General features: G+C 40.5%; 3 protein-coding genes and 2 long non-coding RNA genes across 8 annotated transcripts; 2 read left to right on the forward strand and 3 right to left on the reverse strand.

Annotated features, from left to right (window-relative positions):
• Nucleotides 1–21,868: 21,868 nt before the first annotated feature.
• On the reverse strand, nucleotides 21,869–48,118 carry LOC126949715 (uncharacterized). Its single transcript, XR_007723896.1, has 5 exons — nucleotides 47,725–48,118; nucleotides 36,957–37,006; nucleotides 34,516–34,628; nucleotides 27,466–27,607; nucleotides 21,869–22,254 (listed from the first exon to the last, which is right to left on the reverse strand). It is a non-coding gene; the product is annotated as an uncharacterized LOC126949715 (long non-coding RNA).
• SLC35B4 (solute carrier family 35 member B4) lies at nucleotides 48,091–76,013 on the forward strand. The gene is made up of 10 exons (XM_050782445.1): nucleotides 48,091–48,397; nucleotides 55,256–55,369; nucleotides 57,955–58,056; nucleotides 60,093–60,143; nucleotides 63,154–63,235; nucleotides 63,443–63,503; nucleotides 65,035–65,144; nucleotides 65,734–65,809; nucleotides 68,852–68,927; nucleotides 70,219–76,013. Exons 1-10 carry the CDS (start codon nucleotides 48,321–48,323, stop codon nucleotides 70,463–70,465), a joined length of 996 nt encoding a protein of 331 aa, XP_050638402.1. The 5' UTR covers nucleotides 48,091–48,320; the 3' UTR covers nucleotides 70,466–76,013.
• Nucleotides 76,014–99,719: 23,706 nt separating this feature from the next.
• On the reverse strand, nucleotides 99,720–230,758 carry LRGUK (leucine rich repeats and guanylate kinase domain containing). Of its 4 annotated transcripts, none has more exons than XM_050782438.1 (20): nucleotides 230,390–230,758; nucleotides 220,866–220,973; nucleotides 218,466–218,547; nucleotides 214,531–214,631; nucleotides 209,392–209,473; nucleotides 199,765–199,889; nucleotides 194,716–194,859; nucleotides 183,103–183,183; nucleotides 180,652–180,738; nucleotides 179,119–179,225; nucleotides 173,932–174,051; nucleotides 165,842–165,938; nucleotides 160,463–160,576; nucleotides 158,137–158,338; nucleotides 155,970–156,065; nucleotides 135,043–135,182; nucleotides 114,351–114,439; nucleotides 112,905–113,030; nucleotides 102,914–103,062; nucleotides 99,720–100,469 (listed from the first exon to the last, which is right to left on the reverse strand). In XM_050782438.1, the coding sequence occupies exons 1-20, from the start codon at nucleotides 230,687–230,689 to the stop codon at nucleotides 100,339–100,341; spliced, it is 2,481 nt and encodes an 826-aa protein (XP_050638395.1). In that variant the 5' UTR covers nucleotides 230,690–230,758; the 3' UTR covers nucleotides 99,720–100,338. The 4 variants fall into 4 exon arrangements, with proteins under 4 accessions (XP_050638395.1, XP_050638398.1, XP_050638397.1 ...); XM_050782441.1 differs by lacking the exon at nucleotides 230,390–230,758 and adding an exon at nucleotides 221,211–221,393; XM_050782440.1 differs by lacking the exons at nucleotides 99,720–100,469; nucleotides 102,914–103,062 and adding an exon at nucleotides 103,846–104,008 and having other exon boundaries at nucleotides 230,390–230,698.
• Nucleotides 104,989–105,710, reverse strand: LOC126949712 (40S ribosomal protein S8-like). The gene has a single exon (XM_050782488.1). It carries the CDS (start codon nucleotides 105,662–105,664, stop codon nucleotides 105,038–105,040), a length of 627 nt encoding a protein of 208 aa, XP_050638445.1. The 5' UTR covers nucleotides 105,665–105,710; the 3' UTR covers nucleotides 104,989–105,037.
• Nucleotides 230,759–258,957: 28,199 nt separating the features above from the next.
• Nucleotides 258,958–268,583, forward strand: LOC126949717 (uncharacterized). Its single transcript, XR_007723898.1, has 3 exons — nucleotides 258,958–259,044; nucleotides 266,029–266,168; nucleotides 268,514–268,583. It is a non-coding gene; the product is annotated as an uncharacterized LOC126949717 (long non-coding RNA).
• Nucleotides 268,584–285,450: the final 16,867 nt, after the last annotated feature.

Here is a 285,450-nt window from a genome sequence, read left to right on the forward strand (position 1 = left end):
CACCAGAGTCCTAGAGGCTCCCCAAGAGGGGTGAGGGCTCAGCCAAGCTTGTGACATGAAATAAAATGGGACTGGATATCCCATCTCATTGGGCTAACCCGTCTTATTGGACTGGATGTCCAATCTACCCTTTACTGCCAGACTTGGCTGTCATTCCTTATTCAAAGTCTACTAGCATTTTTGTGCCATGTCACTATGAATAATCCCATCATAGCTTGGGGAGCAAAAGGAACCAAGTTCAGGGAGCTGACATCTCAGACCTGCCATGCCTGCTTTCCAGATACAAAAGGGAAATGTCTTCAGATGTTTATCCAGCACATGTGAATCAGTTCTGTACTTTGCCTCGTCATCTTATTAATATCACTTCAAGTCACCATAGGTGTGGAACACCTATATTTGCAAAAGGTGTTGCCATTAGTTCATGAAAATGGAGTCTTAATCTCTGACCCTTCACCTTGGGGGTAAGAGAGAGAGTGTGGTCAAGCCAATTGGGCACTGAGTCAGAATTAGACCTACAGCCTCCCTGGAACTTGTCCATCCCCCACCCTTCTCCCTGTCTTGGCTTCCTGTTGTCCACATGAGTCACCTGTTGCTGTCATCCTCTGGAAGGTTAGCTGCCCAATGAACCACTGAGCTTTAATGGCTAAGAAATTTTCCAATGGTTCACCATGTTTGCCTTTCACATAAGAACACGCCTTCTCCTCTTGTGTTTACCTTTGGATTTCAGAAGGGAAAAGAAAAAGTGGAGCACAGAAATGAAGGAAAGGGAAAGAAAGGAAAGGGAAGGAGAGGTGTTCTCAAAGTGATTACCTGGTTCAGAAGGAGACAGCTGAAAAGAAACCAAAGGAGGCATGTCTGTGCACCACGCCTACTGACCCCCATGCCCAATCTCAGGCTTAACATCTCCATTATGCACATGGCTGCCTGGATCAGTAACAGGATAATCCGTAAATCATGTAATATGGATTTGCTTTCTTAATTGCATTTTTATGCTATTAAAATGAATTTAGACTTGGCCTTATTAAACAACAAGGGACCATCACAGATTCCTAGGAGAGAGGACAATTTGAACACAGAAGCTTGTATTTTCTATCAACCAGAATCCTGGCAAGAAACAGACATATTTCAAAGGGATGTTCAAAGAAAATTCATTACAGGGACTATGTACAGTGGTGTGGGCAGAGTATAGGGAGCCAGCAAGGGATGGAGCGGGACCTCAGGGTTAGCAACGGTGGGAGCCATTATTGCCTGAGACCTGAAGCGGTTCCCACAACCCAGGTGGAGATCTAGCTCGAGCCCCAGGGGATAGACAGCTGTGGCCAGAAGCTGTGGTCTTGGGTAGAGGAACACGGTATGGCAGAAAGGGAGGAACCAGGGAAATAAGCCTGACCTCTTTCCTCTCACCCTCCATTCTCCTGTGGAAACCTCCCACTGGCTGAACCCACCCAGCAGTGAGAAGGCAAGAGAACCTCTGGAGGCTGTTCGTTCACACCAGCTTCCCAGAGTCAGAAAAGGGCATGGGAGTGAGGCACTGGGTCCCCAGGGGCAAACAGAGAAGATCTAGTCTCTGTCTGTGCAGCATATTATGATATCCAGAGAATAGATATTTACCTCTATAGGTAGAGATAGATGCAGATGCATAGGTTAGGATAGATTTTTTTTTTAATCTCATTTGATCCTCACAACGACCCTGCAGGGTTTTCATGTTTTTCAAATGCAGTCAATTGGGCTCTCAGAGGTCAAATCATTGACCCCACTAGAAGACGTGGCAGAGTGAGGACATCAATCCAGGATTTTGACCCTTACAGACAGCACTCTCTGCCTCTGCCTCTTCTCATATCTGCCTACCACTTCCCTTCTCCTCACCTACCCAGGGTTGACCTGTCCTTCAAGACTAGGTCAAACCTGCATGAATGAAGTAACTCCATCGATCCCATACCTTTTGACTGCCTAGAGCCATTGGTGGTATTCAACACTGCACAACTTAGTAACTATTTATTCACTTATTGACTTTATATTGTTCTGTGGGTGTTGTCCCTGAATGTCAGAGTCTATTTTCCTGAGACAAGATCAATAGAAGAGTCTTTTGGATGTCAACTCCTGAGAGCACTTAGCCCATTCTACCCCTCAGATCAATAGCTACTTCCCAAATTTGAATAAACAGCATGAGAAGGGAGATTGGGCCATGCTAAGATGTGTGTATGTGTGTGTGAGCGAACAGCATTGTGTCAGTCAGGGGTTGATGCAAGAAACAGAAGAACTCTAGCCGAAAGGGATTGAAGATAGGGAATCAGACACCCTTATAATCACGGGGCGAGCAGAAGCAAAGGGGGGTTACCTTTGGATGATTGGTTTCTAGATCAAATTACCCTAGCTGTGATCCATAGCTCAGGGAGCTGTTATTACATCACACAATCGTGTGAGGCACCACGCAATTGCCTCACACCTCTGAAGTGAAGACCAGACACCCAGACATGCAGTTGAGCCACCACAAACATTCGCCTCTGACCGACCTTGCTTCCAACAGCCACAGTGTAAGCAGATGGCCTCTGCCTGCTTCTCTATTGCTCCAGCAAATTCAGCTCAATGGCACCATCTCAACTGCACCAGGATCCCAACTCTAAGAAACATGAGAGGGCAGTTTGGGGCCTCTCCTCTCTTGCAATGTTGAGGGGAGCTCAGCATGGAGTGGAAATGGATCCTGATTGTCGGTAAAGCACATGGCTGCAGGCGGATGTGGAACATCTGGTGCTACTGTCCTTCAAAATCAGACAGTGTGGTCAGGGCTGGATATCTAGGAGGTCTGTAGACTTGGCAGGGTTGAGGGAAAATGCTCCCGAGGTATTTTAGATTGAGCATTTTTATTCCATTGGTGAAATTTCACTGTGGGCTTCAAGATCAGCCTTGAAGGGAGGCAGATGTCACAGAAAGAAAACCTGTACCATGAAAAGAGCGTGGCTGGTGCCAGTATGGGGACCATGGATGGGGTGAGGCTGGTGTTGGATTATCAGAGGTTTTAAGATATAAGAACCTGAGTTTTTTGAGCACCAACTGCTCATTTAAAGCTCCCCCTCTCAAGCCTGCAAACACACACACACACACACACACACACACACACACACACACACACACACACACACCCCTTCCATCTTGAGCCTTTCTTGATCAACAGTGCCCCCTACTGGTACTGCACAAACATTTACTCCAGTCTTCTGTGCCCTGGCAACAAATTAGCTCTATTTGAACTCAACTTTTAGATGATGGAGGGAAGACACTAAACTAAACCGAGACGCTGAGGAAATTGGAACTGGAGCACATAACGCTTAGCTCCTGGGATCTGGGGCAGCCCCTACCTCTTGATATGCTGAGCTGACTCTAGCTAGTCAGGACTTAGAATAGTGGTCCTCAAATAGGGACTGTATAGCATTTGGCAATGTCTGGAGACCCTTTCGATTATCATGACTGGGCAGGGGTGCATCTGGTGTGTAGAGGCCAGTGATGTTGTTAAACATCTTTCAGTGCAGGGGTCCTCAGGTACCATGATACCTAACAGGCCATGGACCAGAACCAGGCCACATAGCAGGAGGTGAGCAGCAGGCGAGCCTGTGAAGCTTTCTCTGTATTTACAGCCGCCCCCCATCACTTGCATTACTGCCTGAGCTCCATCTCCTATCAGATCAGCCACGGCATTAGATTCTCATAGGAGCATGAATCCTACTATGAACTGCGCGTGTGAGGGATCTAGGTTGTGTACTCCTTATGAGAATCTAATGCCTGAAATGACCTGTCACTGTCTCCCATCACCCCCAAATGGGATCGTCTAGTTGCAGGAAAACAAGCTCAGGGCTCCCACTGATTCTACATTATAGTGAGTTGTATAATTACTTCATTATACATGACAACATTATTACAATAGAAAGAAAGGGTACGATACATGTAGTGCTCTTGAATTATTCCAAAACCATCCCACCCTGCCAGTCCATGGAAAAATTGTCTTCCTCAAAACCGATCCCTGATGCCAAAATGGTTGGGGACCGCTGCTACAGTGCACAGGACAAGAAAGAACCGGTCCAAAATGTCAGTAGTTCCACTGTTGAGAAATTCTGCTTTAGAAAAGGATGGTTTCCCCCAAGGGATGATTCTCAGGACGACAGGGTCTCCACTTTCACCGGGACTCAAACCCCCTGCATGGGTCACAGTTCTCCTGAAACCTGAGACACTGAGAAAGAGACAAGGGGGAAAGAATAAAAACCCACAAACCTCACACACTTAGGATAGTTATTAGAAAAACAACAACAGAAAATAAATGTTGGCAAGGATGTGGAGAAATTGAAATCCTCATATATTGCTTGTGAGAATGTAAAAATGGAGCAGCCTCTGCAGATGGAAAACACTGGATCCGTTTCTCAAAAAAGTTAGACCTAAAATTACCATATGATCGAGCAATCCTGTGCATATCCCAGAGAGCTGAAAGCTGGGGATCAAATCGATACTTGTATAGCATTATTCACATTAGCTAAAAGGTGGGAAAAAAACAAATGTCCATTAATAGAAGAATGGATACACAAAATGTGATATATACAAACAATGGAAGAGGATTCAGCCTCAGTAAGTAATGATATTCTGACACATGCTACAACATGGATGAACCCTGAAGATGTTGTGCTAAATGAAATAAGCCAATCACAAACAGACAAATATTGCATAATACCATTCATATGACATCCTCAGAATGGGCGAACCCATAGAGACAGAAAGTAGAATGGTGTTCCCGGGGCTGTGGGGAAGGAGGAATGAGGGGAATTTCTGCTTAACGGGAACAGAGTTTCAGGTTGAGAAGATGAAAATAGCTCTGGAAATGGATAGTGATGATAACTGCACAGCATTGTGAAAGTATCTAATGCTACTAAATTGTATGCTGAAAATGGCTAAAATGGTGAATTTTATGTTATATATATTTTACCACAATTAAAAAAGAAAAAAAAAACACAAGCCTGGGGCTCTCAGCTCTCTTAGACCAAACAGCGGCCAAGGTCAGCAGAGGCCCCAGCTCGCCAAAACCCTCTGCCAGTGACCCACACAGGCCCAAAGGTCTGTTTGCCAGGACACTGCCTGGTCATGACATATTAGCTGAGGATTTGCTGCACATGGCCTTGATCACCCCAGGCTCAGATTGGATTTACTAGGACCAGAGACAGCTGGCAGCCCATGTGGCCACCTCTTCAGCTCACCAAGAAGGCATCAGTTAAAAGTCTGAAATCTTCTGTGCACGAGGGAGCTCCTCTGAAGCCCTCTTGGCATTCTGTAGAAAAAAAGATAAGAGAAAGGGGCTGCGTTTGGAGGAGGGATAAGAAGATTGCCAAGTCCTTCTGGCTGTCCCTGCTTTTCTGCTGTGCCTAGAACCTGCCAGCTCTGCTCAAGTTCAAACAAAGTTACTTTACTTATCTTAGTTCATTTTTCTGTGGCTTCCCAAGGTCCATTTGTGTGCGTGTGTACAGGGGTGCACACATGCATGAGTGCATTTATTTAACATTTCCCTCTAAGTGGGTGATCTCATGTCCTTAGAACACAGGGTGATGAGTCCAAGGTTGGGGTTAGTTCCAGTTGTGAACAGCAAGCATCACACAGCAATAACTGTTTAGGTCACATTGCCTCAGCTAGCCTGCTGGCACAGGGGAGTCGGTAAAGGAAAACCGTCCACCCTAGCCATGCCCAATGCCTGTGGAAAGCAGAAGCCTTTGCAAAGCAGTGAGCAATGCAGGAGGACCCTTAGTGCACGGTGTACGACGCACGCTGTCTTTTACTCAGAGAATGCTACAGAGCCCAGAACTACCCTGTACGTGATATTAGTCACTTTCCATCAGTCAAACCCTCAACCGGCATGAATTCATGATTCTGTTTGAAGTCATGGGGTGTCCACTGTGTATACCCCAAGATTTTCCCAATGATCCCTTTGGGTTTCCACTGAGGGGAATCAGGAACCACCTCGTTGGTTCCTGACCAACCAGTGAAAACCGGAGTAGTCAAATATAGTTGCTCAGTTATCAGGACTGGAGAGATCTATATTCCCAGTGCAGCTCCTGCAGAATCCACAGACCATCAGCACACCCCGCTTAGTGGAGGCCTTGACCACCATTGCTAGAATGACTATAGCATTCTCCTTGGGCAACCACAAAAAAAGCACTTTTCTGGAAAAGCTAAGGATTTCTAAAGCCTAGATATAGGGGGGTCATGTCATACAAGGCCACACCCTTGGGTCAAGCAGTGTCCCTGTACATTGTCTACTTGTGCAGAGTTTATGACAATGTGAGAAACGCCAGATCTCCTCTTGTCTCCTTGCTGTACACCCCAATCTGAAATTCAGCATAATAGTTCCAATCTCTGTGTTTTTGATCACGCTACTCTCCCTGAGTAGAATCCCTCCCCGTCCTTGCCTCTTTATCCAAATTCCCCAGTTTGTATCCATCTTTATACTTGCTGGGTTTTTTTTTTCTTCTTCTTCTTTTTTCTTTGTATTTTTCTTTTCTTTTCTTTTCTTTTTTTTTTTTTCTGAGATAGCATCTTGCTCTGTCGCCCAAGCTGGAGTGCAGTGGTGTGATCTAGGCTCACTGCAACCTCTGCCTCCTAGGTTCAAGCGATTCTTCTGCCTCTGCCTCCCGAGTAGCTGGGACTACAGGCAACCGCCATCACTCCTGGCTAATTTTTGTATTTTTAGTAGAGATGGGGTTTCACCGTGTTGGCCAGGTTGGTCTCGAACTTCTGACCTGGTGATCCGCCCGCCTCGGCCTCCCAAAGTGCTGGGATTACAGGTATGAGCCACCGCGCCCGGACTACTTACTGTTATTTAATCAAGTTGAATGTAGAAGGCAAGCCGTCTTAAAACTGCTTTCGTCTGGAGACTTTTGTTTGCAGTTCCAAATTTTGCCACCAGGTGGTGGTGGCATGTTATTCTAGTTTCCAAGAGACCTAACATCCTACCACGTGTCAGGCTGCGCTGGGAGCCATCCCCACCTGATCTCATTTGATCCTGCAGTGATCCTAGTATTACCATCCCCACTTTACAGAGGAGAAGATGGAAACTCCAGAGACCCACCCAACATCACACCACTCATAAGAAGCGTAACTAGAGTTGTGAACTCAGGTCTGGCTTTAAAATCCCACGTGGTTCCCATTGAGCTTTGCTGTTGGGGAAGTTTCCTGAGGAGCCCCCTTACAATCTGTCTGCCTTTTCTTTTAATTGAGCGTGCCACACAATTTGCCCTCCAATCAAGACCCTATCTTGTTCCTGGCTAATGATATGTTTGGTCTTTCTGGCAAGGCTAACTCTCCCAGAATCAAATGGTTAGCATAAACACTCAGGTGTGCCCCCGGGGGGTCTATCATGAATAACTAAGACACATCACTCGGGGAATTCCAAAGGTTTAGAGACTCCCTTCCAGGAGCTGGGACTAAGTCCGGATCTCTGTTGGGATAAAGTTAATTCTTTACTGTACACACCTCTATGGCAAAATACAGTCTCCTGGGGCTCCTGTTCTCCACAATGCCTCAGAGTTCAGAAAAATCTTAACACCAAGCATAGTCCAGAATAATGTGGCCAAAATATGAGGCTCTTTTGATCTGCCTCAAGACAGGGGTAAATTTACAGTATTTAATGAGCTATCTCTGATACATACACTAGGGGCAAACTTCCATAAGTATAGTCTTTCTCTCAGCTAAGTTTTTGAGAGCTATTGAGTCAGTTTACACACCCTGATAACCATTGGAGAACAAGTATTTGATGTATGGTTAACCATCAAACTGTGTGCCTGAAGAGTCAAACCAGCTGGGAGGTAGGATAATCCCTTGAACCTGGGAGGCGGAGGTTGCATTGAGCCAAGATTGTGCCATTACACTCCAGCCTGGGCAACAAGAGCGAAATTCCGTATCCAGGAAAAAAAAAAAAAAGGTCAAATCAGCTGGGGTGGGACCACCGTCCTCTGATGAATGAGGACACTGACCTATAGGAATTGTCCTTACTTCAAACGTGTGCAGGCTTGGAGTACCCCTGGCACCTAAATGGATTAAAAATACATTTGTCTCTCAAAAATGTATGGGCATATGTCAAATTAGCAGCGTTCTTACTGCCAAGCAAACTTGCTAGGTCTATTTTTGAATTGTAACACTTTGGCAATTAAAGTTATTCAAAACTCTTTTAAACTGTGGGAAACCTTGAAACTGTAAATGAAGTGTAAATGCATTGTTGTTTTTTTAAGTTTCAACTATCAAAACTCAACAAACTTTAATGAATCTCTGAAAGCGTCACTATGAAGGTGAGAATGGGGAGACACCATCACCACTGGATCCATTTTGTACAAGTGGGTCTATTCCCAGCTGTGTATGGTCATTACGTGATTGGCATCTGTTGAGTGTGCACGGTCCAAATAGGCCCGTGGAAAATGGTGTGCAAACACCTGTCACTAGTCATCACAGGCAGGCTCTGTTAAGCTCAGATCTGAAGGCCTTGGCCTGTCTCACCAGGTCTACACTCTCTGCTATCCAAAGAAGCTTATAGCAGCTTCACTGATTATATCAACTTCCCATTTAATGTAGGAAGAGAGTAGATCCTCCTAGTATTATCACTTCCAAGAGTAAATATTATGTTGTTGGTGACAATAAAATTAGCAAAATGAATGTCCTCTTGGGTGGCAGATGTTATCAAGATAGCTAGCTGATCAGGGCTGGGCGTGGTGGCTCACACCTGTAATCCCAGCACTTTGGGAGACTGAGGTGGGCGGATCACTTGAGGCCAGGAGTTCAAGACCAGTCTGGCCGACATGGCAAAACCCCATCTCCGTAAAAAATACAAAAATTAGCACAGGGTGGTGGTGCACACCTGTAATACCAGCTACCTGGGAGGCTGAGGCAAGGAGAATCCCTTGAACCTGGGAGGCAGAGGTTGCAGTGAGGTGAGATCGTGCTACTGCACTGCAGCTTGGGGAACAAAGCAAGACTCCATCTCAAAAAAAAAAAAAAAAAAAATGCTGCTCAGGCACTCCCACAAAAGCAGCCAGGATCTCTGCTCCCCTTCTCTTCTGTGCCAACAGCTTCATCGGGAAGTTGGCCACAGGGCTCTCTTCACAGCCTGTCTTATCCTAAGAGTGCAGCTGGACCCAGGGCTCATTGTCTGCCAGGTTTACTTTGCCCTCAACTTCCTGCAGTCATAAAAGAACTGCTCGGGCTAAACTGCTTCCTGGCAAATAAAGAAGCAATGTCCACACGAGGAGTCTTTCTGGACCTTGTGACGCTCTTGTGTTTTCGTGGTAATGTGGCATTGGAATGTTTAGCAATGCCGTTGTGCAACCTTCCAAACCCCACTGGGCATATGATCAGCAAAACACCAAAATTCTTTTAATACATAATCCTTGGTTCACTTTGTTGATTATTTACCTTTACGTGGGGTTGTTCGTTAATTCAGAAGAGGGTAACTATGTGCATTCTACATTCCAGGGAACCAAACACTGTACCTTACCCAATACACAACAGGTGCGTAATATAAGTTGCATTAAATTGTCATTGGGTTTTAAGTCAGCACATACTACATGAATGAATGTGAGTTGATTATACATCCCCCCATGGGGTGGGCACCCTGAGAATGCTTCTTGTGATGTTAGAGTTTGGATGTAAACAAAATCTTACTTTTGTGTTGTCCTTGAGTGAACAGCCTGCATTTAAGCGTGCGGGAGGGAGTTTGAAGGGAATCAGCTGACATTCATATTGATGAAAGAAATGAAATCATTTGAATTTAACACGGCAATTCTGGAAAAGTACTCCCATATATGTGGGACTGTGCAGCCCTGAAAGGTTCTGGTCCTAGCACACCCTGGAACAAGTAGCTTCAGGGGGCATCCAGAGAAACCACAGAGCAGCTATAGCATCGAGCACACAAACCTTGAATATCATCTACCTGTACGCTGCAAGAGGCAGCAGCTCAGGGAGCAGAGACCTCTGAGGCCCCCACCATGTTCATTCCTGCGGTCGACACAAAGATGTGCCACAGGTCAAGGAAGGACTTGTAGCCCAGCCGTGGGAAGTGTGCTCAGCAGACAGCCTCTAGCTGTCCGCAACTTCAAGGTCAGCCTCAGCTGTAGAGAGCTGCTCCCTCGCTGGAGGTCACAACTTCCCAGGGCAGCTCTGCCTGGTGGCTGAGCAAGGCCGGGATACAAGGCTGGCTAGCATGGTGCAGCCCTAGCTCCGTGGCTCTCCCAAGTGGCCTGGGCTTTCTGAGACCAGCATCATCTAGGTTCGGCTCCTTCCTCTGCCCAGTCCCCCTCCTTTGTACGGAGGTTGATCCCTAATACACATTTGAACCTCAGACTCTTAGCCTCTGCTTCCAGAGAAGTCAGCCTGGGCAGACACGCTCCCTGCCACCAGCACCTCCCCTTGACAGCATTCTAGGGGGCATGAGGTTTTCACTGCTGAGAGGCGAAGAGAATACAGACTTGAGTCGCACGTGGAAGCCCATTTGGATAGTCCCATTTTGACACTGTCCCCAACTTTCTGTGGTTGGATCCTGATGTGAAAAACAAAAAAAAAGGACACAGACCTAAAATTTTTTTATTATTATTTATTTATATATTGAGACAGGGTTTCACTGCAGTCGCCCAGGCTGGGTGCAATGGCACTATCTCTGCTCACTGCAACCTCTGCCTCCTGGGCTCAAGTGACTCTCATGCCTGGGACTCCCAAGTAGATGAGGGTACAGGTGCGTGCCATCATCCCCAGCTAATTTTCTTTTTTCTTTTTTTATTTTTTGAGACAAGGTTACACTATGTTGCGCAGGCTGGTCTCAAACTCCCTGGCTTAAGCAATCTATCTGCCTTGGCCTCCCAGGTCTGAATTTTTAAAATCATCACACTATCTCATTTAGAAGAAACTGCATTGCAGATAGGAAAGTGGGGGGCTCACTATCAGAGGAAAGGGACCATTCACACCAATTTTTTTATTTTATTTATTTATTTATTTATTTTGAGATGGAGTCCCGCTCTATGGCCCAGGTTGGAGTGCAGTGGCGCGATCTCGGCTCACTGCAACCTCTGCCTCCCAGATTCAAGTGATTCTCCTGCCTCAACCTCCCTTCACACCAATTCTTTACATCAAAATGACCAGTTTGCAAGAAGTTCAACCTAAGATCCCCTGCAGAGCTATCCTGTGGAGGGCAGGGAGAGCTGCTCCCCAAGCTCTGATAGACAGGGGCTAGGAACACTCTAGGTGAATCGTTCTAGCAAATTTCACAAAAGCTATTTGAAAAGAGTACTGATTACATACACTAGAAAAGAGTCATAATATCTGTTCAGAAAAATATTTGCAGGGAGTTAAACATTAAGAGTCTCTTCATCCGTTGATTTTTAAACTTCTTTCTCAAACTACTGACATAAGTATGGAATCATTATGGAGGAACTGATGTATTTCTTTGTTTAGTCAGGAGATTGAGATCAAAGATCCTGCTCTGTGTCATTTCAGATTCAGAGCCCAATTTAGCTTTTTCTTCATCTTATCTTGACTCATAATTCATTGCTTATATATTATTCTCGTCTGCTAGACCATAAAGTCCTTGAGGATAGAGACATTTTAACATATTTTTGCACCCACCTCACTCCTCCATACCCGACTCCATGCACAGTGGAGTGCCCATGAGGCTGGCAATCATTAAATGAAAAGGTAGCAAAGTTCAAGGAAGAGTGGCCAAACATTGCAGCTGTGCTTCATGCCAAGCCTGGAACAAGTGACAGAAAGTTCTACTGAAGGGGCCGCAGCCATCCAGTTGGGCCAGTCTCTTTCCTGGCAGCATAACTTAGCAGGATGTTGAGATATTTCAACAGGTCTGAAGATGGTCCTGCCATACGTTCATTTGAAACCCACAAGAAGAACCTGCTCACTTGTTTATTGAGATCATATGGTCCCAAGTGGCTCTGGGACACCTGGAAAGGTCTGTGGTCCTGGCAGAGGGAGAAGGGGCTGGGGGCAAGGGTTTAAGGGGTGCATATTGTAGGCAATATCCACATGGTTTCCCAGCTGGGACTTTGGCTGGTCAGGGGGATGTGTACGGATTTCCAGGTACCTAGGAACTTGAGATTCCTTAGGTCTCATTCTCCCATGAAGACTCTTCCTTCAGCCTTCCAAGCTGCCAGTATCCTATCCTTCTGTGACCACCAAGTTTTCTAGGGCAGAGAAAATTGCATTCTTTTTTAAACAATGGGTGCATCTAAATTCCAAACCACACTCTCCCCATTTATATATATATATATACACACACACACACACACACAATATGTTATGTAATATATATAATATATATTCATGAGTAATACATATTATTCTAGAAAAGAGCACATTTTTATATAAATTGTTTCAGACATCTTTTAATACAAATGTTAATTAATATTGTTTTATTTTAGAAAAATATACTTTTTACTTAATAATGTATTTAGATCAACTTTTTAACTTAATGTATTATACTTATATAATATATAATATATTTATAATTTACTTTTTTACTTTATAATGTACTTAGATGAACTGTTCATGTCAATAGATAAACATTGCTGTCTTTTTTAATGCCTGCAGATAATTCTATCCTATGGATGTAGCATAATTTCCTTAGCAAACCTTATTTCTGGCATTTGGACCATTTTCAATTGTTCATTGTTTTTTGTTTATGTTTTTGTTTTTTGAGACAGGGTCTCGCTCTGTCATCCAGGCTGGAGTGCAGTGACACGATCTCAGCTCACTGCAACCTCCACCTCCCGGGTTCAAGCAAGTCTCCTGCCTCAGCCTCCTGAGTAGCTGGGATTACAGGCATGTGCCAACACACTGTTGTGCTGTCCTTCTGAGTGAGCCTTTTTTTTCTCGCAGCACACACCCCACCCTGGCTCACCCAGCATCCTTGCTCACGGCTGACTTCCTCCTAACCTCTGCCACCACTAGAAAATTAGCCTGGCTAATTTTGTATTTTTTTAGTAGAGATGGGGTTTCACCATGTTGGCCAGGCTGGTCTCAAACTCCGGACCTCAGGTGATCTGCCCACCTCAGCCTTCTAAAGTGTTGGGATTACAGGCGTCAGCTGCTGCACCTAGCTAATTGTTCACTGTTTTGATCAGCCATTGCTGAAAACAGTTGCTAGTAGCTTAGAGGAGAAACAATAATATCTTCATAGTTCACAGTTTATGAAACACTTTCATATGTATTGTGTCATCAAATGCTTCTACCAACCAGATGAAGTAGGTATTTCAGAAAAGGGAGGCTTAGCAATGTTGCAACTTGCCCAAGCTGGGTGGGAAAATTGTGTCTCAAAGCCAGGATTTTTACCTCTAAGAAACTGACTTAAAGGGATCAAAAGGACAATGTGGATGCAAACGTCATTTGTTTAAAAATGATTGTCTTGCCCAGTAGTAATTTTAGAGCATTGTGGGGTTATTTTGTAACCTTTATTGCATTTTTAGTAAATTCTGTCAAATTTCAGAGTTCTTTGGGGGCAGCTTCAACCCTTTACTTACAATTCATTCCCAACCAACGATTACTGGCCTGCCATATTTATAGTTGGAAATGATTGAAACAAACAAAATGTCCAACCGCATAGGTGAACCTGAATATCCCGGCTTGCTGCTGGAGTATGGAGAATTTCCGTGTCCTGTGTTCACTCACTTGAGCAGTCTGGAATGGGAATTCCCCAGCAGCACCCCGTCTCAGCCTCACTCATCCAGGGGTGGGGTCCATGGGCCACGTGACCATGGCAGTGACAGACTCCCTGCTCGGAACTGCCTCTCCTCATTGATGGGGGAGCAGCCATTTGGTCACATGTGTCGCTAACACCCAGATATTATGTGATGTGCTAAGAATAAAAAATTAAGTTGTAAAATAACAATATTCACCTCCTTCCCTTTTCCTAATTTCAGCTGGAGACCAAGGCAATCTTTTTATCCTAAGCAAGATTTAGTATACTTTTCCCTCTCTCCTCTCCTATTCCCACCCTGTTGCATTGCATGTTGCATGCACACACACGTGCCCACACACATTTGCAAGCCCCAGTCCTCATTTGACAGAAAGGATTTAAAATGAAAAAAAGATGTGGGAGGGAAATTATAAAGAAAAAGAAACAAACTGGCTAGATGGACTTGCCTCCAAATCTCAAGCGTACTGGCTAATGTTAGCGTAGCTTGGAGACCACCTAATCATTTAATGAAACACAGAGAAGAGAGAGATGCATTTGCTAGTCTAAAAAGCCACAAGTCAGTGAATGCAAATGTGCCCTATTCAGAAAACCAAATTAAAGGAACTACTGGGAATTCTCTGCATAGTTAAGTAGAACAATTTTTCCCCCTTTAAGGCCATGTTTACCCTGCAGAAATCACATACCCTTAATACAGAAACCTAGAAACGCATCATTTTCAGGAAGGATGTATCACATTAGCCGGGCCCTGTCCTTCAAAGGAAGAAACTTGAAATTCATCATTGCCCTGGACAGCTTCTGCACATGCTGCAGCTGCAAAGAGAGAAAGCGTGTTCCAGGGCTTCTATTTCACTCTGCTGTTAAATGACAGGTGTCTGAGCCAGTCAGAGCTTTGGCCTTGCTCTGACCCACAGCCACAATCCAACGTGAAGACGGTTCAAGAGACCTTAGACCAGGAAAGTGCCTTCCAAAGCCAAATACAGGCAAATGAAGTCATGGGGAAAATTCATGGCCCAGCTCCTGAAATTTGCCACTGGGTCAGTTGCAAGCATTGATTCAAGGTGTATATTCTTTGCTTAATTGCTAGAGAGCCTTTCTTCCCATTGTCTGTCTCCATCTCCAACCAGGCCAATGACAGATTTCCATTTCAGGGAATGGAAATGCCCTCAGCCTAGCCCAAGCTAAAAGGGGATTTGTGTGAGCATCCTGAGACGTCATAAGGAAGAATCCCAGAGCAGGCAGGAGAATGTCTGCCTCTCTCTGAGTCTCCATCTAGGTGTGTGCTCTCCATCTCTGGGTCAGTGTCTCTCTCCCCGTGGGTTTCTCAGCTTGCTTTCCCCACGTCTTTCCGTCCCACAGGAAACTCATTCCCACAGCTCCACGTGGACTTGTCTTCAATGGCGCTGCGATCGGCTGAGGCTGATTCATTCTGATTCTCAATTCCGGATTCCTAGAAGACAGAAGCTTGTAAACAAAAACAACATACCTTCTGCCTTCATGGAATAATTTAGTAGAGAGAAAAACATACCACCAGAAATAGGCACATACATAGATAAAGCACAACGTAAGAGGAGGTAGCATGCAAAGGTACAGACGGCTACAGGACAGAACCACAGAATGATGATGTGATGGCAGATGTGGGGGGGTGTGATTATGTAGACTGGGAGTGCCAGGAATTTCAGTCCTCAGGGAGTGACATTTAAGCCAAATGTAAAAAAAAAAAAAAAAAAAAAAAAAAAAGGAATTAGCCATTCAATGAGAAGGAAAATAACATTCTGGGCCAGGGAACCACAGGACCAAAGCCCTGGGGTGGGGAAGAGCTGAGCTTACTTAATTAATAACATTACATGCCCGTGTGGCCAGAGTGTGGTAAACAGCAGAAGGTGAACTGGGATGAGCCGGAGAGGTTCTCCAGGGCCAGAGATATTGGGTCTCATAGGCCAGGTTAAGGGTTTGGGATTTTGTTGAAAGTGCCATGGGAAGCCATGAAAGGATTTTAAGCAGGTGCACTATTTTGTTTGTTTCAAAGGATCATTCTGTCTACAGTGTGAACCAATATAACTGGGAAACAACCATGGAGGCAGGGAGACCAGTTCAGAACCCACTTCAGGTGCACAGAGGAGAAACTATGCTGGCTTTTTAGTCCAGGGCTACAGGTCATGGCAGTGGCCAATCCATGATAATCTGAGGTTCACAGCTCCCCAGGTTTCTGCCCTGAGCAACGGGTGGATGCAGGTGCCAGCAATGAGATGGGAAACCCTGGAGCAGGAGCAGCTGGGGCAGGACACATTAGGCTTCAGCTGCCTCTGAGACGTCAAAGTAGAATAGAAAGCCAGGTAATTGTACATGAGATTCTAGCACTAGTCACTGTCCTTAAGGAGCTTACATTCAAGTCAGAGGAGACGGGAAACAATAGTTATATGATATGGATAATAAAATAATTTGTGGTGTGGATAAGTATGAAAGTTGTCAGAATCAAAATGAGGTCTCTAATGTTAAAAAAAAAAAAATGAAAGAAAAACCTGACAAATAGAGCCAAGGAAGGCCGTGAAGAGAGGTCTCACACTTGTATTCATGAAAACAAAAACCATCACAAAAGACGGCTGGTATGGTTTGGTTGTGTCCCCACCTAAATCTCCCCTTGAATTGTAGCTCCCAAAATTCCCACGTGTCATGGGAGGGCCCTGGTGGGAGGTAGTTGAATCATGGGGGTGGGTCTTTTCTGTGTTGCCCTCATCATAGTGAATAAGTCTCGTGAGATCTGATGGTTTTATAAAGGGGAGTTCGCCTACACAAACTCTCTTGCCTGCTGCCATGTAAGATGTGACTTTTCTCCTCCTTTGCCTTTCACCATGATTGTGAGTCCTCCCCAGCCATGTGGAACTGTGAGTCCATTAAACCTCTTTCCAGTCAGGCATGGTAGCTTACGCCTATAATCCCAGCACTTTGGGAGGCCAAGGTGGAGGGGTCACCTGACGTCAGGAGTTTGAGACCAGCCTGGCCAACATGGCAAAACCCCTTCTCTACTGAAAAAAACAAAAATTAGCCGGGTGTGGTGGCGGGTGCCTGTAATCCCAGCTACTGGGGAGGCTGAGGCAGGAGAATCACTTGAACCTGGGTGGTGGAAGCTACAGTGAGCCCAGATTGTGTCACTGCACTCCAGCCTGATTGACAGAGAGAGACTCTGTCTCCAAAAAAAAAAAAAAAAAAAAGAATCTAGCGCAGTCTGGCTGAGAGTGATAAAGTTGAAGGCCATCAAGATAAAGAGAGTTTTTTTTTTTTTTAATCATGGGAGAAGTGCAGAGTGAAAAGGGAACAGAGACTAGGATTGAGCTGGAGACCCCCACATTGATTGCTGAGGTAGAGGAAAATCAACCAGGAAGTCTGAGAGAGACTAGCTGGAGATAAATAAGGAAAATAGGCAAGCAGGTTGTCCTGCAGCAAGGACTGAGATGGAGTAGGCAGCTGGGCAGAGCCACTGAGAGATTTAGCTGCTTAAACCAACACTGACCCAAGGCCTGAATGCAGAGGTGTGCGTTGGTCACTGTCCCAGAAGGTGTCCATTAGACATATCTAATGATGACACTGTTTCTATTTTCCTTCCAACTCCTTCATGTTTTATAACTATTCCAGGTAGATGTTTTTCTGTAAACATCCACCTGTCTATTCACCCACCCATCCACCCACCCATCCACCCACCCATCCATCGATCCATCCTTCCACCCATCCATCTATCCACCCATTCTGCCATCCATCCATCCACCCCTCCATCCATCCACCCATCCACACATACATCCATCCACGTCCCAGACTTCCCACTAAGGTGCAGGACACACAAGAATGCACAAGGAGGAGCCCTCAGTCTTCTTTCCTTCCACATTTCCTTTTCCTTTCCCTTCTCTACTGGTTTTTGTTTTCCGGCTCCGAAGAAATTGTGCAGGATGTGCTTCACGTACGTATAACAATATGCATTCTGGTATTTGGTCTTGGTAAAGCACCTCACATCCCAGTTTAATTATGTTGAGTTAGTAGTCGTAATAATAGCAATAATAGTAACACTATGATTGAAACAATCTCCCTTTTAATGAAGAGAAGGAATATTTCTAGCCTTCCAAATTACTCGCATTGTGTTTTTGCAGTCTAGATTGCCTCTAACCCATTTAAGACGACTTTCCCCCAGTTAACTCAGTTTCTTTCAACATTTGCATTTTCTTTCAGCCTGTCAGCATGAAAAACTCTTATGTAGTGATGCCTTAAAGGTCAGTGTAGTACCGTCACAAAGACTGATGAGACTATTTTTTCAAAAGACAAATCTGTTGTGCTATCCTTCAGAGTGAGCCCTTTTTTTCTTGCAGCACATGCCCCACCCTGGCTCACCCAGGATCCTTGCTCGTGGCCGACTTCCTCCCTAACCTCTGCCACCATTAGAACCATAAGTTCTCCTTTCCTGGGTAGGTCCCTTCTCTTGCTACCATCTGCCATATCTATATCATTTATTCATCGAGCTTGGTAATGATGGTAGATTTCACGAGAGCTTCCCCACATAGATTCACATATTCCTTAATGACCATCTATGGCACAGATTACAAAATAAGGCACTACCAATCCTTCTTCAAATCTTCTATTATGTCAGACTTCACCTATCACCAGTTTTTTTCTCTATGTCTAGACTGTTGCAAAGCAACCTCACAGCAGTTCGTTTATTCTGTGCCAACCACCACCTCTTAGTCTCTCTTCTCTCTGCTACTTACCTCATACCCAGTACAGCCCAGAGTTTCACAACTTGAGGCCATCCTCTATCTTTCTTTAGGGCAGCATATTCTACACCACTCAGTTTTTTGTTTTTGTTGATATTTTTTCTTTTTGGCATTCTCTTTTCCCTAAACTCTGAGCCCGCTCCAACAGCAGATTGCCTCACAGCCATTTTGGAAGCAGGTAGTGTATCCTCACTGGATACACTTTAAAGTGAATGGAAGACATAAATCCTCAGTAAATAGATAGACTCCATCAGCCTGTGTTTGCTGTGGCAGGTGATGAATTAGGGGGATTCGCCTTCTGACGTGTGAGAGTTGTTAACCCTGCAATGGCTCTAACAGAAAAAGAGGTTGCCGAGTGTCTTTTCCTGGGGGCCTTTCAAAATAAAAATGAACCTGCCTCAGATGATTTGGGGGGAACAGATTAGATGACTTTTCAACACTCCTTCCAGTGCTGAGTTTCTACTATTCATCTCTTCCCCGACTCTGCCTTCTGATTTCAGGAGCATGAGAGAAGTTGTGTCGTGATGGACCGCACCCATCCTTCCCACTCTGGGCTCTCTTTGTCCTGATTTTATTGATGGGGTGAGGTGGACTTCCTGTAAATCTATCAGAAAGATATCTGAAGCACACCTCAGGGTACATATTGAATCTAAGAACCCGATGTCCTTTTACTGCTGCCCCTGAATAACAATTATGCATCTATATCTGCACTTGACCATGTCTCAGATTTGCTGATTTTCTTTGCTCATGCTCATCTTGCCAAGTTTTGAGTGAATGGGCAATTCTCCAAGGCATTGAAAGTCTCCTGAGAAATAATTAATCCATGAATTGTTCGCTTGAGAGAGTAACTGTGAACCCAGGAGCGTGTTCTTATGTAGCCTCCTGAATTTAAAAGCCTGTGCTTAGCACAGGTGCATTGTGTGGCTTAAAGTGATGTGTGCTACTCAGGAAACTCACCTGCTCTACGAACATTACCAAGCAGCCACTATGTGCAAAGCTCGGTGCTTGGAAGATGCTAGGGAGACTCCCAAAGCCAGAGCACAGAGTTGGTGGCATAGCAGTGAGCACAGCTGCTGTCCAAAGACACAGCATGCTCCCTAACAAAGGAGGAAGAGGGTTTCAGGAAGATGAGCAACAGCCTGGACTCTGGAGCCAGACAGACCCGGGCTTTTACCCACCACCAGCTTCACCACTGCACAGCCAAGGGATTTTACACATTACCAAGCCCCCGCTAAGCCTTGCTTTCTTCCTCTCTGAAATGGAGAGAAATGTAAGACTGTTGCGAAGTTTAAGTGAGCAAATGAAAGTGAAGTGTTCCACCAGTGTCCAGTGTGTTAAATGAATAATGACTACTCCCAGCACCTGAATTTGGCTGAGCTATTTAAGGTGTGTCTCAGTGTATGGCTATATTTAAAAGAAACACTTTCTCCCACAGAAAGCTTTGGAGCAAATGTCTTGTCTGAATGTGCCATAAGAAGGTAAAGAGATTGCATTCTACAATTAAGAGCAAGCAGGGCTCCCCAACCATTCTCTTTACTCCTCTCCCTCCGCAAAATCCCACATCTCACTCAATGACCCCACTTCTCTACTTTTCATAAGTCCTCCTCCCACTACCCACCTGACTCTCCCACTCTTCTCCTCACTCCCAAACCACCACCAGCACACCCATCCCACCTTCTTGAAACCAAGAAGCCTCCGACGGAAGCAGTGTCCTGAGTTCTTTTTAAACCATGCAGGGCATTGATCAGTATTTCTAAGGATTGTGGAGGCTGTTCGCTTGAGGGAAGTGATTTTTCCCACTTGTGTTAAAAAATAAAAACAAAACCTTGGGTTTCAGAGGAAAATCCATGGGAGAATCTGACAGGATGGAGAAGGAAGCAGGAGAAAGTGGAAGCAGAAGATTTTCCCCTTCTTTACAAGAGATAACGAGCACTTGTCCTTCCAAAGCAGGGAAGGCATAACTGCTCAGTATACTGGCCCTGGAAAGAAAGCTGGGATGCTAATTGCACACATTGCAATGGTCTGCAAAGTCTGTGGTTCCTTTTCACCATCACTGTGAGAGCAGGGCTTTCTGCAGCAGTTCTGCAGTTCCGAGAATGTAGTGAAGCACCCTGCACCTGCCTCTAGCTGAAAACACAGAAGGAGGCAGAAAATGCAAAAATGCACTCTCAGGCCAGGCTGACTTTCCCGGAGTCACACCACATCTCTGAAGAGAAACAAAGCATGAAAAGACCTGAATTCAAAATGAAGCTGGTGGCCAGGCGTGGTGGTTTACGCCTGTAATCCCAGCACTTTGGAAGGCCAATGCAGGCAGATCACCTGAGGTCAGGAATTCGAGACCGGCCTGGCCAATGTGGTGAAACCCTGTCTCTACTAAAAACACAAAAATTAGCTGGGCATGATGGTGGGTGCCTGTAATCCCAACTCTTCAGGAAGCTGAGACAAGAGAATCACTTGAACCCAGGAGGCAGAGATTGCAGTGAGCTGAGATTGCACCACTGCACTCCAGCCTGGGTGACAGAGTAAGACTCAGTCTCCAAAAAAAAAAAAAAAAAAAAAAAAAAAAAAAAAAAAAAAAACAAGAATAAAAAATAAAGCTGGCATGCAATGTGCAGCTGCCTAAGACCCCCCCATGGAGCCTACAAAAGGCTCGCATGACTATGGGTTTGTCTGGTCCTTGTGAGAAGGGGTTTCCGGAGGTACAGACAGCAACAGCTCTTGGGTACATCAAACAGGGCCTCCTGCATAAACCTTGGCTGTGTGTTTCATCAGATACACTTTAAAGTGGACAGAGGGTGGGTGGAAGAAGACTGAAGTCAATTGAGTGCATTCCATATGCCAGGAGGCTTACATCTGTCATTTTGCTGAATTATCTAATGCTGGATTAGGTAGGTGTTATTACTCTCTTTTTATGGATGAAGAAACTGAAGCTGAAGTTTTTAAAAACAACTTGCATAGGGCTTAACAACTGAGAAGAAGCAGAGTCAGAATTTAAAGGAAGATCCATCTGATTCCAAAATACCTACTTTTCCCATAACTCTACATAATCTTCCCCATCTTCAGGGTTTCACATTAAAATTAAAACCTCATGTGTTTTATAGACAAGCTTTACACTTTCCTAAATTAAGGTTTAATAGAGAGATCCCCCAAATCATTTTCAATTGACATATATGTGAGGTGGTATATATGTTAATTAGCTTGATTTAATCATTCTACAGTGTAAACACCAAAACATCACATTGTAGCCATGATATATACCATTATTACTTGTCAATTAAAAATATAATAAAATTTTAAAAAATCATTTTCACAGAAAAAAACTTGTGCAAACCCAACTTAATTAAAATCATTAATCCACCCTTTGCTCAAAAAAACAGCACACATTCTGTTACTTTCAGGCTCAGGCATTATTTATTTCCTGGGCATGTTCAGAATGGACAAATGACTGTGACATCTGGTGTACATGTGAAATGTAATTTTGCTGCAAATGGAAGAGGAAACTCTCTTTTGGAGATTATGGTGGCCCCAGTCTCACTTCTGCACAGGCTCAGGGCAGTTTAAGACCATTCACTGAGGCAGCCACAATGCCCCAAAATTATGCGGAACAATTGTGCATTCAAACGCTGTCATTCACCATTTCAGAAGCCGAAATACAGCTATCTGTACAACTGTTTTCACAAAATGTAGAATCACAGCAAATGAACATTACTTCCTCCCTTCTGAAGCACGTTGCTCAGACGTGTTCCCTTTGTTCACCAAGTTAATGAACTCTCCTCACTGCCAGGTGAAGGACTAAAAAGAAAGAAAAAAACCTTTGATTAAGAAGAAAGAAGAGGGGTGACTTAATCATTACCCACCTACACTGGGAAGTCTGCATAGATGAGCTTTCTTTTAAGAAAGGGACTTCTTAACTGGCGTCTGCCTTTTTTTCTTCTTGTATTTCTAATTTGACCTTCCCAAATGGCATCTGGATCTATAAGGAAATGAGGGGGGCGGTCTCAAAGAGAAGGAATTATTGCAAATTGAGGGAAGCCAATGGCCTCCAGAATCTTTGTTCTTTTATCATTTCTTCTGCAATTCATAGAAGTAGGACGAAGAGGGCTGGCCTTGCTCGCTGAGCTGTTGCACAGAGTAAAGCCACCTGTAAAAACAAAGCAAGGCATCCACTCTCTAATATGCAAGGCAGTGTTCTCTATGGGTGATATGGTTTGGCTGTGTCCCCACCCAAATCTCAACTTGAATTGTAATAATCCCCATGTATCAAGGGTGGGGCCAGGTGGAGATAACCAAATCATGGGCATGGATTCCCCCACACTGTTCTCATGGTAGTGAATAAGTCTCATGAGATCTGATGGTTTTATAAATGGGAGTTCCCCTGCACAATCTCTCTTGCCTGCCTCCATGTAAGATGTGACTTTACTTCTCCTTTGCTTTCTGCCATGATTGTGAGGTCTCCTCAGCCATGTGGAACTGTGAGTCCATTAAATCTCTTTCCTTTATAAATTACCCAGTCTCAGGTGTGTCTTTATTAGCACTGTGAAAATGGACTAATACAATGGGAGAGGAAAAGTCTATCATGCTGGCCTCACAATGTCTCTGGAGGTTTTTTTCCTTGTGGCTGGTTCATTCTGAATTCCCCTTGGCCACAGAATCAACCCTCAACTCCCTGCTACTAAAAAAACTGGTTTCAAAGGCTCCCTACACAGTGACTAGCACATCATAACCTCATTTCCTAGGACAATAGTCGTTGAGAGTGGTCCAGCTTCTCAAATCTCCTGCTAAAACCCTCTCCTGAGGACTCCAGCCAAGAACTACGACTACCTCCTCCAGGTCCCCATATTGCTACCTGGCATATTGTTGACTCAGTATTAATGACAAAAATTAAAATGATGCTGACACTAACCAATAAAGGAACTAGAGAGGGAAACCTCTGAATTCTCCTGATGCCTCAGCAAATATTAAGTTAAAGACAATCACTGGAAACTTAGGTCAGAAAACACATTATCAGCCCTGTATATGGCCATTAAGAATCTTAGCCAGATGGAAGGCAGAAAAAGCACAGCAGCAAAGCACCTCTTTCACTTTCTCAGCTACTTGGAACAGCAAAGCACTGTATATGTACATACACAACAACCAACTGAAGTATATATTGTGCAAACAACCTGTGCCAGAGATTTCAGGTACCTGTAATTAGCAACCAAGGGGAGTTGGCCCAACTTTATAGATTTTCCTATAATGAGATCATTACTTTATACACTTAGCCAGTTCTGCATGACAAGTTTCTTTATAATCCCTTTACGACTTTGTGGGGATTTTTTGTTTGTTTTTTGTTTTTGTTTCTGAGACAGGGTCTCACTCTGGCACCCAGGCTGGAGTGCAGTGGCATGATCTTGGCACACTGCAGCCTCGACCTCTAGGGCTCAAGCGGTAATCCTCCTACCTCAGCCTCCTGAGTAGCTGGGACTACAGGCACGTGCCACCATGCCCAGCTAATTTTTGTATTTTTGTTTTAGAGATGGGGTTTCACCATGTTGTCCAGGCTGGTTTCAAAGTCCTGGGCTCAAGCGATCAACCCACCTTGGCTTCCCAAAGTGTTCAGATTACAAGCGTGAGCCACCACGTCTGGTACCTTTATGACTTTCTACAAGTTCATGCAATGTAGGAGGCAAAGAGCATAAAGACATAAAACTTGGACTCTGTGTAATCCCAGCACATTGGGAGGCCAAGGCGAGTGGATCATGAGGTCACGAGATTGAGACCATCCTGGCTAACATGGTGAAACCCCATCTCAACTGAAAATACAAAAAATTAGCCGGGCGTGGTGGCGGGCGCCTGTAGTCCCAGCTACTTGGGAGGCTGAGGCAGGAGAATGGCGTGAACCCAGGAGGCAGAGCTTGCAGTGAGCCAAGATCGCGCCACTGCACTCCAGCCTGGGCGACAGAGCAAGACTCTGCCTCAAAAAAAAAAAAAAGAAAAAAATTGGACTCCGGGAGGAGATGCCTAAGAACCAAAGAAAGCTCTGAGAACATGGATGGGAGCGCTGGATTTAAATCTAGCTCCTGCCATGTAAATTTGTCTCAAGTTTTAAACATCTGCCTCAGTTTTTCTCTCTGTGAATTGGAGAGAAGAGCACTACCATATACCACAGGACTACTGAAAGGATGAGCATTTTAAGAGGTTAAAAACATGCTGCAGACATAAACTACACATGCAATTTACAAGGTTTCTTTATCTGAGAAACCCAAGGTACATCAAGTCCATTCACATTGTTAATATACGCTGAGCATATGCTATAAGTGGCCAGAAGGTAATACAGGTGCTGGTTGCAGCAATGGTCAGAACAGACAAAGTCCCTGTCCTTAAGGAGCTTACATTCAAGTCAGAGGAGATGGGAAACAATAGTTATATGATATGGGTAATACAATAATTTGTGGTGTGGATAAGTATGAAAGTTGTCAGAATCAAAACGAGATGTCTAATGTTCAAAAAAAAAAAGAAAGAAAAACCTGACAAATAGAACCAAGGAAGGCCGTGAAGAGAGGTCTCACACTTGTATTCATGAAAACAAAAACTATCACAAAAGATGGCTGGTATGGTTTGGTTGTGTCCCCACCTAAATCTCATCTTGAATTGTAGCTCCCAAAATTCCCACGTGTCATGGGAGGGCTCTGGTGGGAGGTGAATAAATCATGGGGGTGGGTCTTTCCCATGTTGTTCTCATAATAGTGAATAAGTCTCACGAGACCTGATGGTTTTATAAAGGGGAGTTCGCCTACACAAACTCTCTTGCCTGCTGCCCTGTAAAATGTGGCTTTTCTCCTCCTTTGCCTTTCACCATGATTGTGAGTCCTCCCCAGCCATGTGGAACTGTGAGTCCATTAAACCTCTTTCCAGCCAGGCATGATAGCTCACACCTGTAATCCCAGCACTTTGGGAGGCTGAGGCGGGCAAATCACCTGAGGTCAGGAGTTCGAGACAAGCCTGGCCAACATGGAGAAACCCTGTCTCTACTAAAAATACAAAAAATTAGCTGGGCATGGTGGGTAGGTGCCTGTAATCCCACCTACTGAGGAGGCTAAGGCAGGAGAATCGCTTGAACCCAGGAGGCGGAGGTTGCAGATAGCGGATACCACGCCATTGCACTCCAGCCTGGGCAACAAGAGTGAAACTCCTTCTCAAAAAAAAAACAAAAAACAAAAAAAACCAAAAACCTCTTTCCTTAAAACTACCCAGTCTCAGGTATGTCTTTATTAGCAGTGTGAGAATAGACTAATACAACTGCAAAAACCACAACCTTGCCCAAAGGCCATCATAACCTTACACAAAAAATTACTTTTGCAAGGACATCTCCCCAGCACCTGCTTGTGTAACCTTGGGCTGGTGTCAGCCTTGTTACTGATCTGTGTAGCCAAGGATAATTATTTCAAAATAACTATGTAATCCTCCTCATTTTTCCTTTAAAAACTTTTGTCTCCCTTTATCTCCCTGAATACACACATAGTTTACTATCACACACATTTTACCATTGCAATGTTCTATTTCTAAATAAATACCTTTTCTTTTAGAAAACCTCTCTGTTATTTAGGTTGCATAAGTATGCTTAAAAACATAAAGAGGAGTAAGTTGCTGGAGAGTGATGAAGGGGAAAAAAAAAAAGTCCTGCTATTTTAGGCAGGATGACCAGGTACAGTCTCTCTAACGAGTTCATTTGAGCAGAATCCTAATGAAGTGAGGAAGTGGGTGATGTGGATATCTGAGGACGAAGCAATCCAAGCAGAGGGAAGCGCAAAATGCAAAGGCTCACCCATCCCTCAGTATTCCAATCAGAAAAGGGACAAAGGTTTGCTTCCTCAAACAGAGGCTGAGGATGCTGAGGTCCAGAGAAAGGGGAGATGTGGGTAAATCCACACCATTTCATAGTCTGGACAGAAGCAAGGCAAAAAAAAAAAAAAAAAAAAAAAAAAAATGCAGATCTGGCTGTAGTCCCACCTACTCCATCAGTGCTCTGGTTCTGAATGTTTGTGTGTCTCCAAAATTCTTATGTTGGAAATCTAACTGCCACGTAATGGTAATAGGAAGTGGGGTCTTTGGGAAGTAAGCAGGTCACAAGGGCTAGGCCCTCATAAGGAGATTACCACCCTTATAAATCAGGCCCCAGGGAGCTCCTATGCCCCTTCTGCCACGTGGGACACGGTAGGAGGACACCATCTGTGAATCCGTCTATGGAACCCAATCTGCTGGCACCTTGATCTTGGACTTCCCAGCCTCCAGAACTACAAGAAATAAATTTTTGTTGTTTATAAGCCACCCAGTCCATGGTATTTTGTTACAGCTGCCTAAATGGACCGAGGCAGTCAGCTAGTGTTAAGAACTAAGCTGTAGCAGCCTTCTTGTTTTCTCAGACCCACATTTCTCTGTGAAGATCCTACTACTTTTTTCTATAAGATGGGGTTTGGATTCTGTGCATCTCTGAACATGGCAGCAGGAAACTTTGAAAGTGGTCTTATTTATGCAAAGCAACACCATTCTCCACCTACACTGTGCCTGTGAGTGGGCAGCCGGCAAAACAAAGCCAAGGCCCTGCGCTTTACACACAAAGTGCCCATTACCCTCCCACTACATTTTTTTTTTGGAAAGGCTTTAGCTAAATTACAAGCCACTTTACAGTCTGAGTACGCCTCATTGTAGTGTGTATATTATACTTAGCCATAAAATGTCTTAAGGTTTCTTGAGTTGGAAATAGGTATAACATTACAGTCCATTATTATTATAAATTTCTCTTCATTACTCTTTGTTATATTTCTTAGCTCTAACCAAAATAATTCTTACTCTGCTGACTGTTTACAACCTTCAACTGTAAAGTGGATGGTCCCAGAGTTCTTCCAGATCATCATTTACTGAGCTCTACTTATTCAGCTCTTTTAATCTTTCTTCATAAATCAGGTTGTCCTTCTCCATCATTCTTGTTGCATTTCCCCTCACGCTCACCCCATTTGTCTGTACCTGGCTGGTAATTAGGTGCTCAGAGCTGAGCACAGCCTTCCAGGTGGGGTCTCAGCAGAGTCGTCTGTTTCTCCAAGTGTTGCTTAGCGGATCCATTTCCATTTCCTCCTGGGCCCCACATTTCACTCCAGACAGAGCTGAGCTGAAGAGGGCACAAAGGAGAACAACACAGACATTACCCAGACCCAGAAAATGGGTCCTGGGAGGAAGATACAAAGCTGGGCCATGTTCTATTTAGGGCCCAGAAGCAGTCACAGGAAGAGATGCTATGAAGAGGGCAGGGATTAATTTTTTACTCCATCTTTCAGTGACAACAAGAGAACAGGTGTTATGTGGCAGCAGAGACATTTTGTCTTAAATGTTATGAAAACCTGCATGGTGCTAAGCTTTCTAGGATTTCTTTCCTTCCAGAAGTCACTAAAAGCCTACTCTACAGTAAGGTGACAGACAAGGTGGAGCCTCCTATTCCAGGAGGATGCTGAAGGCACGACCCAGCAACTTGCTCTTTCCTGCCCACATTCCCTCACCTCTGACAGGCTCCTTCTCTCTCCCAAGTCACAGAAAGGGGCACTTGCCTAGCTCTCACCCACAGTAACCAGGAATTAATTCATTTTCTCATCAGCAGGTTTATGGAAGAGGAGAAAACCACAAAAGCAGATAGCTTGTATGGGTTCTTATGAATCAGCCACACCTCTCTGGCAATTTTGTTATGAGCTCAGTTTTTGCTCTTCTCGTATGCCTACTCCATCCTCGAACATAACATTCTCCTAAAGCAGGCATCTGACAGACACTTGGGGGATGGCCCCAAACAGTAGATTCTCATGTTTTTAAGCCAGAAAGCCCTGGGCTGCTTGTCTGGTGCTCCCATCGGCTGGGTGATTTGGGGTGGGTAATTTAACCATTCTGGGCCTCAGTTTCCTCATATACATGATGCCTTATTGGGGCTTTTGTCCACTGTGAGTGAGAAGGCATAAGCAGAGCCCCTGGTACATAACAGATACTTAGACAATGTTAATTTTTGTTTGAGGGGGGGATGGAGTCTTGCTGTCTCACTCTGTTGCCCAGGTTGGACTGCAGTGACGCGATCTTGACTCACTGTAACCTCTAACTCCTTGGTTCAAGCAATTTTCCTGCCTCAACCTCCTGAGTAGCTGGGATTACAGGCACACTCCACCACGCCCAGCAAATTTTTGTATTTTTAGTAGAGACGGGGTTTCACCGTGTTAGCCAGATGGTCTCGATCTCCTGACCTCGTGATCCGCTCACCTTGGCCTCCCAAAGTGCTGGGATTACAGGCATGAGCCACCGAACCCGGCCTAGGCAATGTTACTTTTTCTCCCCTGGAGGCAAAAGCCATAAAGGTGGCTGGCTCTAGTAGACCACACAATCTCTCATGCTTACAAAACGTCTGTAATCATTTCTACTTAGGGAAAGTTAGTGTTTGGAGAGAAAAATTCAAATAATGCAATTTGTCTAATCCATTAGCGAGACAGCATAGAAGTTCCTAACCTAGCTTTGATCTACAATTTGGAGGAAGGAGTTTCCAAATACTTGAGGGATCGTTTCTTCCCCTTAATATGATGCTGGAATTTAACTCCCATTAACCATAACATGCATAATGAGTCGGCAGCCACGGGAAAATACCCTCTAGTGCTTAATGAACACAAAATAAAACATTGCCTTTTATCTTCAACATCTACCAGGGTAATTTGAATAATGATATTCATATTCATGATGCATACGACCCTTCCATCAGCTCAGCATTGTCACTAAGGCTCCCACGGAATGCCAATAAGTAAGCAGAGATCTTTCTGATGATGTGGGAGTATGGAGGACCCTACTGCAGATGAATCATTGCATCTCAGCTCAATGAGGCAGATAAAAGGCAAAGGACATTGCACACTAGCTGCATCTTTCCATCTGAACCCATGGAACTGGGAGGCCTTGAAGTGATAACCTCCAAGTAGTTCACAAATCACCTTTAACAGAGCAGAGCTACTACCACCTGATGGATGACAACAGGGCAGTGGCAATAATGAAGACAGTGTTAGTTCATTCTTGCATTGCTATAAAGGAATACATGAGGCTGGGTAATTTATAAAGAAAAGACATTTATGGCTGGGCAGGGTGGCTCACGCCCATAATCCCCGCACTTTGGTAGGCTGAGGCAGGGAGATCACTTGACGTCAGGAGTTAGAGACCAGCCTGGCCAACATGTTGAAACCCCTTGTCTACTAAAAATACAAAACATTAGCTGGACGTGATGGCATATGCCTGTAAGTCCAGCTACTGGGGAGGCTGAAGCATGAGAATTGCTTGAACTCAGGAGGCAGAGGTTGCAGTAAGCTGAGATCATGCCACTGCACTCTAGCCTGGTTGATAAAGTGAGACTCTGTCTCAAAACAAAACAAAAAAAAAAAAAGGCTTAATTGGCTCATAGTTCTGCAGGCTATACAAGAAGCATGGTGCTGGCATCTTCTTGGCTTCTGGTGAGGCCTCAGGGAGTTTGTATTCATGGTGGAAGGTAAAGGCAGAGCAGGCATACACACAGTGAAAGCTGCAGCAAGAGAAGGGGAGGCTCTATACTCCTTTAATCAACAAGATCACACATGAACTCAGAGCGAGAACTCACTCATTATCCCAAGGGCACCACCAAGCTATTCATGAGGGTTCTGGCTCCATGACCCAAACACCTCCCACCAGGCCCCACCGTCAACACTGGGAGTTACATTTCGACATGAGATTTGCAGAGGACAAACGTCCAAACCATATCAAAGACCTTTCCACCAAACATGAGGTTCTGCAATTTGCCCAACTGGGACTAGACAGGACAGACGTAGGAATTTGAAAAGGAGTGGGGATGTGCAGGGGGAGGTGGGTGGAAGGGTTCAGGCTGTATTATAGTATCAAATTGGACATGAGAAAATCTCTATAGGGAAGCCATCTCTATCTTTTGTTATATCTATGAGCTCATTGAGGCAAAATACTATGTCCTATATATTACATATTTCTATTTCCACCTCTTAGCACAGGGCTTGGTGCAGAGAGGGCTAACAATTTCAAAGCATTCATTATGCACCAGGCCCTGGGTTAAGCATTTTACATTACACATTCTTATTCATTTCTCACTATGAATCTATGAGGGAGGGAAGTAGTATTATTTCCTTTTTGCAGATTAAGAACTTGAGTTTGATTTAGAGAATTCTAAAAAATTGCCCAAGGTCTGCTAGTAAATGTTAGAACTGAGACTTGAACCAAGGTCTGTCTGGCGCCATAACCTACAATCTGATGTACCATAAAACGCTGACTTCACAGCATTGGCGTCAAGGGTGAGGTCAGCGCAGGCAAAGGATGTGTGACTTTTCTACATGAGTCTGTGGGCACAGAGAACAATACAATGATGAATTTAGCCTAGAGGACTCTGTGTGGTTTTACAGCAGGGGTTGGAAAACTGCTTCTTTAAAAGGCCAGATAGAAAGGATTTTAGGCTTTCTCACAACTTCTCAAGTTTGCAGCATAAAAGCCAGCCATAGAAAATATGTAAATCAATGGGCGTGCCTGGGGTCCGATAAAACTTTATTTACAAAAACAGACAGCGGGTGCATTTGTGCTGTCTGTCTCCGTGGTTTTCCAGTCCCTGCTCTGTAGCATCTTGCCCACAAATATCAATGTCTACATTAAGTTGGGGAAGAGGTAGACCCCCAAAGCAGACAGTGTGTAATTTGCCACTCTATCAGTCAGGGTCCCAAAAGGAAACAGATGACATATTCAAAAGATTAATTAGACAAAGTTGTATGAAGGGGCTGGCTATGGAAATGTGCACAGGGTTAAGAATAAAGGATGGTTAAACCTCCAGAGGCTAGCAACAGTACAAACCTAGGCCTGAAGGGACAAAGAGAGGGAACCTGGCATGAGTTATATTCATGGGAGAGGATTTTCCTATCAGGAATTATGGTCCTAGGTAGAAAGATGCTGCCATTGCCAGAACCATCGCCCATGGAGTCAAGTAGCAGGGGGAAGAAAGACCTCAAGTAGCAGGGGGAAGAAAAACTCTCTCTTCCTGCCCTCTGATCTCTTGACTGGTACCTGGGTGGCATGTTCCATAGAGATGGGACTCTCAGGGCTCAAAACAGGACAGAAGAGGGTGGAAAATGAATCTGGAGGGACAATGGAGAATAACCTGTATAGTTTTCTATGACAAAGTTAAGCATTGCTGTTTTGTTGAGCTGCTGAATAGTTTTTATGAATCAACCAATGTTCTTCTGAACCTTCTTTTCACCACCTTTTTGGGCCAAGACACTAAAGAAGGGCCATTTTCTGGACAAACTAGTAGCAGCCCTTCAGTGAGTAGCTCTTTTCAGAGAATAACCTCACAGTTCTCTGTCCAGTTTTGTTGGAAAGATTCATCATGCACAACTGCCCAACTGTCCCTTGTCCCGTTTGCTGAGTGCAACTTTTAGCTATGCCAAACCAAGTAAAAACTGAACAATCAATACTGATTCAATGAATACTGACAGAGAGTTAATAGTTAAAATAATAATGTTAATAAAATAATAATGCTAATAAAAATGCTAATAAAAGTTAATAATGCTAATAAAACAATGTTGGAAAATCATCATCTCTCAATGTTGGCATGATGGATAATTTTTATGTCTTTTCTTGATATTTTTAAGCATTTCCCTTTTATTCTGTGGTAAACAGCAGAAAACATCCAAAAATGTGAAGAAGAAGGAGAGGAGGAGAAGAGGTGGGGAGGGGAGAGACAAATGATCTAATAGCACACTCTGTTGTTCTAGTGGATGTCAATGTTTGCACCTCCAGGATCTCCCAAGGATATCGTACTGCTGACCCACGTAGAGTCATTCATTCATTTAGCAAGTGTCTATTGAGCATACATTATGAACCAATATTATTCTAGGCACTAGGTTTCCAGTGCTGAAAAAATAGCTCAACCCTGGCTACATGGAGCCAACAGAGCAAGAAATAGATGAATAAGTCCCAGGGTCCTTATTTACCCCCATGGCCTCTCCAACTGAGATATGCTGAATACCGAAGAGGATATGTGCTGTGAGAGAGGTAGGAAAAGGAAGCTGTAAGAACACAGAGAGGGGCTCCTAGCCCAGTCAGCATTCATGGAAAGGTTCTTGGAGGATGCAACGCCTGAACTTATATTGGGAGATATGTAAAATTGATCCAGGAGGCGAGAGTAGAAAGGGAAGTCCAGGCAGAGGAAACAGCACAAGCAGATGCACAGAGGAACAAGAAATTTTAATCTATCAGTGTCAAAATTGATGCAAGAAGCGGAGATAGACGGCTCCAGAGCAGCACCGTCTGGTAGAACCTTCTGCAATGATGGCAACATTCTGTAAATCAGCACTGCCAAAGGAGAAGGTGTGTAGGATGGACAAGTCTAGATATCTAATGTGCAACATGAGGACTATAGGTAATAAAATTTATTGTATGTGAGATTCGTGATAAATGAGTAGATTTTAGCTGCTGTTGCCCCAAGAACAAAAAAGCACAGGTATGTTAAGTTGCTTCACTATCACAATCTTTTAACTATCTAAATATGCCCCATAACATCACGTTTTATAACTTAAATCTACACAGTAAAACACACTAATATGGTAGCCACTAGCCACGTGTGACTATTGAGTACTTAAAATGTGGCTAATTTGAGTAAAAAATCGAATTTTTCATTTTCTTTAACTTCACATATTTTAAATGTAAATAGTCGGATGGGGCTAGTAGCTACCAAACTGGACGATGCAATTTGAGAAGAAAAGGTTGGGGAAGAGACTTCACGTCAAGAGGGTTGAGTATCGGATGCCGCACTTCCATTCAGAATTTGGCCTTGGATTCTCTGGACCATGGGAAGCCACTGAAGAGTGTGAGTCTGGAAGTGACAGTCAGATTTGGGTTTGTAGTGAATTGCAGCATCGTGGAAGATACACAAAGCACAGAGTGCTGTCAAAGCTCATAAAAGGGAACCCTAACTCAAGATGAGCTTGGAAGACTTCCTGGAGGAGGAGGACACACCTGGGCAGAATTTGGAAAAATGAGCTGACATTTGTCAGGTGGCCCTACAGAGAGGGCATCGGGTATAGAGACAGGAACAGGTGCAAAGCATCAGAGCAGGACCACGCGGCCATGCTCAGGGATGTCCATGTGCAGGAGGTGGAGGGCTGTGGAATGAGACTGGGAAGTTAGGGTGTGAAGGGCCCCGGACACAAGTTTGGAATTTCTTTTTCTGTAAAGATATAAGAGATTCACGAAGGCTTTTAAACAGAAAAGTGTATCTTATGTGTGTGACCTTGGGTTAACTATCAACCTCTCTGAGCTTCTCTTTCATTTTTTTGAAAATTGCGAATTGTGGATGATGACACCTGCTTTGGGGATCTGTGTAAGAGCCAGTATGTTGCCTGCAGCAGAGTAACTGCAGGATAAAAAGTTGCCTAGGGTTCTCCCAGCTGCCTTGTGAAAACTTAGCACCCAGGGGGCGGGCATGCTGACCCTTCCCTTTCCTAGCTGTCACCACTATAGGGTTGATGACTCCAACTTCCTTGAGACTCCATCTAAAACAAACAAACAAATAAACAAACAAACTGCACTTGAACAAACCCCGTTGCCATGTCATCGGAAACTTTGGGAGACATTCTTTCTAGGAAACAAGTTTTCCTTATGTTAGGGGGTGGGCAGGAACATAAAGCCTTCTCTGCTTTGCATTCCTCCGACCACTCCTCATTACCACTCACATAAGCCATCTGCCATGGTTGAAAAGTAAAGAGATATGAAGGATCTCGGATGAAATCTGTTCCTGAACAAGCAGGCTTCCTGTATCCTGACCTTTGTGAGGTTATGTTGTGGACATTGGACTGGAACTTGAAAAGCCTGTAATTCAGTTTTCTTCTCTATCCTGTTAGAACTTGTTGAAATACTATGAGGGCAAAATGGAAGGGAAACTACTTGCCACTAACAGCTTTGGAGACGTAGACTTTAGCACTGCAAGAAAAATAAGCCTGGAAGAATGAACTCCCGGGACAAACTCACAGTGGAAAAGCGCATGGACTCCACGTCAGACGCTGTGGTCCACATCCTGCTCGGCCACCAGCTGCCTGGAGCCTGTTCTTTAACCTCTCTGAACTCGATTTCCTTATCTGTGTCTGTAAAATGAAAATAAAATAATACACCTCTCCCATAGGGCTGTGGCAAAGTAATATATGAGATACTGTAATGAAAAACATCTGGCAAAATACCAGGCACGGGATTGCTGTTCGATATATGTCAATTACCTTAAAGAACACTGACATATATAGTAAAGGCGTTTGTTCATTTGACAAGTATATATTGAGTGCCACTATGTGCCAGGCACTGTTCTAGGTGCTAGAGATTCACACAAAGTCTCCGGCTTCCTGGAGTTTACTACTGAGTGGAAGAGACAGGCAATAAAAACGAAAATATAGAAAGATAATTGATATCCTGTTAAGTAATGGTAAAACAAAGAAAATAAAGCAGAGTAAGTTAAAACATAGTGTCAGGGGATGCTATTTTAGATAAGGTGGTCAAAAAAGATCTCTGTGAGAAAGTAACATAAAAGTACAGAACTAAATGAAAGGAAGGAGAGAGCCATGGATACATGTCAGGAGAGAGTGTTCCAGGCTGAGGAAATGGCCCGGGCAGAGACGCTGGGGCAGGAATGAGCTCAGTATGCTGCAAGGGGCCCAGCATGGCTGGAGGGCAGATTGCACAGGCAAGAGTGGGCAGATGAGTAGGAGAAAGGTACCAGGCGCCAGGTCACAAACTGGAGTATTTTGAAAAGTCTTAGTGGTTTCATCTGTGTTTATCTTGCCTCTCTGATGAAACTGAAAGCCTCTAGGATCAGTGGAGTAGAGTAGTTATGACTATGGTTTTGAGAATCAGACAGATCTGGGTGTTAGCCAAACTCCCAACTTAATAGTGCCTTGGAAAGGCTCTTAATTTCTTTGAGCCTCAATTTCCTCATCTATGAAATGAATATTATAATAGTGCCCATCTCACTATATTTTTATGAAGACTAAATGAGATAACTTGAATAAAATTCCTGGCATTGTGTAATTGCTCCATACATCAGATATTACTGAGGGCAAGGGGAACAAGCTCTGAACTTTTCTTTTGCCTATCAATAAATACACATTAATCTCTTACCATGTGCAAGCACTGTGATGGATAATCCCATACTTCCTAGTGTCATGTTGGCCACATAACTAGGCTCTTCACTAATTTTTTGTACACCTACAAAATAGCAGTAACTTTTAAATCTAGCAATCAGCTGACTGATTACTCCATTCAGAACCCAAGAGCCAGGAGGAAAACAAAATATGTCTTGGAATTCCCAAAACACCTGTCAGAAAGATTATGCACTAAAGCTACAAACTTGAATCATGGAGAGGCCTCCATTCCCTACTCGTTTTTAAACCCAATCTTAATGGCGCAGTTGGTTTTCTCAAGCCGCAGAGAGTTAGAGGGGGACAGCGGCCAAGGGCAACATGCTGAATTTAAAAAGAGCAACAGTGTGAAAGAAGACAAAAATAAAAGCTATGAAAAGCAGAGAGAAAGACTCAAGGAATATAGGAATCTATTTATTCCTTTGTTCCTTTAATCATTCATTCACTCAACACGTATTTATGGGTGACTATTGTAGGCTAGGCACTATCCTGAGGAGCTGGGTACGTAGAAGTGACAAGAACATATCCTTGCCTTCACAGAGGCACCCTGGCTCATACACAAGGGTGTCGTGGGGGCAGACAAGCAAGAAATGATTTCAATACAATATGTTAAGAGGCCAAGGGGGAGTACAGGACACTAGAGGGCACTGGAGGAGCATTGATCAGTCTTAGGTATCAGACAACTTCCTGGAGGAAATGGGGGCTATTTCGTATGAGGGTTCTCAGACCATGGTTCACCCAGTGGCTCAGTGAGAATCAGCACATTGCGATAGGGGATGCTCAAAACCATGGTGTTGAGTGCACAAACGAGGATAGCCAACATTCAATGTATCATACTTGATAAAGCAGGGGATTGCATGAAGGCTTCCATTCAAAATCACTTTAGTACAAAAAATTTCAGTTCTAAAGTCAATATATTATCTGGAAGTTCTTGGTTAGTTGGAATGAGTTATTTCCTAATGATACTGGATCTGTGAGGAATTACTGTAGGCTGTACTTTTCAGACAATATATAAAGTATATTATAATAACATTTTATATTGTACTTAAGTATTAAACAAAATATCTGCTTTGGTGTTATCTGTATTGGGGGTTTGGATTTTTTTTAAACTATCTGGTTATAGGGAGAAGATTTGGAAAGAAGAATCCTTAGCTACAGGAGTTCTTTGAAAACTTGTGCTATCAATGCTACGGTTACGAATCTAAAGTGTGTCAGTCCGTTAACCTAAGTTTCATAGCCAAGCAAGGGCCAGTTGTCCATGTATTTAGTTTACTCAAAAATACGTACCATGATATTCAATGCAGTGCTGGCTGTTACAGCAAAAGATGGGAACCAACCTACAGATCCAATAACAGAACCAGTTAAATAAAAGATGGTATAATCATAAGTGGAGTATTATACAGTCATTAAAAAGAATAACACACTACTAATGTAAGTATTCTCCAACATCTATTTTTAAGGAAAAAAACAGCATGTGAGTGAAAAAACTACCTATTTTGTAGAAAATGGAAGAATGTACAAAACACTGTTGACACTGGTTGCTTCAAAGTGGGAGCAGTGGGTTACTGGGGCTCAGGAGATGGACGGAAAATTATTTTACACTAGTATCCTCTAGGCCTTTTGAATTTTGTACCAAGTAACCAATCCCAAAAGTAATATATCGGGGTAAGCTGGTGGAGTGACTGAGCTGATGTCAAATGAGGGTGTTAAAGAGCTGGCTCATCCTTTTCCTGGCCCTGTCACTTAGGACAAGATTGGGGGCATAAGCCAGCAGCCTAGAGAAGAAATCTGGCTCAAAGATTGGTGTATGCCATGTCTTAACAATGTGAATTTGAAGGACTTAAAGAGACATTTCTCCAAAGAAGATATACAAATATACAAATGACCAATACACACATGGAAAGTTGCTCAACATCACTAATTGTCAGGGAAATGCAAATCAAAACCAGAATGAGATATACCACCTCGCACTCACTAGAATGGTCACTATACAAAAAACAGAACATAGTGAGTACTAGCAAGGACATGGAGAAATTGGAACCCTGTGCAGTGTTGGTAGAAATATAAAATGGTGCAGCCACTGTGGAAAACAGTATGGAGGTTCCTCAAAAAATTAAATGTGGAACTATCATATGATCCAGGAATTTCACTTCTAGGTCTATCCCCAAAATAACTGAAAGGGTTTCAAAGAGACATTTGTACCCCTGTGTTCATAGTAGCATTATTCACAATAGCTAAAAGGTAGAGCAACCCAAGGGTCTGTGGATGATGAATGGTTAGACAAAATGTATGGTATGCATAGAGTGGAATATTATTTAGTCTTAAAAAGGAAGGAGAGTCTAACATATGCTATCACATGGATGAATCTTGAGGACATTATACTAAATGAAATAAGTCACTAAAGGACAGATACTGTATAATTTCACTTATATGAAGTACCTAGAGGAGTTAGATTCAGAGGTAGAAAGTAGAATGGAGATTTCCAGGGGCTGGTGGGAGGCAGGAATGGGGAGTTATTGTAGAATGGGTGTAGAGTTTCAGTTTTCAAAGATGAGTTCTGGAGCTGGATGGTGGGAATGGCAGCCCAACAGTGTGAGTGTATTTAATACCACAGAACCTTACACTCTAAAATGGTTAAGATGGTCAAAATGGTTATGGTACGTGCATGTTACCACAGTGAAAAATAATGTTGAAAATGCAAATTCAAATATATTCAGACAGAGCTTACACTTTTTAATTCCCCAACAAAACTCCTGTGACTTACGGCCAGTTTCACACATTTACCTTAGAAATCAGTTTTACCCACTTTACCTTACCTGCCCGGCCTCACGCATTCACACCAGTGAGCCTTGGAAAATATATTTAATCGTATTTCTCCTAGGACTAATAATGCCTATCTGCTTCATATGATTCATGTAGGGGGTAGATGGGCTCTGTATGGGATCACTTTATAAGCTGAAACTGTCAGAAACTGAGATATGCAGCATTCACTTCCTGGAACAGCAGATCAAAGCACATGCTTGGTACGTGGGTTAGTAACATCCTCTCAAGCACCTAATGCCTGAATCAGAGGAGAAACATGGCAGTTGGGGTAGGAAAACTAAATGATCCCATAGGTCTGGTATTTTTTCCCCTAAGATATCATCAGTTGGCAGGGCACAGTGGCTCACGCCTGTAATCCCAGCACTTTGGGAGGCAGAAGTGGGTGGATTACGAGGTCAGGAGATCAAGACCATCCTGGCCAACATGGTGAAACCCTGTCTCTACTAAAAATACAAAAATTAGCCAGGCATGGTGGTGTGCGCCTGTAGTCCCAGCTACTCGGGAGGCTGAGGCAGGAGAATGGCTTGAACTCAGGAGGCAGAGGTTGCAGTGAGTCGAGATCGTACCATTGCACTCCAGCCTGGGTGACAGAGCAAGACTCCGTCTAAAAACAGAACAAAACAAAACAAAAAGATATTATCAGTTATACAAGGCAGGGGGGTAGAGGAACAGTAAAAAAAAATTTAAAAAAAAATTAAAAAAAAAAACCTTGGAGGCTTCTCATACTTGACATGGGTGAAGAACCAAGAAAACTTGATTCTTGGACACGATTCTTTTTTTTTTTTTTGAGACAGAGTTTCTCTCTCGTTGCCCAGGCTGGAGTGCAATGGCATGATCTCTGCTCACTGCAACCTCTGCTTCCTGGGTTCAAGCAATTCTCCTGCCTCAGCCTCCTGAGTAGCTGGGATTACAGGCATGCACCACGCCCGGTTAATTTTCTGTATTTTTAGTGGAGACGGGGTTTCACCATGGCCAGGCTGGTCTTGAACTCCTGACCTCAAGTGATCCGCCCACCTTGGCCTCCCAGAGTGCTGGGATTATAGGCATGAGCCACCTCGCCTAAAGGTGGTATAAACAGTCTCATTTCCTCAGTTAGATTTGCCACTTCAGTTCAGTAATATAATTTAACAAACATCTTCTCAGCAACAATGAAGGGGAAAATGATAAGGCACATAGACAAACGAGCTCTGGTACCTGCTGTTCAGGAGCTCCCCCACAGTCATGGGCATTAATGTTTGTTTCTTCAGGGAATTATTATTTTTTCTTTTTTAATTAAATGTTTTATTTTTATGGATTTAGGGGATACAATTGCAGTTTTGTCACATGGATATATTGCATAGTGGTGAAGTCTGGGTTTTTAGTGTACCCATCACCTGAAGAGTGTGCATGGTACCCATCAGGTAATTTCTCATCCCTCACCTTCCTCCTACCCTCTCACCCTTTCCAGTCTCCAATGTCTATTATTCCACTCTCTGTGTCCATGTGTACACATCGTTTAGTTCCCACTTATAAGTGAGAACATTCAGTATTTTACTTTCTGTTTCTGAATTATTTCATTAAGGCAATGGCTTCCAGTTCCATCCAAGTTACTGCAAAAGACTTGATTTCATCCTTTTTTATGACTGAATAGTATTCCACTGTGTGTGTAGCTATACCACATTTTCATTATCCAGTCATCTATTGATGGATACTTACATTGATTCCATGTTTTTACTATTGTGAATAGTGCTGCAATAAGCATACTAGTGCAGGTATCTTTTTGATATAATTATATCTTTTCTCTGGGGTAGATACCCAGTAGTGGAATTGCTTCAAGAAATCTCTATACTGTTTTTAATAGGGATTATACTACTTTGCATTCCCACCAGCAGTGTATAAGTGTTCCGTTTTCTCTGCATCCTCACCAACATCTGTTGTTTGTTGATTTCTCAATAATAGTCATTCTCACTAGTGTAATGGTGTGAGTAGTGATATTGAGCATTTTTTTCACATGCTTATTGGCTGCTTGCAAGTCATCTTTTGAAAAATGCCTGTTTATGTCTTTTGTCTACTTTTTATTTTTTTTTTTCTTGTTGAGTTGTTTGAGTTCCTTGCAAATTTTCTTCAGGTAATTATTCGTACTTAATTTCTCTCATAGCAGGCACCATTTTCAAAGCCTCACCTGTTTTCTTTATGAGTCCCTTAAAAAGTAACTGGTTTTTCAAAAGGTTCTCTTCCCTCCTTTTCTTTCTTTCTCTTTCTTTCTCTTTCTTTCTTTCTTTCTTTCTTTCTTTTTCTTTCTTCTTTCTTTCCTATTTCTTTCTTTCTCTCTTCTTCCTTCCTTCCTTCCCTCCCTCCCTTCTTCCTTCCTTCCCTTTCTTTCTTTTCTTTCTTTCTCTCTTTCTCTCTTTCTCTCTTTCTTTCTTTCTTTCTTTCTTTCTTTTCTTTTTTCTTTTCTATTTCTATTTCTCTCTCTCTCTCTCTCTCTCCTTCCTTCCTTCCCTCCCTCCTTCCTTCCTTCCTTCCTTCCCTCCAGCTGTTACTTACTGAGCACCTACTAAAAGCCAGATGTCATCCAAGTGTGGAGGATACTGTGGCTGATAAGACAAAGTGCTTGTCCTTGGGCCACTAATGTTCTGGTCAAGAAGGTTTTCTTCCGAACCAAGACGTCATGCTCCCAAATTACAGTAATCTGAAAAAATATATCTTCAAATAATGCCCTTGAAAATGTTAAAGTTCATAAGTCTATTAATATACCAGGGCATTGCTTGAATCTGACCTATGAAACAAACAACAAGAATATTTTGACTCTATGAATAATATCTTAAGTATATTTATAGTGCACAGCTCTAAATATCTCAAGATTTACATAATGCAAAGATGAGAAAACAGTCTTCATAAGATAGATATGGAAAAGAGGTTTTAAAAAATCAAATGACAGATCTCTGTAGGACTGGCAATTTGAGACTTATCAGGCAGTATTCCATCAGAGTTATATTATTTAATTTTTTCTCAACAAGTTGTGTAAGTGAATTTTACAAATGATTCAAAATATGTCTGACTGTCTAGAACTAGATACAAAAATGGCTTTTAGAACAAGCTTGACAGCTTTTTCCACTGACAACACTAGGTCAAAGATGATGAACATTCCTAAAACGATAGATCCTTCTTTATAAAGTAAGAGGACTGTGAAGAGGTTTAAACATGTTGAGCCCAGCTGGTGTCTAAGAAGTTGCTATTCATTCAAAAATGTTAGAATTCTGAACTCAGGGTAATAAAAGAAGAAAAAAAAAGGTCTATGAGATGAAATCATAACTGTACTTCACAACTTTGGTTTTATGATAAAACAAAATGTCAAAGTTGACATGACCTCTAAAAAAACTCCTGGATGTTCTAGTTGTCTTATGGCCTCTCTGCTCAAAATACACCCTCCATGGCCTTGTTTGGGATGCTGGAGCTGGACCCTGTGGACGTTTCTCCTCTGACAGGGGGCACAGTGTGGAGCTTTGTCACAGAGGGTGCTGCAGGGACACTGAGGGAGGAGGCGGCTTTTCTTCCTGGTTCTGGTGTGCTTTCCTCCATGTTGTTCATGCAGTGCTCAGCCAGCATGTAGGACACCCTGGTGCATTCACCCTGGTGAGTTCAGCAGTACCCTTACAGCTGGTATCCAGAAAATTCTGTCAGAGTCCCACCCAGCTTCCTAGCAAGTACAAAAGTTCCACCAGCAGCTTCTCAATGAGCTGGCCAGTGCCCCACCTGGACCCCAGAGGGTGACCATCAGTGAGTTTCATCAGCACCTCACTGAACTTCTCTGCTAGCCAGAGGACTACAGTCTTACCCTCTTCAATGAGGGCTGAATCTCCATTTGGGGAGGAGCGGAGAGGACCTTTTTCCAAATATGTTCTTTTCTTGGGTAGTCTGACTCAGTCTTACGTAGTGGCTACTCCTTGTATCTGCTATTCCTATAGTCTAGGGAGTTCTTTTAATCCTTTATAGTAGTTAATCTTCTAGTTAATACTATTAGTTAATAATTCTTTATATTAAACTTTCTTTGTTCAAATTACTATATAATTTCTGTCTCCTGCCTGGACCTTGATTGATATGCTGATATCCAGCAGAAATGTACAAAAGATATGTACAAGATATTTCACAGTAGCACTATTGATAATAGCCAAACTGTCCATCACCAGAGAACAAATAAATTGTAGTATATTCATACAAGGAAATGTTATACAGCAATAAGAATAAATGAGCTACAAATACACACAGCTGAATTGACAACATAATGTTGAGCAAAAAAAGCAGAAACAAAAGAAATATACTGCATGATTCCATTTATGTAAAGTGCAAAAGCAGACCAAACTTATCTTTGGTGCTAGAAAGTCAGAATAGTGCCTGCCCTTGGAGGGGGTTAGAGATTGGAATGGGGCACAGGAGCTGCTGGAATGCTAGTACTCGTTTATTTCTGAACCTGAGTATTGGTTATACACCACTGTTTATGCAAATTCACTGAGCAGTACATTTTTGATGTTTACATTTTTAAAATTAGTCAAGCTGAAAAATATCATATATTCATGAGGTGTGAATTATTTGACTACGTCAAGCTGATTCACTCATTCATTGAATAGAAAGTATATGCACATATTATATACCAGTCACCATGTAAGATGCTGAGGATCTAGAGATAAATTAGTTATTTGTGGATTCTGTTCATCAAAGGCTTAGTCTAGAGGGGGAGACCAACATGAAAACAGGTAACTACAGTGCAACATGATTAATGGATTAGTGGGGGTATGGAGGAGTGCTGGAGTTATAGAGAAGGGAGCCATGAATGGTTCATTGAAAAGCAGCCAGGAGCAGTAGCTCATCCCTGTAATCCCTGCATTTTGGGAGGCTGAGGCAGGTGGATCACCTGAGGTCAGGAGTTTGAAACCAGCCTGACCAACATGGTGAAACCCCTTATCTACTAAAAATATTATATATATATTTATACATATATTTATATGTGCCAGACGTGCTGGCAGGCACCTGTAATCCCAGCTACTCAGGAGGCCAAGGCAGGAGAATGGCTTGAACTCTGGAGGCAGAGGTTGCAGTGAGCCAAGATTGCACCATTGCACTCCAGCCTGGGCAACAAGAGCAAAACTCCCCCTCCAAAAACAAAGAAAAGAGGAAAGAAAAGCTACACACAGAAAAGTGACATCTTAGTATGGCACCTTCCTCCTGCACAACGTAGAGGTATCTACTCACTCTACTGTCCTCTCTGGCCACTGTAAAAGGATGAACAGGAGTTGGCTAAAGAGAAAAGGATAGTCCAAGCAGACAGAACAGCATATGCACAGGTAGGAATTTTGAAAGTTACTGTAAACTCAGAGAAGAGAGTGAGTTTATGTGAGTGGAGCCCAGGTAGCTCTAGGGAGAATGACACAAGATAAAACCAAAGAGGTAAACTGAGGCTTGACTGTGATGTTTATATGCCTTCTACTAAGTGTGACTTTTACACAAGGAATCAAGGAACACTGTATATAGCTAGACTTCAAAGACGTTCCTCCCACACAGACACAACTGATGATTGTGTTACTTTTCTCCCACAGTGAATCAAGCTTGGTCCTACAGAATCAATAGGGTGTGGCACAAGTGGCACTGTGTGACTTCAGAGGCCACCACGGCTTCCGCCTTAATATCTTGGAATGTTTGTTCTAGGTGAAATAAGTTACCATTTAAGAATTCCAACTATCTTGAATCCACCATGTTGTGAGCAAGCATGGCCTAAGAGACACCATGTTAAGAGACTTGCTCCTGCCATCTCGGGGATCAACCTTTTTGAGCCTTCAGTGAACTCCAGCCCCAGCCCACATCTGACTGCAACTGCATGAGAATCCAAACAGAGGACAGAGTAGCTGTGTGCTGGGCACGGTCAACACACAGAACCTGAGTGAGAAATACAGTGTTTGGGTTTTTCTCTTTGTTTGTTTTGCTTTGAATCACTACAGTTTGGGGTGGTTTATTATGTTGTACTACACAATTGGAATAGCAATGAGACATGAAGATTTGGGGTTTTTGGAATCAGCCTGGAGGCAGCAGGAAGGATGGGTTAAAGAACACAGAGGCTGAAGGTATCAAGATGTTAGGAGGCCTTTACAGGAGGAGAAGTGGATGTCAATGGGAATGGAAAAGAAAGGCTGGAATCTAGAGATACTTGTGAGGTGGAACCGACGGGATATAAAGAGCAAATACATGTGCAGTGGAAAAAAGAGGAAGATGTAAATCTTTCAGGTTTTTCCCAAAGAGAAGAAGTAGAGTACAGTGTTCTTAATAGAAATAAAGGCCTATTAGGGAGGGTAGGTAATGAAATGTGTATGCCCTGATGGTGAGGGGTTTACAGGGAAATATTAGTGAACATTCCAAAGGCGCTGGCAATTTTGGTTGAGGACACAGGGAAATGGGGGCTGTACATAGACATACACATAGGATCACTGTTCCGTATGGTAATGGTGGAAGTTCCACAGGTGAAATTGCCAAGAGAACATGTGCAGGGCAATAAGAGGAGGGAATAAATGATGGAACTCTGAAAGGCGAACCCAGCGGTCAGAGGAGGAGAGCCCATTAAGGAAACTGGCAAGGGTAAGTCAGAGAAGTCAGAAGAGAAACAGGAGACTCATGTCTTATAAACGGAGGGACAAGAGAATGTCCAGAAATAATGGGTTTTCATTGTAAAAAGTAAGGTGAGACTGTGGTATATGGTGTTGACAATTAAAAAGTCATCACGGCTCTAAACAGGACTACTTTTAATATCCTGACATTGATCAGAGTACTTTAAGAAGCTGATTGGAGGTTTAACAAGACTACAAATATAGATTACTCTTTAAAGACAGTTGATGGTAAAATGAGGGAGGAAGAAAGATAAGTTAGTTTCTTTGAGCATGATTTTGGTCTGAGGACGGGTTTGCTAGCAAAAGCTCTCTAAGCGAATCAGAGGGGAGGATAGAGAGGTCTTCAGAGTTAACGATTTTACAGGCTTCTGCTCTCCAACTGCGGTCAACAGGTCAGTAGCATCGGCATCACCCGGGAGCTTCTTAGAAATGCAGAATCTCAGGCCACGCTGCAGGCCTAGTGAGTCAGAATCTGCATGTTTATAAGATTCCCAGGTGATTAACATGCACATTAAATTACTCACTGCAGTAGGTCAAGACAGAAATGTGAAGGAAGGAAGGAAGATACAGAACTTGTGTAGATACTACAGTACTCAGGCCATTTTTTCTTGTTCAATCACTTAGGCACGCTTTGGTTTTTATCTGAGATGTAATGAGAAATGTTTAGAACATCCTTTAAGGGCTTCCAAATTCTTGGCATATATGGAAAATGAAGGTCTGTGTGAAGAGAAATCTCCTCTAATGAAATCCAGATGAAAATCCAGATCAGCCTTCCTCTTGGTAGGATTATCTATAGTGAAGGTGGAGATAGTATCATTGCTTCAGCCTCACTCCCAGATAGTCTGCTTTATTTGGTCTGAAGTAGAACTGGCACTACTATATACCTGTATATATACCAGTTATATATATGTGTGTGTGTGTGTATATATATGTATATATGAATATAACCGGTATATACACGTGTGTGTGTATATATATAATTGGTGTGTGTATATATATGTGTGTGTATGTGTGTGTGTGTGTATACATATATACACACACATATATCTTGTGTGACTCTATTATGCTGCCAGGATTGAGAACCACTGAGAATTCAAGTAAAGCAGTGGCTCTCAACCACATCTGTACATTGGAATCACTTGGAGAGCTTTAAAGATGACTGATAGCCAAGTCCCACCCCCAGCGATTCTGATTCAATTAGACTGAGGTGCAGTCTTAAAGATGATCCATTGCTATTATCCTTAATCTTAGCTCTTTAAGGTACTCCCTTCCTTTACCTCAGTGGTTCTCAAACTTAGCTGGCCCCGCTCCGCTCGGGCCACAGTCAAATCACCTGGGGGCTCTGAAAACTGCCAATGTCCAGGCACTTCTACCAGCAAAAATGCCTGTATCAGCAATCAGATCTTAATGGTGAAAAGAAGGCACACTTCCTTCTTCTTACAGGGGTATTCTCATAGCACTCAATCTGAGCCATTCGACTTGACTCTTATTTACTCAATCAACAAGTGCTTGTTAAGCACATATTATGTACATAAGCTAGTGCCCCACTGCTCTTTATTTGTAAAATAGGTATGCACACTTCATCTACCCAGCAAGACTAGTTTTTGATGGAAACATGTTTACACTTCCTTTTTGCTTCCCAGTGTCTACTATAAAAGGTTAGCATTACTGCTTAGTGTTTTACCACACCAAATATTTCCATTGAATAGAATCCAACAGCAATAGCAAAGTACACGGTACAAAGCTAGGTAGAATTTTGGAATCTTATATTGTTTTTGCTATTTCCTGTGAGACATGAACCCTCTGAAGTCTTTCTCGAGATCTGCAATATAGTTTGGAATGCTTTTTTCCCCCGTGGCTGGGAGATCACACTGGAATCATCTGAGGTACTCGTTATCAAGTGCAGATTACTGGGTCTCACTTTAGACCTACCAAGTCAAAATCCTTGTGTATGGGCTCTAGAAACCTGTATTTTTAACAAGCACTCCACGTTCTAATTCTAATGCATTCTAGAATTTGAGAACTGCTGCCTTAAAAAGGTGAGTAGGAAGAACTAACATGAATAGAATGCCTACTACCTGTGAAATTCAGTATTTAATGAGCACCCGTCTTGAGTCTGAACAGTGCTGGCACATTACAACAATGAATGAAAGAAAGTCCTGGGGTACATGTTCTGGGGCCACTGTGTCTCGGGTGAAAAAAATTAAAATTAAAAAAAAAAGGAAGGAAGGGAAGGAAGGAAGGAAGGAAGGAAGGAAGGAAGGAAGGAAGGAAGGAAGCTAGGAAGGAAGGTTGGTTCTTAGAGAGAGAAAGCGAAGAAAAGAAAGAGTCCTCACCATAGAGTTGCTAATAGAGTTGCTAACAGAGTCAATTAGTGCCCTGGGTGCCTCATTAAGAATGATAATATAAAAGCAATACACTTAGTATGTTAGGCTTTTCAGAGATCATATATTTTAATTCTCACAACCTCCAGGTGAGATAGGCATTCTCGATCCTCTCTTTACCAAAGGTGAGACTGAGGCTCAGAGAAGTAGCCTGAGACAGCAGCGCTGATGAGCCAAGATTCAACCTCAGAACCTCTGAGTCCCACTATTCTTTACTAGAGGTAGAGAGGTAAGTTCAGATGAATTTCTACTTCCACTTAGTTCAAGAAGCAGAGTTGTTTCAGATGCTATAAGGTATCTATAACAAGCAGTCACATCTCTGTAGTTCTAGTGCCGCCGCTGCCAGCAAGTTTGTTGTGACCCTGGCGGCCGAGTTACTTTCTGCGCTCTGGGCGTTCTCGCAATAAACAGTCACCTTTGGGACTTCATTTCCCAGCAAGCCCCGCGGCCGCCTACCGCGCGAGGGATGCCGGGCACCTCGTCCCCCGTCTTCTCTGGCTGAGCTGCCTGGCGGAAGCGGGAACGGCGCAGCCTGACGTAAAGGTGCACGGCATCCTGGGACATGTAGTCTGGCTGGGGCTCGGACGCCCCCTCGGATGAATGGGACCGAGGCTGACTGCGAACTACAGATCCTTGGTGGCAGCGTCGGTGTTGACCGCGGGGGAAGGGGAGACCCGGCGCTCCCGGTGAGAGCGGCTCTCCAGGACCGTGCGATGTGCTGCGCTGCGGCGAGGCAGGAGGCCGGCTTCCTGGGGTAGCGGTATAAGCGGGCGCTTACTCTGTGCGCTCGCTCCCCGAACCCTGCACCGGCCATGCGCCCGGCCTTGGCGGTGGGCCTGGTGTTCGCAGGCTGCTGCAGTAACGTGATCTTCCTAGAGCTCCTGGCCCGGTGAGTGACCCGCTCGGGCCGCACCCGGTCTCCCGGGGCGGGGCGGAGGAAGCCGGAGGAGAGGTCCCCCCGGGACGCGCCCACGCCCTGGCCCCACCCCGCCGCCCACGGAGCCCGGGGCAGGACGGCCTGAGCCCCCCAACAATCCGTCCTGTCTGGGCAGCCTGGGACCCCGCTGAGTGCGCTGCTTCCCAAAACTGCGCACCGGCCGCAGTCCCGCCTAACAGTTTCAAAGCATTCCTGCGGGGGGAACACTCAAGGTGTTGCTGTTGTCACCCCTTTTCCACATTCGGGGGGGATTGATTGAAGCCTGAAGAGTTTTTCACATAACCGGTCCAAGGTCGGCGGAGAGCTAGTGTCAAAACCAAGGTTCCTTCACCAAACCACTCTCTCTCTTCCTTCCCATCCACTCCAGCTCTTTTTTCGATCCTGTTAAATGGCACAGGCTGGACTTGAGCAGAGGTTTTTGACGTACAGAGTCTTTGTACATGCTGCAAAGAAAGTTTTACTTTTATTACGGCGTCCTGCAAAGCATTTGCTTTATTGGCCTTGGAGATGGTTATGAGTGCATACATAAATGATGCGGTAGAACAGATTTTTATGTAGAAGATCAGTCCACGTGACCCGAGAGTGCTCTTTGAGGTGGCTTGCAAAAAGAAAAAAAAAAATTATGTAGAAGATTGGTTCAAGTGACCCGAGAGGGCTCTTTGAGGTCGCTTTGAATGTGCAAAGTTCAGTGGATAGAAGCTATTACAGAAGAGACAACAGGTGGTGTGGAAAAGGCTCTAGGACTAAAAAGCTGTGTTGTGAAATTTCACTCTTGGCTCCGTCATCCACTGGCTGTGTAGCCCTTCAAGTCACTTAGCCTCTCTGGGCCTCCTTTTCCTGGCAGTAAAACAATACTTATAGTGTTTTCCAGCTCGTGTTTCTGAATCTATACATTACAAGTTGAGTATCCTTCATTTAAAATGTTTGGGAACGGGTGTTTTGTATTTCGTATTTTTTTTTTTTTTGATTTGGGAATATTTGCATATACATAATGAGATATTTTAGGGATGGTACCCAAATCTAAACACAAATTCGTCTGTGTTTCTTATACACCTTATACACATAACCTTAGCTTGAAGGTAATTGTATACAATATTTTTAATAATTTGTACATGAATTAAAGTTTGTATACACTGACCTATCAGAAAGCAAAGGTGTCAGGTGTGGAATTTTTCACTTGTAATATCATATCAGTGCCCAAAAAGTTTCAGATTTTTTAGAGCATTTCAGAGTTCAGATTTTCAGATGAGAGATACTCAGCTTGTATCTCTGTTGATCATCCGAACAATCCTGTGCAGAAGATAGGTCAAGAATTATAAACTGTTTTACTGAAGTGGAAATGGTCCAAAGAAGTTAGGTGACCTTTCACTGCTTGTAAATGGCAGAGCCAGAAATGGGAGCCAAGATATCTAAGCTCCTAGTCCAATACCTTTTTCAACCTCCCTGCCAGTTTTGAACTTGAGCAGCCCATAGATTTTGGTTATCCAGTTCTTCATGTGGTGCCTACTAGAAGTTTATTTTATTGGATATCATTGATTAAGTCATCCCGAAGCAACCAGTTTATTTAAGGTAAAGTCTGTATGGGGTTAAGTTTTGCTGTTATGGAGCTTGAAATTTTGTTATACAGAAAGTGTTGATAAAGGTCTCTTATTTGACTTAGGTGAGGGTCTTTTATTTGACTTGGGTGAGGGTGGTGAGGGATATAAAAATGACAAAAAAAAATTGTATCCAACTGTAAGTCTGATACACTTTTAAAGGAAGGCCACTTTGGTAGCAGTTGATGTGAAAATATAAAAAAGTCGGCCAGGCACAGTGGCTCACACCTGTAATCCTAGCACTTTGGGAGGCCAAAGTGGGTGGATCACGAGGTCAGGGGTTCAAGACCAGCCTGGACAACATGGTGAGACCCCGTGTCTACTAAAAATATAAAAATTAGCTGGGCATGGTGGCGGACACCTGTAATCCCAGCTACTCAGGAGGCTGAGGCAGGAGAATCCTTAGAACCTGGGAGGCAGAGGTTGCAGTGAGCCGAGATAGCACCATTGCACTCCAGCCTGGGCAACAATGCGAGACTACGTCTCAAAAAATAAAAAAAGAAAATATCAAGAAGTGATTTCATCAGGCCAGCCATGGAAATGAAAGTCAGGGAATAATGGTAATATTTGTGTTGAATATGCCATTAAATTAAATCTTGCCAAAGGCTATATGACATGAGAATATGCAAGCAACTAAATCCCCTCTTTACTACTTTGTGAGCCCCTGACTGAATTACTTGATCTCCCTGAGTCTGACCCAACTGTAAAAGGAGGTAATGGTGATGATGGTTCTTCCAGCTTCACAGAGTTTTGAAGGATGAAGTGAGATGTGCGTGTAAAGCCTAAAGCACACTTGTAGGGCTTCCCATTCTTTCCAACAACTTGGTTTCAATACAGATATATTTCCTTTATGAGATGGTCCTGCAAAGTCCTGAACAAATCTGATTTTACAAAATATTTTCATGCATTATAGGAGCTTCTATTTAAAATATTTTGAATAATTTGTAAATAAATCATCACTTCTTATTTTGTTTGGTAAATCTGCATTTTTTGCATAAAACAATGGTTTTTCATAAAGTGGTGAGGAGGTGCATTTATTGAAATAATCAATGGTGCACCAGACTGAATAGAGCCCTTTCCTAATTTGCTTAGACAAGTCTCTACTTCTCGTGTTACAGATCAATAAAATAAGAGCTAGTTGAACCAGATGGCCTTAAGTTTCTTTCTAGATATGGCCTCGGAATTTGTGACTTTATCTTGGGACATCACAGTGGAAGAAGGCCCATAAATTTTTATAGCGTAGGAACTGTGCTTTTTATATTGGCTGGCTTGGAGCCATTAGGTGCCCTAATAAGTAGCAAGTATAATACTAAATATAAATGCTAAGTGACTTGCAGGAAGAAGAGGACATTTTTAACCATTTTCCCCAAATTGGAAAACAAATTTAGGCTTTTCTTTCTGATTTTTATACCTACAATTGGGACCAATATTAAAACACAATGCAGTGGACAGAGCAGATAGGTAGTAAGGGACGAGTGCCTTGATATTCCTCCTTAGGGAGCTTACATTCTACCTTGGAAACAAGATATACACACACCAGCTAACTAGGCAAGATATTACATGCCTTACATCAGGAAAACAATCTGAAACTTTTTTTTTCCCATTTTATTTTTCATTCAAGTGCCTGATCTTGAATTAAATCGTTTCCTAAATTCAGCAAAAGAAATGCAAAAGGCATAAACTATCTGCCCAATTCATTCTCTTCAAAGTTGCATCCTTTTTTAAATAAAAATTTGAATTTTTGCCAAGAGAATTCAAAGTAAGAGAAACTGTTTGCAGTTAGTGATTACAATTCCTGAGGAATCGAGCTCAAGAAAACAAGATTAAGGGATCCAAGTTTTTACTCTGAAGTTTTAAAATGAATTATTCAAGTTAAAATAAATAATTCCATTGGTAGCTATACAACAGTGTGTTTCGAAAAGGCTTCATAAGTTGAGTTTTCAAAAATTATTTGAGCACATTAGGGAGATTTGTAAATTCTATAGAAATAGAAACAAAAAGTAAATGAGGGTTGTTGCTGGACTGGGAAAAGCAAGAAATGGAAAGTGACTCAAAATGGGAGTAGAATATCTCTTGGGAGTGTCCTAACATTAGTGGCAATTATTGCACAACTAAAAACCCATACCAAACCCCACTGAATTGTAATAATCATAATGCTAAGGGTAACGGCAAATGCCATTTCTTTGCCACTGACCCCTGGGAGACTTACCTAACGCAGTGCAATGGGACCCTCAGCGTCTTTAGCAATGGAATGAAATGGGCATATCAATACCCACCTCCATAAAATAAAAAGTACTAGGATGTCCTTTTAAAAAATCCTATAGAGAATACACATGTAAAGTGAATCGTTTTTTAAATCTCTTTTTATCTCTCGTAGAAATTATAAGATTCTAGATCACATTGGAACACTCCCATTCATTCTCTTGCTTGAGCGAAGGTGGGTCACTGATCCGAAAGTGAGAGCAGAAAGGTAAAGGGACATGGTCTGTCCCCTCACCATCCCTGCTAAGGCACTGGCTTCTGACGGCCTCCTCCTTCATGTCTGGCTCCCTCATATTGTCATCTTCTTGGGCAGGGATCCAGTCCCCTTCAAGCTGGGGGCTCCCTGGTAGCTGCCACCTAACTGTACACATAATTGGGTCTTGATCATTGTTCTTTAGCTGACTTGGCCTAAGCTTGTTAAAGAGAACATAGAAGGAAACTTTTAAGCCTCTTTTGGATTAAGTCTTGTGCTTGGCGCTTATATGTATTTTCTCATTGAATACTCACTACAACAGTGAAGTCAGTTTCATTTTAGAGATGAGAAAACTTAGTCAACTGGAATGTCTTTAAAAGGGGGAGGACCTTTTAAAGACTGAAGACCTTTCAGTATGCAAGATCCTGAATACTGGTCATCATACTTGCCTTTTTCACTCTGTGGCAGGCACTGTGTTAAGTGCTTTTCAGGGATGACTCATTTACTCTACAATAAATCAAAGAGATAGGCACTTATATGGTTTCCATTTTAAAGATAAAAACACCAGACTTAGATATTCACTTCTGTCACACAGCAAGTGACAGAGCATCATCTCGCATGTCAGTGTGTACTTTTAAGCACAGTGGAGCATGGTGGTTCCCAACCTTGTGTCAGCACCTGAGAACTACCTGTGCATTCACAAACACAGCGATACATGCACTCACACACACTCTCAACCCTTTCCCTGCACCTCAACTGCTATTTCTCCAACCTGGCTGCACATGACAATAAAGTGGAAAGCTTTTAAAAGGTCAGATTCCAGGGTCCTACCCCAGACTAATCAAATTAGAAGTGGGAGAGTGAGCCTCTTTGGGTAAATAGGTTGTTTTTTTGTTGTTTGTTTTTGAGACAAGAGTCTCGCTTTGTCACTCAGGCTGGAGGGCAGTGGCGCGATCTCAGCTCACTGCAACCTCCACATTCCAGGTTCAAGTGATTCTCCTGCCTCAGCCTCCCGAGTAGCTGGAATTATAGGCATACACCACCACACCCAGCTAATGTTTTGTATTTTTAGTAGAGACAGGGTTTCACCACGTTGGCCACGCTAGTCTCAAACTCCTGATCTCAGGTGATCCACCTGCGTTAGCCTCCCAAAGTGCTGGGATTACAGGTGTGAGCCACCGTGCTGACCATTTGGGAAACAGGTTTTTAAAGAGCAGAGTAGGCTGGCCCGCATTCCAAAGCACCGTGCTAGCAACCGTCTAGAGTTAAAGTTCTTTCTGTTGCTCATATTTAGGCTAGTGGTTTTAATTAGCTCCTTGAATGAGGTAAATGTCTTACATGATTATTTATGGATTCCTGCATTTAGCCTTGTCCTTTGAACATAAGAAGTGCTAAAAGAGAACTTGTTGAATTGAATAGGTAGCAGTTTTCAAGGAAACCTTCATAGGCAGCAGAACTTAAAGAGTAGCAACAGTTCTGCTTCAGTTAGTAAGCCTCGCTCTGTAGGAATGGCTCCTGCCTGGGCTGTCTTATTTTTGTGCCTGATGGGTATATTTAAGGACTTGTCTATCTTGGCATTGCTTTATATATAATACTAACACCACCAATGGAGAATGGAGTCATTTCTGATAAGTAGCATTATATTAATATGTAATAATACAATTACATCTCTGCCTTCATCAGCTTCAGGTAAATGCCTTCGGTCAAGATGAAAACGCAGAATACAAAGGCGGGTGAATATTGGGATTATAGGAAATCTGGAAGCTTCAGGAGAGCAAAGATAACTGCTCACTTTGTTCTTCTTCCAGTGATTGAGCAGAGCTGAATGGAAGACAAGCTCAAGAAAACCTGAACATTTTAAATGACTGGTTTTCAGAGTGCCTCAAGATGAATGTCAGGAGAAAGTTTTTAACTTTGTAAATTTGTTCCTAACAATCACTGCTGAACGTGGGGTATCTTCCCCAACTATATCATAGACCGCTAAAGAGAATCTATTGAATTCCACAAGCATTTTTTGAGTGCCTAATATATTCAAAACACTGGGTTAAGTGTTGTGGAGAATAGTAGACTACGGCAGTGTTTTTCAGTCTTTTGTTCATTATGCCTCTTCCAGAATACTTTTTAGACGTTGTTTTCTTAATCCCTCCCCCAGGTGTACTGGTTCAGGTACTGTATGTATATTTGTATTTTATTATTATAAAAAGAATAAGATTCCCCCCATCCCAAGAACCAAGTTTTGCCCCGTTGCTGGGCACCATTACCATTAAAGTAATGTCCCTATCATCAACATTGGGTTCATTTTTCATTTGACAGCAGTCTTGGTGATTCCTGGTCAGGAGGGATATATAAACATTCCAGGAGACCTGAGCATATTTCTGTCTCTGGGCTTTGCTGCCTAAGCTGACTAGGATCCTGATTAAAGACCTTTTTGGTGAAGCAAAGATCCCAATAAGAACTTATGACCAATTTCCTACAGCTTACTAGGAAAGCTGTATCATAGTTCTGGAAACAAGTGTGTCACAGTAATTCTCCCTCATGGCCTGGTACACGCAAGGAAGAGTAAAATAAGAAAGCTTGACATTCTTCTCTGTGAGATCAATGCTAAATATATGTGATCCAAAGGCTATGAACATTGAGATAAAGGACAGTGGGTAATTGAAATCCCTCCACCCTGTTATTCTGGCCCTCTAATTAGAATGCATTTTAGTGTTATCTCAATTTTTGTGCCTTTCCCCTCCTCTTTTGTTATTCACTATACAGGAAGCATCCAGGATGTGGGAACATTGTGACATTTGCACAATTTTTATTTATTGCTGTGGAAGGCTTCCTCTTTGAAGCTGATTTGGGAAGGAAGCCACCAGCTATCCCAATAAGGTATGGTACATTAGAGTCTCTTTTAGCTTTTGGATTTTTTAAGAAAGTAAAGAGGTGGTACCTGTATAAAAGGAGTATGAGACATTCTTTTGTAAGATTTATTTCAGAGATATCAGTAGAATACTAAGTCATTTTCTGAATTTAATACGTTGTGAAAATCCAGGGTGCCTACTTCCAAACTAAAATTTCTGCCACAAGATTTAAAATAACCATGATGGAGACAAGAGTGTGTATGTGTGTGTGTTCTTATTTAGTATGAGATTACTCAGAAGGCCTAGTGTGACCACAAATTTTATGCTGTCTTCTGTGTTGGTAAAGTTATCAAACATTCTAAAAGAGGAGTATCCTTGTTTCTCTTTAAAAACGAATGGCTTTTGGAAATAAATAGAGGTAGTAGTTGCATAACTTTGTGAATGTACTAAGTGCCACTGAATTGTTCAGTTTAAAATAGTTAATTTTATGTTACAAGAATTTCACCCCAATTAAAAGAAAATGAATGGCAAGCAAAGTCAAAATTTGTTGATGCCAGACCTGTAGTCCATTAGTCCAAATTTGCCTAATTGTACTAATGGGGCCAAATAGAAAACAGGGCAGTTCTTACGATAAACAATGTATTGAAAACTCACCTTTCTTGCTGAGAGTGACTCGAGATAAAAGTGTAATCCATCCAATTGTGAGAATTTAGTAGGATGGTATCACTTACTCCCTTTTAGAGCGACATTCTGGTATGAATATATCCAAGTACGAAGGCGAAGGCCCGTCTTTGTTGGTTTTCTTTTGCAGCATTCCTACGTAGCCTGCTATAGAAAATCTGGCTGAATTTTGTTAATATTATACTTTTAAAGTTCCCAATGCGATGCTAAATATTCCAGATACTTTTTGTTTTTCATTGGCTTTAGTATCTGCATAAAACTTTCTGCCCCTAAAGACCGGCATTTACATTGCAGTAAAAGCCCCAGCATTTCTTGGCTCCTCTGGCCCTTTCCCGCCTCTTCCCACTGTCTCTCCCCATTCTCTCTACCACTAGCATAGATCAGGAAGTATGCCCTGTCACCGTATCTTTTATAATAGCATCCTAGCTGACTGACTTCCCTGCCTCCCACCTCGTCATCCGTCCATTTCACTTAATATCATTTTATCACGTGGCCTCACTCTGTGGTTACCATGATGTTCTGAATGACATCCAGACTCCCCAGCCTGCCCTTTGAGGGTCTCTGTGATCTTGCCCTCATAACCATATTCCCATGCATGTCCTATGTGTGGTGGCCATTTTATTTTCTGTAGGTGGAGCCATAATCAAAATTTTGCTCATGTCATTCATCCCCATCAACAATTTCTGGGCAAGCAATGTGGAATAAATTAATTGTCCTAAAAGACCTTGACAAACTCTCTGTAAATGGCACGTCTTCAAGATAGAACTAAGAAAATTTGGCAAGAAACCTGATAAAGTTGCAGATAGTATGTTGTTTAGAAGCTGTGAAGAAGCTGTTGCTGGTAATTTTGCATGTGTGTTCATTGTCAAGTTCCTCAGACTCTCCAGACTATATTAGTTTAGCCTTGGCTTGACTGGCCTGTTGTGGTGTATGGCTCCACACCTAACTAGCAACGCAGAATGGGTTCTTTCAGGGAAGATCGCTTAGGACTCACTGCCGTCATATCCTTCAGCTGTGCAAAGGTGGAAAATGGTTGGGAATCTCAAAGATCAACATTTCCTGAAGAATATGGAACCACATATTTGCCTTTGCCCTGCATTCTTTAGCCATTTATTTTAAATACTGTTTTTTCTCTTACTGAATATGGTAAGTTGAGTCATATGAAATTTCTGGCATTCAACTTGTTGACCTATAAAAACGGCAATTTTATATGGTTTAGCCCAATATATGTAGAAGGCATCTTATGTATTTTCTGGATCACAGTGATGACATACAAATGTAAAATTATTTGTTTATTCATCTGTTCATAATTATTCATTTGTATTTATCCCTTTAAGTTATTAGGGCTACTGGATTTTTTTTTTTTTTTTGTTTCTGTTATTATTTTAAGACCTATAAACTTTCAAAAAACAGAGACCCTGATTTTAAATAAAAATCTGTACAAGTCAAACCATGTCCTCATTAATTTGGAGGCCACTAGTTCAGAATGCGGGAGAATTTAGCAGCTGCTAGGCTGAAAATAATCCTTAACTTAGCAAATACTTTCTTTAGAAACAGCGAAAATTAACAGTACAAACAAGTGTATAGAGGAAGTATTTGAGAGAAACAGCCATTTGCAAGTTCTTCAGAGGTATATGAAAATTATTTACAAAGAACCAGTGCAATCATTTTAAGTTGCTATGTATACTTGAAAAATATTAAATAGTGTTTCTTTAAATGTATTTTATAACTCAGACTTTCCCATGTTAGTCTGGCTTTGTGAAGCATTTTGATACTTACTTAGTAGTTGACATTGCATGATAATAGCGATGTAATTTTGTAATGCAGAGGAAATATGCAAAATGCCTTTTTAGCCAAAAATATGTATTTCCTATACTTGATTTTCTTGAAATCCTAGATTCTGTTTGATGAGCTGTTCTGTCTGCATTTCAGGTACTATGCCATAATGGTGACCATGTTCTTCACCGTGAGCGTGGTGAACAACTATGCCCTGAATCTCAACATTGCCATGCCCCTGCATATGATATTTAGATCGTAAGTGCTGCCGGATCCTGTGTGTATGTTCATCTGAAAAGTGTAGTTAAGTAGGTCGATTGAATATATGGCAGAACTAGAAGGGTCTTGTAGTAAGTGGTCTTGAGTAGAAGAATAGGTTTGTGAATGCATGAGCAAAAATGGCTTTCATCTGAAAAGTAAGGCAAAAAGAGAAATCTCAAAGTGGATGGTTTACTTTTATTCATCTGAGGTCTAATGAGTGATTAATAAAAAGAAAATTAAATTTTCCCTAGGAAACAGATTTTGCCTTCATTTTCCCTCATCTCTTTGATTTTATATTCAAACATGCTATGTTATTTAATGTATTTCTTATCACTTACTTCTTTCTTTCATAAAAGTACATTTACTTCCAGAACATGAAAGAGATACTTGTCTTTTCTTATTTTATTTTTTTAAAGCAGAGACTTGAGATAATAAAGGGAAATTCTTGATGAAGGTAGGGTTTCTCCCAAAGCACTCCAGGCAAAAATAACATTTCCATGGGTCTGAGATAATTGTGTTCCCGGATTTCCAAAGCAACTATAATAATTTTTTTTTTTTTTTTTTTTTTTTTTTTTTTTTTTTTTTTTTTTTTTGGAGACGGAGTCTTGCTCTGTCGCCCAGGCTGGAGTGCATTTCCTCATGTGGCCTCTGAGATTTTTGTGAGATTGTACTGTTCCCCGGTTTTTTGTATTTTTTAGTAGAGACGGGGTTTCACCGGGTCTCGATCTCCTGACCTCGTGATCCGTTTCCAAAGCATTATTGAGCCACCGCGCCCAGCCAGCAATTATAATAATTAAGGTGACCTTCAAAGCATTGAAAACATAGTAGACTTTCAATAAACACCTGTTGATTGATTGTCGCCTTTTTAGAGAGCAGAGAGATCCTTGCATGACTTTTCCCATTAAAACTTGTCAGGGGCTGGACGCGGTGGTTCACGCCTGTAATCCCAGCACTTTGGGAGGCCGAGGTGGGTGGATCACCTGAGGTTGCGAGTTCAAGACCAGCCTGACCAACATGGAGAAACCTCGTCTCTACTAAAAATACAAAATTAGCTGGAAGTGGTGGCACATGCCTGTAATCCCAGCTACTTGGGAGGCTGACGCAAGAGAATCACTTGAACCCGGGAGGCAGAGGTTGCAGTGAGCCAAGATCACACCATTGCACTCCAGCCTGGGTGACAAGAGCAAAACTCCATCTGAGAAAAAAAAAAAAAAAACAGTGGTCGGGGGTAGAGGGTGCAGGTAATGGGGAGAAGCTTATTAAAAGCTCTTATAAATTAGGTAGATGGAAATTTTGACAAATATAAGTCTATGATATCATTTATTCCTGCTAGCCCTAGCTTCAGCACTGACCAATTACAGGTGACCCTTGAACAACATGGGTTTGAACCTCATGGATCCACATATATGCGAATTTTTTTCAAGCAAATATGAAAATACAGTATTTGTGGGATGTAAAACATGCCTATAAGGAGGGTTGATAATGACTATATTGAGAATTGATCCTTTTTATTCTCATTGTCATGTTTAAAAGGTTTTTTTTAAAAAATATATGTACACGTATATATTTTTGGAGACAGAGTTTCGCTCTTGTTGCCCAGATTGGAGGTGCAATGGCGCCATCTTGGCTCACTGCAACCTCACCTCCCAGGTTCAAGCGATTCTCCTGCCTCAGCCTCCTGAGTAGCTGGAATTACAGGCGCCTACCACCATGCCCAGCTAAGTTTCGTATTTTTTAGTAGAGACAGAGTTTCACCATGTTGGCCAGGCTGGTCTCAAACTCCTGACCTCAGGTGATCCACCCACCTCGGCTTCCCAAAGTGCTGGGATTACAGGCGTGAGCCACCGCGCCCAGCCATCATAATAGCTTTTTATAGTTTATACTTTTGCCATCATAAGAACAACTAAATCTTACTAATTATTCATCCTAGCCTCCTTCATTCCATGTTTTTCTCCCTTGCCCATGTTCCTATTCATCTCGAATTATGTTTTTTTCCTAGTGCACTAAACCTGTTACTGTTGTCTCCTTTTGCAGGGTTCTCTAATTGCCAACATGATTCTAGGAATTATCATTTTGAAGAAAAGGTAAACAATATACTTCTATATTTTGTGAATGGAAATGATATCCTGAGCCCCTGTCCATAAGCTAGTCATCTGGATTCCTTGTCCCAAAGTAGTGATAAGTTTGCTTCTGGCCATCTACCTCTTTTCTTAGTTCTTTACCAGTGAGGCCCAATCATGCAATGTCCTGAAGCAGCTGACCAGGTAAGAGGCGACACCTGTGGGGTCTCTATGTAAAAGTGAATAGCTCTTGCCATCGTTGAATTTTAGTATCATAATAACCTGCGAAGCCAACTTAAAAAGATGATAGAGAGATTCACTGTGCAGTATGGTCACCATGAACCACGTGTGACTATTTACATTTACATTTTTCAAAATTAAAGAAAATTAAATATTTAGTGTCTCAGTTTCATTAGTCATGTACACTTTTTTTTTCTTTTTTCCTTTTTTGGAGACGAGGTCTCATTCTGTCATCCAGGTTGGAATACAGTGGTGCGATCTCGGCTCACTGCAGCCTCCAGCTCCCAGGTTGAAGTGATCCTCCCACCTCAGCCTCCCAAGTATTTGGGACCAAAGGCGTGTGCCACCATGACCAGCTAATTTTTTTTGTATTTTTGGTAGAGATTGGGTTTCGCCATGTTGTCCAGGCTGGTCTCAAACTCCTAGTCACATTTTCAGTGCTCAGTAGACTCACGTGGCTGGTGGCAACCATGTTGGAGAGCCCAGACGTGGAACATTTCTAACATCCCAGAAATTCCATGGGATGCTGCTGCCCTAGAAGATGCTTATCAGTACAGCATAGCGAACTAAGGAATGGTTGTACATATTAAAAAGGAAATTCCTAACAAAGGCCCAAATAGCCAAGAAGATGGAAGGAAAGGTTCAGGGCTGTTCTTTGTGACCATCACCAGTGGCTCTCTTTGGGATAGGAGCAGGAGGTACCAGAAGTACCTGGGATGCTTTTTCAAAGTATTTGTCTCTCACCTTCACTCTGAGCTTCACCCCTCACTCCTAAGCAGGAAGGATGTTAGCGAGAGACAACACATACAGTTTGGGAAATTTCTCAGGGAAAGTTCACTGGTAAGACCAAAACTATGTAAGTGATGGCAACTTTTCAATGTATTTGATATCCAGCCCCAAGCTCTCTATACGTGCTTGGAAAGTAGCTTTCAATTCAGAATGTGAGAACCTAGAGTTTTTAAGTATTAAGGGCTGTGTCATAAAAAGAACAGCTGTCCTGTCCTACTAGGCTCCGTATCATGGACCCTTTATCTCCTGAGGCTTATGAATTCCCTGAAAAGTACTACTGTAGTTTTCTTTCTTTCTTCTTGGTTCTCTGCATTTCAACATGTATACATATGATGGTCAGGTTTATTACATTTGAAGTGATCACTATGCTTCTTATCGTGTGGAATTCGCCTTGGGACAGGCCTGTGCTCTTTTCCAACCTTTGATTCTGGCTCGTAACAAGGATACCAAAGAACATGTTATAAGAGGAGTTGTGTTCTCCTGGTATTGCCCCAAAATATTAGGGGTCTTTCCCAAGCATCTGTTGCCCTTAAGAACTTGTTCTGACGGTGTCATCTTGCATCTGTCTAAGCCTTTTGACTCTTTTCTATGTGTATCTCTTTCCCATAGAGCAGGAATTTCCATAAGTTAACCTTCCAATAGAGTGAATTAACTTCTTATCTCCTTTTCTCTTGGGTAGAAGACCCTCAAGTTCATAGTGTGCTCCTCATTCCAAGATTTGAAGATCAAATCTATATTCACCTTACCCATGCCTTTATTATTCTTTTTGGCCTGAGTTGTAAACCTCTTCAGCGTGATCTTTCCGAACTGAAGAGGTTCATTTTTTTTTTTTTTTTTTTTTTTGAGATGAAGTCTGGCTCTGTCGCCCGGGCTGGAGTGCAGTGGCCGGATCTCAGCTCACTGCAAGCTCCGCCTCCCGGGTTTACGCCATTCTCCTGCCTCAGCCTCCCGAGTGGCTGGGACTACAGGCGCCCGCCACCTCGCCCGGCTAGTTTTTTTTTGTATTTTTTAGTGGAGACGGGGTTTCACCATGTTAGCCAGGATGGTCTCGATCTCCTGACCTCGTGATCCGCCCGTCTCGGCGTCCCAAAGTGCTGGGATTACAGGCTTGAGCCACCGCGCCCGGCCGGTTCATTATTTTTTACCGTACGACCGCTCATACCTGCTTCCTCCCCAACTGCTCTCTAACATGGTCTTCTTGGCCCTTTTGGTCCCTTTCTCTGCTTATTAGCTAGTTCTGCTGGCCTTTTACAAAGTACTGTGACCAAAACAATACTATGTATTTGAGTAGAAAACCTGGGATGGTTCATCTTCTTAGTTAAATTTCTTTTAATCCTTGCCCGAGGCCTTTTGCTTGATCACCAAGAATCTGAGAGGGTGCTAATGATACTAGCTAATGTGAAATGGTACTGTTATTACTGCCTGTAGTTCTATAATCTGAATATCCTTCCCCTCATCCAACTATGCCAACATTTTAAAACAACATTAAGTCATTCAGAGATTTAAAAAAACAAGCCTCCCCCAGAGAATGGATGATTGGATTATGTTCTGAGTATTGAATCCTGCTACTTGCACCTGATAGCCTGTTCTTCCACTTGCATAGTGTGTCTTAGGACACAGATTTGGGCCCCCTAAAGACAGGAAAAGCAACAGATCCTAGTAAGGACTGGGTCAGGCTTTCATTTGGACTCTTGAGAGCAGAATGCAACATCACATCCGGTCTATTTCTGTTTTTATTTCCTGATGAAATAATCGATTGGTCAACAAAGTGTTGGAGACAGACTAAACAGTACCAAGGAAAAGTGTTGGTTAGAAACCAGTCAGTATCCTGATTCATTCATATGCATACTTCTGTGGACTCTGCTGGAAAATAATCCTGTCTGTCATATTTTAGTGATTTGTACTTTCACGCACCATCTGATTGTAAATATCACTGGGAAATTCATATCTGTGCTTTCCTAAGGTGTTTTTCTTCTTTTTTTTTTTTTTTTTTTTTTTTTTGCAGATACAGTATATTCAAATATACCTCCATTGCCCTGGTGTCTGTGGGGATATTTATTTGCACTTTTATGTCAGCAAAGCAGGTGGTAAGAAGCTCACAAATCATTTTATGTTCACTACTTGCTATTGGGGCCCAGTTACTAGGCAATTAATAAAATTCAAAATTTTAGGTAATACAAAGATTTTGAAAGAGAAGAGGGGAGGGAAATGGGTAACATAAATATTTCCCTTGTATGTTGGCGCCTTGCATGTAGTTCTGCTCTCTGTACCTAGTTTATTTTCTTATTTCCTAGACTTCCCAGTCCAGCTTGAGTGAGAATGATGGATTCCAGGCATTTGTGTGGTGGTTACTAGGCAAGTACAATAATTATAATAAAGCTAATTGCCTCTGCAGTTGTGTTTGCTGAGTTTTCTCCTAAGAGACATGTTTCTTGGCAAGAAGCTTCAGCTAAACAAATTATGCCATGGAAGAGAGGCACCTGGGATCATATTTCTCTGAACCTTAGCGTTCAAGAAAGGAAAAAAAGAAAATGCCCCCACATCCGTGGCAATATGTTCTACAACATGGATCCATGTTTTTCTTGGATGCCACTGGTGTAGAAAGAAGTGTGTGTCTACTTGCCCATCACACTCTTTGAATGTCATCCGTCTCTTCACGATCTGTCTGCCGAGCTGAAGCTTCTGCAAGAGAAGGGCCCGTTAGAGCAATTGACTCTTTAAATTTCCGAAGGACTCATTTCTGTAGACTTATTTTCTTCAGAGGTTAGCTGTTCCATATGGCAGTGTTCCCAAACCTGACTGATCATCAGAATCTCCTGGGGAATTTTTAAAAATACAAGGATCTCTCTGTGGAATTAAATAGGCAGCTCCTGGAGAGCTTTGTTCTCCTGTTTTTTGATACGGAGGTGAGATCGTCCCAGGGGCTTTCAATGATAACAATAACAGATTGAGACTGACCAAGTGGAAGAGAAATAGCAGTGAAAGAACTGTGTCCTCCTTGCTTCTTGGCTTTGAAACTTTATCCCTTTAGGTTGCTGTTTGTAACATAGAAAGATCCTCATGCGCTATTAGAAAAATACCCAATGAGAAAAATGTGCAAAGGATATGAACATATAGTTCACGGGGGAAATAGTAGTACCCAACAATTTTAGGTTCAGCCTCACTAGTCTAGTAATCAAATAAATGCAAATTGAAACCCAAATGCAATACCTTTTTATGTTGGCCTATCATACCGGCAAGATGATAAATGGTTATCTCATTGCTGCTGAGGGTACAGTAAGACAACTATTTTTATAAAAATAGTTTGGGCATAAATGGACACAGCTTTTACGGAAAAATATATATGTATATTTTTAACTATATTTATTTATAAAAAGTATTGTATTTTTTAAATGTCCAACAGCCTTTGACTCAGTAATTCCACTTATGAGGGTTTATCCTAAAATATATCAACATTTGTTTAAAGATTTGTATACAAGGATGTACATTGATTTTAATAATGAAATAATTGGAAATAACCATTCTCATACGTCTAAGTATGCTATATCCATATCATAGTCATTAAAAGCATTCTTTTGAAAAAATTTTAATGACTGATTTGAAGGAAAAGTCCAGGCAAAAGCTCATGAAAAAAGCAAGATATAAAATTCCATATGCAATCTGATCCTGTCTTAGTGTAAAAAAATTTACATAAACGAATATATAAGGAGATGTAGAAAGCTGTAAAGGACTAGATGGTAATAATATATTTTTATTTCTTTTTACAATTTTGTACATGTTCTACAATTAGTTTGTAATATTTGCAGGACTTTAAACAATAATGTTCTTCAAGAAGAACATCTGGAAATGAACAAATGCAGACATCTTGTAACCTGATGTTTTTTAGGTATTGGGGCACTGACTTTTGCTCTTCTGATGTCCGCAAGGATGGGTATATTCCAAGAGACCCTCTACAAACAATTTGGGAAACACTCCAAGGAGGCTTTGTTTTATAATGTAAGCCACTTGTTGAACCTGGGAGCATGGAAATTCCTAAGTTGTAAAATGTTACTCCAAGTGAACTATTCCCATTCTTCTGATGTAAAATGTTACTCCAAGTGAACTATTCCCATTCTTCTGGTGTAGTTGGAGGTTGATTATTAGTAGATGGCTGTAAGACCCACAGACTGAAGCGGTTTTGATGGGATGCTCTGGTGGGTTCTGAGTCACAGTTCACTGCATGAGATGACACAATCAATCAAAGCGAATTAAATTGTGTCTGCATATGTAGCAAGTCCTTTTGTGCAGAATGACTATATGTTTAAATTTCTCCATTCCCTGTTGTTGAGGAAAGGATGCTGGCTCCGTTGTTTGCTTTGTCTGTGATGGCCCTCAGACCCTATAAGGGCAAGAACCATAATTTGGGAGTTGATATCCTGCCATACAATGTGAAGTAGTCAAGAAGCACCGTATACATTTAAGTCTAACTTGCTTTTTTTTATATTGCTGTCAAACAACCTGTACAACTTTTAATCATTGTAAAGCTACTCTAATTATTCTATAATGTTTTTGCACTTACACTTATGTGACCAATTTCTTTCCACAGCACGCCCTTCCACTTCCTGGTTTCATCTTCTTGGCTTCTGATATTTATGACCATGCGGTTCTATTCAATAAGTCTGGTGAGTTTGGGGTTAGACAGTAGAATTACCTGACAGTTTCTGAGGCAGAGTCTCAGTTTTACTCTTGACTTGACCACGGCCTTTTTCATGATCCTGTTCAAATCATGTGTTCCTTTCGAAAATGTCTCCATTCCACTTTCCAGTCATTGCTGCAGCAAAAGCTTTCAGAGGAGTTTCTCAATTATTTACAAATGAAGTAAAAGAATATTTTTGAGTTTTCTATTTTGCTTTGATATTTGTGTGTTTGCATTTGAATGTGAAATGTTTGATGTTTTGAGAATGCAAATGAATACTTATAGCACACTGCAGAGACTGGAGCCCTGAGAAGTTGGGCTGCCGTCCAGCTCTCTCAACTGCTGTTTATCCTTCTCTGTCGTGAAAGGCAGAGCTGCTCACAGATCCATCCCAAGCTGCCGTGGAGCAGAGCAAGAGGGGAGCTCCATGATGACAAGGTTTTTCTCCTAGTTACACATGAGATAGGCAGCAGATGAATAAGCAAAATTAGTTTTAAGCTTCTAGTGTAAGTTAGCTGTCACTTTTTTAAATGGCCAGTTAATAAATTAGCTATAGATTGTCAGTTAACTTGAAAGGGATCACTTATATGATCTGATTATCTACTAACAGCATTATATAGACAGTGAACACACAAGGAACAAATAAACATTTTTAAAATCAAGCTTTTATGTTGCACACACCTCAAATGCTTAAGTGCATTTTGTGGAATGACAGTAGGTGCTCAGTAAACATTTGTTTGCTATCTGAGCATGAATCGTGAAGTTATGACTATTCTCTGCATTTATAGTGTTGCCTCTCCCATTTGCCCCACCCCCCAAAAAATGTGAAGGTAGTGTGTAAGAAAGTTTGTAAGGCTCTGAATTACTCAAATAATCATGTCTTCATATTAACACAACAGTTTTTAAGATCTCTGAGAAATCCCACACAGCAAAGGGCTATTGAAATAAAAATGTCAAATTCCATGTGATTGATTTAATTGTTAGAATGCTTCTAAAAATCACAGGGCTAGGCATTTATGATAAAATGTTTTACAGAATCTGCCTTCAACTTCTTCAGAATCATTTCCAAGTTAAAGATACATTTTCCTTCTCTTGCTTTTCTTGAGATTAAGTGTCTGAGATCCGTGAATTTTCCAAGAGAGCTAAATGTCCATCAAAATAAGTGATATCATTGTCTTTCCTTCAGAGATACAGTGTATCTCTGAAGTTATTAAAAAGTAATCACTTTTGTTAGCTTCCTTTTCATTTCAATATTTGCTAAGTATATCAAAGACAATAGAATACCAGATTATTGGCATTGCCCACTGATCCAGAACCAAGTTCCAAAACTTAGTCTTTATGTGTGTGTGTGTGTATATATATGAGACATTTTATTGGTGAAAGAAAATTGATGTTTATTTTCTTACCAGATCTCAGCATCATTGTATCAGAATTTCTTAAATTATGCTGTATAATTCAAAACCTGAAAACAATTTAGTAATACAAAAAAACTGACCCGTTGAGGATTTCTATGTCTTTATTCTCTTTCATCTTAGATATTTTATTTCTTCCCACAAATTTACTGTGCAAGTGTCATTATATAAAGCTAACATAAGAGTGAGTGTGTGTGTGTGTGTGTCTGTCTTTTAAGAGAGACAGGACCTCCCTATTGCCCAGATTGGTCTCGAACTCCTGGGCCAAAGGGATCCTCCTGCTTTGGCCTCCCAAAGTGCTAGGATTACAGGCGTGAGCCACTACTCCTGGCCTAAAACTAACATAAGAATATATTTAAAGTTATTCACAGTTCCATCAACCTAGACATCTGCTAATTTTATTTTTATTGGTTTTCTTCTAGACCATGTCTATTTACAGAGATTCTTACATAGCTGTAATCCTTGGGTGGATATAATTTTATATTTGTTTTTTACTTTTTTTCTGAGTTTTATGTGGCTATATAATCTCTACAATTTTCATTTTTATCAAATGTACAATGCCTCCTCTAATGAAAGTACCTTTGTTTATGTAGCCATTGCACCATCATTGGACATTTGATTGATTTTGATTCAGAGTTATTCTTTATTATGTGTAGTACTTTAATGAGTGCAGAACTTTTTTCTTCCTTGGAATTAACTAGGATTAATTCTGAAGGATGGGTATGAATAGTTTCATACCCTTAATAAGGATTATGAAATTGATTTTTTGAAGAATGAAACCAAGTTATACTGCCACCAACCTGTGGCTGCCAGTTCCATCACCAACTTGCCGGATTAAGATATTATTTATAAATTTTGAATTGGCTAGGCACAGTGGCTCAAGCCTGTAATCCCAGCACCTTGGGAGGCCAAGACAGGCAAATCACCTGAAGTCAGGAGTTCAAGACCCGCCTGGCCAACATGGCGAAACCCTATCTCTACTAAAAATACAAAAATTAGCCAGGTGTGCTGTTGTGCGCCTGTAGTCCCAGCTACTTGGGAGGCTGAGGCACAAGAATCACTTGAACCTGGCAGAGGTTGCAGTGAGCTGAGATCACGCTACTGCACTCCAGCCTGGGTGACAGAGTGAGACTCTGTCTGAAAAATAAATACATAAATATTGAATTGCTAATTTTGTAGCTATAAAATGGTACAGTCTTATTTACTTTGGAATTCTGTAATTACTAGTGTGATTGAACATATTTCCAAACGGTATTTAGTTACTAGCCGCCATTCCTCTTGTGTTGAGTAGTTAAGGCTGTCTGTATCATTTTATCATTCTCAACTTTTCTGTGCTTCGCAGTGTTTCTTTGTAAAGTGAGGTACTAGTCAGGCAAATGGTAAAGCATTTCCTTAAAAATTAAAACGACTATTTGTTTTAAGAAACCAATTTAATGACTTTAGTGGCTGCCATAGACTGGAGTCAAGGCAAGTAAAGTGATGTGTGGTCCAATTCTATTTGCAAGGAAGACAATGTTGCTGTTCCTATTATGTTCAGTCTGTATTACCCTGTTCAAACTATGAAAAATTCAGCTGTGAAAAAGTGATGTGGCTATATCCTCTTGTAACCTCTACAGAGTTATATGAAATTCCAGGCATCGGAGTGACCCTGCCCATCATGTGGTTCTACCTCCTCATGAACATCATCACTCAGTATCCTTTGGACTCTGCTGTCACCTTTATGTCGTCTTCAGGTTCTTTTGGCATAGGAATGGTCATTCTTGTCTTCCAACAGTGTGTTGACTTGAATCTGATTTTTGCTGGATTTATTCTGCAGCAAGCTGGAGACAGACCCATTCAGGGAACTCCTTGTAGAGGGCAGAAGAGGTGCTAGTGGTGCAGTAGGTCAGTAAGGCACAGGGCAGCGGGAGGAAGTGCCCTGAGTGGAAGCAGAGGAGTCCATTGATTGATAGTGGCGGGTGCGGTGGCTCACGCCTGTAATCCTAGCACTTTAGGAGGCCGAGGCGGGCAGATCACTTGAGGTCAGGAGTTTGAGACCAGCCTGGCCAACGTGGTGAAACCCCATCTCTACAAAAATACAAAAGTTAGCCAGGCATGATGATGGGTGCTTGTAATCCCAGCTACTCCATAGACTGAGACAGGAGAATCGCTTGAACCTGAGAGGTGGAGGTTGCAGTGAGCTGAGATCATGCCATTGCACTCCAGCCTGGGTGACAGAGCGAGACTCCATCTCAAAAAACAAAAAACTGTATGGCTTGAATCATCTGTGATTTCTACCTGTGATTTTTTGGTGTCCTAAGGTATTTCCAGTGATCACAAGCTGCTGCAAAGTCCTGAAAGAAATTTCAAATTAAGAGGCTGAGGTGGGAGGATCACTCAAGTCCAGGAGATCGAGGCTGCAGTAAACTTGATCACTCCACTGCACTCCAGCCTGGGTAACAGAACATGACCCTGTCTCAAAAAAAAAAAAAAAAGAAATTTCAAAATAGCTTTCATTTTTTAAAATAGTTATTTCGAATGATCTTATATTCATTATGAAAATAATTATGTCTTTGAAGTAGTAAAACAAATCACAGTTGACCTCATTCCTCTGAAGTCAGCTCCTTGATTTGCCATAGAGTCCCTTTCTGGAGGAGAGGATAGAAGGGCTGGAGGCAAGATAAATAAAGGTGAATGGGATCACCCTTACCGAGAGTGTCACCTTCTGTCATTACCTTGGAGGTGCCTGTCATTGTAACCATAGGAAGACTCCAACATAAGAATAATTGGCAGTTTTTTAGGCAGTTTCGAATTGGTACCCACAAATGGAATGGCAGCACAGTTGTTCTGCAGGTTCTCCCCAGGAGGAGCCTCATAGCTGCCATAGCAGAACTTCATGTTTTCTTAGAATATGAGAAGTTAAGCCAGGGACCATGCCAGAAGGTTCTCCCACTGATCCCCCAAGTATAGTCTACCGAAAACTACCTTGACTCCACTCCTCCAGGTACGTGTGCATCCGGGGCGTGTTCATCCTCACCACGGAGTGCGCCTCCCTCACCGTCACGCTCGTCGTGACCCTACGCAAATTTGTGAGCCTCATCTTTTCCATCTTGTACTTCCAGAACCCCTTCACCCTGTGGCACTGGCTGGGCACCCTGTTTGTCTTCATTGGGACCTTAATGTACACAGAGGTGTGGAACAACCTAGGGACCACAAAAAGTGAGCCTCAGAAGGACAACAAGAAGAACTGAGACCTGCCTGGAGTACGTAGACCGGTGTCGTCGTGAGGGAGGGACCACCGTTTCGCTTTTGTTAATGCCGAGCTACCCGCAGTGCTGAGCCAGCCATGCCACAGGAAATCTTCAGGAGGAGGGGACTTCTCATATTGCTCATACTGACACGTGTAGACTGAATAGAAACCCCTCAGCCCTAAAATAGAAAAAAGAACAGTTCTGGACTATTGAACAGCCCATTCATTTATTTGTTTTGTTTACCAGAATATTCAGTATTATTCTTGTTTATTGAATTCTGAGCCTCCATGAACTACTGGCTTACTATCCCTGGTCTTGGAAAACATTGTCCCTTCTGTTGCTGTTCTAATGCATCTCTGCCACAGCAGTCATTGTCATCCTGTGGCCTTATCCCTTTTGTCTCCCATCACCTTTTCCTTCCTCAGCAGCACCTCACTGTCAGTCAGACGCTGCAGGCACCACCATCACCAGGAGTGGCCAAGTAAACTGAGACACCGGTAACAGCGGGGCTGGACTTCCTCCCGCGTTTTGGGAAGGAAACAGATGTTCCCTTGAGCTGATTCCCAGTGACACCGGAGCAACACTAGTAGGACTCCTCTTTCCCAGATTTTGCTTTTTTTTTTTTCCCTATGCAAAAGTCAGATGCTTCTATCCGTTGCTTTCTGTGGTTAGGGCAGCCCTGCAGCATATCTCACAGCAGACACAGTGTTCATAACAAAGAAAGGTTGTGCCGGGCACGGTGGCTCATGCCTGTAATCCCAGCCCTTTGGGAGGCTGAGATGGGCGTATCACTTGAGGTCAGGAGTTCAAGACCAATCTGGCCAACATGGTGAAACCCCAACTCTACTAAAAATACAAAAATTAGCTGGGTGTGGTGGCGCATGCCTGTAATCCCAGCTACTTGGGAGGCTGAGGCAGGAGAATCACTTGAACCCGGGAGATGAAGGTTGCAGTGAGCTGAGGTCTTGCTGCTGTACTCCTGCCTGTGCAACAGAGTGAGATTCTATCTCAAAAAAAAAGAAAGAAAGAAAGGTTGTTACGGACTGGGCACCCCTGAAGCCCATTACCTAGGCCACAGTGGTGACAGCAGGATGGCCCTGCCCAGCACCACAAGAGCCATGGCTGCCCCTGTTGGCCCAACCGGGCACTCACAGGGCAGAAGGGTAGGTCTCCAGTGGGAGGATAAAGCTTCACCACCAGGAGATTCCCCTCTGCCCGATGACTCTGATAGAGTCACGACCAGTCAGGGGAATGCATAGATGGAGATATGTAGTGTGTGATGTGTAAATCAGGTCAAACCTCAACTACAATTGAAAGTTGTTATTTTATTGCCCTATAAGGTATCTTACCATTCTCAGTGGGTATTGAGGATGGTTCGATGTGCTTTATTGTATGTGGAAACATGCCTCTCTTTGCTAATCATTTCAGAGGTCCAGTTTTCCTCTCACGGGACAGTCTTGAGTAGGAGGAACACTGTCGCTGTAATATGCGTAGCTTGTATGTACTTTTTGTAGTCTGTGTGTGATCAAAGGGCACGGAAGTGGCTGCGCTTTCACGTCCCCTTTCTTTACTTAGCTGGGACCTTACATACCAGTACATGCTCCCCTGTAAGCAGCTGAATTCGCCGGCCACTTCTCCTTTTGCCTATAGACAAAGACTGTGTGTGTGTGTCTGTGTGTGTGTGTGTGTGTGGTTGTAGTGCACACATTGTGTTCTTAAACTGAGACGTGGCTCTCCAGGTCTCCTGGGCTCATTCCATGGTGTGATATGTTTATTCCACTGTCCAGAGCTATTCTCTGATGGATTTGAGCTACGGCAGTGGAAATAAATGTCCTAGAGTCATCAGGTCGCTTGGAGAAGAAGTCATTTAAGCTGCCTCGGGTTTTTGTTACTTAAAATGTGGATATTATTTCTCCACCTAAATCACTGAGTTTACAGAGTAATAATGTGTTGCTCTGGACATTAACAGTGTTCTAGAGCCAGTAATGGGCTCTTCTGAAAGATGCTCAATTAGAAGTGAACCCATTCATAGGATCAAAAGCCACTTGCTTTGAAATATGTAGAGTTCCTCAGAATTGACGGTGCTAGAAATATCCAAGTGTTATATAACCTCTTAAAAGCAACAAAAGCTACTTTTTTCTTATCACCTAATAGAAGAACCTGTCCCTAGAGGCGACTTGATTACCACATATCTGGAGTCTCTGAACTCTTAATAGGATGCAGCCTCACATACATAACAACACCCATTTTATGTTGATGAAAACATTACAGGTTTTCATTATTGGGTATGTGTTGGTGTGCGCAGACAGCACTTGGGCCCATTAGGTTTTAGTATCTGGTCTTAGAGCATGTGTGTTCATCTCAATGTGAATACTTCAGCCAGTCTTATGAATAGGAGGCCATGCATGGGCACAGAATAGGTTAGAACACTCGTACAAGATGACCACATATAGAAGCAGAAAGCCCCAAATCCCCTGGGAACTGGTTTTTCTCTAGTAGCTGAATATAAGCAAATATGTCTAATGGACACCAGTTAATACTTTTTAAAACTACTCTTAAAAAAAAATATATGTTCCCCTTGGTTAACTGATTTTTCAATCCAGGATGGACATTTTTTCAACCTTTATTAAAAGGACAAATAAACTATTTTGAAGATCAGACTCCTACCTAACTGGAAGAGAAATGTCTATTAAATGTCTCTCCTCTTTCTCCGGGTCAAGACCATGTAATTTTATGCTTCAGAGATGAGGATATAGTTTGTTTACAAAGAGTTTAGTCTTTAGGACATCCAAAACTGTATGCTAGAGCAAAAATCAAATAGCAAAGGACACTAGCCAGAAAATACGATGTATGTGTGTGTGCACCTGTGTGCCTGCTGAATAACTTGACAGTATAACAGATAAGGTAACAGAAGATGGTGGCTATTTGAATTGTATTAGCTTAATGTCTGCATATCTTTGGCCAAAACTCTATTGTCATATTAGAAACATGTTATCTTCTCCATGTTTATTAGTTTATTTTTTATTGTTTTCTTTTTCATCCAACTAAAACAACTGTAATGTACTTGATACATTTACATCAAGTTCTAAAGTATTTAGACAAATCCAAATACTTTGTTTTTAGTTTTTTCCTCCTTTCCATCCAGTTAACCACAGTGAAATGCTGCAGTATTTGGATTTGGTCAGTGCTCCAGAGGAAGACCATGAAAGCTGAATTGGTCTGTGCCACCCAGAGTAAACCTCTTTTCTTCTGGAAAGAGGGCGTGATGTTTTTCAAGGATTCTAACAAATATCTCGCAGTCATCTCCTGAGCACCTTTCCTCTATTTCACTTCCAAACTCCTTCCCCCACTTTCTTCACTCCAGTTTCTTCACTTGCAGTGTTTTCTGCTAAGAAAGACCTATGATCTTGTATCTGCTTATGCCTCTATTCTTTGGGGCCTCTGGATGTTTTTGTGGATTTTTACAGAGTATTTATATCTGCACAGCATGTATTTTGTTATACATTCTTATACGCATTGATATTGGGGGGGTACATTTGTAATAGTAAGAATATCTGGCAGAGTATGTGAATGCCATATCTGTAGATGAGGATGAACATGAAGGGTTAATGTAGAAATGTTTGTTTATTGTGTTACAGCCCAAAATGGGGGCTGAGAGTCTGTACCACCATTCCCTTCTCTATTTGAGAATCTATACCACCATTCCCGTCTCTATTTGGGAAACAATACTTTTCTTATTTTGCTATTTTTACCTTCCCATTAACTGGTTTCACTCAACAGTGCCAGATGCCTATGGAGAGGGGAAGTAAAACACCTTAGGTCAGGAATAATTATAAACCAATGAGTTAGCTCAGGGCTGATGGACATGTTCACTGGTGGACCAGGTGGCATTGACCTAAGCAGACAGAGAAATGCACCACACGGAGGAGAACCACATTGAAATCAAGATCTATTATATTTTGTTTTTCTTTGCCTGGAGTAAATAGCATTATAAGTCATTCAATATTATATTGAAATCAAGTCTATTATATTTTGTTTTTCTTTGCCTGGAGTAAATAGCATTATAAGTCATTCCACCCTTATTAGATAACCAAAGCATTTTGGTCTCAATAGCTTTCTTCTGAAAAATTTGAATCTTACGTGTGGCAGTTCACTCTTAAGGTTGAAAGAACTGTCAATATAGATAAAATCCATTCCTTAGTATTGATTGGCGTGACATTTGAAAATATGTCTAAACAATATTTGTAAGTAAAAGAATTAGTCATAAGCTTCGGATGTGTTCAGTATGTACCAAGCTGGAATGGGAGACTGGCCCCTCTTGGCTTTGTAGCATGTTGTCTTTTTCCAGCAGCTTCCTCCTAGTAGACATTCCAGGGATGAGAGGGGCCAGGGATCATGTCTTATTTCTGTATCGCCAGCCCCTGGCATATGGTCTGGCTTATGTTACATGAACAAATGAATGCTTGCCAAGATCTCTTCTTCCCTCACGTTTCTGGAAAACCTGAAGGTTCCTGATACCAGCTCCCACTCTATCAGCTGGTTAGCAAGAAAGCAAATAAGGGGAAACATTCCTCACATTCCAAGCAAGAGAAGGAAGAAGGACCATTGGGAGGAAGTACACCAGCGATTGCTCAGTGTGCAGCCTGCTACCTCGCCTTTGGCTCTCTGGATTGCCTGGTGGTAGAAGGGAAGAGCATTATGTAGTTAGCACCTTGCATATTTGATGCTCAGGAAGAAAGTGCAAGGAGATCCCTAATAGAACATTAAAGATTCTTAAAAGTTTCTGAAGTAGGCTGCCTGGGGTGACCAGCTCCCCCTTACATCTCTCCATAGCTGGTACAGTTAGCTTGCAGCAGGTGAAGCTGATGCCTGGAGATCACTGTCTGTCGGTCTGATCTCAGTATCATACTGAGGCACCTCCCCTGAGCCTTACCTACTTAAATTACTAACCGTCCTACCAAAATTTGTCAATTTTAATCAAATGAGGCAAGTTGCAAGGGAGCCAGAGATATGTGAAAAAAGAAAAGCAGAAATCCTAATACTTTCTAAGAAAGAAGTTGTAATAATTTCTTTGGCACATTGACTTACTGATATCTTTTGAAATGCATAGACGACTCTTGTGAACCAAAGAAAGCAGCAGTGGTTATTCCCCGGCGCAATAAAAATGCCTTTGTGTATCACTTGCGATTGCCAGTCATTTCTGTGCCAGTTGCTTTCATTCCAGAGAATGGCCTCATTCTCCAAAAAAAGACTATGATTTTTAGAAGTAGGATTTCCTAACAAATTATGTGGTGGGGAGGGACGGTGGGGATTTTATTCATCCCGTCTGATCTCTTCATTCAGTACTACCATTAGGTTTTAAGAACAAAGATGGGGGAGGAGGGAGTAGAAAGCTGAGAGTATGTAGAACAGCTACAAGACATTAGTGGGTATTCAGATTTTGAGCTGTGTAAATATCAAACGTCGGCTTCCAGCCTTAAGAGTTATTTGAGCAAAGAGTTAAGGAGAAATGGGAGATTTTGTGAATAAAATGTTTTGCCAAACTGAATGAGTCTTTTTGCCATTATTTCTCAGAGAGAGCCATTTTTTACCTTCTGGAACAACTCATCAGACATCTGGGGTTTATCTTGAATTGTACCATCATTGTTTCTTAATAAAAGTGATACATTTCTTGCAGGTGTTTCCAATCACCATTACCTTTGAAGTGCCTGTATGCAGTTTCAAAAGCTCTCCAATTTTTACCTTGTAAAGTGGCAGTGGCATATTTTACTACAAACGATTGTCAGCAACCTGTCTTCCTAATTCCTCACAGCTGGATCAGTAATAAACCACTTCTCAGGCCGGTTCCCGCGTCAGAAGTTAAAGAGGATCAGCCTACTTTTGGAAGTTTTAGAGGTTTGTGGCAGTACATTCTGTAGCAAATCTCTCAAAACCTCTTTGCCTTGCTAGAAATACATTGACGTTTGTAAGCTGCAGTGACCAGCTCTCTTTGTCTTTGAAATGTTGCTTTTAAAGAAACTTCAACTGGAAAGCAACTCTTCAAAGCAGTTTACCACACCCAGCCTATTTTTAATCATGGTATGCAGTAGCCCCCAGGTACGGAACACAAAAAGAAAAACAAATGAGAAATTTTGCACTAAATATAGCATAGTTACAATTCATCTCTTTAAAAATGGCATTACTCTTTTATCGGGACAGGGCTGGATGTTCTTGAACAGCCCTGGGCCTGTCATTACACGCAGGAATGGTCTCACTGCTTCTGAAGCCCTTTCACTCTCAAGTCATTAAGGCCTTAGAGTGTGTTGAACTCTAAGATGTTATGAACCACAAGCCTACAAAAAGGTAAAGAACCTTCTGGGGGACAAAATTGTGGTTTAGTTCAACTCTAGCAAATTGTATCATCTTGTTAGTGGAGGAGACTTCTACACAGAACTCTGATTCTGGGGCTAGCAGCAAAACACAATTGCAGACAATGCAGTGGCAGAGATGTCCCTCATTAATAAAGGCTCCAAGCACATAGGTGGGTGTCAGCAAAGATCCAATTTCTTTGTCCCGTCTTGCATTCAGCATTTCAGCAGTACATTAATTCATTCTCACGCTGCTACTAAAGAGATACCCAAGCCTGGGTAATTTATAAAGGAAAAAGGTTTAACTGACTCACTGTTTTGCATGGCTGAACAGGCCTCAGGAAACTTACAATCATGGTGGAAGGGGAAGCAAACACATCCTTTTTCACATGGCAGCAGGAAGGAGAAGTACAAGCAGAGGAAATACCAGACACTGATAAAACTATCGGATCTCGTGAGAACTCACTATCATGAGAACAGCATTGGGGAAACCATCCCCATGATTCAATTATCTCCACCTGGTCCTGCACTTGACAAGTGAGGATTATTATAATTCAAAATGAGATTTGGGTGGGGACACAGCCGAACCATATCAGGCAGCCATAAGAAATGAATACATATCAATGAGTTGAATATGTGTTTATGTCAAAATTTTGCTTTAAAAGGAAAAACAAAGCACATCTGGCTATGCAAGTGTTTGTTAATAGAACTTTTCAGTAATGTTCTTTATCTGCAAATTAAAATCATGTCATTAAAATTATTTTATCATCTGATTGTTTCTTAATCAGCACTTCAAGGAATTAGCATATGGCTCCATTTTTACATGTGACTCCATGTTGTACGGATGCATTCTAAAGCCAAGGGGGCTTATGATTATGATTACTGGAGTTTCGTTATTTCCTGTAATAGCTTTGAATGAAGTTTACTGCATGAAACACTCCTTTCAAGAAGGCCGTAAATCTGTATCGATTTCCCAGAATCTTTAGCATTGTTAAAATAATAGGTTCCATTCCAGCAATTAAATGGAGTGACATAGTAATAGTAGTAAACATATATTTACTACGTGCAAGGCGCTTATATCAATTTATTTAGTCCTCATGAAAAATCGTTGACAAGAAAATTATCCTGATTTTACAGATAAGGAATCTGAGGCTCAGATGAGCTTCCTAACTTGCCTCAATTACTCTTATATTTTGGAGCTGGGATTTGAGCCCGTGAAATCTGATTTCAGAATGCATACTGTTAAATCCCTGCATTATGCCACCTCAAAAATCTCAGTAATGGGACTACGGTCTCCCTTTGCCCTGTGTGTCCCTGCATGGTGTAGATTTTTATATGCTAAATGTCATCAATCAGTCTTGAGTCGTTATCATGTCATCATGTGTTTGAATTCATGTCCTGTTTCCTCTCTAAGAACTTATGATCTGTTCTATAGTACAAGTGTAGTAGTCTGTTTTCACACTGCTGTAAAGAACTACCTGAGACTGGGTAAATTTATGAAGGAAAGAGGTTTCATTGACCTTCCACTGGCTTAACAGGCTTAACAGGAAGCATGGACTGGGAGACCTCAGGAAACTTACAATCATGGCAGAAGGCGAAGGGGAAGCAGACACCTTCTTCACATGGTGACAGGAGAAAGAGGGAAGGGGAAGTGCCACACACTTTAAACCATCAGATCACGTGCGAACTCACTATCATGAGAACATCAAGGAGGAAATCTGCCCCCATGATCTAATCCCCCCACCAGGTCCCTCCCCTGACATATGGGAATTACAGTTGAACATGCGATTGGGTGGGAACACATTGCCAAGCCGTATCAACCAGCAAGAAGAAAATAAAACCCAGGAAGTTAGCAGCAAAACAGGACTCTGAAACCATTCCGCTTCTCACATGTTCACATCAAAATGTACCCATTTTCTCTGGTATCTATAGCATATGACTTTCAGGTTAATCAGCAATAATTAATATACAGAATAGAAAAAGGTAATTAAATCCAAATATCAATGAATGCTACTTGAGTAGGTATAATTTACAGAATATTTAATATATATATTAATTGGTCTTTCAGTTTCTCTAAGTTCTGTCCCAGAAAACATTTAAATTCTATTATCTAACCTACCTGGATAAATGTCATCCCTGAATTATCCTTTGATAATAAACCTTTAACCATTATACAAGGATCATTACAAGAGTTTTCATTTTCAGTGATTCAGTATCTTTGACACAAATGGAGTTTAATACTTTAGCCATTATCCACTGGATCGCCTAATATCCCCCACTCAAAAAAGGATCCATGTCATATTATGGCTCAATTTTTAGTTCTAGAAAACTTTTGTCTCTACAGATGTGTTTGCATGCGTAATTTTGTCAGAAAATGAAAACTGGCAGTCATCTCTTTTATACAGATTTTATCAGGATTGTGTTTAATTGCATGTAATGGAAACTCAAACCAGTCACTTAATCTGATGGTTTATTTTTCACAGGAGTTAGGCACATTGGGGCTGGGTCAGTCATTCAAGGAAGTTGTCAAGGAAAATAAGTGGAAGCTGCTATAAAATGGCACATCTGATCTGCCCGTCTTGGCCTCCCAAAGTGCTGAGATCCGGCCACTGCACACTAGCCTGGGCGACAGAGCGGGACTCCGTCTAAAAAAAAAAAGGCACATCTGCAAAAGCCCACTTGCCAGAGGAACAATGCAATGCCTTCTGCTTCACTTCCGCCTTCCACCCATCAAGTACCTGTCATTACAGGAATCCCAGAAAGCTGCCAGCAAAGATTGTAGGAAATGTATATTCCAAGACTCCCAGCCCCTCTGGTACAGGGAAGAAATGAATGGGGAAATACGGCTGACTTGGCAACTCGCAATCCAGCACAGTCCACCCCTGTGGTGGACTATTCAACAATAATGTTTAACTTCCAGACAGAAAAATGAGAGCAACAACAGCATGCTCGTAATATGATGTGACTATCCCTCCTGCAAATGAACATGCTATCATTCTTTCCCAAAATGGAGACTCAAAGTCCCTTTCCTGCCTACACTGGTGATGGTGTTCATTAACTTTTACCACTGGACATGCAAGTACTAAGAAAGGTACACAGGGAATGCCTTGAGTTTCACATATTCCCTATCTGCATGATGTAGCAGGAACTCTGTTTCCCCTTGATAACCAGGATCAATTCCCCCAGCAACTGTAGTCATCGTCTTTCTTGCCTACTGCTTCAGTGGCATAAAAAGGCAAATGTGACCGGGTGGCAGTCTCAACTCTCTCCTCAACTATCCCTTTGTTATACTCCTTGGTGACAGTGTTCCTCCCTTGAGAACTAAAACTTCTAGACCAGCAGCTCTTGAAGTTGTGGGGATCAGAAATAAAAATTTCGCAAGGGGTTATTATGGATAACAATGAGAAGCCATTCATTTCTATCTCCTAACTCTTGGACCTGGGGTTTCTTGTGGGTGAAAAGGTGCCATATTGAACTGGTTGCAGTTTAAGCATACACTGTAACTTGTAGGACAGCAAGTTTTCATTAATCATACAATCAGCCTCCATGGAGACTCAACCAAGTAAACGAGGATGTGTCAACTTACCTAGATCATCCTTTTCCAATGGCCAGACAAGCAACGAGGTCTCAGGTGTTCATTACTGGTTTAAAACAACTTGAGTGGCATAAAGAGATTTGGCTGAGCTTAATCTGTCTGTGATGTCTTCCTTAAACATTGCTTAAACACATGCAAATGGAACACACTCACATTTACAGTATTTCTGCTGTGAATCCTGAAAGCTACATTCTTTCTTTTTATTCTGAAGGCTTCTCAGCTCCCCCAATCCCCTACACCTCTTTCTTTCATGGGCTCATTTTAAATGTGTTAAATCTAGGAAAAGATTTCATTAAAAGCAGAAAAACAGGTGGGAAAGAAAGAGATGAAAACACTCTTTGACAGTTCACTTCTGTTTTGCAGCTGTGAGAGCTGTAGATTGAATTGTGTTACCCCCCCTCACCAAGCTAATTAATTCTCTTTTTTGAAAAAGCCACGTCTCCTTCCTTCAATCAGTGTCAACAGCCAATTACAATCTTTCATCACCCAAAGTGTAATAACGCAAATGTTATCAAGAAAGAAAACAGTTGGACTGACAAGATTAGCAATTCACTCCTTCTTTCTTAATCTTGTAATCACATGGTATACAGCAGTTTACAATAATATACACCCAAGTTTGCTAGTAAATTACTCTATAAAGGCCGTGTGTAAATCCCCCATCATGTCATGTCTACACTTGGCACAGAAGCGCGTGTCTTCCTGTAGGAGACGCGGGATGAATTAAGATCGCTTCCTTAGAGAGCTTTCTCCTCATCCATTAACCACTGCAGAAGTTGTTAATTATGTAAAGAGAGGCACACTTGGTAGAATATAAAACCACGAATGGCATTTAGGGGTAACAGAAAACCGAGGCAGCTGACAGTGACAGAAGCTATTTCGCCAATGTTAAGATTAACACTTTGCTGTTATCTGCTGGAAAACAAAAAACTTCTTATTTTATGGGAGTCTTTGACTCCCATATTTGTTGATGTCATTTGGAATTTGTCCCTAAAGTCTTTGGAAAGCCCAAGTTCATTATCGGTACACTCCCCACAAGCCCGGAGGGTGTGAGTACAATGGGTATGAATTTTGCAACACAAACTGGGTTGTGAAAGGAATGGCACATAGAATTGTTATGAAGACTTTGATTTCAAGCGCTCATTTCCAGCCCTCATTCTGCCAGATTGGTAGAGCTCTCAAGCTCCACCTTTGCTAAGGCACCCTCATTTCCCTGGTGCCAAACAGAAACCCAGGAGGCTAATGTGATGTTTAAAAAATGAATGGGGGCTTCTGCATTTCTGCCCATTCTTGATTATTGTGGTCCCTGAAGCCTGGTGACCTTGCAGCTCCGGTACCTGACCCTGGAAACAATGCCCTGGCTACCCCTGGGCGTTTAACTCTGAGCATTTCCCTGGGTCCAAACCCTGGCTTACCTCAGGCAAGAGAGCACAAAGGGCTTGAAGTAGGGGAATAAAAGCTTGGCAAAGGCATTTTAATGAGTAAACATGGATGGCAGAGGCAGATCACATTCAGTGAAACACTGGAAGTGTAGCTTTGAGGTGGAGGAAGGATTGGGGCACCTCCTTAATTTAGAGCTTTCTGTCTTCCTGTTATTATTCTCCTAGATTCCAAGAGGACTCACCACAACCACCGCCATCTCTATCAAGTAGACGGTATGGCTTGTGCCCTCTGTGGTCTGTGGGGTCGCCTTGTCTCTGCTGCTGCTTCCATGCCCATTCCTTGACTTGCGATGCTGAAGGAGAATTTCTCTTTCTTGGGTGGCCACAGGAATATCAGTCAATCTTAGAAGATCTTATCTGAGAGTGATTACAGGTGAGAGTGATCCTCTGCTGAGGAACCGGGAGCACATTCCCTACTTTCCCAAAGTCCTCTGCATCATTTCTGCCAGGGGACCTCTAGGGCTCTCAGGCCAGAGGACTTGTGATGTGGTTTGGCCGTGTCCCCACCCAAACCTAATCTTGAGTTGTAGCTCCCATAATTCCCACTTGTTGTGGAAGGGACCCGGTGGGAGATAATTGAACCCTGGGGGCGGTTTCCCCCATACTGTTCTTGTGATTGTGAATAAGTCTTACGAGATCTGATGGTTTAATAAGGGGAAACCCCTTGCGCTTGGTCCTTATTCTCTCTCTTGCCTACCGCCAATGTAAGACGTACCTTTCACCTTCCACCATGATTGTGAGGCCTCCCCAACCACGTGGCACTGTGAGTCCATTAAACCTCTTTTGCTTTATAAATTACCCAGTCTCATGTATGTCTGTATCAGCAGCGTGAGAACGGACTAATACGTGATCCTATAATTGAATGGTCTGGGAAGCCCAGGCCCCACAGTCACTACTGCTGGAGTCACACATAGTCAATCCAGGATCAGATATTGGCAGCCGACGGGTAATACAAAAAAAAAATTCGAATGAGAACATATCCCCAAATCATCCTTGAGTAGCCAAAATGTAGTCATGGTGAAATAGATAACTGATGGAAGGCAGCGTTGTTGAGCTCAGTACGTTTAGTGCCTTGTGCTTGACTATCTCCCACCAAGAGTGAATGGAAATATTTCTATTTCAAATCAAACAAGAACACACACACTGCTGTGGATGCTGCGTGTTGAGTTCAATTCAAGCAGCTAAGGCACAGATTCCACAGCACACTTTGTCAGCACAGTCTGCAGGCGTTCAAAGGAGATGGTGAAAAGTCCGTGAGGTGCCTCTGCCATTTCCAGCCCCCAGAGTGCCCTTGGAGGGCATGGCCCACGCCCTGTTTTGCAAGCAGAAACTTGAGATGATACACAGAGTTTTAGAATGCATGACCAATGACAAGTTAGTGAAAATGGGCCGTGAAGGATTAAGAATTTTAATTGTTTTTAAGTGTGCTATTCTAATTCTTTAATTGTTGAGTACCAGAATTCACAAGCACTGAGCTGAGCTATAGAAATACATAGCTGAAACACCTTGGTACTAATTTCAAGGTGCCTCCAACCCATCTGATGTGGTGGTTCTCACTAACCAAAGACAACTACTGAAAAATATTAGTGTTTTTCTTTCCAGTTTTTTCTTTGCCTATATGCCATATGCCAAAATTAATATCATACTAAATATACAGCTCTATGTTGTTTTATTCACTTAGCACTGTTTTGTTTACATTTCTAATATTCTTTGAAAATGTGAGTTTTCATGACTTCATGACAGTCTATTATGTGGATGTTCCATAATTATTTAAACAAATTCATTATTGTTGATCATTTAACATTCACTGTTTCCAAACTTATTTTATTTTTATTTTTATTCATTTATTTTTTTTGAGACGGAGTCTCGCTCTGTCGCCCAGGCTGGAGTGGAGCCGCGCGATCTTGGCTCACTGCAAGCTCCGCCCCCGGGTTCACGCCATTCTCCTGCCTCAGCCTCCCGAGTAGCTGGGACTAAAGGCGCCCGCCACCACACCTGGCTAATTTTTTGTATTTTTAGTAGAGATGAGGTTTCACCGTATTAGCCAGGATGGTCTCGATCTCCTGACCTTGTGATCCTCCCGCCTCAGCCTCCCAAAGTGCTGGGATTGTGCCTGGCCCAAACTTACTTTACTATAAATAACAATCCCACAAACGTCTTTGTAGGTAAATATGTCTGCATTGATCAGATTTCCTTCCTAGAATATATCCCTAGAGATAGACATATTAGTCCATAGAATATAAATATTTAAGATTCTTAAAGACAATTTTGTGGCTGTATACTTTACCTAAGTCATTAGTCAAGTATATATTGGGCAAGCTATTAGGTGCCAGATAAGATGCTAGGTACCAGGAGTACATTGCTGAGCAAAATCAACACAGTCCCTGTTCTTACAAATGTTATCATTGACCAAGAATCTAGATCTAATCTTGGAACAAGAATCTTTATAGATTTAATGTTAAATTCATGCAAAATTAAAAGCTTAGTGGAAGGAAAAATTAAGAACAAAAAGAAAGCTTTGACTCTTAGAATATCATTTATGCAAATAATTCCAGGAAACAAATGACATTAAAATGTGCTAAGCATTGTAGCAGCTGTCAAATTACCTATAAATTATGCATTGTGTTCAGTTAGTTAAGGTTATGGAGGAATATTGGAAAATGGTTTAACTCCAAATGGTGTTCAAAGGAAGAAATAAAAATAATTATTTTACTCCCCAATTTAATAATGAAAAGGAATAATTTGCACACCAGAGGTGTTAGCTATTTGTTTTTTTGTTTGTTTGTTTTATTTTGTTTTTTGTTTTGTTTTGTTTTGTTTGCAAAGTTATCTAGGAAAGGCTACCAAAAATGCTAGGAATGGGAAAATTTAAGAGGAAGAAAGAGTCTATTGGGAATTTCTGCATAATGTGACGAATCAAGTTGACATGAATGGGTTCTCTTCCTGTTCCAAATCCATAGATAGTCCAGAGGAAAGTGTGACAAGGAAGAGAGGGGGAAAAAGATGAAAGGATAATAATTAAGCCACAAACTAGGAGAACATGTTTGCATACATACAACAGATAAAATATTAAAAAACAGCATTCAGAAAGAACTCCTAAAATCAGTAAGGAAAAGACAACTAAATAGAAGAACAGGCAAAAAAGGCATGAACAATATTTCACAAAAATAGGAATTTCACAGAATAGAAAACACCCAATGGTCACTAAACAGGAAAGGATACTTGATCACATTAATAATTAAAGAAATGCATTTTAAATCCAGAGTGACATATCACATTACATTCATCAGATTGGCCAAAATTGGAAAGCCAGGAAATATTAAGTTTGGACAGAGAGTGTACGCACAGAAACTTTTTATATACTACTGTGTAGCTCAAATTGGTAGAGCCAACTTGAGAAATAACTTGAATTTATCTTTTAAGGCTGAAGACCTGTCTGCCCTGCAAACAGAAATTCCACTCCTGGATATACCCATAGAGAAACTCTTTCACATGTGTACCAGCAGACATACATAAGATTTTTCATAATAGAACTGCTTACTTTGCAAAAAACTGGAAAGACCAAAATTGCTGTTGACAAGAGAATGGAAAAGTGAAAAAGTAATGAATGTACTATAGCTTCAGCCATCAACAAAGCTGAATCTCAAAAGCATAAGGTTGAGCATAAAAAGCCAGACTCAGAAGACAACAAACAGAATGATAGAATTTTCATAAAGCTCAAAAATTAGCAACATCAAGCAACATGCCCTATTAACAAAACAAGGTAATCACAGTCTAGAAATTTACAATCGAGATTATCTCTACTTTTCTGGGCTTACATTTTAATAAGAGGAAACACATGGTAAACAAGATACATAATTAAAATAAATGTTAGATGTTGAAAAGTTCTCTGGAGACAAATGAAGCAGGCAGAGAGAAAGATGTGGGGTGTAGGTGGGGGCTCTAGACAGATGTTTAAATAGGATGATCAGGGAAGACCTGAGACGTTGATGTGTGAGCAAAGACCTGAGAAGATGAGGGAGCAAGCACTTTGGTGATCTGGGCAAAGAGTGTCCTGGGGAAAGTTACGGGAAATGCTCACACTCTCATCTGTAGCTCAGTTTCATAAGTGAAAGTCACGTTGCAGCACTGGTGCAATGAAATCAACCAGCATCCTTCACCTTCCATTATCTTGCCTTCCCTGTTTCTCCATTTCCCTCCATCCTCTGGCATTCTGAGCCGTATACTGATTAGTTTTTTAAGGACCTGCCCAAGAACAAGCAAGTGTAGTTATTATTTAGGCAAATTGAGTGACTCAAGCAAATCCTTATTTTGCAGAATTCATAGTTAGATCCAGAATTTTGCTGCAATTTACAAGAACTGCGATTTTAGGTAAATAGATTGGAGCTTTGTACCTAAGCTCAATGATCCGGTAAATGCAAAAATTTAAATATTCCACAGTGGCAATTCAGAATATTTTGACTTTATAATTGGCATGGTCTTTTATAGGAGTTAAAGAATTAGAGGCATGCATTAGGATAATAGAATAGAATTTTCAAGAGAACCTTATAAACCAGGGTGAAAATTAGATTTGGGGCTTTAGTGTCTGGGATTCTAATTTAACATGCTGTGGAATGCACCTCATCAAATTGCAAAAACTAATCTCTCATGCCAACAACTGCCTGGGTTAATAAAAAACCTGAAGTTTTTTACATGTTAGTAAACAAGAGAAAATATATAACTGCAGACCTTTCCCCTTCTTAAATGCAACCAAGTTGTATATGACCTTAGTGGAGCCACTTTGATTGATGGAAGCATTGTAATTAGTTAATCAAATTGCTCTCATTTTTCAGAGTTCTTGTTTGACAAAACTTCCTGCATATGATTTTTAAAAAGAGTAATAGCACAGATCCTGTCTGGTGCTACACTGATTTTTGTACTGAGTAGCTGTTCTTCATGTGTTAATTTCATCATCTTTCTAAACAACCCCTTGTGCTATTAACAGCATTTGGGATTGGGGTATTTTCATTAATCAACTTCTTTAGGGAAGGTTTTTTTTCAGAAAAGTAAACAATGATAACATAGAATGCTTATGCATTTGGAAATCTAAATGGCACATGTATGAATATGCATGCAATGTCTCACCAATATTGCTATGAGAAGTGTTTGTTTTAGAGGGTTTGATGTGATTTGGGAGAGGAAGGAAAGGCACGTTTTCCAGGTGCCCTCACACCTCTTCTTCCCCCGCCACAGACATTGCCTGGGCACCGCACTGTGAGAAGACCATTAGACCACAGAATTTAAGAGTTGTTGCTATTCATAGACTTCTAGCTAAGGCCTAATTTTCATTTTTTCCCATTTCTCTTTTAGATTTTGGTTTATTCGTTTTGGTAAGCAGATAAATATTATGTATCTATATATATATTATAAATATAAACATATATATGTGTATTACATACAGCTATGTATTGCTTTAATGAGTTTTTCTCGTTCTAGTTTTATTCTTTTGTTTCCTATTTATATTCATCCTATTGTGCAATTTATCTATTTAAATATTTAGGTTCTCTATTTTGTCCTTTAAGATTTATTATTACATGTTTTAATGTTACACCTTAAAAATACTTATTTTGAACTGTTGGTTTAGAATAGTTCTTTTATTTTTTCTTTTTTATTATACTTTAAGTTTAGGGTACATGTGCACAACGTGCAGGTTTGTTACATATGTATACATGTGCCAAGTTGGTGTGCTGCACCCATTAACTCGTCATTTACATTAGGTATATCTCCTAATGCTATCCCTCCCCTCTCCCCCACCCCACTTCAGGCCCCGGTGTGTGATGTTCCCCTTCCTGTGTCCAAGTGTTCTCATTGTTCAATTCTCACCTATGAGTGAGAACATGCGGTGTTTGGTTTTCTGTTCTTGTGATAGTTTGCTGAGAATGATGGTTTCCAGCTGCATCCATGTCCCTACAAAGGACATGAACTCATCCTTTTTTACGGCTGCATAGTATTCCATGGTGTATATGTGCCACAGTTTCTTAATCCAGTCTGTCATTGATGGACATTTGTGTTGGTTCCAAGTCTTTGCTATTGTGAATAGTGCTGCAATAAACATACATGTGCATGTGTCTTTATAGCAGCATGATTTATAATCCTTTGGGTATATCCCTGGTAATGGGATGACTGGGTCAAATGGTATTTCTAGTTCTAGATACTTGAGGAATCGCCACACTTTCTTCCACAGTGGTCGAAGTAGTTTACAGTCCCACCAACAATGTAAAAGTGTTCCTATTTCTCTACATCCTCTCCAGCACATGTTGTTTCCTGACTTTTCAATGATCATTAGAATAGTTCTTTTAACTTCTCAAGTGTCTACCTTTAGCAAGTCTAATATAGAAATGTCCTATACCATGGTATTTATTTTTTATGTGTGTTTTTATTTATTCCTGATTTCTTGGGTTTGAAATTCTTGTTCGCAAGCATTTGAATATCTTACTGATTTCATTTTTTAATCTCTCTACATTTAAATTATTTCTCATGTGTATGAAAGGAAACAGAAAGTTAGACTCACATGACCCACATATAGAGTGATCATGAAATTATTGTCTGCATGAGGATACTTTTGAGGGTGACAGGGACCTCTGTTAATAATTTTGCTGGGACAATAGACATAAACTGAGGCAGCCAAGGGCAGACCAAGGTGCATGGATCTCTCAACCCACAGGGACGCTTCCCCTCTAGGTCTTCCCCTCCCCCTGCATCGTGCATTCCCAGGCACCATGAAATGCAGAGCTGCATTTCTGGGGATTTTCTAATAGATCTTCCATACCTTCCAAACCTGTCTGGGCAAACAAACTTATAAAAGGAAAAATAGCTCATGTTTATATGGAGCATCGATCATCTGACAAGCACTTTACATGAACAGTTCAAGGGGAATGGGGTATAAACTTCCCCTGAAGGTAGATGTAGCCTCTTCCAGAACAGGTATGGTGTAGCTAGTTCTGCTTCTCCCACGTTTTTATGAGTTTCTCTGTGCCTCAAACCCAGTGGTCTCTGATATCCTTCCCGTTGGATTTGGGGCCAGTCTTGCCAACAGCATAGGAGGAAAAGGTCAGAGAAAGCATCCATTGGCAATGATACCTCCACAGTCCTGGTTGACTGATGAAAAAAAACATATAACCATAGGGAAATGGTACTGGAGAGGCCCCCGAAACGCTGTTGACCTGCTCCCTGCCTTCCTCTGACCTGCATATGCTCATGTGTATTTGTGGCTGACTCTTTTCCCTGGCAAACAAAAGGAGTTTTCTGCTATATGCAGATCCTTGGTTCCTTTTCATCATGACGAGGATGCTGGGAACGGCAGCAAGGATTAGCCTTAGGAAGGATTCCTCTTAAAATAAGAGAACTGTGCTTCTGCTGAACACCTTCTCACCTGACAGCCCCCTAACTGGACAGACATGGTCCTCTTGGATTGCCAGAACTTTAGCCAGATCCATGCCACCTCTCCAGACAGACCTTGGCTGCCCCTGAGGAGCAGCTGGTCTCTTATAATAATTATTGCCACCTTAATTTATTGAATCTGGGATGTAGTACATTGTAATATAAACCATCATTTTCTATTCCACCAAGAAAGAAAAACAATGCTGCCAGTTCAGCCATGGCATGCCATCAATTTTTAAATGTGCCCTGAGTTTAGAGATATTAAAATGTGAAAAATGCCCTCTTAAAATCAATGGAATACTTTTTTTCCCTTCTATTTTCCACCACTTGATTATTAATTCTCTTCCAAGATGCAGCCACAGGGAATTGAGGACTTGAGGCTAGAGGCCTGCCTGATATTGTTCAACCTGATTCATGATATGCCCCCATCCATCTCCCCCACCCCGTCCCCCACCATTCTGTGAATGACACCGCCATCAGTCCTTCCATGACCGAGCCTAACAGATGAAGAAACAGAGAGCAGAGTAAATTGCCTAAAGTCAGACTCCGAAAAGGGATGAACCAGGATTTGAACTCAGGAATTCTGACAGCAGTCTCCCACCATGAATAATTCTATAATAATACCTTCCTACATAGTTAGACATGTCTGTCAAATCACGCCTTTGGTGAGGGCAGGGAGAATTGTGATTTCGTATTCTATAGTCTACATTAGAGGACATTACAAGGAATAGAAGTGGCTTTGTCAAACTCAAGACTGTATTTAATGCCTATAAGCTACTGAGAGGGTGGTCCATACCTTCATACTGTTGCCCCCTTTGGGAGAATTGGGAAAGTAAGTCTCTGAAGTCATTATCAAGAAAAGCTGTGCTGCTTCTGAGCAACTGTTTGACTTATGGTCTTAGGGTCACCATGAGTCTTGCTACTGTGGAATGGAGCTTGCTTCTTTCTTTGCTTTGGCTACCAGGAAGCTTAATTTTGTGACTCTAACAATTGGAGCTTGCATTTGATATATTAAACATTTTTCTTTCTTTTTGCCCCAATATCCTTGCCCTTTTTGTGCTTTATCTAATTGAATTGAATTTACTACTAAATATTCTCAAAGATTTTTGGAATGAGATGATATAAAAATACATAAATACACACATTTTTATGAACTTTTGAAAACTTAGTGCTCTCTAGAAATTGGAGTGCAGATAAACCTGGTTAATATGGTAGCATATTGGCAGCTACCTATCCTAAATTTCTCATTCAATGAATTTGTCAAAGCGGTGAAAGACAACAGCTTGATAAAATCCAGGAAAAAGCTTCAACAATAACAAGAGTAACTGGTAGTAGGAATAACATCTAAAGTTAAGTCCATATGCCAAAGTCTTGGTATTTCCACTGAGCACAGTATCCTGAGCATAACAGAAAAAAGATATATATCCTGGGAATAGCAAAAGAAATGCAAAGAAAAAAATTCTGTCATTTCTCACCTCTCATCTCTCCTGTTGGAATACAGAAATCAAGCAGACTCTTCTATTACCATGTATTTTCCAAAATGCTCCTTTCCCCTCACTTTCTTTTCTGGCTTTTAGATCAAGAATTTGACCATGAGACAGTCATCATATAAAACAATTGGTAGTAAACATTTAAATTACTAAAAAGTTCAGAGAGAATTGCAATAACATACATATTGAATACAAAGTCAAAATAGCTCTTAAAGATTTATTTGAAAAAAAAGGAGATGGGATTCTATAAACTGAGTCTGTAATTTCTAATTAAACTTATAATTGTGGGAATGGAAAAGATAGGGGAAAATGAAAAACAATAAATACTATGTTATATATCAGAGTAGAGAAAAATATACCTTTCAAATTACTATAAATGAAAAGAGCAAAAAAATGTATAGCAAAAAGTGTAAACCAATAAGTGAAATAGCAAAACATCAGTGTCAAACTCAATAAAAAATATAAAACAAAATGGTAGAAATAGGACTGAACTTAGTATGAAAAATAAATTAGAATAGTTTTGCTCTACAACTGAAACGAAAGATTTGAATTGAGTTAAAGAAGATCAAGAGTGAGACCAAAATTAAATTACATTGAAAAGATAAGATTGAAAGGATAGGTATAGAAGGCAAATAAAAATAAGCACAGGTGGCACTGATATTTTCAAAGGAAAGTTCAAAGCAAAAACAATTCAATACAACAATGAAACAAAAAGGACTCCTTTCCATTGAAACAAGATGAAATCTGTAATTATGGTATAATACTCCTGTGCATTTATGAGCTGATTAACATAACATCAAAATTTATATAGCAAAAAACTATTTGATATATAAGAAGAAAGAGACTGAAACACAATTACAATTAGGTACTGAAATCCCACACCATCTATTACAGAACAAGTTGATAAAAATAAGAGGATGTATCTAGGTAATTTAAATAACATAATCAGTAAAACTGAATTAGTAGATGTAGCAAAAGTTTATATCACAGATTTTCTTTTCAATTCCACTGATTTTCTAAAATTGAGCACATTACAATAAGGCACAAAGAACATTAATAAAATTTAGAAATATAAACTATATAAGTCAAACTTTTATTTCTTTATTGTAATTCACCAAAACTAGAACTTATAAGGAAGAAAACTCTCAAAATGACTGTTGGATCATAAAGCACAAAACTGTAATGATAAACCCTTTATAATTGCACTGTCCATTGTGGTAGTCACTAGTCACATGTGATTATCTACCTTTCAATTAATTTAAAACAAGTAAAATGAAAAGTTCAGTTTCCCAGTCACACCAGTCACATTTCAAGTGCTCAACAACTACACGGAGCTGGTGGCCATCACAGTGGACAATGTAGGTATTTCTATACCTTTCCATCATCACAGAAAGCTCTATTGGACTGTGCTGCTTGTGGAAGGCGGGATTTGTGCGTATACACAACAAACACTACATAGCAAAATATAGAGCTAAAAACTTCTCTATTTAAAATAAATGAAGACCAATAACAAATTGAGATGGATATTTATAACAAACGGGAACCACATAGTTAATATTGAATAGACTATTATTAATGTTGAATCACTTTCACAAAAATATAAGAGAAAACACTAACATCCCGGAATAAAAATGTAACAAAGACATGAGCCAACAATTCGTGGTTCAATTAAGAAGGAAATACTAACAAAAAATAAGCGTATGAACAATAGTAAACCTAATCAGTAAAATAACATATTTTTCAACAAACAAATTAATAATTCTAAAAAAGTATAATATACTTTATGCTAATGAGGCTGTGTTCATATGATCACTCACAAACTGCTGAAGGCCAAAAGTTAAAAAACTTGACAAAATCATTCTAGAAAGCCCCCATTCAACCTTGTGGAGCAGCAGTTCTCAAATCTATTTGCACATTGGACTCACTCTGGGGACTTTAAAAAAAATGCAATGCGTGAGCTTCCCTGCCCATAGATTCTTATTGAATTGGCTTGGGTTGGAGAGTGGGCTTTGGTATTTTGGGAGCTTATAAAGAGTCTGATATGCAGACCAGGTTGAGAACAACTACTCCGGAGGCATAACCTCAGGGACCACGGTACCATAGACATCTCATCTGAGTGTGGGACTCTGAGAGGAAGGGCATTCATGCCCACTGCCTGGCTCTACCATAGAGAGCTCTACCAGGCATCAGGTTCGCCAAGTTCTCAATATGTCCATATCCCAATATGTCTTCCCCTAGTCAGGGGAAGACCAGGTGTGTGTCAAGTCAGAGAAGGGCTGAGCCTGACTCTTGGCACAGGGAGCAGTTGATTTATTATGTGCTTTCATGAAGGGAACCAAAGTTCCATGAAGAAGACTGTTGACACACCTCGAGAGCTCAGAATGATGGGGCTGCAGCCACAGCCAGGCATGCATTCTGGCAAATAGACAATACCCAAGACTTTCTCATGAATTCAGGGAGGAACCTAATGTCTCCCCTGATGCCTTGAAACCCCACAAACCCCTGGAAATTGGATAAAATCCGAAGTAAAATGCAAGAGAGGAGAAACTGTAAATTAATTGAGATTGTCCTGAATTGACTGAGAATAAGATTAATTCTTTCACTTTGGATTTGCACTTCAAATTAAAAGTTTGTGGCCTGAAGTATTCATACTCACCATAGATGCATTATCTAGTTTAATCATCACAAGACTCTTAACAAGCAATTCTGTTAGTTTTATAAATGATAGTACTGTCATTCAGATAGAAAGTAATTTACATTTCTTATACTTTGTGCCTTATATACTTTGATGTCATGTTATTCAACTCATTAAGGCTTATAACTGTTATTACACCTTAATAATGGGATGTACCTGACTTAATGTAAAAGGTGTTTTATGTATCATTTAATGATTTTTGTCTTGACTTCTCCTTTGTCTGATTGTAATATTCCTATCCCTCCTTGCTTCTTATTTGTGTGGTATTTACTCCTGATTCTTCTGTAAGCATTTCTTACATACTACTGACTTTTCTACAACCATCCAGCAATACAGGAAGGAATGGAGGGAGGTAAGAAGGGAAAGGAAAGAAGAGAAGGGAACAGAAACCCTATCACAGTGAGAAGTTTTTTGACCTATCAGTATGAATAAGTAGGAAAAAACGAAAAAGGAAATAAATGGTTTGAATAATACAATTAATATGATTGAATTAATACATACTGCAAATTTTTGTACCCTACAAAGAAAACACCCTCGTATCAATACTTATTCATGGTAAAACTCTTAGTAAACCGGGAAGAAAATGAAACTTCTTTCTCCAAAGAAGTTTATCTACCTAAAATCTATAGCAAATCTCACACTTAATAGTGAAGCATTAGACAGATTCAGATGTGAGACAAGGATGCTCGTTATCATCGTTTCTATTCAACATTGTATTGAAGGTTGTCTCCAGTGCAGCTTAGTAAAGAAGAAAGGAAAGGAAAAAAGAAAATAATAACAAGAATGGAAAGAAAGGGAACATTGTTATTTTTTATTATACTATCTGCATAGAAATCCTGAAAGAATCTATAGTACATTGTCAGAATTAATACACAGGGTTATCTGTAGAAATGAATTGCATTTTATACACCAGACAGAGAAAATATAACCTTTAAAAACACTCAATTTACGACAACCAAGATAAAACACATCTAGGAATAAATCTCACTAAAGATACATTTGTCCTTTATGAAGAAAAGTATACAATTTTATTAAAGAAATTAATGAAAACCTACATAAATAGAGAATGTTTATAGATAGAGAGAGAAAATATCATAAAAAAAGAGAAGCCTCCTCAAATTTTTGAATTAAATGTAATTCTAACCAACTCCAAGTGAGGCGTTTATAGAATTTGAAACATAAATCCAAGTATTTATGGAAACAATCTATGAGAGAGAAGGTCTTACAAACTAGGAGGGGAGAGTAATGGGACAATTGGAATTAAAAAAAATTCAGTCCTATCTCACATCATACACAGAAGTTCATTCCAAGTAAAATATAGGCCTAAATTAGAAAAGTGAAACTTAACAAAAATTTAGAAAAATATCTGAGATATATATATCTGTCATAAGTTTATGACAATAGGATAAAAAAGAAACTCATAAGATATAAAAAGTACAAATCAAAAAGAAAAAGATTGACAAAGTTGGCCATATAAAAAACTTTCATTCATTAAAATATAACTTTTTAAAAGTTGAAAAGATACGTCACTACCTGGAAAAAGATCCTTGTAATATGCATAATTAACAAAGAATTATTAACCAGAATATATAAATACATCAAATCAATAAGAAAAAGATAATAACTCAATTTAAAATTGGGCAAAACACATAAACAGGCAATTCACAGAAGAGAACCATAAGTGGCCAATAAGCTTATTTAAAAGGTTCAACTTTACTTCACAATTGGAGAAATTCAAACTAAACACCTAACACCACAATGAGATTACATTAACATTTATTGGATTAGCAAACAAAAGACTATTAATGCCACTTGTGGAAAATGTGAAAAAAATGAGCACTCTCTTACGTGTTGTTGAGAGCGTATTACAGCAACCATTATAGTAATATCTGATAGTTAAATATTTGAATACCTATAATGCAGCAATTCCACCCCTACACAAGAATGTTTTTAGCTGCATCCTTTGTAATAACAAACATGTGGAAACAAATTTAGTGTTCACCAACAGAAAAGTGAATAAATTACCATATATTCTTACAGTGTAATATTATATAGCAATGAAAATTATGAAACTACAATAATAAAAACTATGTGGATTACTCTTACAAACATAATGTTGAGAAAAAAGTTAATTGCTGAATACGTGTAGTGTAACATGAAGTATTGACTCATGGAGAACAACAGTATATATTGTTAGGAATAGACACATATATACCAAAAGTGTAAAAAATTCATGGGAAGGATAAAAAACTAAACTGAGAATAATGGTTATGTCAGGGTGGGAAATCAGGAAAATATAATTAGAAAGGATACAAAATGGGCCTTAAATATATTAGTAATGTTTTGTTTTTTAAAGTGGGTATGTTGTGGGCTTAGAGTTTTATTGTATTATTCTTCTTCACTTGTAAGATGTAAGTCTTGTGCATTTTTAAAAGATCTGCATCTAAAAACTTCATTTTGCTGAGTGAGTATAGTTTAATTTCTGTTTCCAAATGCTCATTGTTAGTATGCAGAAATACAATTGATTTTTTGTATCGATCTTGATAACTGAGACCTTAATGAACACATTTAGTCATTCTAAGAGTTTTTCTTTTCTAGATTTCTGGGAATTTGCTCTGTAGATCATAATATTATCTGCAGATAAGGATTTCTTTCTTTCTAATGTGTATTCTTTTTATTACATTTTCCTGCTTTATTGCACTGGCTTGAACTTCTGGTCCTATGTTAAATGAGTGATGAAAGTAGTCACCTTTGCCTTGTTATTCTCAGAGAGAAACCATTCGGCCTGTAACCACTAAGTATGATTTTAACTGTAGATATTTTGTAGCTGTTCTTTATCAAGTTGAGGAAGGTCCCCTCTATTCCTAGACTTCTATTGTGAATGGGTGTTGGACTTTGTCAAGTGCTTTTCCTGCATCAATTTGTATATTCTGATTTTTCCTCTTTAGCCTATTATTATGATAGATTTCACTGGTTAGTTTCAACTGTCGCACCAACCTGGCATCTCTGGATTAAATCCCACTTGGTCACAGTGCACACATCTTTTATGTATTGCTGAATTTTATTCGCTCATGAAATATTTACCAGGGTGGAATGTATCCAGAGCCACAGAAGAACTTCAATAAATTTAAAAGAATTGAGGCTGGGCACACCTCTAATCCTAGCACTTTGGGAGGCTGAGGCAGGAGGATCACTTGAGGCCAGGAATTTAAGACCAACCTGGACAACATGGTGAGACCTCATCTCTACAAAAAAAGAAACTTAGCCAGGTGTACTGGCACACACTTGTATTCCCAGCTAGTTGGGAGGCTGAGGCAGGAGGGTTGCTTGAGCTCAGGAGGTCAAGGCTGCAGCAAGCTATGGTGGCACCAACTGCACACTAGCCTGGGCAACAGAGAGAGACCTCTCAAAAAAAAAAAAAAAATTGAACTCATATAGAGTATGTCTCTGACCACGATGAAATCAAACTAGAAATTAACAACAGAAAGGTAACAGGAAAATCTGTAAGTATCTGGAAATGAAACAACACACTTCTAAATAATCCGTGGATCTACAAGGAAGTCTAAAGGGAATTAAAAATTCATTGAACTGAGTAAGAAAGGAATCCCTCCTCCTGATTTTTTGGAATAGTTTCAGTAAGATTGGTAGTAGCTCTTTGTACAACTGGTAGAATTTGGCTGTGAATCTGTCTAGTCCTGGGCTTTTTTGGCTAATATTTTGTTAAGAATTTTTGCAGCCAGGCGCGGTGGCTCACACCTGTAATGCCAGCACTTTGGGAGGCCAAGGAGGGCAGATCACGAAGTCAGGAGATGGAGACCATCCTGGCTAACACGGTGAAACCTCGTCTCTACTAAAAATACAATAAAAATTAGCTGGGTGCAGTGGCGGGCGCCTGTAGTCCCAGCTACTCGGGAGGCTGAGGCAGGAGAATGGCGTGAATGTGGGAGGCAGAGCTTGCAGTGAGCCGAGACGGAGCCCCTGCACTCCAGCCTGGGAGACAGAGCGAGACTCTGTCTCAAAAAAAAAAAAAAAAAAAGAATTTTTGCGTATATAAGTGATACTGGTTTGTATTTTTCTTTTTTTATATTGTCTGTCTGATTTTGGTATCAGGGTAATATTGGCCTCATAAAATGAGCTGGGAAGTTTTCCTTCCTCTTCTGTTTTCTGGAAGAGATTGTATAGAATTGGTGTGAATGCTTCAGTTAGCAATTGGTTCTTCAGTGAAAGCATTTGGGTTTGGAGATTCTTTTTCAAATTCAATTATAAATTCTTTAATTCAACCTAATTCTTCGATTTCCTTAATATATTTATAGGGTTATTTGAATTACCTATGCCATGCAGCGTGAGTTATGGGAGTTTGTGTTTTTTAAGAAATGAGTTTATTTTATCTAAATTGTCAAATTACATATGTAGAGTTGTTTGTAGCATTTCCTTATTATCTTTTTGATATTCAAGGAGTCTGTAGTTTCATCATCCCGTATTTCATTTATATTATTGTTAATTTGTATTAAACTATATTATCTTCATACATTTTTACTAAATAGATAGTCCATTTTATTATGTTTTCGAAGAATCAGCTTTTTGTTTTATTGATTTTCCTCTATTGTTTTTTCCACTTTCATTAATGTCTGCTCTTTATTCTTTTCTTCTGCTTGATCTGGGTTTATTTTGCTTTTGTTCTGGTTCATGAGATAGGAGCTTATTGATTTAAGACTTTTCTTGCCTAATGTAGGCATTTAGTGGTATAAATTTCCCTTTCAGCACTGTTTTAGATGCATACTACAAATTTTGATATGGCATATTTTCATTTTTATTCAGTTAAACGTATTCTATTTTATTTTTTTTCATTTTAGATTCTGGGGGTACTTGTGCAGGTTTGTTACACCGGCATATTGCATGATGCTGAGGTTTGGGCTTCTAGTGAACCCGTCACCCAAATAGTGAACATGGTACCCAATAGGAATTTTTTCAAACCTTGCCTCCTCTATTAGTCCGTTTTCATGCTGCTGGTAAAGACATACCAGAGACTGGGTAATCTACAAAGAAAAAGAGGTTTAATGGACTCACAGTTCCACATGGCTGGGGAGGCCTCACAATCATGGCAGAAGGTGAAAGGCACATCTTAATGGCAGCAGGCAAGAGAGAATGAGAGCCAAGCAAAAGGTGAAACCCCTTATAAAACCATCATTTCTCGTGAGAATTATTCACTCCCCATGGGAACAGTATGGTGGAAAGTGCCCCATGATTCAATTATCTCCCACCAGGTCCCTCCCACAACACGTGGGAATTATGGGAGCTACAATTCAAGGTGAGATTAGAGTGGGGACACAGCCAAACCCTATCACTCCCCACCCTTTTGGAATCCCAGTGTCTATTGTTGCCATCTTTATGTCCATGTGTACCCATTGTTTAGCTCCCACTTGTAAGTGAGAGGATGCGATATTTGATTTTCTGTTTCTGAGTTATTTCACTTAGGATAATGGCCTCTGGCTGTATCCATGTTGCTACAAAGGACAGGTTTTCATTCTTTTTATGGCTGTGTAGTATTCCATATTTTTACTCTTTCCATTTTTCTTTCTTCCTTCATGATCTTTCAGGTTTCCTTCTTTTATCATTTCCATTCTGTTTCAATAATTTCCTTCAACTATTCTTTTAAGATAGGTTTGTTGGCAACAAATTATTTTTGTTTTCTTTCATCTCAGAATGTCTTGATTTCTCTTTCATACCCGAAGAGGATTTAGCTGCCTCCAATTTCCCTGCCCTACCTGGTCATCTCCTTCATGGTCCTCTGGCTCCACCCTCACCAATCCCAAGAAAAGAACTTTCATCAGCTTCTGTTTGAGAGCAGGACTAGGGGGAGCACAGGAGCCAACAGCAAATTGTGTTACAACCAAATTTGTCACAGGGAAGTAGATTATTAAAAGGGGTTTTGATACTTTAAAAAGGAAAGTCATTAGAGGATTATGATACTCAAAATATTTAACAATGAGTATAGTACTATGTGGAGGCTTCTCTTTTCACTAGTCATCATGCACAGAGTACTCAGAGAAGAGACCATTTACCAGTACAAAGGAATGTATCTCAAAGTTTTAACAATCAGGATAGCCTTACTGGCACATATTAGCTGAATACCAGCCTTGTCTATAACTGCTCAATGGAGGTGTTTCTTTTTAAGACAAGAACTGAAACCACAAAGATGATGAAAGTTGTCTAAAAGTATATCTAATCACAAGCAGTCCATAATCAGAGTCAAAGAAGGGTGAAATAAAAGAATCAACTGTTACTCTTTATTGTTTCATGTTGCTAAAGCAAGTCAAGAACCCCCCAAAATTACATTAATTCCTTATGAGAGATGCAGTCAATATCATGTTGGTTACAAGTTAAATGGAACTCTGCAGTCCTTTCATAATCAGAACAAAATAAATCAATCCTCTAGAGCATACAGGAATGTTGTAAATGGACATGTTGAAATTTTAAGAGCACAATCCCAGTTGGATATATCAGAAAGCCACTCTGTATATCGCAGTGCAGGGATCTTGGGAGATTTTCCCATCTGATATTTCCGAGCAGGTAGCAGCTGGAAAAAATTTATTTATAGCTATAGAAAAAAAAGAAACGATATTTTTAAAAGCTAAGAATAATTCACATTCTAAAAAAAACTCACATCTTTAAAAATTATTTAAGAAACATTTTTTTTAATTAAAAAATCTAAAGACACCAGCCAAAGAATCACAAAAGAAACTGATTGAGAGAATTAAGGCAGATAGAACGTTCTTCTGTGGGTAATGGGTTGAGTGAGAAACAGCTGGATCCATGGCCAGGTAAGGCAAGGAATTCAACATCAGCAGAGCAAGTTTTCCATGTTAGGATCAGATATCAAGTGCTGGTCTACCTGCGGCCCTGAGGGATTGGAGGGAGGGTGGGTTTGACGTTGGAACCTGGGCGACTGATGACTGGGACCGAGTCTTTTCTGTGTTGGTGAGACTCTTTTTCACGTGAAAATGATTGTATAGGCAGTGCTGTAAAACATTCAGAAAAAATGATAGTTAATCCCTTGGTTTCTTGGAACAAAGAAAATAAGTGTTGCATGATATAAGCACCAGAACAATTTCTAGAATTCATTCATGACAAACTATAAGAAATAAATGAGGCCAGGTGCAGTGGCTCATACCTGTAATCGCAGTACTTTGGGAGGCCAAGGTGAGTGGATCACTTGAGGCCAAAAAAAAAAAAAAAAAAAAAAAAAGAAAGAAAGAGAGAAAGAAATGACATTCAAGGAAGAACAATAGTGGACGAGGTCAGACTATAGCACGTACATGGCTAACCAAGCCTTAGGTTGTATAGACTTGCCCAACGACCACAGGATACTACAGCGTGCAGTCACTAGCGATTCTTCCACCTGCTCATGCCCTCTGTAACAATGCTCCACTAGGTACTCCTTCACAATCGTACACATGTACGCAAACACACACACACACACACACACACACACAGAGTGAAGTGAAGTTCTTCCTATAGAAGCTTCATTTAATGCCCTCTAAAGATTGGCCTGCTCACCAAGCAGGAAGACATCTGGATCTCGGTTTCTCCAGGGACTGTGGGAAGCAGGAGGAGTTTAGAAGATAGAGAAGAAAGGTAGAGTCATGGTGGCCATAGCAGAATTCTCACTGGTAAGAAAGCAGAGTAGCAGGGATTGAGAAAGTAAAGCAGAGGATTCTATAGAGAGTGAGAGAAACGGAAATGACGGATAGGAATATGAAGACTGGATCTATTGGCCAAACCAAAGCAACGAAAAGTCAAAGGGAACATTGACCTTTTTAGGATATATTCAAAGAAAAAATAAGACATTGTTTGAGAGGATATTGTTATCAGCAAAAGAAAAGAAAAAAACTCCTCCTTTTTAAAATTTTTTTACTTTTTTGAGACCAGGTCTCACTGTGTCACCTAGGCTAGAGTGCAGTAGTGAGATCTCAGCTCACTGCAACCTCCACCTCCCAGGTTCAAATGGTTCTCATGCCTCAGCCTCCTGAGTGGCTGGGATTACAGGCATGTGCCACCACCACGCCTAGTTAATTTTTGTATTTTTGGTAGAGATGGGGTTTCACCATGTTGGCTAGGCTAGTCTCGAACTCCTGACCTCAGGTGATCCTCCCGCCCTCAGGTGATCCTCCTGCCTTGGCCTCCCAAAGTGCTGGGATTACAGACATGAGCCACTGCGCCCAACCACATTCGACTTTAAATCTTAGCAAATTTCAGTTTATTAAAGAAATTGTTGTGCATTTATAAAATACTGTTGTGAATGATGAGTGTTGAAGGGGTCTGCAAATAAAATTTACTTGAAAGTAACTTCATTTCCCTTTTATTTAGGCAGGGGTCCATAAACTATGGCCACACTTTTCTGTTTCTTTGTATGCCTTTGCTCTTTTGTTGAAAATTGGGCATTTGAGAAAACAGCTACCTCACCAAGGCTAATATTAGAGAGCTCTCCCCGTTCACTTCCTTCCTCTATCGGCTACTCACAGAGCCCCACCTTTGCTATTGACACCCAGATTATTCTCTCCCATTCCCATTTTCACCTCCTGTTCAAGGTCTTTACTCAGTGTTATTTGTGAACGCTGCCGCTGAGCCCAGAGAGAAACATAGAATGTCCCTTCTGCCTCCGTCTGGACATGCACGTTCACATGTGTGTTTGGGATCTAGGAGCAAAAAGGAGGTGAAGGGGGGCTAGGCCAGATCCTTCGAGCCTAAAGTCATCAGCATTCTGCCAAACCGCCACAGTGAAGACTGGACTGCAATGCGAAGCCTCCAAGCTTTCCTCCCCTTCACTGAATGGAGTCTACCTCACCAAAACCTCTTCCAAAGAGCGTGTGGTCCTGGCCCCAGACCCGTGAAGATAATGTGGCCAGATGGACAGTGCAGCAGCTTCTACTCAAAGTAGCTAAGTGACCGTGGGTGGATCCCCCACCTTTCTCAACAGTGGGCAACAAGATAACACTCTACCTTACAGGGAGATTCTGACTCAATACTCTCATTCAACTTTCAAAAATCGGGATCAATAAAAAGACAGTGGGAAACATATATAAATATAATACGGACTTATATTTATAATACTATATGTGAAACAACTCATATCTTTTTTTCCCCTTTTGGGTTTTTTTTTTTTTTTTTGAGACAGAGTCTTGCTCTTGTTGCCCAGGAGTGCAGTAGTGCGATCTCAGCTCACTGCAACCTCCGCCTCCACCTCCTGGGTTCAAGCAATTCACTTGCCTCAGCCTCCCGAGTAGCTGGGATTACAGGTACCCATCACCACGCCTGGCTACTTTTTGTACTTTTAGTAGAGACGGGGTTTCACCATTTTGGCCAGGCTGGTCTCGAACTCCAGACATCAGAAGATCCACCTGCCTTGGCCTCCCAAAGTGCTGGGATTACAGGCGTGAGTCACGGCGCCTGGCCTAACTTATACCTTTCGTGGTCTCTTCGGTCTCACTGTCACTGGCTCCTGATCCTAGGTGTGAAGAAATGCTCCCCTCTGGAGGCTGGAAAGGCAATTCTTTTGACCACGGACAGAACCGAAGCAATGAACATTTCGAGGAAACCAAGGCATCTTTCTCACTGAAATAATGAAAAATCAAAGATCTTTTTGAGATGCAAACTATGCAATACTAATGGCCACACGATCTATGCCTATGACTTCACTGGGTTACCTTGTGTTGAGCCAGTTTTCAACAGTGTCTATAGCAGGTGCTACCTAGCAGCTGACATATCTTAAAGTATATTAGGTACTGTACACATTAGCATAAATGTCCCATCCATTATACAAGACATGGCTGAGTATCTACTAAGGGCAAGACATCATGATAGGTGCTGGAGTATAAAACAAGATGAGTAAGGCACAGATCCTCATCTCCAGGATTTTAGAATCAGTGCTATATCAAGGATAGAGAAACAAAAACATGTTAGGTGGCCTCACATTGGGCATAGGTTTTGGGGACTGTGATTTCCTCTCCTTTTTTTTTTTTTTTTTTTTTTTTTGGAGAGAATCTTACTCTGTCACCCAGACTGGAGGGCAGTGGCACGATCTGGGCTGACTGCAACGTCCACCTCCTGGGCTCAAGTGATTCTCCTGCCTCGGCCTCCCGAGTAGCTGGGACCACAGGCTGCACCATTACCTGGCTAATTCTTGTATTTTTAGTAGAGACGGGGTTTCGCCATGTTGGCCAGGCTGGTCTCGAACTTCTGACCTCAGGTGATCCGCCAGCCTTGGCCTCCCAAAGTACTGGGATTACAAGTGTGAGCCACTATGCCCCACACTTCTTTCCACTTTTAGGATAATGTTCAGATATGATTGGGTGCCTGAAATCCCTGCTTCTGAGCCAAAACACTTCCTACTGCCAGGTTCCTCTTCTTTGGGATTCACCTGTTTCTTCTCTCCCTGCCAGGGAGGCAGCTCTACCAGGGGAGCTCATCCTGCAAAGCCCTGGCAAGCAGCTGAACCTTGTTTACAGGCACTTCTACGCACTGTGCCTCATCCCCGCCATATTTGCTCTCATTGGAGAATCTGAAATTGATCACAGAAAATGGTTGATATTTAAGCCATTACGTTTTGGATAAATCCTGCCTTTTAACAAGGGCCAAAGTCTTAAAAGAATGCAGCTCTCATGGCAGATTTCAGGCCTAAGCAAGAAGGCAGGAGAAATTTGCTGAGTGAAATTTCCTCACTGAACATTGAAGTCATGCCATTAGTAGTCCCTGACTCAGCAACGGGGATAGCTTTGATTCCACCTGACAGAAAGATGGACACGATCCTCTCCCCTCTCCCTGACCAGTGCAGTCCCCGTCTCCCACCTTGGGACCCTAAAGATTGTTTACACTCTTAACCCTTTTCTGTCACTCATTTATCAAGTCTCATTCACAATTCTAACACTGAGGAGGTTCAGGGGATATAGCAGTGAACATGAGATCTGGACCTGCCCTGTCCAGCTTACAGACTGGGGGGTGTATCTAATCACACACGTGCTTTACAAAAACTGAGATATGAAGGAAAATGCAGATGCTATAAGATGATATATTAGGCATTCCAGGACAGCTTTCCTTGAGGAAGTGCCATTTTAGTTAAGACATGTGGGATCAATTAGCTAGAAAAGAGGGAAGGTGGGGTGGAGGTTGAAACTGGAGGGGAGGAAGGAGAACGCTCTCAGGAGAGGGACCATTGTGACATCTGAAGGGCCTCACTGGGAGACTTCTCTTCTCCAACTTAATGGTTCCAGAATGCTTCAGTCAAAGTAAACTTCAGGAATGATAGAAAGATGCTGGCTTGGAAAACTAATTGGAAAAAGGTAAGGAATAGACCTTTTTTTTTTTTTTTGGAGACAGAGTTTTGCTCTTGTTGCCCAGGCTGGAGTGCAATGGTGCATCTCAGTTCACTGCAACCTCCGCCTCCCTATTTCAAGTGATTCTCCTGCCTCAGCCTCCCAAGTAGCTGGGATTACAGGCATGCACCACCGCGCCTGGCTAATTTTGTATTTTTTTTTTTTTTTTAACAGAACAATAAACACCTTTATTACACGGGTGAAGACAAAACGAGGATTTATTTGCCTTTCCGGGCTTTGATTTTCCTAAGATAGAACTCCAACTCTTTGCCCTCTAGCACATAACCATCTGCTCGGCCACACTGTCCCGGCCTGGAAGCAATGCACGCAAGAAGCTTGCCCTGCTGGAACTGCTCCCCCAGGAGACTGCTGATTTTGGCATTCTTTTTCCTTTCATCATATTTCTTCTGAATTTTTTTAGATCTTTTTTTGTTTAAAATCTCTTCTTCTTCAGGAGTCAGCTTGGCTCCCTTCTTGCGGCCAAGGGGCAGCGCGTAGTGGGACTCGTACCACTGTCGGTACGGTGTGCTGTCGATAAGCACGATGCAATTCTTCACCAGAGTCTTGGTACGGACCAGCTCATTATTAGATGCATTGTAGACAACATCGATGATCCTTGTTTTACGAGTACAACACTCTGAGCCCCAGGAGAAATTCCCTACGTCCAGCCTCAGGGCACGGTATTTCTTGTTACCTCCCCGCACACGGACTGTGTGGATGCGGCGGGGGCCAATCTTGGTGTTGGCAGCCGGGCGCCCCAACTCATATTTCCGCTTCTTGTGGTAGGGCTTTCTCTTGCCCCCGGTTTTGCGGCGCTTGTGCCAGTTGTCCCGAGAAATGCCCATCGCTCGGCGCTGGCTGGAAAGAGCTAATTTTGTATTTTTAATAGAGATGGGGTTTCTCCATGTTGGTCAGGCTGCTCTCCAACTCCGGACCTCAGGTGATCCACCTGCCTCAGCCTCCCAAAGTGCTGGAATTACAGGCATGGACCACCACTGCCGGCCAGAAGTAGACTTTTTAAAGAGAAGGTTCGGGGATGGGAATAGGATAATCAACTACGGAAAAGGCAGGAGCGGGAAAGCATGAGGCCTGGAGTTTTATACCACTAGGGCTTGGGAAGAGGGTGCCATAACCCAAGTGACATGTGTCTCTTCTGACACAGGCCACAGGGGGCTTGTTCCCATCCATGTTTCTGGATCTCACCAGCCAATGACTCCAGGACCAGATGGTGGCTGACTGAAGTATTTATAGACTGTGCTCTTGACCTCCCCAGCTGTCTCATCGCTGGGCGCCCTTAGCCATTGGTAGAACCTTGGCAAGGAATCATGCTGAGACCAGATAAAAAGATCCCCTCATCCCCCATGCACACACAGAAAGATTTCTAGTTAACAGCAAATGTAAAAAAAAGAAAGAAAGAAAGAAAAAAAAACTGGTAAAAATGTAGGTGAACCCCTCAGACATAGAGTTGAAATGCAAATATGGGGCCCTCCCATTTTTAAAAGTTTAATAATTTTTCTTTAGAAAGCCACAGAGAATGTGAATTCTCTGTCGGAGATGCTGGCATATCTTGGGGGGCTTTAGCAAATAAGAGGTAGTTTGGGGAGAGAAAAGAAACCTCTGGTAGAAAATAATGAAGGACAAAAAAGATGTCTGAACTAATTGTGTTTCATTCATCACAGACGTGCCTGTGTCATTGGTGTTTCTCTATACATGTCTTCTTCCTCCAGTTAAGTTCTAAGCCTTGTAAACAGTGTAGCCAAGTGGCTTAGCACAAAGATTCGAGCCTTTTGGCTTTGGTTCAGACCTCAGCTCTGAGACTTGATAGCTTCAAGTCCTTTTACCGACTAATTAACTTGCCTCAGTTGTCACATTTTTAAAATAAGGAAAAAGACAGCATTTTTTTCTCGCCGCGTAGTAGTTATAAATTAGTGTGTGTGTGTGTATGTGTGTCTGTGTGTTGAGATAACATATGTCACATTCCCAGAACAGAAACTGGCATGTGGTTGAGTGTTACACAAGATCCACTAGCTTTGTAACTCTGCTTCTCATATCCCATACACATTCATACTTCAGTTCAGTTGTTTTGGATTGACTTATCTTTATCCACTGTATTAATTTTCTAAAAACAAAGTTCACTAATTGCTTCTCATTATAAAACTAAATCATATGCATTATAGACAATTTAGAAAATACAAAAAACTAGAAGGAAAAAGGAAAATCAGACATAGAAAGCCACTCTTACAGTTTGGCTCTTTTTGTTTTATGTAATTGTGCACATTTTCAGTGAATTTCAGTGAATTTTAAGTTATCAACAGTTTTCTGAACCCTGATCTTTAACCGCTGCATAACAGCCCATCAAGTATACGCTTCATGCTTTATTTAATCATTCTGTTATTTTTGGACATTCAGGTTCTTTCTAATTTTTTCTGTCATAACGAATATCTTTGTATATGATGATTTTCCACGTGTTAATTTACTAGTATCTGCTAGGATCTGAATGTTTGCATCCCCACAAATTCCTATGTTGAAATTCTCGTCCCCAAAGTGATGATATTAGGAGGCGGGGCCTTCAGGAGGTGCTTAGGTCATGAGGGTGGGGTCCTCATGGTGGGATTAGTGCCCTTATTTAAAACTCCAGAGAGCTCCCTCACCCCTTCCATTGTGTAGAGGACACATCTACACAATGCCACAAGATGGCATCTGGAAACCAGAAAGTGGGCCCTGACCAGACACTGAATCTGCCAGCACCTTGATCTTAAACTTCCAGCTTCCAGAACTGGGAGAAATAAATGTCTGTTGTCTATCAGCTACTCAGTCTATGGTATTTTATTATAGCAGCCTGAATGGTCTAAGACAGCATCAATTCCCAGAAGCAGGATAAATAGGTCAATAGTAAATATATTATTTAGGATTTTGCTATAAACTTCCTAATTGCTCCCCAAAAGATTGTGAAATTTTATCTCCCAACAAAATCTGGGCTCTCCAGCAGTATCTTTCTCTTTGCACCATTTAAAAAATAATTTTAAAAAAATCAGTTATGCTAATTAAACAAGCAAAAAGTGGCATATTATTTAAAATTGCTTTCTAATCACAAGCAAGATTAAACATTATTTTTTATATTTATTCATTAGCTCCTCCCCATACTCCTTTTGTGACCTATGTATGTCTTTTGCTCATTTATCTGTTGAGGACCATACTGTTTTTCTTACCAATTTGTCTGAACTCTTTACATATTGAATATTAACCCATTTGTTGTATTATATAAAGCTTGCTGTTTTTCTTTTAAATTTGATTTGGACCTAGACAAATTTTTTCTCATCTCTCCAAAAACTTCTCATTAACATTTTAATAAACCTGCTCTCTATATATAGTTAAAATTAAGTAAAATTATACAGAGAGGCTCTGTCTGTCACCCAGGCTGGAGTGCAGTGGCGCCATCCTGGCTCACTGCAACCTCTGCCTCCTGGGTTTCACTGATTCTCCTGCCTCAGCCCCCTCAGTAACTGGGGCTACAGGTGCGCACCACCACATCTGGCTAATTTTTATATTTTTAGTAGAGATGGGTTTTTGCCATGTTGTCCAGGCTGGTCTTGAATTCCTGACCTCAAGTGATTTGCCTACCTTGGCCTCCCAAAATGCTGGGATTACAGGCGTGAGCCATACCACCCAACCCTGACATCAATTTTAAATATATCTTTTAATAGATATGATTTCTGCTATGATACAGAAGAACTTAACTCACTTTATAACACTCCCCCTACATAGTTCTATCACTATTCTCAGTTCTTCCATCTGTCAGATCTGCATCTTTGTGTATCATATTTTAAAACTCCATTTCTTCTTTCATTAACAACAGATAATAAAATTGACCCTCCACCTCTACCTCCTAAACTTTGTCATTACAGGTCTGCTTTTCACTGTCAATGTTGATTATGTTAAGCTTTGTATTCATAATTCTGTCTTTTCATGATTTGGCCAAAGGTTGATTAAAATGTTGAAAATTAATAGGTAATTTTTCGCTGCAGAACCTAGTAGGTGGCTGTGATTATACTTTCTTTTCTGTAGTTCCAATATTATGATCCCTATCCCAGCAAAGAAGTACATTTCTAGGATCAAGTTCAAGTTGACCTCCACTTGTTCACACTCCACATTTAACTTAGATTCGTACCTGGCAACAGGAAAGGCTGATGCAATTGGGTCTATACAAGGTAAAGCCTGCCATTTAAATGAAGGCATCTACATTTACTAGAATGATATTACTACTGTGGCAGAGATTAAAAGGGTAGAAGCCAGTCTTAATGAAATGCCCCCAGGAGTTCAGGGCTCTAGTATTGAAAGACATAGTGCAATTAGCCATCATCTGGGCCTGTCCTTGAGCCGGGAGGTAAGGGAGTGGGGTAGTATAGGCATACTGAGGGTGACACAGCTAATGCGCGCCACTCACTTTGTCTGTATCATGTTTGAATGGCAAGCAGAGGCCACAGCACTGGTGCACTTGGGAATCCAAACCCAGCTCTCCTGGAAAGCCCACATGCTGCTGGGCATAGATACCTGCCTACTACTCGGACCTCAGATGTCTGTCAACTACAGCTAGGGCTACATGGCACCAACGTTCCCAGACAGAGGTGTTCTGTGATGGGCATTCTCTCTGCACCCTAAGGGTTCTGCTTAGAAGTGTCGGTTACTTGTTATCAAGTGGCAGAGAAGTCTAATTGCTTGCTCAAAGGAGGAGGTCCGTCTTACCATCTTGGGCTGAGTTCTTGGGACTGTCTTCTCTTTGTTGGACAATAGCTTTTGGAATTCTACACCAGAATGTTAGGTCCCTTTAATTTAATTTAATTTAATTATCTATTTGAGACTGGGTCTGTCACCCAGGCTGGAATGCAATGGTGCAATCATGGCTCACTGCAGCTTTGACCTCTTGTGCTCAAGCCATCCTCCCACCTCAGCCTCCTGAGTAGCTGAGACTACAGGCACACACCACCATGCCCAGCTAATTTTTTTTTTTTTTTTTTTTGTAGAAACAGGGTCTCACTATGTTGCTGAGGCTGGTCTTGAACTCCTGGGCTCAAATGATCCAATCCTTCCACCTTGGCTTCTCAAAGTACTGGGATTAGAGGTGTGAGCCACCACACCAGGCCTAGGCCCCCTTTAGATAGAGCGAAGTCTCCTAGGAGACCTTGTTTCCCAATCTCTTGCTCCCACCTAGGGTAATTGAACTTGCCCAAGAAGCACTTTCTAGAGAAGAGTAAACTGAGACCAATATTGCCAACGTCTGGCTCTTCCAGTCACCGGACAAATCTCTCCTCTATTTCCTGCATTGGGAAAGTGTCATTATTAACCCATGCATGGGATCTTCTCTTTAGATTTATTCCTAGACTGAGTCTTTTCCCCTAAATACAGCAGTAGATGCATTTATGTTTTATGGGATAGAGCTTTTTATCAAATGATAGATGCATAAAGATGTTCTTCCACCTTTTAGTGAAAAATGCAGTAACCCAAAGTGATATATAGTACATACAATAGTAGGTTATATTTATAACATATAAATTAAATACATACATAGCATATAACCATGTAGCATGTTAAAGGAAACACAGAAAGAATTGACAAGAAAAACTTCACTGGATTTTTAATACAGGTTGTATTAGTTTGCTCCGGCTGCCATAACAAGGTACCATGAACTGAGTGACTTAAACAACGGAAATTGATTGTCTCACAGTTATGGAGGCCTAAAGTCCAAAATCAAGGTGTCAGCAGGGTGGATTCCTTCCAGGGTCTATGAGGGAGAATTGTTCCGGGCCTCTCTCATCACTTCTGGTGGTTTGCTGGCAAGCTTTGGTGCTCCTTGGCTTCTGCCCATCACCCCAATCTGAGTCTTCATCACAAGGTATTCTCCCTATGCATGTGCCTGTGTCCAAATTTCTCCTTTTCACAAGGACAGCCTTATTGGCTTAGGAGCCCACCCTACTCCAATATGACCTCATCTTAAGGTCACATTCTGAGATCCTGGGGGCCAGGACTCCAACATATGAAATTGGGGGTATGGGGGACAGCTCAAACCATAACACATACGTTTTGGGAAAGAATATGTCTGCATTTAAGACACACACCAAAAAAGTCATCACAGAGCAAGTTCTGTCTTTCAACAATTACTTTTCCTTTGCATCAAAGTATTAAATGAATGCTCATTGAAAGTCAGAAGAAAGAAAGTGGTGGAGTTAAAAGACACATGCATGACCACAGGTGAAGTATCAGACTTGAGCCACAGGCCTGACCCCTTTTACCACAGGAAGAGATGATGTGTAAACCTACTGCAGCCCATTAGGCCACTTTGTTTTCTCTTTTTTGCTGTATTCCCATCTGCCTACCTCACTGGACTAACAATTCAGAGCTCAAACAAATCCTCAGAGATCACAGTTTCAACGTGGTTACAGAAAGCTAATTAACTAATGATAATGCTAGGGTCTCTCCTCTCTAGAGAAATGTGCAGACTGAGAGGGGACCACTGAGAGGGGACAGCTATTTTTCATCATCAAATGTGTGAAAGGAAACCCCAAGTGTCAGAACAATAAAACTCAGAAATAAAGGAAATCATTGCTCATTTAAAAAGTTTTCATTCTCATTATGATATATCACCCTCATAAAATATCCCTTTGCTGTGACAGACTTCTAAAATAACTTTGTAAAGAAATACTAATGCTTCAAAAATTATAAAAAGTTCATTGTTGAAAATATGGGGTGGGGGGGGTGAACAAAAGAACAAAAACTGGCCATAATCTATTCACTAGAAGATAATAACATAATATTTTGGTGTAAATATTTTTACTTTCTCATTTATTGAATATTTCATTACATTCTTAGGGATTTTTAATAGTTTTTTAGGATACAGAAATAAAATGTATATCCCTGTGCAAATAATTTAGGCATTACAGGAAAAAAAGGATAAAGAAGAAAAATAAAATAACTGGTAATTCTAGAGAAATAGCCACTGTTAACATTTTGGTGAGCTTTCTTCCAGTCACATTGTATGTCTATTACATTGCCATGCGTTTGGACGCTCCAGAGAGACTGCCATACCCTCAGACCCCTGCTGAAGAGTTTTCCACTTGGTTCGCTGTCACTGGTCTGACCACAGAATACTGGCTAAAAGATAGGTGCCTGGCATAGGGACAGGCAATCTATAGACCAGCCAGCAACCTATGAGGGCCCTGGCTAGAGGTCTCTACCCAAGAGAAGCACCCTGTAGTAGACGGCGATTGACCCAACCAGCCAGATCTTTGTGTAAATTTGTTTTCAAGACCTACAGCGAGATGGTCAGTTGCAGCGGCAGGAGCAACTGAAGGAGAAACAAAATGTAGTAGAACGTTTGCAAAAGCACAGCACTACACTCAGCGATGGAGGCTCTGTTGTGGTCTGTATGGGGCCCTCAGCCTAAACATGTTCAGCTTTTGAGCCACACTGTGACATATTGAACACTGAGACCCTGAAATGACCTTTTATATATTGGACTTCCATTGGTAAACATTTTGAAATACAGCGTCATACTAATCAAAATAGTTGGTTGCAAATACAGACACTCTTTGGCCAAGATGAATATTAAAAAGGGAATTATTGGAAGGCTATGGGGTACTTTATGAAATTAATGGAAACTAGAGAACCAGGCTTTAAAATGAGGCAGGAACAAAGGTAAGCTTGGAGCCAAGAACACAGCTGAATCACAGTACAGGAAGAGATTAGCAGAACATCACTGCCTGCCTTACCACAATGGATGTCTGTGCTCTTCCTCTGAAATCTCGGTTCTTCTGCTACTGGTGACTTGAATAACCTCTAACTGCCCCTCTGTCTTTGTATCACTCCCTCAAGATTCAAAGTCCCAGATAAAAGCTTCCAATGGTATGAACCTAGGTTATATGTCTGGGCCCTCCATAGAGGGGCAGGGTCTACTCCCTTCACATTCTACAGCAGGAGTTAGGACCCTGCTTCCCAGTTTTAGGATTTCTCTGAAGCCTAGAGATGAGTACCATGATTTTAACTAACCAGCAGAAAATAGCCAATTCCATCCAACGAAACACCTCAACTCACCTCTTTTCAGGATATGGTCCAAATGGAGGTTTAAAATAGTCTTCACAAAGATCAAAACTTTTCCGTAGTTCTTCTAAATTTGTATAATAGTGTAGACCACTGGTGAGAGGTACTGGTACTGGACCCCTGGAATCGGAAATTAAAAAAAAAAAAAACCCAAAGGATTTTGTTATGATTACAAGTGTATACACATGTATACCTAAATTTCCCAGATAAATGCAAATGCCAATGAGATCTATGTGGAATAATGTAATGTATTCACTCAGAAACATTCACATCAGAGCTTGTCTAAGTCATTGGCATCATTACATTCTAATTTGAAGGTTAAGTAAATATTCATTGCTGTGAATATTCCATAGCCATTAAAGTACTAATATAGGCAAATTATCTTCCTGGAGATTCATATGTACTCTATTATAAATCCTAGTCCATTTGTTATGCAAGGGTTGGCAATATATCAACTGCTACAAAAGTTAAAAATAGGTGTTTTCCAACTCTATTTGTAATCTAATGCTTTGAAATGGTATCCAAGTAAAATATTTCTAAAAATTCTACCATTATACGTTCAACTAAACTCTAGTATAAAATATCCTTTTTCATCTACTCATATGTGCTGTATGCAAGTCTGTTCCCTCGGACTGATTTGAAAGAAAAAGAATCATTAGCCATTTTTCGTGAATAAACCCTGCTGTTCTTCAGACTTGCTGGAGTTGCTATGTGCAAAGCAGCCCAGTTGCATATAAATGCAGGCAAATTCAAAGCATCTATCTGCCTTTGTGACGACCCATTTGGAACTCATATTTAAAATTGCATAGTTTCTCTGTCCAGGCTGTTTGAACAGGCCTGGCATTCCGCTGGGCAGTGGTCACCTAGGCCCAGCTTCAGCTGCTCTGGGAGACAGTGTCTCATTCCTGGCCACCACCCTCGCAAACCCCCCATACAAATTTGCATATATCACACAGCCTGTGTTTTGAATCCGACTATCCAAAGATAGCCTACCAACATCAAAAAAATTAATCACTCTGTTTTGACATGGCAGCAAACAAGTGAACAAAAATGTATTTATATTGATTAAAGATTCTCAATAGATAACTTAAAATTACAAACAATAAAAAGAACCGAAACAAGCACACAAGGGAAAGGATAGATGGTAGTTAAAGGTGGTGAAGCCACAACTCCAGATTAATCACCCGTCTTCTTCTTGCAAAGAAATATTATTTGCAATCTTCAAAAAATCATCAGTTTCTAGTAGCTATGAGCATATTGTGCCTTTTAATAATGTATACAAATGAAAAGGAAATACAACTTCTAGAACTGGGTGTACTGCTGAATCACTGGGTCCATTTGAGGACAGAGGTTTCTGTTTATGTTCATGATTTAGGATTCATTTGATATATTTGGACACTAGGAAATCAATCTAAAGTTGCTCATGTGATAAATTGCTACCTTTGAAATAGGAGTGTGTGATCAGGGCGTATCCTTCCCATTAGAGCTTGCCGGGCTGCCTCATGCTGTCTGTGTATAGAATCTCTTTCCTAGGTAGGAAATATCATTAGAGAATTATATTGATGTTAAGAATGTCAGACGATTAAAACATCTATAATAATTCTCTTTTGTACTAGAGATTGACCAATATGTGGAAAGAAAAAGGGGGAAAAAGACAGGCAGAAAAAACAATTGATATTCGCTCAGGAAAAAGAAAAGAACAAACTTTATAAATAAAACCAAAATCTTTTTTTAAAGACTGTAATATAATATATAAACTCTATTTGACATCTAAATAATAATATGGCAATTTTAATTCACATTTTATGTGTGCATTTTTATCTTTCTAATGAGATTATAAACTTCTCAAAGGTACAGACTATTATGGTCTTTTTAGTCTTCTCAGATCTCAGCACATACAATAGCTAACTGATTGAATGAACATAGCCACCGAAGTTTAATTATGATCCTGAAATAGGAAAAATTGATGGGGGCGGGGGGGTCTTTCTGTCATTATTTCACAAATATCACTGTCACTGTTTAGTAAGCATTTAATGGAGATACAGATACATAAAAGATAGTCTCTACATTCAAAAGGTTTATGGTCTGATGGCAAAAGGCAACAAAAAAGGAGGAAATGAAACCCAGATAGCGCATGTTGTTTTATAAATAACAGAGGATGTATTGATACAAAGATCGCCTGATGGAGTATGACCTATTTAGCAACTGTTCAGGTACTGGATTTCCTCCCTTAAAGCAAACCTAATACATAAAGTTCTTAACTTACAGAAAAGATAAATTAGCAAGTGATTATTTGTTTTACATAAAAGACTTACAAGGGGATTTATAATGGTATTTATTTAAACAGCAAGTACACTTAAAATACATTAATCTTGGCTTCCAGTAACTTCATCTGAAATAAGCCTTGCTGTTTTGAGTTTTATGTCATTACCAGGCTCCACTATAAATTGGCATTCACTTAAAATTTCACAGGAAATAACAGCAAACAAGCATGCAAGGGAAAGGATAGCCAATAGTTAAAGGTGGTGAAACCACAACTCCAGATCAATCGCCTGTCTTAGCCTTGGGGGCTAGCATAGTTTCAATTGTTTGTTTGCATGTCTTTAGGGGAAGTTTTTTAAAATCAATTTTTAAGAATTAAGTTGATGTGATTGTAAAAACATTTTTGCATCACAATAACTTATCTGTAGTGATGCCAAGACTGACACACCTAACATCTCTGGAAATAAGTCACATCCCAGAGAGATCAGCATCCCTTTTGTCACTGCTGTATCCCTGCACACAGCACACACACTTTACCACAAAGCAGGACCTCAATAAACCACTTTAATGTACAACAGTATACATTTGGGAGGGATAATGTAAAGAGTGAATAATGTTTATCATTTTTTTACAACCTAGATTAGAATTTGCTGTCCACTGTTCCTAGCTTGAAAAAGTCTAGGTCAAGCTTTGAAATTGTTCCTTAGAGACCAAGACACATGAGCACTAACATGGGCTCATTGAACACACTCCCAGGTGCATATTTGATTACCAAAATCATTTTACTCTTTCCCTGAGCTCTGTGTTTCTATGTAAACAAGATGAAGAGAAAATTGTGTTGGGAAAGTCGGGGGAGGATGTAATGAGAGAAGAAAGGAACAGGCCTGATTTACATTTCACCATTTAAAAACTACAGGTTTAAATAATTCCATGAATACATCTAAAAAACTTGACATGACTATAAAATAACTATATATTAACCAAGTCTGCTGTGAATTTACTTTATTTTTTGTGTTTGTTGTTATTCACTCTCCCGTGAATTTGTCATTATTTTGCTGGGAATCACTTTATAGTAGTACACCATTTACTACTGTGATTTCATTTTATACCACCCTTACTTTTTCCCTTATTGTAATATATTTTATTATAACTGAGAAGATGACAGTGGTAGTGACAGCATACTTTTTGGATCTTCTAGAATTCTCATAAAAATAAACATAGCAACTAAATAGCAAAATCAAAAATATGTCAAAAGATATACAACAAAACCAGGTGACAGAGTATCTCCTCAAACCCCAAAATGCAGGTGGGGCTTTCATAACCACAACACCTGCATGGTATCAGTATCTATGCAGGAGAAAGTCAGAGGATAGCCACAACACCTGCATGGCGTGTCTATGCAGGAGGAAACTGAAGGAAGCAGCATCGTGATTGAAAGACCTGGAAACAGGTGAATGCCAAGACAGCTGAAAAATATTCACTGAAAAGCAAAGCAGGACAATCTGGGAACCACAGCTGAAACAGAAAAGGGGTTGTTCCCACTCCAGTAGTGTTTGAGTGTAAGAAGTCATAGGAACTTCTAAAGGAGCTGGGCCAACTGTGAATTCTTGAAACTGACCACCTGGGGCTCCCTGCTAAGACAGGCTCCGCACTCAGAGAAGGTGATGGGAGTGGAATAAAAATGTATTAGAATGGAGTCAACAGAAACAAAAGAAAGAGAAGGTCTAGACCAAAGGGGTGGGGACAGAGAACAGAGCCAGGAAATCCCAGGAAGAAAGCTGCCATGTATTTTGATGCTATTTGAAGGAATTGTGCTCCCTTCCAAAAGTCTGAGAAAACTAATTTCACATAAAAATGAGCAAAAGAAAGTATCAAGTGGAATCCCACACAAAGCTACTGTGAGAGAAAAAGGAGGAGAGTAACACTCTGACAATGAAAGCTTTCATATAAAACCAGAAAAAAATATCTGCAATCTACTACTTCAGAATAAACTAAAAGACATTAAGAAAATGACACAAAACATCAGGAACAGATAAATTACAATTTTAAAAACTCATGAACTAGGTGGCAGAACTCAGGAAAGAATTAGAGAAAAAACCACCCCAGAAACAAAAACTAAACTAGAAAGAGTGAATAAACACAACAAACAATGGTTAAAAAAAAATAGAATGTGAGCAGAGTAAAAAATTTTAAATAAAAAAGAAATGAATACAGGTAAAAAAGGACTCAAGAGAAAATGATGAATATTTAAGATAAAGAAGACTCAACACACAAACAACAGTCTTCCTTGACAAAATAAACAGAACAAGGAAACAGGGTAATGATAAAAACTACAATTACAGTGTAAAGTATAAGTGTATCACACACTGTTATCCATATACAAGAACTCAGGAAATACTGTTTCTATAATCCTTTTTGTAGCTAGTAAAGAATAAGCTTAGACAACAAAAAACTAGAGCAGTGTTGACCTATGGTCTAATGATAAGTATTAAGCATGTACATACTTGAGAACTAAGGTAAAATAATTTGAAGGTAAAATGAGAGTTAAAAAGGAGAGTATTCAATGACTATGCTTTGATAGTGTAGCTATGAATCCATAAATAATGGGGGGAGAACATTTGTAAAAAACGTTCTTAACTATTTTTCGGTTTTCATAATGGGTGCTGGTGGTATTAGTATTGTTATTCTGAGACTGTTCTGTATGTAAGGTGGGATAAATCAAAGGAGTAATTTAATGGGAGATTGTATCATCTCCTGTGTCTTTCAGAATCAAGGTTCTCAGTGTGGAAGAAAGAGAAATACATAATAGAAAAAAAACTTAAGTAAAAATCTTGAAAGTCGTGAATTTTAATTAGAAATATTAACTGAATTCATGAAATATTTTATCTCTCTACCTAAAAGACATAGAAACGACAACCACCTCAATAGTAATGAACATCCCTGGTAACAACAATGTGTTCTTGCACTACCATTTCTCACTTAAAGAAACCAAGATTTCTCGAAGAAAAGACTGATTCCAGGTCTGGGATAGGGAAAGTACAAGAAAGCATGGATTATCTTGTCATAACAGACAGTAAGACAGCTATGAGACTCCACAGGGCATGTTAATGGACACAGATGTCAACTTGAACAGGCTTCCATTAGCCAAAGGTAAGATAATATGAATTTCAATAAGGATAAAAAATGTGGTGGGTGGTATCCTTCAAATATGCTTAAATGAAGATCATAATGATCATAAATGATAATTTAAAATTAATTGGTCACCTTCAGAGAATAAATGGGAGCCAATTCATTATCTTGAAAAAAGCATTAGCTGGGCATAGTGGCTCACACCTGTAATCCCAGCACTTTGGGAGGCCAAGGTGGGCACATCACAAGGTCAGGAGTTCGAGACCAGCCTGGCCAATATGGTGAAACCTCGTCTTTACTAAAAATACAAAAATTAGCCGGGCATGGTGGCAGGCACCTGTAGTTCCAGCTACTCAGGAGGCTGAGGCAGGAAAATCACTTGAAGCCGGGAGGTGGAGGTTGCAGTGAGCCCAGATCGTGCCACTGCACTCCAGCCTGGGCAACAGAGTGAGAGACTGTCTCAAAAAAAAAAAAAAAAAGAAAAAAGCATTTAGCCTGCTGATCCTATAAGAACTGATGAGAGATGAAAGAAGTATCTCTTCATAGTATTATTCCAGATAATAAAAGAAAATGAAATGATAGAATTACAAAATCATCAGTTTTCAATCCTCAACATATTACTTGAACTAGGTATTGAACAACAGCTAATATAATAACCATAAGTGTAAGAAATTTCGTCGGCTAGCTTCTTTTGAATTTCTGCCTTCAAATCCTCTTAGTGTTAAATTCTTCCTGTCACTGAAAGAAAACAGTACCTGATAAACTATTCAGAAAAGAAGCTTGTTTTTACTTTTCAGAGCTAGATATCTGTATGGCGCTATAGGCGCATACGGGTGTAGGAAACTTCTGCTGGAAGAACATCACAAAAAGAGAAAAACAGATGTTATTTACCCTTTAATGAAAAATAAATACCACTATTTACTGCCTTGCTAAAGGAACAGATCCTGAGTCTGAACAAACTTCTGGATCCAGCTGCCAATTGCAGGAAATTCAGGGGCAGAAGATCATGATGAATGGCACCATAAGCATGCAACTGGCAAAACCCAAAGTGTGGGAGATGCTACAGTCTAAACAGAGTCCTTTAACAGGAACTTGTAAAGAAAAGAAAAGGCTGGGTGGAGAACCTGTAGATTAAAAGATACTGTAAATATATATTATTTATTTTAAAATAGACAAGACTAAACTAGAATCTAAGGATGCACACTTGTGCAATAAAACCAAAAGTAATATAAGGAATTAGTTAGTACAGAGTCAGAATGATGATTTCCTTTGGAGGGAGTGTAGGATGGGGCTCATGGGAGGGCTTCTGGAGTGACTGGAAAAGTTCCATGTCCCAACTTGGGGAGTGGTGACAAGGAGATTTGCCTTATAATAATCTATATATTTATTTTACTTGTTTTTTAATTTTATAATTTAAGAAAGGGTAAGAAAATATATTGTATTATGATAACACAGAACTTAAATAAAATATGAGGTAGAAGATTGGGACTTGAGGAAGAATTAAAATATCACTGTGCTTCTTACCTATTAATATCTTACTAAAAATGTGGTATCTTATTATGCAGATAACATTTGTTCTAGCATTGCCTTGATTTAGCAAATAAATATAATATTGACACTTACTGAGCACTTAATATATTCCAGGAAATTAACATCAACTAACCTAGGACTTGATTACTATTATCTCTACAGATAAGAAAACTGAGACTCAGAGAAGACATGTGACTTGCCCAAGTGACAGTGCTCTAAACTATACTTCCCCCTATTCCTTCACGCATTCAACAAGTATTACCTGAGCACTACTGTGTGCCTACCATTGTATAAAATAATCAATACATCAGGGAGTAACAATGAATTCTGCCTTTGGAGGATTTATAGTCTAACAGGGGGAGACCAATGACAAGCATAATAGATAATCAAATAGCCTAATACATTAGAGGGTGATATGAATTTTCCAAAAAAGAAGTAGAGCAGGGAAAAGGGGCTAGGGAGGGCCAAGGAAGGACACAGAGTAGGGGATACAGGTTGCAGCATAAATTAGGCTTTCAGGGCAGACAGCATAGAGGTGGTAAAATGTGAGTTAATAGTTGAAGGAGGAAAGGGAGTCAGCCATGTGGCCATCTGGGGAAAGAGTGTTCCGGAAAGAAGAAACAGTGCAATGGCTATAAGGCAGGAGTGCTGGTGGGTTAGAGGTACAATCACTTGCCAGTGTCAGTGGAGCTGAGGTAGGAAGAGGAGTAGTAGGAATGAGATCAGAGACACCAAGGGAACAAGATCATGCAGGACTTTGCAGGAAACTGAGACACTGAGCAACATGGAAGCAATTGCAGGTGTTTGAGAAGAGGGGGCTCATGATTGGACTTAGGTTTGCAATTGATCATTCTGTCTTCTGTGTTTGCAAATAGCCTATAGGGGCAGGGGTAGAACCAAAGAGATCACTTAAGAGGTGGCTGCTGTGGTCTAGGTGACAAATAATGGAAGGGTAGATCAGGACAGTGGGCAGATTCTGGATTCCAGAATAATTTGAAGGTAGGGCCAGTAGAAGTTTTTAACAGATTGGATATTGGGTTGGGAGGGAAAGGAGTACAACGTTTTTGGCCTGATAACTGCAAATATAGAGTTTGCATCAAATAAGATGAAGATTTAGGGCAACAATCAGTATTTCGGGTTTGAAAGAAGTGAGTGTAGATAGGAAAATAGTGGAAGGGAAAGGAAGAAAAGGAAAAAGGAGAGAAGGGAAGGGAAAAGAAAGAAAGGGAAGGACAAAGAACTGAGCCCTGAGATACTCCAATATCAAGAAATTGGAAAGAAAAAGAGAAAGGAGACCGAAAAGGAACAAGAGAAGCAGACGGGGAAACACAAATTTAATTAAATGGCTCAGACAATAAATCTATTCTTAGAAGAACAAATTTATCATGAGAAGGAACATGATGCTAATTTTAGGAGGACTAGAGTTACAGTAAGATAGTCATTCTATAATCAATTCCCTGCCCACCTGTACCAAAACAGAGATATAGACCAATGGAACAGAACAGAGTCCTCAGAAATAATACCACACATCTACAGCCATTTGATCTTTGACAAACCTGAGAGAAACAAGAAATGGGGAAAGGATTCCCTATTTAATAAATGGTGCTGGGAAAATTGGCTAGCCATAAGTAGAAAGCTGAAACTGGATCCTTTCCTTACTCCTTATACGAAAATTAATTCAAGATGGATTAGAGACTTAAATGTTAGACCTAATACCATAAAAATCCTAGAGGAAAACCTAGGTAGTACCATTCAGGACATAGGCATGGGCAAAGATTTCATGTCTAAAACACCAAAAGCAACGGCAGCAAAAGCCAAAATTGACAAATGGGATCTCATTAAACTAAAGAGCTTCTGCACAGCAAAAGACACTACCATCAGAGTGAACAGGCAACCTACAGAATGGGAGAAATTTTTGCAATCTACTCATCTGACAAAGGGCTAATATCCAGAACCTACAAAGAACTCAAACAAATTTACAAGAAAAAAACAAACAACCCCATCAAAAAGTGGGCAAAGGACATGAACAGACATTTCTCAAAAGAAGACATTCATACAGCCAACAGACACATGAAAAAATGCTCATCATCACTGGCCATCAGAGAAATGCAAATCAAAACCACAATGAGATACCATCTCACACCAGTTAGAATGGCGATCATTAAAAAGTCAGGAAACAACAGGTGCTGGAGAGGATGTGGAGAAATAGGAACACTTTTACACTGTTGGTGGGATTGTAAACTAGTTCAACCATTATGGAAAACAGTATGGCGATTCCTCAAGGATCTAGAACTAGATGTACCATATGACCCAGCCATCCCATTACTGGGTATATACCCAAAGGATTATAAATTATGCTGCTATAAAGACACATGCACACGTATGTTTATTGCAGCACTATTCACAATAGCAAAGACTTGGAATCAACCCAAATGTCCATCAGTGACAGATTGGATTAAGAAAATGTGGCACATATACACCATGGAATACTATGCAGCCATAAAAAAGGATGAGTTTGAGTCCTTTGTAGGGACTTGGATGCAGCTGGAATCCATCATTCTTAGCAAACTATCACAAGAACAGAAAACCAAACACCGCATGTTCTCACTCATAGGTGGGAACTGAACAATGAGATCACTCGGACTCAGGAAGGGGAACATCACACACCGGGGCCTATCATGGGGAGGGGGGAGGGGGGAGGGATTGCATTGGGAGTTATACCTGATGTAAATGACGAGTTGATGGGTGCAGCACAGCAACATGGCACAAGTATACATATGTAACAAACCTGCACGTTATGCACATGTACCCTACAACTTAAAGTATAATAATAATAAATAAATTAAAAAAAAAAAAAAAAATTCCCTGCCCACCTACCAGTTGGAAACAACAATGAAGAAAGGAATCAAAGGAAAACTTTGGAGGAAGGGTTCTAGTATATCACAAATCATTCCTTTGTCCATTCACTTTTACTCATTCATAGGTTCAGCAAAATTTATTGAAACCATGCAGGGGGTCAGACAACCACACTAGATGTTGGGAAACCATCATTGAACAAAGCAGAGTATCTCATCTCAGGAAGACCAGTGTGTGAGATCGCTAAGAGACTGGGAAACTGCAGTAGATTGTGGTATCTGAGGGTCATATACTGCTTAGAAAAAGGGATATTGGGAATTGGCCTCATGAAGAGCAGGAGAACAGGTTTGAGATGCTGATCTGTGCCCCTATGAACCTAACCGAAACTTTTTTTTATGACAAAAGACATATTGAAAATGAAACAGTTTAGAGCAGGGGTGTCCAATCTTTTGGCTTCCCTGGGCCACATTGGAAGAAGAATAATTGTCTTGGGCCACACATAAAATACACGAACATTAACAATAACGGATGAGATTAAAAAAAATACATTACAAAAGAAATCTCATAATGTTTTAAGAAAGTTTATGAATTTGTGTTGGGCTGCATTCAAAGCTGTCCTCGACCACATGTGGCTGGCACGCTGTGGGTCGGACAAGCTTTGTTTAGAGCCATGAGGATCCTGAGTTCAAATTAGACACAAAGAGCAGAGAACAAAGATACTGGATATCAAATGTATTCTCTCGAGATTCACATTGATGCCTGGGTGACAGAGCAAGACTCCATCCCCCCCAAAAAAAAAAAAAAAAAGATTCACATTGATGTATCAATACTGAAAAATGCACCTGAGTAGAAGGCATTTTTCTTCTGAAATCAAAATAGACATTCCTAAGCTGTGTGATCCTTGGACAAGCAGCCTCTCTTCCCTGAGCTGACTTGGGTCCTGAGAGTATTGAAAGGAAATGGTGCTGAATACTTTGTCAACACAGGTCCACTTTGTCATTTCCCCTTCGTACAGTTTGTACTTACAGGATTGTACTGGCCTTGTCTGCTGTACACATATATTTGCTAAATTGTCTCTCAATTAATTGGTCATTCAGCAATTTTTCTTTCTGGAGAATTGGCTCTCAGTGACTTGGCCTGCTTCGGGGGTAAAGGTATTGAAGGAGCTGGTTGAAGAAACAGATATGATGGAGGTAAAGAAAGTCAGGCTTCTTCTAGAAGGCAAAACCTAGTGACAATAGCAAATCCAGAGCAAGAAACCTTAACTAAGTCAGCACAGCCTTCATGTATGCTTTCCAGGGAGCCAACCATGCAAAGAGCATTGGGTTACCATCAGGGAGGGAGACTGAAGTATAACGATATCTGACAAGTAACACACAAGAACTTAGACATCTGTCACCTACACATGAGTGTTGCAAAAATAAAAACCTCTCACTGATAGAGTTGGTCATTTATTTTTTGCAACAGTAAGAAAAGAGCTGTGCACTTTTTTATACTCAAACCTGCAAAGAAAAATGTTTAAGTGTTTAAGAAGTAAGGCTGATTAAAATTACATTTACAGTTCTCTAAGATTCTCTTAGAGATATTCAAACTAATGTGCTTTGGGAGTCATTCAGAAAAGTAAGTACCATTTAAGATAGGAAGAGAGAAGAAATAAAGCAACAAAGAATTATATAAGCAAGGAGTGACAAAATGAGTAAACTGGATATTTTATTAAATTATCTAAATTCATATTAAATTATGATCACATTTATAGAAAGAATTTTATATTTATAAATGATTGGAGTAGCAATCAAGACATGTGATGTTAGCAGATTTTGTTCAGAATGAAGAGTAAAAAATAATATTTGTGGGCATTTCTTCCTAACAAAGACAAGTCATTTAGGTTCTAGAGGAAACCTCCAGTGACTTTAGGAATAGGAAATAAAAAGCCTGGTGCAGTGGCTCACGCCTGTAATCCCGGCACTGTGGGAGGCCAAGGCGGGTAGATCAGGAGGTCAGGAGTTCGAGGCCAGCCTGACCAACATGGTGAAACCCAATCTCTACTAAAGATACAAAAAATTAGCCACGTGTGGTGGTGAGTGCCTGTAATCCCAGCTACTCAGGAGGCTGAGACAGGAGAATTGCTTGAACCCAGGAGGCAGAGGTTGCAGTGAACTGAGATCGTGCCATTGCACTCCAGCCTGGGTGACAAGGTGAGACTCTGTCTCAAAAAAAAAAAAAAAAAAAAAGATTAAAAATAACTATCAGTATATTGGAAGTCAGTAATACTGAGGATTTTCTACTCAAAGAAAGAAGGTAGTAGTAAGAGGACTAGGGATACACTGACCTTATCCCATCAGTACAAGTAGGCCAGAGGATCTCACTACTAGAATATTAATTCTATCAGGACAGGGACCAGGCCCATATTGTTCTAGTGTCTGCAGCAGGGTCTGATCAGCAAATGTCTGCTCATATTGAAAAAGCAAATCAATATCCTACATACATGATAGGAATTCAACAAATATAAAATGGGTAGATAAATAAATGAGGAAACGGGAAGAAGGCAAAAGAAGGGAAGAAGGGATAGGGAGGGAAAGGAAGGAAGCGAGGAGGAAGAGAGGAAGGAAGGAAGAGAAAAATGAAAGGAAGGGAGAGCGAAAGTAAAGAAGGAAGGGAAAAGGAAGATAAGAAGGAAAGAAGGGAGGAGGGGAGAGAGAAAGGGAGGAACGAAGGGAGGAAGAGAGGGAGAAAGGGAGGAAGGAAGGGAAGAAGGGAGAGAGGGAGGGAGGGAGGAAGGAAGGAGGGAGGGAGGGAGAAAACAAGGAAGGAAGGAAGAAAGGAAAGAAGGGAGAAAGGAAAGAAGAAAGGAAGAGAAGAGAGAAAAAAAGAAGGAAGGAAAGTCCTTTTGCATATGGGAATGGAGACGATGGCTATGAGAGCAAAGGCTCTTTCTAAGCTTGATCAACTAGCAATGACATAATGAATTTATCTGCCAACAAACTATCACAGACCACAGACATTACTTTCTTACGTGGCCACACCTCCCCTGACTCATTATTTCACTTTTCTCAGATTTATGTCCAGTGGGGTGGTAAGCTGAGTCTCCCCCTAATCTGGACTACTGCCATGGATCCTCACTCACTTCAAATCCTTCAGATGGATCATCAAGTTGGACTCTGGCTGGTTTGGGCTTCAGCATCACCCTTGGATCCTTGCCTTATAGATTACTCTTAATTTTTCAAACTACAGCCCTTAGAAAATCCTACCCAATCCCAGAGTGGCTTATGTTAACTCACTGTGGCTTGTCCAGCTAATGAACAGAACAAATAGCATTCCAGTTCACCAGGTGGCCTCCTAAACCTCACAAACAATTGCCAGCGTCTCCAGATCCCTCAAGACCCTTTTCAACTATTACCACATCTTCCCCCTCTGGAGATAAGCACTCTCCTGACTTTTACAGTAACTACTTCTTCTTTATAGTTTTATCACCTAAATGTGCATCCCTAAATATCATGGTTTAATATTGCCTGTTTTAAATTGTATATTAATGGAATCAGATGGCACGTATAGCATGTATTCTTTTGCATTAGAATTCTTTAGTTCAACAGTATGTTTGTGAAATACAACCAAGAAGTGTGTTGGTTTACATTACTGTACATATTTTATTATATGATGATTCAAAAATTTACATAGCCATTCTTCTGCTGATGGACATGTGAATTTCTAGTTTAGGGCTATTATGAACAATGCTACTATAAACATTTTTGTACATATCTTTTGGTGCACATAACCACTCATTTCTATTGGGTATATACACAAGAATACCACGGTTGAGGTGTAGGGTATATGCATGTTCAACTTTAGTAAATAGTGCTCAACTATTTTCCAAGGTATACCAATTTAATTTCCCATCTGTTGTCTTATAAGAATTTCCATTGCCCCACATATTGATAGTCTTTATAATTTTAGTACTTTTAGTTTATGCATAGTAGTATCTCATTGCGATTATATTTTGCATTTCCCTGATTAGTAATAAGGCTGGGTATCTCTTCATAAGAATATGGGCTATTGGATATTACTTTGTGAAGGGATTTTCCTATGGGTTACCTATGTTTTTTTCTTAATAATTTGTAGGAGTTCTTTATATATTTTGGATACACTTTGTTGATTGTTATGGCAAATGTCTCCTCACTCTCTGTAGTCTTTTTTTTTCCCTCCTTAATGCTGTGTTTTCAATTAACAGGAGATCTTAGTTTTATGTACTAAAAAATATTTCAGATTTTTCCTTTGAAATGAATGATTTTTGTGTGACATTTAAGAAATCTTGACCTCAAGATCATAAAAATATTATCTTACATTATTTTTTGATTATTATTTTGCTTTTCACATTTTATAGACAATCTACCTTAACTGTTATATATGGTGTGAGATCAGGGTTAAATCTAATTTTGTTCCTATTTATATCTAATTAATGCTATACAAAAGGTATCATTTTCCTACTGCTCAGCAGTGTCACTTTTTTCATAAATCAGCTTTCCATGTGTGCATGGATCTATTTCTGGGCTGTTATTTATTTTACTTGTCTATTTTAGTGGTGATACCAGCATTTTCAGATATATATTAAAATCAGATTATTAATTTCCACAAAAATGTGAGAATGTTTTTGACTGGATTGCTTTGAATATATAGACCTAGTTGAAGAAAGCAGACATTTGTATAATATGGAGCCATGCAATCCATAAACATGGTCTATCTCTCCACTTTTTAGGTCTTTAATTTTTCTAGAAAACGTGTTTTACATTTTTCTGAGTAGAAGCATTGCACACCTTTTATTAATTTGTTTTTAAATATTTGACACTCTGGATGTTACCGAATATATGTGTGTGTGTGTGTGTGTGTGTGTGTGTTTGTTTTTTGAAACAGAGTCTCCCTCTGTCACCCAGACTGGAGCGCAGTGGTGTGATCTCAGCTCACTGCAACCTCTAGTCTCCCAGGTTCAAGTGATTCTCATGCCCCAGCCTCCCATGTAGCTGGGACTACAGACATGTGCCACTACGCCTGGCTAATTTTTGTATTTTTAGTAGAGATGGGGTTTCACCATGTTAGCCAGGCTGGTTTCAAACTCCTGACATCAAGTGATCCTCTCATCTCAGCCTCCCAAAGTGCTGGGATTACAGACGTAGGTCACTGCACTCACCCTGAATATATATTTTTTAAAAATTAAATATATTTAAAATTATTGCTATTAGGTAGAAATTTATTTTTATATGTTTTATGTTTCTAATAATCTTGTCAAATGCATTTACTAACTATTTTCAAGCTTTACACCATTTATTTTTTGTTTATGCTTTATTGCACTGGCTATGACCTCTGATACCATGTTGAATTATTTATTTATTATTCTACTCCTTCCCCCAATTAGACTAAAAAAATACATTTCCTAATCTTCTTTTAGTATCATCCTAGAGATTAAAATATTTTCTTGACTCCTCAAAATCTGATAATCTGATATTATTATAGTTACCCTCTTCTTAGACTTCAAATGCAAGGATTCTAAAACATTTCATCTCCATTTATATCCTTCTTGACTTACTATAATTGTTGTCATAAATTTAGTTTTATTTTTAATTTTTATATTTTAATTAAACTTTTTTATTGAGGTAAAATATACACATATAATTTACTGTCTTTACCATTTGTAGGTGTATAGTTCAGTGGTATTAAATACATTTACATTTTTCCCTTCATTCCACATATTTTAATTTTATACATTTTAATTCTATATATTGTTAAAGCCATTGCTGTTTTATACAGTCAACAACCCTTTAGATTTACTCATGTATTGCAGATTTACTCCTGTATTACCCTTTGTCTTGTTCTTCATTTTTTTCTCTATCTATGACGCTGTCTATCTGAAATCATTTTCATTCTGCCAAAAGAAAATTCTCTAGTGTTTCCTTTCATGTAGGCTTCCTGTGACAAATCCTGTTTCTTTGTCTGGAAATACCTTTAATTCACCTTCATTTTTGAATGATGTATTCACTGGGTACAAAATTCTAGGTTGGCAATAATTTATCACTTTAAAGATATTCTCTGTCTTCTTGCTTTCATGATATCTTTTGGAAAGTCAGCTGTTAACCTAATATTACTTTTTTGAAAGTAATTTTATCCCCTATGACTGCTCTTTAGATGTTTTCCTTTGTTTTTAATTTTAGTACAATATGATTTCAAAACAAATATGTGTCTAAGTTGGGTTTTTAAGATTTATTTAATCTATGGCTTGATGACTTTTATCAGGACCATAAAGTTTCAACCATTATCTCTTCAAATCTTGTTTCTGTTCCATTTCTTCTCTCCTTTTAGGATTCAATAACACATGTTAGAACTTCTCACATTTGCTTTATGTCTCTTACTCACTCTTCCACTGTATTTCCCATCTTATGTTTCTAAGATTTATTTTTCTTATCAACTTTTCAGTCTATTAATTCTGTCTTTAGCTGTGTCTAATGGGGTATCAATTTCAGTTACTGTTTTCCCCCAGGTTTTTACCATTTCCATTTAGTTTTTATTGTCTCCACTTTTGCTGAAATTTATATTTTTGTCTTATATCTTGGACATTATAAATACAGTCACATTAAAGTCTTGCTTTGATAACATCGATGCTTGAAGGCTTCAAAATATGTATTTAAAATCTGGAGGCTCTTGTAGGCCTGTTTCTATCATCTGGGGATTCTGTTATTTTTAGTTCAAGTTTTCCCATGTCCTTATGTGCCTAGTTATTTTTCATTATGCATTAGACAGTGTATTTACAACATTATTTATATATATTTTTTCTGCCATGGACCTAGGGACATCTGGGATCTTTTGAATATAATTTCAGGAATAAGAGTACTTTAACTGTGGCTCCTATGAAGTCCTGACTACTTTTTGTTCACCTTTACTCCAAGGTTGCAGCCCTTTGGTTACCAACCTAAAGAAAGCATCATTCACTAAGTTTACCTCCTTGATGGACCTCATATTTGATGTTATTGTCCTAGTTCCACAAGACTCTCAAAGTGTCAAGTCAGCCTTCAGCCATGTCTACCTCAATTAGCAAAGGTCCACAGGAGTAAGTGCCCTCTGGTACCAGGTTCACCTCTCAGGATCATCCTCCCCTAATTCCTGGCCAGATAAACTTTCTCTTATGTTTATTCTCTAATCCCTTCAAGTAGATATTTTTTTAATCCAGATTTTCTAGCTGTTCTCAGCAAGAAGGTTACTCCAAATTACCAGGTCTGCCTTTAGTGGAAGCAGAAGTTCAATTAACCACTTTTCAGGTATCTGAAGGTTCTTGGTGACACGGGGATGCCGATGATCCCCCAAAGGAGAGCTGCTGTTCTTGAATATAAAGAAGTACAGCTGAGGGCCTGAGCCCTTCCTCACTCCCTGCCTATCATCACCGCCATAGCGACAACATTTGTTCTGTAGTCAACCATTTACAAAGAAGTTTCATATGGATTTGACACCATGACATTGTAAGATAGGTATTATTATTTCTCTGTATGTACTTTACAGAAGAGGAAATGGCATCTCATAGCAGATGAGTGGCTTTTGTAAGATCACCCAGTAGATGGCAAGGCTGTCACATTGATTCAAAAGTTAGTGCATTTTTCCTCTTGGGTCAAGAAGCCAGTAGTTAAATGGAAATAGACATGAACATAGACCAAATACACACATAAACATGTACTTACCCAGCTAGTTATGACATGTGCCATATGTGACTACCAAGAAATAAGACTGGTTCCTTAAGACATACACAAAACCAGCCTCGTTATTTTGTAATCACAGCTCACACACATGTCACTGCACGCAATGGCCAAGGGAAGAGAGAATATTAGATTACAGAAGCAGTATGGACAAGGCCTCATGTACACAGTGAGTTTTGAGGTGGATTCGAGCAGGAGAGAAACAATGCAATCTTTGACATAAGTGAGAATGGTGCTTCAGAGAAACAGAACCAGAACCAGAAACACACACACACACACACACACACACACACACACACACACACACGAGATGGGAATTGCTACCTTGTCCATCACTGTCAAAGCCCTCTTAATAGTTTGCAAAAGAAAATATAAATACATTAAATGTACACTTAAGACACCAAAAAGCACAAAAATGCCTTTTTTCTTTTGGATAATTTAAGATAAAGTTTTTTGACAAAGGCAGCTGCAATTACTTTCTTCCATCCACTAAAAAGTTCCAAAAAGACATGGAAATTTACCTTGGGAAGGCAAGAGAAGAAAAACAACATCTTCTCCTTCGGGTTGCAGTGAGGGGTATGTGAGACATCCTACACAAAAGCTCTTTCTAAATTATAAATGCTGCGTAAAGGCAATGTATGTTCTCTAACACACGTCATAATGACTCACTGAAACTTCTGTTGTGATGGTCTTAAAAAGGTATATTGCTTGTTTTGCAGCATTATACCAGCTGTGCAAAAGGTTAACAACCCATGAGATCTCCTAAAATGGGATAAATACTTGCAAATTCCAAGAGCACTGAATCCATAATCTTTAAAAGAAAAATGAGGCACCAAACATAATCTTAGGTGAATTCACCCATACATATGACAAGAGCAATTCAGTTATTACATTTGCCCTAATTTCGTAAGAGTGAATCTGTTAGTTCTGAGGGGGTTTGATTTGCTTTTCTACTAAACTACCTTGTTACATTTGTATTTCCACCTAAACTACTAGCACTGAGAGGCACAGGCATCAGAACCTCAGGGCTCTGCAAATTACTACCATCAGGGGTCAGTAAATGCCACAGTGCTGACACTGGACACAACACAGGCTCCACACAGGCTTCCAGATGCTATGGATTATGGGGGCTGCTCAGTTTCTCAGGGAGGGGCACTGCAGGCAAGGAGCAATCCGGTGTCAAACTTCATGAAACTCTTTCCAGTAACAGGTGGCCTGGGATATCGGTCCTTTCCCCCATCAGTCATCACCAGGGTGGCCCCTTCCACTCTCACAGATTTTTTATCCTCTCTCCGGTTTCCCCATACTGTCTTCATTTTATATTAAAACGTTAGAACTGAATCACAGTTAAGAGCACAGAGTGGGTTTTTGTTTTTTGTTGTTGTTGTTTTTTTCCAGTTCTGTTCCCTTGTCCCCACCCCTTAGTACCTTATTGCCCTTGACCAGCGCTTTTTTTTTTTTTTTTTTTTTTTTTGAGACGGAGTTTCACTCTTGCCCAGGCTAGAGTGCAGTGGCGCAATCTCCACTCACTGCAACCTCAGCCTCCTGGGTTCAAGCGATTCTCCTGCCTCAGCTTCCTGAATAGCGAGGACCACAAGCACGCGCCACCACACCTGGCTAATGTTTTATATTTTTAGTACAGACAGGGTTTCACCATGTTAGACAGGATGGTCTCAATCTCTTGACCTCATGATCCGCCCGACTCAGCCTCCCAAAGTACTTGGATTACAGGCGTGATGACTGCTCCCAGCCGACCAGCACTCTCTTTAATTAGGCCCCACTATTTTCTAACAGGTGATATTTAGATTGGACTTTTTTTTTTTTTAGCTTTTATTTTAAGTTCAGGGGTATATGTGCAGGTTTGTTAGGTGAACTTGTGTCATGGGGATTTGTTGTACAGATTATTTCATCATCCAGTTATCAAGCCTAGTATCCATTAGTTATTTTTGCTGATCATCTCCCTCCTCCCACCCTCCACCCTCTGAAGATCCCAGTGTGTGCTGTTCCCTTCTATGTGTCCATGTGTCCTCATCATTGATAAGTGAGAACATGTGGTGCTTGATTTTCTGATCCTGCATTAGTTTACTAAGGACAATGGCCTCCATGTTCCTGCAAAGGACGTGATCTCCGAACACATTTAAATAAACCATGAATACCCATTAAGTGGAAGAGGGGTGCAAGTCAGTGGTGTGTGCTTCTGCCTATGAGTGTGAATCCAGCTGTGCGTCAGGACAGCTCACCTGGGAAATGGGCTGCCTCTGATTGTCAGGGCGCAGGCTTAACACTAAGGAATAAATAGGTGGACAGGATTTAGTGGCCTGAAGGTTTGCACTCTGGATTTCCATGTCCCAAGGGAACATTAAAACACTGATGCTGTATTTGAAAGTCCAAGAAGCATCAAGCCACACCATCCAAGAAGGCTGGAATACCAAGGGCAGAAGAGAAAGCTGTGGACTGATCTGGAAAGAGGTGGATTTCCCAGGACCAGAAGGACGGAGAGTGATAGGTTCCTCATGTAGAGGGAGCCTTACCTGTTGACTTCCACCCATTACCCCAGGTATAGCAAGATGTCAGGGGTAGGTATTAGGAAAAAACCTACTAGTTAGTTGGGCTCATTGACTCATGCCTGTAATTCCAGCACTGTGGGAGGCTGAGGAGAGACGATCACTTGGGGCCAGGAGTTCAAGGCCAGCCTATGCAACATGTGAAGACCCTGTCTCTACAAAATAAAAAAATAAAAGAAAAAAGCTACTAATAGTAGGAAAAGGTAGGATATGGAGAATACCAGGGCCACTGGCTCAGAATGGGATTTAGTGCCTTAGATAAGAAGCATGTCCATGGTAACCATGGTGGTTATTAAGCTAGACGCCCTTTTGCAATTTCCCAGGATGGTGGAACCCTCAGGATTCTTAAGCTTAATCCAAATATGGGGAGTGATCCACATTTCTAATGACATTTGATTTCCCACAAATCCTAGTGGGATGGGAACAATCCCAGATTTAATTAATTTTGGATAAATACGACTTTCCTACACTCAGTATCATGGAACAAATCATCTTATTTATAGATGTTTAGTGCACGCCGACTTACCCCCTGCTGCCTCTAAGAAGTCACAGCCTAAGCCACGGGTCATGCCTTCTGCCCTGCCACAGGTGACCAGACAGGCAGGCTAATATGACCTCCACGGCATGGCTTGAAAACTCAAGCTGGGTTGGGTAGATTCCCCTGCCTTCAGCAACTTGAATTAAAGAGATGGAAGGAAGTTGCTGGGAAGAATGAGCACAGAGCCAAGAGGCCTGGACAGTCAGGGCTGGATGGCACATGAGAGCGTGCTCAAGCTAGTGGGAGCAAAGTCTGTGGACGAGTGGAAGAGACCAGCCAGGAGAGAGAGGGCCACCACAGGCAGGAAATAGAAGCAGAGATACTGTTTCTTGCACCTAGAACACTCAAAACTATTATGACTCAGTAAGAGTAAACTGTATATAGCTATACTATATCTGTATATGCCCCAGCCTGAGACTTTTTGCCTGAAGTAATCAGTAATCAGTCTGATTCTTTTGACCACTGAACCATTGGCACTGAACACTGCCAATGGTTCTGACTTGATGCAACTATTTGTTTAGAACAGGCTATCCTTGGTGGGGCGTGGTGGCTCACACCTGTCATCCCAGCACTTTGGGAGGCTGAGGCAGGCCAATCACCTGAGGTTGGGAGTTCGAGACCAGCCTGACCAACACGGAGAAACCCCATCTCTACTAAAAATACAAAATTAGCTAGGTTTGGTGGTGCATGCCTGTAATCTCAGCTACTCGGGAGGCTGAGGCAGAAGAAGCACTTGAACCTGGGAGGCGGAGGTTGCAGTGAGTGGAGATTACACCATTGCACTCCAGCCTGGCAACAAGGGCAAAACTCCGTCTAAAAAAAAAAAAAAAAAAAAAAAAAAAAAAATCAACAACAACAAAAAACAGGCTAGCCTTAAGGAAACACAAACAAGGAACTGACAACCAAAACAAAAAGTTCTGTTGCTTCTGCAGCAAATTGCAATTGCAAGTAAGTCTCTGTATTCCCAGATCATCACATAAAAATGATTACAGATGGAAAACAAGTATGACCTAATCTGAATGCCGTGCCAATTTTGCATTCAATACTCCTGTGCGTGCTGCTTTCTCAAAACTTTCAAAGAATTAAGTTGGGACTAAGCGATGCGACGGGTTTAAGAAGTGCTAAGTTATAAAACACGGAATCTTTGAGTGGACTCACTTTTCAGGCTCAGCCCAAGAATACTCAAATTTATACCCTAGCAACAAGTTTTCCCTTGGAATACATCTTTCACTGCATTAATTTTCTTGTAATGCTTTTCTGTTCTTACTAAATGGAAGATTTGAATGTCAGAATTTTCACTGGGAGCCCGGGAGAAAGGTACTCACAGAATCTGATACTGAATATTCTACTTTTAGAACCAGTGTCTGTTCTCAGGGATGTACAAAGAGGCAACATCCTGTCTTCAGCTGACACTAGCGAGAGAATAATTTTGGGGAAATCTATTAGTCTCAAAATATTAAATCCTCTCTTTGTCTGACATTGTGTAGAGCCCAGTTGTTGCTTCCCCCCTTCTATCCCTCCCTTACCGCTGGTGTTTTTTTGGCTGAAAGTTTGGCCCATAATTTAACAAGGTAGTTTCTGTCTGTAGAATGCAGGAAATCACCAATATTCGAAGAACTATACTTTGTAGGATGCACTTCAAATTTCAGGTGGGATGTCTTACCATCTGGTAGGAGAAAAAAATAGAGTTTAAAATAAAAGGCATAATATAAAGGAAATTTCTGAAGGGATAGAAATGTTTTATATTTTTATTTGCCCAAACATAACAAGCTAGATACTTAAAGTCTGTGCATTTCAACTTTAAAATAAAATAAAAATATATCTTACAATAAAATAATAACTCACAATAATAAAGTCAGTCTGTAACACGTAATAGATATATCCTCTGAATATACCCAATACTTAATCAATTCAGGCTTATAAATAGAATCAAAAGAAGTAAACCATGTCAAAAACAGTGGCTTTTAGATAGTTAATTGAAAAATTACCCTTATAATGACTTTTCATTTGATGAAAGTCCAAGAGGCTAAAAGGAAAATAAACTATGCAATGCTAAGAGGCTTTGAAATAGAATAGAATGATGAGGCCACTGTTTTTGTTTTTTGGCTTTTTTTGAGAAGGAGTCTCACTCTGTCACCCAGGCTGGAGTGCAGTGGTGTGATCTCAGCTCACTGCAAGCTCCACCTCCCAGGTTCACGCCATTCTCCTGCCTCAGCCTCCTGAGTAGCTGGGACTACAGGTACCCACCACCACGCCCAGTTAATTTTTTGTATTTTTAGTAGAGATGGGGTTTCACCGTGTTAGCCAGGATGGTCTCGATCTCCTGACCTCGTGATCCGCCTGCCTCAGCCTCCCAAAGTGCTGGGATTATAGGCGTGAGCCACTGTGCCCAGCCTGAGGCCACTGTTTAACAGAATTTATTCATAAATAATATCTAATATTTCCTTTAAGACGTTAGAATGTTCAGAGACCTAGCATATAAGAATACTGTATACATTTGTATTACTGCTCATTCACAGAGGGGCTAGGAGTAAATAGCTTTGGCTATATGGGAGCATCAACGCTTTCAGGAGTGTTGCTTTTAAAGTTGCTAAAATAAACGATATCCACATGTACCTTCAGTCAATACGATGGACTGAGCAGAAGCGGAAAACTACCCCCACCCAAAGATGAGAAAAACACTAATGTATAACATAAACTTGTTTCGTTTTTAATACATAGTAAGGCAGAAACCAAGAAAGAAAATTTTCTAGATACTACAAGTGTAGTGAAGGCTCGAAGTCAGAGGAGTGGGAATTGATGCTAAGAGGTCAGAGGGCATCGGGGGCTGAGGTTTGAACACGTGGTCTGAGAGGGGAAGCCACAGTCCCTGCATGCTTGGCATACAAGACCTGACTTGGCCAGGTACGATGGCTCACACCTGTCATCCCAGCACTTTGGGAGGCCGAGATTGGCGGAACACTTGAGCCCAGGAGTTTGAGACCAGCCTGGCCGACATGGTGAAACCACTTCTCTACAAAAAATACAAAAATTAGCCTGATGTGGTGGTGTATGCCTGTTATCCCAGCTAATTGGGAGGCTAAGGTAGGAGGATCACTTGAGATCAGGAGGTAGAGGCTGCAGTGAGCCATGATTCTGCCACTGCACTCCAGCCTGGGTGACAGAGTGAGACCCTGCCTCAAAACAACGACGACCAAAAAAAAAAAAAAAAAAAATGAAAAGAAGAAGAAGGAGCAGGAAGAAGGGAGGAGGAAGAAGGGAGAAGGGGAGGGAGGAGGAAGAAGGGAGGAGGGGAGGGAGGAGGAAGAAGGGAGGAGGGGAGGGAGGAAAAGAAGGAGGAGAGGAAAAGAAGGAGAAGGAGAATGAGAAGAAGGAGGAGAAGGAGGAGAAGAAGGAGGAGGAGGAGGAGACCTGCACTGTTTGAAAAGGTGACAAGTTGGAAAAGGGGTATCTGGAAATGTCAGTCCACAGACGTAGGGGCTTTGTCTGGGGACAGATTCTTACTTAACCAGACGATAGAAACACCTGTGGGAAATCAGACTCTACTTTGGTTTGGAATCCGAACTTGAACTTCACCCAAATTGTGTGGCAATCCCAAACCAATAACACAAGGTTAAAGTTGTTGCAGACAAGTACAAGTATTTAATCATGGTAACGAAGTCTAAAGTTCCACCTAGGCCCTGTCTTGAGAAAGGGAGCTTGAACAGATGCAACAAATGGGTGAGGACTATATCCAAAGAATTTCAGGTAATAGAACAATCTACAAAGGAATATTAAAGAAACTGTGTTTAATCACAAAGCGATAAAATGAAACGACTGTATGCAGAAGCATTCTCTGTTGAACCTCTGTGATAAAAGTCACTTGACCCACATTTATTGTGCACCTGCTATGTGCTGGCTGTTGCTCTGGATGCTGGGGATATAGCAGTAAATAAAAGTTCGTGACCTGTGGGGATTACATGCTAATATTGGAGTCAGACAAATAACACATTAAATAACGTCAGGTAATGACAAGTGTGATGAAGAAACAGAAAGCCGGATGAGGGGACAGCATGAGAGATGGCATGGTGGTCAGAGGAAGTCCACCTAAGGTGGTGACATCTGAACACATACTAAAAGGCATAAAGAAGAACCGCATTCAAACATCTGGGGGAAACTATGTGAGACCGAAAAAGTGGCTGGTATAAGAACGTAGATGTATCCTTAACATAACTGCATCACAGTAAAGAACTCAGTGTGGCTGAGGCAGAAACAGAGAGAGAGAGAGAGAGAGGAAGGAGGCGCATCCTGTGCTAACTTATCTTTTGGAAAAAACCCCTTGTCCTGTTGATGTCACTCTAAGTACAGAGCATTAGGAAAAAGACTAGATGAACTGGAACCATATCAATAAGATAGAATTTAAAGAAATAAAAGCTATATTCACTGAAATAATTTCCATAGAATAGATCCTACATAATATATAAAAGTTTATTCAAAATATAGTTTTTGTGTCCGGGTTCCTTTTTCCAGTTTTCTAAGACATAAGCTGTCTGTACTGTGGTGTAAACAAGTCAAGTTCCATCTGATGACACAATGCAGCTGTAATTCCAATAATTTAATGTCTTAGTGATTTCTCAGCAACAAAACATTCTGGGTAAAGATAATGTGTTTAGATTACTATTAAACTACATTGTAATACTACCACTTTAACGACTTGAACTCCTATAATAAAGAGTTTCATACAGTTCTTAATATATTGTCTAATGTCTTAATACATCAATGGACAAAAGAGCTTACTTCCCAATTTAAGGAGAAAACCATAATTACCAATGTTAGAACACCATGCAACAAATTTTCTTAATGTGATTTTATTCAAGCTATCTAAATTAAAGTCAACCTTGAGGCAACATTTTAAATATATATAAACTACTTTACAGTCCACAAAAAGAACCAAGTTCTTCAGTATATATGCTAGTTAAATTTCTTTAAATACCTGCAATGAAGCATAAATGAATTTAATGATCCAAGGCAGATTTTTAAAGTTATTTTATGGATTAGTATCATTACAAATGCAGGAAAATGTAAATGAAGTATCTGGAACAACTGGAACCACATTTCAAATTAATTCTAAATGGCTTAGATCTTTTATGTTAGACATACTCTTTTGAAGTCAAACAAATTAAAATAATATTTGTATAAAACATTTTAAAAGAATAAGCATAAAATCCAAACTAAACACCAAAAGCAGTAGAGGCCATGTACCTAAGAATAAAAGATTTGTACGTATATTTAACATTATATCATCAAACAGACTAAATAGGGCCATTTACTGCATTAAGGAAAGTTAAAAATAGAAGATGTTGATGATCTGGTATCACAGGCATGTAGCCAGGTCAATAATTAGTGATGAACTTACCATTTGGGGGTCAGATTATAAATATTTTGAAAAACAAAATCTCTATTTTAATGACAAGTGTTTCTACATTAATAAGATTTCTTATATAGCAAGGCAATTTAGTCATTCTCCTGTCCAAAAATATGACTGATTACTTTTCAATATGAGCTTTTGAGCTTTTGACATTTAAATAAAACCTTGCAAAAAAAAAAATGTATCAACACTAGAGCTGATCTCTCTTTGAAAGCACTTAGAAATGGATGACTTGGAAACAGGCTTTAATTAAAAAAAAAAAAAAAAAAGTCCTCAGATGCACAGACGACTTCAGAATCACTTATTTTTTTTCCCCCACTCAAATGGGGCTTTGTAATCCCAGCACTTTGGGAGGCTGAGGCAGGTGGATCACTTGAGGTCAGGAGTTTGAGACCAGCCTGGCCAACATGGTGAAACTCTGTCTCTACTAAAACTATAAATATTAGCTGAACATGGTGGCATGTGCCTGTAATCCCAGGTACTCGGGAGGCTGAGGCAGGAGAATCACTTGAACCCGGGAGGTGGAGGTTGCAGTGAGCTGAGATCGTGCCACCGCACTCTAGACTCCAGCCTGGGAGTCCTCCAGGCTGGACTCCATCTAAAAACAACAACAACAACAACAAAACCATATAGCAAGGGTTTTTCTTTTAAAAAAAAAAAAAAGGAAAACTAACAAGAATTATTCATACCTACAATGATTAAATGCATATATACATATGATGTAAATACCTGTAAAGTTAAAATCTCTATAAGTCTTGATACTGAAATATGTAATCACAAAAAAGAGCTTAAAAGAAAACACAATAATCTGCTATCAAATTTTAAATATTTTTAATATGATAGATAATTTGTAGTGGAAAATTAAGACAAAAGTTTAGTTTATTAGGAAGTGCTCTCACAAAACTAAAGGTGGCAAAAGAAGCTATTTTTCTAGGACAGAATTACATCTTAAAAGTCTTGTCTATCTGTGCTTCTAAGAAAAGAATAATATCAACTAGTAAAATAATAATTTTGCATAGTATCCATGATAATTTTCCATAGCAAAATAAACTTTTAGAGTAGAAAACTAACATAAGTCCAAGGAAATACAGTACTAATGTTGTAGTCACGTTATATAAGGTAAAGTGAATACATTTATTAAACTATGCTAACAGTGAAGTGCTATATTCTTGAGTGTCTAATCAAAGAAATAATTAGTTAAACAAAAACAACTTCTATATCAAGAAAAAGGAAAACATACACATTTACATTCATAAGAGCAAATAAAGTACAAAAATGTTCTTTTCCAGTAAACTTCATACATTGTAATGTCTTCAGTGGAGGTGAACTAATAGGTCAATATTTGGGCCTTGCATCAAGAATGTTCCAATTAAAACATAGAGCAATAAGGCCCAGAATTCCAAAAAAAAAAAAAAAAAAAAAAAAAAAAAAAAAAAAAAAAGGATGAGTATATAATGAAGTAGTTAGTTGACACTTTAAAGAAGTAAAACACATAGAACAGGTAAATTTCAAGAGTGAAAACTTGCTATATACGATCTGCATTAATATAGAAGAATTTGGGAAAGAAAAGAGGGAAAGGGTAGCAATGATTGGCAGAAAACAGGATATACATCATCAGGAAGCTTCAATACACACTAAAGACTTCCTTTCCTTCTACTAACATGTTCAAATAACTGTATTTCTGATGGGATTTCCACCCAATCCCACACCCTAAGCATGATCTTTGATTGCTAAGGGCTTATCCTTCAAGAATAACATCTTTTTCAAAGATGTTACTTCATTGGTCACTTTCTCCAGCAAAAACATTCTCTTTCTTCACTTTGCTTTTCTATTTTTATCCTAGGACACCGAGGGGGTATAGATCTGGTAATTGTAGAAGCTGGTCTTTGTCTCAACTGAGTCTCAAAGAGAAAATAAAATATCTACTATCTGGACCAGTGACTTGACAGCATTCACTATCTAACCAATCTGAAACCCAGAATATAAATGATCTTGATTTTATCAATAATGAAATCATAGTAAAAATAATAGATAGCATTTATTGAGCATGTACTATGTGCCAGGTGTTACTACAGGTCTTTCATGTGTGGATCACATGGACATTCATAATAATCTCAGAACTGATGTTTCCCTACTCACTTCTCCAAACTGCAATGCTCCCTATGAATGCCCATTGACAAACCTCTTGGTCTTCGTAATATTTTGCTCAACTACAATTTCTTTCCAATATTACTCTAATCTTACATTCCTAAATTAAATCAAGGTTGTCACATTTTTAAAAAAGGATTTCCACAAAGACCATCTCATTTACCAAATATTTCCACCCAGCTTGAACAGTGTCATCATCTTTCAATGAACAGGAAATGCAAACATTTTTGCTGCTTTCATGTTAATATGAACACACACTACTCATAGAAGCACTTACTGTGAGCTAGATATTGTTCTGGGTGGTTTCCAGTATACTAACTCATTTAATCCCCCTAAAAACACTGAGGTAGGTACTATTATTACCTCCATTTTATACATGAGAACTCTGAAACTTGCCCAAGGTCACATGGCTAGATTGTAATGCAACTGGAATTTTCAAGGATTATTTTGAATTTTAGTGTTACCTGCAATCATGAATTTCTAAGGTTACAATCTGTAATAAAAAGTCTTCAGCTTTTGCAAATCATGACTGCACTCTCATAATCAGTTTTAAGATTAGAGGTTTGATCTTGTAACACCATTTATCTGTCATCAACACAGAAATGGTTAGGCCGTTCTTATCCTCTTCTCTGAATGCCTGGTCAATACAGAAAAGTGATTTCTAGAATTATGTCTTTCAAATTGGACTACGCAATTAAATTCATTTACAGACACACTGTGCTACATACTATATAAATAGTGCAATTATCTGAAGTGGAAATTGGTGGATCTTTTATGGTAATTAGATGATTTTCAGACTTGTCATGGAGCAAAAGGCAAGGAAGTAAGCTGATCAAGATTGTTCTGAAGTGCCTTTAAAAAAAAAAAAAAAAGCTCTATATAAAATGTATGCATATGAATTTTGGATGTATCTTATCCTGAGCCCCAACACTGAAAAAGAACATAACTGCCAATACACCAGATCCTTGTCCCAGAGCAGAATTCAGTATAAATGATGTCAACCCATCCAACCTCACTTGAAGGCAACCAGAGCAGGGGGGCAGTCTGGTAACAGGCCTCCAAGTAAGGACAACATCAAAGCAAAGCTCTAGGGCACTCAGTGCAGTGTTTTCCAAACTGCAGGTTGCAAACAAAATTGTGAAATCAATTTAGGAGGCCATGACCAGAATATTAAAAACTGAAATTCAGCACCATAGAAAATATCAGTCATCTATCACCATAGTAAGGGTGTTTTATGACACATTTTTTTTGCCAGGTATGTATGTGTTTACTGGGTCACGATATTGTAACATGTATACTTCTAATTATGGATCTTGGTCAATAAAACTTTGAAAGCCACATATCTAAGGAGTACTAAGTACATGTAATTTTCTAGTACTAAGCACTACATTTAATAAAACAGGATTCCTCATAACAAACAAATGGAGCCAGTTGCAGTAAGTGGATCTTAGATCATAAAATGAACCTTACATTTTAGCCAGTCCAACTAATCACCCAACATATGAAGACTTTCTGTAAGATTCCCATAACAGAGCATCTAACTTCTGGAGCAAGTCAGTCTGTTCCTCTGCAAATCACCTCTAACTCTTAGAAAGTTCATGATGTCAAATCAAAACAGAATGTAAGGCTATTGCTTTCGCATGACAGTTCTTCAAAGTGTGTGTGTGTGTGTGTGTGTGTGTGTGTGTGTTTAAATTTAATTCTATATAACTTTTTCTGAATAAACATAGGTCATGGTAAAAAATTTTTAAAAAATACTAAAAAGCATAGATGGGAAAATAAAAATTATGCAGAATCCATAATCCAGAGCTAATAACTAGAGCCATCCTGGCTCTACCTCCTTAACCTGCTTTCTACTTGCTATGCAATAGTTTCCTCTAATTAAATATTCTTCTACGACATGATTATAATGACATCATAACATTCCAGCATATAGTTATACCATAACTTATTTCTAAAATCCCATTAGATAGCTAGATTATTTCTAGATTTTATCATAAAAAAACACTACAATGAACATCCCTGCACATAATCGATTTCCTTACAATAATCGTCAGATTCGCATTACTAGACTGAAGATATACAAAATGTTAAGGCTTTGACAGAAAATTGTAAAACGTGTCCCAGAAAACTTGTGCCAATTGACTTTCTCTCCTGAGACATAGAAAGTGCCTTTACCCACAGCCTCGCCAACAGTAGACATTAAGTTGTTTTTCATCTGCCAATTCAGTACAAAAAAAAAAGTCTATCCTGTTTTAACTTATAATGAGATTAAATACGTTTTGACATATCCATTGGACATTTTTATTTCCTCTTCTGTGAATTTCCCAATCATGCCCTTTGTTCAATTATCTTTTGAGGTTTTGGAAATAACTGATTTATCTCTTTAAATATTTGAGGAAGGCTTTCATGCCAAGAGGCACTATTATCTCCATTGATTTGAATATTAGGTGCCGGTCTTCTTTAAAGGAGTTAAAGATGGTATTACTAACGTAGTAACTATAAGCCACAATGTTTTTTTGCTCCTATAAAGATCACCTTGCTGAACAATATATCAAATAGGAATGATAGGAACTTTGCAAATATAGATGGAAAATGGCAAATTTTAAACATTGTTATTCTATGTGTAAAAATCAGAGGTTTCCCTTATACCAAGAAAATCAATAATAGCACTAAAGACCTCTTGTTGATACTCTTTTCCACTCCTTTCCTCCGACCACAAAGAAAATGTTGTCCAGTTCCATTGAGTCTAAGACATTAGGAATGTATACTACCAAAACAATAACAGAAACACAAAGAAGTGATAACAAAAATTTGGCTTATCACTTCCCTTTTGTACCCTAATGGAAATGCAACCACAAATGCCTTCAGGAGCTTCAGAAACAGGCGCCCAAAGAGGAAAATTATACATTTCTAAAAGTAATTTTAAATTTGGAAATTCTTCACCTAAATGAGACATGGACAACTCTAAAGTGCTGCACACCCACCTCATAGAAAATGAGTAATTATCTTAATTTTCTTCCTCTCTTGCACAATCTGCCCTCCCCGACATCCAAGCTAAATATTTACCTAATTTGACAATTCCTACCCCACAGCCTTGTTTCAGGCCTAACTTCTTTTCTGGACTACAGCAATAACTTCCCTGCCACTCCTCCTGCTTCCTGTATTGCTCTTCTCAAATTCATCCTCTATACCCCCTCCAGACAGATGCCTCTCAGATACAAATTCAGTGGCTCCCATTGTTAAAGATCAAGTTTCCAAGCTCTTTGGCATAGCACAAAAGGGACTTTGGATCTATATAGACCTACACCTCTCCTGGCATTCGGGTCCTTAGAAGATGCTATGCCTGCGCGTGCCTCTGCTTAGGCATACATGGTTCCTTAAGAAAACTTCCTCTCCCCATCAGTCTGCTGACTAATTCTGCAACCGCAAAGACTAAGCCGAAGGCTGACCTTCTCTTTGAAGTGTTTCCTGATCCAATGTTTGTATCCCAGGCCAAATTCAGTGTCCTTCCTTGGTATTCTTATGACAGTCTGGAAAAGTTAACAAATGGATTTTCCTGTCTGTAGGATGCAAAATATAGCCTAGCACGCTGTGGGGCCTTCAGTTGCCCTAATCACATGGCATTATTAATATAATGAACCCTCTTATCTATCTCCCTTGATAAAAGACAAAGCTTCTTGAAGTATCCTCATCACCTCACCTTATCTAGCAACCGTCAGTGTCTGGCACATAGGGTGTGCTCAATAAATGCTTGTTGGATGAATGAACTTTTAGTAAAAATAAACACACTTATAGTAAAAATAAATAAATGAAATAAATGATATGTTTTCTACAGTTACTGTATTATTTTTATCATGGACAAACCAGATAAATCAGAGGGTAATTACTGGCATTATATATGCTTTTCATTTTGCCAGAGGGGATTTCTATATCCTGGATTTCTAAAATATCAATTTCTTTTACTGCCCTTGAAATAACATTTGAAATTCATAGTTTCTCAGACACCTCTCTTTTGTGTAAGATAACATACATTTACAAAGGCATTTAATCATCAGTTACATTTTTAAATATGAGATACCAACCACAGTTTAGCATGCTGCTGTGTACACAGTAAGTGGTCAATAGATATCCTGTAGCTTTTTAAGAGTCACATCTTGGGTTGTCTGTTTTGGTCACAATTATCCTCTTTTTGGGTGGAGTATAGTGTCCATACATAGGAGTTGGTTCAATAGGTATGTCTAAAGGTAACCCTGGTCCCTGCCAGAGTAGATTGGTTTGAGAACGAGTGCCTAAACCAAGCTAGGCCAACAAGACTTTCTCTGGATTAGGATTAATGAACATTCATTCAAATTTATCTCTTTACAGTAGTGGGAGCTTCCAGAGGTAAAATCAGATGTGGGCTTGAGAGCTGCTGGTGGCCTTGTTCCCCGACATGTGCAGAAACTGAGTCATTTGTAGTCCAAAGAATGAAGCCAACATGGAGAAAGAAACAGAGATGAGAAGTGGTGAGAGTCCCAGACCAGAGTCCAGGAGATGACTAGAGTCCTGGTTATGTTCTACAACTGGCCCCCAGTCTCCCTGAGACCTGCTGTAGCCCTGCCCTTCCCATAGTTTGGTCATACGAAATCTCCTACTCCCTTCTAATAGAGTCACACAAGCTGGCTTAGAGTGGACTTCTATCATTTGCCAGTGAAAGAATCCTGATGGTATGAATAAACGAGCAACTGATTCACTTAAATGTTCTCCCATTAATTCTTTTAATTGATTCAACCAGATGGTTTGGCATAATAAAGGCATGGGCTAATTTACATGAGATTTCTATTCAGAGATAGTAGGAAGGTATTCATTTTGAAATACATTTCAAGCAAAATAAGTTTCAGGCAACATATTGCCAAGACAAATCTGAAGCATTTGATCACAGCATCACGCATGCAAAATATGTCCTCTTCCCTACAGAAGATTCCCACAAGTTAACTGTAGGTTTGGAATCTCCAGGAACAGCAAGGCTTCCTGTCTCAAGAGTTCTTTTTGCTTTGGAACTCCTCAATAATGCAAGAGGGATAAGAGGATTTTCTAGAAGTCTAGAAGCGAATTTTCCTTATGAAGGGAACAAAACTTAATGGCAATATGGCCCTGCTTCAGTCAGAGTTGGAACTCAGGTTGGATTTGTGTCTGGACACAAAGGCTACTTGCTGGCACCAGCCTTCCAGAACAGCTGAATTTGGTGGCAGCAGCTGATCAAGCCGCATCCCTCTGGGACAGCTGCTCTTCCAGGCATGACAGCAACAGCAGAAGAGGCACAGGAGTGCAGATTGGCTGCCTTCTAGGAATCCAAGGTTTGGACAGCACTGACCAGCCCCTCCACCTATGCTGACCATGGGTTCAGGAGGAAGCCAGTGTGGAGACTCACAGCACCCAGCCATAGCTGGTCGTTCTCTGACAGTACTGCCTTGGGGTTCCCAGACCTTAATGAGCAGGTGGCTCCAGGGATGGCTTAAACCTTGGTGCGCTGACTGCCCCTGGTGTTCAATCTTCCCTTCCAGCTGCCCTGCTCCACAGCAGACACCTGGTTCTGCGGAGTGACGGGGCTTTTGTTCTGTGGCACTGCCCCACGTTTTCAGGTTTGCTTCTCTTTGGTTTGCTGCTTGGAATCAAGTGCATTGTGCCTTTGGACAGAGCTCTCTCTGGCCTGACCTCTCCCTGATGGGCTGGTGTGTCTTTGACAGGCTGCTGGGTTGGGGGCTCACTGTCCTGCTCTGGGGGTTGCAAAGCAATGTCTCTCCTCTGAGACCTGCCCTTTCGATGAACCTGTCCCTTTCTCCCTGGATGCTCCACAGGAGCTGAACTATCCTGTAGTGACTCCGCAGGGGCCTCTTCCCTCTGGAGGGGTCTCCCGGGTGAGGGCTGCCTCTTCTGAGCTGGCCGATCGCCGTTGACGGGAGTTTTATTTTCTTGAGATAATCCTCTAAAAATCTCTCTTCCAAGATGGCCCTGGTTTGGACACATCTACATTCCAAGGCAGGTCATTTGTGGGGAGGTCGGTATGGGCTCTTTTTCTGGAATTATGTTGTTTTTTATCTTCTTGTAATTGGGGGTCTCTAGGTGATGACTGGGCATGGGGGGGCTCAGGAATTTCTGGTGTATGGAATTTGCTTCTCTGGTTGCTCGGATCTCCCGAGTTTGTAACAGTTATACACTGAAATACTAGCTTAGACAAGAAACAAGAGAAGGGCTGGGGTTGGGACGGTCGGGCACCATGGCGGGAGCTGGCTGACGGAGGGGTTCTAGCTGCGAGGCTGGCTGGTGGCTCCCAGGCGGTGCCTCTTCCAGAGGTGCCAGTCCTCCAGCCGTCCCTTTCTGGATGGGGAGGTTTTTTTTCCTAACCCCTGTCTGCTGACGTGGCCCCTGGTTGTGGGGTGAGGCCTGCATGTCTGGAATCCTCCTCCTGGAGGAGCCGCCTGCTTGGGGAGCTTTCCTTTCCTTTGCAGGCCTTGGATCGGGCTGAGCCCCCGAGCTCTGGGGCAGCCCTGGCTCCGGGAGAGGAGCAGGAATGCGAGGGAGCCTCACTTTCTGAGCCGCCTCCTCCAGGGCGGGACTGAGGATGCGCGGTGCTGCTTGCTCCTGGCTGGGGGGACTGATAAGAGGGAGTTTCACCTCACTGACCTTCTCTTCCTGGACTTGCTGAGGACTGTGGGCTGCCTGGGGGTTCAGATTTGGTGGTGGTTTTGAGTGCGGAGAGCTGATGGGAGGAAGTTTACTGGTGTCTGCTTCCCGGGTTGGTGGAGGCCTGGGAGAGGGAGTCATGGTTTGATCGGAGGTTGTTCCTAAAGCCTCTTGCCTGCTGGGCGATAGGAGTTTGAGTGTGGGCCTCCTGCTCTGGAGGGGAGCCAGCACCTGAGGCTGGGGCAGCCGAGTGGGAGCCAGCCGGATTCTAGAGAGCAAGGTCCCTGGGGCTTCCCTGGCCTGGGGCTGCTTGGTATCTGTTGCTAAGTCTTGGGGATGTGGCAGTTCTGGGTGAGGCTTACTGACCCGGATGGCTTCTGATTTGGAGGTTTCCTCCTTCAGAGCTTGCTGAGAATCTCCAGCAAGTTTCTGCACCACCTCAGGGTGGGAAGAATCTTTTGGAGGATCATGGTGGGAACTGCTGGGTAGATGTTCGTCTGACTCAGTTTCCTCATCCTGAATTCTCTGAGGGCTGAGGGGAGTGGGGCCAGGTGCCTGTGGAGGTTCAGACAGAGGAGGGCCACTGGGGGTTACCTGGGCCTCCCCTGACTCCTCATCCTGGCCTGGCTGAGGGCCGCCGGACAGGGGAGGGGAAGGGTGCGCAGGAGGCGCCAGGGTAGGGGTGATGGGAGACTGCCCCACCTCACTGGCTTTCACCTCGGGGACATCTGTCTCAGCGGCTATCTGTTTTAGAGGAAGATGTGATTGTTGGACATCCTCTTCTGTCGGGTTTAGGGATAGGTCCTGGGCCTGCTGAGGAAGACCCAGTGCCGATGAACTGAGGTGTTGAGGAGGCTCAGGATTGAGATGGCTGTTAGGAGAAAGCTCTTTTTGATGGGTTTCTCCATCCTGAGCCCGCGGTTGGTTCTGGGCAGGAGTTAGGCTCTGATTTTCTAGGTTCTTGGCATGAATTTGCATTCCAGAGAGATGCTCTGTCATCTGGCCATCTGCTTGCAGTTTTGCCAAGCGCCTGGGAGATGGAACCAGGTGTGCTGGTACCCCAGAGAGAGTCTTCTTGCTAGAGGGAGCTCCTGCTTTAATATAAAAAGAAGTTGACTATAAACAGAAGTTAACTAACTGCTTAGAAATTAATAAGAAAAACATCTTTTCCCCATTAGATGCACATAGGCCCTTGAAAGGAATAAAATTACACATATAGGAGAACTAAACCTTCCCTTCTCCTTGAAGATACTAAGTGTCTATAATTCTCTTATTTTGTGGAACTTAGAACAATTTTAGTCAACTGAAAACATCAACTTCAATGAATAAACATAAGAGGTTTATGTCTGGTTCTCATTCACAGAACCAAAATTTACATCCAGGTTTGTGGGTGGTGAGACATTTTCCAAGTGAATGAGATTTTAAATTTATACCAACGTAGAGTATCAGTGCTGCTTTTGATGGTAGAAACTAGAGGATGCACATCCAAGCCAGATGAAGTCTCACTGGTTTGTTTCCTTGTTTAACGGCAGCCCCCTTATATAAGCCGTGAGCTCTGTGAAGCGTTATGTCTGGTCACCAATACCTGGCAAAGGGGCAGGAACTGAGGAAATGGGTGATGAATGCAAGAAGGAAGGAAAGAATCAGCGTGACAGAATCACAAGGCACCATGGCTCAGAGCAGCTGTTCCTGAGGACCCCCATCCAGGCTGCTATCCCCCCACTCACATCCCCAGGCCTCCCCTTGGACTTCCACATCTACCTTGCCTTCAAAAATGGCTCTCAGAGGCCACTAGCAATGCTGGTGTTGCAGAGAGGGGGTCCTCCTCCATTCACCATGACACCAAGTTCTCAGAATGACTGATCTCTGGGACAGTCTCACAGATGCCATCATCCAGCAGGCACTCGTTCAGTGAACTTGTTCACTACATGGATTCTGGGGGCCCAAATACCGTCTTACCCCAGTCCTAAGGACATAGCTCTGAAACGTGGAGTGGTCAGAGGTGGTACACCAGTCTGGAACAGCCTTGAAGAAGCTAGTTTCAGCTCACTTTGGGGGAGATCTGACCCTGGAACAGCCTTGAAGAAGCTCATTTCAGCTCACTTTGGGGGAGATCTGATACTCAGAGACTCCAACCCAAATCAGACCTCTGAGGTGACCCAGAGTGATCCATTCCCCAGAGGTAAACCAGGCTCCCAGCCCCCGATCCCCTCCACTGACGCAGATGAGCTTGCACTGCTGGGTTCTCACTGAGCCCCTAGTCTGGACACGCACCCTTTGCATCCTATCAAACTGGTGTTCTCTAGGGAGAGGGTGGGACAGGTGGGAGCAAAGAAAGGCATCCCTCGGTGTGGTTTCTGAGGGGATGTCCTGTTCATCATTTGGAACTCCCTAGTTTATAACAGCTATAAACTGAAATACTAGCTTGGACAAGAAACAGGGTTAAATTGAAAAATTAAACTGTGAAAATATCAAGAATAGGCAAACTCATAGAGAAAAGAAAGTAGATTTGAAGTTACCAGGAGTTGAGGGGAGTAACAGTTTAATGGGTATAGAGTTTCTGTTTGGGGTAATGACAAATTTTGGAAACACGTATTGGTGATGGTTATACAACACTGAGAATGTAATTAGTACCACTGAATTGTACACTTAAATGGTTAAATTTTAAAACATACAATTTTATGTTATGGTATGCTTTTTAACCAAAATATAAAAGTAATTTTAAAAGGTGGAAAAATATCAGAACAGTGAAATCCTGTGCTAAAGCTTCTTTTGCTCCTTAATCTCTTGGTTTACTGTAATCAGACATACAAGGATGTGTTCCCTACTTTTACAATTTAACAATTGACATAACTTGGCAAATCATACCAGGCCTTTTATTAAAGATAAAGGGAAACTTTATGGACTAGTCAACTGCTCAGTTCTCCTCTGTTTGACTCATCATAACCATCATCATTTCTTTCTACCATTAGTCAGAATAATGATTTGCAAATATAATTTTATTTTATGATCTATATAGCAAGAACTCAGGGTGATAGTTGGTCCAGCTTTCTAAAAACTTTACTGGAAGCACTAACTATCCCAGAAGTAGGTTGTTTAGAGACAAATGGAAAGAAAGACATCCCTTAATACTGAGTTGTGAATATAGTTTTTTCCTTATTTTATATAAACTATTTTATTTATTTGTGCTTTTTAAGTTTTTAGGTATTAGAAATAAATGTTATTCACATTACAATAGGGAAAATAAGATGTGTGTGTATATATATAACATATATATATAAACATATATATAACATATATATATTTTTTATTTTATTTTATTTTTTTTTTTTTTGAGATGGAGTCTCACTCTGTCGCCAGGCTGGAGTGCAGTGCTGCGATATCAGCTCATTGCAACTTCTGACTCCCTGGTTCAAGCAATTCTCCTGCCTCAGCCTCCCTAGTAGCTGGGATTATAGGCACACACCACCACACCCAGCTAATTTTTGTATTTTTAGTAGAGACTAGGTTTCTCCTTGTTGGCCAGGATGGTCTCAACCTCCTGACCTCATGATCTGCCCGCCTCTGCCTCCCAAAGTGCTGAGATTACAGGCATGAGCCATCGGGCCCGGTCAATATATATTTTAAATTAAGGGGATATCTGAAGATTTCAAGGGTTTATGATCACTGTGTACCTAAAGTTACTACTTTATACATGCATTAAGTGAAAATTCAATTAATCCATCCATTGGTGAAAGTTTACATTTCTGGGTCCAGGCTGAAAGATGCTGTACTCAGAACTGATAAACCTTGCACTTCCTTTTATCACTCTGTTCCATTCTCATTGTTAAGAGTAGAAATTCAGCTTGTATTCTTAGTTAAAAATTAGCAATGTAAAATTACAAAACATAAAGCTATGTATTACTACTTCAGATATCTGGGAATAATTTTCAGTTTGCATTGATACAGGATTACCACTTTAAGAAATACAATGGTGTTGGTCATAAGATTTCTGTTTGTACTGATGCCTAATCCAATTGGGAAAAACCTCAGCTCTGGACAGCCAGATTCTAATAGTGCACCATGACATTATATATAGGTTTTTATTTTAAGAAATTGGACCTCAAAATTATTTCTCCAATCAAGTTAATGGTTATTGGTTAGATTTAGAATAGAAAACCAAGGCTTCATATTTCTAGTCCAGTTTTCTAATTGCTCAGAAAAGCTGTCTCACAGAATCGTAAATATTTTTTATTTCAATTTCTTCCTTTTGACAGCTTAATTATTTTTTAAAAAATTCATTATACTAAAACTATTGTTTATTTCTAGAGGTCCCATTTATATGAGTAATGTGTTTATACACATATATCTAAATTATAGAACTTAAAATCAGAGTGACCCAGCTCAGAGCAGGAGCAATGAGGTGAAGCACCAGCTGGGCACATGACTGTGACTCTGCTGGGGCTCTGGGTCCCTTCCTGGGGAGTACTGATGAGAGGTGAGGCCAGCTGGACTTCCTGGGTCAAGTGGGGACTTGGGGAACTTTCCTGTCTTACAAGAGGATTGTAAAACACACCAATAAGTGCTCTGTAAAATGCACCAATTGGCAGGATTCTAAAAGTAGCCAATCGCAGGGAGGATTGAAAAAAGGGCACTCTGATAGGACAGAAAGGGAACATGGGAGGGGACAAATAAGGGAATAAAAGCTGTCCACCCCCACCAGCAGTGGCAACCCACTGGGGTCCACTTCCATGCCGTGGACACTTTGTCCTTTCGCTCTTCACAATAAACCTTGCTACCCCTCACTCTTTGGGTCCGTACCATCTTTAAGGGCTGTAACACTCACCATTAAGGTCCACAGCTCTACTCGAAGTCAGCGAGACCGCGAACCCACCTGCAGGAACCAACTCCAGACACACTGACACTTGTTTTAAGGTAATTATGGTTGTCCCCACTCTCGTGTACTGAACCTGTAAACATCTGGCCCCAACTCCTTGGCACCTTGTTCACAGCCCTGAGACTCAGGAAGAACATCGGCTCTCCTTCTTGTCCCACTAGAGACATCATTAAATGTGTATTAATAAGGACCATGGCCATTAGAACTTTTTAGATACTCACTTGAATAATGTCTGGCCTCTACAATGTTACTTTATGTGCAAGCTTATCCTTAAACCCACAAGTGGAAAAAGTAACTTCCTCAGCAAATTAATTGTCTAGATAAGATAAAGTGGTTAGCTTCAGAAAACACATTGTATTTCAAAATACTAAACATGCCAAAAAAACAAAGGGGCCTTGAGGCTAGTGATTTGATACATTAATTACAAATCTGCCTACCTACCTTTTAAAGATGGAATTCTATTAGTCAATAACTAGATGGCTCAGTTTCAGTTATGAAATGTAACTGAGAGCTATCACATTTTTACAAATTCAGTAATTCACACTTTTCATTAAATCAGCCAAGCCTGACCTCATTAGTCCAAATAAATAAAATTTCATTATACCCGTTAAAATCAAAGTCTATTTTTCTATGCACACATTATCTGGTCTATTAATTTACCAAATGGCAACTGCACCCAATAGCCAGTGTTCCTGATAGTTGTAGAATAAGAAAAGATACAGAGATGGACTCTCACTGGCTGTTGAGGCAAAGTCTTGTTCAAGCCCCACTAATTAGTGGCAATCTCAGATTGAGAAACACACTGTTCTCAGTGACTCAGAGCTGGTCAGGCTCAGGGGGGACTGATTCATGTTTATCCAAACCCACAAGAGGCTGATTTAAAAGCCAGTACACCAATTAATTAATTTACAATGGAGACAAGCCTGGCTCAGGGATCAGGGCAGGGTGAGTAACGTAGGGTACAGCCTCCACAGGAGCAGGTCCACCTGATGGGACCAAATTAAAGATCAGAAGGTTGCTTGATTAGCAAAGAATTAAGGCAAAGGGAGCCCGATTTCCTCAAGAGAAACTTCTACTGAGCTACAGAAGCCTCATTAGGTATACTACACAGTCCTTCTCCATAGAGATGGCTTTCTAAAGAACCAACGCCCAGTGCAGAGATTCCGAGCAGGGCTGGATAAATACACTGACACGCTCCTAATCTAATGTCCCCCAATCCTCCCTTCGTAGACTGAGCATAGTCCTCCAGTCCTCCATTCCTGTCTATTTTCAGACAGGTCAGACTTTGTCCAGGAACATTCTAGTCAGCAGGTCATACCCTGGTCACTTCATCTCCTATAGACATATGGAGAAGGAAATTCTCAGCCATTATCTGTTGATTTTTACCAGTTTCACATTGACCTCATTCCAAAACACCAGGGGCCCTCAACCTGGGAGAAGTGTGCAAAATTACAAAACAGCATTGATTTGAAGTCTGGCAAGATCATGACCTGCCCTGCCTCAGTCTGGCAGGATGCAACCTGGTAAACAAAATCCTATTTGGGCAAAAAGTCACAACTGCTAAAATGCAAAGCTGAACATACTTGCAAAACAGCCAGGGTCTCGGGTTAACATTTCACAATATGCAGTGTGTGAATGGGGTTCAGTCCATCAAGGGAAAGTTTTAAAATTTACTATGGTGGCAAAATACACATAACACAACATTGACTATCTTAACCATTTTTTTTGCTTGTTTTTGTTTTTGAGATGAAGTCTCGCTCTGACGCTAGGCTGGAGTGCAGTAGCGCAATCTTGGCTCACTGCAACCTGCTACTCTCTGATTCAGGCAATTCTCCTGCCTCAGCCTCCTGAGTAGCTGGGATTACAGGCATACAGGCATGTGCCACCATGCCTGGCTAATTTTTGTATTTTTAGTAAAGACAGGGTTTCACCATGTTGGCCAGGATGGTCTCTATCTCCTGACCTCGTGATCCACTCGCCTCGGCCTCCCAAAGTGCTGGGATTAGAGGCATGAGCCACCGCGCACAGCCGTCTTAACCATTTTTAAGTGCACAGTTCAGTGGCATGAAGTGTATTCACACAGTGCCACCATCACTATCATCCATCCTCAGAACTCTTCTCATCTTCCCAAACTGAAACTGTAACCATTAAACCACTCCCATTCCCTAGCCTCTGGCAGCTACCATTCTTCTTTCTGGCTCTATGAACTTGACTATTCTAGATACCTCATGTAAGTGGAATCATAAAATAGTTGTCCTTTTGTGACTGGCTCATTTCATTTGGCACAGTATCTTCAAGGTTCATCTATGTGTAGCATGTGCCAGAATTTCCTTCCTTTTTTAAGGTCAAATAAAATTCTATTTTATGGGTTCCTTCCACCTTTCAGCTATTGTGAATAGTGCTGCTAAAAACATGGGTGTGCAGCTCTCTTTTTGAGACTCTGCCTTCGATTCTTTTGGAGGTAGATCAGAAGTGGGATTGTTGGATGATAGGACAGTTCTATTGTTAATTTTTTGAGGAAACTCCATACCGTTTTCCACAGGAGCAACACCATTTTACCTTCATGCCAATAGCACACGAGGGTTCCAGTTTCTCCATATCCTTGCCAACACCTGTTAATTTCTGTTTTTTTATTTTGTTTTTATAGTAGCCATCCTAATAGTTGCGAGGTAGATTCAAGGGAGTCTTTTAAATACATCTCAAAATTCATGTACCAAAATTCTAACTTAGGGCTTTAGAATTCCTGGATTCCAAGGGGGTGCACTCTTACGTATACTACATCATGTGCTGCTCACCATCCATGTGGTAGATAAGGAGCATTAGGTCTATGTAGCAGAACAGTAAACTGAAACTCCGAACAGCAAAGAAGCTGACCCAAGAGAGCACAGGGCTAGGACAGGAGCACCAATCCTATGACTAGCGCTCTTGCCACAATATTCCACAGCACAGTATTTTGAGGACTGGGGTAACACAAAGAAAAGGGAAAAGAAAACTCTCAGACTAAATACAAACCCGACAAGTAGAACAACATCTCAGCTAAGGAATGAAACTTCTAGAAGGCTGAGTTCTGAGCCATGAGGTTAACCCTTATCTATTACCTCCATCAAGCCACTGCCCAGCCTGTTCCTGAAGGGCAGTCCCCAGAGGCCCATCATGACCATGGAGACAAGCAGAGTTACAGGTCCAGAAGGCTGACTCATGCTGCTTGTTTTGGGGACAGTTGCCCCAGAAGAAGTACAGGAATAAAAGAGACCAGCTTTAGCTCAAGTGATGAGTACCCAAATAGGAACTCAGATTTGTTTTCCTTTCCATGAAAAAAAAAAAAAAATCCTGGCACAAAAAAGATAGGATAGTACCTGCAGTTGTAGCTAAACTCTTGGCAGGTTCCTTAGTCAATCCAAGGTATTCTCTAATGAGCTGACTCAGGTTTTGGTAGGCAACATCCAGATCATCTGCAGCAAAGAGAGTACATTTCAAAACAACAGGATCAGATCCAAAAGAGTTGATGTTTAACTATTGGTGGTAATGATTTGTTTACTGCATTTAATTTTATATATATTATGGTAGAATTTTATATATATTATGGTAGAATTCTAAGATGACCCTAAGGACACATCACCCTTGTATAATCAATCTCCTCCCCTTAAGTGTGCACAGAACCTGTGGAGGCAATGAGATACCACCTCCACGATTGTGTGACATTCAGCAAAAGGGATTTTTGCAGATGTAGTTAAGGTTGTTAATGGGTTGACTTTGGGTTAATCAAAAGGGAGATTATCCAGGCAGGCCCACCCTAATCACATGAGCCGCATAAAAGGAGAGTTCTCTCCAGCTGTTGGCAGAAAAAGAAGTCAGAGACTCAGATCCCAAGGAGGATTCGATGTGCTGGTGCTGGCTTGAAGATGGTGGGGCCACGTGGATGAGACCTGAGAGCAACCTCCAGAAACCGAGGATAATTCTTGGCAGACAGCCCAGTAGAACTAGGACCTCAGTTCTACAACCAAAAGAAACTCCATCCTGCCAACAAGAATGAGCTTTGGAGGCTTATCCCCAGAGCCTTCAGATGAGACCTCAGCCTCCTGATACCCTGAGCAGAGAATCCAGCTATGCTGTACCAGACTTCTTATCTACAAAACTGTGAATTAATAAATGGGTGTTGACACTTTAAGACACTAAGTGTGATAATTTCTATGCAGGAATAGAAAACAAATTCAACTGTGTAATACATTAACATGTTTCAGAGACCAAAAACTATTATTAATAAGTTGAACCATATGAAATTGCTGTTTTCATAGGTCAAAATAGTTGAATATCAACAATTTCATATGGTTCAACTAATGTCCCCTGTCCATCTAGTTCATCTAGTTTCCCTTTCCCCTAAGAGGTAATCAGGGTTATTAGTTTTTGCAGATTCTGCCAGAGAATTTTTTTATGTAGTACAAGAAAATATAATTACATAATTTTTTTACATAAATGATGGCATACTATATTATAAACCTGTCTTTTTTAGTAACTGTATGACTTGAAGATGTTTCCTTATCTGGACACAGAGAACTTTCTCTTTACTTTTTATGACTGTGTAATATAGTGCAGTTTAAAAATATATAGAAATTTGCCAGGCATGGTGGCTCATGCCTATAATCCCAGCACTTTGGGAGGCTGAGGAGGGCAGACTGCTTGAGGTCAGGGGTTTGAGACCAGCCTGGACAACATGGCAAAACCCCATCTCTACTAAAAATACAAAAATTAGCTGGGCTTGGTGGCAGGCACCTGTAATCCCAGCTATTCAGGAGGTTGAGGCAGATGTATTGCTTGAACCTGGGAGTTGGAGAAAGAGGTTGCAGTGAACCAAGATCACGCCATTGCACTCCAGCCTGGGCGACAGGGCGAGACTCTCTCTCCAAAAAAAAAAAAAAAATATATATATATATATATGTGTGTGTGTGTGTGTGTGTGTGTGTGTGTATAAATTTCTAGAATATATCTATAGAAATTTTATATGTATAAAAATATATATACATATATATAGAAATTTTCACATTTCAAAAAATTCTCCCATGAACTATCACTTTAAATTAAATGGTCATTTATAAACTAGTTTCTGAAAATATTTGTTTTACACATACATTTTTATGGTTATATTTTGAGTAGTTGGGTTTTTAACCTATGTGTAGATTATAATAAAATTACCTGAGTTTCATATGCCTTTCTAGAAATTTAAATGTGTATTTCAAATTACATATAATTTAACTTTGTTCTCACAATGTCCCCTAAAAAATGAACTCAGTTCAGGCTCATTTTACACCAAATGTTATTAGCTACAATCTTAAAAAATAATTGAGACAATGCTTTCATTAAAACAGTAGAAAATTAGACCTCTTGGATTCTTACCCTTTTCGTGTTCTTTGTGATTCACTGTTACAACGAAAATAGCTTTTACCCAAGAATTTTATCCCCATGAAACAAACTTTTAATTCAGTAATCTTACATTTCAAAAATAAAACTTTGCTGAAAATTACCAACCTGCATTGATTACTGCATCAAAATATCCCGGAAAATTATGATTAATTTTAATATAAAGGTCCACTCTGGAGACAGCAAATTCAATTTCTGCACGACTGAATAATCCTTTTCTCCGCAAATATCCCTCATATTTTTCCTTGTTCATGGGTACCACCAGGATATAACGAGGCTCAAAATAGGAATATTTTAAACTTCTTACACCCTGTGCATTAAAAGGAAGATAATAAATTGGAAACACATAGATGATTTACAAATCATTTTGGAGCCATCTGACAACATGGGTATAAGAAGTAGTATTATTAATATATTGAAGAATGTATTTCACCTGTAGAGTTAGCTGCTATTTTTCTATAAATATCTCAAGATTGGATTACATTTCTCTCTTCATCAAGTTTTAAATTGTCATTGGAAATATTAGAATTCACTCCACCTGGCTTTCCTTTAATTAATCATTCTAATGAATATGACTGTTAGAAAATTGCTGGATATAAAATAGGTACATTCATAGCAATATTGCAACTTTATTACAGAAAGGTAATTTCCATTCTATATTTCAAAAAGCTTCTGTGGAGCACTAGGAGACAGAGATCTTACCAGGGAGAAAAGACTCTTCTGTGACCCCTTTGTCATCATCTTGGGACCCTTTCTGCAGCTAAATCGGCACCCTGGTTGGGAAGGCCAAGCTCCTGGTAGCCTGCAGACCAGGAGATCACAGCGTGGAACTGTGTAAGGAACTGACTGGTCTGAGTCTGGAGGGCTTGGTCACAACTGCAGCTCTCCGGCTCCTGTAGACTCTGCACGAATCCTTCAAGTTCTCTGGCTATCAGTTTCCTCGTGGGTGAAATGAAAGAGCCATTCCAAATGGACTCTAAAGTCCCTTCCATCTCAATCAATTTCACTCAATGTTCAAAATCTTTGTTTTAAAAATTCAGTTGGAAGAAATACAGGCTATTTCCAAAACAATTTCCGAGTCAATGGCCAGGGCAGTCTGGAATAATACTTCAGCTGGGGAGAATCAGGGGAATAAAGCATGGATTATAGACTCAACCTCCTGGAAATGGGTAGGAGTGAACTCCCAGGGAGAAAAAGAGTGAAACAGGAGCCACTCCTCAGATAACTGTTGGACCATAGAAAGATAGATAGAAAGGATGGAGAGTTTCTGGACTCACAAATGCATTAATTTTTGTTTCTGCCTTGTCAAATGAATAAATTTTCTAGAAAAGACCTTTTATTTTTGCTAGTTATTATAGAAACAAAGAAAACTCTCCTTAAAGATACAAAACCAATTAATCACAGAGAAATAAGATTTGAAATAGTCTAAGTCAGGAAAGTTAAAGAGCTGGAAGAAATATGTAAGCTAGGAAACGCTTACACCAACACAAAGAGTCAAAAGGGAATTGCAGTCTCCTACTGTGTGAAGTCACAGAGGAAAAAAGAAAGATTCAGAGTTGACGTCAAAGGATTGTGCACCCAATTTGCCTAGGTTTTGTTTTCTGTACGTTTGGTCTAATTGAATTAGTTTTATAATTGCTTTCTTTTTAATTCCAAAAGTGTCATACTGCTCAGTTAAAGGATCTTGAAAAAACAGTCAACTATCTTTGAAGGTTCCAAGTATGCAATAAAGCTATATTTTTAAAAAATAAATGAGTGGGATATTCATAGTTTTACTCTGGATCTTAATTTTGGAGAAGCTTCTATATACTCTAATTATAGATCATTGTTGGGGGAAGACACGGTGTCGGGGTAGAGAGAAAAATCTCTGACATCTACAGGTCTACATTGCCAGAAGTATGAAAATATTACACCCAGTGAGCAACTGCAGTTAAATGGCAGCACAGCTCACACATCTCATGTAGAACACGAAGGAACAAAGTTGACCGCATGGGGCTGTCATTGTCCTAGGGCATGGGGAACCAGTTCCACACTCTACAAATCAGGCTTTATCTACAGTCTTTTATATAAACAGAGGCCATGCTCTAAAAAGAAAAAGGAGCATTTAGTGAGGAAATAACAGAAAATAAAGCTCGAGTGGCAGTTACACTCACAATATCTGTGCAATTTCTTGTATTGTAACCTAACTCCTGTCACTTAATGTTTCACGTGTCTTGCCCCCCATACTAATTATAAATGGAATATCTTATCTTGTGTCTGGCAATGTGTTGCCTGTGCATTGTAACCCCCTCCCCAACCTCAAATATGTACCTCAATTATGTATCAATAAAAAATTTATATATATATATACACACACACACATACACACACACACATACCCACCACACTCACACAAACTACACACACATTAATTGGTGGAATGAAAAACACTTACTTCTATTTCCATATGAACACAGCTTGCCAAACCATCTCTTGCGATAGCTTCTATAGTGTCCCTATTTAATCCATACTTGTGATTACCATAACTAAATGTTACAATGAATTTCCCCTGGAATTCGAGAAGAACAAAGATTTTCATATAACAGCAGCCATCATGGAATTTGATCACAACTAAAATCATTTGATGTCTTATTCTAAATAATTTCAAAAACCTTACAAATTTTAGCAACTGCATACGGATGACAATGGGGTACATGAAACTTAATTTCAAACTGTGACAGAGAAATTTATTCAGAATTCTCAGCTGACAAAAAAAAATAGGTTTTTAGAAATAATCTGCTGACAAAATGTTGAGGAGTGTTAAGGCACTGCAGCATATGGTAAAATAGACTATTTTGTTTACTTACCCACTTCCTGTCAAACTCGCACCAAAACCTTCATTACTGAGAGAACAAAACTAATGACCTGCTCTTTACCGCCGCCATTTCAGCTGTGCCAGCACACCAGGCAACCCAGAAAAGGCCTCCATTTCCAACAGCCTTGCATTCCAAGATAAGCCATGAGTTATAGATAATTCCGGAAGGCCATGAATTACAGGGACATCCTAAAAGCTTTGAAAAAGCAGACCCATCCTGTTTTTCCTCATAAAGATAGCTTTCTACTGAAACTGCCCCAAATGTTATCCAACAGAATTGGTATCTGCCCTATAGCCATTTGAACTATAAATGATGTCTGTATTCTGGAAGCTCAGTTCTTCCAAAAACTGTATTCCCTTGGGGAAAAAAAAGGCAAGTAAAAACACGTCTCTCAAAATTGTCTGTGACTTTTTCTTTGGCAATACTATATTCATTAAACCACTAGGTCAAATCTAAACTGCGTAACTGATGACAACAGAAGGAATAAAAATTTGGATGATCTTGGCAAGTGTGACTTCTCATATACGTGATTTTGAAATGAACAATGAAGTGAAAACTTCCAGGGCTGCACTGAATCCCATCAAATGGCAGTGACAGCATTAAGAACAGTAGCAGCTGGGTCTATTGCTGCCCTGCGTCCTGGCCCCAGATGTTCTGGAAATGTGAGGGTACACAGATGGGCTGTCTGTCAGGGAAGAGAGGTCAGAGACCAGAAGGCATAGGGTGTCTTTTGAGGTTGGGGGATGGGTCTCTGGGCAATGTGTCTGCTGTGGGTGATGAGGAAAATCTACATCCCCCATAATCAAAAGAAGTTTATGTTATGTATTCAAAAAGTTAAAAACTCAACAATAAATATCCTTACTATTTTATTCCTTCAAAGTCATACTTTCTTTGTTATTTGGAACAAATACTGTGACTCCTTTTATATATATATATAAATGTGACTCCTTTTCTCTCTCTCTCTCTCTATATATAAAACCTATATAGATATATATCTGGCTCTCCTTTCAGAGAGACACTTTATCTTGTTTATTGCATCTGCTGGTTAGTGTTATGTGTCAACTTGGAAGATGTTTGGCGTGAGATGAATATTTAAATTGGGAAACTTCAAGGAAGCAGACTGCCACCCATAATATAGGTGGACTTTATCCAATCAGCTGAAGACCTCAATAGAACAAAAAGATCAGCCTTTGGATTTCATCTGCACCACTGAAACCTCCATTGCAAAATTATGACTGAGACAATGAAAGAGATTTAACCTAACTGACTCCATCTTGCTTCTAACCTCCAAACTGTCCTTGCTCAGTCTTGGGCACAGGCTGAACTAACTTTGGGAGGAACTTAGTTTACACTTTAAAACAAAGATGATAACAGCCCTTTCCCAAAACAAACTTCCTTCTTGCCTGGGGACTAGACTGCCTTTGTAGGACTGAAAAATTAGCCACAAGATTAGAAATTATGGTTTAGGGGTCATGCAGCTGGAGGCTATAAGATTCTGACCCTCCCTAAACTGTTCCTGAGATTAGCACTTGAGATATTTTGCAGAGCCTGCACTTGATGGATCAGCTGGCACCGCCCAGATTGATAAACTGGTTCATCTGATCCTGTGGCCCCTATCCAGGAACTGACTCAGTACAAGAAGACAGCTTGACTCCCTGTGATTTCATCTCTGACCAATCAGCACTCCCGGCTTGCTGGCTTCCCCCGACCCACTAAGTTGTCCTTAAAAACTCTGATCCCCAAATGCTCAGGGCGATTGATTTGAGTAATGATAAAACTGTGGTCTCCTGCACAGCTGGCCCTGTGTAAATTATTCTTTCTCTACTGCAATTCCGCTGTCTTGATAAATCGGCTCTGTCTAGGCAGTGGGCAAGGTGAACCCATTGGGATTTCCTGGCTGCCCGTCTCACACTGAAGATTTGGATTTGCCAGTTCCCATAACCCATGTGTGCCAATTCCTTATACTAAATCTCTTTAAGAGATGGGTTCTTGCTGTGTTACACAGGCTGGGGTGCAATGGGGCAATCATAACTCACTGCAGCCTTGACCTCCTGGGCTCAAGCAATCCTCCTGCCTCAGCCCTCCTGAGTTGCTGAAACTATAGGCATGAAACCCTACACCAGGCTAATTTTTTATTTTTTGAGGAGATAAGGTCTCATTATGTTGCTCAGGCTGGTCTCAAACTCCTAGGTTCAAGCAATCCTCCCGCCTCAGCCTCCCAAAGTGCTGGGATTATAGGTGTGAGGCCAACCCTAAATCTCTTTCTATACATATATACATCCTATTCTATTTCTCTGGAGAACCCTGACTAACACTCTATGACTCACCCTGTTTTCAAAATGTATACTTGAATTCCTTTTCAGATATATACTGTAAGTTTGTTTATTCACACGTATAAGGACCTTCCACTGTGGATCAAAAAAAAAAAAAAAACCAAACAAACCCATTTTCTAGAAAGATGTAGAGTTGGGAGGAACCTTGCATAGTACATAGGTATAAAAAAGACTCCATTACAAGTTTGTTAAGAATTGGGATTAAGTGGTTTCCCTCCACCCCATTCTGGCTGGTGATGCTACTTTGGTTTCTTGCTGCATGTGGATTTCCTAATAAATAGCAATAGTCTTACTCCAGAAACCTCAGGGTCTGTGGTTTGATTTCTGCAGGAGAGGGAGAGTTTCTGTGGGGACTATATATGTGTCCATAAAAAGGGTTCTCATATCTGCAGGCATGTTAGGGGGGTGATTGTGTGTTGTGGGGGAAGTATCTGACGGGATGAAGGAGGCACCTGTGTTGGGGAGGGTATGCAGGTCTATGTGTTGTACCTGTCAGAGCAGGAAGGTGTGACTGTCCACAGTAAGGGTGTGCCAAGGCTGTCCGTCAGTGGGCCTGCTGTAATGGAGGATGGTGGGCAGGCTGTCTGGGTGGCTACTGTGTAGAGGGGGGTTCTGTGTACAGAGGGCTGAGTGTCTGTGGGTGATTGGCAAAGCTGACAATGTGTCATGAGTTTGTCATCTCTAAGTTTGTTTCTCTTCATGAAACAGTTTCAAGCTTACATTAAAGGAAAAGAGATCAGAGGCACAATTCAAGTTCAAGAAAATTATGTTATCCTGAAGTATATGTATATATTATCAGAATCTGTAAAAATAAGTACTTCTCAAACACAGGAGGATTTTTGTAGAGGTAGTACAATTCTAAGACTAAATATAGTATAGAAGTGTAGTGACTTTTTAGACTAGGAATTGAACCAGACTAGATTACAGATCTGATAAGGTATGAAACACCAGAGAGCAGATGGGGTTCTGAGAACAGATGAACCGACATGAGAAAAAAATGCCTCATACTCCAACAAGAGAAATTAACATTAATTTTGGGAACTAGTTGTCTTTCAACCTAAAGAGTCCTAAGAGAATGCTTCTTACTAATATCAAGATAACTTCTCAAATCTCTATTGAGGCTTTTAGAAACAAAATCCCAGAGTATTCTTAATCAATTAAACTGAACTGCCAAAATATAGCCCTAGGAGAGAAAATTATAAAGAATTTCCAAGATGTTCTTTTGACAAGGTTAGAGGAAAACAGGGATCATACGTTTTTCTCACTTGTATGTCTCCACAAACACAAGAGAAGTCCAGAAAACATGCACCATGTATAGAGTTGGCCATTCAAAATTAAACTCATAGAAACTGCAAAGCCTATGCTGAAATGGTCCATGATTTTGTACAATGAAGAATAAGCCAGGTCCATTATTTTTGGGGTGGGAACAGAGGAAGGAAGAAGGAAAAAGAAGGGGAAGGAGGGAAGAGGATATACAGCTATAAGGGAATCACCAGGTGGGTGGTAATCTTTCAAAAGCAGAAACACAGATGAGTCCCTCATCTGATAGTTCAGTGGGCTTCAGAAAAGAAAAGGAAGTGGTGTAGGATTTACTTGGTGATAGAAACAATGAAGATATAAACAATAAGGGCCATGGTGAAGTAAAAACAAAAGGTTTACCGATTCATTGGTCGTGATGAAAATATGAACTCCTCTTTCAGTTTAACTGAAGTCATGGGCAGATACATATTTACATTAGCATATACTTTCAACAGATAAAACATGCTAGGATTATGAGGGTTACCTTTGTATGTGAAGGCCAAGAAGGAACAAGTAAGTTGTTTTAAAGAAAATGAATTCAAAGACAAGAGTATTTTGAGTTACTATCAATAACTAGATTGTCAGGGTTTCAGTAAAAAACAAACCAATGAAAAAACCCAAAACTTAAACAAGATTGCTCTGAGTGCCTGTGAAATGGACAAACGCATGGTAATTACCTTGACCTTGTTAAAACAGTCCTCAAAGAAATTAGGGATCATCTCCCATCTTCTAGCAAGGGCTTCCATCTGCATTAGTGAACTGCTTGGCCTCCAGGACTGAGAACTCAGACAGGAACATGACCATGGAAGGTAACATGTCCAGAAAAAGCCAACTAAATGGGACACACCATATTGAAATGGTGCTTAGGGCTGAAACAATTAGAAAGCACCACAGATAATACACAGAAAGAGTACTCTCTGGACAGAGTAGCCAAATCTCCAGACATACTTAATTTACAAGCTTTGTGCACCATCGGTTCTGTAAGAACTGTTTTTCTTGAGTAAATCTGACTAATAACAGTAGCAGCAACTGATAAACACAGATCACAAGAATTTTTCATACTGCTTTAGTTCTATTTCCTTAAAATGCCTACTCATTCATTTTTATTGGAAATTTACAATATTTTCTCCGAGACCATAAAATAAAAAAGCATGTGAAGAATGATGTATTAAGCACTTTAAGAAAAAAAAAACCAATATGAACTCACCTCTCATAACAAGCACAAAATTTAATTCTTCCTTTTTTTTTTATTTATAACTATTTCCTAACATTTTTGCCAGAGAACGTGCATTTCTTGTGCAATAAAAACAAAGGCAACATTCTTACCGTGTTTACCATTTCATCGAAAACTTCTTGAGAGATAAAATGATAATCAACTCGATCCCCTTCTCCAAAGTAAGGTGGTCTTGTGGTATGACAGGCCCTGAAATCATAAAACAGATCATCCTAGTCTATTTCTAACTGGAAATTCAAAATGGAAAAGGTTTCAGTATAAAGTATGTTTTAAAAAATGAAGTTAATCCAAAAATCATAAATCATAAAGTAATACATTTGTGAGAATATGTTGGTTTCAAAGTGCTAGATTATATTCAGTTGCTATCATCTGTAAGGATTATATAAAATTTGGATCATCCATACCAAATTTTTACTCATTATTATTTATCACCTTCTGAACCTCTTCCTCTGCCATCATGTAATAATACTTTAAGAAGTAAATCAATACTTATCATTTAACTATTTTCCACCCACCTGCTTTCATGTTTAATGTATGAGCCTTTTCCACAGGTTGTCCGTCTCTCCTTCCACCTGGCTGGCCTACTCGTTTCTTAGGACTCAGTTTAAATGTCACCCCTCCAAAAATCCTTTCCTGACCTCTATGGCTGGATTATTCATCGCTTTATATTTCCACAGCCTCAGCGTCTGTGCCAATTGCATTTCAATTATATGTTCAGGGCCCATCCCCTCCACCACTTGAGGGTAAATCTGTCTCATGCGCCCTGTGCTTGGTCCATATCCACACTGTGTATAAACCTCCTGTGGCAATCCACGGTGCCAGTGCTGAACAGAAGTCTCAACTCAAGCAAAGAGGCCTTTTCTCTCCACTGTCTGAAATAGCCTCCCCATCCTACCACACCGCTCAACTACTGTCTATCACCAGAACTGCTTTCTTTTGTATATTTATCTGGTTTTTTTCCCATCTTTCCCAGCAGAACATATGAATCAGAAGGGGAGGACCATGTCTTATTCACCACTGCATTCCCAAAGCCTGGCACACAGTAGGCATTTGATAAAATTTTGTAAAGTGAATGAAAAATGAAACATGAGAAGTGGATAACAGCTGCTAAGAACTCCCTTTTATAGATGACTACAAAAATGACTCCTCTAAGGTCACACAGCAGGCCAGTGTTGGTCCTACAACAAGAATATGGTGGTCCCAACCACCAGGACTCTTGAATTCATATAATTCTGCCTTCCACTGTTAAGTGCAGAAAATGCAAACTGACTTTTAGATTTTCCTGTGGTTTTAAAATAGGAGATGAGAGCCAGGCACAGTAGCTTATTCCTGCAATCCCTGTACTTTAGGAGGCCAAGGCAGGAGGATTGCTTGAGCCCAAGAGTTCAAGACCAGCCTGGGCAACATAGTGAGATTCTGTCTCTACAAAAAAATTTAAAAATTAGCCAGGTGTGGTGGCACGTGCCTGTGGTCTCAGCTACTCAGGAGGTTGAGATGTGAGGCTCACTTGAGCCCAGGAGTTTGAGGCTGCAGCGAGCCATCATTGCCCCATTGCATTCCAGCTGAGGCAACAGAGCAAGACCCTGTTTCAATAAATAAATAATAAAACAAGAGATGAGACTAGCTAGACACTTGACATGTTATTTCATTTATTTCTTACAAAAACCATGAGCTAAGTATTATTTCTTATTTTTATTTTATAGATAATGAAACTGAGGAACAGCTATTAAGGAATGCTACTAAGCAGCAATGCCAAGATGACTCAAAAGTCAATTCTTGTTAATATTATACTAATTCAGACAGTAAAGTTGCAACCTCAAAAGACTTTTCATTGCAAAGCCAAAGGCAAATAAATGTTTATAATTCATACCACTGCTCCCTTTCCATTATACTCAAGAATTAACTGTACTAATAAATTTTAAGGTCTTAACATCATATTTAAATTACATACTCAGGAAAGAGAGCACATTCTAAGAGAAGGCTGTCAAAACACCGTGGCATTTGTTTTGTTGTTTGAATACATTGGCATTTCTTCACACGCCTTAGCAGAGACCTGACACCCTCTGTCTATTGGCGTCCTTGACAGTCAGGGAAGATAAATCAATAGCTTGGCACCCTTGCAGCAAACCCTTAGCATAGCCTGTACACATTATGCTGAACTTACAGTTCTCAACAAAGGAATTGAGTGGCAAGAATTTCTTCTGAATTTCTCAAAGAAAGACAAAACAAAGAAGCAATTCGAAGCTTCTAGGCAGGTAAATAAAGAGATGGCTCCACTGGTGTGCAGAATGCTGATGACAGAGCCTGCAGCCACTGCAGACTTTCTATTAAGAAGAACCTAAGATGATCTGTGTTTTTGAATTTGTCATCCAATTTCCACATATACAAATGTTCACTGTGTTATATGCTGCCCAAATATGAACATCTCAAAAAGAAAATGCTTCACAGTGAAGGCAACATTTCACTCAACTTACATAGGAAAAATGATACCAAATTCTAGACAAAGAAATTTGCTCGAGCCAGGACTTTCAAAATTCTTCTCTTCCCTTGTCTAAATCTTTCTGCAGGTTCATTATTTACTAATTAATTTACTAGTTAAATTATGGTTTGTAATAGGAGCCATAATTCCAGTAATTTCACTTGACACAGAAAAGGACTGAGTTAGAGATGAACCCCAGACTCCAACTCTGGTCCTAAAAGTCTAAGGGTGCCAATTCATGGCCAGGTGTCACTGAAGCTACTACCAAACCGAATTCACAGAAAGGAGATGACCGAGAGGAAAAGGAATTGGAAGGCCAGGCCAAATAATGGAATCCCAAAATATCCAGGGAAATGTAACAGGAAGAAAAGATATCTAAGAAGAGCTAGCAGGTGGATGAGGAAGTAGAATTTTTTTCAGTGTCATTTAGAAGCATGCAGATTTAGAATCTTAATTCTGAACCAGATTGCCTCAGGAAATAATGAACTTGTTACTGCAAATATTTAGGCAGAGGCTTGGCTCTGAGCACATCTGAATTCAAGCACATTACAGCACATCATATTATTAGTAAGTGAGCTCTATCAATGGGTAGCCACAAAAGCCCAGGTATTACTAGAGGAATGTGGGAGGCAAATGAAATTGGTCTGAACACCCAATGCAGATATATGTCAATAGCTTGCTGGACACAATTTAAGTAATCCTCCACACAAAAGATTCCAGCACATACTGTATCTAAGTATCAAACTCCATGAAGCCACTATTCTGCCCACTTTTCAGTAACTACACACCATTTTCTGACTCACGCTACCATCACCAGTCACTACATTCTACCTGGTGTTCTTGTCTCCAGACTTCCTTCCCTAAGCCCTTTCCCAAACTGCCACCAGGATACGGTTTTTAAAATGCAAATGTGATCACATCATTCCCCTCCCTGTTTAGAAATCCTTTATGACCAGACCCCTGTCTGTCCTTCCAGTCTTAACTTTTGCCATCTCCCTTGATAGTCCAAGCTGAGCCAAATGCTGTACTCTCTGCCTAGAATACACCCCCAACTCAAGCCACACTTCCCACTTCTCTTTTATTTCTATCTCAGAGGTTCTTTACCTCCCTCATCATAGCACCCATCAAACTATCTTGTGAGCATTGACCTGTTTAAATCCCATACTACTTTGTAAGCTGCCAGGAGGAGAAGACCCATACCTGTTCATTTCACAGTTTCATCACCCACATGTAGCATTTGCTCGATAAATATTGAATGAATAAATGAACCATTCTACAAATTTGTCACATGTGTATAAACAGACACATTAGCTGAGACTGCATTTAGATTGCTGCAGCTCATATCATCTCATGTAGCTAAATATCTGTGGTCTTTTATTTTACTGTATTACAATGCTAAAAATAAAATATATTTAGTAGTCAACCTCATAAGAAGCCTATAAAAATAGAGATGGCTATAAAATAATGATCTAAAAAAGAATAAAGTTTTTCTTTCAGGGCCATTCAGATCACTTTCATGGCCTTAAATCTAGAAGATAGACAGGCATGCTGATACTGTTTTGTGTTGCCCTCATTATCCGGCACTTTTCCAGGAAGTCACTGATTCGTGGGTGCTCAGCTAGAAATCAATAGAGAGACTTTGAAGAAAGTAAATGCATATCTCCAGGTCACCCGTAACTAACACTGGTAAAGAAAGTATTAGAATACTACTACTAATTCTACTTTTTTTCCAACATATTTCTAAACATATTTCTAAAACCAAGAACAAATAGTAAAATCAAAACCTAACCACAGCAAAATCTCTCAGCCACACCAATATTTGTTATGTGACTGAGTTACGTTTTCAACATTTATATAACTGGATATGCAACTTAGTGTGCGAAAATGTCATTGAATGTCTCGATATTGGGTCGATGCAATTTAGAAAGGAAGTAAAATACCAGGAAAAAATTAAACGAGGAAGAGGGAAAGAAATGATTCAAGCAAATGGTGGAGAAAGTGCCTTTGTAAATGCTTTTATGTTTCACCATGAGACTCTATTCATGCCTTTTTTCTTTTTACATAATTAAAAATCAATAAAACTTATGTTGGATAAAGAATAATAGAAAAGAAAATCTAAACAAGAGCAATGACTTGCCCTTGAGAATGTGAGAAGGTGCTTTGGTTTTATTTTTAAATTTTAACTAGAAAGTTACTGCATATAATGGTAGCACTATCTTACTTTCTCAATGGATAAAGTAACTACCTAATACCGTTTTCATCTGATGCATAGTCTTTTATCCATGCCTTGATGAAATTCTTAGAATAATCTGCCATTGAACAAACCTTGACCTCTGCCTTCATGAGGATGACAGTGAATGGTTGGATGGTGCTTCTGAACCTCTGAGGGAGGTAGATGAATGAGTTTGTAGTTGGGAGGGGGGCAGTTAGGAGTATCTTTCTACTCACCGCTAATTCCAGCCAGAAGAGAAAAATAGTAGTGGCAGCAGTAACAGTACTGGAGCATGAAGCTAATTTTAGGATTCTGTTTGGCCATCTTGTGCCTCCACCTAAATTTCATATAGCACTAATTATCTAAGGTCTGAGTCCCCCATTAGATTACAGATTTCATTAAGGCAACGACCTCACCAATCTTGTTCCTGCTGTACCCTCAGGGACTAGCACAAGAGAGGAAATCAATAAGTATTCATTGAAAGAATGAACAAGTGGATGAATCCATTCATCTCTGCATAGCTCCATCAGTGGAGGCTGGGGAAAATCACCCATGCTTCTTATTGTAGTCATTTCTATGATCTGTTGCTCACAATGCCATTAATTCAGCCAACCATTTACTCAATCAGTCAGTCAGTCAGTTATTTAACAAATATTTATTACACACATATTAAGTGTCTGGCCATATACTGGGCATTGAGAACTCAATGGTGAACAAGGCTGACATGAGCCCTACCCTCAATGGGCTACATACAAGTAAGGAAAGCAGACATTAAATCAACTCATCACAAGCATGATGGATAAGCATTCTAATTAGGGAAATAAAAGATTTAATGAAAATGAGTAATTGGGAGGCCTCGCCAGATAAGAATGTAAGGGCAAATTGGCTCCAAATCTTGATGATGAGTCAATAAGCACCTCTAAAAACATATCCAACAAAGCATGTCTTGGCAGTAGCATATCACAAAGAAATAAACAGGACTGGGCTACCAATCATTTGCTACATAACTGGTATCAGAGATGTGAAAGGAACTGGAGAAAACCTTGGTTCCTCATAGGTCACTTTGGTTTGCTAAAAAGTTCCAAATTTATGCATTAGAAAATAGCATATACTCTTTTGCCCTAGTTTGACCTTCCATTCATTGTGTTCAGCTTATCTTTTAAAACAGGTTCAGTACATCCACAGAAACATAATGTACTCTATATTTTTATTCTAACATTAACTTTTAATTTATTTTTGTTACTTCAGGGTATTTAAAATATATTAATCAATAAATTATTCCATAGTGTTTGTGGCCTAGAGTTGTTCAAATAAAGGATGTAATTTTAAATATCTAAATAAATGGACCTGTTTGAAATAGTGTTTACATTGTTTGAACATGTGTAGCTTCAAGGAAGGAATTTTTTTGTTTTGTAATAGCATTAGGAAATAATTTGCGCTTATTTTTCTGGCTGTCCTATATATCTTCGTAGTCATCCTCAGTTCACTGACAGGCACCACTAATCTAAAAGTAATTTATTTGCCATACATAAAAAATACAAGAGGAAACCAGTTTAAGAGATGACAGACAATTCTAAATTTGAGTCTCCAAAACCTCTGAAAAAAATCTTTTTTTTTTTTTTTAGTAACAGAAAACATATATATATATATGTATTTATTTATTTCAAAGGTAACTTGTTTTACTCAAACTATTTACAACAAAGGGCAGAGTAGAGACATGAATGGCTGCACAAGTTATTTTAATTATAAATTAATAAAAGCCTACATTAAATTCATCTTATTAACTACTTATGAGACTGTATAAAAACTGATGAAGCCAACATTATTTGGTACTTCAGTTACTTCCATTCGCTTCAACTTAACTATTCTTTCTAAGTCTCGCTCTGTTGCCCAGGCTGAAGTGCAGTGGCACAATCTTGGATTCTCATGTCTCAGCCTCCCAAGCAGCTGGGATTACAGGTGCGTGCCAATACACCCAGCTAATTCTTATACTTTTAGTAGAGACGGGATTTTGCCACGTTGGCTGGGCTGGTCTCGAACTCCTGGCTTCAAGTGATCCGCACCCCTCAGCCTCCCAGAGAACTGGGATTAAAGGCATAAGCTACTATCCTCAGGCTCTAAAAAACTTTTTAAACTCCGTTGGAGTTTTGTGTGTGTGTGTGTGTGTGTGTTTCTGATGGTTCTAGTTTTTGGATATGTTCCTCTATTTTAACTGGGTCATTAAGACATCACTAAGCAAAATATTTGCTCCAGAAAACTTGAAGTGTATTGAATGCTAACCTGAAGGAAAGAAAAAGAAAAACTTGCTGCCCCTTCTTCCTTCCTCCTGAAATATACCTCGAAAGAGGAAGACCTGTCAGAGACAAAGAAGCTCAAGTGCTGTTGGCACATGTTCCAAGCTCAGACAGGACAGTCTGTTCCTGAACACAGATCTGCCCATCACACATCACAACATGGTGATTCACGCTGTCATACTGCAAGGCAACAGGAGACGCCTGCCTTCAAATGCCATTATGCTTAATTAAAAAGATGTTTATTTTCAAACCCTGGAGGGTGATTTGGGCTGAAACTGAATCAAGTTAAGCATTTGGAAAATTAAAGTTAAAAAAAATACAGTGTATATTACAGTATAATAAATGACAAAGAAGCTGATAAGCCTTTTATGGAAAAGGTGGGGAACAGCATGAATGAGCTATGCTGGTTTGCTTGCTTATTTTTGTGGGGAACAGGGGAGTCATTGCTGTATGTTTACTGTCTGCTTCACAAAAGAAAAATTATTTTGTTTTGGCCAGGCGTGGTGACTCACACTTGTAATCCCAGCACTTGGGAGGCCAAGGTGGGCGGATCATGAGGTCAGGAGATCGAGACCATCCTGGCTAACACAGTGAAACCCTGTCTCTACTAAAAGTACAAAAAATTAGCTGGGTGACGTGGCAGGCACCTGAAGTCCCAGCTACTTGGGAGGCTGAGGCAGGAGGATGGCGTGAACCCGGGAGGCGGAGCTTACAGTAAGTGGAGATCACACCACTGCACTCCAGTTTGGGTGACAGAGCCAGACTCCGTCTCAAAAAAAGAAAAATTATTTTGTTTCTTCCTGCTATATGGTAAGTTCTTCTATTGCTAGAAGTATACTTTAGCAATCATCTTTACCGTATTGATTAGAATGGCACAAGAATCAAGATTCTATCGTTCCAAAACCAGGTAATCACATTGATCCAATTTTATCAATAATTTACCGTCAAGGATTAATATTTGCATGGTGCTCTGTCCTTACCAAGAGTTAATATCTATTGACCAATCAATTTACTTACCACTTTTGGTTTTGCTATAAAGTGTAACTTAAATATTAAGTTGTTTTGTACATTTCTGAACTTGCTTAAAATTAATAGCCAACATTAGCAATATCAGAGATTTTACTAGAAATGAACTATTGATACCTCCAATAATTCAGATAAATTTCCAAGTCTTAACAAGCCAATAAACAAACTTACCCGTATCTGAAGTAAGTGCTAAACTGTCTGCAGAGGCGATGGGCAAGTTCTCGTTTCCCACAAGCTGCAGGACCAGCTAGTATCAGCATGGGATAAGGGGCATCCAGGCTGGGAAGAGTGCTACAACACAGGAGCAGAGTCAGTTCTCCTACTGCAGCCAGGGAGAAAGCACATGAACTACATCCATTAGGCCATCATTAACCCGGCTGAATGAGGACTCGCTATAGAAGACACTGCGTAGAAGAATAGTTGTCCTTTCCGGAAACAGATTGATTATATGTCAAAAATCATATTCAAAGCATAGATAACAGTATGAGGTAAAATATGAACTTCTGTAAATTTGCTTTAACATGACTTTTAAAGGAAAACTATTAATATTTATTGGTTCTTGATTGCTAGAGTGAAATATTCCTCCCCAAAACTGATCAATGAAAGAAATGACTGTTAAAGTTAAATAAGACTGTAAAGTTAAGATAAATATTCATAACTACTGAATTAGAATGCAGGTATGCAAAGCCAACTTAACAGTAATAGCTAAAATTTACCTGAGCAATTACTACGTGCCAGGAAACATTCTAAGAGTCATACATGTATTACCTCATTTAATTATCACAAGAAGCTAAAGAAGATGTTTCTGTCATTATCCCCTTTTAACGTATGAAGAAACTGAAGTACAAGGAGGTTAATTAACTTGCTCAAAGTGATAGTTAATCAGGTAGAGCTGATATACAAATGTAGGCTTGACTGCCAAGCCTGAAGACTGGACTAAAGAATGAATTCATTAATAAAATCTCCTGCAGCTGGGCGTGATGGCTCACGCCTGTAATCCCAGCACTTTGTGAGGCTGAGGCAGATCACCTGAGGTGAGGAATTCGAGACCAGCCTGAGCAACATGGAGAAACCCTGTCTCTACCGAAAATACAGAATTAGCCGGGCATGGTGGTGCACACCTGTAATCCCAGCTACTTGGGAGGCAGAGGCAGGAGAATCTCTTGAACCCGGGAGATGGAGGTTGCAGTGAGCTGAGATGGTGCCATTATACTCCAGCCTGGGCAATAAGAGTGAAACTGTCTCAAAAATAAAAATAAAAAATAAAATAAATAAAAATAAAATCTCTTGCAACACACTGAACGATGTGTTTAGACTCTACTCATGACACAAATTGTAGCAATCTAGAATCAAATATAAAGTTTTTAAAAACCACATGGCTGAGGTGTGGATTCTGTGAAGATGAAGGTGTAGATTCTGAGTAGAGTCTGTGGAAACAATGAAAGAGCATAGTTTTTCAGTCTCTCTGAATTCCCACAGAAAAACAGAAAAACTTGAGAACAAAAGCCTAAGGCAAACATATATAAGTACATGAAACGGTATCACCAAGAGCCACGGACCCACAAAACCTGTGTGGTACTGGAATCAACGCAGGAGGAAGAAGAAGGAAGCAATGAGCAAGTGAACCCCAAAACAGCCACTGTGTACCTGCCGAGAGCAGGCAGGCTGAAGCTGTATACATGCGCAAAGGCCTGGACGTGAATGTTCATGACAGCCCTATTTGCAATCACCCAAAACTGGAATCAGTCCAGATGTCTTTCAACAGGTGAACAATTCAAGTAACCGTGATACCGCCATGCCATGGAATGCTACATGGCAATAAGAAAGAATGAACAATTGACTCATGCAACAACTTGAATGGATTTCCAGGGAATTAGTCTGAGTGAAACAAAGCCAATCCCAAAAGGCTATATACTGTATGATTCTATTTATATTACATGTTTGAAATAACAGCATTATAGATAGAGACAGGGACAGATTAGTGGTTTCCAGGGGTTAGGGAAGATGAGGGGGAGGGAGGTGCTACGGCTATTACAGAGTATTACAAGGGATCCTTGTGATGAAACTGCTCTATAACTTGACTGTAGTGGCGCTAAGATAAATCTACACATGTGATAAAATTGCACAGAGGTAAACAGAACTAAAGACAAAAGAGTACATGCAAAACTGGTGAAATCCGATAAGGTTGGTGGATTTCCTGGTCAATTTCCTTGTTTTAATGTTCTGCTATAGTTATGCAAGATATTACCATTGAGGAAAACTGGGTGACTGGTTTATAGAATTTCTCTGTATTATTTCTTACAACTTCATGTGAATCTACAATTACCTCAAAATATATTTTTTTCAAAAAAATAACTAAGAAAAAGAAAGTGACAAATATTGAAAATAAGCAAAAGAGATCTTCTTCCTGAAGATGAAAACCAAAGCAAAGGAACAGAAAACAGAGGGTATACTTCAAAAAACCTTCCCTGAAATTAAAAACAAAAACAAAAAAAATCACTATATATTGAAAGGGCACACATTATACCCGAAATATCAGCCCAGAACTAATACCAGGACATAGTCTAGTAAAATTACTGGGCTTTAAAGAAAAAGAAAAAAAATTCCAATTAGAAAAAAAAAGCACATTACTTATAAGGGAAAGAAAATTAAATTATCATCAGATTTTGACAATGTTTTATGCCAAAAGACAATGGAGTAACATTTTTAATATATTCAAGGAAAAAAGTGTGGGTCATGAATTTTATATTTAGCAGAAATGACTTTCAAGTATAAAGGGCATACATTATTATAACATGCAAGAATTCAGAGGATACTGATCCCATATCCCTTCCTAAGGAATCTACTAGAAAACAAGCTTCATACAACCAAAGTGACTCAAGGGACATCAATGTAACAACTGGTAGTGAGCAACAACTATGTAGTTAGTCAGAGAATTAAGACTAAATGAGAGCAAAGAGGGAGAAAGCACAGTATGTGATGGCTGTAAGTTTTGACAATATAAATATAGTACAACACTATTTTCTAAACGGGGTGGTTGATACTTATATGAAATACATAGAATAGGCAAATTCATAGAGACAAAAGTAGATTAGAGCTTATCAGAGGCTGGGAGCAGAGAAGAACCAGGAGTTATTGCTTAATGGGTACCGAGTTTCTGTTGGGGGTAATGAAAATGTTTTGGAAACAGATGGTAGTGATGGTTACTTAACATTATGAATGTACTTAATGCCACTCAACTGTCCACTTTAAAATTGTTACAGTGGCAAATTTTGTTACATATATTTTACCACAATAAAAAACACGGGAGGGAATTGGTAAATTGTAGGCAAAAAAAAATATTTTTAATGGTTTCAGGAATCATTTTGGTGGTAGTATTAGTACTTGTATTCTGATACCATTGTGCTACAATCTAGGATTTTTTCAAATGAGTAATTATGGGATTTGGTAATTTCATCTTCCTCTGTGTCCCTTAGAACCAGATTTCTTTTCTTGGTGTGGGAAAAAAGGAAATACCCATACAATAGCAAGGAGGTTGAGTAAAAGCTTAACTGTAGTTTTGGAATCAAATTGTAAACATCAAGAATTCAGAAGGTATTTAATCCATCTATCTATAGATAGACACAGGTAGGTCTACCCAAACAGAGAGAGATAGATATAGATAGAACAAATATAGACAGGTACAAATAGATTGGATGGATGGGATGAAAAGATTTACATTCTTAGCTCTTTCCACTAAAAGGCCTCAAAATAAATGACCAACCTGGTAGCAATGAGTATCTTAACCCCCAGACTGGAATGGGAAATACTACTTTTCACTAAAACTGGAGCTTCTTGCAGAAAAGGCTGATTACAGATTTGGGACAGGACATGTACAAGATGAGTCTGGAGAACCTTCTCATATCAGAAGTCTCTATCATGACTACCAGACCAGAGTCAAGGTTTGGTCGTGTCATTTTAATACTGTATCCTCACCTCAATTTTACCAGGAGAGGGGACAGTGATTCCCCAGTAATGCAGCATACAAGTCCCAAAGTCAAGGGTTGGGGTTCCTCTCCTGAATCTTGACTTCTGGTGCTGACAGAGAGCGGTATACTGGTCTAGACAGAGTAGGAAGGGCATTGCAGGCCTGCACATTAGCTACTGGTCCTGTGTCCATGAGTTTCCACAATGAATGCCACTCCATCATGGAACATCTGGGCCTACTTGGCCTTTGTTCTTGTTTGCCCGACAGCCAGAAATGATCAAGACATATGTGTTTATCAAACACTGCTGCAAATGTCTTTGATATATGTTTTTATTTAAGTGTACCCTAAAGCATGAAACAACTAGCAATACCATAAACTAGAAAAGAAATACAATGAGGAGATAAATGCCCCTCTTTTGAATCAAATGTGCTTTTCCAGATGCATGTAAATAAATGATAATTCATTTCACCTAGAGGGCCACCATAAACACGTAAAACTGTCAATGTCTACATTATTAAATTATATGTAAAAATCATGTCCTGGGTTGCAAAATAAAACATTTTGCTCTCTGTGGGAAACCAGCCATGTGAAGTACAGGAGCAAATACCACATGAAGAAGAGAAGCCATTTATACCCAAGAGATTTTACAAGTATTTTTAAAATGCCTTTGGGTATTGATAGAATTTCTCCATTATACTTATAGCATATATGGCCATCTGCTCCAACAGATTGTTTTAAAAAGATATGGAGAAAGCATGGTAAATCTGTCTTCGAATTCAGAGGTGAGAGACTCTGTTCATGTGCTCCATCGAGCTGGGTGACTCCTCCCTACTGAGTTTATTGCAGCTTAGTGCAAAGACCGCTTCGGGTTTCCCTTAGGCTAGCTGGGCTTCCTTCTAAGGGACTCCCTAATAATGTGAATTCATGGAACAGTCTTTGGCAAGGGTATTTAGCATTCACTCACAGCTGAGGGAAAATTTACAATGGATATAAATTATCACAATTTTCTGTTAAGGTTAAGGTCTGTGTTTCTCTCATAAGGCAGAAAAATTGACTTTTTTTTTTTCCCCAAAGATTTCAGTGTTGTATGGCACAGAATGGCCACCATACAAGGGACCAGACAAACTAGTGAAGATGAATCAACTCATCACCATGCTTGGGAAAATACCAGCAAGCAAGCAGCACATTGCAAGTACATGATATTAATAATATACCATAACGGAGACAATATCATCTATCAAATAAAGACTTGGCCCTTTCCCTGAGAGAAGGGTAAAAAGCAGCATTTATCGGAAATAAAGGGGTCACAAAATAGAGGGCTAGGGGAAATGATGAGGCTGTCTTGTGCTTGCTCACCCTGAATTCTGGCCTGTGGATTCCTAATAAATACCTGTCAAAGATCCTCTGCGGCTGCATCATGCTGTTGACAACATGGGTCAGGTGGTCTTGAGCTGCAAGCACTTCAGAGGGAGGATCATATTTATTCACTGCTGAAACCTTTTCCAGAATTAGAGATGTAAAAGGGAAAAAAAGTTTTGTTTCTAAAAAGAAGACGAAGCTTGAATTTTTCCTTAATGAAATGTTGTATACATGCAGCCAGGTATACAAAATAATTTAACACATGCCCATGAATGTTAGTATTCAGTCTTCATGTTTATGCTAATTTTCCTAAAATTTAAGAAACGATAATTATTTTAAAATATTGAGTGGAGTCTTTTGATCTCCTACTTCTTTATACTGCCTGGTTTGGGAGGGAAAATGACAAAAAAAAGAAAACCACCAAACAAAAACCCACAGCCCCTCTAAAGCCTATGATTACTTTTAATATAGTAAACATTCCAACTTTTAATATGTGAAAAATGAATAAAACTTATAGCTGTAGATTCCAGGTTTTGATGCGTGGGGAATGTTTTCCTCATACCATCTCACCAAGAACAATTCCCACAATCTCAAATTCTACCAAAACTTCCTCTTCATTTAGCATAACTTTCTTCATTCAAGGATATGGGCCTTTTCTTCATAATGTACAGTTCTCCATCCCCTTGTCTTTCCCATTCTTCTAAATACATTATCCTCATCTACCATATGCCATATCTTTACTTAATACATAGTTTTAAATTGTATTCCTTTTGCAAAATGTTAAAGGAAAAGAGGAATCTAATAAGTACCTTTGAGTGTGAGAATAATGACAGTCTGGCATCTGTAACTATTTTTAACCAAGATTTCAGAAAGGCATTTATGAGATGGAATACGTGCCTCTCTACATATTTATACCTGTTTTCATTCCCATTTCAAATTTGCATCCAGTGTAAGAAATCCTTCATTAGTAGAGATTTTGGCTGTCACCAACCACTAAAGCAAGACAAAGCAGTGACCATGAGTTTGAAAAGCAGGGAGGCAGGTGCTAGCATTCAAGGTCTGGTTATTCTGGAATTCTGTGACTAGATGAATCATTATTTTAAAGAGCAGAATTAAGGATTTAAAATATCAGGGTAGTGATTTATTTGAGTACCTTTCGATTATATGGTAGAGTGACATTATAGTACATTTTGTTGTTAAATGAATTTTTCAGGTAACACAGATAGAATCACACACCTTCCAAATAGGATAGTTTTTCAAACTGATAGTCTGACATAAAGCTATGACCTATATAAGTGGAGTGTTGCTTCTGTTCCCTACGGCCAACCTCTTCACTGTACTAACAGCAAGTCATCAGGCCTTTCACTACATTTGTGTTGATACTCACCTTTGCAGAGGGTTAAACAAACAGATCCGAAGACAAGGAAACATTCCCTAAATGAATTAATGTACATATTGTTATGTGTCTTATTTACTGATTATATTGCTTCCACAGCAGGCAACACGAGCTTTTGAGCATATTAACCCATAAACACAATGGTAATGGTATGACATGATTACATACCTTTTCTTCCACTTTAATCTTCTTCTGATCTAATTCTGTTAATCGCAGAAGCATAAAAATTACGGAGAACCAATATTCAGACTTTTCCTATTTAAAATATTAAGAGGACTGCTCAGTTGCCTTCCTTTTCCCAAAATAACAAGCACCAACATTGGGTTTTCATGAGCTTGGGCCTTTCACCTGCTACCTCATCATTCCCACACACACCCTCACAGGGCTATGCATTTCACACTTCCCAGTTCCCTTACATTAACTTAATGCAGACTGTGCCTTGTAACTTATAAAGGTCTTCAAGTGTACACTCTTGTTAATCTCCCTGTGAGATTAGAGATTAACAGGACAGGTGGGTTACCCTCATTTCTTTTTTTAAAATTTAATTTAATTGGCCGGACGAGGTGGCTCACGCCTGTAATCCCAGCACTTTGCGAGGCCAAGGCGGATGAATCACAAGATCAGGAGATCAAGACCATCCTGGCTAACACGGTGAAACCCCGTCTCTACTAAAAATACAAAAAAATTAGCCAGGCGTGGTGGCGGGTGCCCGTAGTCCCAACTACTCAGGAGGCTGAGGCAGCAGAATGCCGTGAACCCAGGAGGTGGAGCTTGCAGTAAGCCGAGATCGCGCCACTGCACTCCAGCCCCTGGGTGACAGAGCAAGACTCTGTGTCAAAAAAATAAAATAAAATAATAATAATAATTTAATTTTAAGTTCTGGGATATATGTGCAGGACGTGCACGTTTCTTACACAGGTAAGGGTGTGCCACGATGGTTTGCTGGACCCATCAACCCATCACCTAGGTATTAAGCCCCGCATGCATTAGCTATTTATCTTTATGCTCTCCCTGCTCCTGGCCCCCGACAGGCCCCAGGGTGCATTGTTCTCCTCCCTGTGTCCATGTGGTCTCATGGTTCAGCTCCCAGTTATAAGTGAGAACATGCAGTATTTGGTTTCCTGTTCCTGTGTTAGGTTGCTGAGGATAATGGCTTCCAGATTATCCTCATTTCTAAAGGCTACCAAGCCTCAGAAAGATGAAGCATCTCATCTAAGATCCCGTGGCCAGTGACTTCAACCCTGTCTTCTAACTCCAACAAGTCTCAATTCTGCCAATAATGAAACTTTAATATTTTATATTATTTTGTTATTATTTATATGCAATATTTCATATTAATTTGTATTGTTTATTATGAATTTTTGTAATAATAAAATGATATTCATTTATCAGATAAACTCCTTATTACTCCCTACCATCAGGATTATCTGCCTTTTGGAAATATAATTAGAGTTTTCGTAGTAAAAAGCTATGCCTCTTTGAGGGGAAAAAAGACATTAGATATTAGCAGATAATCCGTTATATATTAGGTTGGTGCAAAAGTAATTGTGGTCTTTGCCATTAAAATAATGCAAAAACCACAATTACTTTTGTGCCCTCCCAATAGATGAGACCATATATGAGGTGAATGTACAAAGCTTAGGTGTAAATGTTGGGGGGAAGGTTTTGTGTATAAATCAATTAACATGTGTCAAAGGGCTTGTGATGTTCATTCATGCGTATGCACAAACACCCTTCAGGGATCTGAAACTGAGGTGTGCTGGCCACTTTAAACCCTGCCTCTTACTTTTCCAGAAATGTTTTTAAATTGCCTCTCACTGTTCCTGTCCCAAGGGCAGTTTTTAATTTATAAATCTTTCTTATATTTTTTTTCACCTATCTAGACATTTTCATCAAGATACACACAAAAAGAAGGTTACTAAGAGCTACATGCAAAGTCAAGAGCCTGTGGAAACTAAGTGAAGGATACAGGTAGAAGAATGGAATGAAGGACGAGCAGACAAGGAAGGAGGGAAGGAGGCCGGGAGAAAGCATCAATCAATGGAGAGAAAGAGAGGGACTCGAAACACAGTCCCCGATCCTTCAAACCCAGAGGTGTGAAGAACTCCTGGGAAATGTATTATTTTGCTCTATAATTATTTTACATATACATCAATTTCATGGCTATATCCAGGTAAATTAGGTATCTAATCTTAGATTTTCTTTCCCTTGTTATAAAATAGGAATCACATTCTGTCTCCACCTATGTCTTGCATTGTCTAATGTGAGAGAACATTGTTCTGTAATCTTATTACCTCTTTCCTGTAACCTTTAGTACCACCAGGGATGAGTCACAAATGACCAGCAGAGCAACTAAATGATATTCAGTTTCAGGCTTTCCTTCACTGACAGTCATGTGACAGCTTGTTAGTCATGAAAGAAGATCTTAAGTCTTAAAAAAAAAACGGTCACTGTAGGTACTACTAAATCCTTCCTTAGAGAGAAGGAAGATAGACAAATTCTAGTCACATTCCTGATATTCTTTTACCAAAAGTACTTCTTAAAGAATTCCTAGATAGTTCCCCTCCACCCTCCCACTTTCTTCTCTCTCTCCCTCCCCTGATATAAGTAATGTCTCACCTGAATTGGATTTTTCAGAAGATTGAGAACTCGAAGGATGGGTAAATTTTTGATGTATTCTATTTCTCTCAGCTCAGCAATCTGTTCAAAGAAAAAAAAGTATCAACAGACTAAATGCACAAACACAACAGAAAACATAACACAATAGGAGCCAGTTTGGGTCCTTTCAATTCAACTTATTTTAAAAATTGCTCTGTCCAGCTTTTTAATGAGAATTCCACAGAACTACACAGAACAAGGGAATGAGTGCATACCCCTTCTATAAACATGCATGCACACAACCACATTTTCTTTTTTCTTCTCTAGGTAGGGAACAGTAAGTTTCCTCCTCTTACCCACGTTCACTTTAAGGCAGAAATAAAATAGCATTCACAGTCAGAAAAACAGTACAAAAATGCATCCAAGGATGACCTGGTTACCCACCCCACCCCCGTTCCTAGCCCACCAGCCCCCCAACTTCCTTTCCCAATTCTGCTTCTGCCACCCTGGTCATTTGTGATTTTTTTTTTTTTTTTTTTTTTTTTTTTTTTTGAGATGGAGTCTCACTCTGTTGCCAGGCTGGAGTACAGTGGTGTGATTTTGGCTCACTGCAACCTCCGACTCCCTAGTTCAAGCGATTCTCCTGCTTCAGCCTTCTGAGTAGCTGGGATTACAGGCACACAGCACCACGCCAGATAATTTTTGCATTTTTAGTAGAGACGGGGTTTCAATATGCTGGTCAAGATGGTCTCAATCTCCTGACCTTGTGATCCGCCTGCCTTGGCCTCGCAAAGTGCTAGGATTACAGGCATGAGCTACTGCGCCCGGCCAAAGTCTTCTTACTGCATGCACATATATGGCTTTATCACTTTTTCCACCAGAGAATTAATTCAAGGAAAGGTAAAAAACTAAAAATCGTATGACGTATTTCTTGATGGGTGTGTACTGTTCACCTTGAACTCTTTAGCTAACTTGTACACTTATGTTTTATATACTTTTCTGTATAGGTTTTATTTCACAATTTTAAAAAGTAGCAGAACAGAAAGAAAAAAAAAATGATTGCTTGACAGTTCCTTAATTTGACCAGGAATAGCAGTTGGGTTGTGGCAGGCCTGAATTCTCCACTAAATTAAAAGCAAATAGGTTTATTAAAATTTTTGTAATTAGCATAATTACAATTTTATATCAAGTGTAGATATTAAACTTTTGCAAAAAGTTAATCATCACTTTTTCATTTCTATTTTTCTCCAAATCATTTCTGCATGCATTGGAAAGCACTCCAACAGAAGGGTCACAAATAACTCCTGAGTTATCCAACCACAATACACAATTAAAATGCAAACTAGACCCAAAGCCAAGTCAGAGGACAAACATATGCACCATGTTCAAAGGATGCCATTTTCAAAGATATAATATGAAAGGCGAACACCAGAGTTGCAATCTACAACCTGCACACGTTAATCTTGTTAGAGCAACATTATACTATTATACACATCTTTTTCCATAAGATGACTAAACTGTCCATCAGCCTGCCATTTGGATTATCTTTTTTTTTTTTTTTTTTTTAAAAAGGGATCAATTGTTTTCTATTGTATTATTCAGGGAAGTGGAAAAGTAAACTTGTAAACAATGGATTAATTTTCTTCTAGCATTCCACCTGCTCTTGTTCTTTTTTTTTTTTTTGAGATTGGGTCTCGCTCTGTCACCCATGCTGGAGTGCAGTGGTATGATCACGGCTCACTGCAGCCTCGACCTCCCTAGCTCAAGGAATCTTCCTACCTCAGCCCCCCACCCCCAAGTAGCTGGGACTAGAAGTGTGCACTGTCAAGCTCAGCTAATTTTTGTAGTTTTTTGGAGACAGGGTTTTGCCATGTTGCTCAGGCTGTTCTTGAACTCCTGGGCTTAAGCAACCCACCCACCTCAACTTCCCATTCCCAAGTGCTAGGACTACAGCCATGAGCCACCACACTGGCCTGCTCTTGTTTTTGGACCTAACACTAATGTTAAGAGATGTGTTCCTTCATTTATCACGTCTCACCAACAAGTTGTGGCCATGTGCATTTGCATACATTGCTGGTGAGAGTGGAAACTGGTGCATTCTTTCTATAGGGCAACCTGATGTATTTCATGTGTTTCATAAGCTATGAACCAGCTTTCCCACTTCAAGAGGCTTATACTAAAGAGATCATTTGTATCTAATTTTTTTGTAAACATTAGATTTCCCTCAAGGCCATAGTCTCTAAGCATCACCATCCAGATCTAAAGGGAACCACTAAAGTCTTTTCTTTAAAAATATATATATATAATATGTAATTTCTATATGTGGAATATTCTATATTCTAATTTTTTGTAAAAAAAAATTAGATACAAGAACATTCAGTCTAACATTATCAATAAAAGTAAAAAAAGTGTAAATTCCTAAGAACACCATGATCATGTAATTAAATGGGTAATAGTACAGTCCTATAGTAGCAACACTACACGCTCATTTTAGAGGATAGTGATATTTACAGTGATTGACATGGAAAGATCTTGATATGTTTCAAACACCATGAACACAGTGGTCATGGAATATACAAAATTATACTGCCGCAAGATGTCAGCTGGGATCAGTTGGTTTTTTGAGAGTCAAATGAAAGGGACCCATTTTCCCTTCCTGGCCTTCCATGGGTAGGATGAGGTGAGAGGGGAGAAGGTATGGGGTGGCCTGGCTTCACCTCCCCATGTCTACTGAATTAGCAAAGTGCCACAGATACTGCTTGCCCTGCATGCACCCTCCCTCTCCTGCACAACCTACCCCAAGGACTCCACCCTCACATCTTTTCTCTGCAAAGCCCACAAAGCCAGGACTGTGTACATAACAGACTTTTACAGCAGGAGTAGAGACAACAGCACCCCAAACAGCTTCCAGTGAAATACTGCCAGAAAAGTTATGTTCCTACGGGAAGTTCAGTCATCTGCTGCCAAGAATGTCATCTTAACACAGTTGATCCCCAGAGTCCAGTCCAGCCCATTCTCTCACCTCCTTTGCCCCTATTGACGATAGTCCACAACTCCACCCCCAAAGCATGTTGACTTCCTCTTCTTTTCTTCTTTTACCATTTCCCTCAAGGCCATAGTCACTAAGCATCACCATCCAGATCTCAAGGGAACTACCAAAGTCTTTTGTTTTAAAAAAAAATTATATATACATATATAATTTCTATATGTGAATATATATTTATATATGTGAATATATAAAAATATATAAGCATATATAAATATATGTTATATATACACACACACATATATATTTGTCTTCTTAGAAAACAATTGGGTACAACCATTAAAATTTTTTTCACTGCCACATTTAAACATAAATCTGTGCAGAAAAATATTTTTCAAACTGCAGGGAACCTATCAAGTAGCTGATGATGTTGGTAAGTGCATTACTGGAATAAGAATCAACAGACGGATCAATGGAACAGAATAAATACTCCAGAAACAGATCTTTTCAGTATTGGTTTTGTTTCACAATTTTAAGAAGGGGGAAAAAGAAAAAACAAGATTGCTTGACTTCCTGAATTTGGCCAGGGTTAGAATTTGGGTTGCAGCAGGCCTGAATTCTCCACTAAACTAAAGACAACTAGTTTTATTTAAGTTTTCTGTATCTTAGTAGAATCTTAAGAGAAATAAGAATGGTGTACATTTAAAAGATGAACCACAAATATTTTTCAAACTGTGGGGATCTATCAACTAGTTGATGACGTTGGTAAGTGCATTACTGGAATAAGAATCAACAGACAGAGCAATGGAACAGAATAAATACTTCAGAAAATATTTATCTCTGTATCAGTGAGAAAATTAGTCTTATTCAATAAAACTATTTGTTAAATGATTTAATTAATGTGAATTGGTTAGCGTAAGGCTGGGGATATAATGAGTCCTCAATAAATGATAGCTGTTATTATATTACTATTAGATATTGAAAAAAGTAAATTGATTTTTTACATTTTTAGTCATTGTGGATACATAAGAGTTGTACATATTTATGGGGTAAATGTGATATTTTGATACAAGCATACAATGTGTAATGATCAAATCAGGGTAACTGGGGTATCTATCACCTCAAGCATTTATTATTTCTTTGTGTTAGAAATGTGACAATTCTATTCTTTTAGTTATTTTGAAATATACAGTAAAATATGATTAACTATAGTCACCCCATTGTGCTATTGAATACTAGATCTTATTCCTCCTATAAATTAAAATGTTTGTTTCAATTATACCATAAAATAAATTATGGATTAAGAGTTGAAAGGTAATAAAAGAAACCAGGGGGAAAAAGTTTAGGTGAACACCTAACAGATTTCAGAACAGAGAAAGACATCATAAACATTTTTAAAATAATAAAGGAAGACACAAAGAAAAATATTGATGGACTTCAGAAATTACTTTCAAATGTGTAGCAAAAGTACAATGAGTACAATGAAAAGTAGAATGATAATAATATAAATGATAGTCAACGGCATGAATAGACAATTTCTAAAAAGAAAACTAAGTGTCTAACAAACAGGTCAAAAAAATGTTTAACCTCATGGGTAATCAAAAATTTTTATATAAAATAATGCAAAATACTGTTTTTCTCTACCAGAGTGACATAATTTTTAAAAGATATTTGCTCACAAAGGTGTAGTAAGATACACTTACAATATAGTATTCTAACTGGTAGGATATTAATTAGTATGAACTGTATGAAATATAGTAAGAGTCTTAAAAATGCCTATATCCAGTAATAGTATTTCCAAGAATCTATCCTAAGTAAATCATTTAAAATATACTTAAAGGTTTATATATAAGAATATATGCTACAACAAATTTTAAACATAAATTTCAATAAGTAAATGACTCAATAAATCCTGACATATCCATTCAATAGAATATTTTACAGTATTAATCAGAATTCTGAAATGTTGGGACAATTTATTTCCTACCTTGGAATTAGATGCCCACCTCACACTACCCACAAAAGTAAATCCCAATTGGATTAAAGACTAAATATGAAAAAACAAAACTTGAAATTACAAGAAAATATATGAGAATATTTAAAACCTGGGGTATAGAAAAATTTCTTCAATAAAACATAAAAAGCAGAAATTACAAAAGACCGTAGCGAAGAATAACTTTCAGACCTCATACTCTAGTCCCCAGACATAGAATTTTACTTGATATATAAGTTTTCTAGGGTTTACATAACAAACTACCACAAACCTGGAGGCCTAAAACAACAGAAATTTCTTCCTTCCACAGTTCTGGAGACCAGCAGTCTGAAATCAAGGTGTCAGCAGTCCCGCGCTCTCTCAGAAGGTTCTAGAGAACCCTTCCCTGCCTTCTCCAGCTTCCAGTAACTCCAGACCTTGCTTGGCTTGCAGCAACATAACTCTAATCTCTGCCCCATCTTCGCCTGGGTCATCTCATGGCCTTCTCTGTGTGTGTGTGTCTTCTTCCCTTCAGCCTCTTATCAGGACATTGGGTTTAGGGCCACCCTACATCCAGGATGTTCTTCTCTTTAGATCCCAAACTTGATTACATCTTCAAAGATCCCTTTTCCACATGAGGGGACATTCACAGTTTCCTGGGGTAGGCTTTTTGGAGGAGAGGGGCACACAATTCCACCTGCTATACTTAGTAAGGATTAGCTTCCAAGAGAAGTGGCTCCACGGACAGGGCTTGCCTTCTGTCAGACAGCTGGCACAGCATGCCCCCACCCTGCTGTTGGAATGAGACACTCTGCCTCTAAGGTTTAGGACAAGATAAAGAACCATGCACCAGGGGTTCTGGATGACAGTAAGGAGGCTGGATGGCAGCACTGTCACCCAGTCACCTGAGTCACCTAAGTTGCAAACCCAGGAGTCGTCCTCAGAAACATTTTCTTCCTCATCCACCACCTCCAATCTGCCCTAGTTATTCTTCCTCAGAAACACCTCTAGACCCCAGCCTTCCTTCCCCTTCCTCACTACTGCTACCTGATTGAAGGCCCTCATCCACTCAGCTCAAACCACTCCTCTGATCTCCAGTCACCATCTCCCTTCTCTGCCCTGTAGGAAAACACTCGAGCCTCACTTCTTATACACAATCATTCCAGAATCTCATCCCATGCATCTCAAACATCACCCAAGCACTTGATAGAAGGGACGCAAATCTGGGTATTCCTGAGAGTTCCTGAGGGTCCTGCATTCAGTCAACAAATATTCTTTGTTTTTTTTTTAAGAGATAGGGTCTCGTGATGTTGCCTAGGCTGAGGTGCAGTGGTGTCATAATAGCTTACTGCAGCCTCAAACTCCTAGACTCAGGCCATCCTCCTGCCTAACCTCACAAGTAGCTGGGACTACAGGTACATGTCACCATGCCCAGTTATTTATTATTTTATTTTTTTGCGGTGGGGGAAGAGATGGGAGTCTTGCTGTGTTGCCCAGGCTCGTCTCAAACTCCTGGACTCAAGTGATCAGCCTACCTTGACCTCCCAAAGCTCCAGGATTACAGATGTGAGTCACCATGCCTGGAGCCAAGACAACAAATATTCTTCAATGCCATCTCTGAGCCAGGCATTGCTCAAAGTGAACAAGATAAAGTCCCTGAGCTCTTGAAGCTAACATTCTAGTTGGAAAGCCAGTGAACTCTAACAGATGTGAAACTAGAATATGCAATATAACACAATCTCAGGTAATAGTAAGTACTAATGATAAATTAAAAAGTGTAAAGGGATAAAGAAAACAGGGAGGGGGTGCTGGAGAGGCCAGAGGGGGGTCAGAGGCCATTTTTTGTGAGAGTTTGCCAGAGGCTTAAATGAAATGAAGTGAATTTTTTTGAAGATGAGGGGAAAAGCTTCCAGCAGAGACACCAGATGTTATGAAGCTCCAGAGGTGGAAATACGCTGGATCTGCATGAGGATCAGAAGAAAATGGCTGACTTAACATTCCCAGTCCCTCTGCAAGGAAGCACTCACCCCGCCAGCTGCCCCTGAGAGTGCTGGTCTCCATCCCCAGTCACATAAACTGGCCACTGACAGCCAGTCCTACATAGCCGGCCTAACCAAGTCAGATGGCGAGGAACATGTGGTCTCCTGGTCAATGGCCGGCACTCTACTCAGTGAGCCAGTGCTAAAGCAGGCAAAGGGCAACTATCCCTGCTGACCCCATCATCATGGAGCCAGGGCACCAGGAAGCAGGCCAAGTCCATCACTGGGATATAAGCATTAAGAAAGGGGTCGGGGCAAAGGAGAAAGTCACATTCACCTTGATCTGAGAGTTCAAAAATTGTTTCTAAAAGTAATGAAGCAGCATCAAAACCTGGACTCAAAGTGTGCACCCATTAGCACTCTCTGCAGAGAGCCAAGACTATCCAGAGAGCAGTTGCTGAGCAGATCAGGATTTCCTGCCTTGGGCATCACCTTTGGGTGTAAGGAGGCCAAAGACCTCCAAGGGGGCCTCCCTCCTATTTGCATCCCAGGGCAGGAGTATGTTGGCCAGGTGGAATGGAGATTGACTTTAGCAGGAGATCTGATCACACCAGCATCAATGGTATGCCTCTGCATCAATGTTTTCAGCCCCTGCAGGCCCCAAGGACTCACCTAGTCCAACCCTTCTCATTATAGGCCTAACCTAACAAACCTAAATCCAGAGAGAAATAAAGTTCACTTAGAAGTCTGATTGGGTTTAATGCCCCCAAAGTTCCTTCTGCTCACATATGTGAAGAGAAGTGTGAGCCAAGGTTCAATGAAGAGGGGGGTAATGCACATTGCTTGCCAGGGACATTAAATGGCATCTGTCTTTGAACAACAAGAAGCAAGGGGTCCTCGTCAAAGAATGTTCTGCCTATACAAAGCATCACAAAAATAGAGTGGAATAATGGCCTTTAGCTGCCATTGTCCCCGTCAGCATTCAAGGAGAATGATTTAGAAGGAAAGCCAGAGCACTGCAAAGAATGAAGAGACAGGAAGCTCTGGGAGGAGCACTTTTATTACTTAGGATTCAAGTTGTCTCCATGCTTCCATTGCTTTATGAGTATTACCTTGCGAAATCCTCACAAAAATTCAGAAAAGTAATTGGGAACCGACAGTGTGAAATAATGACACTGAGACTTAGAGAAGTAAGACAGCGTTTTTCTAAGTCACTCCCAAACTGATATCTTGCTTCTAGAAGAAAGGACTGAGGTTATAATAGAGCTAACAGCTTGGGATATGTTTTAAATGCTGGAAATGATGTAAAATCTAACAAGACTACAGAGTAGAGGGTAACTAAGGTCCCCAAATCCCCAGCTGATGGTAAACATTCTCAAGTGGCCTTAAAAAGATGTTCAAATGATCACATGTGGGTGCTACAATGTCTCAACTGCTAAAACCAAGTACATAATACTGATACAGTGCTACCATAAAACAATATTCTTAATGTCAGATTAATCATATGAGAAGCAGAAGCTAGGTTATGTTTCTGCCTAATGATAAATTTTCCACCCCTGATACACAGTATTCTCAGTAGTCCTGGAGAGTTCTCTGAGGAACTCTCCTGAAGCCTCAAAGAATATTTCAAAGTACTTCTGGTTGCTCCTTAACCTGCCCAGGGGGGAGCTGGGGAATAAGGTGATTGTTACAGACCTCATGGGTGCCAAAGGATCCCCCTTTGGGACACGTGGCCATTTTTTTTTTAACGGATCCTCTTTAACATTTGAAAATTATAAACTCCTTTCTTCACATGATGATACTCCTCTTTTTTCTTTAAAGTTTGTCAAATACAATTTGAAAAGTCTCTTGAAATGGAGGAGAACGACATACTATTTGTGAGGTGTTTCTAGGTCTGCACTGTCCCATATGATAATTACTAGCCACATGCAGCTGCCCAGCACTTAAAATATGGCCAGGATGAACTGAGACATACTTTAAGTGTAAAATACACAACGGATGTCAGAAATTTAGTATGAAACAATAGAAAGTTAAATATCTCATCAATAAGTCTGTATGTAGATTACATGTTGAAATGAAAACATTTTGGATCTACTGGGTTAAGTAAAATGCATTATTAAAAATAATTTCACCTGTTTCTTTGCACCTTTTTACTGTGGCTACTGGAGAATTTTAGATTACATCTGTGGCTCACATCTGTGGCTCACGTGACGTTTCGCTGAGAAAGCACTGTATTGGGGCATTACAACAGGCCCTTTCAGAAGGGAGGCCCATTAGCATTTTATGTACTATATCACCCTGCAGAGGTTAAGAACATTGAAACCGGAGGCAAACCATTCTCTGTTTGCAGACTGGCTCTGCTATTTGCTGGATATATGACTTTGGGCAAGTTACTTAACCTCTTTCTGCCCCTGTTTCTTCATTTGTAAAATGAATAATGGGTTATAATGAGGATTAAATGAGATAAAGTGCTTAGGAAAGTGCCTGGTGCATAAAGATCCTCAACAAATATCTCTAGATTATTTTATGATCGGAATTGTTACTATTATCATTACTGTTACTCCTTTTCCTAAATCCTTAGATGCATTGAGTTGAGATTTAATGAGTGCTTTCCACCTTTTCAACAGCCCCTGTATATATGTGAGAACCATTTTAAGTAAGAAATTTTCTAAAAATCAGCCTTCAATGGCAAATGCATGAAAAGGACACTAAAACCACACGAGACGGAGATTGTGCGGACTTCCTAAGACACGTGGTACAGTGAACAAAGATTGTCCATTAGAATTAACTGGAGAAGTTGCCAAAACAACTAAACATACAAGTCAAGGACTCATGCCTGTAATCCCAGCACTTTGGGAGGCCGAGGCAGGTGGATCACGAGGTCAGGAGATAGAGACCATCCTGGCTAGCGCAGTGAAACCCCGTCTCTACTAAAAATACAAAAAAATTAGCTGGGCGTGGTGGCAGGCGCCTGTAGTCCCAAGCTGCTCGGGAGGCTGAGGCGGGAGAATGGCGTGAACCCGAGAGGTGGAGCTTGCAGTGAGCCAAGATTATGCCACTGCACTCCAGCCTGGGCGACAGGGAGAGACTCCGTCTCAAAAAAAAAAAAAAAAAAAGATACACACACACACACACACACACACACACACACACACACACACACAAGTCAAGGAGAATGAGGAGGAACAGTTTTGTCTGTGATTCAAAACTCATCTGTTCCCAGGACTAATAAATGACTTTTCTTGATTCTTAGCAACCAAACAGATGAGGGAAGTTTGTTGGAAAACAAGGCTCATCGCGCAAAACTGACAAGCACCACCACAGCAGAACACAGCAAGATCCCCACTAGAGGCCAGCTCACACCAACTGTCCCTTTCAGGCTCAGCCCAACTTTTCATTTTCAAGAAGAAATAAACATTCAACCTCCTTATGAAAGTGTTCTCCCAAAAATATGATGAAGTATTCAATATAAGTAAAATAACTTTGTAGACCTTACAGCATAAGAAGTCAGGTAAAGTTACCAACTTAATATACCATGATTAGGAGCACAAATGCTTTATTAAAAATAAAATATAAGAGTGAAAGCCCGTTTCTGTGATTTTTGAAGTAAAGTGTGCATTATTAAGCCAGACATTAAAATTTGAATAAACCCAGTCCCCAACCCATCACGTAGACTGGTAGATAAGAACTCGCTTCCTGTGCCTCCTCTCTTTGTTTTTAAGGGTTTAAGCCTTTCCTAAGGTATTTGCATTTTTAAACGTTTTAATTTTTTTAAATTGACAGATAAAATTATAGGTACTTACTGTGTATAATATGATGACTTGAAATTCATCGCATCATCATGTTACATTGTGGGATGGCTAAATCTAGCTTTTTTTTTTTTTTTTTTTTTTTTTTGAGACGGAGTCTCGCTCTGCCGCCCAGGCTGGAGTGCAGTGGCCGGATCTCAGCTCACTGCAAGCTCCGCCTCCCGGGTTCACGCCATTCTCCTGCCTCAGCCTCCCGAGTAGCTGGGACTACAGGCGCCCGCCACCGCGCCCGGCTAGTTTTTTGTATTTTTTAGTAGAGACGGGGTTTCACCAAATCTAGCTTTTTAACATATGTGTTACCTCGCAAAGTAATCATTTTTGTGGTAAAAATGTTTAAAATCTACTCTCTCAGCATGGAAAAATACAATATATTTTTATTAACTATAATTGCCATGTTATACAATAGATCCCTGGGACAAACTCCTTATGTAACCGAAATGTTGTATCCTTTGACCAACATCTTCCCAACACTTCCCTTACCAAGGCCCTAGACTTTTCTTTAAATGGCAGACATGGAGCAACACCAGCCTATGGCTATTCTTATATCTCCAACCTCCTTACTCTGATATTTCAGACATTCCTACTGCCACATTTCTACACAAAATTTTGTATGAACACGTATACTTCAGAAAATCATCCACACGTGATTGCAGTTTAAATCTTAAAAATAATATAATTAGGAATCATCACATTTTCAATAATTAAGATTTTAAATACTTTTTAAAAACAATCCTTCTGCAACTACTCTAGGAATTTTGCTGGAACAATATTTCTAAGCTGGCATTTAATGTGTCCACCCTTGAGAAACCAAAAATGAAGTGTTTGTGCTTCTCTAATATGTCCTCTTATGTCGACACTGAAACCAAGACATGTGAAGTAAAACACTACCTTATTATCCTCCAGGTCGATCACTTCCAGGAGGTCATGATTCTCTAAGCCTTGGAGGCTGCTTATCTGATTGTGGGACAGATCCAGATTCTGTAGGGCTTTTAGATCCTCCAAACCTGTGATTGTCTCAATCTGGTTATTGCTCTAAAATAGACAAAATACATTTAATGTCTCAAAGACCTCTCAAGGAAAAGTTGTAATGGCAAGTTTTCATTTTGGATACTGACCCAAATCTCTCTAAAAAAAATCAGTAAGGCATTCTTGTCCTTCCCTCCATCCCATTTCCATCATTCACCACTCTAAACACATACACATATCCCAGAAAGAAGTTCCAGTGTTTCAGCTGGAAAACTCAGAATATAATATTTTCATTAAGGTTAAAGCAAGATGAGTATTCAAATCAGTAAGAAAGAAAAAGGCAGGTAATTTAAGCTTTTAACACTGCACACCTAAAATGTAATGACAGCATAACTCCAGATATATCATTAGAAATATAAATGTAATGTAATTATTTCATCATCATCATAAGAAGCCACTTGACTCACTTGACTATTATAATCCCCACATACATTTTGTTTTCAGCAACACCCTAAATATAATCACTCATGTGGTGAGGGTGCTAGTAGTCTGTTATCTTAGTGTTCTCCAATGAGTCATGCCCCCAGTTATTCCTGCCCTTGTGCAGTTCCCTCCATTCTTTTTTTTTTTTTTTTTGAGAAAGAGCCTGGCTTTGTAGCCCAGGCTGGAGTACAGTGGCACGATCTCGGCTCACTGCAACCTCTGCCTCCAGGGTTCAAGTGATTCTCCTGCCTCAGCCTCCCGACTAGCTGGGACTACAGGTGCGCACCACCATGCCTGGCTTATTTTTGTATTTTTGGTAGAGATGGGGTTTCACCATGTTGGCCAGGCTTGTCTTAAACTCCTGACCTCAAGTGATCCACCCACCTTGGCCTCCCAAAGTGCTGGGATTACAGGTGTGAGCCGCTGCACCTGGCCGCGGTCCCCTCCTCTTAAACTAGGCTGGACCTATGACTTAGCTTCACCAAAGAATATGGTAGAAGTATGCCAGTTCCAAGCCTAAGACTTAAGAAGGCCTGGCAGCTTCTGCTTTTGTGTGTCAGAAGTACTGAGCTACCACATAAGAACTGCAGTTACTCTGTTGGAGAGAACTTGTGGAGAGGTTATATGGAAAAGGAAATGTCACATGGGGAGACATCCTGACACTAAATAGAAAAACCTAGCCATCCCAGCCTCTCAACTGAGCCAAGCCCCCAACCAATATGCCAGGTAATGCAGCAAGCCCAGTGGAAGAACCTCCCAGCTGAGCCTGGCTCAGATTGCAGAATTGTTAGTTAATACAATGGTTATTTTTCCAAGTCACTAAAACTGTGGTAGCTTGTAATGCAACAGTAGATAACCAAACCAAGTTTTTCAATAATTCACACAAAAGCATCTTCCTCACCAATGAGAATAAAACAAAGATTTAAGACTGAAATGTTGTCTTCTTCCCCAGTCTCCATATACCCATAACAACAAATGACAATAACAATAATTCTCTTCCCTCTGTATTTTCCCTGGTACATTTGATAGCAAGAGCTCATTTTCATCCTATTTTTTTTTAAAAATTTCATTTCAATAATGGGCAAGATTTGTGTTCATTAGTTTAATTCTATGGCTTTAAAACCATGTCAATAGAATGTTGATAATCTACAAAGCTAAGTGATAGCACACAAGGGTTTATCATAGTATTCTTTTTATTTTTATTTGAAAAATATCATAATAAATAGAAAAAAATACCCATAATCCATTTGCCAAAGTACAGTCAAATTTCCTTCTGTCCAGAGTTCAAAAGTTATATAAAGTATAATAGAAAAGGGAAAGAAAAAAACTACACCAAACTTAACATCATATCCATATTAATTTAACATACTGCAGTAAGACCCCAATAGCCTATTCAAAATATCCCCACATATCAAATTTATATACAATATATTTCTTCCTAAAGAACTCTGAAATGCTTTAGATGTGGTAGATAGACTGTAATTCTTAATACACTTCTTCCCAGAGAACTTTGAAGTCCTTTAGGTGTGGTAGATAGACTAATTCTTCCCACAGTATCTCTAATGGCTTTCAAAGTGGTAGATGACATGAGAAGAGTGAGCATAGAAAAGTTTAATTAGATAGCCTATAGTCATAAAAGAAACCAGAACTGAAAAAAATTTAGAATCACAGAATTTCTGAATTGAAAGTTTTCTAGTTAAACTCTTTATCCAATGCTGAAAAACCAATGCATCTCTCCTAAAAGTGGACATCCAGCTTCTGCACAAAAACTTCTTTCTGCTTGTTTCATAATGATTATTTGGGAAAAGACTTTTAGAATAAAGCCATTTTCTTGAATAAATGAAATTAGAAACATTCTTAACCAACTAATTTTGGAAGAAAAAAACAAGCAGTGTTTACTGTGACAAAATGAATTTGGAATGCATTGTTATTACTTGCTAAGAAGCTGGGTGACAGAATAGCCCATTAGTGAACCACATTTTCCACTTATATTAATCACAAAAGTTCATATTCGAGAATTAACAGTTGATTTGTATGGTGAGTTGTTCTTCTTTCTCTAAATTGTAAATTATTTTCAATAGTAACTAAAGCTGCTGGTTTCCTGATTCCATGAATTAAAAATAAAAGCATTAAAAACTATTGAAACAAATTTTACAGATTTTATTAAACTTTGGAAAAGAAAACCTTTCTATTCTCAAAAAATTAAGAAAAATGAATGATAGTATATTCCATGTATTCTAGTTGATCTTGGGTGATGAGGGCAGAGATAGGGAACAATCCACCAAATCTAAGAAAATAGAAGTATTCTATCCTTTTTCTAAAAGCTACCTGAGACAGAACTGTCAACATGGATTATTTCTTTTGTAATTGAAACACACTCTTAGGATGAAAATGCTACATATTGTTATTCTTAATAATGAGTTCATTCTCATTTCCTTAAGCACACCCCTATATCTTTTTCTATTTACCATGCTCCACTTTAAATGAATGGGAACATCAATACAGAGAAGATACGTAAAGAAAAGAACAAGATTCCAACAGACCACAAAATGAAGCATACATGCTGCTAAAAAATCCTTCAGACTGTCATAATTTTAAAATGTGACTTTCTTTTCTAACTTGAACATTTTCAATCTAATTTATCAAATTCGTTTTCATTTATGTTTGGCTTACATGCCTTCATGGGCAGAAAACATGAAAGATCAGGAAAATTATTAAACCCTCAGGTTCATCCTCAGTACTGGGATGCCAGTACTTTATCCTGACCTAACTCACTGCAGGAATGGAAGAGGTTTGGTTTGTGGTTTTTGTTGTTGTTGTTTGTTTTGTTTTGTTTTGTTTTTGAGACAGAGGCTCTCTCTGTCACCCAGACTGGAGTACAGTGGCACAATCTCGACTCATTGCAACCTCTGCCTCCTGAGTTTAAGCAATTCTCCTGCCTCAGCCTACCGAGTAGCTGGGATGATAGGCACCCGCCACCGCGCCTAGCTAATTTTTGTATTTTTAGTAGAGATGGAGTTTCACCATCTTGGCCAGGCTGGTCTTGAACTCCTAACCTCGTGATCCACCTGCCTTGGCCTCCCAAAGTGCTAGGATTACAGGCATAAGCCACCACGCCCAGCCTGGAAGAGTTTTAAGAAAGCACTTCGAGCTCTAAGCTAAGGGAAAAAAAAAATTAACACATAGCCAATCTTCAGTGATCTATGGTTAAATAAGACAGAAATAGTGTATTGCATATGTCAAAAATCAGCAGATAATCCAAGATGTCATTTCTTTTTTTTGTTTTGTTTTGTTTTCTGAGGCAGGGTCTCACTCTGTTGCCCAGGCTGCAGTACAGCGACATGATCATGACTCACTGCAGCCTTGACCTCCTGGGCTCAAGTGCTTCTCCCACCTCAGCCTCCTAAGTAGCTGGAACTACAGACTTGCGCCACCATGCCCAGCGAATTTTTTATTTTTTGTAGAGACAGGGTCTGGCTATGTTATCCAGGCTGGTCTCAAACTCCCGGACTCAAGTGATCCTCCCACCTCAGCCTCCCAAAGTTTTGAGATTACAGGCATGAATTGTAGTGCATGGCCCAAGATGTCATTTCAAGCAACAGTTTCAACAACCCTCTGTGGGATAGTTCTCGTAAGAAATTTACAAGCTACAAGCCTCATGGCTTGAAATCCCACCTGCCCACCCCATGATAGATGTAATGAAGAACAACAAAGCCACCCAAGGGGGTAAGAGGTAGGAGGAAGGAGAAGAAAGAATCCTGGATATTTTACAGACAATACTGTAGACCCCCAAGTTAGGGAGCTACACTGTTATTTCAAAAATATTGTGCATATCTTTGGGACTATTAGAATCCTGCTGAATTTCTGAAAATTGAGTCATAGTCACACAGCAGGTCACACAGCTTCAAAAGAATGCCCTCTGTGGGAAAAAATAACCCCATTTAAACTTTCTGATTGGAATTGTTCATTTATTCTTAGCACTCTTTTTTATTTTCTAGAGTGGAAGACTAACTAACACATGTTAAAATAAAAGGACTGTCAAAATTCAGTGCCCAGAAAACATCTTGTGGTTCATTTGAAAGCAGTTAAAGTGTTAACAGCAATAAATACTATGCTTAAGTATCCTTAAATGTTATTTTCACCAATAAGATACTATAAAAAATATTTGTAAATACATGCTAAAAGTATACCTTTCTTCCCTAGTATAAAAAAGTCAATCATTTAAAATATTGAATTTGGATAACAAATTAGCAAATCATTTTACTTTAGCATGAAATACTGCTTTCTGTCTCTCTTTCTCTCTCTCACAACCACACACGCACACACACATGCAAATGGTAAAGAAAGGAGTAAACAAAACTGAAGACAATAACATTTCATGAAGGAATTTGCTCTTTATATATTTGAATCCTAAGTAGTCATAATTCATGCAGTTACTAAAAATATGAACTACTACTTCTATAAAGAAGGACATTTTGTTAGACTCACCAGACTAAGTATTTTGATTGGTAACTTGTTTAAGCCATTAATTGTCATGATCTTGTTGTTGGCCAAACTAAGGTGAGTTAGATTGTTGCACTTCTCTAGTCCACTGATTTCTTCTATCTCATTGCCTATATACCATGACTACGTTTAAGGAAAATGTTATTAAAAGCATTTGGAAGAAAAAAAGAATCAGTGTTAAATCATCAGTAGACAAAGCAGCCCGCAGCTTAAATAAAGAATGATTATATGCCCAATATAGGATGATTATTAATCCTGAAGTACATTTTTCCATACAGAACATGTCATATTTTATACAATTTTTATTTTAAAAAGGCATAGCAGCCGGGTGTGGTGGCTCATGCCTGTAATCCCAGCACTTTGGGAGGCCAAGGTGGGCAAATCACGAGGTCAGCAGATCAAGACCATCCTGGCTAACATGGTGAAACCCCATCTCTACTAAAAATACAAAATTTAGCTGGGCGTGGTGGTAGATGCCTGTAGTCCCAGCTACTCGGGAGGATGAGGCAGGAGAATGGTGTGAACCTGGGAGGCGAAGTTTGCAGTGAGCCGAGATCGTGCCATTGCACTCCAGCCTGGGCGACAGAGCGAGACTCCATCTCAAAATTAAAAAGGCATAGCTTTTGAGTGTGCTGGGTTGTATTTGACTCATTTAATCGGTATGGAAAGAAAAATCACCGTGGCTCATAGCTGCCTCGTTGGCACTGTGTTTTCCCTTGATCAATTAAGTCCCCATGAGAAACTCATGTGTGTTCCCACAGGCAGAACTTCTGACTACCAGATCGCCCTGCAGGGGCAACATGCACCAAGCATTATCCTCATAACTGGGCTAAGAGCCTGGGAGATGTCATCTGTAGCAAATGGGTGGTCCAAAGACCAATACCCTGTTATAGAAAGGAACAGCCCTTTCTTTCTGTCTACATTGACCTCCATTCTCCTTGTAAAATCAATGAGGCTTAAACTCTGCCTTACTTTCTTCATCTGTTAAGTTCCATTTATTGTGAAAATTTTAGCTTATCTTCTGTGTTCCATCTTGTAGTCACCTAACACTACAATCTCAAAGTCATTAATTCTGTTCAGCTCTCTCTGTTCTCAAACTCTTTGACCATTTTCCAGGATTTAATGTCATTTCCCCATCAAAGCTCAGTTTTTCCTCTCAAGTAACTCATGACATCTCCATTTCTCAGCCACTCATAATCTGCAAGGCATCCAATCACCAAGACCTGCCATGTTTTTGCCTTAAAATATCTCTTTAATGATTTCTTTCCTTTTTATTCACTCGTCTGCCAACTTAACACACCGTTAATATCAACAGTTACACGAATATCCATTACTTTCTGCCCTAAAGTCACTCTATACACTGTAGGCTGATTAATTTTTTAAAATATTGATTGAATATCATGCTTCAATTTAAAAATTCTCATCGAATTCCAAATTCCTCACTCTTCCATCTAAGGCCCTTTACTATAAGCAAAACCTGTTTATCCAGTTCCATCTACATTATCATCCAATGAGAATACCCTATTCCTGCCAGGTCAATTTCTCAAGAGTTCTGGAATGTACCAAGAACTTTTTCCTACTTCTTTCTAAACCACATCCATTCGTCAAGACAACTCCAAATCCCACTTTTTTCTTTTTTTTTTTAACATTCACATTAAATCAATATCTTAAGTATTTCTTTTTGACATATAACACTCATTCTCTTACTATTTATCTTCTATTACTTTTTAAATACATAAATAAGTGAAAATGATAGGCTACGAGAACATGTTCACAACATATATTAGCAGACAAAAGATTCTACCTAGAATACATTAAAAATGACAATAAATCAATAGAAAAGAAACAACCCAATAAAAAATGGACAACGAATATGCCCAGGCAATTTCCAAAAGAGTGAATCCAAGTGGCTAATAAACATATGAAAAGACATTCTGTCTCACCTGTAGTCACGAGAATGCAAATTAAGATAAGCTGCCATTCCTTACCCATCAGCTTGGCAAACATTTTAAAGTAAAAGGTTTTGAGTAACAGATACTTTTATACTACTGAGAGAGTTCATTATGATATAGCCACTTTAGAGGCAATTTTGCAATGTCTATCATAACTGTAAATATGTCACAGCCATTCCATTTCTTAGTATATATTCTAGACAAACCATTTCTTCCTCAAAGCCTCTCCTGGTCATCTTCTAATCTCCAGCTATCTCCTTCCATTAATCAGAGAAACAAAGAATTTTTTTAAAAAAGAAGGAAGAAGTCATAAATATTATAAAAACATTATGCCTCCATAATTATTTGTAATTATCCCAACTCTACTACTTAGTAGATTTTTCATTTAAAGTGGGGATAGTATCAGGTGGCCATTAAGGCCAAAAGTTAGGCCATGGGAAAAAAATTAGAAAATGGGTGTGAATGAGCAGCAAACCATAAATCATCTCACAATTAAAAGGCATTGATATCATTACCAAATTACATTACATGAGGCCAAGGAAGCACGTCCTCTATCTCTTGGCCAATAGCACAGAAATGAAAAATTCGAGGTTAGGATTAAGCCTGAAAATACTTAGGCCAGAGAAAGAGGTAAATAAGGAAACTAGACAAAAATGTAAAATGTACCAGAAATTCTTGGGTTTTCCTCAATGGTTTCAGTTTCAATCCTTGGATTGAAGTACAGCTCTGTTTGTGGTCAATATGCGTTTTCAAATCTGTTTCCATAAAGCTTCCTGCCAGAATAGCCCTTCAAACAGATGTGTGTGCTCGCAAATACTATCCTTTCTGGTTCTATTTTCTTTGGGCTGCTTAAATAATTGTTCTGAAACTAGAACAAAGACCAGATCTTTGTAGATACAGATTGTAACAAAATATGAATATGAAACATGAGAAATAGGAGATCAAACTATCTCACTCAGGTATGGATGAAATAAAATACCCTTGGAGCGGGCAATCTTTGGCAACAAAAACTATGCAAGGAAAACTTCGAATGGCCATCTGTCTCAGTTTAGCAAAGACAGGAATCACGTTTAAGTCCTATTTGAGGAGCACTAGAGTGTCCTGGTAGCTCTACCCCAACCAAAGTGAAGATACTCTGAATCACGGCAGAATAAAACCAGTGCTTGTGGGTATCTGCCTCAGGAAGTCTTCTCATGGGAAGCAGGCAAGGATCAGAAAACTAGAAAACAGGAATCCTGAAATTATCAAGAGATATCAGAAATCAAAAAGGAAAGCTTGTTTATTATGTCTACAGTAATTTTCTAAGACATTAGAGGCTAACCACAGTTCCCTTGGTACATCCAACTTACTCTCTGGCTTGGACTCCCACAGCTAGTCATGTGTTCTGAAATTAGCACTGCAAGGACAGAGAGGAGGAGGAATTCAGACGCTCACTGCAATCACAGCCATGGTTTCTGCAGGTACCATTGCAGTCACTAACAGCACTGGGGCAAAGGAGCAGGAGTTGCCTGAACATCTCTGTTGAGAAATATGCTCATTCCAGAAAAATTATTTCCTCCTATTTCTCAGCTTTTCACTCTCCTTTAAATATCAGGGAACTTCAGCACTCTAAATTAATCAGGCTTCTGAGTATAGAGAACTTTCTATAGTGACACAGCAGCTTTTTCCTCTACTTGCTCCCACAGTCACCTCATGTGTGCCTGGGGGCACTGCCAACAGTCAATATGCAGGCCTGGGCCATAGAGAGCTTTGAGTTCATAGTTGGTCTTCAATATCTTTATCTCCCCAAACTCTCGTTCTCTTAAGAAACTTCAGAAAATGTTACTTGCCCTTCCTCCTAACGTTATTCGTGTTCTTTCATAGGTCTTGGGACTTCCTGATAAAAAGAAACATAATCTGATAAATCACTACACATTACAATGAGTTAGCTTACTGGGTTAATCCTCTTAGGTATATTTTAATTTTAAAAGACCGCTATCGGGAGAAAGAAACTCAGAAGAACTCAAAATCATCATACCACATTCCAGCTCTAAACTTTTATGATTCTGTGAATAAATCTTTTAAAGTGAAATTGCAGATCCTTGGGGAAACTGAATGAAAGAATCCTGTGGCACTTAAGCATAACTTTACAACTGGGGAAAAACCCAACAATATATTTTTACATTTTGACGATGCTGTCAGTAGTTCACAATGCTTGACATGAATTATTCACTAGTTCAGTATTTGCTCTTATTCATTTGTCTACAATCATAAAATATGGTTCGGGTGTATAGAAAACAGTTACTGAGAAATAGTAGGAAATTCATCACAGTCTTCTTAGTGGAGAGAGCTGCAATGATGGCTTTAATCAAAACCAATCCTGAAAGATCTATATCACCTTACCAGTGAAAAATGCTCTTCACTGTGGGAGAGAATCTCTCCAAGAAATGAAACATGCATAGTTTAAATGCCTCTGTGACAAAAGTTGTAATTACTCAATGAATTGCAACATGGGAAAAACAATGGAATTCAGAAGTCTCAGTTCAACCATTTAGCAAGTTGTTGACCCTTCTGGAGTCCCAGGCTCCTCTTCCATAAAATAAAATAGTGATTAGCACTAGCTGATCTCTAAATTTCTGTCTGGAATTAAATTTCTATGAATTTTTAAATTCCATTATTCTATCATGATAAATTCTAATAAACAACTAGCCAATGTTTATAGGTAAAGAATAAACTGTACCCTTTCTTAAGAACAAATATACTTACTTAACCTTGGCAAAGCTTATTGTATTGCAATTTAGGATGATTATCAATTAATCATCAATTATCCACATACGGAAAGACAAAATAGTGTAAGATAAAAAATTGGTATCTTATAGTTACCGATTCATTCTGAAATATTGATATAATCTACTACAATTACACTGTCGGTATTACTAGCTCAACTGATTTGTTTTTATTTTAAAGAATTATTTTCAAAGAAATTAATTTAGAATTTTCGGGTTTTTAAATTTTTACATAGAGCTGAGTTAAGTTTAATACTTGATTCACCATTGACCTATGCTTGACTGATTTTATTTTTAAAATATGAGCATGCTTGAAACTAGTGCCCCTCAGCCCGATCAGTAGAAAATTAACAACTTGAACCTACCTCTGCATACCTCTCCTGTCAAATCCCTGTGTCTCCTTCCCAGAGACAGTAACTATGCTCAGTTGTCTCTTTCCTCTTACCTTCCTCCCTTAGTTTTAAGCCTTTTATTTACATGCAGGTAGATATATTTCATTCATTTTCTCATACTGTATGATATGCTGTTGTGTGACTATACCATAACTCATGCTTTCTCTTATGAATGTGTGTTTGGGCTGTTTCAATTTTTTACTAGTACAAGCAATACTGCTATGAACATTCTTATACAATGCTCCAGGTACACATATGCTAAACTTTCCACGTGTAGGAGTAAAAGTACTAGGTCATAGTGAACTTGGATGCTCAACTTTATAAGACAATATAAAATTGTTTCCTACGGTGGTTGAACTAATTTCATACCCACAAACAAGGTAAAAAGATCTTCTGGATCTACAAGTTCTCCAACACTTGGTATGTTTTGATTTCTTAAGTTTTGTCAATTGAATGGATATAATACAATATCCATTAATATCCATTAAGAGCACATATCATATGGTCTTTAGTTGCATTTATCTGAATACAAATGAGGTTGATATCCCTTCTTATGTTTATTTGCCTTCTCTGATTTGTTTTCCATAAAATTCTTTTTCTCATCTTTTATTTTGCCCATCTTCTTATCCAGGGACATGCGATATATTTCTCTTTAGTTAGGCCTTCAACACCCTTAAATAGAGTTTTGTTAGTCCCCCTACCCCCACAAGTCTTATTCATCTTTAATAAGATTTGTTTTTGTTGTTTTTATAAATGGGTTTCTTTTAAAAGTTGTTTTCTAATTGCTTGTTTCTGGCATACAGAAATGCAACTGATTTCTGTTTATTGAAGTCATATCTAGTCATGTTGTTGAACCCTCAAAACTCTATTATTTCTAGTAGCTTATTGCACATTTTTAATATTCTCTATAGATAAACATGTCATTTGCAAAGAATGACTTTTATGTTCTCCTTACTAACCTTTACACCTTTAATTTCTTTCTCTTGTTTTATGGTGTTGGCTAAGACCTCCAAAATAATGATGGGTTGAAGTGGCAATGGCAGACATCCTAACTTGTTCCCATTTTAAAGGAGAAAGCTTAGAACATGTCCCCAGTTAGGATAAAGTGTATTTCAAAGATTTTTGTAGACATCCTCTATGAATTTGTGGAAATTCCCTATTACTAGTTCACTAAGAGTTTTTATTGTGAATGAGAGCTGGATTTTATTAAATTGTCTGTTGAGTCTCTATATCTCTGGATCATAAGGTTTATTTCCCTTAATCTATTAACATAGTTAATTATGTTGATAGATTTTCTAATATTAAACTCTCCATACACTCCTGAGAAAAACCCAATTTGGTGGTAATACATAGTCTTTTTAATACACTGTCAGATTCTGTTGCTAATATTTTGTTTAGGACTTTTACAGATATATCATGGGTGAGACAAGCCTGTCATTTTCCTTTCTCTTATTGCTCCTTGGCTGGCTTAGATATCAAAGTAACCTCATTAAAATGAATTGTGAATATGCCTTCTATTTTTAGTGTTTGAAAGAATTTGTTCACTATTGGAAGGTCTGTTTTGAAAATTTTGGGTCTAGGCTTTTTTGGTAGAAGATTTTTAATTTTTTAATTTAGCTTATTTTAATTTATAATAAATTACTTTTATAGTTATAGGACTACCCAGGGTTTCTATTTCCAAGCTAGATGTGTAATATTTTCCTAGGAATTTTTGTATTTCATCCAAGTTTTCAACTGTACTGACATAAAAGTTGTTTCAAAATTCTCTTTTTAATCAAACTTTTAATATTTTCAAAAACAGTCTAATCTAGTGATTTTTCTTCTCAAGACCTTAATTTATCATCTAGATACATTTTTGCTTTCTGCTGTCCAGAAAAGCTTGTGAAACTTCACCACCTGTATCATGCACAATATGATATGCTTACACAGAACCGGAGAGAAAGAAGTATATTTCATGCTGTTTCAAAACTAGCCTACTATCTTTTCAAAAGATCTAAGAAGTTTATTTCATTAACAGTTGATGAATGATAGTTTGTTTTTGCATTTTTTAAAACACAGGCAAGAAATGGTGCCACGTTACACTCTAATTATATACCCATGTTCTGAACTTCTATTGGTTTTGATGTAATAATTACAGCTTTTTATACTTTAGTGATAAGACTCAATTGCTACATCTAATGTCAAGGAAAAAAAAAACCCTGATTCCTTTTTTCATGATATCTGACATTTACAAAGTCATGATACTTTAGTTTTTACACGGAAAGCTAAATGTATATAGAAATTAAGACTCTCATGATAGAAATGTTTTCAACTGTGTTTTGAGTCCAAAATACTGCGGAGTTGTTTTCTTTGGCAATTCCATGTCAAAACATGGAATGTTTTCTGGGGGAACAAGAGATCTCCATAACAAACTCCAGACTGTCATGTCACCATCAGCATTCCAGGTACCCTAATTGCTGAATTCTTCTGGCTAGCAAGAATTTAGGGGCTGCTGACTTCTAGACCAACCAGTGTTTTTGTTTGTTTGTTTTTGTTTTGAGATGGAGCCTTGCTCTGTCGCCAGGCTGGAGTACAGTGGTACAATCTCAGCTCACTGCAACCTCTACCTCCCAGGTTCAAGCGATTCTCTCGCCTCAGCATCCCAAGTAGCTGGGGACTACAGGCACGTGCCAGCACGCCCAGCTAATTTTTGTATTTTTAATAGAGACAAGGTTTCACCATGTTGGCCAGGATGGTCTCTATCTCTTGATCTCATGATTCGCCCACTTTGGCCTCCCCAAGTGCTGGGATTACAGGTGTGAGCCACCACTCCCGGCCTAGACCAACCCCAGTGTTTCTTAAGCTTTAATGTGCGCTCAAATTGCTTTGGGTGGGGGGTCTTATTAAAATGCAAATTCTGATTTCTTAGGTCTGCAATGGAGCCCAAGAATCTGCATTTCTATGAAGTTCCAGGTGATGCTGCTGCGTGGACCTTCCTGTGAAGCACTCTACACAGCCTGAGATAAATGGATGTCTGAGCCAGATAGCTTCTGGACTGTCCGGCTATCTCTTTGCAAACTCAAAATATATGATAGTCAAGCATGAAGTGAATGTTCTACAGAGATACGCTGCTAATGTGTATGCTTTTAGTTTGTCAACAAAACGTGTTATTTTGGTCACTTTCTGATTTCTCTGTTAGACTATAATCAGAAAAACTTGCTCATTTAAGCATCATCTAAATGTCCACTAATTGCTCATTTTCACACACAGGTTCTAAAGAGAGTGGTGCTATGTTCCAAGCTTTCCATCATATATGAATAAAGGATTTTTTCTTTTACAAGATACGTCTTCAAGAAGATGTACCCTCTGTTGTCCCTCATCTCAGCCTTATCACAAATGTAGTGTGTACTAGCTGCTGTCATATCCCTGAATGAGGCACCCAAGGCAATCAATTCATTCTCCATTCTGTCCCCAAAAATCCTCAGGTGAATAGAAAGATACTTACTGAGAAAGAGAAGTTACGGGCTCCCCTGCCACCAAGAAAACATCAGTCTCTGGTGTGAAGAAGAGACTCAAGCTCATTAAACTCAGGATCTCCAATTAGCCCCTTAGGCTCTAGAAGTTGGAGCTCGCTGTCTTTAAAGTAGGTGCTCTGCTTGCATGGGAGCCTGGCTCATGAAATAGGTATGTTCAAATCATATCAAAAGTTCTTTTTTTAAAAAAAGAATGAAAGCATATTTAAAATACATTAGAAAAGCTTACTATTTAAAGAGAACTTAGCATGAACTCATTGTAAAATAAATAATCACTAATTTTCCTTATGACCATATCTAGATTTTCAAATACTGAATTTATATAAAATAGGACACAAATTTCAGTAAATTTGAAGAAAGGAGTTAATTTTTTTTTTTTCTTTTGAGACGTAGTCTCACTCTGTTACCCAGGCTGGAGTGCAGTGGCACAATCTTGGCTCACTACAACCTCTGCCTCCTGGGTTCAAGCAATTCTTGTGCCTCAGCCTGCCAAGTAGCTGGGATTACAGGTGCGCCCCACCACACCTGGCTAATTTTTGTATTTTTAGGAGAGGCAGGGTTTCCGCCATGTTGGCCAGGCTGGTCTTGAACTCCTGACCTCAGGTGATCCAGCTGCCTTGGCCTCTCAAAGTGTTAGGATTACAGGTGTGAGCCAACACACCCAACTGAGAAAGGAGTTAATTACAACAGAACTTCTTCTCTGGTTCTAGAATAAGAATAAGCCTACACTTATCAGAAGGATGACTATCTTACTTAGCTTTTCAGGGGTAAGATAGTCTTGGCAAGCTTTGACTCACAGTTTCATTTCTTGGTAAATAAAATATTTATCCTCATTTTGTGAATATCAATTCCTAGTCATTTAAATGAATCACATCTCTATTAAATTGCTTATCTGGTACTAGTCCATGTAATCTAGTACAATTCTTGAATATGTAGCCTTTAATTTTTATATTGTTTTTAAAATTTTCCCCTTTACTTATTCAAAGGATACCATCCAAAATTAGTTTAGTGAGAGCATGATACGCCGACAGATCACAAATTTCAGAAATGTGGTTGTGGGAAAAGTCCGCCTTCTGGCAAGAAAAAGAGAACAAAATGTTACATTAATATTTTATTTTTCATATTTACCACAATTAACTGCACAAGAAGAAGGTATTTCCGAATGTAAAGTTAGAATTCATTACTGAAAGTACACTAAGGCTAAAGGAGTCATCTGTGTTTAATCTTTTTTTTTTTTTTTTTGAAATGGAGTGTTGCTGTGTTGCCCAGGCTAAAGTGCAGTGGTATGATCTCAACTCACTGCAACCTCCGCCTCCCGGGTTCAAGCGATTTTCCTGCCTCAGCCTCCTGAGTAGCTGGGATTACAGGTGCCCACCACCACACCCAGCTAGTTTTTTTGTATTTTTAGTAGAGATGGGGTTTCACCATGTTAGCCAGGATGGTCTCAATCTCCTAACTTCATGATTCACCCACCTCAGCCTCCCAAAGTGCTGAGATTGCAGGCGTGAGCCACCGCGCCCAGCCATTTAATCATTTTCTAACTGGGATACTTTCTGTCCACCTTGAGAATAGTAAGAAGGCCTCTTCCTTATGGTGCACAGGAACCTCCCAATAACCTAAACACTTTCAATTCCTGCAGCCATGCTCTCCACTTTTAGCATTTATTTTAAATGTCCTTGGTCTTCCTGCAGGATTTACCTCAATTTCATCCTTACCTACAACCATTTTATTTCCTCTACTGCCCAGTAAACTGTATTCACTTCATTTCTGTGTATATCTTCTTTCCTGTTCCTTTACCTTTTCTATTCCTATTTCCATATATTGTCCCATGATACTTTCTAAACGCCAAAATATTCCATTTTTTTTTTTTTTTTGAGGTGGAGTCTCACTCTGTTGCTCAAGCTGGAGTGCTGTGGTGTGATCTCAGCTCACTGCAACCTCCGCCTCCCGGGTTCAAGCAATTCTCCTGCCTCAGCCTTCCAAATAGCTGGGACTGTAGGCGTGTGCCACCGCACCCGGCTAATTTTTTTTTTTTTTTTTGTATTTTTAGTAGAGACGGGGTTTCACTGTATTAGCCAGGATGGCCTCGATCTCCTGACCCACCTCCTGGTCCACCCGTCTCGGCCTCCCAAATTGTTGGGATTATAGGTGTGAGCCACCATGCCTGGCCTAGTCTTTCTTATTCATCTCCAGGCAATGCCTCTTCAACTTTACATTCTTTCTCAAAGTTGACTACTGTAGGAAAGCATTTTCAGCAACATCTGTTGTTTCTAGTCAAACATGTAAGACTAAAAAACAATATTAAATAACTTTAATTATTCACCTACTGGCAAAAGATAAACAAAAAAGTTTTTTTAAGGAAAGAAAAACTCAAGTTTTAGAAACACTGCATTCATAATATGCTGGGTACATGATAATCATTTTCAGGAAAACTATCAATCAATTACATAATAAGTGCTATTCTTATTTTTCCATGTCCTTTAAAATAGTGATTTCACCCCCCAAATTTATGGAGATTATTTTAGCAACACATTAAATACTAAATCCTTTAAATACTAAAAACTTTATATAGTAAATACTAAAAACTAATTTAGATACAACTCAAATGGCATAGAAAACTGATGAAGTGAATTGCAATATAGCAAGCAACAGGACTACTTAGTAAAATACAAGTGAGCAGACCATATGAAGAAACAGAAATGTACAAATAAAAGTGTTACTAAAAAAATCAGAACACCAAATGTATGCATATGCAAATGGGAGCTAGGTAAAATGCATACTATGAAATAAGTCAGTTTGGCATGATGTAAATGGAGTTTAACGTTCATTTTTTTCTTCTATAGAATAATAATAAACTAGGAATAAACTTATCATATAGGGCTTACTTGTCATTGACACGTTTTCATGAACACCTTTCATTCTGGTGCTTCTGGTGCCATAGCATGACATCTATGTAACTACACTTCAGGCAGGGGAGCTAATACTATGCTCTCTATGTAGCTATGGTATTAGATTTCTTTTGCTTTTCTTTTTTTTTTTAGATGGAGTCTCACTCTGTCGCCCAGGCTGGAGTGCAGTGGCTCAGTCTTGGCCCACTGCAACCTGAGCCCCCCAGTTCAAGCGATTCTCCTGCCTCAGCCTCCTAAGTAGCTGGGACTATAGGCTCCCACCACCACGCCAGGCTAAATTTTGTATTTTTAGTAGAGGCGGAGTTTCACCATGTTGACCATGGCTGGTCTCGAACCCCTGACCTCAAGTGTCAGCCTCCCAAAGTGCTGGGATTACAGGCCTGAGCCACTGCGCCCAGTTTTCTTGAAAGACCTTAAAGGGGTTTGTGCCACTGTTTGGACTCCCATTGGAACCTAGAGCTTGGAAAAAGTAGCCATCAAGTCAAATTAACATTTTTCACCTAGTAAGAGCAAAAGCATTCTAATAAATACAAAAAGAGTGTACGTACAAGTCCCCACTCTAGCAAATGCATGTTCTCTCTGGTTGGTGGTACCAGGTTCATAGATATTAAATGAAAAGGAAGTGGAGCTTCTCAAGAGGGTGGGGGATAGTACACGAGCCTGACTTACTGGAAAGAAGTGGGCTGTGGGGTCTCAGACGGCGGGTTCAATCCCAGTTCCGCTACCTCCCAGCAAAGGTGAAGTTAGTTACTTAACCTTTCATGCTTCAGTATCAGGACAGTATCAGCTGCCCCACAGCTTTATTGGCGGGATTAAATAATACATTGAAAACACCTGAGGCTGGGCGCAACAGCTCACACCTGTAATCCCAGCACTTTGGGAGGCCAAGGCGGGCAGATCACCTGAGGTCAGGAATTTGAGACCAGCCTCATCAACATGGTGAAACCCCATCTCTACTAAAAATACAAAATTAGCCAGGTGTGGTGGTTCGTGCCTATAATCCCAGCTACTCAGGAGGCTGAGGTAGAAGAATTGCTTGAACCTGGGAGGTGGAGGTTGCAGTGAGCCAAGATCTCGCCATTGCACTCCAGCCTGGGCAACAAGAGTGAGACTCCATCTCAAAAAAAAAACAAAAAAAGAAAAGAAAAGAAGACTAACACCAGGAAACCACCATCATTCCTTCCCAGGTCTACACAGAGCTCACAGTGGCTCGCAGCACCTCAGGGTATAGCCTGGCACTTGGTACACACTTCTCTAAAGTGACCAATATATTTGCTCGTAATTCTCCAGGAGCTCAGAACCTTAAAGATGGGGTCTATGATTTGTTTTTGTTCGTTTGTGGGGTCTTTCTGGGAGAGTGCAAGGAAGGGGTATGAAAGGGAGAAACTCCAAAGTTTTTCCTGGGGTAGGGATCATGCTGTTACCATGAATGACTGCCCTGTGGCTTCAGGCAAGGCGACTGGAACAGCAAAAGGAGGAGTAAATCAGCTCTGCAAATTCAATTCCTGATAACCTCAAAACCCTGCGGCCCCACACTGAGTACAGACAGGCACCTAGTGCGGCTTCCTGCACAAAGGAATGGCACCCTGGCAAAAACTACAATTTCAAAGGGAAAAAGTGTGCTATTGATAACGGAATGATATAAAATAGAAGAACAATTGAAAATTAAGGTCTCTCATCAGTATAAGGGAATGTCTGTTTCTTGATTTCAAACGGATTTTCCTATTTGTGCAACTCTCCATAGAATATTTTGGATTTAAGTTAATTTGGTTTGTAAATAAAATAAAACTAATAGATAATAAAAGGCAATAGTTGATGTCCATTCCTTAAAATAACTTTAATTAAATATTTGAGTCCAATATAACAACACTAATCACAAAACCCAGGGTGATCATTTCCAGATTTGTCAGCACATTAGAGTCACCTGATGGTCTCTTTAAAAGTCCAGGCCAGGCGTGATGGCTCACACCTGTAATCCTAGCACTTTGGGAGGCTGAGGCAGGTGGATCATTTGAGTCCAGGAGTTCAAGACCAGCCTGGGCTACATGGTGAAACCCCATCTCTACAAAAAATATGAAAAAAAATTAGCCGGGTGTTTTGGCACGTGTCTGTAGTCCCACCTACTCAGGCTGAGGTGAGAGGACCACTTGAGCCCAGGAGTCCGAGGTTGCGGTGAGACTGAGACAAGATTGTGCCACTGCACTCCAGCCTGGGCGACAGGATCACTTGAGCCCAGGAGGCTGAAGGTGTGGTGAGACAAGACTGCGCCACTGCACTCCAACCTATCTCCAAAAATAAAATGTCCAAAGCCCACACCTTACCTTGGACCACTTAAATCAGAATCTCTTGCAGTGGAATTTGGGCATCAGTAGGTCTGAAAACTCTCCCAGGGCATTCCAAAGCGCAGAAAAATGTAGGAACCACTTCTCTCTGACCTTGCTACTTAAGTATGACCCATGGATCAGTGGCATGACATCACCACGAAGGTGTTTAGTAATCACAGGCTCAGGCCCCACCCCAGACCCAACGGGTCAGAATTCCCTTTTCACAAGAACCACAGGTGATTTGGGCATGCATTTAAGCAACAGACTCACTGCTCTAGGGCATAGCAAACTATTCCATCCACCGCTGTTCACAGGTACTTTATTTCTGTTTCAGAAATGCAAAAGCAAGTGCAGAGAAGCAAGAACGGAGATCTGAAAGCATTATTTTCTTAAAAAGTAAAGTTGGATAAATAAAAGGGCAAAGTTTGAGCCTAGGACATTTTTACAGATTATTCGGATATAAAATTTTTCAGAAAAATTATTCTGCTATATGTCCCATAACATCATGCTGTACATCTCAAATATATACAATAAAATGCATTTCTTTAAATAAAATGTTCCAAGTAATATTTTTTAAAAATTGTTCTGCTATAACAACAAAAAAGTGCAATAATAACTACTATTCAAATGAGGGAAAAAGGAGACCAGAGGAAAGTTCGTTGGTTTGAACACCAGGTTTGAACAAAGCTTGCTGAAAGCCTATCCATTGACAGACCATATCCATTTTCCAAAATAAAGGATACACAAGGTCGCCTTTTTTATTTCATTTCAGAAACTTACATTACTTACCTCTGTATCTTATTCTCTCTGAATTCTCTATTTGAGTGGTATTTTGCTTATTTAATGCACTTTTGCAAACCCCTAAACATGTGTAATTAATGTATTCATAAAGTCTACCTTGAGGTTTTTGGGTGGCTTGAAATTGAAGAATGTAGTCAAATTATTTTGAGAAGCATTAAGTTCTAGGAGATAAGGCATACAACTCACACAAGATAAATCTGGGGGGGAAACAGAAACAGAATAAGGTGAGCCAATAAAATAACAAGACAAAGGCATTAAAAACAGTATACATGACCTCAGAATATTTTAAAATTATAACGGTTGCAAAGACATCTTAATTATTCCATATGAGCGAGAGGAATAAAATCAGGTGTATGTGAAACATACAAAAAAAAAAATGTGGAAAACTCTCGAGGAGTCAATAATTTAATCCTCTTCTGCAGGGGTGGCCAATCCTTGTATGCCCTATTTTGGGGGCAGCCAAGTAACCAATCCCTGTGGCCTCTTCCTCATGCCCGCTCCCTCTCCCGCTAACAGTGAAATGCTACAAAACTTGCCAGCCTTTGAGAAAAGGATGAGAAGCAAAAGCCTTGATAATCCTCTTGATAATTAGCCCTTAAATAACTAAATTAGATCTTTTCATAAAGAGTGGAAATGCCACAATTCGGAAACTCTCTTTGTTGTAAATTAAATTTTGTTTCAGCTGGACTTAGCACCAGATCGCATTAAGTATTTGAAGCGATTTAACTCATTGCTGTTATTTGATTTTTGACTCTGGATTGGATCAAATGCACATCCGAGTTTTGCATTTTATCCGAAGCACACACTTTGAATCTTGAATACTAACTAAAGGACTACTGTGCTAATAAAGGATACTGCTAATGAAATTACATATAAAAGATAAAAGATATGAACTATTGCTTTACATTTCTCTATGACTTTACAGCAGACACAGAGGTAGCGGAATGAATTGGGGAAGGAATCAGGAAGGGTCACACAGGAAGGGTTATGGCCCTGTCTCTACCAGTAAGTCCTTTCTCCGCCTGAAAATGGCAACAATACTAGCATTTCCCTCTCTCTCCTCATTCTAGATCACAGTATGCGCTATTACAACCCCCTGGGGACGACCTCTAGTGGGAGAGTGCAGCCTCCTCACCCAAAGCCAAGCAAAGTGCTTCTACCTTTCTCCAGGTGGCACAGACACATGCAGATCTGGGGAAGGAAGCCAGTCTGGAGTAGCTGGGGCCCTGCCCTGAGATGGGCGGCACACGCTGTGTAAGGGACCTCCTGGTATCTTCCCTTCTCAATAGTCACTGAAGCCAGAAAATTCCCCCCAATTTCTATGTTATTTCTCTGGATGAAACCATGCCCTTCCTTACTAAATGTAAATAGTTCTAGGAGAGACAATACTTTGAGACATTAACACTTTGTTGGAAATGAATCAGCAAATCAAGGAAGAACTCTTTGAGGAAACCTAAGGAGAAACTGTGATTGCTTTCCAATTGGTATCAATTTGTCCACGCTGAGCTCAGCTACATGTCTGCCAGTAGTGGTCTCAACTCTACTAACTTCACAGGACACCCAAACCCTCATGAAAGATGATCTAACTGTGGGCAGGTAAATAGAGATCCTTCTTGAAGCAGAGGCAGCAGCTAGTACTTAGCTAGAGACAAAGAGATGGTGAGTGCATTTCACACACTGTACATAGCCAGTGTTTTCATATCAAGACAGAAAAAAGTCCCTGGTCTGGGTTGCTGGACTTTGAATTTGAGCTGGCCTGTGGTCCCTATCAATGCAGTGACCTCCTTGCCCACCAGAGGGCAGGAGCGCCTCGTGTCTCCATCACTGATTCTCAGGGTGTGGTCCCGGACCAGTAGCATCAGCCTCATACGCAGGAGCTTGTTCGAAACGCAAATTCCCAGGCCCCACCCCAAACCTACGGAATCAGAAGAGAGTGGGGCCCAGAAATCTGTGTTATCAGGGCTGCCAGGTGATTCGGACGCAGTCTGAAGTTTGGCCTACACCCGGAGACCAGTGAGGCTGTCATCACAAAAAGAAAAATACGCTGTACCTTACACACAGGAGGCTTTCAAACAGTTGATGAACTAGTGAAACGTGCCATCCAAGGTTCACGAGTACTGACCCAGCTGAAGAGGGACGCCTGGAGCGTAACTGTGGGCTCCCTGCTCCTGTTGTCAGCACTGAGCATTGGCAAAGCCCCCACCACTCCGCGATTTCCTACCCGGCAAATGGAAACAACCTCGGAGGTATGGAGTAGGCCAAGTGCTCCTGCCAGAAACACTAGAAAAGGCCTTCTGATGAGAGGACCATCTGAGATTTGCTTTAAAATAACCCTGGGGAAGCAGGGCAGGGAGGTATATAGATGAACTGATAATTGTTGAACCCAAATATTCATTCCAAAATTCTATTTATGCACATATTTGTAATTTTCCATAATAAAGCTTTAGAAAACTGGAAAAAAAATAAAAGTCTTTCAAAAACAGTAGCATTTTAAGAATGAAAGCGGGCTAGAATATTTCTTAATCGTTAAAAAGTGTACTTTAATTATTAGGGTCCTAGAAGGGGGAAAAAAACCAAAATCAAACTGAGAAGACATATCAGCAACATTTATTTGTCATAAAAAAGGCAGGCAAAAGAAGCAAGCAGAAAGATTATCAGTGAAGAAAGCAGGTCAGAAGTAATGATTTGCTCACTTCCCTAGAAATCTAAAGAAAAACATTGTACACTGTCAACTTCAAATAAGATCAGAAAAACATAAACAAGGATCAAGCTTTGAAGAAAATTTGACACTGGTAGGACTAATTTCATTAAATGTAAACAAGGTGTCATAACAAATAAATTATATAGAACTACAAATGGTGGAGTTAGAGTTGAAAGAATCAACTAAACAAAGACAGCAAAAAAAGAATGAAAAATATGTATCTGTGAATCTCTGGTGCTCAATAATAAGGATAAAAGAGCTAACAGATTTAAAACACAAAATGTAGGCCCAGGCACAGTGGCTCACACCTATAATCCCAGCACTTTGGGAGACCAAGGCAGGCAGATCGCTTGAGCCCAGGAGTTCAAGACCAGGCCGGGCAACATGGTGAAACCCCATGTCTACAATCAATACAAAAAATTGGGCATGGTGGCATGTCTGTAGTCCTAGCTACCCAGGAGGCTGAGGTGGGAGAATTGATTGAGCCCAGGATGTCAAGGCTGTGTGAGCCGTGATCACGCCACTGCACTCCAGCCAAGGTGATAGAGCAAGACCCTGTCTCAAAAATAAGATGGCTGGGTGTGATGGCTCATGCCTGTAATCCCAGAACTTTGGGAGGCTGAGTCAGGCAGATCACATGAGGTCAGGCGTTCAAGACCATCCTGGCCAACATGGCGAAACCCTATCTCTACTAGAAATACAAAAAATTAGCCAGGCGTGGTGGTGCACACCTGTAATCCCAGCTACTCCGGAGGCTGAGGCAGGAGAATCACTTGAACCCAGGAGGTGGAGGTTGCAGAGAGCTGTGATCATGCCACTGCACTCCAGCCTGGGCAACAGAGTGAGACTCCATCTAAAAAAAAATTTTTTTTTTAAATTTTAAAAATAAGATTTTAAAAATGCAAAATAAGGAATGCAATAAAATATAAATCAAAAGCAAAATAAAGAAAAGAATCCATTAAAGAAATAAAAGACTAATTCATCTGCACTGAGTAACTAACAGAGGAAAAGAAAAGAAATCATTAAATATTCAGGGAGCATTGAAGAAGTAATGATCGATCTCTTAAAAGGAAAGAATAAAGCCAACATTCCATCTCCTAGTCTTAAATATCATTGACTGCATCTCAGCCACATCATAATATTGCAGATCTGTGCCTTTTTCTCTCTCATCAGTTATCGGTGCCTTTCTTGCATGGAAAGCAAAGGATCAATATGTAAATTGATACACAAATTAGTTATATCAAGTTTGGTATTATTAAACCATATTACCTACTGCAACGTTTAAGTTTTCAGAAAATTCAGTGATCAATCTAGAATGACAATTACATACCTTCAATTTTATTCACTGAAAGATCCAACTTCTGTAGGTGAACATATCCACAGAGAATGCTAACATCAATTAAATTACAACCCTGAGAAAATAAAAGGTAAAAGACCTTAATGTTGCTTTATCAGGTTACTACTCAGCCTTCTTGCAATAACTGTTGATGGAAAGAAATCCAGAATTTCTTTCACAAGTATAGAAGTGAGAGAACAAAATCTGAAGCCTGCTACTAATAGGATCTCAAAACAGATGCCATAAAAAAAAAAAAAAAAAAAAAAAAAAAGCCCTTCCTTTGAAGAAAATAATAGCTTAGTAATATTAGTGTTGTTAGCAAAAACAAATACAACATGAAAGGCCAATTTAAAGCAGTGTTCATGGAGACCGTTAGAACAGAGTCTTTTTTTTTCCTTTAATAAATCACACAATAGCAATAAAGACAAGGCCTTTATCTAGTAGAAGAAAAGAAAAAAAATGTCTAGAATTTAAATGAAGTTTTAAAGAGAATTCACAGCTCATCAGGAGATCATTAATAACAATACTACCTACACTTTCACCGGGTTCATTTTCAAAGCTCTTTCACAATAATCGCATCTGATCAAACACAGCTGTGAAATCTGTAGGGCCGCTTACTCCCAATTTAGAGATGAGGGGTGTGAGGTACAGAGAGGTATGTTAATAGCCTGAAATCACACAGCAAGTGAGTGACAGAGAAGCAGTATCTAAGTCTCTTGAATCCTTGTCCAAAATTCTTTTCAGGAAATCTTGATTCTAGTCAACTTCAAGTGACGTTGAGGGGAATTCGGTTGAGTGGAACAAAGACTTCTATGATTGTTTTATGTCGTGATGTCAGAGTCAGAAAAAAAGCAAACCAATGAAGAGTCATTATAAGCAGGTTATCATATAGAATAATGGTGATTGCTTAATGAAGGCCGCTAGAACAGTAATAATAAATAAACACTGAATATTTGCTATGTATAAGGCATTGTGCGTGGCATGATAAGAAATACAATGATGGAAAAGAGCTATACTGTGCCCTTAAGAAATTTATGACTTTGGTAGAAGAGAAGATATGTACACAAGTAATAAGAGAAAGTAAAAAAATAACATGTAACACAAGTAAGACATAAAGGAAAAAAAAAAATCACCAAACCAGGCAACTCTAAGAAAGTGTATTCAGTAAGACAGGTTATTAAGTCAAAGTAATTCAACGTGTAATATCTCAAATGTAAGGAGGTCAGTGGCAAAATAAATTAAGCTTCAGTCCACCCAGCTGAAATAAGATTTAAAGGATTGCTTTTTGGGGTAGATCAATTTAAGGCATAGCAGTACCTACATAAGTAGAATATTGATTGAAAGGGGCTTGTGTGGGGATGCATTGGCTGCTGGAATTATATACCATATTCCAGCATTGAACACAGTGCAATGCATACAGGGTGTTCCCTGTATGTTATTGCCTGACTGACTGAGTCATCCATAAAATGTTATAAAGTGAAAATAGAAAAAGATTACTGTTTTAATATGCTGACCTTGAAGGACATGCCCATGGAACTAGCAAAGGTGAAAACAGCTTAACATTTCTTGCGTAGCTTACTCATTCAAATCCAAGATAGAACAGGCTTACAGTGAATTATATATACCCTTTCGCCAAATCATGGTGCCATGGTAAAATTTCAATTGCGTTTTTTTTTCTCATATGTACCTAAATTTACTTTGTGGATCTCCAATGAATATTTAATGCTTTACAATATAAGGAGGCAAAACGACTTAAATTGTTTTCCTAGGACTACAGAGAAACAAAATGAGGAAAGAAGCAAGTATTCCCAGTAGTTTGCTCTTACAGCCTCTCTTCTGATAAAATTGAAGCCAAGATTTTGTGCTACTCTATGACGAGTACTGAAATCTTAAAAACTGATGAATAATAATAGATTTTTTTCTTTAATGGTAGGTATCTTTTGGAAAGTAAGATATAGCTCAAAGGCTCTTATTTCTTGACATACTTAGTGGGGAAAGTCAATATCAAAATACTTTGTTCCCTTGGATTCAGATATAAAGTTTAGTGCTTCTTCCACTGATCAGAGAGAAAATTCTTAGTCTTTGATTGGTTTTACAGAATCAAATTCAACCTCCTGGAAAGAAAGCATTGATTACTATAATACAGACTACTTAAGATGAAAGAAATAGAGTGCGAAGAGAATGAAAACTAAGAAATTTGGGGGGCTGATTACTGGATTGGTCACAGCTCTCTGGAGTCTAATATTTACATAAATATCTCTTATCAACAGTCTCCGTCAAATGCAAGGCTCCAAGATTTTCTGCCCTCACAAAAGCTATGAGTACGGAAGAAAATGAATATGGTCTAGCCAGTGTCAAGCTGTAGCCAGCCAACGGAGATTTTGTCATACTCACTGACAAAGTCAGATTGAGGTAGACTTGCTCAGTCCCAGAGCCTGAGCGCCCCAAGTGATGGAGTGCTTCGGCCACAGCCTCCTCTCTCAGGACCCCATCAAATTCCTCCTGTAAAACACCCAGAAAGGTAGACAAAGAAAAGACTCTCATTAGAAAAGAAACAATCTATCTAGTCATATCCAACACTTATTTAGTATATTTTATACCCAGGAGCTGAGCCCTCCAAAATTTACCAAGCCCCCAAAAAATTCTGTGTTGATAACATATACGTATTACATATAATTAAATAACTATCTGCCAAATCAATGTTTTCATTGGCACTGGTTTTTTCAGGTGGTCACTTACATTAGGCATTCAAAGTTGAGTGAACACTGTAGCAGTAGAAACAGTAGTATCAGTGGTGGTATTGAGTGGTTCTCTATTCCAGACACTGCACTAACAGCTCTCAATGGATGAACTCATTGAATCCTTTGGACAACACTGAGATAGGTACTCTTATCTCCACTTTACAGACGGAAGAATTAGGGTTTGGAGGTTAACTTGCCTGAAACTAAACAGATAGTATGTGACAGAGCTGGAATGAAAATCCCAATCTGTCCAGTCCCAGGGCAATTCTCCAAAACTGCCCTAACCACTGCATTTGACTGCTTACCCACACCCTAAAGGATGGTTACATCAAATTAAGGCAATCACTTCTCTTAATCTGGTATTCGTGCTGGAGAAAACAGGTCCTTCAGTTCACTTCCTATTAGTCAATGTTGCTAGATTTACAAAATGTACAAGATTATTAAAAAAGTGATGATCATTTCCATAAGAAGGTTGGCCCTTGGTCTATAGACATCACATGGACCAATGGCACCCTGACATGCCCTTCCTCCAACAATGACAGACAAAAGAGATAACAGGTAGGTCAGTATCATGTTTGTGCTGCTTTCAGCTCCATAATGACCAACACATTGACACTGACATCAACGTGAGGACACAAAACATAGTGATCACATCAGTCACACCGACATAACTAACCATGACTAGCATATAGACTACAATGGCAAAATATCCTTTTTCTAAGTCCTCTATATGAATTCAGGAATCAACAGTGCTGCTCCGGCTGTAGGTACTGACGACATACGCATGTAGGCTTGTGCTATTATAAAGAGTTTCTTTCCCAGCAAGTTTCCACTGATTCAGGGAAGTAAATACCACCAACGGGGAGGCAGCACATGGCTTCAGAATTGGGCAGGCGTGGCTTGAACCCTAGCCCTGCCATTTTGGATGTGTGACTTTGGGGAGGTAAAGTTTTCACTGAGCCTTGTAGTTTTCAGCTATAAATAGGAAATGTTATTACCTTTGAAGAAATTCAGGACATGTCGCTCTAAAATATGCCACGTTGGTATATTGATTATTTTGAGCTGAAGGCACTTGAAAAACAGCAAACGCAGGGAAAGGCTCTTTCTGAACTCCCTTTATCTGCCTAAAGGCAGATCCTCCAAAAGAAACTCAGTTGTCCTAAATTCCTCCCCATTGGTGGTTTCATCAAACACAGAAGAATGACTTTTACCCACTCAGGAGAGGAGACCAGAAGTCAATGTCACACTCAGAAAGACTTTGTCACAAACTTTCATACCTCACGTCTGTTTTTCTAAGAGACTATTTATTCCCTAAAAAGCATTTACTCTCCCCTAAGTGACCAGAATCCCTTCTCCTCTTCTCCTGTTGAGATGGTACATAACATCTGAAATCTCAGTGCTTTTTTGATTATTCACTTTTATTTTTTCCTGCAATGTCCCCCACAAACATTAAACATTTATTAAAACTTAATACATGTATAATACCTTTTCTCCTGTCAATCCACCTGTTGTCAGTTTATTTTGTGGACCCAGCTATAAAAGCCAGGAGAGTAGAGGGAAAGTCATTCCTTCCCTGCACCTTCTTTTAATATTTTTAGAGAAAGGAAAAAAATGGATATAAAACTCACAGCACAGTATGTGCAACACAGTGTTCCCAATAGATGACAATTTTTGTTACTACCAATTGATGAAGTCAGAAATTCTGCATCTTAATGTTTCACTCATCTATGCCAATCAGCCTGTTCACAAAATGGGCAAAACACATTTACTTTTCTAAATGAAGTTCTAATTTATTACATAAGGCCGGGAAGGAATGTTACCTTCCCTCCAAACTTTCCACCTAGCCCTCTGAAGTTCATCCATTTCCTGGAAATATGAAGACACTGCATCTTCACGTCTAGCAGATGGATGCTTATTTTTCAACTTAGCCACTGACATGGAGATGAGCAACACTGTCACCATTTTTCCTTGGGGAAGGCAGCACTCTGCACAATAACCTCCTCACACCTCCTGAGGTTCCTGACATTTGGCAGTATCATGTCTTCTCCTTCTGATCTTTGGTCATTTTCAAGCTCCTGTCATTACCTTGAGTGGCTTCAGAATCCCTATGGATGGCCATCCAACACCCTATTCCCAGCACATGCACACACGCACAATTCTTTACTGCCTCAGCTCCAGACAGCTTACTCTCACGGCCATGCCCTGGACCTAGCCACCATGCTAAACTGCTCCACCCTGGAAACCTCAGACCCCAGTGTTCCACTCTAATCCCACAATTGCTTATCCTTCAACCTATCTAGCACCTGTTGAACTTGTTCACTGACCACAACAAAATCTCCAGTCTGTTCACAGATAGACACCTTTCTCAGAGTCTATCTGTTCCCGTCTAACTATACTCCCTTCCCTACTGGGTAGCCCATAGGCAACTCCTTTTTTCTTTCTTTTTTTTTTTTTTAGACATGGTCTTGCTCTGTCACCTGGGCTGAAATGTAGTGTTGTGATCTCAGCTCAAAGCCTCAACCTCCCAGGCTCAAGCCATCCTCCCACCTCAGCCTCCAAAATAGATGGGTCTACAGGCATGTGCCACCATGGCTGGCTAATTTTTATCATTTTTTTTATAGAGGCAGGGTTTCACCATGTTGCCCAGGCTGATCTCAAACTCCTGGGCTCAAATGATCAGCCCACTTCCACTTCCCAAAGTGCTGGGACTACAGGCACGAGCCATCACACCTGGCCCTATAGGCAATTTCAATTTCTCTCTATCTTCAAGTCTCTGATCCTTGTCCCCTGGTTACAACTACCCCATCCACATACAAATCAGAATCAAGTTCACAATCAACTGCTGCATTGAGGCAGGACTGTGTCATGTTCGTCATTCATCAGGGGGAAAAAAATCTATAGAATACCCAGCACATGCCAGCCACTCTGCTTGGCTCAATGGATAAGAAACAGTGAATCAGTGAACAGATATGGTGCCTGTCTATAAGGGATTTACAGTTCAGTCTGGGAGACAGATAAGTATGCAAACAATTTTTGGATTTGATAAATAGTATAATAGAGATCAGCAGTGTCTGCTGACTATGAGCAGGGCCCCTATTGTGTGTCAGTACCAGGGTGGAGTAAGTGGTTAGCAAAATCTTCCTAGGAGAGAGCAATTCAATTGAGACCCAAATTGTGAGTTACTCTGGCCAAAGGGAAGATAAAGCTGAAGAGCGAGCCAAGAAATAGTATTACAGGCAAAAGGGGCAGCATGTACAAAATCCCAAAGGCAAAAGCAAGCATGGCCTATTGAGAGAACGATGAAGGTTCAGGACGGCTGAAGCCTAAGTGTGAAGGAGGCAAACAGTGGCTCGCACATGGTGAGTGCTCAAACATAGGTTGAAAGAATGAATGCACCTCTTCTGCCCCCTAGCTGCTGAGTGGGCTGGAGAAGACCCCACAACCCTGCATCCTGGAGACCCTGTAAAGCTGACTTTCAGCTGGGCCTCTTTGCTATGAAAGTCTCCCATTCTTCATCAGCCCCTTTTCAACTACCCTTCTTGACTAACCCAGCTCTCCATCACTCTCAAGCTGTGCAGTGCCTCAACTCCTTTGCCCTCTTCTCCACTAATGCCCTTCTCTTCTACTTCTGAGACAAAGTGGAAGCTCTCAGATGTTAAGCCTCTCAGCTTCCTAGGAGCACCTGTCCTAATGCTTCTCACTCAGGTCTTAGAGGAAGACTGTGCCTTCTCTCTACTCAGGGTCCCACCCCCTTCTCTTTCCTTGGGGACCATTTTTGCCCCCTTTCGTCTGTGTTTTGAACCCACCACTCTCCACTGTTCCCACTCCAGCTATAAAAATGTGTCAGACTCTTCTGTCCTACAGAGGCTCTCTTCAGTTCTGCAGGTTCCTTTAGCTATAAACTAGTGTTTCCTTTAATAACCAATCTTCTCTAGAGTTGTTCATTTTTTATGCCTTAGTTCTCCTTTCCTCGCCTCCCAACTAGTTTTCAACTTCACTTAGCCTCCTATTCACCCACCTCATAAAAACCACATGGGCCAATGTCTCCAATGACCCTCAAACAGGCAAAATGAAGGAGCACTTTTTAGACCTCTTCCCACAACCTATTTGTAGTGTAACCCATTCCCATCTTCTTCTTTTTTTTTTTTTTTTTTTTTTTTTCTTTTGAGACAAGGTATTTCTCTGTCACCCAGACTGGAGTGCAGTGGCATGATCATAGCTCACTGCAGCCTCGAACTCCTGGGTTCAAGTGATCCTTTTGCCTCAGCCTCCCAAGTAGCTGGGACTAGAGGTGCATACCACTATGATCCATCGGCTAATTTTTTAAAAAACCTTTTATAGAGATGGGGTCTCACTATGTTACCCAGACTGGTCTCAAACTCTGGCCTGAAGCTATCCTCCTGCCTCTGGCTCACAAAGTGTCAGGATTTCAGGCATGAGCCACTGCACCCGGTCATCATGTTCTTGAGACTCTTGGCTTCCCTATCATATAGGTCTTCTTTCTCCTCCTACTTCTACCAGTCCTTCCCAGTTTTCTTCCCTGCTTCATCTGCCTACCGCTTAAATACCCTTAGTATCTGTACCTTTATGGTTCTATTTGTGGTCTTTTCCCTCCTATTCCTTCCGGGATGATTTCCCAGAATCTAGTGGTGATAATTCCCATGCCTCCTACTCTGAGATCCCTGCCCTGATTCCCAGTCATATGGTTCATATATCCAACTCCTTAACAAATAGCTCCATCTGTCCCTGATTCCTATGATAGACAACAGCCTTAATATTACCCCAGACCATGCCATAGGCCTAACAGTCATCCTAGACTTCTAATATTTAGTTTGTAACTGAACCATCTTAAATACTTTGAATATGTTTTATCTTTAGTTTCCATTCCCACTGCCACTGCCTTAATCCAAGCTCTTCTCACTCCCCCCTGGATTTTGCTAGAATCTTCTCACTGATCTCCTTGCCTCCAGTATTACCATCCTCCAATCTAATACCACCTGGCCAACAGAGCAGTTCCCCACTGTGTAGAGACCCAAGTCCATGTTCCTACGGTATCACAGTGCCCTCCACAATCTCACCCCTACCTAGGAGGCTGCTTCTGTTCTCACCTGTAACTCATCACTAGGAAAAGCTGCCACCTGCCTGCCCACACACCACCTCTCCACCCAGGCAAGAGTCTCCTTCCCCTGAAGTCTTCAATGTCCCTGCAATCCAGGTGTCAGCTGTACTCATCTCTGTATGACATACTACAGGTATGCTGAATTGCTATTATTTACTCATATTCTTATGTCGCTTTGAGAGCAGGGACCATGTATGTCTTCAATCATGTTCTCATCTTTTTCTACCATTACTGTTATTATTTATTGCAGCCATAATTTTTTGAGAGTCTATTCTGTATGAGACACTATAGTAAGAACTTTAAATATAGAGTTTCTTATTAAATTTGATGTTCATAACTATCCCAGGAGTAGGTATTATTACACATATTAAGGGACTGAAAAGAAGTGTTTTTCATGCATCAATTTTTGGGCCTAGAAACTTCTGCTCTGTACAGTCAAAGAGTGCTTTCTGCATAGCAATCATTCAGTAAATGCTTGTTCAATGAAGGCTAAATAAATCAAATCACTTAATGGGTTGTAGTTAGCAGATAAAAACATGTAAGTTACTATTTGTATTATTAACTGCATCAAAATATATTATGATAAGCGTTTAACATATAGGATCTCATTTAATTCTCACAATTGTTTAAGTATTATTATAATTCCCACATTAACAATGAGAGAGGTTAAGTAACTTGCTCAAGATCTCACAACTAACAAAAGGCTGAATCAAGCCTCAAACACAAATCTTTGATTCCAACAGCAGTGTTTTGAACAGGTGTCCATACTGCCTCCCTTACTTCATAAGGGTTTCTGAGGTTTAAGGCATGTTGTATTAAAGGCACTCAATAATCATTGTGACCATCATAGCATTGCAAAGGTGCTAAGCTGGGAATAAGCTGGGAATAACAGGCTAACATGGGAATAATAAATCACTGAACATGAATTTCCAAATGTTTCTTTTTAAAACTTTGTTTCAGTTTATTTAGCATATTAATATGTATGCAATATTACAAAAAGCCAAAATAGAATAAAAACACAAAATTAATATTTAGAATATAAATGGAAGAAATAATGAACCTGTTCCACATGTGTCTTATAAGCCAAAAACGAATAGCTAGTTCATGTCAACCCCTTCTATGGTTTGTTAATGGCATACTGAAGACAGATTAACAATCGTGCTAATGAACCCCACAGCCGAAGAGCTATGTGTTAATTAGAATAACAAAATATACTGGTGGTTCATTTGTGAATTCCTCTGGGGGGGAAGCTGGTGGAAACCATACAAACATCTCAAAGTTGCAAAAACACCACTAGAGTTTTGCAATAGTCACTGTTAAAGATAGAAAGTAAATCAACAAAAGACAAAAGAAGTAATAATGAACAGAATAATTAATAGCTTTTTATGGTCAACTTTAAGCATAACTAATGGGAACTAGCTCACGTAGAAGGAAGTAAAAAAAGGGGAAAGACAAAATGGAGGATGAGAATGGGAAAAAAAGAAAAAAACAGGCAAAATGTTGAAAGTGAACAGAAGGACATTACAAAGGAAGGGGAACCCAAGTGGTTAATAGAAGAATCAGAGTAACAGAAGACACTGCGTTAGAAAGGGGAGAATAAGGAGAAATAGGACAAATGAGGAAAGGAGTTTGTGAAAGGGAACAGGCATAACACAGAAATATGTTTGGCCTCAAAGAGAAAAGGTGACTATGAATAGATGCAAAGATGCAAAGAGGGGAAACCAGAAGAATATCACAGAATGAGAGCACTGAAAATATCCTAGGCTGGGCACAGTGGCTCATGCCTGTAACACTAACATTTAGGGAGGCTGAGGTGGCCAGATTGCTTGAGCCCAGGAGATTATGACCAGCCTGGACAATATGGCGAGACCCCCATCTCTACAAAAAATACAATAATTAGCCAGGCGCTCTGATGTACACCTGTAGTCCCTGCTACTCAGGAGGCTGAGGCAGGAGGATTGCTTGAGCCTAGGAGGTTGAGACAGCAGTGAGTCATGACTGCACCACTGTATTCCAGTCTGGGTGACAGAGTAAGACCCTGTGAAAGAAAGAGAAGAGGAGAGAAGAGGAGAGGAAAGGAGAGGATGGGAGGGGAGGGGAAGGGGGGAGGGAAGAGAGGGAAGGAGAGGGGAGGGGGAAGAAAGGCAGGAAGGAGAGAGTGGAGGGGAGGGAGGGGAGGAGGGGAGGGAGGGAAGAAAGAATGAAGGAAAGAAAGAGAAAGAAAGAAAAAAGAAAGAGAAGGAAGGCAAAGAAAGAGAGAAAGAGAGAGGAAGGAAGGAAGGAAAAGAGGGAGGGGGGAAGACAGGAAGGAAGGAAGGGAGGAAGTAAGGAAAAAAGAAAGAAAGAAAGAGAGGGAGGGAAGGGAAGGAAGGAAGGAAAAGAAAGAGGGAGAGAGGGGAAGGCAGGAAGGAAGGGTGAGAAGGTAGGAAAAAAGAAAGAAAGAAAGAGAGAGAGGGAGGGAGGAAGGACAAAAGGAAGGAAGGAAGGAAGGAAAAGAGGGAAGGAGGGGAAAGCAGGAAGGCAAGAAGGGAGAAAGGAAGGTAGGGAAGGAGGGAGGGAGGAAGGGAGGGAGGGAGGGAGGGAGGGAGGAAGGAAGGAAGGAAGGAAAGAAGGAAGGAAGGAGAAGAAAGAAAGAAAGAGAAAGAAAGAAGAAAAGAAAATATTCTACTTCTCTACATTATATTTACTTCTGAAAAGAATTTCATGCAATTTATACTGTCAAAGAAAAGGAAAGGGGAGAGAAAACATAAAGAAAACTTTGAAATTAAGAAAAACTATTGAATCTAAGTTTCCTGGCAGCCAAGACAAAGAGAAGAACCTAACAGTGTATTGAAACGAAGCAAATTAGGCCGGGTGCGGTGGCTCATGCCTGTAATCCCAGCACTTTGGGAGGCCAAGGTGGGCGGATCGCGAGGTCAGGAGATTGAGACCATCCTGGCTAACACGGTGAAACCCCGTCTCTACTAAACAAAAAAAAAAAAAAATTAGCTGGTCGTGGTGGCACACACCTGTAGTCCCAGCTACTCAGGGGGCTGATGCAGGAGAATCGCTTGAACCCAGGAGGTGGAGCTTGCAATGAGCGGAGATCACGCCACTGCACTCCAGCCTGGTGACAGAATGAGACTCCATCTCAAAAAACAAATAAATAAAATAGAAAGGAAGCAAATTAAATTACGCTTCTGAAAGAAAGTAATTTATTGGAAGCCAAGAGAAAAAAGGGATGTGATAAGAAGTGAAAAAGGACAAGAAGACAGCAGTGGACTAAGAAAGGAAAAGGACGACAATAAGCGTAAGAAAGAAGAGGAATTGTGCGGTGGTCAGAAGAGGTATTGTAGAAAGGAGGGAATCGAATCAGCAGTTACGTGAAACATGAAGCCGCCACCCCAGTCAATACAGGTGGGATGATGGAAACATTCCCCACATCCTAAAATACTCCCACAATGAGCTGACTGAACATTCTAGGGCTCTTTTCTGGTGTGTGTGCATGTTGCTTGTATAAGGCATATGCCCCTGACAGAAGTAATGTATTCAAATTTTAAGTCACTTAGTCTTTGAAGAAGCACTTTCAAAAGAGGATTATTATTATTATTATTATTATTATTTTCCCTGGAGAGAGGCTGACGGCACTAAAACTGAGGAAGAGTGTGGAAGTATGTCATAGCCATGGGCAACAGGTGCTGGCAATGTCAGAGATGAACTCTGCCTATTCACAAGACTGTCAAAGTATAATTTTGAAAAAGCTAAAGCCATAATTCCCAGACAATTATCTAGACACTCTTTCAAAGTGACGCTGTGTTAACTTGACTCATAAGAAATCAAATGTGTTAATGAAAAAAGAAAGGAGATATTTAGAGCTATTTCAGGCAGGGGGTGAGAAAATGGGGTAACAGACAGGGGAAGAAAAGTGGGGGAAGAGGCGTTCCTGGAGGCGAGAGAGCCTGACAAGGTGTGGGAAACTTCGGGCTGGTGGGGGTGCATCAGGGAGCTGCTGCTGAAGTAGCAGGCCCTGACGGCTGGACGAGGAAGCCAGGGAGTGAGGAGTCGGGGGGAAGACACACCTCCAAATTCAGCATTTCGGACTCTGAGGACTCCTCGGATCCCGCCTCGCCCTCGCTCTGGTCTTCGTCTCCGTCCACGTCCAGCTCCTGATCCGGGTGCATGAGCTGCTGGAGCAGGTGGGAGGAGGCTATGTTAGACCTGCCTTTCGTCTTCTGCCCCATGGGAAAAGAAGGCCAGCAAGGCTGACGCTCTTTTTCTGAACGAAACTGTAACGATCGGCCTCCAGTTCGGGATCTGCCCAAGCCTCTCAGGAGAGAGGAAGCTCTGGTCCTCACGAGAGCCCTCTTGGGGGTCGCCATCTTGTTTAGCGGGGTTGCCTAGGAGACTGACCCCCGGCAAGGGGAACCGCGGGGGATTCTGGGGCCTGTAGTTTCCTCCGCGCGAGCTCGCCTTCTGCAGGCGGGGCATTGGGAGCTCCACTTGACTTTTCTTTTTCTCAGCCTCTTCTGTTATTTTTCTCTCTTTGGTCCGTTCTGTTCGTTTCTCTTTCTTGTTTTCACCTCTTTTCGCTATACCCCCTTTCTTTGTCTCCCGCTGTTTCCTCCCTACCCTGAGACCCCTCTTAGAGTTTTGTCATCCCACGCTAGGATCGCAGGTGCGCCACGTTCCCGCTTCATTCTCAAAGGGCCGCAGAGTCGTACTTTGGAAGTGTCTAATGTCTCTAAAGCTGACTGTAGGAAAGCTAGTACCGTTGAAATTTATGCAGAGCGCGATGCTAGGAGATGAGGGTGCATACAAGTGAAATAGAAGGCATGGTTCCTGTCCTTATGATTTAATTGCAGATAATAAAGAGAAACTACCGGACGACGCCTGAGAGCTGATTTTCAATTAATTTACATTCCCCACCCCCACCCCCAATGATAAGCCTTGTCCTTGGGGAGAAAAACTGGCAGTGGTCTAACAATCCAAACAGAGAGAGAAAAAACTGCTGTCAAATTGACACTGTATCTGAAAGCGTCTGAAAAGCTATTAGCATCCCATAAATAATTATATTAGTCAAGTGACCTGCATTGGCAATTATTTTAATATTGTTGCATAGGCTTTCTTTGCAGTTAAAAAAATACTCTTGCAAGATAACAAAGCGTGATTTTATGCTAGTGTGATTTTATGTGACCCGAATCCCATAGCCTTAAGCTCCACAAAGTCGACACTCTATAGAAAAGCAGAATGAAAATTATAGTAACTATTATTGCCATAGTGATGACAATAGAGATCCTTGCAGGGAAGTAACCCTCATCCTCCTGGCCTTACAGGGCCTTTTCTGCACGCTTCAGTGACAGCAGTTGCAAATACAAAATGATCCTGTCAATGGCTGTCAGGGGAGAAGGAGAAAAAATCCTTATGGACACCATCCATTGACTATTATCTTTCTCAGTGCTTGAGGGGCCGTTAAAACTGACATAAAGCTTTCAGAATTACCTTCCTTCATTATCTTGCTAGTCATAAACGTAAAGGCCATAAGCAAAGTATCCCTTTCTGCCAGGCTCATCTTGCTTTTTGCTTATTTCTTTTTCCAATAAGTAGAGATTCCTCCAAGGGAATTTGTAGGGCTTAACCCTTGTAGGGCTTGGCTTTGGCTAAGTGACATAGGGAAGAATCAGGCAGAAAGTGTAAAAATGTAAATCTCGATCGTTTTTCTTTTTTTCAGTAACTTAATCAGCATTTCTAGTGAGTTTCACCAATGTCGGTCTACTGAGGAGAGTGTCTGAAGGCAGTCAGAGAATAATTTTCAAAAAGTTAAAAACAGCATTCTTATATAAAAAATAGAATGAAGCACATGTGAAAGATTCTATTCGACTCACTAATTAATGAAGAAATCAGGAAGATAGTAATTAGGTATTCAGAGTCCATGAGAAAAGACATTCTGAAATAAGTTTGCCAAGTTGTAGACAAAACTGGTTAATGTCCCACAGGGCAATCAAACTATAGCCTTCGAGGTCATATGGTCTAAGAATTCTGCCTCCTTTCATCTTCATATCCACCTTCTGTCTATCCTCATTAGACAGATGAGACCACTGAGCCTCAGAGAAGTTAAATAACTCAGAGAGGTCAAAAGCCAAGTGGTGGTACTGAAGTCCAGACCTAGAATGACCAACTCCACAGTCCACCTTCAACTACCACTTTTGCGTGTGGAAAAAAAATGTGAGTCAAGATAAAGCTATGCAATAAGAGGTCTCAGAAGAAAAAATACATCAGTTGAGGTTTTTTAAGTATTAATGAAAGAACTCATTCAAAGAAAAACCTTTTTATATATAACCATAAAATATAAAAATCAGAATGAAACTACAAGTCCATCTTATCCCAATTCTTTTTACAGAAGAAATTAATAGCCTTCAGGGGCTAATGACTTGCCCCAAACTGCCTGGCTTGTAAGCCCCAGAGCAGGAATTGGAGTCTAGACCTCTTGTTGCTCAGTTTTTGCTCATGCTAGTTCACCAAACTGCTCACTAGGCTGGACTTTTACTAATAGAATCCCTACTTTGGGATTCTGGGCATCGAATTACAAGGCATTGTATCCATAAAACAAGTTATTTTATCAGGCAGAGAAGACAGAATTAGACAGAGGGAGAGGAGGTGAGGGGAGGAGCTATTTACTCTAAACTCTTCTGATTAGTACAAAAACATCAATAATCACTTCCATTTATTCATTGTTTACTGTAAACCAGGCCTGTTCTAAGTGCTGTACGCATATCTCGTTTAATTATTCCAACGACCCTCTGAAATAGGATTGACATCCCTATTTTCAAAGGAGAAGAAAGAGGCCCAAAGGTGGTAAGCAATTGCCCAGTTACAAAATTTGTGTCTAAAGTGGCATTCCAACTCAGGTCTTCCTGGATCCAAAGCTCCTAAAATTAACCATTAATACTCTTCTTTCTCCAAAAGTATGAATTAGTTGCTCAGGAACTTATCATAAGGCATAGAGAACCTGGCCCTGGTGAGACTCTAAAAATGGGAGAAAGAGAGAGTGAGAATGGGGTGCGTGTGTGCGTGCATGCGTGCGTGTGTGTGCGTGTGTGTGTGTTGGAGCAGGCAGGAAGACCTCAGGTTTCTCTGACCAGGGAATTAAGTGAGGTGGGCAAAGACAGTGGGATATGATTGTTCTGGAGAGCAGGGTCTTTTGTGATAGCACTGGATCCTTGCCACCTTGGGTGAGAGGAAGGAGAAAGTAGAGGAGTGACATGATGATACTCAAGAGTGCCTTTTTTTGAGAAGGCATCCAGGATAGGCTGTCCTGGAGGGAGAACCAAAGGGGTAAAGAGCTTAAGTTGGAAAGAGGGTGCTGACTCCAGCTTCAACTTCATGATATCTTTGCGTTGGTGTTATTATTAACTCTTATTTACCTCAAACTCTTCTGTGTGCAACTGAGTTGTTCCCCCAGTCTGGAGCCAGCACCTAACCTCATTCAGAATGGAAAGAGGAGGCCAGGTACACCTTCTGTTGCCTATATTTGGAAAGAATGCCTTTCTAGGAGTGTGGACCTTGGGCAAGGCAAAGAATGTGCGTCCCCTTCCCCTGTACATACTTACACCCCTTTTGTGCAAGGACAAACAGTGCTTCTCAGACAAGTTGAGATGGCAACACTTCAAACTCATGGTGATTTTTTATGGAACACTGAAATTTTTACAGAACACCTTGAAATGAAAAGAGAAGATAGACAATAGAAGGCACCATTAGTATTAGCATAATAATAACAATTAAAACACAACCACATTCATATTTATGAGTAATTGCTAAATGCCAACTAAGTGCTTTACATATATAAACTCACTTAATCCCTAGAGATTAATATTATTATTCCCATATTATAGATGAGGAAGAATAGGCATAGAGAGGTCATGTAACTTTCAATCCACTGTGTCAAATAGTGACAAAACTAGGACTCGGATACAAAGTCTGGTTTCCCAGCCTACATCCTTAATCAAAACGCTGTGCTTCCACTCAACTGCTTCAGTAAAACTTTATGGAGGAGAACCTTAAATTTGAGATAATTTGATGAATTAACTTATTATCCTTTGATGGTCTCTTATCCCTGTCTAGGAAGAAGAAAAGAAAGCTTATTATCTCATAAAAGCCTAGTGGGTATATAGACATTAAGCAAACAATTACACCAATAATCGTGTCGTTTTATTTGTCATAAGGGCTAAGGAGGGAAAACATAGGAGCTATGAGAATTTCACCTGGAGCCTTGACCCAGTATGGTGGAGAGGGGCCCTTTAAAATGTTAGACAAACACTTAGAGCCTCATGATTATAAAGTTGGGAAAAGCCAACAACGGATGAGGAATGCAGGTGTTACCTTTGCAGAAATCAGCTACATTCAGAATACAATTGTCATAAGTAATTGCGCTAATAAGATCTGATAAAATCTAGGCAGAATTCGACTGAGCCAAATAATATCCATCCTAACAGATTATCAAAGACGCTTTGGAGGTTGCCCCAATAATAGAAAACCCAGATCAGATACTGGTGTTGAGATCAAAGATTAAAAATTGCAGTCCAAGAAAAGATAATCTTAAAAGCTCAGAGACCAAGGCAAAAAAAAGTTAAGCCAATGAAGAATTGTTGCAAAGGAATTGCAAGCATCATGTTGTGAATAAAATCTGAACACAGGACTAGATAAGGATTACTGAGAATTTCTAGCTCGGATTATCTTAGCAGACACAAAACTGCATATCATCAGGGAAGTCACAAAGACTTAAAATCAAAATGATTAAAATGATGACCAGAAGGGACCGTGTGAAATCTTTTGGGGATGAAGATATGAGAACTTGAGAATGTTACACTAGGACAGTCGGGAGATCAAAGACGACCAGGAGAAATTCAGGAAGAAATTTATGAGTAATTGCTAAGGTCTGACTCTAAATGAGTCCTGTTAGCCCCTCTGAGTGCCAGTTTGTGTCTTTTTAATTCTTGGGAGCCTTCAGAGTCTAGGCACTCCTGTGATTACAGGAGGTGGTAAAAGGAAGAAGTGCTTGAGAGACACAAGTTTTAATAACTAAAGCGTCCCAGTGGCGCTGAATAATAAAAACCGAAAGAAGAGCAAATAGAAGACAGACACATGAAAGGTTTGAGAAATCCTGCCAGAGCACATACACTTCAAAAGTAGCAACACAATTCATCTAGTTAAGAACAAGTGTGGAACAGTGCTGCTTTACGGAAAAGCAAATCATGCAGGCTCTGATATAAAGCACAGGTAACACCCAAGTCACCACTATCACCGACTGGTCATACAATCTATAAGGCCCTACTACACAGAGAGGGCTGTTTCAGGCACTGGGGATACAGAAAAAGTTAAAGTCTTGGTCTCTTTATTCAAGGGATTTGCATTACGGTTGGAGCAGCAGGACACCTACATCAAACATATAAGTTAAAAGTATACAAGAGGAGAGAGGTTCCACCTGATTGGTCTGGAGTTATGTTACAGGTCTTCACGGAGGGACTGAATTGGAGGCAGCAGTGGCCATCACTTTCCCCTTACCACTGTTGGCAGACGGGGCTCACTACTGGACTCAGATAATGCAATGCTCGAGCCAGTCCAGGGGAGTTAAGAGAAAAATCTCAGTTGGGGTCAAATCTGTCCCAAGACAGCGTTGCTCAGGAGCTTTAGGGAAGAGGTAAGAATTGAGCGAGACCCTGAAAGAGGAGAAGCAAGTGGGCATTCTGGGAAGGGGAAGCAATAGAGATAAAGGGGAGGAGGCTGGCTGGGCTGTGCTGCAGGAAGTCTCTGAGAAGTAATTATTAATAATATAGAAATAAACTCTGCTCACAGCAAGTCGGAAGAAGGACGAGGGTACTGCCTTCCTGTAAGAAAAGGGACATGAGTGAGGAAAAGGAGGAAATCGTGTCAAATGTCTAAGCAGAATCTAGAGATGAGAGTTAAAACAAAGGAAGAAAAGATGGGCACAGCTAGAGGTCCTGACAGCAGTGAGGAGAAGGCAGGAGCCTTATAACTCCTGGTCTTAGGTGACGTCTATTACACACAGATGATGCTCTCCCATGAGGTTAACAGGAGACTCTGTTGCCTGTGATCTACCGTACCTTTTAGGCACCTTATAGAACTTTTATTTATACCTTGTATCCAAACTTCCTCAGTTACTTTTCTCCCACAAGCGTGTTTCTCTTTCTTGCTGAAAGTCTCCTGCACATAGTGGTATGCTTTATAAACATGTATAACTGCTCACAAACTTATCTTTATGGTGATTATGCCAAATGCATCTGCCACTTCATTCCTCCTAAGTGAAATGACATCTGTGCAGATGAGTGTTTGGAATGAAATGATCAGGATGCTTGTCTCAGAGAGGAGTGCCTAGACTCTGCAGCCTCCAAAGAATTAAAAAGACACAAACTAGCATTCAGAGGGGCTAACAGGACTCATTTAGAGTCAGACCTGAGATCTAATCCAAACTAGCCTGAATGCCTACCTTCCAAGGTTACAGGAAAAGTTAAAGGAGATGAGTATAAAATTGGCTGATTCAGCATGCTAGATTGCGAAGACAGCTACCAATTCTTCCCATCCCTGCACGCACAACCCTTGCAAGGTGACTTTTGTAGTTCTCCAATTAAGAGGTGGAGTCTATTTCTCTACCCCTTGAATCTGGGCTTGACCATGAAACTTGCTTTGGCCAAAAAACAGTAGCAAATGTGGTACAAATGCTTGGCCATTGGCTACTCGTTCTTGTTGCTCTTGGGAATGCTGTGACCACCCTGTGAAGAAGCTTAGGCTAGCCTGCGGGATAACAAGAGATGCTGGGGCCACTTTCCCTTGTGGGCCTGGCCAACCATATCCCATTGCCAGACATGAGAATGAAGCTAGCCCAGATTATTTGGTACCAGCTGCCTTGCCAACTGATTTTTGAGGGAGCACAGTAAAAATCAGTCGAGATGACTCAGGCCAGAAGAACTGCTCAGGCAACCAAAAGAATCATAAGCCAAATCAATGGCTATTTTAAGCCACTAATATTTGGGATAGTTTGAAAGGCAGTAAAAGTTAACTTATACATACAGTACCTGGATGTATATAGGATGTGAGATGCCTACAGTCTCACTCAACTGGTTAGTAAAAGACTTTATTTTCTGACTCTCACTGAAGTGATTAGTTTCATATTAGTCTTTGCTACTGTGAGTACTATCTTCCGTATTAAACAAATCTTTGCTGCTATAAAGGCCAAAAAAGAAGCTACAAATCTTTCCCACAGTGCAAGTGTATTCATAGTCAGGGTTCTCTAGAGAAAGAGAACCAATAGGATGGAAGATGTTTCTTCAGAGAAACAGAATGAATAGAATAGGCTATAGATATATACATACATATTATAAGGAATTGACTCATGCAATTATGAGGATTAAGAATTCCATGATCTTCAGTTTGCAAGCTGGAGACTCAGGAGAGCAGGTGGTAAAATTCCAGTACAAGTCCAAGCACCTGAGAACCAGGAGAACTAATGGTGTAAATGCCAGTCTGAAGGCAGCGGAGGACCACAGTCTCAGCTCAGGAAGCCAGGCAGACAAAGTTTCCTCCTATTCAGCTTTTTTGTTCTATTCAGGTCTTTAATTAACTGGATGAAGCACACCACATTAGGGAGGGCAATCTGCTTTCCTCAGTCCGCCCATTTGTATGTTAATCTCATCTAGAAACACCCTCACGGACACACCCAGAATAAAACTTGACCAAATATCTAGGCACCTCCTATCCCACTCAAATTGACAAAATTAACTATCACAGCATGTAACACTTAGAGAAGTTTCTAAGTAAAGAACAGTGTCTTAGTCTTTTTTCTGCTGCTATAACAGAATATCAAAGACAGTAATTTATAAGGAAAAGAATTTTATTTCTTACCATGCTGGAGGCTGGGAAGTTCAAGAGCGTGGTGCCACATCTGGCAAGGGTCATCTCACAGTAAAAGGGCAGAAGACAGAAGGGCAAGAGAGGGTGAGAGGGCACAAGACAGAGACGAAAGGGGGCCAAATTCCCAAAATAACTAACCCACTCCCATGAAAAACACATAATCCGTTCATGAAGACAGAGTCCTCATGGCCCAACCACCTCCCAAAGGCCCCACCTCTTGACACCTCACAATGGCAACCAAGTTTCAGCATGTGTTTTGGAGGAGATGTTCAAACCACAGCAAACAGAAAGTCCTTTAGAATCTCTTCAAGGGAAAGAACAAACCTTACATCTTTGAATGTTGCTGTACCAGCCTTCCCATCCAGCCAAGTGGGCCTCATGGGTGCTCTGCATGAACATCCTCGCCCATTTCGTGCACCACTGTCTGCAAAGTGCTCCAGCCTTCCTTAAAGTTTGTGACGATGCAAACCATTAAGAATACTACAAAGTCTAGGATGCACATAGAAATAATATGATAATAATAGTGAAAAGAGCCACACTTGAATGAAAAAGTACAAGTAGACAAGAAGTGGCTTTGAAATTCCTTCCCCTTCAAATCAAACTTTAAATGTTTAAAATGGAAAGAGTATCATAAAAAGAGAATCACACCCTGAGTCATTTCACACAGGGCCTTCTGGTGAGGCGTAGGACATCAGCAACGTGCATTTCTGGAGGACAAAAATCCATTGCCTTGTGAGGAATAAGACAGAAGCCTGACCTTTGTCCCTCATTGCATTTAGATATCAAGGTGAGTGATTTTGTGTTTGAATTATTTACTGATACATATACAGTCTTGCACATACAAACAGCTTTGAGTAGGCTTGGTATTTCCATTATAAATAAATTGAGACGTAGGGCATTTTTCAAAGTCATTCATTATTGAGGCGTCCTCAAGAAGTTCTCACTTTGTCACGTTCTGACTTTCATTCCTGAGCAAATCAAGCTACTCAAAAGTCCGTCTTGACTGGAAAGTCATTCTGAAAGTGATTTATGGACTTTTACAAAATTCTTTTGAAGAAAAACCATTTTAGAGAAATTTGATTTTAACTCTTTAGGTATTGAGTTTCTCTTAATACTACAGCCTTTAAAAACATTGTGGTAAAATACACATAACATAAAATTTACCTTTTAACTATGTCTAAGTGTATAGTCCACTGGCATTAAATACATTCACATTGCAGTGCAATCCACCTGTCTCGAGATCTTTCACCTTCCAAAATTGAAAGTCCGTTGCTACTAAATGATAACTCCCTATTTCTTTCTCCCCTGTTCCCTGGCAAACACCATTCTATTTTCTGCTTCTATGAATTTGACTACTCGAAATACCTCATATAAGTGGAATCATACAGTATGTGCCTTTTTGTTACTGGCTTATTTCACTTTGCATAACGCGGTTAACGTTCATCTATGTTGTAGCCTCTGTCTGAATTTCCTTCCTTTTTAAGGCTGAATAATATTCCATTGTATGGATAGAGCATATTTTGCTTGCCCACTCCTCTGTCAATGGACGCTTAGGTTGCTTGCACCTTTTGGCTATTATGAATAATATTGCCATCAACTTGGGTGTCCAAATATCCCTTCAAGAACCTTCTTTCAATTATCTGAGGTATATACCCATAAGTCAAGCTGCTAGATCATATGGTAATACACTGGCTTTAGAAAATGCCATATAGTTTTTCACACTGGTTGCACCATTTTACATTCTTACCAACACTGCACAAGGGTTTCAGTTTTGCTACATTCTCATCAACACTTATTTTCTGTTTTTTATAGCAGCCATCCTAAAGGGTGCAAGATTATTTCTCATTGTGGTTTCCATTTACATTTCCCTAATTATTGATGATGTTGACCATCTTTTCATATTTTCATGTGCTTGTTTGACATTTGTATATCTTCTTTGGGGTAATGTCTATTCAAGTCCTTTGCCCATTTTTAAATTGGGTTATTTGTTTTGTTATTATTGAGCTGTAGGAGTTTTTGTTTCGTCTTTTTGTTTGTTTGTTTTTTTGAGATGGAGTTTCACTCTGTCATCCAGGCTGGAGTGCAATGTCAAGATCTTGGCTCACTGCAACCTCCACCTCCTGGGTTCAAGCAATTCTCCTGCCTCAGCCTCCTGAGTAGCTAGGATTACAGGTGTGCACCACCACGCCCAGCTAATTTTTGTATTTTTAGTAGAGACAGGGTTTCACCATGTTGGTCAGGTTGGTCTTAAACTCCTGACCTTGTGATCCGCCCACCTCAGCCTCCCAAAGTGCTGGGATTACAGGCGTGAGCCACCACACCCAGCCAGGAGTTCTTTATATATTTTGGATATTAACCTCTTATCAGATCCATGGTTGGCAAGTAGTTTTTTCTCCCATTCTATGGGTTGTGTTTTCACTTTGTTGATTGTGACTTCTGATGCAAATAAGTTTTTAATTTTGATGTAGTCCAGTTTATCTATTTTTACTTTTGTTGCCTATGCTTTTGCTGTCATGTCCAAAAAGTCATTGCCAAATCCAATATCATTAAGCCTTTCCCCTCTTTTTCTTCAGCTTCACTGAGGTATAATTGACAAATAAAAATTATATATATTTAAGGTATACAATCTGATGTTTTGATATAAGTACACATTGTAAAATGATCACTACAATCAAGCTGATTAACATATCATTGGCTTGTATAGTTATCATTTTCTTTCTTGTGTGTGTGTGCGTGTGTGGTGAGAACACTTAAGATCTACTCTACTAGCAAATTTTAGTATACAATACAATACTGTATTGTTCATTATAGTCACTATGCTGTACACTAGATCTCCAGAACTTAGTCATTTTGCATAACTGAAACTTCGTACCCTTTACTAAAATCTCCTTATTTTGTCCTCTCTCAGGCCCCTGGGAACCACCATTCTACTCTCTGTTGCTATGAGTTTCACTTTTTAAAGATTCTACATATACAGGAGATCATGCACTATTTGCTTTTCAGTATTTGGCTTACTTCACTTAGCATAATGTCTTCCAGGTTCATCTATGTTGTTGCAAATGACAGGATTTCTTTCCCTTTTAAGACTGAATAATATTTCATTTTATATATATGTTTGTTGTATATAAATGTATATGTGTATATATATAAAATACATATGATTGGATATGACATAAAAGTACAGGAAACAAAAGCAAAGATGACAAGTAGCAAGACGACATCAAAATTGAAAACTTATGTGCATCAAAAATCAAAATCAACAATGTTTTATACTGTCCAGGAGTGGTGGCTCATTCCTGTAATCCAGCACTTTGGGAGGCCAAGGTGGGCAGATCACCTGAGGTAAGGAGTTTGAGGCCAGCCTGGTCAACATGGCATAACCCCATCTCTACTTAAAATACAACAATTAGCCAGGTGTGGTGGTGCACACCTGTAGTCCCAGCTACTCAGGAGGCTGAGGCAGGAGAATTGCTTGAACCCAGGAGGTGGAGGTTGCAGTCAGCCAAGATCATATCACTGCACTCCAGCCTGGGTGACAGAGCAAGACTCCATCTCAAAACACACACACACACAATGTTATATACATACACACACACACACACACACACATATATACATGTATCTGACATTTTCTTTACACATCCAACTGCCAATGGGCATTTATGTTGTTTTCATATTTTGGTTATTGTGAATAATGTTACAATGAACATAGCAATGTAGCTATTCCTTCAAAATCCTGATTTCATTTCCTTTGGCTATGTGCCCACAAGTGGAGTTGCCAGATCACAGGATAGCTCTATTTTTAATTTAAGAAAATCCTATACTGTTTTTCATAATGACTTTATCAATTTACATTACTACCAACGATGTACAAGCATTCAATTTTCTCCACATCCTCACTGTATTAATCCATTCTCACAATGCTATAAAGACATACCTGAGACTGGGTAACTTATAAAGAAGAGAGGCTAAATTGGCTCCTGGTTCTATGGGTTGTACAGGCTTCTGTTTCTGAGGAGGCCTCAGGAAACTGACAATCGTGGTGGAGGTTGAAGGGGAAGTAAGCACGTGGCTGGCATGAGAGAGAGCAAAGGGGGAGGTGCTACACACTTGTAAAAAAAAACCAGATCTCACAGGAACTCTATCATGAGACAGCACTAGGGAGATGGTGCCGAACCATTAGAAACCACCCCCATGATCAAATCACCTCCCACCAGGCTCCACCTTCAACACTGTGGATCACAATTCAACATGAGATTTTGGTGGGGAAATGGAGCCAAACCGTATCACTCACCAACCCTTGTTTCCCTTGATAGTGATGTTGAGCATCTTTTCATATACCTATGGCCATTTGTATGTCCTCTTTGAAAAAATATCTACCCAGGTCCTTTGCTCCTTTTTTAATTAGGTTATTTGTGTTCTTTGCTATTGAGTTATACGAGTTCCTTGTATATTTTGGATGTTATCACCTTATTAGATATGTGGTTTGCAAACATTTTCTCTCATTCACTCTGTTGATTGTTTCCTTTGTGGTGCAGAAGCTTTTCATTTTGATGCAATGCCACTTGTTTATCCTTGCTTTTGTTGCCTGCGCTTTTCTGTCATATCCAAAAAATTGTTGCCAAGACCAGTGTCAACAAAGAGTCAAAGAGTCAAACTGTAAAATATTTAAAAAGGTTTAATATCTGAGCCAAATATAAGTCACCAAGGCCCATGACACATTCTCCAGGAGGGTCTGAGAACATGTACCCAAGGTGGTTGGTTACAGCTTGATTTTATACATTTTAGGGGGACAGAAGTTTCAATCAGACATCAATCAATATATGTAAGGTGTTCAGTCTGAAAAGATGGAACAACTCAAAGTGCAGGCTTCAAGGTCATAAGTGGATTCAAAGATTTTCTGATTGACAATTGGTTGAAAGAGTTAAGTAATTATCTAAAGACCTAGAATCGATAGAAAGGAGTGTCTGGGTTAAGATAAAGGGTTGTGGAGACCATAGTTTTTATTATGTAGATGAAGCCTCCAGGTAGCAGGCTTCAGAGAGGATGGATGGTAAATGTCTCTTATCAGACCTAAAAAGGTGCCAGACTCTTAGTTAGTTCTCTCCTGGATCAGGAAGTGAACTGGAAATGGAAGGGGATTCTCTCCAGAATGTAAATTTTCCCTGCAAGAAACAGTTTTGCAGGGCCATTTCAAAATATGTCAAAGAAATATATTTTGGAGTAAAACACTTTGATTTCTTTCAGGGCCTGCTACCTGTCATGTGATGGTATACTAGAGTCAGATTGGAATTCAGTATCTTATTGTTACAAGAGTCTGTTTTGTCAGTCTTAAGATCTCTGTTTTAATGTTAATGTTGGTCAGCTGTGTTTGTATTCCAAAGGGAGGAGGGTATAATGTCTGACCCCCCATGGCCTGAACTAGTTTTTCAGGTTTACTTCGGAATGTCCTTGGCTGAGAGAGTAGTCATTCAGTCAGTTGGGGATCAGGGGTAGAGCTTAGAGTTTTATTTTTGGCTTACACCAAGATCAACATTAAGAATCATTTTTTTCCTGTGCTTTCTTCTAGTAGTTTTACAGTTTGAAGTCTCATGTTTAAGTTTTTAATCGCTATTATTATTATTATTTTTTTTTGAGATGGAGTCTTGCTCTGTCACCCAGGCTGGAGTGCGGTGGTGCGATCTGGGGCTCACTGCAACCTCTGCTCCCAGGTTCAAGTGATTCTCCTGCCTCAGCCTCCCGAGCAGCTGGGGCTATGGGCGTGTGCCACTGCACCCAGATAATTTTTGTATTTTTAGTAGATACGGGGTTTCACCATGTTGGCGAGGCTGAGCCCAAACTCCTGACCTCAGGTGATCCACCTGCCCTGGCCCTGCAAAGTGCCGGGATTACAGGCATGAGCCACCATGCCTGGCCAAGTTTTTAATCCATTTTGAGTCGATTTTTATACATGGTGTGAGATAAGGGTGCAATTTCATTCTTTTACCTGTGGATATCCAGTGGTCCCAACATCATCTGTTGAAAAGACCCTACTGCTTTTTAAAAATATACTGTTTGCTTCTCTTCATCCTTCAGCTTCCTGCTGTGGCTAGGCCCCAGGGACCTCAGCATCCTTTGTTGGTTTCCTTAACCTTGCCCATACCTCTGTACATCGACTCTTTATTAAATTCTCTTCAGAATTTTGAGTGGGTCAAATGTTTCCTGCTGGGCTCCTGCCCAATAAGAATGGTATGTGAACATCAAGACAACCATTTGAAAGCAGCCAACAAAACTAATTAGTCTAGAGAGATATTCACTATGGTACTTACATCCTGTTTGGAAGTTGACGGTTAAGTGAGAGAGACCCAGGAGTCATGTCTCCTGTGCTTTTTATTTTTCTTTTTTCTTTTCTTTTCTTTCTTATTTTTCTTTTCTTTCCTTTTTTTTTTTTGTTTTTTTTTTTTTGTCTTTTTTTTTGTTTTTTTCTCTGTATGGGGGTGGGGAACTGTGAGGGAAAAAAGGAAAGGGAAATTCTGAGGTGAGGGGGGTGTGTGTGTGTGTTTTAAAGGCTAGGATTCCAAAGGGAAAACTTGACGTAAGAGACCAACATCTCTTACTGAGTAGTGATTCGTATAGTTATTATACGCAGACAAGTAATAGGATTTTACACTACCAGCAGCTTAAAGGATCCAGGAGGGTTTCTTCAGTCTCCCTAAACCCAGACAAGACGTTAAGCATTGTTTATGTATCACTCAGCCACAGAAATACATTTATAATTTGGACATAACAAGTGAATGCAGGACTGGATTACATTAACCAAAATTTATCATATCAGAAGTGAATGAGAGCTATGACACCAATCTGGGACGACCGAAGTGTTCTATTTCTCTTGTTCTTGCTCCTTTAGTCCTCTTTCAAAGGGATTGTATCCTCTTGTTACAGTAGGTAGCCAGTCAGGCATGAGCGTTGTAAACCCAACCTATTTCAAGGATAATAACCATCACAATTTACACAGTTACATGACTACTTCCTAATCCTTTGTTGTCTCAAAAATTACTCTTTATGTTAAACTTTTTAAAATAAATAAGTGGACATGGATCACAGTTAAACTATAGATAGAGAGATCTTCTCCCCATCTAATCAGCTCATATGTATTGAAATAATGACTTAAGGCTAGGAGAGACAACTTCTAAATTTGATACATATTTCTTTATCTCAACATTTCTCAAAGAAGCTGCCAAATCTTCTTAGATAAATCCTAAACGATATTTTATATTTTCATTATGCTTGTTTTTAAAAATGAAAATATAAAGACAAAGTATTTTTCACCCTGGCAATAAACCTGCACAGGCAGAGAATTAGATGTCAGAATCTTTAGCAGAAGCCACATTATTTAGCTGATGAATTAATAGGAATTTGTGGAAGAGGAGGTAGGATGGAAAGTTAGAGCTGAATAACAATTAGGTTGCTTTGTCATTAAAATTCCACTTTTAGCTGCTACTAATTTTCTTTTGACCACAAAAGACATTCGTTTTTCTGAGTGAAGAAGAAAAAGATCTATATTGTTTTACAACAGTATCTACCAGACAGGCTGCCATTGTAGGAAGAGGTTGTTATTTGAATTGCTTAGGAAGAAATAGATGAACAGAGGGGAAAGATAGGGAGAGAAAGGAATACACCATGGTCTATGTCGAGTCTTGATTGCATAAGCAGACTCAGATGGGAAGCAGCAATACTGTTTCCAGGGGTAAGGGAACGAATGAGGGAGGGCAAGAAGAAAGAGCAGAGGCAAGCTCCTCAACCCAGGGGAAGAGAGCGCTGAACACCAACGTGGGCATGGGCCAGGTACTGTCCAGAAAAGGATCAGGTGCTTTAGCAGGGAAAGTCATGTTATTCAAGATCAAAGACAAGTCCACTTACCTTCAAGTGACACTGTGGCTATTGGCTTTAAGCCTTTAGCAAACTTCCATCATTGAGATATTAGTTGGTGCCCAGAACTTACCTGGGGATGATGGGGTTTGAGAAATGCTACCCCAAAATGTCACCTTGAGGTACTGAATATTTCACACCAAAAGAATTTGAGAAAACTACAGAAGCAGAAAGGTCACTCTGACTGCCATCCACCCTCCCCAACCTCCTGAAGCAGATCATAAAACCTAAAAAGGATTTGCCGACCTTCCCCTGAAGCAGGTCAAAAGACTCTAATGTGGGAGGTGCCCACCTGCATGTGAAAGAAATAACATTCTCATCTTTGAAGACACAGAGATGGCAAGAAGAATCTGAACAGGGCTTGCTAAGTTTCCCTCAGTTTATTACCATTAGATCATTCCTTTTTTGCCCTATCATATTTCTCCACAATTTTCTGCTCTTCATCAAACCTACTATTAAAAAATGCTCAGGGCCAGGTGCGGTGGCTCACGCCTATAATCCCAACACTTTGGGAGGCCGAGGCGGGCGGATTGCCTGAGCTCAGGAGTTTGAAACAAGCCTGGGCAACACAGTGAAACCTCGTCTCTACTAAAATCCAAAAGGAAAAAAAAAGAAAAAATTAGCTGGGTGTGGTGGCATGTGTCTGTAGTCCCAGCTACTCAGGAGGCTGAGGCAGGAGAATTGCTTGAACCCGGGAGGTGGAGGTTGCAGTGAGCCGAGGCAGCGTCACTCCACTCCAGACTGGGTGACAGAGCGAGACTCCATCTCCAAAAAAAAGAGAAAATACTCAGGTTTAACCACTTCAGGTCTTCTTTATGAAGGCTCCTGTATCACATAAAACTTATATTAAATAAGTTTGCCTGTCTTTGGGGGCCCCGGCCAATGCACCTAAGATGGGTAGAAGGAGACAATTTCCTCTCCTATAGGGCATAGGACTTGGGTTTGCAGCCTGATTACCCCTTCCCATCCTAGTCTGCCTTCCCTTCCCAAAACAAATGCTGGTCTACTATTAAGATCACCAGGGCTATCCACCTACCTTGTTCATGATTTCAGATAATAAATACAGAAACTGGATACATTTCATTGTTAAGCAGGCCCGTTGATATATTAATTGAGGGCAAAAGAGCACAGGCATTTTAATTATGTGACAAACTGTAGAATTTTGGCTATAGACTGTCAAAGCTACAATTCTGAGCTCAACCACTCAAAGACCAAAGTGTCTAAGGTGAAGAAGTATCACTGTATGAGTAATATGTAGAAATGCAAAACAAGGATGAAGCCACCACTGCTCAAGTCAAGACTATTACTAGAAAATCAAACATTCTTCTTAAAGCAGCTCTGGTAAGCACACAACTTCTAGAGGAACAACAGCAAATCAAAGAAAGCTGATTCCATAAACTTGGAGCCACTCTACTATAATAGAGGAACAAGAACTCCCCCTCAAAGACCAACAGTTAGAGAGCTGCCATGAGAGGCTGAGATTAACAAAGAAGAAAAAAAAAAGAAAGAAAAAAGAAAATAAAGGAATAAGGCCAGGCACAGTGGCTCATGCCTGTAATCCCAGCACTCTCAGCACTTTGGGAGGCCGAGGCAGGCAGATCACCTGAGGTCAGGAGTTCGAGACCAGCCTGGCCATCATGGTGAAACCCCATCTCTACTAAAAGTACAAAAATTAGCTGGGAGTGGGGGAGGGTGCCTGTAATCCCAGCTACTCAGGAGGTGGAGGCAGGAGAATAACTTGAACCTGGGAGGTGAGGTTACGTTGAGGTGAGATTGTGCTGTGGCACTCCAGCCTGCGCAACAAAGCCAGACTCTGTCTCAAAAAAAAAAAAAAAAAAAAAAAAAAAAAGGAATGACTCAGCAAGAAGATGGCAGACCCTTACAAAAATGAAATGTGGGTCAGAGCCTCAGCCCTCCCTTGCCTTCCTAATGGCTCCTCTGAAAGTAGCTCTGTTAACTTTGCGGCTATCCCTTAAAGACATGAGGAAATGAACATCCCGTGACCTCATCACAGCACTAAAAGGGGTCATATTTCAGTTGGAAGACGGCAGTCTTTCTCTGTAATTTACATACTACACAGAAGCTTCTAGATTCCTGGAATTTCCCTTAGGAAGATAAGAAAAGTTTTTTAAAAAGTGCCCAGGCTAACCTGTGGTCTAGCAGGAGAAAGTGAACTAAGTCCAGATGACTCATAAAGCTGGGTGGCTGTGGTAATACAATGCGATTATGTACTAATGGAGCTATGGACCAGGGGCTAACAGAAAACAGCAGAAATGGGGGCCAGTGGAGCTCTTTTTGTACCCACCAGTTCTCACTTCATAGACTAGTGAACAAGTGGAGTACCAAGTTCTAGTGAGGAGAGAAAACATGCCAATGTTTTCGTTTTCAGTTTGAGCCTCCTAATTTACTTGACTGGCTCTAGGTGCCTCCCTTCCTCAATATTTTACGAAGATACGCAATCCTACCAGTTTTCTCTGTGGACGCTGTGGAACTGTAAATTATTTATTGCATTTCCTCTGAAAACAAATCTAGGATGTCAACCCGCTAGCAAATTAATAAGCAGCTGGCCCACCAGGTACTGCCACCATTTTGGACATATATAGAATAAAGGGATTTCACAGTAAGGGCACCTTCTATAATCCGGGCATTATACTGAGTTCTTCACACACTTTCTGTTTCTTAATATTTATAATGGTGGGAATTATTATGCCCATTTTGCAGAGGAACAAACATAGTTCAGGAGTTTAGGTGACTTGCCTAAGACTGAGAGCACATAAGCTACTCGGTGGTGCCGCAAAAAATGTCAACCCAGATCTTCCCATCCCTAAACCCATGCTCTTTCTACCACATTCTGTGCATCCCACAGAAAACCAGCTTGGACCTTTCATTATTTCCCTTGATGATGGTAACTGCCTTTGGATGTTTCCAATGGCTAAATGGCTACTTAAACTATGTTGCCTTTTTTTTTTTTTTGAGAATCTGGGGCAATTAATTACTACACATTCATTTCTTTTCTTGTAATTTACAGAGCTTTCTTTCTGAAATGCAGAGCAATTACACAGGAAGGCAGAGGAAACTTCTCTCCCCATGTTCTTTTGTAAGATCAAACAGGTATATGTCGATAAAAAGCAGTCATTCAGGCTGGAGCTCTTTAATGTGATAATGAGATAATGCTAGGTCTCAGATTTCTCCAGGGCTTTTCAAGGGTCTGCAGACTGCACCCCACTTGTACCTCTGGTCCCAATTTGGTCCCTCTCTGTATCCTCCTCCCACTCCTCTCTCTCAGAGGCAAACGAATGTCTCAATATTCTCTGTCTTTTTACTCTTAACCCCTTTACAATCTTAAATTCACAGGGCACCCCGGATCTTCATCACTAAATTCACCAAATAGTGTGGATTGCCTACTATGTGCAAAGCACTGTGGTAAGTGTGATGCAAGATATAAACTCCAGTAAAGTCAAGTCTCTGCCCTCAGCTTATACTCTTGAAAGGGAAATAAATCAGGGTAAAGTAAGCAGAGAGTACAAATCAGGGTACCATTTTTTACCAGCTGAGGAAGAAAGGGCAGGTGAGCCTTGGGGGTGAGCAGACAGGGGGAGGGGGGCAGAAGAGGGGAGTCAGCTCCTGCCTCCTTCACTTTGCAGATCAACTGCAGGACACTGCAGGTTCCAGGCCCTCCACTATTTTTCCACCTCACCCTTTTCTTGACTCTCTTCTTAACTAGCCCATTGCCCCTTGTTGTGCACTGCTGCCTTCCCTCTGCAATGAGGAGCTCTCTTCAACCACTTTTTAAAATGTAGTATTGAGGCAGGAGAATAGGATCTGGAGGCAGGGAACGTAAGGCCAATTCATGCTGACTTCCTAGAACTAAATCAAATGGAAACATTTCAGCTATGACAGGAAATATCCTTTCCATTTACACAGGGCATACACCAAGTAAATGAGTTTGTAACTTTATTTCATCCTCCTCATTTACATAGGGCATACACCAAGTAACCAGTAGAAACCTCTGGAGGGTATTTAAATGGCAGAAAATTCTGTAACCGGCTCTTGAGCCCCTGTGCTTGGCCTGCTCCTACTCTGTGGAGTATACTTTCGTTTTCAAAAAATCTCTGCTTTTGTTGCTTCATTCTTTCCTTGATTCGTCTGTGCGTTTTGTCCAATTCTTTGTTCAAGATGCCAAGAACTGGCTGGCCATCGTGGTTCATGCCTTTAATCCCAGCACTTTGGGAGGCTGAGGTGGGCGGATCATGAGGTCAGGAGTTCGAGACCAGCCTAACAAGGTGAAACCCTGTCTCTATGAAAAATACAAAAATTAGCCAGGCATGGTGGCATACACCTGTAATCCCAGTTACTTAGGAGGCTGAGGCAGAAGAATCACTTGAACCAGGGAGGTGGAGGTTGCAGTGAGCCGAGATCGCGCCACTACACTACACACAGCCTGAGAAACAGAGTGACACTCAGTCTCCAAAAAAAATATGCCAAGAACCTGGACACCCTCCACCAGTAACATATTTTATTACTGCTAGCTGCCACCCCTTCTCCTTGGGATCTTCTAAGGCTGGGCATGAGGAAGAGCCAGCTCCAGGATGTTGAGTAAAATCTCATCCCTCAGCATCACCTGAGGGAACAAGAGTTTAACAGGAGAGGGGCTGGGGCTTCCCAGGGTAGAGAGTGGGCAGATGCCTTGGCTTCTGTCTGTGAATAAGGTTCCCTGTCTGCCCTACCCTATCAGTAGGTGTACGTGGCTTCAGTGTTGGGTTGAGTGAGATCTGCTGGTACTGTTGTGGGCTGGGATGGGGGCAGTGGGATGGGCTGCATCCAATGAGCCATATACCTTGATGAGAATGTGAGACAGGCTTGGACACCACATGGCCTGCATTTGATACAGGAGGGGGGCAGGAAAGTGCTGGGTAGAGAAGGGCATGGTTCCTGGCTAGGGCTCCACCCTCAGGCCTGTGCCCACAGACCTAAGTGAGGACAGGCGTTACTGTTTTCATACCCAAATGCTGCATTTTGCAAAACCACCCAGGCCTGCCACACCCCTATCCTGTGCCCATGAACACCCCAAAACCCTACCGGGCACAGGCACAAGTGGTTGGACGTCAAGAGGAACACACTGGCAGAAGAGCACACCGGCAGGCACCAGAGACACTGGCAGGTCATGTACAACAGGACAATGTGGAGTTCAGTCAAGGGTGGTTGGAAGAGAACCTGGCCACTGAGGGGCGTGACTCCAGGGAAAGACCACCCCGCTTCTGGCTCCTGTCCATCTGCTAAGAGTTACTTTGACCACTCAATAAAACCTTGCCCTCATTCTCCAAGCCCATGTGTGATTCAATTTTTCCAGTACAGTAAGGCAAGAACCCCCGAATACAGAAAGCCCTCTGTCTTTGTGATAAGGCACAGGGTCTAATTGAGCTGATTAACACAAGCCACCTACAGATGGCAAAACTAAAAGAGCACATTGTAACACATGCCATGTGACTTGTTCAATGACAGAGATACGAAAATCTATCAAGTACTGCCAGTAGAGTTGGCTTCTGTCCTTATGATGCTTACAGTAAAAAGGACCAGTAATACTGAAAATAACGGCCTTTACTGGTAACACCGGCTGTTACTGGTAATATGTACTTGGGCAAGGCATTTATCCTCTTATATCCTCAGTTTTCCCAACAGAAAAATGGTGTTAATCTATGTGTTGCTCAGCTGAATGTAAGAATTACCTGAAATAGTGTAAATGCAGTGCCTAGCATGGTATGTGGCACATAGTAAAAACACTGGGTAAATGTTCTCCTTCTCCCCAGTTCCTTTCCATTAAAATTTGAGATTCAAGCTTGCCTTTGCACTGTAGGGGAACAAAAACATCTTTTCCTCATCCATTGTTAGCTTCATGGCTAAAGCCCCTATAACAAAAGACAGATTAATAAGAGAAAAAACATATAAATTTATTTAGTAAGTTTTACACACATGGAGCCTTTATAAAAAAATAACCCAAAGAAATACTTTAAGTATAATTTAATGCTAAGTTTAGTGAAGAATGGACAGTCGTGGAGAAATATGACTGGATAAAGGGGGGATGATTTGATGGTAATAAACTAGGGAGATCTTAGCAAGGTCTATTTGTTCAGATTCTTCTCTGTGTCTTTGTATCCTCAAAGATAAGAATGTTCCTTTCCTGCAGGTGTAGAGAGGGCACCTCTTGAATAAGGGTCTTATAACCTGCTGCAGGGGAAGGTCAGAAAATCCTTCCTAGGTTTTATGCTTCAGAAGAGAAGTGTGAAAGAAAGTCAGAAAGTGACCCTCCTGCTTCTTTGGTTTTCTCAAATTCTTTCAGCCTACAATATTCAATATGTCAAGATAGCCATAGTTTGGAGTAGCAAATCCCGAATCCCATCAGCACAAAATAATACCTGTAAACTGAGTCCTGTGGCTTTTATTTATTTATTTATTTATTTGAGATGGAGTCTCACTCTGTTGCCCAGGCTAGAGTGCAGTGGCACAATTCAGCTTACTGCAACCTCCACCTCCCTGGTTCGAGCCATTCTCATGCTTCAGCCTCCCTAGTAGCTAGGACTACAGGTGCATGCCTCCATGAATGGCTAATTTTTGTATTTTTAGTAGAGACTGGGTTTTGCCCTATTGACCAGGCTGGTCTCAAACTCCTGAACTGAAGTGATCCGCCTGCCTTGGCCTCCCAAAGTGCTGGGATTATAGGCATGAGCCACCACCTACAGCTCGGAGTCCTATAGCTTTCAAACAGGAGGAAATACCTTATAATTTTGAAGAAATCTCTAGAAAATTAATTGGTCACACATTTTGAAGTGTTAAAAAAATCTGGGAATGGGGAATCATTAGACTGGGGTGACTCCAACATTTTAACTTTCTACGTAAGCAGACCAAAGCCTGATGTAAACGACAAAACAAAACTAAAAACTTCACCAACCAGAAACTGCCAATAAACCTCCAACTAAGATCTTTCTACTGTAAGCAATGAAATAGATTTTCTTTGTGTTACTTCCATGCCAGCCTATAAAAGCTCACTGCTCATGCTCCTACAGCTACAGAGCTCTCTGAACCTTTCCTGCTTTGGACTGTTGCCCAGTTCATGAATTGTTCTTTGCTCAAACCAATTCTGTTAAATGTATCTTGTCTAAAGTTTTTTTTCAATCAGAAGAAAGATCATCCATTGTGAAAATGAGGTGTGATGCCATAACTAGATAATGGGTTTGTATAAATAGCAAAGACTGAAGTCTTCTGTTCAGAAGAGATGGTGCTGTGCTTCCCAATAAGTGGGCCACCAGCCACATAGGACCCTCAAACACTTAAAACTGAGATATGTGGCCAGGCGCGGTGGCTCACACCTGTAATCCCAGCACTTCGGGAGGCCGAGGCGGGCGGATCACGAGGTCAGGAGATCAAGACCATCCTGGCTAACACAGTGAAATCCTGTCTCTACTAAAAATATAAAAAATTAGCCAGGCATGGTGGCGGGCGCCTGTAGTCCCAGCTACTCAGGAGGCTGAGGCAGTAGAATAGTGAGAACCTGGGAGGCGGAGCTTGCAGTGAGCCGAGATCGCGCCACTGTACTCTAGCCTGGGTGACAGAGCAAGACTCCATCTCAAAAAACAAAACAAAACAAAACAAAAAACTGAGATACACTTTAAGTGTAAAGTATATGCTGGATTTTGAAGACTTCGCACCAAAAAAAAAAAAAGTAAAATACTTCAATAATTTTAAAATATGGATTACATGCTGAAATGGTAATATTTTGGACACACTGAGTTAAATAATATATATTATTAAAATTAACTTTGCTTGCTTCTTTTTACTTTTTTAAATGTGGCTACAAAAATGTTTAAAATTATTGGCTGGGCGCTGTGGTTCATGCCTGTAATCCCAGCACTTTGGGAGGCAGAGGTGGGTGGATCACCTGAGGTCAGGAGTTTGAGACCAGCCTGGCCAACATGGCAAAACCCTGTCCCTACTAAAAATACAAAAAAGCAGCCAGGTGTAGTCATGGGCTCCTGTAATCCCAGCTACTTGGGAAGCTGAGGCAGGAGAATTGCTTGAAACCAATTGGGAGGTGGAGGTTGCAGTGAGCTGAGATCGCACCACTGCACTCCAGCCTGGGCAACAAAAGCAAAACTGTCTCTAAAAGAAAAAAAAAAAAAAAGAAAGTTTAAAGTTATATGTGGCTTGTATTCTATTTTTATTGGAGACTGCTGAAGTAGTAAGTAGTTTGTTTGCTTGTTTGTTTATTTGTTTGTTTGTTTGAGATGGAGTCTTGCTCTGTCGCCCAGGCTGGAGTGCAGTGGTGCAATCTTGGCTCACTGCAACCTCCGCCTCCCGGGTTGAAGTGATTCTCCCGCCTCAGCTTCCTGAGTAGCTGGGATTACAGGCACCCACCACCACGCCCAGCTATTTTTTGTATTTTTAGTAGAGATGGGTTTTCGCCATGTTGGCCAGGCTGGTCTTGAACTCCTTGCCTCAGGTGACCCACCTGCCTCAGCCACCGAAAGCGCTGGGATTACAGACATGAGCCATGGCACCCGGCCTGAAGTAGTAAGTAGTTCCCACGGCAAGCCATCCTGTGTGATCTTATTCAATATTATTTGTCTTAATGAGTTTTGGTGACAACAGATCACATGTGGTATTTGTCACTTGTACCAGGCTTAATAAATACTTAAGAATAGAAGGTGTTAAGTAGGGTTGAGTGTGAGTTAGATTCTACTACCCCTCACTGTTTAGCTGAACCAGGCTTTTCTTACTGTACTTTAAGGAAAGGCCTTTCTTCCATTCTGGCGCTAAAAGCATCCAAGCTCTATCCAGATGGGGCTGCGTCTCTCTTTCTCCAGATGCATCAATTAATAATACTTTGATAACCCGAGCTTCCTCTCTGTGGGAGAACTCAGTCTTCACCAGCTAATTAACTCTACAAAGAAAGCAGAGCTGCCATCATCTCAAATGTTTCCACTTGTGCTTCCTGAGACAGCCAGGAGAACAAAGCAAGAGATGACCCCTGTGGGCTGCGGGGACCTCGGGCTGGAGTTCCTGCATCTGTCTTTCTAGTTGAGAGGGACCTTCCTTGACAAACAAGAGTACTTCATCCTTCTGAAGAGAGGGATGACTTCGCGAAAAGCAGTGTTCAAGTAGTTTTTGCCACTGACCAGACCTTTCCTTTGTTAAGAGCACACACACACACACACACACACACACACACACACACACACACACACACACATTTGACTAGATGAGAACAACCTCTGAATGGATTAATTTATTTTGTTTTTTGCTTTTATGTGTATTTTTTTTTAACCATTTCACTTCATTTCTTGCAGAGTAGAACCATTATTTTTTAGCTGCCTTCAAAACCTCAATTCTCTTGTTTGGATGAAAAATGGTGCATTTTCTCCTAAGTCCAACTGCCTGCTGGACCCCTCCACCACCTCATAGTCAATGTGTGCAAAACAAACTCCTCCACCTCCCCCACGTGATGCTTCCTCCTAAATCTGCAAATGGCACCACTGTCCTCACAGTCACCAGGCTCAAATGTTGAAACCACGTTCCATTCAATTCCTCTCTCTCCCTTCCTCCCACATGCAAGCATTTGCCAGGTCAACCTATCATTTCACCTCTTGTCTTTATCCCCTCTTCTCTGACCTGCTGCCCTTTTCCTAGTTCAGACCTGCTTTGCGTAGTTTTCAGATGATGGCCACAGCTTCTCACCTAGGCTGCTGCTTGGCTCTGTTTCTCCAAGGAGTTGCATCCGATATTATCTTCCTGTGCAGGTGCTGATCAAGTCACTTTCTGGCCCACAATCTGTTTTGCCATGATCTACATGCTAAGGTCAGCCACCTCAAATCATTTTAGGCCAAGATAGATAGAAATAAATATTAACACAAAACAAGCAAACTCCGCTAGATAAAAATGTAGACGTCTTTTTTTTAATTTTTATTTTTTATTTCAGATAGAGTCTTGCTCTGTCGCCAGGCTGGAGTGCAGTGGCACAATCTTGGCTCACCGCAACCTCTACCTCCTGGGCTCAAGCAGTTCTCCTGCCTCAGCCTCCCAAGTAGCTGGGACTACAGGGGCCTGCCACCACGCCCAGCTAATTTTTGTATTTTTAGTAGAGATGGAGTTTCGCCATGTTGGCCAGGATGGTCTCGATCTCTTGACCTCGTGATCTACCCACCTCGGTCTTCCAAAGTGCTGGGATTACAGGCATGAGCCACCGTGCCTGGCCCCAAAATTTAGATGTCTTTTTCAGCATTCAAAGCTTCTGTTACTTGGCCACAATAACCTTCCCATGCTCCTTTACAGACCTTGGTTCCAGTAGAACCAAACTGCTGAATGCTCTCAACATATTCTTACCCCAGGAAGCTCATGCTCCTCCATCCACTTGAGGTTCTCCTTCCCATTTCTAAAAATACAGTCCTACAAACCTGTATTCGTTTCCCAGGGCTGCTGTAACCAAGTGCCACAAGCTGGGTGACTTAAAACAACAGAAATATATTGTCTCGCAGTTCTGGAGGCGAGGAGTTCAAAATCAGTATGTTGGTAGAGCCTTGCTCCCTCGGAAGGTGCTGGGGAAGGAGCTGTTCTAGGCCTCTCTCCTGGCTTCTAATGGTTCCTAGGCTTGTGGCAGCAGAACTCAAGACTTCACACGGCATCTTCCCATGTATGTGTCTGTCTCCAAATTTCCCCCTGTAGGGAGAAAAAGGTATTTTCCTCACCCATTAACAACGTTCATGGCTGAGACCACTATAACAAAAGACACATCAGCAAGAAAAATGCATACGTTTATTTAAGTTTTATGTGACATGGAAGACTTTAGAAATAAAAATCCAGCCGGGCACAGAGGCTCACGCCTGTAATCCCAGCACTTTGGGAGGCTGAGGCGGGCAGATCACGAGGTCAGGGGCTCGAGACCAGCCTGACCAACATTGTGAAACCCCATCTCTACTAAAAATACAAAAATTAGCCGGGCGTGGTAATCCCAGCTACTCAGGAGGCTGAGGCAGGAGAATCGCTTGAACCTGGGAGGCGGAGTTTGCAGTGAGCAGAGATTGCACCGCTGCACTCCAGCCTGGGCGACAGAGTGAGGCTCTGTCTAAATAAATAAATAAATAAATAAATAAATAAAGACCCAAAGAACCAGGAAAACCTGTGCAGAAGTGTTATGGGAGGGCTGGGTGCAGTGGCTCATGCCTGTAATCCCAGCACTTTGGGAGGCCAAAGCGGGTGGGTCACCTGAGGTCAGAAGTTCGAGACCAGCCTGGCCAACATGGTGAAACCCTGTATCTACTAAAAATACAAAAATTAGCTGGGTGTTGTGGCGGGCACCTGTAATCGCAGCTACTTGGGAGACTGAGGCAGGAGAATCACTTGAATCCAGGAGGTGGAGGTGAGCTGAGATTGCTCCATTGCACTCCAGCCTGGGCGACAAGAGCAAAACTCCATCTCAAAAAAAAAAAAAAAAAAAGAAGTGTGATGGGAGGAGCAAAGGGAACCATCTAATGATAATACACTGGGGGGAGCTAGAAGGTCTGTTTGTCTAGCTCCTTCTTGGTGTCCCTGTATGACTTTCCTTCCCTCTAGGTATAAGACAGGACAGCTGTCACATGAGCATCTCCAGGAGAGAAGCGAGGGAGGTCAGAGAGTGACCTTCCTAGGTTTTATGGCCTGCTTCAGGGACAAAGGGTGAGGGGGACAGTGAAAATGACCTTCCTGCTTCTGCTGTTTTCTCAAATGCCAAAGTGCCACAATTTCGGGAGCATGTCCTGAGTCCCATCACCCTTTTTACAAGGACACCACTTATGGGATTAGAGGCTCGCCTTACTCCAGTATGACCTCATCTTAACTAATTACATCTACAATAACCCTAATTGCAAATAAGGTCACATTCTGAGGTACTGGGGGTTAAGACTTAAAATACGCATTTTGGCTCAGGACACAGTTCAGCTCATAACACCATCCTTTAGGTGAAGCCCAAACGCCGTCTCCTTCTGGAAACAACCTTGACCCTTTCCCCACCTCCTTACCCCAAGCTTGACATAAACTCTATCCCTCCTTGAATGCCCCTGGCCTAAGAAACTCTTACATCTTTATCATACGTGATGGCACAAAACACTGGCTTTGCATTTGAGTCAGGCACTGTGTTGGACGTGGCTCCAAGCTATTTTCTAAAGGGCTTCTCTTTCTCACACCCATGTCTCATCTCCCTTGGAGGATGGAGGACAAGAAGCATAAACACTTCAGTGAGAGCTCTCGTTGGCCCTGGGAACTGGCTGAATGTGTGTCCCTGCCATGACAGTTGTCCCCAGAACCAGAGGTAGAGTTCTGAAGACAGCTGTGAGGATTTCTTCACTTCCACCTGCTAGAGAGGCACTACCTCCAACTGCCACCCCTGAAGTACTGATGTTCTCAGCTGTCCCCACCCCTCCACCCCAGCAACTTTCCCACGCAGAGCAGTTAATCTGCTATTTAAGATGCAGACCTAGCTTTCTTTTCACAGCTTGCTCAGCCACATTTTGCAGTTTTGATTAGGAAATAGTACTCCGTGTGCAAGAATTGGGTCGGGTTACACCATTTAATAAAGCTATCATGACTGATGTGAGCACTACTCACAAAAGGGAACAGGAGTCACACAGCTGTACTCTTTGTGGCATGAAATCATGCAGCTTGCACTTGGGTAAGGACCTTTCTGATGTCACCGGGTGAGGGATTAAGTCATAATTATGTAGATCTAAATTACCTTCCAGCAAACCCACTGGTGGTTCTTCATTAACATCACAGCAGGCTTTAATTCCAGCAGAAGACTGATCACCCTTCAGCTGCCTGACATCCAGCCTGAAGAATATGTTTGGAATTAAGCAGGGGTCTTAGTTGAAAAGAACATCAGGTGCTATTTCTTGGCTTTAGTCTGAGACTTTATGTTGGTATGTGTGAATCCTCCTTTCGTGACAGTGCTTGGGATGTGTGTGTGCCAGGTTCTACCCATTTGCCTTCATCGTCTCATGCTCACACACTGGAATCCGAGAATCCAGTAGTTATTAGGGACCTTGGATATCTGATCATCTGAGTTTTGATCAGAAGGCAGTACTGATCCAAGTCGGATTTCCAGGACCATTTATGACTGAGGTGGCCAGTTGATGCCACCATGAACATCTTCCAGGCCCTGGAAAACTCTTTGTGCAATGGACCAGAGCTATAACACCTTAGTGTCTATCCCTAGGGAGGCTGAAATAACCAGGAGAAGGGTCTTATGGATAAATGGGATTTTCTGGAAACTTGGGTGTTTCCCTCCCACGTCAACTTGTGGGGGTAGATTTCCAGTCAATGTGTAGGAAGCCTTGGGATTGGTTAGTTGATTTTTGTTTTGGGTCACTTAGAGGCTTCTCTCAGCAAGAATAGTCGATAAACCATTTTCTCTTCCATTTTCCATTAGAGTGAACCAAAGAGAATGCCTCCCAAGTTAGGCAGGATAAAACAACTTTGCTTTATGGAACTACAAAGCAGTCCCTGTGAATAATGAATGGTGAGATTTGCTTTTCTCCATTAGGAAGGGAGCTAGGCATTTCATACCCACCTTCTGGGAACTGCTGCCCATGAACTTTTTTCTTCTATCTGTAACAGGAATACTCTTAAGCTTACCTTAAATTGGGTAACGTTTAGCCCCTGACAAAATCATGGAGGAGATGACCAAGGGCTGGGAGAGACAGTCTGAGACAGTCGATCTCTAACCAGAATTAGATAACAGGCTTAAAAAAAGAATATATTACCCGGTTCCACTCCAGATGTACTAAATCAACATCTCCAGTGGTTGGGAGTTGAATTTTCTTCTTTGAACTTCCATAAGCTCAAATTTTTAATTTTAATTGTTGCTACTCTCCTAAGTCTTCCATGTGGTTTCTGATCTCTGTTTTTTAAAATTTTTATCTTTTTAATGTGTATATATCATAATTCCATACTACTTCATATTTTTTCTGTAAAAAAAATGGTGGTGGTGGAGGATGTCAAGTTATAAGTCAACTTGAAAACAGAGTTGTGATGGTTAAGATTGAGTGTCAACTTGACTGGATTGAAGGATGCAAGGTATTGTTCCTGGTTGTGTCTGTGAGGGTGTTACAAAAGGAGATTAACATTTGAGTCAGTGGATGGGAGAGGCAGACCCACCCTCAGTCTGGGTGGGCACCATCTAATCAGCTGCCAGGGAGGCTAGAATAAAGCAGGCAGAAGGATGTGGGAGGACTTGATTTGCTGAGTCTTCCAGCCTACATCTTTCTCCCGTGCTGAATACTTCCTTCCCATGAACATTAGACTCCAAATTCTTCAGTTTTTGGACTCTTGGACTTACACCAGTGGTTTGTCAGGGGTTCTTGGGCCTTTGGCCATGGTCTGAAGGCTGCACTGTCGGCTTCCTGACATCTGAGGTTTTGGGATGGATTCCCTTCCCTGCTCAGCTTGCAAATGGCCTATTGTGGGACTTACACCTTGTGATTGTATGAGTCAATACACCTTAATAAATTCCCCTTCATATATACACCTATATCCTATTAGTTCTGTCCCTTTAGAGAATCCTGACTAATACAAGAGGTCTTCTAAAAAATCCCCTACCCAGTAGAGAAGAAAATCACATTCAACATTGTGATAAATGGCCCTCTATCTTGGATTGAAGTATTTAAGTGAAAAGCAGCACACCACTTTAAAATGTGACTTATTCTATTGTGGGCTAGTCTTCCTAGGTAAAGTTCTTCCTTTTATTAAAACTCATTGTGCTTTTGATTTGCACCTCTCTGATGATTAGTGATGTTGAACATTTTTTCATATATTGTTTGTATGTCTCCTTTTGAGAAGTGTCTGTTCATGTCTTTTGCCCACTTTTCAATGTTTTTTGTTTGTTCATTCAATTATTTAAGTTCCTTATAAATTCTGGAAATTAGACCTTTGTTGGATGCATAGTTTGCAAATATTTTCTCTCATTCTGTGGGTTGTCTGTTCACTCTGTTGATAGTTTCTTTTTCTATGAAGAAACTCTTTAATTAGGTCACACTTGTCACTTTTTGTTTTTATTGGAATTGCTTTTGAAGACTTAGTCATACATTATTTCCCAGAGTCCATGTCCAAAATGGTGTTTCCTAGGTTTTCTTCTAAGATTCTTAAAGTTTGGGGTCTTACATTTACTTTAATGCCTCTTGGGTTATTTTTTTATAAGGTGAAATGTGGGGGTCCAGTTTCATTTCTCTACATATGGCTATCAAGTTATCCCAGCAAGATTTATTGAATAGAAAGTCTTTTCCCCATTGCTTATTTTTGCCAACTTTGTAGAAGATTAGATGGCCGCAGGTGTGTAGCTTTATTTCTGGGTTCTCTATTCTGTTTCATTGGTGTATGTGTTTGGTTTTGAGCCAGTATCATGTAGTTTTCATGACCGTAGCCTTATAGTATGATTTGAAGTTGGGTAATGTGATGCTTCTGGCTTTGTTCTTTTTGCTTTGGATTGTTTTGGCTACTTGGGCTCTTTTATGGCTCCATACGAATTTTAGAATAGTTTTTTCTAAATCTGTGAAAAATGAAGTTGGCAGTTTGATAGGAATAGCACTGAGTCTGTAGATTGCTTTGGAAAGTATGGCCATTTAAATAACATAGATTCTTCTAATCCATGAGCATGGAGTATTTACCCATTTGTTTGTGCCATCTATGATTTCTTTTTTGCAGTGTTTTGTAGTCCTCCTTGTAGAGATCTTTCATCTTCTCGGTTATATGTATTCCTAGGATTTTTTTGTTGGTGTTTTGTTTTTGGTGTGGCTATTATAAATGGAATTGTGTTCTGATTTGGCTCTCAGCTTGAATATTGTTGTTGGTGTGTAGAAATTATGTATTTGATTTTGTACACTGATTTTGTAGCCTGAAACTTTGCTGAAGTCATGTATTAGTTCCAGGAGCCTTTCGGTGGAATGTTTAGGGTTTTCAAGGTATAGAATCCTATCATCCACGAAGAGAGATAGTTTAACTTTTCCTATTTGGATGCCTTTTATTTCTTTCTCTTGCTTGATTGCTGTGGCTTGGACTTCTAGTACTATCTTGAACAGGAGTAGTGAGAGTAGGTATCCTTGTCTTGTTCCCCTTCTCAAGAGAAATGGTTTTAGCTTTTGCCCATTCAGTATGATGTTTGCTGTAGGTTTGTCATAGATATGTTCCTTTGATGCCTAGTTTGTTGAGGATTTTTATTATGAATGGATGTTGGATTTTATTGAAAGTTTTTTCTGTATTTATTGAGATGATCATATGGTTTTTGTTTTTAATTCTGTCTATGTGGTGAATCACATTTATTGATTTGCATTTAATGATTGGCATTTGAGGATTTTTGCATCTATATTCATCAAGGATCTTGGCCTGTAGTTTTCCTTTTATGTTGTGTCTTTGCCAGGTTTTGTTATCAAAACTGATGCTGGCTTCACAGAATGAGTTAGGGAGGAGTCTCTCCTCCTTGATTTTTTAAAACAGTGTCAGCAGAATTGGTACCAGCTCTTGTTTGTATGTCTGGTAGAATTTGCCTATGAATCCACCCAGTCTGGGACATTTTTTGGTTGGTAGTTTTTAAATTGCTGATTCAATTTCAGAACTCGATATGGGTCTGCTCAGTATTTCAATTTCTTCCTGATTCAGTTTTAGGAGATTGTGTGTTTCCAGGAATTTATCCATTTCCTTCAGATTTTCTAGTCTGTGTGTGTAGAGGTGTTCATAATAGTCTCTTAGGATCTTTTGTATCTCTGTGGAATCAGTTATAATGTCATCTTTGTCATTTCTGATTGTGCTTATTTGGATCTTTTCTGTTAACCTAGCTAGCAGATTATTAATCTTGTTCATCCTTTCAAATAATCAACTTTTGGTTTTGTTGATTCTTTGTATGGATTTTTGGGACTCAATTTTTTTCAGTTATGCTCTGATTTTAGTTATTTCTTTTCTTCTGCTAGATCTGAGGTTCATTTGCTCTTATTTTTCTAGTTCCTCTGGGTGTGATGTTAGATTGCTAATTTGAGATCTTTATAACTTTTTGAGGTAGACATTCAGTGTTATAAACTTTCCTCTTAACACTGCTTTTGCTGCATGCCAGAGATTTTGATATGTCGCATCTCTGTTTTCATTTATTTCAAATAATTTTATTTCTGTCTTGATTTTGTTGTTTACCCAAAAGTCATTCAGGAGCAAGTCATTAAATTTCCATGTAATTATGTGGTTTTGAAGAGTCTTCTTGGTATTGATTTCTATTTTTATTCCACTGTAGTCTGAGAGTATGGTTGGTATAATTTCGAGTTTTAAAAATTTATTGATACTTGCTTTATGAATGAGCATCTGATCAATCTTGGAGTATGTTCCATATATAGATGAGAAAAATGTATATTCTGTGGTTGATGAGTAGAGTATTCTGCATATATCTAATAGGTCCAATTGGTGACGTGTTGAGTTTAAGTCCAGGATTTCTGTGTTAGTTTTTTGCCTTGATGACCTGTCTAATGCTGTTAGTGGGTTGTTGAAGCCCCCCGCTATTATTGTGTGGCAGTCTAAAATCTTTTTGTAGATCTAGAAATACTTGTTTCAATAATCTGGGTGCTTCAATGTTGGGTGCATATATATTTAGAATAATGAACTCTTCTTGTTGAATTGGATTATCATTATGTAATGCCCTTCTTTGTCCTTTATTCCTGTTGTTGGTTTTAACTGTTTTATCTGTTATAAGAAGAGTGACCCCCTGCTTTTTGTTTTGTTTTGTTTTGTTTTCCATTTGCATGGCAGATCTTTCCTCAATCCTTTACTTTGAGCCGTTGGGCACCATTATGTGTGAGATGGGTCTCTTAAACACAACACATGGAAGGAAGGGTCTTGTTTTTTTAATCCAACTTGCGACTCTATGCCTTTTACATTCAAGGCTAATATTTATGTGTGAGGTTTTGATCCTATAGTGAAGTTGTTAGCTTTTTGCTTTGTAATTTCTATTGTGTTTTTGCTCCATTGGGTCTGTAGTCTATGTACTTAAGTATGTATTTCTGGCAGTAGGTATCGTTCTTTGGTTTATTTTATTTATTTTATTTTTTTTTATTTTTTGAGATGGAGTCTCACTCTGTCACCCAGGCCGGAGTGCAGTGGTGCAATGTTGACTCACTGCAACGTCCACCTCCTGGGTTCAAGCAATTCTCCTGCCTCAGCCTCCCAAGTAGCTGGGATTACAGGCGTGTACCACTACACCTGGCTAATATTTGTATTTTTAGTAGAGATGGGGTTTCACCATGTTGGCCAGGTGGTTTCAATGTATATAACTCCCTTCAGGATCTCTTGTAAGGCTAGTATAGTGGTAAAGAAGTCCCTTAGCATTTTCGTGTCTGGAAAAGATTTTATTTCTCCTTTGCTTATGAAGATTAGTTTGGTGGGATATGAAATTCTTGTTTGGAATTTCTTTTCTTTGAGAATGCTGAAAATAGGCCCCAAGTCTCTTCTGGCTTATAAGGTTTTTGCTGAGTAGATACTATTATTATGCAGTCCTTTAACTCTTTAGACATGATTTCCTTTAATTCTTTGAAAATATTCATATTGGATGATTAAAAGTATCTGTATAATGAGTCCAGTATCTGGATTTCCTCAATTTCTATTGACTCGTCTTTTCCTGTGTACGTCTTTTTCTGATTTCTCTGTGCATCTCATAAGTTTTTTTGTTAAAAACTGGACTTTTTTTCTTTAAAATTTTTTAATTGAAATATGTCTTATAATATTGACCCTTTTAAAATGTTCATATAATTCAGTGGATTTTAGCACATTCACAAGGTTCTGGAAGCATCACCACTAATTCCAGAACACTTTCATCAACCCAAAAAGAAACCCCTTACCTAGTAATTCAAAACTGGACATTTAAAATAATGTAATGTAGTAACTCTGGAAATCAGACCAAGTCACATAACCCTTATTCAAAATGCTTAAGAACAAAGGTGTTTCGGATTTTGGATTTATTTTGGATTATTTGCATATATACAATGAGATATATTGGGGATGGGACCCAAGTCTAAATATTAAATTCATTTGTGTTTCATATACAGCTGAAGGAAACAAAAATATTCCTCTCTAAAGTACTGGGGATTTTAGTTAAGTCTTATAAAAGGTTTAAACACAGGGGCACACTCTGACCCTGCTCTCTGCCTTTCCCACCTAAAGATGGGCCCCTTTATAATGCTTGCTTATAAACTGAGAAACAGAAGTCGGAAACAGTGCTGCTAGATCATCTAGAGCAGACTTTACTCTTCTCATAAATTTACCTTTCCACATTTTCCTGCCTTTTGGAAGCCTTCTTTGTCTTGTTACTATATAAGATTTATGGGTCTTTGTGAAAATACTGTCAGAGGCATTGAACCTGAGCAACTCCATCTTGAATAAGGGCTGGGTAAAATGAGGCTGGGACCTACTGGGCTGCATTCCCAGATGATTAAGTCATTCTAAGTCACAAGATGAAATAGAAGTTCAGCACAAGATACAGGTCATAAAGACCTTGTTGATAAAATAGGTTGCAGTAAAGAAGCCGACTAAAACCTACTAAAACCAAGACAGCCATGAAGAGTGACCTTTGGTCATTCTTACTGCTACACTCTCAACAGTGCCATGACAGTTTACAAATTCCATGGCAATGACAGGAAGTTCCCCTATATGGTCTAAAAAGGGGAGGCATGAATAATCAAGCCTTGTTTAACATATCATCAAGAAATAACCATAAAAACAGATAACCAGCAGCCCTTGTGGCTGCTCCATCTATGGAGTAGCCATTCCTTTATTCCTCTACTTTCTTAACAAACTTGTTTTTGCTTTGCACTGTGGACTCGCCCTGAATTTTTTCTTGCCCAAGATCCAGGAACCCCCTCTTGAGGTCTGCATCAGGACCACTTTCCTGTAACATCTTTCTGGCAACCATGAAGGGATGATACTGAAGAGACCCCTAATCCCAACTAAAAATCATCTGCTCGCACCAATTTTGGCTGACTTTGGGTAAGTGGGGTGCATATACCTGGGTAAAGAATGGGATTGAGTTAGAGGCTCAACTTTGGGGAGTTAGAGTCTCTCCTAAGACAAAGTGGGTTAGAGGCCCCTCTTGGTAAAGTCTCTTTTGGCTAAGGATGGGTTTGGCACTATGGGATGCTAACTGCTGTTCTCTTTGGATTAATCTACCTTGCACTCATTGCTGATGGCTGTGGGTGACAGGATTAGGCATGTACAGGATCATGGGACATGGGGAGTGTCTTCCTCCCTAAAAGGGAAAACCTAAGAGCTGATGAAACTGCTGGAAAAGATCCCTTCATGACCAACAAGCAGCTGCCTGAACATTTGAGCAATGGGTGGATCTTTCTCTGGTCTCCCTGAGCTCTTCGCCTTCCCCACCCTGCCTCAGGCAATGCTTTCTTTCTCTTTCTCTCTCTCTTTCTATGCTAACCAGTTGAATTAATGGTAAAAATCACATTTATCTCCTCTGTAAAGTTATGATGAATGGAAAAAGGATTTGAGAGACTAGTGTTAAGCTGTAGTGAATCTGGTGCGCTTTGTGTGTTTTTCTGTATTGTTCTGTCATAAAGAGGGGTACCTTAGGATAGTTCTGTCATAAAGAGGGGTACCTTAGGATAGGGCTTTTCAAAATGGCCCAACAAACTGGTCAGCTACAAACTTTGCTGCAGGTCCCTGAAAAAAACTGGATGAGGTTTCCTTCTTGTCTAGTATGTCCTTGGGAGCTTGACCTTGTAACCATGTGGCTGTGCTTTCTCCTTTCACAATGGTGGCCTGGGTTCAGGGTCCAATTCCTGGCTTAGAGAATGAGTCCTTTATCTTCTGTCTGTCTGTGTATTTATATGTGTTGTGTGTGTGATTATATATGAAAGAGCTTTGATTAATTGGCTTAAAAATAAGTGCTTAAATCAAATATTTTGTCAAAAAAGTAGAAAGTGTAATGCCTTTTACTTCATGTGACTTTAATACTCTTTGGAAAATAGAGATGGTTTTTTAAATTATTGGTAAAATAAAAATATCCTCCAAAATGTAAACATCTGGTCTAAATTATGCAGGTCAGATATTAAGTTTACTAAATGCTTTAAGGTCATAAACTGCTTCTTTGACTTTTAAAAATTGTTCAGTCTACCTACTTTGAAGCACTAGATTCTAGATAAGGCCTGGAGACATGTGGAATTAGCCATACCCCATAGCTATGCAAAGAAGTTTATAAAGAAAAGAGACTTCATATAAGAAAGGATCTTATATGGTAAATTCTTGTCCTAAACTGAAATAACTGGTTGTTTAAAAAAAGGGATGTTTAGGATAAGTCACAAAGTCAAAGTATGTCGTAGATAGTCTGTGTAGGTCACGAAATTCCCATAACAGGGAATTTATGCAAGAAATGTAAAATTTAAAGGTGATTAGGCCTCCTAAATGCTTCATAGAATACTACTGTGATGCTTAACTGTACAACTTGCCTGCTTTACAGCTAGGTAAGGCTTGGGACATGTGAAGTTAGATGTTGAAAAGAGTAAGGACTTATCTGCACTTCTGTCTGGGTCCTAGGCTCCACACTAGTACATAATTAAAATGGCTTACTAACCAGGCTTTTCACCAGAAGTAAGAGTTGCTAAGAGTTAACAGTGTAACATGTATTTGAGACTAAAAAACAGTTTTATGTGCAAGGTGTGTAAAGAAAGTGAAATGTGTTTTTGGTAAAAGATTATAAGAAGTCATAGGAATGTGGATTTTTTATGCCTAAAGTGTTAAAGGATTGTTTTAAGTTAGATAAGGTAAAGCTGAAGATCTAAGCAAGTTGTGGAAGGTTTGTGAAAAATTAGTTGTAAAAGAGATTCTGTGTGTGAACATATTGGCTGAAGTTAAAGGGGTATCATTCAGTTTTTCCATAAATTGAACAGTGGAATAAAAGAACAACAAGTTTTTCTTAAAGCAAAAATCTGCTTATAATCTGCTCTTAATAAAAATTTGTAAAGGGTTATACAAGATTTATGAAAATCTTATCTTATGGTCAAATGGATTAAGATTGGACAGATTTATGTATAAGGTTTTATTAAGAATTGGGTTTAACAGTACACTAATGCAAAGGTAAAATTTGCCTTGCTTGGTATAGTAAAATCATACAAGAAGCACTGACAAATATAATAAAACTTATTGTAGGTTATTAATAATTATAATTGTTACATAAAATCATTGTATGCCACAGAGGTAACCAAACTTCTTTTTCAATCATGTTTTTGGCTGTTGTTGTCCCAAAACACTTTGTCATCCACAAACAATTGTTGTCTTGTTTTAATCCTCTTCAAAAGGTGGTTTATAGTCAGCTATAAATGCAGGTTTCTGATAACTTTGGAAATTGTGACATTAGAATAGAAGAAACAACTTTCAGAACTCTCATGGAGAACTGAAATGTTCATGAATATCAAACAGAAGAGAAATTAACTGCATGGAGTAAACTAAAAGAAGTCTAAAGTAATCTTTTTAACTTTTTGCTTAAAACGTTGCTGATGCCTTGTTTTGTTTTTCCAAGTCAAGAAAACAAATTTTAAGCTATTTACGGCTTTTATTAATTAGGTAAAGTATACTCCTATGAACCCAATTTGGAGCGTATTTGTTGCTCTCTACCTTGTTTCTCCAGAATTTGGAAACTACATGTGAATAATCTTAATTTATGGCAATATAGTTATTTGCATAAGTTATTTGCAATAAGAATCTGTTTTCTTTTGTAACAGGACACAATTGGAAAAACTAGTTATTTTACCAAGGCTTTGACTGGAATGGTGTGTTTTCCTTTAAGGAATTAAATTTGACTTACAGGGCCAATAAAAGTCCCTTGGGAAAACTGGCTTCATAACTTGTCTACACAGTCCCTGTACAGGGTTCCTGACATGTCGTAAGTAAAGAATGTCACTTTCTATCAGGCCTGGAGAGCTAAGTTCTCTTGAAACCTCAAGAGGAGAGGAATTTATTCAACTTACAGGTATTTGAGGGTACAAACCCATGGCAGGGCTCAGCTCTAAAAAAGTCTTATCTAAGATTCCTTTTATGGAACAGAGTTCCATCAATGGCAATTTAAAGACAGCTTATGTGAAAAATAATTATTCTTGCTGCACTTTATACAAATAATCAGGCCAAGTAAAATAAAACAAATCAGTCTTACCATGATTTATCTTAATAAAAATGGGAAACTGCAGAGAGAAAAATTATGTTTCAAGAACTATGGTACACTTGTTATTAAATTCTAGTCTCATTAGTTGTTTATCAGTTTATTTCCTGCAATTAAGACTGATCCTGCTTATTCCTGTGAACCAACCAATGATCTCTGGCTGCTGCTCAGAAGAAACAAGAGGCATGGGTAATGTAAAAATCTGGATCAATATTCTAATTCTAGGCACATATTGAAATCATCTAGCAACCCCATATCAGCTTGGTTCCAACAGCTGCCCAGTTCATGGAAAGCCTTCTAATTTAGTTTACTTGGGATAATTTTACTTATTTTGCCTTACTCTTGTGTAATATATTGCTGTTGTACTCTTTGTATAGGAATGAGGATGAGGTTACTCAATGTTTTCTTAAATTGAACACTTATTAATATTCCAGATATCACCTTTTGTTGGAACTCAAAAGTTATGAATGGCCCTCATCATACCAATGCTTTCTGACTGAGCTGTTCTCTACCCCAAATACAAGAGACTCTAATAGTTAGGCATGAACATCATTGCCCCTATTCTGCCTGAAGAAGTTACAGAAGATAGATCTTCATTTCTCTGCAAACCTTGAAATTAGGGTTGTCTTTTAAAAGAAGGGGTGAGGGGAAATGTCAGAGGCATTTGAAACAGACCAAATCAATCTTGGATAGGGGCTGGGCAAAATGAGGCTGAGACCTACTGGGATGCATTTCCAGATGGTTAAGGCATTCTAAGTCACGGGATGAAATAGGTCAGAATAAGATACAAGTCATAAAGACCTTGTTGATAAAACAGTTTGCAGTAAGGAATCCGGCTAAAATCCACCAAAACCAAGATGGCCATGAAGAGTGACTTCTGGTTGTCTTCACTGCTACACTCCCACCAGTGTCATAACAGTTTACAAATGCCATGGCAACAACAGGAAGTTCCCCTATATGGTCTAAAAAGGGGAGGCATGAATAATCTACCCCTTGTTTAGCATATCATCAATAAATAACCATAAAAATGGGTAACTAGCAGTCCTTGTGGCTGCGTTGTCTATGGAGTAGCCATTCTTTTATTCCTCTACTTTCTTAATAAACTTGCTTTTGCTTTGTACTGTGGACTCGCCCTGAACTTTCTCTTGCCCAAGATCCAACAATCCTCTCTTGGGGTCTGGATCAGGACCCCTCTCTTGTTAACAATACTATTTAAGCAAGGCCCCAGTACCACTGCCTTGAGAGGGAAATACTTTTGAACTGAGGGCTTTCCCTGCAATGGGTACAGCATGCATTACTAAACTTCTACTTGTTTTTCTTCTGTTAATCTTACTTTTGTTTTCAGGAGGGTGTCTCAATTAAGAACTTAAAAAAGAAAGGAAAAGAAATTATGTTTGCTCCCCTACATACTTTATGCACAGAGCCTGAAAGTAATTGTTTATAATACTTTTAATAATTTCGTGCATGAAACAAAGTTCTGACTGAGACCTGTCATATGAGGTCAGCTGTGGAATTTTCCACTCATGGCATCATGTCAGTGCTCAACTTTCAAATTTTGGAACATTTCAAATTTCAGATTTTTATATTATGGATGCTGAACCTGTACCCTCTGTATCCAGGGTTTGTTGTTGCTGTTTTGTTGTTTTTACTGTTTGTTTAGTAACTTTCCTGGACAAATTCTGTAAATAAGTATTTCCTATTATGATTGAAGTCCTACTCAGTTAACTTAGTGGTCAGCTAATAATTGAACAGAGGTTTTCTTAAGTTCTTTGAACTAATAAGTCTCTAACCTTAGCCAAGGGGTACTGTTAGCTATGTGTTGGCGCACACTTTCAATGCTCTGGTATGACTTCCTGCTTGCAAGGTCAGCCAGAGGTGAGAAGTTAGGTTCCACTTAGGTTTTTCCTGAGCACACACAGCTCTGCCATGTGTATGGCCTTCCAGATCCCCTGTGATATGCTGGAGCTTTTCAAAGCCCCCTGTGAATATCCCCTTCCCAAGATCTTCCTTTTAAATGTTTTGCCAGGCTCCCATTTGCCCCAACTGGTATTGCAGCCTCAGGCAGCCACATGTTAAATCATTGCTATTGGTTGTTTTTGACAAACACCCTAGGGATAAGTTCTACTCCCCAGATCCCAAGCAATGAGTTGTGAATCAGATCAAATAATTGCAATAACATCCTGTGAATGGAGCTTTTCCAGGGAGCTGAAAGACAGGTAAAATAGTGACAAATCTAAGGAGATATGCTTTTGGGGGAGCTCTAAACCCAGGTTATACCTCCGGTGGCAGTAAGGCTGCTCATATTCATAGCTTCCATAATTGCAGAGCTGCTGTTTTCAAGGTTTCTGCAGAGTGGGAGTGAGGAGTACAGGAATAGTGCAAGTTATCATGTTACAACATTTTGCTATTCTTACCAAGATTCAGCAGTTTTTCTTGCATAAATGTTCCTTGGATTTTTTGCAAGCCTTTGGCTAATTGCAGAGTTTTTAAAAAGTTGATTATTATTATTATTATTATTATTATTTTGGCCAGGTATTCTTAGGAGTGGATTTTGGGAAGGTTATTACTTCACCATTCTGGAAGTTTCCAACCTCTCAACCTGACCTAGAGCTGCAATGAACAGTTATGAGGTATTAAAGCAAACTAAACATGGTCTGAGAAGGACTCCATGCTTCTATATTTGAGTCCTTGTGGATGAACTGTAACCAAACTGGATAGGTAGACAAGATTAAAAATCTCATTTAGGAGTATGCACCTGTAACAATAGCTGAGTCTTGGCCAGTCCCAGCAGCCATACTTCAACCACTCATATACTGCTGAGTGTTCAAAATGTGTTCAAAAAAGGCAAATGCCCAGCTGTAACCAACCCAGCTGTTTTTATGCCTTACTTCCGATTTCTGTATGTCACTTCCCTTTCTTTGTCTATAAATTTGTTCTGACCACCAGGCATCACTGTAGTCTCTCTGAATCTGCTGTGATTCTGAAGGCTGCACAATTCGTGAATCATTCATTGCTCAATTAAACTCCTTTAAATTTAATTTGGCTGAAGTTTTTCTTTTAACAGAGGCTTAGCAATGGAATTAAGGGGATGGGAAGACTGTCCTTTTGGTGAATTTTTATTTTTATTTTTTATTTTTTTTTAAATTTTTTACAGCTGCACCAAATGCTTTTCCAGAAGTTTCTGTCCTTTCCCTCTTTTTTTTTTAATTGAGACAGAGTCTCGCCCTGTCACCCAGGCTAGAGTGCAGTGGCGCGATCTCGGTTCACTGCAAGCTCTGCCTCCCGGGTTCACGCCATTCTCCTCCCTCAGCCTTCCGCGTAGCTGGGACTACAGGTGCCCGCCGCCACGCCCGGCTAGTTTTTTGTAGTTTTATTAGAGATGGGGTTTCACTGTGTTAGCCAGGATGATCTCGATCTCCTGACCTCGTGATCTGCCCGCCTTGGCCTCCCAAAGTGCTGGGATTACAGGCATGAGCCACCTGTCCTCTCTTTGAGCACTTGGAAAGCCTGTGCCCTTTGTAACCACCTGCCAGCCTTGCAAGGTAGAAAGGTATCCACATTCAGAGAAACCTTCCTGAGGCCCTACTGATACAAAGATAATCCAAGGGGAGTCCTAATGTCAGCCTGAGATGAGAGGATCTTCCAGCCTCTTGGGACCTTCTCTCCGATCAGCTTTCTCAGCGAGGTTTCCCAGTGCCACTAGTCGCTCTTCTCCTTGCCTTGATGGTGCCTCACCAATTTGTAGCTATCTTCTCACTTTTGGCCACCCCTCAGGCACTTTTTGTGTACTGCGTGATGCCCTAAGAGATTTTAAACTGTCTGTAACACTGGCAAGAGCTATGTCTCTTCACTATTGGGAAATAAGGAAGTCTCAATGACTTTCACAAGAATATTCCGAATTATAACCAAGGTCTGCACGTCTGGCTTAGCAGGAGCTGCTTTCAGAATGGCCAGTTATTGCCAGTGACCGGTGTGATAACTGATCAGTAGAAACTCCACACCCTTGGATGAGTCATGTTTCCAGGCTGATTACATCTCTTTCACAGCAAATGGCCTTCTCGGGAGAGCCAGCTTAGCATCTCACTGGAGCCAGACAGCCTTGGATTAGAGTGATAGCATAAGGGATCCTTTTTGTTTGCTATAATAAGCCTCATTTCCTATGAAGAAGGAAGTGGAGAGATTTTGACTTTGCAAGACACTTCTAGAGAGAAATTGGCCCACACAGTAAGAGGAGCAGAAGGAGAACAACTTGGATGTATGCGTCAGACCTTGCCCCCTTGAAAATCCTGAACCAGACAGTGTGGCAGATTACAGATGGCTGCAAATTCATTGATATTCCTCATGTTGAGAGGTTGGATCTATGACTGGCCTATTACATTTTGACCTTTAGAGTATGGTCAAAGTGATGCTATGCTCATTTTAGGACTAGCATTTAAAAGGACTGGTCACATCTGTTTTGGTTTTTTTAAGAGCCTTGAGTCACGAAGTTCAACTACCCTGCTGAAGAGATCACATGGATAGGCTCTGAGACTACAGCCTGAGAGCTGTTCCCACCAAGGTGTCAGGCTTGTGAATGAAGCCATCTTGGATGTTCCAAACTGGCCCAGGTATCAGCTTAGTACCATCAGGTGACTAGTTGGTGCCATATGGAACAGAAGAATCACCCAGCTGATCACCCCTCAAATTCCTGACCCATAGTATCATGAGATACAATAACTGTTTTAAGCTACTAAGTCTTGGATTAGTTTGTTTTGCAGAGACAAATAATGAGAACAGGGAGCCAGTTGCCCTTCTGTGAGAGTCTGCCTTAGACATGAGCAAGGGACCAGAGATAGACCCTTACATTTCTGCAGCTGCATCTAGATGGGGCCCATATAACCTCTCTTAGGGTGTCCTGCTGGTGCATCATTGAATGGGGCTCCTAGGTGTCTGCTTAGTACACTAGCTGGTCATACCCTCCCTTGTCCTCTTGGCGAATAGCAAATCTTGTGCTTATGACTAGCAAATTTATATATCTAGAAGGAAAACTGCTGAGTCACAGATATGTAAATTTCTAAACTTTTTGATACACACTGTCAAATTGTATTCCAGAAAGATTCCACCCTTTTCCAGTTGCTTCCAAAGTCTATGAGAGTGCTTACTTACTGCCCCCTCAGTAACACTGGCTGTTATCAACTGTGTGGTAACTGTGACTTTATATGTAATGTCATCCATTTGCATGACCTTGTCAGAGGCCTTTGCCAGAGCAACTTCATCTTGAATATGAGCTGGGTAAAATGAGGCTGAGACCTAGGGGGCTGCATTCCCAGACGGTTAAGGCATTCTAAGTCACAGGATGAGATAGGAGGTCAGCACATGATACAAGTCATAAAGAACTTGCTGATAAAAGAGGTTGCAGTAGGCTGGGTGTGGTGGGTCATGCCTATAATCCCTGCACTTTGGGAGGCCGAGGCGGGTGGATCACGAGGCCAGGAGATTGAGACCATCCTGGCCAACATGGTGAAACCCCGTCTCTACTAAAAATACAAAAATTAGCTGGGCCTGGTGGCATGTGCCTGTAGTCTCAGATACTCTGGAGGATGAGGCAGGAGAATCACTTGAACCCGGGAGGCAGAGGTTGCAGTGAGCAGAGATCACGCCACTGCACTTCAGCCTGGTGACAGAGCGAGACTCAGTATCAAACAACAACAACAACAACAATAAAAACTAGGTTGCAGTAAAGAAGCTGGCTAAAACCAACCAAAACCAAGATGGCCATGTGAGTGACCTCAGGCCATCCTCACTGCTACACTCCTATCAGTGCCATGACAGTTTACAAATGCCATGGCAACACCAGGAAGTTACCCTATATGGTATAAAAAAGGGAGGAACCCTCAGTTCCCAGAATTGCCCACCTTTTCCAAGAAAATTCATGAATAGTCTACTCCTTGTTTAGCGTATAATCAAGAAATAACCAAAAAAATGGTCAACTAGCAGCCCTCAGGGCTGCTGTGCCTATGGAGTAGCCATTCTTTTATTCCTTTACTTTCTTAATAAACTTGCTTTCACTTTACTTTATGGACTCTCCCTGAATTCTTTCTTGTGTGAGATCCGAAAACCCTCTCTTGGGGCCTGGATCAGGACCCCTTTCTGGTAACAACCTGTTTACTCATCTGTGTATCCAACATGCTTGTTGTAGGGTCTGGAACCAAGTGGGTTCACAACAATTTTTTTTTTAATGTATAAGTACTCCAAAGGCTGCACAATCTATTCTTTCAGGCCAAAGTCCTGTTGCCTCTACATCTTTCTGTACACGGCCCACAAGTGCCTCAAGTTTATTATCACCTCCTTCACCTCCAACCCTTTACCTCCAAACCTGCTTCTCCCCATCCTGCCTGGTGTTCCTTATCTCACTGAATAGCAGGCCATCCCCTCAGTTAACCTAGCTAGAAACCGGGGAACCTACCTTTGCTCCTTTACCACTTCCTCTTACCCCTTCCCATTCAACCAATTATCATGTCCTGTCAATTCTGTCATCTTTCACCTATTCATTCATTCTAAAAATATTTATTGACCATCTATTGTGTGCCAGGGATTGTTCTAAGTATTGGAGCCACAGAGAACAAAAGATATAAAAGCCTCTGCCCTCAAAGAGTGCATACTTTAGTTGGGGAAGACAAACAATAATCAAATTAATGATTGAGTTGTACAGAATGTCAGATGGCAATAAAAACCATGGAGAAAAATTAAGCAGAGAAAGTATATGGTGTGGGGAAGGGGCTGCTGTTTTATTTATTTATTTATTTATTTATTTAATTTTTTGAGATGGAGTCTCGCTCTGTCACCCAGGCTGGAGTGCAGTGGTGCAATCTCAGCTCACTGCAACTTCCACCTCCTGGGCTCAAGTGATTCTTCCACCTCAGCCTCCTGAGTAGCTGGGATTGCAGGCATGTGCCAATAAACCCAGCTAATTTTTGTATTTTTAGTAGAGGCGGGGTTCTGCCATGTTGGCCAGGCTGGTCTCAAACCCCTCACCTCAGGTGATTCACCTGCCTCAGCCTCCCAAAGTGCCAGGATTACGGGCGTGAGCCACCACGCCCAGCCAGGGCTGCTGTTTTAAATAGGTGGTCAAGAAAGGAATCATTTAGAAGGTAAAATTAAAGCAGAGACCTAAAGGAGGTGAGGGAGCAATCACACTTTTATTTACGTATTTACAATTTTTTAAAGGCTGGGTCTCATTTCTGTTGCCCAGGCTGGAATGCAATAGCCTACAATCGTAGCTCAATTCAACCTCGAACTTCTGGACTCAAGCAATCCTTCTGCCTCAGCTTCCCAAGTAGCTGAGACTATAGGTGGGTACTACCATGCCTGACTAATTTTTAGATTTTTTTTTTTTTTTTTTTAAAGATGGGGTCTTGCTACGTTGCCTGGGCTGGTCTGGAACTGCTGGGCTCAAGCAATCCTGTCTTGGCCTCCCAAAGGAATGGGATTATGGGCATGAGACACTGCACCTGGCCATTGTGTTTTTAAGTATTTCCTGAATCTGTCCACCTCCCTCCATCTGTATTACTAACCACCCTAGTTGAAGCCACTACCGTCATTCTCCTTGACCACTGACTAGTCTTCCTGCCATCTGCCTTCCAATCCATTATCCATCTTCCAGGGTGATATCTGTAAAGTCAAAACCCAATACTACTTACTTGCTTAAAACTCCTTAGTGGTTACACCAGATCCCTCAAGATAAAAAAATATATACTTATTAATATCTCCTACTGGCCACTGAATTATTCTCCAACCTTATCTCTCCAAGTCCCCAGTTGTAGTCACAACTACTTTTAGTCCTTTCAGTAAGCATGGAGCTGAACTTTTAAAAACCTTCTGAAGCTCTTTTTTTTCTCATTCCATAAAGAAAATAGTGGAATTTTGTTTTTGTTGTAGATTCTTTTTTATTTGGGTTTGAGATGTGTTTTAGAGAACTTGGCTGCCTGTAGAAGAGCCATTCATTCAGAAAGGGTAGGCTTTGTGGCAGGATGACGCTTTCTAATCAGTAAGAAAGGAGCTAATCATGCAGGTGAGGAATGTTTATAGCTGAACTAAGTCAGGGGCTGCAGCTATACATTGTTAATAAGCTATGGTCTGGTAGCACGGCCCCAGCTATTAACAGCATAAGCTGGATGGACTCTAGATCTTGGCGTGATCAGAGTCCAAGGCTCTGTATCCTTGGAGAGGGAGCCTGTTTGGACTAGCATCAGGGGTTAGGTTTTGCGGGCAAGAGGGTATTTCTGGTGAATGTGTTTAGCGTCCCTTGTGCTCTGAAGCAGGCTAGGACTGCACCCTGGGTCCTGCCTTGAAAATTTGCATTGAAGTTTCCAAGGATGTGTGGATGGCTCAGTGCAAACTCATGCCCATAACTAGGAAAGTCATGGTTAGTAGATGTCCTATTGTGGAGGACCAGAGGAACTGACACTGCATCTGAAGGGCACGGCATTTATTAAGGAGGGACAGGATAGCCCAAACTGGGCAGCTCCCTGAGAAATGACATCCTTAAAGACCAGACTCAGGCGCCTCCTTCCAGAACACACTTCCCAGAAGTGGCTGTGGCAAAGTTTTCAAGGACTGCCTTCTAAACAGGAATAGTACTGGAGGGTTGGTTAATCAGCATAAAAGGGGTAAGAAATGAGTGCTGAAATTGTTCAAGACGTGGTGGGCTGGTAAGACTTTATGGGCTTTAGCAACTTTTTGTGAATGAATTAAAAAAATAAGTAAACCTAGTACCTGACGGCTATGAAACAGCACTCTGGGTCCTCAAGCACCCAGAACGCATGCAGAACTCTGTCTCTAGATAAAACTAGAAGGTGGGTCTGATCCTGCTGACAGAACATCGTTGTGCTTGCCTCAGAGGAAACTTTCCAATAAGGTGCTGGACAGAGAATAGGGACAGAGAGTGCTTCCTGAGCAGGCTGGAAGACGATGTTTGTGCTCGCTTGCTAATGAATGTTGTCTGTGGACTGCTTATTTTGTAGCATACTACCTGCTAGCAAAGTTGTGAGGAGGAGCCACATTGCTTCCATCTCTGCTTATGGCAGAAGGCTACTGATGTTTACTGCAGGAATTTGGACAGCAGGAATGTCAAATTGCCCTAGATCAGTCCTCGACGGAGGGTGGGATGTGGGGCGAATGGTGTAACTACTCTTACTTCCCTTCTGAACTCTGTAGGGTCTGGAACAGTGTGTAAGCACCTCAGGGGCATCCAGGAAATATGGAAATGAAAATACAAGAAAACGATGACGGTTAATACAACTGCAAGATGCAAGAATTTCTATATCCCCTATGAAAACACTTTAATGTTTGCTGTTATCATAGATGACGAATTGCTCTTTAACTGCCAAGAGGCTAGTACCTTGTGCTTTATTAGTCTCTTAAAGCGAGCTAACAGCATTTAAGTGTTATGTTTCCTCATTTTAAGATTGCAACTTCAGATCTCATTCAAAACCATTAGCATTTACATCCATTGGGATATCAGAGAAATACAAGGAACTCTAAGCTGTTGGGGAGGAGGGTAGAAAAATATATTCTTTTCCTGAATCTTTTTCATGTTTTGGTGATTGGGCCTTTATTGTTAGAAGGTAAACACTTACTGCTGAGGATGGGTAATAAATGATACTGAAATAGAAAGTTCCTAAGGAAAAAGGGACTGGTCCAGTGAGATAATTAGACATCAGGATTTTGGAGCAGGGATGTGTGGCATCTTGTAGGGGGTTTTAAGCTTCGATAACAGCTAATTATTATGGATAGCAGATTTATATCTATCTATAATATTATAATATTATACATAGTTAACTATTATAGTTTTATTCTGTTTGTTGGATTTACATAGAGGCTTTCCTATGAATACTCAGAGACACTGAATTAAGACCTATGTATTTGAGCTCACTAATACTATAGGAGTTCAAATAAAGGAAAAAGGTGGATAAAGCAAAAGACACAAATAAACTAGGGGGATCCAGGGTTGCTTGTTGTGATGGTTGAGGCAGGAAATTAAAGAAAAATAAATTAAAAAGAAAGAGAAATAAGTTTTCCTGTATTAGTCTGACTTACCCCAGACCCAGGAAAAGTCTTGGTAATATTATGTAATGTGCTCTGGAGACTCTCCCAGCACTCCTTCAACATAAGGAGAAGAAAAACAAATTTTCCTTTGCTTTATGGAATGAGTTTATAGATTCCTGTTCTCTGTAACGAGTGACTTAAAGAATTCTGTTTTATCTAAGAAGTACAACGAAGGTCATGAGAAGCCTGAGTAGGCCTGAACTACAGCTGCCTGGGCACCAGAATGAAGGTTATAGGATAAGTCCGTTCCCAGACAAACCTAGGGAATGGATATCTAGGTTGCTTGGCAACAGTCATGTGCAATCCTGTCTTTGTCCTGCATCTGTATCCCTGCTTTCATGACGCTGTGAGCTTGCTTCAAGCTAGCCCACCCCCTTTTGTGAAGTGTGTATAAAAGTCAAGTGCAGTCTCTGTTCCAAGTCCAGTTTTTTGGAGATGAGTCAGCTGGGCCTGAGTGCACTCAATAAAGATTCTCCTGTTTCAACCCGAGGTCTCTCTTGTCCTCCTGAATCCTGCAACAAGGGTTAGTTTTTTATGTCAACTTGACTGAGCTAAGGGATGCCCAGATCACTGGTAATAAATTATTTCTGGGTCTGTCTGTGAGGGTGTTTCTGGAAGGGCTTAGCATTTGAAGCAGCAGGCTGTGTAAAGATCTGTCCTTACCAATGTGGGTAAGCATCATCCAACTTGTTGAAGGCCCTGTTAGAATAAAAAGGTGGAGCAGGGACAAGTCTTTCCCTCTTTCTTTGAGTTGGGACATCCATATTCTTCTGCCTGTAAACATTGTAGCTCTTGGTTCTTGAGCCTTTGTACTCTGAGACTTAGACCAGTCCCCCACTTTCAACTCCCCAACTGAGAGTTACACCACTGGCTCTACTAGTTTTCAGGCCTCCAGACCTGGCCTGAATTACACCACCAGCTTTCCTGATTCTTCAGCTTGCAGATGGCAGATTATGGAACTTTTCAGTCTCCATAATCATGTGAGCCAACTCCCATAATAATTCTGTCTCCTCATCTCTCTCTCTCTGTCTTGCTCTGCTCTCTCTTCTATACACACACACACATATATGCAGGTCTTCAACTTACGATGTGTTTAACAGGATGTAAGTGAAGGAGTGTTATTGAATGAGTATTGCTTTTGAACCATTATAAAGCCAAAAAATTTTACATCAACATTGTAAGTCATGGATCATCTGTATATGTAATTCTAGGTGTGCAAAGATTCCATGTATCTGCTGAGTTCTAACAAGGTAAGAACAAAAAAGAATATCTGTTGTTCTTCATTTATTGTTTGAGATATACATATATGTATATATATAAAATTATAGACAATAGTTTTTTCTGTTTATATGTTAGACATATATTTATATATTTTTGTTTATATGTTGGATATATATATCTTAAAGATACATATATATATCCTATTGGTTCTATTTCTCCGGAAAACCCTGGCTAATACACTCCTTGAGTGAACAACACATACTTGTTGCTTCTATCTTTAGGACAGACATATACCGACTGAGGACTTATTGGGAAAGCAATATCTTTTCTCCCCCTTCAGCCTCTAAATTTGGCTCTTATTCTCAATCCTCCACTCAACTAGCTCTCTTTAAAGTCAAAATTTCATCCCTCATTAAAATTCTTTTGCTCTTTCTGCTCTCCTCACCATGATCAGCCTCTTTGTTGTGTGTATCAGTCAGGATAGGCATGGTTATGCTGCAGTAACAAACAATCTCAAAATGTCAATGGCTTTAAACAACAAAGATGTATTTCTTACTTACCTCATGTGTCCACTGCAGGTCAGCTGGGGCTCTGGTCTGCATTTTCCTCCCTCTGGAACCCTAGCTGAGTGAGTGGTCACTATCTGGAACATTGCTGGTCATTGTGACAGAGGGGGCACTGAGCTCTGGAGGGTTTCACACAGGTAATTAAATGGCTTTGGTTGGGAAGTGACACCCTTCTACTCATAACTTATTGGCCAAATAATCACATGGTACCACCCAAACACAGAAGGGCCTTGATATGGTTTGGCTGTGTCCCCACCCAAATCTCATCTTGAATTGTAGCCCCCATAATTCCCACATGTGGTGGGAAGGACCCAGTAGGAGATGACTGAATCATGGGGGCAGTTTCCCCCACAATGCTCTGCGGTAGTGAATAAGTCTCATGAGATCTGATGGTTTTCTAAGGGGTTTTCCCTTTCACTTGGCTCTCATTCTGTCTTACCTGCTGCCATCTAAGACATGCCTTCTGCCTTCCACCATTATTGTGAGGCCTCCCCAGCCACGTGGAACTGTGAGTCCATTAAACCTCTTTTTCCTTATAAACTACTCAGTCTTGGGTATGTCTTTATCAGCAGTGTGAAAATGGACCAATACAGGCTCAGAAATGCAATCCTACTATACTCCTGGAAGAGGAAGAGCAAGATATATTGAGAACCTAATGAAAACCTCAGACCTGATTTCATATAATGCACTTATACACCATCACCTCCAATCACCCATGCTGTATGCATGTAATTCTAGAGGGTTCAAAGATCCCATGTATCTGCTGACTGCCTGTGGAGGTTGACAAAATGCATACCTTCATCTCAGCCCTCACATTGATTCTGTAGCTCCATTTGTTTCTCAAGACCATGGTCCAGTTCCATTTTCCCAATTAAGTTGTATTTGACTAACGATAGTCTACAATCATTATTCATTTTTCTGAGTTCCTCAGAAACCACTCAGTGAGCTTTCAGTGGTACACTGGCTTACGATACTCCATAGTGGATTCATGTGTGTTGCCCTGTTCTTTCCATGCAACAGTCATGTCTCTTAAGGCAGGACCTTCCCTTCTATCCCTCTACTTGGCAGTCTAACAGCGTGATTCACATGGGGGCTCCCAAATGCAGGACCCTGGGAATGGTAGTCGAGACCTGGATGCTGGTCCTGGCTCAGACATGAACTAGGCATCCCCACTCTCTTCTCTTGGGCCTGCTCCCTTTGCTCCTCTGGCTCCTTTGAAAAATGAGATGGTTGGGATGGAAGCTCTCTCAAGTTATATCCAGTTCTCTGAATTCAAACAGGGTAAGTTATTGCGAAAGTAATTGATGCCAACCCCCCATCCCAAATTAGGATAAAAGATTCCCACTGCCACCCTGTAGGGTTACTTGGGGATTGCTCTTGAGTCCAGGCTCTCTTTTATCCTCAGAGGTCTGGTTAACAAACTTCTTGTTTCAGGGCAGAAGAAAAAAAAAAGGGGAGAATAAGAGAGGGGAGGGGAGAGAGAAAACTTATCTTCACTCAGATACTCCCTCCAGCAGCCTATTGTTTTGAAAGGTATAGATCCAGGGAAGGAGGCTTTGCTCTCCCAGTGGCAGAAAGGAAAAGAGGCTTTGGCGTTGGGAGGAAAGAGGAGAGAACTGCCCAACCTGGTGTTGGATCCCCCAAAGCTGGGAAGAGACAAGGGCTGTAGCGTGCACAGGAGCTCCACGGCATCTAGCTCACAGTGCCCACGCAGGCAGGCCCTCGTGTCGGGCAGCTGTGAGGGATGCCTGTGGTGGATGGACACTGAGGCTTGGAGGTCCCCGGAACAAAGCCTGGTCACACTGGAAAGGACTCTGCGTGTGGAGCACAGGGCCTGAGGACAGCACCAGACAGTGTTTAGAGCCTTCGCTGTGTCGCAGAAGGAGCACGGGGACAGAGTGATCAGGATGCCCTGATGATGTAGTGCTCACCCCGCTCTCCTGACCTGCTTCAGCAGCAGGGTGTTGGTGCAACCCGATGAAGGGGAGGCCTCTCCCCAAAACCCCCATCCGCGGCCCATGAGGAATTCACAATGACTGGAGTCGGACTTCTGCTGAGAATGGTAAGCGGGGGCTCAGAGCCAGATTTGATTTTTAAAAATTAAAAAAAAAAAAGAATGTGACATTTTTCTCACCTCAATTTCATAGAGCAATTTGTGAACTTATTAGAAATCCAGGGGCTGACATTCCTCAGCAGAGGTAGAAAGAGTAACAGCAAACTCAAACCCCAGGCAGAAGGCCATTACGTCTGTGAAGGTCTGGTCCCTAAAGGGTACTGGAGCCTTGAGTTAATGAGATGCTCATAATACACTGGCAGGCAATGAGAGGCAAAACCCTCGCTAATAGCTACAATGGAAGCAGGCTTAAGGAGCCAGACACTGAGGGCAGTCGGCCTGTGTGGGGAGGGGGCTGAAACAATTGTGTAAGATCAGAACATCTAGTTCCTATGATGAGGACATCCGGTTCTGGGGGCCTTCAGGTGTCCACATACAGCAAGTAACAGTCTTGGGTCCACCCTGCCATAGCCTGGGCCTTCCTTTGTTTTTGTTTGTTTTTGTTGGTTTTTTTTTTTTTGAGACTAAGTCTCACTCTGTCACCCAGGCTGGAGTGCAATGGCACGATCTTGGCTCATTGCAACCTCCGTCTCCCAGGTTCAAGCGATTCTCCTGTCTCAGCCTCCTGAATAGCTGGGATTACAGGCACCCACCACTATGCCTGGCTAACTTTTTGTATTTTTAGTAGAGACAGGGTTTCACCATGTTGGCCAGGCTGGTCTCGAACTCCTGACCTCAAGTGATCCACTCGTCTCGGCCTCCCAAAGTTCTGGGATTACAGGCATGAGCCACCATGCCCAGCCTAGCCTGGGCTTTTCTAACCAAGAAGCGTGGGAAGCGGGGTTGCACTCTTACTACACTTCAACACAGCAGGCTTTCTTGACAGTGTGTCTGAAACTCCTCAAATAAACAGACAAGATAATATTATTTGTTATGTATATATAATATTTATGACATGCCAGGCCCTGAACGCCTCTGTTGGACAGGAGCTATTAGTACCACTGTTATCCCATTTCAAAGATGAGGCAACTGAGGGCATTTTTAAGCATGTGTAACCACATCAAAAAAACAGCATGTGCAGGAAGGTTTCTCTGACCTCCCCCTGCCATCCCACTTCTTTCTCCTCTGAAGCAGGTCATAAAACCTAGGAAGACTTTTCTGACCTTCCCCTGAAGCAGGCCTAAGACCTTCCTGTGAGAGACCAGACTGGGCGATACAGCAAGACCCTGCCTCTAAAATACCACCACCACCACCGTAAACAACAACAAAATCCCACCCAGGTTTAACTACTTCTTTGGGTCTTTTTTTTTCCATGTATAAGTTATATTAAATTAGCATGCTTTCTTCTTCTTAACCTGTCTTTTGTTACAGAGGTTCCAGTCAATGAACCTAAGATGGATAGAAGGAAAAGATAAGTTGCCTTCCCTACAAAGGCTAAGGCAATATGTTGAACCAAGATACACCAGATTCTAGAACGTGAGCATTTAGCCTCAGCCTCTTGGGGTTATCTCCAGTCTCCAACTGGCTGGGGTCAGTCCCCGAACCAAAGGTTTGTGCTTCCAAGATTTCTGTCAAGGTACTGGCTACAGGGATGGGCTTGGGCAGCTGGGGGTGGAAGAGAAGCAGAGAGGAGAGTGGGCAATGGTGGCCCCAAATGTGGTCCAGAAATGGTTCCTGCTGGAGGTTACAGGAGAGGACAGCGTGAATGGATGAGTCAGACTACCAAACAGTGTCACTTGGGGCTCAAGTATAGCATGTGAGAGTCCCTGCCTTTGCCACACTGGACAAGGGGGTTTGGCTCAAAATAAGAGCAGAGGGGGTTTCCGTAGCAGTGAGAGAAATTTAGCGTAGTTGACTCCATCTTGCTTCTAACCCCCAAGCAAACTGCCTTTGCTCATTCCTGTGTGTAGCCCCAGCTAACTATGGGAGGAATTTAGTGTGTAGCTTAACTTCTAAGCAAGGATGATAACAGGGCCTTCCCCAAAGTAACCCCCAAGGAGATAAGGAGGGCATACAACCAAGTAACAATGTTATGCTAAAGACCTATAGGAGCGCTGTGACCTGACCAAGGATAAAGAAGTTATGAAACTCCCTCAGACTCTTGCTGACACCCAGATGTCTGTGGTCACCTGTCACCTCCTGACTGTAACCCCCTCCTTGTTCCCTTTACCCAATATAAAA

The sequence above is a fragment of the Macaca thibetana genome, chromosome 3, assembly GCF_024542745.1.
Source record: "Macaca thibetana thibetana isolate TM-01 chromosome 3, ASM2454274v1, whole genome shotgun sequence".
NCBI classification, from domain to species: Eukaryota; Metazoa; Chordata; class Mammalia; order Primates; family Cercopithecidae; genus Macaca; species Macaca thibetana.

What these genes read in the sequence shown, in the direction of transcription:
- LRGUK (XM_050782442.1), bottom strand. Translation starts at nt 230,689, where the DNA reads ATGGCGACCCCCAAGAGGGCTCTCGTGAGGACCAGAGCTTCCTCTCTC. An exon ending in TTCAGTGAATAAAATTGAAG is followed by an intron (nt 214,632 to 218,465) that starts GTATGTAATTGT and finishes TTTCCCCCCCAG; the next exon opens with ATTTATCTTGTGTGAGTTGT. An exon ending in CCGCAGAGGATCTTTGACAG is followed by an intron (nt 174,052 to 179,118) that starts GTATTTATTAGG and finishes CCTGTGTTGTAG; the next exon opens with CACTCTTCCCAGCCTGGATG.
- SLC35B4 (XM_050782445.1), top strand. Translation starts at nt 48,321, where the DNA reads ATGCGCCCGGCCTTGGCGGTGGGCCTGGTGTTCGCAGGCTGCTGCAGT. An exon ending in CTGCATATGATATTTAGATC is followed by an intron (nt 58,057 to 60,092) that starts GTAAGTGCTGCC and finishes TCTCCTTTTGCA; the next exon opens with GGGTTCTCTAATTGCCAACA. An exon ending in GGTTCTATTCAATAAGTCTG is followed by an intron (nt 65,810 to 68,851) that starts GTGAGTTTGGGG and finishes TAACCTCTACAG; the next exon opens with AGTTATATGAAATTCCAGGC.
- LOC126949712 (XM_050782488.1), bottom strand. Translation starts at nt 105,664, where the DNA reads ATGGGCATTTCTCGGGACAACTGGCACAAGCGCCGCAAAACCGGGGGC.